Below are 243,808 nucleotides of genomic sequence, written 5' to 3'. Positions count from 1 at the left end.
AAATAAAATAAAAAAACAAAAAGCCTGCACATTTATTTGCAACCCCAAGAAATGATTCAAGGCTTTCCACTAACTGAATGTTTTTGTTTGTTTAATTGTTTGTTTGTTTGTTTGTTTTTGTTGTTGTTGTTTTGTTACAGTGAATTAGCCTCCAACTCAGTCATAAAATGCCACAACAATACCCAATTATCATCTACAAAGAGGGGGTCTAGTATGCGCTCATGTGCTCTATTGCAGCAGCAGAGGCATTAAACTTGCTGCCATCTACTGATGACATAACCCGTCAGAAATGCACAGTAGACAGGTTGTCTGCATCAGGCCCTTACATATGGCCTCCGTGAAGCTTTCCAACATCCCAGGGAAGCCCTTTCCTCTACCTGAGTCCTTAGAGTTTAACAGTAGCTCGGAAAAACTATTCGACATGGAAAACAATTAAAACCAGCCCAAACTGCATTCCTCACGATGGACTCCCAACGTTTGGCATCTTTTCATCGCCTGAGGTATGGAGAAAATATGACATGTAGGAAAAGGATGAAATCCCTGCCATTTACTGGAGAAAAAAAACAGTGCGTATTTAATTAGAAAGTTCCCTAGAGGGTTTACAAGGCACTCTTGCTTTTCGCAGCTTATAGAGTACTTCCCTGAACATCATTACAGCAGCAGCATAATGAACTTTTATAGGTGTTGCTCTTAAACTGTATGCAGAATGGGACTGAAACGGAGACTTACACACCATCATTAGATTTGGCTCAAGTAGCCACATTGCCTTGGGCAAATGATGCCGTGTGCCAAATAGTTCAGCCCTTGCCTCTCTGCTGAAATACTAATACGCCCATGTGAGTACATCCCGGAAAGCAGACACTGTCTTAGCCGCTGATGAGGATCAACCTTCTGAAAAACTTAGATTTCTATCAGATACCAAAACCCTTATCCTTCTCGAATACTCAACGTCCTACCTGGTAAAATAAGTGGAACGCTGTAATAAGAGAATGGCTTCTCATTGGTTCACGAAAACAAAGCTCTTAATCTTGCGAATCATCCCATGAAGTACTAATGGTAGGACGGATGGGTGTTCATTTCCCTGGTGGTCTGCAGACATACAATGTAACTTGTGGTGAGAGATCCCTTGCCACTCTTAAAACATTTAAACACGGATGTGTGTGTACCTTAAAAACTGTGTTGGCTTAATTTGTTGGCTTATTACAGCCATGTGTGGTAGGGGGTTTTATGGTGTGTGGTGAAGGAAACACACTGCCTGTGTGCGGTCCTGATGTCTCCTGCAGCCTGTGGGACACGCATCCCTTCGACGCCATACGTTCATTGACTGGGAAAAGCCTCTGCCAATAGTGAACTCAGACTATAAAGCAGTCCTGAGAGGAGGTGTTTTGTCTGAGGAGAGGTGGGACCTAATTTCAGCTCCAACCCACGTCTCTCCGTTAATTCACACCAATAATTCGATGAGTCTCCATTCGCAACCTGTGTTTACCCACGTAAATAGACCTGCATGCAGATTAACTGGCTCTAGATCTAACAAAATGTGTGCTTGGCATTTTTTTTTTACCATGGCACACCCCTATGTGTTGTATTATGTTGCGTTTACTGCTTTCTCCAAAGGCCATGGCTGGTTTTACGAAAGGGAATTGAACTGTGAACTGAATGCCAGTATCCCAAAACTTCCCTTTAAAATCCTTTAATCTCCCATCACCTCTGTACGCCCTGACCCTAGCACCCCAACAATCTGTCTATCCAAACCGTTTCTAACCCCACCCTTTCACCTCATTCTGACCCTGTTCAAAAACAGCCCCTTAAACATAAATAACATCAGCATCTTCAGTGTTAAGCAGGAAAGATTGATGTAAAGTTCCTGTGATACCTACGAACGGATGCTTTGTTCCTTTTTTAAAGCATACAAAACTTTTACAGTTCTTCCCATTTAGGTATTTTTTTATGAGAACGCTCATGTTTACACTGCAGCCTCTAATCTCTCTCCTTAGATGGTTGACTATGTTCTCGAGGATCACTTGATGTGCTGTTGTGGCAAAGGAACCTCCTGCGGTCCCGAGGTTACAAAAATGTGGGCTTTTGTCACACGATCTGACAAAAAGGCTCAAAAGATAACACACCGGCATCGGTTTTCAGCCTGCATGCAGCTGAGAAAGACGGTGCATGACAATCAAACACTTCAGTATCTTTGATCCTTGAAGCTGCAGGTGGACTCATTGTTCACACCTGGGACGAGAGGCCACTCGGAGGAGACAATCAGCTTTGTTGCAAACACGAGCAAACAAAATACAAGGAGGCTGGTTCAAACTGAGGCCAAAATGCAACCATCAGAGCTTTCAGCTTCACAAGAGTATAGCAGCACTGAACACTGACTATGAAATGTGACTAGCAAGCAGTGTATTTATGATAAAACACTCAATCTTCTTCGGTGATCTGGAGGTATCGCTCTTTTGTTTGAATCACATGTGGAAGAATGTCGAGACAGGGCATGTGGAACGTATTACAGCTAATGAATCATTGTCATTTTAAGGTATAAATATGCAAGTATCCACATATATATTCATATTATGTGATATGTCTATGCAAGTACCATTAATCAAGGGATTGTGACCTTTGCATGCTCTTAACTTGCTTCAAAACAGACTTACAGATTAGTAGAGAAGAGGGAGAATTCAAGGACCTCCATATAAGAGCTATGACTGAAAGTCTTTAACTCCACTGCTTTGTCTGCAAAGACCATGATTAGACAATGATGATGCTTTCTGAGTGGGACCGAGGTAAGTGCTTGAGGCAAATCATCAGCCAACAAAACAATGAACATGATGTCTGTCTCCAAGAGTGTGCGCCCATGATGACATCCTCACACAATATATCATCCACCAAGTACAGGCAGGTAGCACTGCCTGTCACAACACCTACATGGCTGCAAATTAAAAAAAAAAAAAAAAAAAAAGACACTGAAAAATTCTTATTTACAACTGAGGATTAAAATCTTATTTTTCATTTAAGGCTTTGCTGTTGGCAAAAGATAATTGCACTCGTTACCTATGCAAGTTCCTAAAACATGTGGAAATGTCTTCAAACCAGGAAAAAAAACTGAACTTGTTTCATAATACCATCATTTGATTCAGGAAAATCAAAGGAAGTTGTTTTGTGTGTTTTTTTTTTTTCTTCCACCCACACATTTCTCTCAAGATGGACATTTGGATGGATTTTATTTATTTATTTATTTTTTACTGTGCGTATTGATGTTTGTCTGCCACCAGGGGGAATAATTTGTGAGAACAATGATGTGGAGTACAAATTCATTTGGCTGTGGGCATTTCTTGAAGATGAAACAGGTACAAATATTGCTATATGATTCAACATGTTGATTTGGATGCAAAATCCATACTTTGTTTCTACAGTGTGACATTGCCCTTTATTTTGTATTTCAGCGCTTTATACGTGTGATATGGTATCCTGACATTTAACCAAAGTTTACAATGAATTCAGCGAGCAAATGATTATGGCTTAAGGCTATTATAATATAGCATGAGATATATATTTTTCTTTTTAAATAAGCTTTCTCCCTGACACAAGATCTCAGCCTTACACTCACTCATCTGTTTATTTATGATTACATTTCACCAGTATTCGCTCTTGGTGTGCTCACAAGAATTTCTAACATTTCCAGGAAAAATATTTATTTTATATTCGAGGAAGGAAAAACTACCTAGTGTGGAGAAGCTCTAAACAGAACATTTTCTTCCTTTCACCACCTCTCAAAAATACAGCATTGTGCAATGATGGAAGAATGGAAGCCCACCATAAGCAGCTATTCACATCCCAACCACCTTCTCGCAGCTTGGATAGTTACATTTTGTTCTCAGTTTAGTTAGTGATGGTTGGCTGATACCTGAATATCCCTCAGTGGTTGTTTTCACAGTAGATGGTGATAACTGTGTCTTTTTACTGGGTGGGCTAATGTTTATTTTCAGACTGTATGCAGTGAAGAGACACTAGACGAAGAGGACAAGAGGAGGAGAGAGGAGAGAGTTGTGTAACACCGTTGATTCAAACCTTGCAGTCACAGTTTGTGGACAGCACTGCAAAAAAAAAAGTATAATATCGTGTCCAAATATGGAAGATTTCTGGGCATAACAATGAGGCCTGTATCATTTATTGACCACTAGATGGCAATGTTGCTACACATAAATTTTCTGCTCCTTGAAGCTCACTCTCTTACTTCCTTCCCTCCCTCTCTCTCTCTCTCTCTCTCTCTCTCTCTCTTTCTCTCTCTCTCTCTCTCTCTCTCTCTCTCTCTCTCTCTCTCTCTCTCTCTCTCTCTCTCTCTCAATATTTTCCAGGAGATGATCCAGCATTAATACCCAACAATGGAGAATTTACCAGGGGGATTTTGTTCTCTCGTCTGAGGCAAACAATTATCAGATAGGATGGAAAATAGAACACATTTTGAAATTTAATGTAATCTCTCTTTCTCCGTGTCCCTGTCATACACACACACACACACACACACACACACACACACACACACATGCGTGCACACATCATGAGATACATACAAATGTTTGCATGTGTGCACATAAATACATACATGTACACACACACACACACACACTCCTCTGCCTCCCTCCCTCCTACCCTCTCTCTCTCATACACAGAATGTGGTGTAGGATTTATTCATGTTTTATAACCTGATTTAATGGGGAAATGTAAACAGATGGTATTCCACTCAGACTTATCTTATCCTGCACATCAGATCATGAAGGGCTTGACATCACCATATGAATGACCTTTATCAGGATGTGTGATAACACAGTTTGTTCTTTCCTGTCTCTTATACAACCCCCTCTCCTCTGCCACATGTAAATCTCCCCGTTCCTCTCTATTTTACAAAACACCATCTCCAAGGAACAACAACAACAACAACAACACCCATGATAGTATTCCACATTATTTCATGAACCCAGAGGTCAGGTAAGTGATTATGAGGAGCGACAGGTCACTATGCTGTATTAATGTGGTGTCTGGCTGGGTGGAAGCCCATTACACAGCATTACGTTGCTATGACAAAGCAGGAGGCTGAAATCAGTGATCTGCCGTACAGCAGACATGCCCATCCCCCAACCACTAAGCTAACAATACAATGTCACCAGGAGATCAAACGACCATGTGAGAATTTCCTGCATGGAGATCATACAGTACATTGGTTTTAAAATGCCATCTGGTTGTAAGCTGACAGCAAAGTTAATCGTACCCTGCACTTTCAATACAGCTCACTAGCCTGGTGTCTTACAGGGCTATTTAATGCTTACCTGCCAAGCAACATCAGAGAAAATAGTCTGAGCTAAGATGTCAGATATATATGCTGTGTCATTGGCATACACATACTGAGTTGGCCCTGGTTTTCCATTGACAGTCAGACACACTCTTGTTGTTGCATCACAATAGTGAAACAGTGAGATGCAGAATTTTGCATAAAAAGATTTCCCTTCATGGGTTTAGTAGCACAACTCCACCAACATGACATCTAACCAAATTACAGAATGAATAGATGGTTGTTGTGATGGCCAGAAGTGATTTTTATCTATAATGTTCAATGCTGTGTTTTTTTGGGGGGGGATCTCAAAATTGCACCTAATACACTGTGTCTCCATGGAAACCTATCCCTGACATTTCAGCTATAGCCAACCATTTATCAACCAGTTATCAACACTGAACAATTCTGAGAACACTTCCTGAAAAAGTCCCTGGTATCACATGATGTAAAAGACATACTGGTGGAAACAGCTTGCAAGCCGTGCATGGTAATTCATTCACAATCACACCACTGACAAAAAGGGCTGCCTTTCTGACTGAACAGTGCATTAATAAGCATACTTAATTACATTATGCTTTATGCTATTGTTTTTGCGTTGCAGTTTTATCTTAAGAATTTAACTGACACTTTTATCCAGAGCGATGTACTATGTGTTAAAAAAATCATCACAAGAGTCTCAATAATATACAAAAATATACAAAAATATTAAGAAACTGAGGGCTGAAATTATACAGAAGAGGAGTAAAGAAGTCTCTGAGCAACCTATGGCAGATGGAGTGGGAGCAGATTTCCAAAACAGTCTACCTAAAAGATTTAAACGTCACTGTAATGAGTGTTGTAAAGTCACTAAAGGCTATTGCACATTCTGCACGCAGGCTGGAGGGGGAGGGAAGGGCTGTTGGATCCACAGGTCACCAACCCTTGACCCCTGTCCTCGACCCTTGAATCTCTGACATCTGTCTGCTTTTCCCGCCTTTCCCCACTCCCCCTGCTCTGTCACAGGAATTCGGCTATGGCAGGGAAAGGAATGTGGCCTCCTAAAGAAACGCATATGTGCCTAAACGCTCAGATGTTCCTACAACATGAACACATAGCTCCGTAGATAAGTATAAGCCATAAACAGCATGTTTACACCAGGCCAGGTTGGACATTTGAAGTTCAGCTTTGTCAGTTTCCTGGCTTATCCCTTCATCTTATTCCCTTGTCTGATTTGAAGCCTAAGGATTTGTGCCCTGAAAATAGGTATTTTTTTCCCTTTGTATACTGCTGTACTTTGTCTGAAAAATTGGTCTGTATGACATAACACTGAACTGTAGAAACCTTTCTGTGTCTCTCACCAGCGTAGACGGTTGCAGAGGGGGAGGGGAGGAAGAGAGTGGGGGAGGGGTGGTACAGTGTTACTGAGTACACAAAGCTCTCTCTCTCTCTCACACACACACACACACACACACACACACAGATACACACACACACACAAATATTGAAGCCTTGTCTTTGCCCTTCCATGGTAGCTCACACGGCCGGGCCCTGTGCTCCTATTCTCTTTGCTGTGTAAATAAAGCAGAAGGGCTCAGGGAGCTAAATCCAATATGTCAATGGACACCAGAGCACAATGAGCAATAGCGACCCAACTGGATATTCCCCTGCTATAGGCTGAGCTTTCCCCACGCTTCCCCTGGCCTAATAACGGCACAACAAGAGTCGTGTGACTCACGCACCCTTCCCCCACAGTTACATATTACCATCCCTCCTCAGTGCTGTCTAGAAAGGTCATGTGACCCTCATCAGCTTCCCGGGTTGGGGGAGGGGAGGCAGATTGAACCTGTTCTTTGTTAGGAGGTCAGCCCCAGCTCTATGGCAGGAAGCGCTCCTACCATACACCATGTAATAGAAGGGCAGAAGGCAGTGTGCAGAGATTAGAGGTGACTGAATGAGCTTTTGAGCGCTCATGCAGCAGAGAGCATGCGGTTCACATAGCAGAGTACTAAAGGTTTGACAAATATGGCTCCAGGACCTTTAAAACTGCATGAGGCTGATGTAACGGCAAGAAAAACAAATGGACCGGCCAAATAAAGTTGAGGCACGGGTTGTGATTATATTAGCACTCACACAGAACTGTGGATACACTGGCATATCCAAGACTTTAGGTTGAGGGAAAAGGCAAATTTAGCGCACTGTTATACCACACTCATTTATTTATATAGCGCATATCTGGATTGTTGGTTCATCTCAAGTTACAGAATTACTTAAATTACATATTGTTATACAGAAAACATAAATGATACTGCTTTGATGTTATCTGGAAAAGTAGGTATGAGTTGGTAAAAACAGTTTTTGATTTGTATAGGTGACATCTTGAGCACTGATATTTAAACTCAAAAGCTATGATTTAAGAATTTCTATTAACAGGTAAGGTTAAGTATGGCAATTTGATGATATTTCTCCAGGCTTCAAGTTTCCGCTCAGTTCAAATGTTGAACTGTGCCCATTTTCATCATCATCATGAGGCCTTGGCCATACAATGTCATGCTTGGCTTTTGATTTGCGAAGCTGCAGTGCACTAAAGAATGTAGTGTTTATACAAGACTATGGCACGTTGGTTGTCATGGTTCTGGAGAAACTATTCAAGAATTCAACTGTAATTCAGGCACACTGAGCAGAATAACCATTCAGGGAAGTTTATGCAGAAAAAAGGAAAAAAAAAATGTTATCGATCTATTGAGGATCTTTGAACTACATACTCAAAGAAGGGCTGAAGTCAGTGGTAACACTGCTAATATCATACACTCTCAGAATTAATAGCAATTTGGTGTCCTTGATGGAGATGAGCTAATACACACTTGAAGATTGGTCATTTCCTTTATTTATAAAAAAAAAAAATAAATAAAAAAAATAAAATAAAATAAGAGTATTAGGTGCACCTGTAGGCCTTATTAATTAAATTTTATCATCAATGGTTGTCGGTTTTCTTGGGTGCAGACTGTTTGTTTTGGATTCACATTTATTGAATTTTTTGAGTTGCGAACTGTACTGTTTCTTGAACATGTGATTATATTTGCATTTGTGGCACACTATGGAAGCAATCGCAAGGCAGTCCCAGCATAATGGTGCCACACACTATTCAGCAGAAAAGTCTTTAACTCCCTTCTTTCATGCACAGTTGTTTAAATTCTGTTGTGTGAAGTCTGTTAAATTCTTTAAAGTGTGCCAAAAAAAAAAAAAAAAAAAAAAAAATCCTAATCCTACTGATGTCCAAATTATTTCAACCACACCTCAGAGAGCTAGCTCAGGGGAGTCATTGTTTAATACTTGTAAGGTTGAGAAAATAAACAAGCCTCAGTCATATCTGCACCACCACTATGTAACAAATTAAAGTGCATTTTAAAATGCATTTAAAGGGTTTCCTTCATCTTTTCACATTGATCTCTTGAACAAGTTATCCAGCACTCTCACAGGTATCCTGTGGGTGCCTCAAGTGCACCACATTGATAGAAAATAATGTTTTATTTTGCTCCCTCAGTGCCTTGATACCTTGCAGTTAACCCTTGTAGTCTCCAATATATTACAATAAAATCATGAAACACCTACAAACGCAAGAGGCACAGGCTTGATAGCTTTCTAGAGGAATGTATAGCATTTGAAGAGGCAGATGGGTCATATCTGAAATAGGTGTGTTGATTGGAAGTGGAATCAGGGCCAGCCCTATGTACAGGGCAAAGGCTCTAATTTCTCATTATTTTCAGGAAACGAGGCACACTGCTATCTGTCTAACCTCATATACCCCACTAAGTCTTCTAACGCTCAGACTGTCATGAAGGGAGAGCTCTGGAACTGTTATTTGGCAGTCCTGAGGCTTGAGCTCAGGCTTATAGCACCCTCATGTCTCCATTTATTTGCTCTCACCAAAACAGGGATAACTCTGGAGAACTTGGATATGTCAGGACATAGGCAGCATATAGACCTACAACGACAGCTACACACTAGAGGCATCTGACTTGTGCTAACACAGGTCTGCGCCTGTTAAATCTTTCTTTTCTCTCCTTCGTCACTCATCTGACATGGATTACCTAACATTCCTAAGATGTAAACATAAATGTCACATTTAAAAACTGTATCTTGTGAAAATTTCAGACCCAATGCATCTTTATTTGACAGTCAATAGGATTGCCATCAGTTGCACAAATAGGCATTTGCAAAGGATATGTTTAATTTGACTTGCAGGAATAGGCTTTAATAAGGTGGGCTACACATAACAGCTGTGAATGCTACAAAGGGAATGTGCCTTAATTGTAGACATATCATATCATATCATATCATATCATATCATATTGCATTGTATCATAAGGTATTGTATCATATCCTATTGTATCATAAGGTATTGTATCATATCCTATTGTATCGTATTGTATCATAAGGTATTGTATTGTAACATTCCGTATGCTTTGCATGACATAGTATCATGTCACATCACACTGTGTTGTATCGCATTGTATTGTATTGTGTATCATACCTGATAATACTGTGTTGTATCACATCATATCATTTATGGCATCACATCACATTGTACCATATTGTACCTTACTGTATCAAATCATACTCAATGATATTGTATTGTATCATATCGCCTTGTAGGCTATGATATTGTATTGTATTGTATGATACCATTTTGTACCATATCATATGATATTGTACCATGTGTCATACTGTATGATACCCTGTTGTATCTTAACGTATCATATCATATCGTATTGTATGATATCATACTGTATTGTATAATACTGTATCGTATTGTATAATATTGCATTGTATAGTATCATATTATATCATATTGTATCACACCATATTGTACCATACTGTATCATATTTTATCGTAATCACATAATATTGTATCATATCGTATCATATTGTATCATATTGTACCGTATTATACTGCATTTTATTGCATCATACCATATTGTACTGTACTGTATCAGATTGTACCGTATCATAGTGTATCGTATTGTTCTATATCATATTGTATCGTATTATATCATTCAGTATCGTATCACATCATAGCATTCAGTATCGTATCGTATTGTGCAAATCACTCGGTATCATACTGTATTATATAACATTGCATTGTGTACAATCACATAGTTTCAAATTGCAATGCATCGTATTGTATTGGATATTGCCTCTATGGATGCTGTGTAGCCTGTTTCTAGCATTGCCAAGCAAGGACTGAGGAAATTGGTATGGATGTGAAACAGGCATGAAATCTTGAAATCATTCCAATATCCATGCTATATAATTACATATAAAAAAAAAAAAAAAATCCATTTATTATCTACTAAAAATGTGTTTCAGATGGCCACAATCAACATTTGAATTAGAGGAAGGCCTCAAATCATCCATCCCTATCTAGCTATTCTAAATTGCACTCATTACTATTTAGCTCCTGTTTTTTAGCACTAGTTATATAGACCATATCATACCAGTTATATAGACTATATTTATGTATAATATTTATATTTATATATACCTAAACGGTCCCACAATTCCATCTCTGCTGTAATCCGGAAGCCAAGCAACGACATTTCGTTGCCAAAATCTCACTGCTGTGTTTTTTTGTGCAATGACAATAAAAGAAGTCTAAGTCTAAGTCTAAGTCTCTAATTCCTTTGGGTATATTTTTCGCCCATAAGGATACTGTTAAACCCAGAATCAATGTGTTTAGGGAGATTTAGGAGCTGCTTTAAGTCCTCAATGAGAATTTACCAACTGTTGATTATTTTACACTTATCGAAATGAAAAATCACTACAGTTTTCCTTTAATATTCCTACAGGGAATAGTGTGCCTGTGATACTCAGTAATGAGTTCACAGACCATATTATATTTTAATATATTTCTTATCTCCTGTGGTATTACTGCAAGGTAACGACATATTTAAATTTGCTATATGGTTACTATAGCTCTGTGCTAAAAACATTGATGCTACAGTTTTTGAATTTTAAATCATGCATCATGACTGTTTTCAATTTACAATTAAATAGGCTATTATGCCGTTCAGGTTTTCAAAAAGTATTTTTGTAGCCTTTTTTATTTTTTTTTTATTTTTATTTTTTTTATGTGTATCTTTCATGGGTAGCCTATAGCACCATGTTCCCCATGCTTCATGTGGCTCTTAATAATTTCAGACTACAGAGTAGTCTTTCACCAGAAACCTTACACAGGACATTGCAGTAGCTTTAGCATAGGATGTCATGCGCAAATATATCCGTGTGTACGGTAACCAAAGGAATGTGTCACACCAATGTAGAGCCGTAATGATGTCAACTTGTTATTTACTTTCCAAATCTGAATGACTGAGCAAGGCGAAAGGAGAATTAATCAACCACTGTGTGACCGGGCAGGCGAAAAATACGGGAGTGTGGGGGGAGGGGAACCGGCTCAGAGGCCAACTACATGGTTGGGCTGTAGCCTCAGATTCTGCACAGTGCTCTTGTTGGAAGATAATGTCAAAGTAATAATGTAGATTACCACGCTTATTCGAAAAGGGTGTACTAATGACACCGACGGGCCAGCCACGCATAATCAATTTTTTTTGCCATCAAATTTGCGTCATGGTGAGCCCCCCCCTCTTATTTTCATGAAACATCTGAAGCTATTTTAATGTCACAGAAACATAAACACGTTATTAGTTGGGTGCATTTAGGCTAGCTCTTCAACTAGACGCGGGGGCAACAGAATGTGTTTATCTGTTTGTGTGAGCCGTGCCCCTCAGCAGTGATAGGACCTCGCACCCAGAGTACATGACCATCTGCATGTTTTTTTTTTTTTTTTTAGCCAATTAGGATAAAAAAAAAAAATACACACTAAATGCGATTAGTGAGTTAATTAATCAATTAACAGAGCAATATGTTTCATAAACAGTGGTTGTATTATTGGCTTAGAATGAGGGGGTGTTCATGATTTCAGTGATCAGGTTTAAGGTCAGTACCTCTCTCTCTCCTCTCTCTCTCTCCCCTCTCTCTATCTCGCTCTCTCTCTCTCTCTCCCATTCTGTGTCTATGTCGCTCGCCCACTGCCGATCAGCGCCTGCCGTTGTCTCTTTACGTTCCTTTCTCAGATCGCTGAAACTCCACTCAGAGTAGCCTGCAGCCCCAGCCACCAAACTCGTGTTTATTTTAACTTTACAATCTACGCGTTAAGTCACATGTGTGCGCGCAAATACGCTCTCCGGCGCACCAAATAGCCGACAGTGACTCATATACCTGCGGTCGGAACTTGAGATATGATAATAAGCAAAATGGGAGGAAAGTCGTCGCTAGCTCACTGAAGTTGGAGGTTCTCCTTGTGGAAGAGGAAGAGGTGGCGGACACCACGAGTTCACTCTCATAATAAAGGTAAGCTATAAAGTCCGAGTGTCATAATTTTTTAATATTGCACCGCGTCCAGGCTTCAGTGTATGTGTGTATGTGTGCGTGCGTGTGTGTGTGTGTGTGTGTGCTTTTTTGTGAAGTAGATAGTGACTTTCTGAAATGGGTGAATATGGCGTTGATTATGAGATTGCCGGCACATACATTAGTCACTCCACACGTGTGTTGAAATTCCTGCTTGTGTCCTGTGTCTTTCCTTCTCGCTGTTTGAGAGCCAAACATCTCACTTCGGCTGCTACATTGCTTTACTCTTTCATTTTGAATCTTGTTTGTTGATCTGTTGGCTACTTCACAAAAAAAAGAACTTTTTTTTTTTTTTTTTTTTTTTCCAGAGGATGGAGATTGCCCTCATTATTTTGCATTATTGTGGTATCTACTTTGCCCTAAATAGCACATTATACAGGTTGCACCAATGCACCAAGTCCCACTGAACCATTTTCAGGCATTTCTTTCAACCTGAAGTATGAATTATACACATTTATTGTGCCATGCAGATTTAGGAAGCACATGAGTGGGGGAGGGGAAATACCTTCAACTGTACTAGACACTGCCACCAGTTTTTCAAGGGACAGTTTATGTTCCAGTATGAGTACAATTTAACACTGTCCTCTGTTTACTCTGTGAGCCACTCGTCTTAAAACACACCGAAGGCAATGTTATAGCACTTTCCAAGATAGAAACAAACTGCTAATGTGGAGCCAGAGGCCATGCTGATTCCACCTGTCCACAGAGCAGTTTGTGAAACATTTCACTTGTTTAAAAAACGAAATTATCTCACTCATATAAACACTTCATTTCCCATTTAGCAGCCCTGGCTGTTGTCTCAAGTTAACTGAGCGCATGAGATACAACCATTTTCAAATTAGTCTAAACACTGAGGAGCAAAGTCGGCGTGATTAAGTGTGCGTTAAAGAAATACACATGAATCATCAGTTCAAGCCAAAATAACAGCATAAACATAATACATTGCCTGAATTCTATATTAACCTGATCCTGCTCCTACAGTCAATGGCACCAATGATTTATGCCTTAGTGATGCTCCCATTTCCTTGTTGGCCTGAGGGCTATTGTTGGACATTGTTTGCACCCAAGTCCAGTCAGTGAAGTGTAGCTCTGCTGCTGAAATCAATTGAAGTCATTTTAATGGGAAAGTTACATTGTTGAGAACCTAATTTGGGTGGTCCTGCCATCCCTCTGTGGAGAACATATTGACTGTGCTTCACTTAAGGTTTTTGGCTGCCACCGCCACCTCCTTTCCACCTTTCCACCTTGGGTTTATTGGATAGTGAGCTAGTGGTCATAAAGCTGGATGACACCCTCCAGGCTTCACTGGTGTCATCACTACAGAAACACTGCAACTGTACCCTCACACTGATTCTCATTTTCAGTGGATTTGTGTATGAAGAAAGAACATACCAGCCTAGACTTTTCCATTTACCATTTTCCATTACTAGACTTGATTTGCAGTAAAACCCAATTACAGTCGTTAGAAAAAACAGGTTTAGTGCCATCTATTAAAAGAACAATGGGGTTTTATTATGCCTTAATTGCTTGCCTCAGACAACCTTTTTTTCATCTGTGGAGCTCTAAATGCTGTTAGTGGGTCACAATGTCAAAAGTCGTAGGTACCTCTCATCGTGAAGTCTATAAGATTGTCTTGTGTTGACAGAGAAAATAAAACAGTATGCTTCCCTCACGCTGCAAAGACTTTGAATCAGGCATAGTGAACATTCTATTCGGATGTGATCATATTGTTTTTCTTTAGATAAGGTGTTTTTGAAAGATGGACATAGTTACCTCTGTGTGAAGTCCTTGGAGGCCATAAATAGATAACATTGCTGCCGCGCAGGTTATTGTCTGCTTACTTCTCATTCAGTGACAAGATTTGAGGTGTTTTACTGTGTGTTATTTTAATATTTATTGTGCACATTGATCTATGTGGCACTATGGTCCTTGTGTAATGCAGTCTCATTCCCCTGTATGTATGGTATTTGCATATGTAGAATGACGTTAAAGCTTAACTTGACTTCAATCTCCTTGCCTTTGGTTTCACTGTTGACTGACTGTACTCTGTCCTTTCATTTTCCTCTAAACTGATTTTTTTTGATAAGTCATTCAAGTCTAACCATTGCAAGCTTGACTTGGTAGATTGAGGCACACAAGAGCATACCTAAGTTACACTGTGTTAGAGTGTATGTGTTGAAGACAGATTTATTCCCTATTCACAAGCAGGGCAAGGAAGTCCCAGAGAAAGCCCATGTCAGTTCATGTGGCTGTGAAGCTCAGTATTTGACTGTCCAAATATTTCTGCAGCAGTATTTATTTATGATAGGCAATGGGAGGAGGTAAGCCATTCTCTCCCTCCAAAAGAGACTTGCAGTGTGCATGGGCCACCAGCCAGTTGGCATGCCGGTAGTTAACTCTGAAATAACACCCATCCAAGTACTGGCTAGTTCAAGGCTATAGTTATTTATTTGGACGTATTTTGGATTTGGGGTGGCTCTGCTTATCGTTTGCGTCTGCTGTGCCTTGACCTTTACTTAGACCATGAGTATTTCAGTGAGAGCTAGTGGGAGGAAGCATTCAAGGGTGTGTGTTTTAACTTACAACTCTGTTTAGTGTCTGGCAGATAATCAGTTTCTATTGTCTTTTCTGCCCTTATTGCAGTAAAAACATTCAGCAGCCTTGTGTATACTGTTAAAGTTAAATTTAGTTTTCATAGAACACTTGTGCACATCTGTCTGTATGGGTTTATGTTTAGTCGTCAGCCTGGAATTAGCCGCCCTAAGACCCAGTGGACTTAATTTAGGGTTAGTTTGAAATTGAAACCAGGCAATCTTATTTCTTGATGATAATAACAAGGAATACAGAAATATATTTGACCTGAGGTCCATTTGTCAATAATTGTGTCAGCACCAGAAGTGTAATTTTAGTCTGCCTTTTCACAATCAAAGCATTTGAGAGGTGTCACTTTTGGTATGTGTAATGACTGTTATTCCACTGCAAATTTTCTGCAAAAGGTTGTATTGCTTTAAATTAGTCCATCTCCCACCCCCTCCTGATTTAGTACAAAAGCCATGTAAGCTTATCTAGTCAGCTGTTCTGCAAGTTGTGTAACCTGAGCAATAGTGGTGAAGGAAATCAGACTTGATGGAGAACAGTGTGTAATTAAAATGATTATTTTCAGAAAGTGTTCTGTTTCAGTGAAATGATTTTTTAATTGTTTGTGTCACACAGCAGCAATACCATAAAAAGCAGTTTTTACTTGTGAACTCTGGATGGAGTAATGTAGGATTGGGAAACCATTAGCATCACCAAAGTAGCTGTAATTACAGTAAAGAACATCCTTGTGCTATGGCTTTTATATAGGCTGACAACACTAATGCGTTTTATGAAAACATTTAGGGTACATTTGCACGCCAGCGGTTTTGCTAAAAATGAAAATGTTTTGCCTTCACGCTTTCCAAAAGTTTCGTGACACTGTTCACACAGATCTGCAAAAAAGATTAAAAGTGCTGTAGTATGCATGCCATTCCTGCCTCTCTTATTGATATCTAGGACAGTGTAAAAATACATGTGCCACCATTTCCTGTAGTCCACAATGTTCACATCTACCCGCATCATGCTTATTCATTAGTTTTAATGTACTGTTCAGACCGGTGTGACCGAACCTCATGCTTGAAATAATGACCTTCTACTCTCTATTTCTGTTGCTTCCTCTCATTTCTCATACTTTTCCTTTGATACAATAGTGATATTGGCCTTTATTTCCTCTACTCTTCCTGCCCTTTCTTTTTGATGTTTGACCGGATTATACTTTTAATCTCAGCCTTACTATACGACCATATTTATTTCTCTTTTTCTTGATGCTCCTTTTCCATATTGATCTGCCAGTTCATTTTCATCCACACCAGTATGTGCAGGAATCCACCTGAATGTCTTCTCTTGTATCTGGCTGCATTTAACACTTGTTAATGTACTACTGGAACCAGACTCTGTCATTATTTCCTCTAGTGGGGGTTGAAAATGTAATAGCTAGGCTCAGACTGTATCAAGGTATTATGGTATGCCATGTACTTTTGGAAAACCTGAAGGTATGATTTTCAATACTGTCAAAAATAGATGCTCATCTTTCTATTAAACTGATATGGAGAGGCTGTACTGAGGTGATGTATTGCGATGCACAACATGTGCCACCAGAGGTCAGGCTGTACTGTCGAAAAAGGCAGCTGAGCTGAGAAAGATGCCGACTGCGAAAAGTGAGGATAACTTTACAGGACTAGTAAAAAAAAAAAAATGCCTCTGCTCATGTTTGGGAGGATTTTGGGGCTAGTTCCGTTGAGTGCCACTATAATTTTATCTTTAAATGACTTTTTCCAACTACATAAAAGCTTTTTATTGGCCGCATAATTTTATTCAACTGCTGGTCTGATCTCTGTTAAGCCCACTCAGTATGCACCGCGACAAGTATCTTTGGGTCCTCCTGCAAGGTGTGCTGAATCAATGTAGGAAGGCCTTTTTATTTCAAATCTGTTCATTATTCTGTTGGCCGTAAGTATTTAAATGCAGCAAGCCTTGTCTAAATAGGCTAATTTCATATTAGACACATAGCATTGTAGGTTAGACAGTGTCATGCATGCGCCAATGACTTTTTTTGCAAATTCTGTCATATACTGTAAACCCCGGTGAAATATTAGGTAGGTACGAAGGCGTGAAAAAAAAACGATACCGCCCAAGCTCTAGGAATAGCCATATGCGGAGTGGGATTGTGTCGTCGGCAGTTTTCCAGAGAATTGTGTATTGCCTGTCTACACTGCGACGGTAAGGTTGGCATCAGAAAAAGATGCCAATCTGGAGTCCGGTTTCAAAAGTTTGCGATTTCAGGACCCCAATACTCTGTCATATAAATGAAAGGCCAACAGAAGTTTTGTGTTTTTATGCAAAAAACATTGTTGCGTTAACAGCCCACATGTGGCTCACTAGTTTCCTGGTTACTTTGGGTAAACCAGCCATAAAACTTAGCTGTGTGTATTCAATAGCTTCATGAGGCACATTTGGAAACAGATCCTTTGGACAGTCAGTTGGCATGGTGTGAACTACCTATATAATATTTTATTGAAATTATTACAGCACAAATCAGATAACATGTTCCAGTTCATTTTAGTTGACAGTGTACCATAGGGTAATGCCTAATGCGTTGACATGTTAAAAATATAACGGTTTTGCTATCGAACAGGCACGAAAGCAATAACACAGTGCTCAAATTCAAAACATCTGAGAATTATGTTGAGTTTAGTATCAATCCACGGCTGAAAAATTATGCTCTCCTTTACAAGAGACAGTTCAGAGGCAAACATAAGATAAAAGAAATGGTTAATAATTAATGATACACTTGTAAAGACTTCTCTGCTGTCCTCAGTATCCTCTTGCAGGTCATCTGTCTGCAGCCAGTGGTAAAGCTATCTTGTTTTTGAGGAAAACCCTGAATAGTGGCTTTGAGTGCACTGCTCCGGATACGAAACGACCATCTGTAGAATGCCAGTGAAAGTTTCGTGTTTGCTACAGCATGGTTTGCCATTTCCTATTCTTTGTAGGTTGAAACTGTGGTCTCACAGTTTGGCTCTTCTTGGTGGTTCATGGAAACAACCTACATTTTGCGTGCATGGTTTTGATGTTAATAAACTACACGCGTCTAAATCAGACAGTACCAGGGGACGTATACCTCTGCAATTACACTGATAGTTGTAAATCATTACAGCAAGTGTTAGTTAATCATTTCCTAAATGAGATGAAGAGGGCAGAATTCTAGGCATGTTTAGTGAAGATGCATCCTCGCCAAGTCATTTACTGTCAGATATCTCAGAAATTATGCCCTAAACTAGATATATAATCCTTTGGTTGTCTTCAGCTGGGGTTTCAGTCCTTGCCAGTGCACTGTGAAATATTACAAGGTCATTTTTTATTGCAGGGGATTAATGCTTTATCATAGATAATGGGGAGGAATAAATGGTTGCCATACTTTCGGTGTATACTACATGTGTACAGTCACCTGCTTGATAGGCAAATATGTAGGGGACACACACATACACTGAAGGGAAATCTTTTGTGTGTAGCACTCGTGTCATGTTACTGTGGATGTGCTTTGCAAAGACAGAGTCAAGGGATGGTTTAGAATGGAGATCAGTATTTCAGCGCACTCGTCCGCCTTGCTTGCTTGACCCTGATGTCAGATGGAAGGAAAGCTCAAGGAGAGTGGAGAGTGGAGGGGTGTGGGGGGAGCGGGGTGGGGGAGGAGGGAGTGGGGCATTAGGGTGGCATGAGCAGCTGTTGACAGAGAAGCAGGATCTTCTGGTCACCATAGCAACACTTTTATTGCCTACATCGGTGTATCACTGTGTTTACAGCTTATTTGTGCAATCCTCAATAAGCCGGGCATCTAGCTGAAAACAATTGCCTGGCTGAGGCTTCTCAGTTGACAAATACATTCTCAAGGACAGTAATTCTTGCTTGCTGCTGTAGATAGAGAGTTTATATTTACTGTACACAATAAAAAAAAATATTATGGCTGAAATGAGTAAGCGCTTGAATGCTTCACTTAACATTTTTCTCTCAGTAAAAGCCCCATACCCTAATTTTAGTACACATGCTTGTCAAGAAATATGGCTCCATAAAGGCCTGCTGTCCATGTGTATAGGTTGCCATCATCAGTCAAGGTAATGGTTGCTTCCAGTACACCCATTTTAGTCATGCTGAATAACAAGTCCATCTAAATATTGAATTTGTTGTTGATGAAATGAGCCCATAATCTTATCTCTGTTACGGATGCTATAGTCAGGAACTTTTAACTCATTATCATATCATGCAACATAAAGGCATGAAATATGTAGTGCCTGTGGCATTGTCTTGTTGTGCTGGCCTAGATTTAAAAACGCTTTATTCGTTTTACAAACTCTCTTTGTTGTGCAGGGGCAAATTAATTATTTAAAAGAGAATGGGTTCAATTGTTCATTCATCGTCCTTGATGGGTTAAAAAGGTACATCATAAAGGTACAGTAGAAAAAAACAAATTCATATCCCTCAGTTGATTTAAACTGTTGGGTTACAATGGTCATAAATACAAGGTCATATTGATAGATATATGGCTGTTAATTATTGTCTTAGGCTGAGAAGCAAATTTAACATGCAGTGTTTATGCAGGGGGCTTTCCTGCTTTGTTCGCCATGAAGAGCATTAGGCAACAGAGACAAGCTGCATTAGGTAATTGTGTTGCACTGAGCTTCATTGCTCGCCGATTGAGAAATATGACTTGTCTCTCCCTGTGTCCCACAGTCCCCTCCACAGAGAGTATTTACATGCATAACACCTCCCCACACACACGTACACACACAGTACAGTGGGAATGAGAGTATGAATTCTTCCATGAGGCTGCAATTGCCCTGGTGTAAAGTCCAGTAAGCAAGCAGAAGGCTTTAAAGAGCACTGTGCAAGGAAAATGAGACATTTTCATCAAGATAATGAAACTGGAAGCCTAAGTTTGGTTTCTTAAATTGTAAATGATTTAAACAGAGTGATATTTTTGTCCCCGGTGTCAAAAGCTCATCCCTCGGCAAGATTTAAATTCAAATTATGGATGAAGGGAATAGGGCATGTTGATAACCAGTGTTATGATGTATTTCATAATTATTGTTTCAGCGCTTTTATTGAAATAGATTGAGATATAACATCGTTTATCTGAGAAAGATGTTTCAGAAAATTGAAGAAAAGGTGTTTAGAGAAAGCTGAAAGACCTTGGATTTCATCTGTGGTTGTAAAATTACAGAATTATCACTATGTTGTGTTAACAGGAAGTATGTTACATTGTGTGGTACATTACCTCCATGGCCGTTTCACTATGGTGGTAATATACTGCACATTGCTGGCAGGTGATTGTGACTACATTATATTTAAGATCTTACTTTGAGGCTGTGGTGAGACCCAGGAGGGAAAATGTTCTTGTCGTCCCTCTATTTATTATATCAAACTGGTTGATTCATAGATTTTTACTCATTAGTGTAATTGATATGGGCATTTTGTTCTCCTTATGTGTGCATTTTGAGTTTTTTACTCCGGCCAAATGAAATAAAAGTGCAGTGATAAATCTCAATACTGAATTGTCTGTACTGATTGGGAAAACAACCCAGGTGCAGTTCTCCTCTGCATTTTAAGCAGCGTTGGGCTGCGTTGCCTGCTGAAGTCCCTTGCTTGTTATGATGCCAATATGCTAGTGGGAGTTGTCATTTTTATTAGATGCTAATGGGTTCAGCATGTGGGTGGATCATAGGTCCTGATGCTCCTGATGAGAAGCCATCATGATAAATCCTTTCAGTGATCCTCTGTATCTGTCACCGTTCCCCTGGGAGAAAATAAACCACCGGCTTTGCAGTTCAAGTAAACGTCCATTATGCTAGTGCATGAGAAAAATTTACATTAAACGTATACTGAGCCTTGCAAGAATAAATAAATAAGTCTCCTATTATTCACACAAGCCTACCAAAGATGATGCAATCATTTCAAAGTGTGATTTATGCATACCCAGTATATCAAGGATTTGGCTCATTGTAATCCCTGTCAGGATCAAAGGATCTGGGCAGGCTTGCAGTATCAGTGGTTGTAGCAGCGCCAAATACACCTCTCACCTATATTCTACATTGTGGCAGTGGAATTTCTTACCCCGATGACCCTCCTCATTGTGAACCGCCTGAAAGAAGCGGTAGGCCTAAACGCTGAAAGTGTTGCCACGCAAATCAGGCGTGGGAGAAGTGTTTCCCCTTGAGACTGTAGGCTCCCATCCCCCACAGTTTCGCCGACCTACATTGGCTGTCGCTAAGTGACTCATTGAGAAAGGCGAAGAATAATGCACAAACGGTTGTTGTGACTACCTGTGTGTGTGTGTGTGTGTGTGTGTGTGGGGTGGTGGTGGTGGGGAATCATTATTTATCATCCCGCCACCCCTCCCCCATTTCTCCCTCCCCTCTCCCCCTCTCTGTTTTCCCCTCCCCCACTCCCTCTCGGTCCTCCAGCACCCCTCCCCCTCCCCTCCTACCTCCTCCTCCCCTCCCTCCTCCAAGACTGCAGCCCAACCAAAAGCTTCAAAGGCGGGTTTTACTCAGCAGAGCAGTTCAAGAGAAAATGGCTGCTGTTTCCAGGTCTTGTTTGCACATCTGTCAGGAGGTGACTGTTCAGGAGAAAATGGGGTCCCTGGCATGCTAGTATAGAATGTGCCTCTGCCTTCCTCTCTACTTTTTTTTTTTTTTAACTGCCTTTTTTTGTAGTGTCCTGTTTTTTTCTACATCTTTCTTTCAAAATCTATACATGCAGGAGACAGCTGGCTACATAGTCTCTGTTGCTACATTTTTTTTTTTTTTTTAGATGTTAAGATGTTTGTTAAAATTTCCTTTCCGTCTCACTGATCAAGAGGCAGTATAGATTGGCCTGCCTTATTTTATTTATTTATTTTTTTAAATCTTATTTCTTTTGAAATGTGTCATGAAGACGGTTTCACATCTGCTATCCATCCTAATTGCAGAGAATCACACTTTCTTTTGTGCCGTTCCAATCAGTGACCCCACCAAATTGCAGAGAACAGTGTTGTGTCCTTGAGTTGAGACCATTAGATATCATGATCTATTTTTGGACAGATTAGCAAGCAAAAATTAGCCGGTGTGCTCTCTTATTACATACATTTGCCACTGAACACGCTGGATTTGTGATAGCTGTAACCATAGACTTGTAATGCATACATTATTTTAATCGGGACATTCAATTATATTAAATTTGTGAGTGGCTCTGAGAGTGTCCATTAGCTGTGATTAATGAGCTCCAGGGTTAATTGGTCTCCGAACCATGCTGGACCCTAGAACATAATTCCAGCTACAGTGCACGCTCAGCCCAGGTTCCAGGGTGCCTACTCTCCTTTCTGAAAATCCCCGCAGCTTTTTACAAGCTAGTGTGTCAGCAAGTCATCACATGATCCTCGCCCTTTCTTACTTGTACCTTCCATTCATCGCCATTCAGCTCCAAATAATATCACCATATTTCTGAGATGGTAAACATTGTGTAGTGACATAATCCATAGAGGAAATCTGCGTGTCTACAAAATGTTTGCTCAGCCGTGCCTCAAAGCATTAAAAAAACATCATTTCATGAATGAAACATGGTCTTTATCCAAATGCATTTCAATTTTTTCATTAGTTTGTGCATTCAGGAAGCCGACATTGGCATATGTAGATTTGTCTTTGATGTGAGGGAGGAATGTATGGAACCAGGAAGAAGACAAAACGCTGTGGCAGTGTAGCTCATGGAACAGAGTCAGATTCTGAAAACAGAAAAGACATCTTGAGATAACATGACTGGCCTAGTCAGCCTCACCCGAAACTCTCACCACAATCTTTGCTTACACTACACTACAGTTATTAAAATCTGACATTGTTAAACAGTATGACACCTAACTTTTTTTCCACCTGAAAGTTGTTCAGGTGGAAAAACGAGACGATTGTAGCGAGTAAGCAAGTTTAACATGTAGATGCACACGGGTTGGACATGATAATAAAAAGGTTGTTCCTTATTTTGCTATGTGACTTGTTTCAAAATTTGGAAAATATAAATCAAACATCAAACATCCACAAAGTTTTTTCTGTAGCTACAAGTCACCAATAACAGTACACAAAACACGGAAAATTTATCAGCAGCAAGGGGCATCATACATGCATAAAGCAGAGCCAGAAACCGAGATGGGTGGTGTATTTTTCTAAGGGTATCAGCGTTGGGATGGAATTTGCCTGTTTTCATGCGAGTAAATGTGCCTGTATGGGTCTGGTTACAGTTGTGATTATACAACAGTTTGTTTCAAGTAATTTAATTGGACAAGAGGCATTTCCATGAGTGCTGATATAGTCTATAACAGCACCGGGAATTTAAACTATACATGTATCACGCCACTTTACAGGTGCTCTGTAATAACTGTTTATTGCACTAATACCTGAGATCGACATTGTAGCGTGGACAAGCTTCGCAAAGATGGACGTGTTTGTAAAAATGATGTAGTTAAATTGTGACCGGCAGTCCGAAGATAACATATGGGAGAACAGAACCGTGGATACTGGTGATCGCTTTCTTCGTTTTTTGCCCCCTAAGTATTGACTGGCAGCGCGGCGTCCCAGGCTGTAGTTTTGGGTAAGATGAGGGTCGGGAAGTGCCGCTTTACAGGCAGTTTTCAGGGCAAGAAAGTATCATGAGCTGATTCGACAGTGGAAAACTCAGGAAACTGTGCTGATATTTGGTGTAACAGCACTCCCTCTCGAGTGACATTGCTCAAATAAGAAATTATGTTTGTGATATAATAGGTGTTTTAATGTTTTAGTGTTTGCAACTTTAAAAGTGCTTCTTACATAACAGTTGAAGTGTTAATGTAACTAAATGTCTGTTTTACTTCTCTCTATTATCAGTTGTTACGTAAGATTCAACCTACAGGCGGATCATGAAATCATCTATTTACTTTTATTGTTCTGAACAGCTAATAGGGGATCCTTTTTTTTTTTCCAGAATAATTTTCTGTTGCACAGGAAGTGGCTGCTATTAGGCTATATTTACACAATCAACAGCAGGTTTGTTTGGAATAAATATAACAGTAGAAGAAATACAAGACACTTCAGACAACATCGTCTGTCCTTATAAGACACTATGTTGATATTTTATCAGCAAAGGTGTTCACAAAATCAAGAGGAACAAGATCATTGTGCAAATAATTGCTTTAAAGAAATTTAATATTTATACATTAAAGAAAATGTCCTTGAAATGATATTACATGGAATGTCTTGTTAATACATTGCTGGTAGGTGTAGAGTTAGTTGTAAAAGTGAATTCCATTGCTCAGATTAAATATGCAAATAGAAAATGGCTCAGAATTTACAGATCATCACTGGAAAAACATTGGCAATCATGTAACAAGATTTTTTTTAAGTTTTCAAAATTAAAAATGCATGTTTAGGGTAATGGTTAATCCACGTTGACTAAATTGGAACGTTACACCAGGTCTCAAAATTGTGAAGTGAAAGCTCCACTGCATTTTTTTTTAACCAATACAAATGTGCCCTGATAGTTTCAGTCACATGCCTCATCCCTCTATAATACCTAGCATATAACTACTTTCACCTGCTTGCTTTTTTGTGTTACTGATTAAAAAAAATATAAAGACATAGAGCTGATTCCTTTATTTGTTTATGGTATCTATAACAATTTGATATCCAACAATGTGAGCTATGTATGTTATTTCTAATGACATATTTGTGTTCAGGCGTTGCAGTTGGTGGTGTGAGTCATATATCAAACAAGTTAAAACATGGTTTTGTGCTTCTCGTGCCGTCCAAAAGGAAGGCATCACCACAGTAAGGTACGCTGCATGTCAGCTTCAATCTCAGGATGGCTCCATGGAATTTTAGAGTTTGCTGAAATGCACATGAATTTCTGGTCTGGCATGAAGGGCTTGACCGACGGCTATGTAGCACTCAGGTGCAATGTTGGGTGAAGGGCTGGGAGGCTGTTGGTGTGGTTTACACTGTTAAGTAATTGCTGTTGCAGTGCAGTAAACATGCTACAGATGACCCTAATGAGCCTGAGGACCACGGCAGGGGTTCTCATCATTGGCCCAGTAGGGTTTCCATTTGTCTCCTCTGTTCAGTGTGTTTCTTCTGCGTTCTGCTGTTGTCATTTGAAATCTAAAATGTTGGTACCATTTCAAATGGTTATTGGTTGTGCCCCCAGAGATGAATGCCTGCAACAGACTGTGGGTAAAAAACAGTGTGGAGTATATGTGCTTGGTAAACATTTCTTGTGTAAATAAGATAAAAAAAAAGAAGATCTTTTAGTGGTAGCAGCCTCGCAAGCGCTTCAATTTTACCTGTCTGATGTCTTTTCTTATTTGAAAAGGATCATGTCTTTAGACTCTGACTCCACTTATCACTTCACAGTGGATAAGCCTCAGAGCCAGTGCCGAGGTTAGCATTTTGTCTGATTCCCTGGAAGTGGCAGTGTTTTGTCAAGGGAGGCCTGGATGCCCAGGGAGTGGTGTAATGGTTGGTGGCATTGTGGGCCCATCTGATAAAAGGATTATTGCTGCTGCCTTTCCCCGCTGGGAATCGAGCCCCTCCAGGCTGCCTGTTAATTATGTTTCCAGTTGTTTGGTATGTAGTGGTGGCGGCCTTGGGAGCAGCAGCTCTCCTCTTTGATGTGGATAGCCTTTCCAAGCCCCTCATGTTATCTAATTAGCCAAAGAGAAGCAGGGTGGCAGCAGGCTATGGACGACACACTGGCCAAAGTAGAAAGGCTGATATAGCCAGGGTTGTTTTGGTGTCTGGCAGAAAGCAGCAAAGAGCTTTGGTCTTTGAGGATGATCGTTTTTTGAGAGCATGCCTGACTGATTTACCCTGCTAATCACCAGCCACCCAAAAAATAATAGCAATGTTTTTGTCTAGTCATATTTCTTTCACTGTTTGAATGATTGTTGCAGGAAAAGTTTTTTTTTTTTTTTTTTTTACTCTCACACCAGCTTTAACTTAATTGCACCATCTCTTTCTGTTGGAAAGAAACTTCACACTCTTCACCAGTTGCAGAGGTTGTTCCATTGCTGGCCCTTAGCATGTCTACTGTGCTACAATAAAGCTAGAGTCTATCTGAAAGAATATCCCAAGGTGAAGGAGTGAATAATTCATGTTGAGTAACATGTTCAACCCCTTTGGCTGTATGCCCACTGGTAATTGGGACAACACTATTCTCTGTCTATTTTGCTGGATCCTTCTTGTTGCTACGCTACCAAAGGGGAACTTGAGTGGGCCTTGAAAGTATTTGGAAGGGAAGTTAGACAAGCATGCATTCTTCATACCTGACACTCTCCTCCATCCCCCTTTATTTCTCTGTCTGGTCATGACAAAATGTCTGTCCCTTTATCTCCCATAGGTAAGGCAGGAAATAGTTGTGACATACAGTCATGATTAATTTTCAGGGTGTAGTGTGCGTAGGAAGCGCATTAAGCATTTATTGCTGTCAAATCTTCACCCTAGTCAAAATCCATTTTCCTTAGCCCCTGTTGGAATCACAATTTTGATTTTTTTTTTTCATGTACCCTACATGTATTTGTATATATGTGTGTGTGTGTGTGTGTGTGTGTATGTGTGTGTGTGTGTGTGTGTGTGTGTATTTTTAACTGGATCTAAAGAAATTCTTGAGATTCTTGATCAGGGTGAAGCTTTGACAGCAACAAATGCTTAACTTGGCTCAAACACACACTACAGCCCAAGAGCGAATCAAGACCATATGTGTGTATAAGCAACGCTGCTGCATTTGCATCGCGCCGGTAAATGTGACTGCATGTGCCATCGGGAAATTAACCATTCAGTATTCTTGAAGTGTTCATCAGCCTGGGGACAAAGGACTTGATGGAATTAATAAAATCTAAATTGCCTTTTTTGTTCCTTCAGCTCTCTCCAGTTTTGAGACGATCTCAATTGAAATGTTAACATAAGGGCTATTAAACAGTTTTATTTGTTGAAAACAATCCTGAAGGGAAAGTCGGGCTGGCTGCTATATTAGCCTCATGCTCTCTTCTGTAATTTACTAGATGGGCAGTAGACTGGCATTTAATATCCTTACTGCTTTATAAGGCCTCGCTCCATCTAGATGGTTGGCCAGGTCACTAATGGGAGGCACCATCCACTTCTCTGTGGAAGCCAAATGGATATAGATGCTGCCATTAGGTCAGAGAAAAGAGGTTGGAAATGCTTAGCCCCAGTACTAGAGATGGATTCACAGGTTAAGTGACCCAGCTATCGAAATTTTCAGAGGAAGGAATCATGCAACAATGGGCAAGACAAGAAGGAGCACATGCCAGTAGAGGCTGGAAGTCACAGCTATCCTGTGTGTGTGTGTGTGTGTGAGTGTGTGAGTGTGTGTGCTTGCGTGTTAAAGTGACTTGGCACATGATTGTACTGCTAGCCATGGATCAAGACAGATTCATGTAGTGTGCAGTGGTTATATCTATTTTTATTGGAACACGATAGATATATCATTTGTCAAAATGATTTAAGAGGCCCACAGTGATGTACTCCTTGTGGAAATATATGTATTACATTTTATCCTGGGAGACCTGGGAATGAATATTAACTTCATAATCTCGCCTTATTGCATTTCCAGAGTGAGCCCAGCCCTTCTACGTACCTCCTCCCTCTCGGTGGACTAAGATGAGTATAACCAGTGACGAAGTGAACTTCTTGGTCTACAGATACCTCCAAGAATCAGGTACATTTGGCAAAGATACCGATGATGCTGTCTGATGAAAATATTCAACTTGGGCTTACATAAGCTTGCAGGAATTGCAGGATTGTTGCAGTTTGCGTGGTTTGGTGATCATAACTATAAGCATCAGGTTTTATTAGTGCCCACAAGATGCAGTATCACGCACGCAGGGTTTCTACAAAAAAGGCACGTATTTCTGCTGTTCATTTTTATCTCATACATGTTAAATAGTGCACATCATCCTACATTTAAAGATATGTTTTTTCTTAACCTATAAGCCCTCCTTATTCCAACCTGGACCTCGTCTTGAGACCCATCACAGGGATTCTGTGAATGTGTATTCATATCTTTTGTTTAGTGTACAGTAGTCTTTGGTGTAGAGAAGGCATTGTACCTCAGATGGATGGAAATAACAAGGCCACTCATTCTGTCTAATGTGAAAGCCTTTTGGATGGATTTATATGCGTCAACACGATGCTATTCATGCTAACCTATTTTTCAGGCTCTGGATGAATTCTTGAGGTCCCAGCTGCTATGTTTTATTGCTCTTTACTGAGTCTGTCTTTGAAAGCAGTTGGCAGAAAGCAGGCATGCTCAAAACCCTGAGATGTCAACATTGACACTGGCTTGTGCCACTGTATGCTCAAATGTCATACTCGTTTTGTTATGCTGTTTTGTCTTTGTTTACAATTACCATTAGCATTGTTTGGATCAGACAAGGCTCATCTTTGAATATTTGTGCTGTGTTTGTGTACATCTTGTGCTTGGCACTCTCCAGTTAATTAATGTGAATGGGATTTTGTTTTCAGGTTTCTCCCACTCAGCATTCACCTTTGGCATCGAGAGCCACATCAGCCAGTCCAACATCAATGGAACACTAGTGCCCCCTGCTGCCCTCATCTCCATCCTGCAGAAAGGGCTCCAGTATGTGGAGGCAGAGATCAGCATCAACGAGGTGAGAGCAGGGACCTGCCGATCCCGGCTAGATCTGCTGTCCCATAATGATAAAGATATAGTTACCGAGCAGATACTCATATCATTCATCTCTGCAACAACACCTGGTCCAGCGCTACTGAATTCAGTTTATAATTTTTGCATAATTTTAGTCAACTTCATGCTGGAAGAAGAGCCTTGTCAGAAAATTTACACAGATTTTGTGTTGTCTCTGGCCCTGGTGAAGTAAACTGGCAAATAGGATTGGCTTGCCACATGCACACACCACCATCAGTATGAACCAAATTCACACTGAAGCCTTAAAAGTCCTGTATGCAAAATTGGAGGTCAGTTGAAATGACAACTGTTTATACTAAACTGAAAAAAAAGAGTGGAATAAGCGGTAATTTGTCACTGAGACAAAGGCTGACATTGAGAACCATGTAAACTCAACCATCAAATTTTGTGCTTATTCATGTTTTTTTTTTTTTTTTTTACTATTGAGTGTGAACAGTCCTCACTTCAATCATTGGCAATTTTGCACAGTGCACTTTTAAATTAACTTAACTTGAAAATTAATATAAATTTTACCCTAGAACAGTGACCTATGTAAAAACACATTGTCAGTGTAATGAACTGAGAGGTCACGATCCATTGTTGCCCCGGCAGGATGGTACAGTGTTTGATGGTCGGCCGATCGAGTCGCTGTCCCTCATTGACGCGGTGATGCCAGACGTGGTGCAGACGCGGCAGCAGGCCTTCCGGGACAAGTTAGCCCAGCAGCAGGCGGCCTGTGCCATGGCTGCATCAGCCTCCGGCAACCAAGCCAACGCACCAAAGAACGGAGAAGCCACCGTGAACGGGGAGGAGAACGGCACTCACAACATGAGTAAGCTGAAACATGTATTCCAAATGGGGCTTTGCTGATTTTATGCCAGTGTGAATCGGCTGTATCTCTATAAAACAAAGTTGTGATCAGGCGATAATCAGGTTACGGGAAAAAAAAAAAAGACAGCTGGAAGACCTCGGGGCTGAGTCCCCTCTGGAAAAAGCAGCTTAGCACAAAAGATGCACATTATGAATGAAAAAACATGAGTAAATCAAAATTACTGTAGAGTTGCAGCATCCATGGAAATACACTTTAATTGAAAAATATTGATTTTTTTTTTTTTTTTTTATACATTCTTGTTGAAGTTCATGTACATGCAGAAGGTATGATGCTCACAAATGTAAATTTTTAGCTTTTAATTTTGACTAATGTGAAGATTTTTCCACTTACACATTTCCAGTTTATTTGATAGAAACAGTAGAGAGAGAGAGACAGGAAAAGTAGGGGAGACAGGCAGCAAAGGGTCTGAGCCGGATCCAAACACAGCCCGCTGCGGCAAGGACACAGCCCCGATGGCTGACGTGTGCTCCAACAGGCGAACCACCAGGGCACCTGATTTTGACTTATCCAGTATCCATTGACAATATTAATTTTTCTAAATATAAGCCACTTTAAAATATGGGCTGTGAGGCAGCAAATCTGTGTGTGGGAGAGGGGTGAGAATTGAAAGACGTGGCAGGGGGGGCTGCTCCTCGTGGGCTGTGTTTATGCTTTGTGCTGTCACATGGAAGGCAGGCTAATGGAGGCATTACGCCTACAAAATCACCCACAGATTTATAAATTCGAAAACCGTCTCCAAATGATGACAGCGGCACACCAAAACCATTATGGAAAAACAGAGGGACATTTTGTCCAGCTGCTCTGCCCCTCCTGTTAAAGGAAGTGTCATTTGCAGTGTGTTGTCAGGCTGCGATACCCCATTGCAGAGGGTTTTCACAGAATGCCAGTTCATTAGCAGCTGTTAAGCTAAGTTCAGTGTGTGAAATCGGAGAGGTGCGGATCAGGTGAAGCACTCGACAAGGAGAGAGCGAGCGGATGTTTGTGTCAGCAGATCCCTCAGGAATTTAATTCGGAGGTGTGGGTGGTAACAGGAAGAGTTTGCTCAGTGTGAATTGGGTTTCAGTGTCTGAGGATGCATCTGCTTTGCATGGTGCTGCAGAAAATTTGATCTAAAAGCACATCGAGATATCAGAGTCCCATATTGTGATGGTTTGTTTTTTCACCCTTGTTGGGCTTTGTTTATTCTGTGATTGATTTGTGTGCTGGTCAAAATTCTCAAATTAAGGCACATAAAAAATGAAACTGGCATCTGCCATCAGTATTGGTCCCAAAGTTACTTTTATTGCAAATATTTGGTTGATTATGAAATTTGGCATTTTTATGGCCAATTCTAGGAGTGAGTCATTAATAGAAATACCAAAATTTGTAACAGAGCAAAAAATTCTCTTACAGCAGGCCTGTTTGGAAGCCTAAACCTGTTTTGCACTTGAATTTGTATTCCAAATCTGATAAAAATTCATATTGATTTTGGATGTTTGTATCGGCCTCATGTTAGGTTAATGCTCCCGTCAGCGCCCTTGACCAAGGCACTGGCTTAGAGCTGGAGTTGTTCCCCAGGCGCTGCACTGTGGCTGCCTCCTGCTCCTAAGAGTTAGGACTGATTAAATGCAGAGGATGAATTTCCCCACAGGGATCAATAAAGGATAAATTTGCTAAAATTACATATCTTTCCATCCCTAGCTATTTAATTATTCAAAAAGTCAACTTTCACCTTCTTTAACATTGTCGATTTAAAAAAAAAAAAAAGCTTCTTCATTATAATTTTTCATTAGCCAGAGCTTTTCTGACAAGTGTTTGCAGGTGTGTTTGTGCTAATTCTTGTGTGTGTGTGTGTGTGTGTGTGTGTGTGTGTGTGTGTGTGTCTGAGCAGATAACCACAGCGAGCCCATGGAGATGGATGTTGATGTGGAAATACCAGCCAGTAAGGCCACGGTGCTCCGAGGGCACGAATCTGAAGTGTTCATCTGTGCCTGGAATCCAGTCAGCGACCTGCTGGCCTCAGGGTGAGCCAAACACACACACACACACACACACACACACGCACGCACACACACTCTACCCCACGCATTCTTGAATCACAGTTAAATACACTTGCTGACTTATTCTGTACTGACTGCACACAGTGGTTTATACTGAACACTGTTATTTATTGCTTAATAATAGCTGACTCTGACAGCTCGCACCTTATTGACCTCCTCTGGTGTGTTCATATCGTCTTCAGCTCAGGCGACTCCACAGCCAGGATCTGGAACCTAAACGAAAATAGCAACTCCAATTCCACCCAGCTGGTGCTGCGCCACTGTATCCGCGAGGGCGGCCAGGACGTCCCCAGCAACAAAGATGTCACGTCACTAGACTGGAATGTAGGTTCCCAATCATCCATCCCACATCTTTCCTCTTCTGCTCTTACCAGCTGAGGATAGTCAAGTAACACTGCTATTTTCTTTCTGTCCAAAAGAGCGATGGGACTCTCCTAGCAACGGGGTCATATGATGGATTTGCCAGGATATGGACCAAGGATGGTATGTCTTCTTTTATTGTGGTGCAGTATTGTTACTTGTTACCGCATCTCAATTTCGTGGCATTATTATTGCAAGTAATGCCTCCTCGCTGATATTTTCTTGAAAGATTGTTTCTTAAAGGTGCCCTATGCAAAATTTCTGAGGGTTGATTTAGACTCACCTGACAAAAAAATGAGGAAGAAACATGTTCTATCTGTGTGTCCAGCTGATGATGAAAATCATGTAGACTCACCACGAAATTATTCTTTTGATGGTCATTTTTTTTTGTCAGTTGAGTTTCAATGTCCTCACTTAAATCGACACTTGACAGCTTTGCATACTGCATCCTTTAAAACGTGGATATGACTCTTATCCATTAGGAAATCTGGCAAGCACCTTGGGGCAGCACAAAGGGCCAATATTTGCACTGAAGTGGAACAAGAAGGGGAACTCTATTCTCAGTGCTGGCGTTGATAAGGTATTTCAAATCCCATCATAGATTTGTGTCCTTGTTGGTGACGGCTTCATTCACCAGAACCTCATGAAATTTTGTTGAATCCTCCACACACACACACACACACAAAAAAAAAACAGCGTGCCTTTGAGATTTTTTGAATATAAATGTTTCATTTTTCAGACGACAATCATTTGGGATGCACACACAGGAGAGGCCAAGCAGCAGTTTCCCTTTCACTCAGGTAAAGCCGGTGAAGTCATGTGTGTCACGAATCATAAAAGTACCTAATTGTGGCTGATAAACAGTCTGAAATTTTTTTTCTTTCTTAGCTAGGCTTATTGTGCACTCGTATGCATTACAACCTTTAATAAATGGGACCTGTATTGAATATCCCACAGCTCCAGCACTGGATGTCGACTGGCAGAACAACACCACCTTTGCCTCCTGCAGTACAGACATGTGCATCCATGTATGTCGACTCGGCAGCGATCGGCCTCTCAAGACCTTTCAGGGCCACACGGTAAACAGCACCTCTGCCTTTTTACCCCTTTACTCCTCCGATCTCATAGCGCCCTGACCCCACATCAAAGTAATGAATTTGCTGTTGTACAATGAAAAGTGACTAAATATTTTTTGATTTGCCTTTTGCAGAATGAAGTTAATGCCATCAAATGGGATCCATCGGGCATGCTGCTTGCCTCCTGTTCAGATGACATGACCTTAAAGGTAAGACTAGTTTCACAGAGTCAATACCCTAAGAAAGCAAACTGGTGATTGGTGATTTTCAATAGTTGTTGTTTCTGTTGTCGTCTTGCTCAGATTTGGAGTATGAAGCAGGACTCCTGTGTCCACGATCTCCAGGCTCACAGTAAAGAGATCTACACCATCAAGTGGAGCCCCACCGGTCCCGGCACCAGCAACCCTAACTCTAACATCATGCTTGCCAGGTGGGAAATGGCTCACATTCAGCTGTGGCATGCTACATGCTGTGTCCCTCAGGGCAGGTTTGATCAATTTTGAGATGATATTCAAGCTGGTGTGCTCAGACCACATGATATTTAAGTGTGTGTGTGAGAATGTGTGTAGGCGTACATGTGGGCTAGTGCCCATTTGTGAGTCTGAAGGAGACTCTTGTCAGAGCCTGGCATTCAAAGGAAATAATGTCCCAGGCAAAGTCCCAGGGCTAATAACTGTCAGTGGCCCACAGCCTTACGCCCTGACCCAGACGTGCATGCACATGTAAACGTTCTAGTTCAAATACCACAGGCATTTATAGCCCGCACTGACATCCCGGCACAGTGCGTATATTTCACTTTGGATGTAAAACTGTCATGATCGGCACAACTTGCTTGGAACCTGGTAATCTTAAGTAAATGCCACCATTGAATGTGTGCCATTAATTTTTAATTGACTCCAATTTTGCTTCTTCCATAAAATCCTTTTGAGCTCACTTTCAATTGTTGCCAAGGGCAGCCATATAAGATTAGGCTTGCCTATTAATACCTTGGTGATGAAGATGTGCTAATGGAAGTCAGCCTCCTTTTCCATTATCACTTGCTTTCAACGGTGTCTCAGTTTCAGGATGACAGATGTTCACAGTGTCTCACTTTGAAAAGTTCACACATCTTATTTATTTATTTTTATATGTATGCTGTCAAAGTGTGACTTGTACTATAGTTTTTGCTCCTTCTTCTGGCATGTTTCCAGCGTGCTGTGTGTAGAATTTTAACATCAGGTTCATGTTATGAAATTCCTCGGGGCAAAGACATTTCTAATGCTAGCAAAAATATGACTGTTGCCATGACAAACTGTAGCTCCTAAAGATATGCTTTATGTTTTCATTTGGTTCAGTTTTTAGGTTTGATTTGCTGCATCATAAAAATCCACCCCAGTAGCCTGCCAAGTAACACATCAAAAGCTCTGGGCAAAAGAAATAATGAAATAAATGAAATACGCTCTCAGAGAGCAGCTCACAGGAGCAATAAAATGTCGTTATTATGATTCATCTGACAGATATTTTAAGAATAGCCTTAAATGGTTCATCTGTTAAGTGAAAAAAAGGCTTAAGAATCTCAAGTGTATGTAGATGAAAGAAATGCAGACCACCTGACTGTTGAACTTGTTGTGTTCCCCGTGTCCGCAGCGCCTCGTTTGACTCGACGGTGCGGCTGTGGGATGTGGAGCGCGGTGTGTGTATTCACACGCTGACCAAGCACCAGGAGCCTGTTTACAGCGTGGCCTTCAGCCCCGACGGCAAGCACCTGGCGAGCGGCTCTTTTGACAAGTGCGTTCACATCTGGAACACCATGGTAAGTGCCTGGCCAGGATTCAAACTGAGGAGTACATTTATTATGATTGTGCTCTCTTGGTGGAGTTGGTCAGTCATTGTTTGTGCTGTGGTTTCAGACTGGAGCCTTGGTGCACAGCTACAGGGGAACTGGCGGGATTTTTGAGGTGTGCTGGAACAGCACCGGGGATAAAGTTGGTGCGAGTGCATCAGACGGCTCGGTAAGCCATTTTGATTAATGTTTTTAGTAGTTATTTGTAAAGGTTGGTCATTTGCCTGTGCAGCTCATTTATTTGGTTTGGCTGCATAGAATAAAATTGATTAGGAAAAATACGTAAAAACAAACAGAATTGTAAATCTTTTTATTAATCTTGCGCCATTTACCCTCCAGGTATGTGTTCTTGACCTCCGAAAATAGCTGGTTGAGACTTCGAACATGAAATCTGGAATGTGCAGCAAATTGCCTTGTTCTGACATCAGCAAACCACCCTCTCATTGCTCAAGAAGGGCTGTAAGGTGGAGCGGAACAAAACCCTCACAGGACAAAAAACCATGCGACTGCAGCAGCCTCCAAGAAACCAAAATCCGACTAAATCCAAGCCTCAGTTTGTGGATGTGTGTTTTATAATACACACACCTACTCCAGACCACAATGGAAGTCTGCTCAGAAAATCCCCAAGACTGGACTAAATCCAACTCCCTTGGTGCATCCATGTTCTAACAAGGTTTCTAATGAGGAAGTGCTGTGATCTGTCCAGGCCACTGGCCCGCCTGTTATCTGGTGAAGGGTGGAAACACACACGAGTTTGTACATAGAGAAAGGTGTGAATGAAACACACTAGTGTTTGGCTGTGATAGGCAACAAGTGATGAAAGAAAGGTTGTGTTTTTTAGAATTCCTCTGAGCAAAAGTTACTTCATGTCCGAATGAACAAATTGGGGACATGATGAAAGTAACATTATTAGTGAAGCACTGGCATTCTCTGTTGACAGGGTGCTTAACTTCTCCTCAGTGGAGAATAGTTTGTTTCAAGAGTACTTCTTGCTGATTTTTTTTTTTTTTTTTTTTTTTTTCACAAATGAACTTTTGAAAGTCAAAATTAAACGTGCCGCTACAAGGTAGTTCTTAGCTCATATTTGTTAACATCAAGGTCAACGAAAGAAATACTGCCAAGAACTAACCTCCAAAAATGAGCAGTTCAATTCACGTAGGGGACTAGGGGACGCAACTTTGTGGACATGTCTACATGATGTGAAAACCGTGGTTTATAAAGAGAATTTTTCCCTTTTTGGATGTAAATTTATTGAATGTAAAGATATGTAAATTAGATGAATACACAGACTTATATACTGTGTATATATGTTTATATACAGTACACTTTAATGCCATCATGTAGGGGCTCATTACTGGCTAGAGCTCTCACATCTTTGCTGATATTCCGTTACGAGACCTTTTTCAAATCCTGTGCATGTCAGACCAGTTTCTTTTGTCACAGTGTATGTTCAGCTTGGCCAATCGTATACAGTACATCAAGTTAGTTTGTCCAGTGAGTCACGGGTGGCATTGAGACAAATGAGGTTAACAGCTTTTTTCCCCCTGTTCCTCTGTTGATTGTTGTTCCACTGAAAGCCCTGGAAGAGATCTGCTCCTTGTTACTTGAGCACAGAGGCTTTATCTGGTGAACAGGCTAAAAATGGAAAGGAACAGTCATCATAGTCCACTTGGCTTGTTGCTTTAATGTCACATTTTATGTGGAACGGGTCTTCACAGATCCTGTCAAACCATACAAGTGAGGGCATCATGCAGACCTGCTGGGGCCGAGGGGGAAGGAGAAAACTACAACATGAGCTAGCATTACAATGGTTTCCATGTGGCACTTTCCCTCAATCAGTCTACTGAAAATTCAGCGCACATTATGACGAGGAAGTGGTTGGTCATGCAAAAGTCCTGCTGTTTCTAAAAAAAAAAAAAAAAAAAAAAAAAAAAAGGCTATTATTGGTCAAGCTCAGCATTGGTCCAACATAATGCAGCCAGCTGATTAGACTTGATCAAATCTGACTTCTGATTGGAAAGGCCTGTGTTGTGGGCTGAGCTTTAACAGTGTGCAGTTAGTCTGTTTCTGTCTACTGGGGTCTAAAAACACGTATCTTCAAGTTTAACATGCCACCACTTTGATATGCCTTTTTTTCTGGTCCCTTCCCCTTTCAGTCTAAGTCTGTTAGAACAATGTGAAGTGCACTTTTTCTGATGGTGGGGTCAGCAAATGTTTGGATTTTGCTGGAAGTGAAGGGCCAGGGTTTTATTTCTTTTCTTTACGTCAGAATTTGGACGTTGATGGATGGCTCACTGTTGTCTGACTTGTTTATTTGCTGAGAGCCATTATTGTCTGTGTCAGACTGAGAATCGGGCTGTGGCTGATGGCCATCTTGGCATATTAAGGAGCCCAGTGTGGAATAAGTGCTGTGACAGCTACTATCTCTCCCGCACCCTGGTCCAGGGTGTGGTCACCTGTTTCCAAGACTAAACAAAGAAGTCACTCAATGTCTCAAATAAATCACTCTATTTTGATATCAGAAAACATGGAGTCTGTGTCTTGTCTTTGATTTGCTGTAATAATTACTACTTTTTTATTATTATTATTATTATTTTTTTTTATGTATCTGATGTGGCAACAATACTTAACAAGGAAATGGTCACAAATGATAAGCCCTCTGCAATCACTCCAAAGCCATGAAGGAACACTGTCACCAACAAAACCTTAATAAATGTTGATGTTTAATACTGTATAAAATAGGTGGTAGAAGTAGTAAAAATACAAGGACAGCTAAAACTTTGTGGAGTCAAAACATAATTACCTCAATCCTTTAAAAAAAAAAAAAAAGAAAAAGAGACTCATTAGCTTATTACATTCTCTTGTGCTAAAGGAGCTTAATACTATATTCAACACAAAACCTTCATATTGAATGCTTTTTTCTTGAAGAATTGTATCTTCAAGTAATTAAGGCACATTTAAAGGTCAAGCTCTGAGTTATTCATCAATAAGAAAATGTCAGGTTTGCTGTATTGACTATCTGACTGTAACATAAGACAGCGGAGTAGCTTTGGGACTATTCAATTACTGTACAGTTGATGGGTCAATAATGTAACACCACACAGTTTCGCATACTGATTAAAAGGGCTCAGTGCTAGGAAGAAATAAAGGCTTGCAATCAAGGGGTTGACTCGTGCTGTTTTATCGGCTAATGAAATATCAAAAACCATTTCATTGCTGGGAAATCTCGATAGGAAACTGGAGGGCAGGCTACAGAAAAGATAAATAAATTGTGAAAAAAATATTTTCACAGTTTAGGAGCAGCTAAGAGAAAGGTCTAAACCCAAAATGTGACTGAAAAAAGGAGCGTGATCACAGAGAAGGAGGCGCGAAGTTGGTGACCCCAGCTAGTGTCTCACAGAGTTCTCCAAGGATTCTCCATCAGCGTCTACATCCTCATAGTCTCGTAGCTCGCTGGAAATGTGGATTTCAACTGTACTAGACTCTGAACCTAGCAAGACAAAATAGGGGGGAGATTATTGGGTGAGGGCTGATACAATCTTTTTTTTTCTCTCCACATAATAAATCCTTGACAAAAAGCCTGTGCTTACCTGTCAAGATATTCATGCGGTATTGTATCCATTCATTAACACTTTTGACTTACAAATGTATTTTGGGAATTTGATTTCATACATATTCTGGCAAGATTGTTTTTAGCTGGAAATTTTTATTAGTTAACTTTTCTCTACCAAGCTACGCAGACAGCATTATCCAAATTCGCCTTTGATTTTACGGGAAACAGATTCAGGGCTACATTCATGAATAAAAAACATAAATGCTTTGAAAAATTTAGCTTTATTTCTTAGGATTGGTCATGTCATTTAAAAAAAAATATTATCTACATGGTGTACAGGAACATATTGTATAAAATGATATGAAAACGTGTTACAAAATGGTCCCAAAATACATTCAATATTTTGCCCTCACTCAACGTGACGAGAATGAGGGTATAAATATTGATATTTCCATACAGCAAATCCATTATCAACATTGCATGCCTCAGTATCCTCTACCTGGCTCATTAACCTTGTTAATAACATTGCAATTCCTCTCTCATTTTGCATATTTGCATATTTAACCACAGTAGTACAAAATGCTATGTAGCAAAAGAAACTTACACTTAAATAATCACAGTTAATTATGAAAATAGAACTACATTCATTGATCAGAGTTTCCTCACTGATATCATCAAGCCTACTTTAATTACAACAATATAATCTGTCATGATAGATAAATACTGTTTTGTTTTTTTTGATGGAGCAAGTTAATGGCCTCCTCCTCTAAAAGAAAACACTTCCTTCATGATAAGAGGAGGCAGTCCAGCCTCAGCCTCAGCCTCAGCAGACACCATGCACTGTAGACGATGCTGATGAGCACTATGTCAGAGTTAGGCTTCACCAGCCCTGATATACTGGGGAGCTGTTATTGTCAGTGCCCTTGGCAGCCCCATTACCTTCTGAGAGCACACTGATGGCGTCGGAGGGCTGCTGCCCGTTGCCCGTCATGCCCTTCTTGGCTTCCTGCACATGACTCTGGTAGAGCAGAGTGGTGCCCACCATGGGGTTGTAGCCCCCTGTATTGGGCACTGAGGTGGAAACTGAGTCCCAGGCCAGCTCCCTCCTCCTCTGCAGGCTGAAATCCACATCAAATCCTGTCCAGCCATGAAAAGCTAGGGTGTTTAGGAAGCCCTGCATGGGGTTCAGGATACCCTGAAAGAGTAAAAACGCAATGCTCAGTATGTGAGAGCTTGGTCTTAATGCTGGGTAATATAGATAACATTAGATATTAGACTATCTTTGGCTGAATACCTCGGTAGCAATAATGTGGTGATAGTATTGCTTCTTTCTGAAGATATTTAGTCATAATGTGAATGTGATAACCAAGCAGGTAGAGGCAAATAGGAGAACAGCTATAACAGTGTATTAAATTTAGAAAAATGCATCATTTTACTGTAATATAGCCTTTAAAACCTGAAAAAGACAAGACTTAAATCACCATATTACAATATCTAAAATCCCAGATGATACCTAATTTCATATCATGATAATGATATAATATCAATATATCACCCAGCCCCACTAGGTTAACAACTTAACAGTCATACTAATAAAACTGCTGTATACTGTATATATTGTATATTTATGTGCTGTGACCCACCATGATAAACCATGTGATAAGGGCTGCGTTTCTGATGTTCCTCAGACTGTTGTCCTCGATGTCGGCCTGCATCTCCAGGAAAAACAGGAGGCTCTCATTGATGATGTTGGGCACCCAGCTAAAACATCAGAGCCAGGGTGAAATGGAGACAAGTCTTTATAAGCAAGACTGTATTTCAAATATAAAAGCAAAATAATAGCACACAAATATGTAGCCGCCATTGACTAATATCCTGAAATTACTGTGGATAAATTGGTTTATTACCTTGACCTCTTTTTTGAAGGCTATACCATGTGATGTTTCGTAAGTGTGCCTTATGTAAGTCACATTACTGTAAGGAGTATCACTAAACACTACCGCAAGATAGCTCCATTATGGACTAACTAAATAACAATAGAAGTTCACGTTATGAAATCTTTCCACGGATATTATACAGTTGAAAATGTGAATACACTAAGTACTGTGTAGCTCACTCTACATCCTACAGTGGAAAAAGTGATTTTGGAGCAATGACTTCTGTTAAAGGAAAGTGACATACCAAATAAAGAAGACCAGCATTATTTTAAAGAAGCGTATTTTTATCTCAGTGGCCAGGCGCCTCTCATTTTCTGTGTAGATTCCTTGCCGTCCTTTGAGTAAAGATGTCACTAAATAGAAAATGTGGAAGCAGTGATTATTTGTGTTCATATGAGTGGATAACAGAGTATCTGTGGAGGAAAAAGCAGGGGAACTGACCTGCAGATGTGGTGCGAATAAAGAACACAGGGTTGGCGATGAGGACCAGCAGCATCGGGGCGTATGTGGTGACGTAGTGTGGTATAGCGTGCTGGAGGCCGTTCTCACAGCTGCACAAAAAAGGCAACACAGTGAGAGCAGCACTGGAAATCAGACGAGTGCAATACAATGTGAACAGCATGGAACAGAGAGTCACGGTCAGCACGCTGAGACTTGTGATTCTCTCTGGTCCGCAACACTCCTCAGGATCCAAAAAGCTTTTGTCTTCTGCCAAATTATGTAAAACCACAGTGGCACAGTGCAGTCAAAACAACACTCACTGGGACAGCTGTCATTGAGCCACCAATACACATATTTTATCTGTGTCTTGTTATCCAGTGTGGGATGGGCCATTTAAGTGGCATGACCCACAAAAAAAAAAACATTCATTCATTCATATTAACCCCTTGAACTCTGTTTTCCCCTTAATTTTCTCCTTAGGTAGCTTAAAGAAAAAGGAAAAAAATCTCCATATTGCACAGCAGTGTCACATACATATTCTGCATCTGCTGGTTGCAATGCTTCATTGAAGCTACATCACCCTTATATTGAGTGGGAAAAAAAAAACAAACCTAACATGCCATTGTTTTATGGTTGCTACATAGATTAGATGTCTTGTCTGCCATTTTAAACACATTTCCCTATAATTCAGCAGGACATATCTGGTATCTTGGAAACCTTGGGATCTCCACAAGATTTTAAGACAAAGTTGTGTGGGTTTGAACAAAGCTTGGCCGTGCGACACTGACAAACCCAGGCATGGGAGCGGTGGAGTTGTAGAGGTTAATTACAGTGATGCAGTGACTTTCCTGTGGAGATAATCACTGACAAAATAGTTTAGGTTTGGCTATATCGGCTGCAAAGCTGTTCCAAATGCATTTCATACACTTACATTTTTTGGAGTCTACAAATAGATTCATGCTCTTTTTTTATCCTAGGGCAAGGCTATAAATTATGATGATTTATCTAACAGACAACACAACTTTGTGCTAGTCACATGTCCAGGAAGTAAATGTCTTACTTGGAGATGGATGGGTAGTACAGCATGGCCACACCTTCAACACATAGCAGCACAGCCAGACCCCATGTAATCATGTGGTAGAGGATGATGGTGCTGATGGGGAAACAAACAAGTCATGAGACTGAGCGCTCAAATCACTGTAGCACCCTATTGTCCGCGTTTCTTCTTCACTGCAGTCAAACAAAACAGTGCAGTTGGGAGAAATGTCTTGACCTATTTAAACTTAAGAAGCACATTACACTCCGTCTAATGTAAGTGAAATTTGTTACCACAGTATAAATATTTTATTACAATATTTGTTTTTTGCCCATCAATGGGGGTGTGTGCTCTATGTTCCTTGCTCTAATGGGCTGTGATGGTGAAGTAATAATAAATGACAGTAAAAGGGCACCTGATTCCTGCAGAGGTTTTCACCACCAGGAAGACGTCAACAGCGTAACAGAAGGTCCACCAGAACGAAGCGCTGAAAAACAACTGGATCCACATCTGCAACGCATAAATTACATTCGTCACCGCTTACAACATGCTGTACCATGCAGACCATAAAGAAAACAATATGAATACGTGGAGACGTCAGTAATAAAAACATGCCCCTATTGGGTAAATGTTTCGTTCATCAGACAAACTTATTTTGGGGGATTTTACAACTTGATGAAGGATGTGATGTCATCCATTGCGCAGCCCCTACTGTGCACATTTCATTCACCACGCATCAGACCAAAATAAAATGACGTGTGACCTGCCACCAAACTAGAAAATACTTGTTTATTGTTTCACGTCAATCCTTTTATCATGTGTAACATTGTGGATGATAGAATAAATGTGTATGACCTGCAATTCCTTCTATTGTGCACTTGTTTAGCTCAGAAATAAAGGCGTAACCCTGGACCGCTCAACCTGAAAACCAGTATTAAACGAGCACCATACATACTGCACTGCCAACGCAGAAGACCTCTGGCCAGACGTCACTGCTGTTGGCCACTGAGATGCGGTCAATGATGTTGGGCAGGCCCAGCCAGATGGATGACCTTACAATGATACCTGGAGGAGGAAAATAATCACATGGTGTCAAAGCAGTGCTGTGACTTGTTGAATGACACCCAGCAGAAAGGGACATCAACAAATCCAAACACAAATGGGAAATTTTTTACCTGGTATGGGCAATGAGTCCATGACAAAAAAAAAAAAAAAAAAAAAAAATCTCTGCTTTCAATTTACACGGAAGCACAGCAAAGTTCTCTCTCATTCTGCATCATTATGTGCTTTGTTAATTTCATTCTGTCATCGAGTCATTTTAACTGTCGATGGACGTAATGGAAATGTGAAATGCCTCCAGGTGTGTTTTATAAGGGTCTCTCCATTTCCCACATCAGATGCACGGCAGTGAGGCTTGGGAAAGAGTGACTTCTCTCTCAGGAACTTAATGTGATGTAGTCTACATGCTGCTGTGTAGCTACTTCATTTTTAAGTGTGTCATGGGTATGCTTAAAGTGTTTTTAAGTGCTTCAGCTTGCAGTAGTAAATGAATCTTGCAGGGCATAAAGCAGCCTATTACTTAATTTGTCTTCTCTTTCACCAAGTGTAAAGGCGAAGTGATGAATAAACACTTCAAACATCACATTGTCTATAATGAAGTGGAGGGATACAAGGGAAACAGCCTTGTACATGTCAGTTACTAATACATATTAGCTCCCCTAAGAATAATGCAGCATTAAAATCAACAGACCAACAGTAAAAATGCTTATTTTAGGGTTTCAACAGCAATGAGTCATTTTTATTCACTCCTTTCATTCATTATGTTCACATGAGAGGCTCTGGCCCAATTTTTAGGTTAGTAATATGACAGAGTCAGGCTACACTGACACTCAATAGAGCAGGGAGTTATATCAACACTTCTGCACACTAATATGTAGTTGTCTTCTACAGCCTGAAACCACTTTTCCAGTTTGAGTCAAATGTATTATTATGGCGTCATGATAATAATACATGTAGAAGTCAATATATCGCTGAAATCTCATTTATCAGAGTAATCTATAATCAAACTGCTCCCAAAAGCTTGCATAGACATTTAACATTGAACACAATTCCTAATTTTGAGAGATATTTATGATTTTTTCAGGACTCAAAGTGCCACAAAGGGTTAAAAATAAAATATTTGCGAGCCTGCGTAAAGTTACAGTTACAGGATGTTGTCGCTCCTAATTACTCACGCTGTTACCTCACCCTCTCAACTTTGACAAAGCATGCCAGTACGTATGTTGTTTGTTTCTTTTTCTTTTTTTTCTTTTTACCTGTGCATCCCAATATATCACATATACTGATGATGAACAATATTCGTGACGAGGACGCAGGCTTTGGTAGAGGATACTGTCCAAGTCTTCTGTAACCCTTGCGTTTTGGCAAAATTTGTATTATGGAGAATAAAAGGCTCAAAGTCGCGCTGCCGATGCTTAACGCCCCGAACAGGACGGGCTGGAAGGTGACCACAAACTCTGTCGCTGCGTCTCGGTTCGGACAGCAGAAAGTCTCCAGCCGCGGGGATGCCATGATGGACTGGAAGGAGAAGTAGGCTACGGTGTCAGGAGAGCAAGAAAAAGAAAAGAAAAGGGGGAAAACCTCATTGAGTGCATGGCCTAGCTCTCAGGGAAATCACGGGGTTGAATCATCATGTGCTTCCATTTAATCCCTCCAGTCGTGCCTTAACTATGCCACTAGGAAAAAAAAAAAAACTAAAGACTGTTGTGTGACATTTGGGTTATAGAAGATTTTAACTAGGCCAGTTTGCCGGGCTATATTTGTAATTTGTTATGTCAGAGCGAAATTATGTAATTTTATCCTTTTTTTATATACATTGTGAGAGACTGTTTCCTCTCAGTGTATAAAAAATAAACCTACAGATAGCTATAAACAGATATATGGTGATACCACAGGAAATCAAACACCATAAAACTAATTATACACTGAAGTACCACAAACACTAACCCTAGGCTGCAGAAATCCTCTAGTGAGTCTATGAGTAAGTTTGGTCTTTTATTAGTGAAACTGTGAGAAAAGTTGGAAATTATGTCATTTATTATCCCAGTCTTGTCTGGTACACCTTGATTTGCAGATACTCTGTGACTAAGCCTATAATTAAATTTGTGATTATTAGACTAAGCTTAGTTTCTCCCCTCCAAAAAGAAGTGCTACATTAAATATCCTAATGTAGGTCAATGCAACCGCTGAATATGCTTGGCCAGACACATTATAGGTTTTCTAAACACCTACATTCATAACCCCTCCCTGGCCACTCTGGTGACGGGATGTTGGGGTTGAAATATGGAAATCCTACCTTGAAGACAGGAGTTAGGCAGTCAGACAGGATGGTCATATTCCTAACTCTCGGTACAATTGTCTCCAATAACAAAGCTCACTTGATTTATACCACTTGGTTTCTTTTTTTGTTCTTCATATCCCTGTAGCCTATTGTTATAGATGAAAAAAAAAAATGATTTAGAAGTCAAGATACTGATTGACTGTCACCTTCATCCATCAGTTTCTAGTGTATGGGTAATGCTCAAAGGGATTAATTACACATGAACATAAAATATCAATTTCCCATGGCTGTCTAAATATATATTTTGAAGGGTTAAAAACACAGAGGAAGTTAGTTTCATGACAACAGGGAAGTCGTTTAAATCAGAGTTTTGTTCCATAGGTGTGTGAAATGTGCTTTTACTGTGGTTTTCACTGTTAAGCCCATATTTGAGTTTGTGAATAAGCTCAGTTTCTTCTTGCAAATTTGCAGCCATGCAGACAAGCACAACCTGTAGGGGCAAGGTCACCGCAACTGCTAGATACGCTTTCTTGGCCTCAGATCTGAGAAGCTGAGTGAACATTTGAAGCGATTTATTAGGGCAACAAAGCATCATGGGCTTTCATTATTCAGTACAGAGAGGGCATTCATTGGGTTTGTACAATGGCACTCTAATCCATATGCACCTTCCCTGACAAGGCACAAAGTCAATTGTATGGTAAGCTTGTAGCCTGCTGCCTAGGATTAACAACTCCATCAGGAATACAACTAGAATATTGCCCTGCTGCTCTCTACTGTCTCATTTGCACGTCTGCTCTGTGCTGCTGCCATCTGCTGGTCAGCAAAACTCTGTAGAATGTTTTCCATGGATTACAGAGGATTTTGCGTCTCATGGCAGAAGGGTATGCAGGATATTGCTTGTGCATCCATGAGAGGAGCTGTATGTGATCTAGGACCACGCTGTCTATTGCTTTTCTTGCACTAACATCAAACTAAACCAGTAATCGCATGTGTGTCTTATAACATAACCATGTTTGCGCCAAGTCAAACTGGATTTATTCCATTTTAATAATAAAATGATATTGTAATAGTTTTTTTTTTGACTGCCATAGGGATTTTTGTGGCTGTTTCCTTCAGGGAGGATCAGACTACTGGCTCAGTTACAGAGCAGCAGCCCTAGAGCTGGCAGGTATTCAGTGTTTTGCACAAGGACACCTTGGCAGGTTGTATGACAAGGTAGCTTGAACCCTTGTCTTGTAGTTGCAAGACAGCTTCCCTAATGACTACTGGCTAATACTGAAAGCCTTAAAATGGTCTAACAGTGGTAAAAGTGACACTTAATTAGACTGTGTACACATGTATTTTTGATCCTATGGTAATAATGGAAAAGGGACAAAATAATACATGTATGAACAAATTTTTCAGCACAAACACAGCCTACCTAGTTTGTAAACACATGATGCATGATGTGTTCCAGCACCTCACAAACACAGATTATATTAAAAAAAAAAAAAAAAAAAAAAAACATATACCAGATGAAGAGCATATGAGGCCCACCAGTTCTTTTCCCCTTATTTCCCTTCTCTCCACTCAACCTCAGCCAATGCCCACCCACAACACCACCCAACTCCCTTTAGCTGGAGGGGATGGGTGTGGATGGCTTGTGTTAACAGTGTCAAATTACAGACCTGCTCAACAGGCCCCCTCTCTCTCTTTCTCTCTCTCTCTCTTTCTCTGCACCTTCATTGGTTGAGAACCAACCACTGTGTTCAAACAGTCTACTTCCTGCATGGAAGGGGAAATTACATCACAGTAACCCTTATCCTCAGATGCCACCGATATATTGAAAACAGATGAGGGCAAGGCATATTTCAGTTCAGCTTTTGCTGCTGCAAAATCTATGAAGCGAAACACCCAGGCCGTAAAACAGTTTTTGGAACTGCACTGTGAGCTATGTCTGCCAGGCACAGAGACAATCCACAAGACAATACATGTCAAACTGGACCTGCTGTGTTTTTCTCCAACCCTTTGATGAGTGGTGAGTAGCGTAAACAGTGCAGCTGGAGTGTACACTGCAGTACATAGCACGTTTCAACTTGTCAGTGTAAAATATGACTCTGTCTGAATTCTTGACACTGGTTAATTTGTTAATATCTTTTGTCCAAAATGTCTATATTAAGACGTTGAATCAGACTGGTCTCCAATTCATGATGCAGCATTTAATGGACGTCTCCTCAGTCTGCAGAACCTCATTGCTCAGGTAAAGCCTCATGGAATTTATTGATTCATTTATTTATTTATGTGGTTTGATCAAGCTAAGGTAATACGCATTAATTCAGCTGAATGTGGTTGTACTGTGTAATGTTCACAGGGCACCTGTGTGAATCTGAACACTCTGGACCGTGTCTCTGCCCTCCATGGAGCATGTATACAAGGTCACATGGCGTGTGCCAAGCTTCTGATTGAAAATGGGGCAAATGTCAGTAAGGCATTACAGTGTGGTTAGTTTTTGTGAATATGACTTATTTCAAGTCTGTCCCAAATCAGGAGAGTGTATTTTGTGTACTATCATCACTACATTTCCCCTGGAAGAATGTACCAGAATGGTGTTCTAGTTAGAAGATAACCATATCAATTATTGCTGGGTTTACGTGTGTGTTAGTGCATATTAGTAGGAGATTAACCAAACACACACACAGGTAGGTGTACATACATACACTGCCCCATGCCTGCGTACACATGCAGGCACACACACAGTGACACATTAATAAGCACAAAGTGTTTGTCTGCTGACAAAAGTGCTGCTTGCACTGTTAAAATACTACAGTGCATTGATATAAGGTCGTGTTTGTTTTTGTTTTTGTTTTTATTTTTATTATTATTTAACCTTTATGTAACCAGGTGAATCTCACTGAGATTAAAAATCGTTTTTCCAAAGGAAACAAGGCCAAGAGGGCAGTGAAACAATTTGGACGATCTACAAAACATGGACAATATACAGAGACTGACATTCATACTTAACATCCAGTTCATATTTGTACAAATTAGAATATACAACTTTTAAAATGACATCCAAAATGTAAACACAAAGGCCAATGTTATTTCTTGTTGGCAAATCTATGTGGACTATGGATACATAATCAACAAACGATTTTAGCTACACTGAGGGTTCATTACATGTCAATATTAGTTGTCAATTCTTACTTTATTTTACTATCACCTTATGCAAACATCTGTGACCCAGAATGCTGACATGCACATTATAAGTATGCATGTAACAGAATAAATCATTCATTTCCCTTGGGTCATTCCTTTTGCATGGTTTGTCCATTATGTCAATATTGATTTGAGTTATGTTTAGAGAATGTCTGGTGACTTGTCTCAAAATTATCCGCACCAGGTAAACTCTGCCACGGTGGATGGCAAGACACCCCTGTCAGAGGCCTGTGCTCGGGGCCATGTGACCTGCGTGTCGCTTCTCCTTCAGCATGGAGCCGCTCCCCTGGGAACCAGCCAGGCCAGCTCTCCAATCCACAGGGCAGCAGCCAAAGGTTAGAGGTGGCATTCCTCAGCATGTACACAGATAATCAGTGCTATAGCAGCTCACTGAGTCTCAACAAAATACAAAGAGAATGCTGGAACATCAGAAAAGTTATCTGAAATTTATAAGAAATCGTGTGTTGTTGCAGGGTACAAAGTAATAGGATAGCATTTTCTTCCCCGGGATTCCATGTGCAAGCAGTTTTCAAAGCAGATCCTTTCATGTGCACCACTTCTCTTTTTGATGATGCTGGTATCTCTGTCTAGGTCACGCAGAGTGCATCGACACTCTCGTTGAGTATGGTGCAGATGTGGATCAGTGTTTTGACCAATCAGGTTCCCCTCTCTATGTAGCCTGCTCCAATCGACATCTGAGCACTGTGAGGAAACTGCTTCAGCTCGGTATGGGTTCTTTCCATTTTACCATTATTTCAGAAATAAATGCATGGTTTGTTCAGGGCTGTTGTGAAATATGTACCAAGTTGCATGTTTTCCTTTGACCAGGTCAAATCAAAAAATTTTGCCTCTCAAAAACAAGAAGACAAACCACTCCCTGTGTTTCATAGGGAGCTGCATGTGTGAAACTTATGCTGTGACAGTTAAATTCTTCTTTGAATTACTTGATTGAATATTCATAACCTAACTAAATGGTTTCTATCAAGCTAAGAGTGTAGGAAATGCCTCCAAACTCTTTTATGCAAATATTAAAAGATGTCAAAATGGTGCTCTGTCAAAGAATAATGGCAATCAAAATCTCATTTTGGTGTTGCTATGAAAAGAGACAAGCTTTTGCAAAACTCTTAGACATACTCTTTACCAGTCTTTTGTTTCCCCATTCATTTAAGGTCATCATAACTCATTTTGTCAGTGTGAGTCATGGCATTAAAGTTGCATTTGTTGGACGGTGCTCTCCTTCAGGTGCTAGTGTGAATAACAGCATGGCTGGTGACTCCCCACTGCACATTGCTGCTCGTTTGTCCAGCCCTGAGCTGGTGTCTGTCCTGCTGGACCACGGGGCAGATCGCTCCCTCAAGGATTCTGAAGGCAAAAAGCCGCTGGACCACGCACCTCCCAGCAGCCTGGTGGAGAGGCTGCTGGGGCAAGCAGTAGGTATTCCATCCTAACTACAGTAACCACATAGCCTTGACTGCAGAGCCTTTTGTCTGACCTCTTTTATTGGAATAGGAGCTGTAAACAGTAGCTAATAATCAAAACATTTCTCTGTCATTGCTCCTCCTGCCTCTCCCCTGCCCAGGAGTGTCCCGTCTAACGCAGCTGTGCAGGCTGTACATCAGAAAAATTGTGGGCAAGGAGAGACTGGGTGGGATTCATGACCTTCAGCTGCCCACGGAGCTGAAACAGTATCTTCTCTACCAATCAGACCCGGGGGGTGATCAAACCAGCTGAAATTTCTCAGTCTGTTGCCTCTCTACTCCTGCTGTATTTCACTTATTGGTCAGTTGGGGGAGTACTTGCATCATGGTGATGCCAGTGAACCTGATCACTGCTGGGTTTGTTATGGTGGTGGTAACTCTCATCTCTGATAGACTTCTGTAAACAAATTGTCATGTTTTTAACATGTTCAAAACGGAAAAGATGAATGTCTGTTTTTGACTTTTTTTCATTTCTTTATCCAAAAAGCTATTTTTATATACATTCTCACAAGATACAATAATCAGCACAAAATTAATATAAAATAAAGTATAACACTGGAACAATGATGTTTACACTACACCAATATCTACCTTTAGCACATAGAGGACAGAAATATTGAAAACGCTGTATTCCAGATCTCTCCTGCAGAGTCCAACTTCTCTGTTGTTTTTATGTTGCTGTGTTGCAGCTCTTTTCATCTTTTGTCCTACAAGAAAATGTGTTTCATATGGAATCATGTCCAATAGATGCTCATATTGTGCTAAAACATTTCCAGGGCTACGAATCCAGAATGTACATGTTATGTTCAAAAATCAATAAAACAACACAGATGTGAGCAAAGTTATATCCAGCTTGGCAGTATCTGCTTTTTCAAGCACAGCTATCACTGGTGGTGCCAAGGTATTTGTGGAAGAAGCAAAACACATGATTAGCAGAGCTGGATTACCACAATATGGTCTATTAGACAATTATAATTATTGTGACTAAATATTAGCGATGAAAAACAACAACAATCCCTGTTATCTTTAATGTCAGAGAGCTTAGATATCAAACAACTGAGGGAACATGTGCCTGCCTCATTTTGGATGGGAAACAAGCCATTCTTGAAAATTTTATTTAAATGACATCAAGTCATTATTATCCAGTAGTACATGCAGTGTGTGAAGTATATGGCCATTTAAGATATACACAGCACAGGGGAAACAATAAATCACAAACACTCCACTGAAGTATTCCACTGTATGAATGAATACGCTGTAATTCAAAGACAACCAGACTGTTTATCTCTTACTTAACAATACACTCAAGACAAGCCATGAAGACATTGCCCAAGGGTCTCTCATACATCACAGCAGTAAATACAGCCCTGCCCTGAGTATGGAGAAAATGGAGCCTTTCATAGTGCATGTTGTATTATGGCTCCACTGATTTAAATCCCCGCTTCTCTTTGTAGAAGTAGTATTTTACAATGTGGTGACTGAGTTTGGTTTGTCCAGTGTCCTGTGCCTGATGTAGAGCCATTTAATGTGATACAGAAGTCTTTCTTCCTCTTGATGCTCTGAATAATCCTGTCCTCAAAATCCATAAATATCCGTGATCATGAAAGCAGTGTGAATGAGCTATCATTTTAATGTTTCTGTGGCCACTGTGTGTGAGCTGGCTCTCCACGTCGACAAAATCCCACAGTCCTCTGCCCTGTGTCTGTGGACACAAACCCTCAGAGGGTGAATATACCACACAGAGGAAATAAAGCAGAAAACAGGTTTCAGATGGATGGAATGTCAAGGAAGATAAGTGATGAGGCAGAAAATGTTTCTGGTATATGGAGAATAAACCCTTTCTGTGCAGTATGTATTCAATGGGTATCAGCCTGTCCTTTTGCACCACTGCACACTGGATTATATTACAGTATTAAACAGTGAATAGGGAGATTTGGTCTATTAAAAAATTGATAACAGTCCTGTGCTGGAGGCCGGCCTCCACATCTAGTTATCTTGCACACTCCACTGATCATGTCTGGTATTATCAGGAAAAAGCTGAGATATCATCCCTCATCAAGAAAATGATAAAAAAGCATCAAGGGGATTGGGTAATGTTGATCACCATGAAGGTATAACCTTTGATTTGAAGACATAATTTGGAGGGATGTTAGAAAAGACACCATAAAATGTTTTGTTGGGAACATCAAGGTCCTCTCCCTGGTGATAAAAGCAACTGTTGCTCAGCTCGCCCACAGCTACTTGCAATACTCATTAACTTCCCATCGATCCCCTGTCCCAAATTGCCACTTGAAGTAAATCATTGTCCCCTCAAATGTTGCATGAGTACCTGGGGCCAGTCAGTGGCACATTGAGCCTGTTTTCGATTTACCGGTGTTTAATGTTAAATCAATATTGTGGAGGAATTCCTGACTTCTGAAACTCCCTGGCAAGACGGAGTAGATAATCAGTGACATCTACAGAGTCAGGAGGGAAGAGTCTGTCTGAGGGAATGACTGTCACATGACCACTTGCAAATGCTTGTACTTTTGTGGCGATAGCATCACTGGTAATGGAGTAATATCTTACCCTTACCCTTGATGCTAGTTAGCTCTTACTTCATGATGGGCTTCACACATTTGTATTCATGTCCCTTATATAACCTGGAGGGTGTATCTCCTGAATGACTTCCTGGGTTGGGGCAGGTACAGTTAGGTACGCAGATGCACTTAAGAGTAAACGCACCTATGTGTGATGCCAAGGCTTTTACTTTTATTCTCTAGAGAAGCAAGCACTCCATTTACTCCCATCCTTTGCTTAATGCACATGCACTTACTACCCAAATAGCGGCGAACGCATTTCTTATTGAGGGTTAAAGTACCACACATAATGCAAGTTTCACATCCACAGCACATGTTCTCCTAAAACTATCCAATTCCTTCTACAAATAGCCATTAACACAGAAAGAGGTTTTACAATCACGTGGCAACGGGAGGGGAAGAGGAAACCATGTGAATGGTAACCACCAAAATAGAGGGAGTTACGAAACAAACAGCAGAATTTGATCTCCAGGGGATAAAGCTTTTGTGGAGGCAAAGCGCAGCCCAGTGTGTATGATGAAACTCCGGATTTTTTAGTTGCTCCCCGTTGCTTGAGTCACTCCAACATTATTCAAATGCGAGAAAAGCAAACACATACTGCAAACCAGCTGCATAATGTTGATGCCAGACAACTCCATGAGCATGTACATAATAACCAAAACGTGATCTCTCCCTGTGCAGCGGCTTGTAGTTTGATTGCTTTGAGCTGGATCTTGTTATAGATATCTAGCTTCCCCACCGAGCCATGAGAGCGGTTTCTGCCACGTCCTTGTACTCACCAGTAATTGCTTTGGTATTTTTAGTTTGCCAGTGTCGGGGTAATTAAAACAAATAGAGGAGATAGCAGAGACAGAGATCTCCCATGGCTCCCAGGGATAAGTGAGCAGAGGTTTAGCGAGGTCACACACTGCAATGTTTTCAATTAGACACCTCTGCACTGATGAGGCTTTTGCATGATGCATGGCAACAGTACGGATATGGAAAACAGGCGAAAGATGAGTTGCAGCGTCTTTGCTGCTTAGTGGCTGAGGCATTTCACTCGTCCTTATTCTCATCTCTGTTTGATACCTGACTATACAAACATGTAAAAGTAAGGCTCAACAAAACGAGACAAGCTGAAAAACAAATAAGTGCCCGTTTATTCGCATATAGATATGAATAAATGTACAGTATGATCAGAAAAAAATGACTAAAACTAATTTTTTCTACGTATTGTCATTTCTGCAATAAATAGACTCTGTTTATTATCCCATGATCAGTCATAAAAAATACATTTATGATTTCATTGCACATGGTTTTAAAGAGTCTCAGCTACTGTAGCTCGAGTGCCTTAAAACAGACGAGTACAAATCTCTCCATAACGAAGTGAAAATGCCACAAATTCACGTATCCCTAATTTTGCTGCTGCCAGAGAACACTCCTCCTCTCCATGACAACAGCTGTTGGAGAGGGACGGAGACGGGGGTGAGGTTTCTCTGGTGAGCTCAGGACGACCCACCTTCCCTCATATGGTTGACCCTATAAACGTGGACCCGCAGGACATCTATGTGTGTCTATAGTTGACAAATGCAGACGCCTGTGGGACAGGTCAAGACGGCCGCTGGGCAGTTCCCAGGAGGTACAGACACAGGAGGTTGAGCACCATCAGGATCAGGACCAGCCCAATGAGAACCTTCTGGACCCACAGACACTTGTCCAGCTTCTGCTCCAACCTTGCATTGCAGGCCGTCACTCGCATGAGCTGCTGGGAAAAGATTAGGTTCATTCACCTGGCTCATCAAGCTAACGTCCTTGTAATGAAAGTCATGGGAAGAAAAAAAAAAATCAAACTATTAAAAATGTACAGTAGATTAATTAACCAGGTAGTTGATTAATGGCTGGGTGTTCTACTAGACTTTAATAGAGATGCTATTTGATATTCCTAAATTTAGCCTACTCATTATACTTACTTGGGTAAAAATTAAATCATCATCCAATGTCTGGCTTGTACAGGGTATGCATGTTCACATCTGAATAATTTTGGTGCTTTTCAATTTTTAGATTGGTAAATAAGTCAAGAGATCATCTGAAGGTGATAAACACTGTGCCATTTATACAGTGAATACTGAATTGTAATATACAGCATGTTTTAAAACCAGAGGACTTCACTAAATCTATAGTGGGAGCTGAAAGTATCACAGCGAATCAAAAGCAAATATATTGTAACAACAAGACATTACATATTCTCCTCCAATCAGAGCTCACCGCTGTGTTAAGATCTTGATTCCCATTGGTCCCTGCCTCCATGGGGCTGTCCCCGGGAGGACTTGGTGTTGCTTTAATGCTCTCCAAGACGTGACAGCGTAATCTACAGGAAAGACACAATCTAATGAGCCGAGGGCATCAGGCAGATTAGCAGCTTCTGAGTCCAGTGTCACAAACGCAGCGAGCAAATCTGCGCGGCAGGAGAGCGAGACAAATTAAGTAACAGAGCTGGCTTGAGGTCAGGCCTGTGAAACCAGAGACAACTTGGCAAAGGTCACGGCTTGTCATCTTACAAACTCTTCAGCTCATTAATTGACATGGCTGAATAAGGAGCGCAGCGTTATACCTGTGTTCCATGACCTTGGCTCTGGACACTTCTTTCCAGAACTGTGCAAGCTCTTGCGCTCCAGCATTTTCCATCTCTGCAGCCATGACCAGAAAGCGGTCCTGTGGAGATGCTTGATAACCTGCATGAAAACATCCAAGCCATGATTAAATCAAAAGGAAATGTCATGTAACTGTGGATACAATTTTAACAAAAAAGCCATTGAGCTTCCTCACAATTTTTTGTTCCTATATTAGGGCTGAACATTACGGTAAAACAGTCACAATGTGATTATTATGACAATTATTGTGGATGACATACAACTTCAGCAGGAATACTAATTCTGGCACATTTTTATTTTCAGACAAAAAAACTATTAAAATGCTGATGATGTGATGTTTTTCTTCACCTCTTTTTCATTGTTTACCCTCTTTGACGTAAGAAAGCATTTGTTATCTACAGGAATGGGTTAAACTTAAATAAATGTGAAGGGGTTTTTCAGGTCGCTGTTGTTTCAATAGTCTGGTGAAACAAGGAACAGACAGTTGACTGCAAAGCTCATAATCAGAGACAGAGCAGCCTTATTCACAAAACTCAGCTGGACAGTGACACAAAAAACGTCTAGTGTTAAAAATCCAGGAAAAAAAACAAAAATGTGATATAAGATGGATTTGTGTGAGTCATGAGAAGCACGTCACAAGCTACAGCTGACATTTCAGAGTTCGAAGGCCACAAAATGTTCTAACTCACAACGTTGTCAAGTCCTGTTATGTTAGGCTTCTGAAGGTTTGTTTTGGGGACATGAGATGATTCTTTTATCACTGCTGAAATATGTATGTCAGGAAAAGAACGTGGCACTTTGCCGGCACTTTGGACTTTGGACTGGACCACTTGATTATTCTGGACTTCAGTAGAGCATTTGGAAACATCCGGCGTGAGTGGAGTGGAGTGCGGAGTTTAAGTGCTGTACCTCCGTGTAAAGACACCACGATATCGACCGAAGCACCTGGTTCACAGCAGCTGCTGCTTGGCTTCACTCTGTACTTCTCAGGTGCGGTAGTTCGTACCTGTGAACACACCAGAGGCAGCTTCAAGAGAAATCGCATAAAAACACACAAAGTCTATATTATAGAGGCATACTTTTGTCCACCGGTGATCACACACCTAAGCATGTAATACAATACTGCCAGGGACCTCACAATACAACACATGGGTCACAATATTATTTGTATCAGGATACATACATACAGGAACACAAAATCACAGGTGTCTCCTGGATAAATAAACAATATTACAGGGTTATGCTATGGCCATCACTTCTAAATATTTTAACTTAATTTCTGAGAAGTCATGTTTCTTCCATCGAATGCCAGCTTAAGCGCAAAAAATGTTCTGATAAATTCAGTCTTATATTGTATTATACTGTAATCTGGAGGTTGCAAGGAGGGGCAAAATCATACACAATTTTTCCTGAAATAATCTGAAAATGTGTGTATAAAGTCCACTCAAAGCTATATAGCTCAGCACAAGCGACAGAATTTGAAGCTCAGTGATTGGCTGTTTCTTGAGGCAATGCACTGTGGGACTTGTAGTTGACTCATGAGTTTCATGTCCATCAAAGTGTTTGACAACGCTAAAAACAGGTCATCATGTAACACTGCAATTGGGAAAACAAATGGGATTTTTACTTCCAGAGCTTTGGCTGCCCAATATAACTCTGCCCAACTTGGCAATTCTATAGCACATAAGTAAGCACACACAGGGATGCAAGCATGTGCACACACACACATACACACACACCTTGAAGGCCACTTGGTTTTTGGTCACATTGTTCAGGATAATAAGGCATTTCTTCTCTGTCTCTTTAGAACCAAAGCTGAGTTCCTCTGCAGGACTGGAGGGAGAAAGAGAAAAAAACATAGCTTTGAACACAAACCACATTTAATGGGCTGTCTGGATGGAAAGCAGAGGCACAGGTCTCAATAAATAATTCTTTACTATAAAGTGTCTATGTGGGCACTTCGATGCTGATATAACCACTAGATGCAGAGTTTCCGTTTGCTTTACAGCATGCTTTGTTGTTCCTCTCGGTGGTATCTTCGCACTATTGATCGGGTTGCTAAGCTTCCTGTGCTAAGATGAGAGCCTTACAGTCTGTGTGGTATGATTATCCAAGGATTGGTAGCTTTTCCTGCTTAACAATTTGCCTTATAAAGTCCTGCCTCGAGACTGGCCGCTGTGAGTAGCAACATTTCACAGCGTTTGTACGAATCAAAATAATCATAATGCACACTTTCAAATATGGGTTTCTGACTCTTTGTGCACATTAATCAGATATGGACTCATTTCCACAAAGGGGAGTGCCAGCAGAATCAGCATGTTACTGTCTGTAAGAGATTGTTCCAAGCAGCATAGCTGCAAACTACTTTTCTTCAGGCTGCACTCAAAGTCTCTGATGTGCTGCATTTATTCCTGACCCATATGGAGCTGTCAGGCCTTCGGGTGGCTGGAGCTGCTATATCTCAACCCCTTTACAGGGTACACGAGGAATTACACCCCATTACTATCAGGTTTAGGCAGGAAAGAGCTCTGATTGTGCATCAAAGCTGTGAAATCTGGAGCATAAGCATATCTATGGCCTAACAACTAGCCAAGAGGCACATTGCTTCAATCTCTCACACACAATCCATGCACGTCCAATGCCTCCCTCAGTGAGCTATGACTACTTTGTGATTTGATGAACTCAGCCTCAGTGAACACTTCATGCAGAGTAGACCGTTACTCAATCTCAAATTACCAAAAGGATATGAATTTCTGTTTATGAAGTTTCTCCTTGACACAGCTTGGCTACATTTCACGGACTGAAACATTTAGGAACAAAGAGTGTTTTTTTTTTCTTTTTCATATCCTCTTGTGTTCTTTTTCTCAAAACAGCTACGGAGTGTGGCAGTCCCTTGAGCCCACAGTGACTCTCGAGGCTCACAAAACCTTTGACGAACACATACTGAAGATCAAAGCCTCCCTTCCCCCGTCCCCACTAAAGCCCCCCAGTCTTGAATCAGGACTAACACAGCTCTGAAACATAATTGCATTTAAGGCTCATATAAATCTGTTTATCAGTCTAATACATAGCCCGAAGCTGTCAAGAACCTCAGATCAAAGACCTCACACTGTAAAAACATAACTCAGTGGACATTATTCATGAAAATTACGAGTAATGTCATACAGTATCTGAATGTAAATGCGCTTTACCCGAGTATTTACCCAAGACCCAAGCAACTGAATCTCAGTAAGTCCAAACTCGACAATGAAAGTAATTCTTACATTGGTAAATTACGTATCTTTTACATTAACTTATGTGAAGTATAAAATTAACGATATCTGATTAAATCACTGTGTGATAATTATAAAGCTCTGCACTTCACTAACTTTGAGGTCATTTTGTGGTCAACAGCACCCTTTGCAATTTACTGAGCCCTCGTTTGCCCATTTCATATGTATGACAATACCGGCAAAAAGTGACAAGTGCTCCTCGATCAACTGGCCATTGGTAAAGGTTACGCATTGATTATTGAAGCACATAACAATTAACTACACCAACCGATTTCCACCCAATGAACAATTGATTGGGTGGGATCCTTAATTTCTACCCATATCTGACTAGATCAATTGAGCTATAAAGGTACAAACAAATCAATATAAGGCTTTAGACTTTGAGCTGATAAGTCAATCATTTACACCTTAATGTGCGGCCTCTGTAGATACAACTGGCTTGTAGTCACAGTGGCACTGTGATTGGCTGTAACCTGATGATGAGATGGAAAGGGAAGAACAGGGTGAGTACCTAACATGTAGCAGAGGGCCTCTGAAGGTGGTCAGTGGCTTCCTGGCTCCCTTGGTCTTATTGGATGTGTCTCCCTTATCATTGTCCTCTGCCCTGAGACTGTCCTCTAGGAAATTCACCTGCAACAACAAAGACCACTTAATTAGAAAGGATTTCAGGACACTGATAACTTATGCACATGACTGTAATCTTTCTCTGAAAATGCAGTGTGCGCCCCTTGACCTCCATACAGAGAAAGATATGTTAATGAAGATCCTGACAGTCATCTGTAATGATTAATAAACGGTCCATATGAAATAACAGCGTGAAGTGCCATCTGTTACAAAAATGGAAGTCATCTTTTCCAGGAAAATCCCATGACAAGTCCAGACCATTATTTCTAGTAGCCTCCACAGGAGGCACAGAAACATAAACAGCGTCTCCATTTGCAAATGCAGAACAAAAATAACACACAAACACATGACCCCTTGACAACAGATTCCCCTGTGACGATTGCAACCAGGCCAGAGGTCAACATAATAACTGATACATTGTAACTTTCACTTCAACAAAACACCAGTAAACTTTGTTCCATATCTAAATCTAGTCCGCCACACATGTAGCGCCACGAGACACAACAGCTGACAAAACAGAAATTGTGCAGCGTGTGCATAAAAATTGGAAATTATGGCTGAAGGTCAGTTGGGGGAATGGATGCTTGAATCACTAGGCTTTTTTCACGGTGTTGTTGGGACCACAGATTGTGTGAGACAGATGGGAGCGTGAGCGCATCAGGAGAGGATGGGTGGGCAGGGGGAAAGGTGAGTGGGCTCTCCCTGTGATGGGAACATTTATGACTCAGAGGGGAAGTGTGTCCTTTGCTGTGATAAGCAACAAAACACGTCATCTTAATTCAATGGCTGGCTGCCACACTGCTGCCAGAATCAAGACATCAAGAGATAGTTAGCTGCTTCTGAAATGTCTCCATTTATTTATCATTTTAAAAAAATCAGGTCTAATACAATCAGGTCATTGTGTGATGAAAAACAAAAAATGAAAACATAGTAAAATTAAATTAGAAACATAGAGAAATTAAATTAAAAGGTGCCTGAATTTCATAAAGAAGGCTGCTTTAATAAATGCATTAGAAGTACAGTACTCATCATTGGCATTTTTAATGCCATATTCCATATTAACCAAATTCAGTATAGATTCATAAAAATCTAAAGAAATGAATTTATTTTGAGACACAGATTCATTGTTAAAATTCAATTAATGAAATGATCATAAACACAGAAATAAAATGGACCACAGCTTACATTAAAACAAGAACCAACATGAAAATGGCTTATACACACATTGTGTAAAATGACAAAAATGAAAGGAAATAATTAGGCTTCAGAATGTTGCATCATCCTACACTGCAAATTTCTAGTGACGTGAAGTGCATATCAGTTATACATACTTTGACACTAGGGCACAAATGCCATTCTGTATGCAAACAGCAGACTCCAGACAGAAGGGATAGATAGATCGAGGCACAGAGGTAGCTTTGCTTACAAAATTCATTTGGCAACTGTTAGTAAAAAAAAGTTTTTTGTGCTAAGATTAGTAACACTTAAAAGTGTAACACAATAAACATACTCTAGTATGATAAATAATTTAGCGCTAGTGTTAATAACTTGCTTTACTGTAACATGATAATATTTATGCTAAACGGTTCTGATCTAAAGTTAAAAGCTAATTCAAATATAGTGAAGTTGATAATAATGTTAGGCACAAATAACAATGCTGTCCAGTATCTCTGTTGTGATAACTATGCTGTTAAAGGAGTGACTGGCTTGGTTCCATATTGTCCAACCAGTTGTGGACAAGGTAGGCTATCAAGCAATTAGCCTACACCGTTGTATCCCTTGTTTAAAAAAAAAGTCAAAAATCCAAAATATCAAATACGTCCGTGGTGGTGATGACATCAGTAGATGGTGAGGGAGGTGCACTCAGAAATAATATTTGACACAAGTACACCTGCCTTTCCAGTCTGCAGAAATTTCCCGGACTCTGAGCTCCATGTGTGGGTGTGATCCTATACTGCCTTACCACCTCCAGCCCTTGTTTCAAAACAGAAAGAAAGGCAATTAGCTTCCTGTAGCAATCGGTTATCGGTGCAGTGCTGGAACCCAGAGGTACTCTAGTCGGGGGGGGGGGGGGGGGGGGGGGGGGGGGGGGGGGGGGGGTGAGAGCATCTCTTGTTTATGTAGACAAGAAGGATGAGAAGAGAGCTGAGCATAACGCTGTGGAATGCGTTCAGACAGGCTTGAAATGTTGGCAGGTGCTCTAACTGGCATATAACACCTTGCCTCAGTTTTCGTCACAGCACAGTCTAGCACGCCCCGAAAGAAGACCTAGCTTATTAGGGACTTATCAATCTGCTTCACTCATAGAATCCATTTGCTCAGAGTCAGACATATTCATAAAATGACTGTTATACTGTAGTGTATTTGTGCAACTCCAACCTCTCCAAAAAAAAAAACAAAAAAAAAAACTCTTTGCCATGGACCTAGTACACAGATGAGAAATACCTTGTTTCCAGTCTAACAGGCAGTCAAACATCACAGCTCAGCAGACTGTAGTGGCTGTTTTGCTCCAGCTACAGGCTTCAGTGGTGATGAACTAAATAAATACTGCACTAGTAGAACAAACCCCTATGCTATTTTCTCTGGGGTCATGCAAGGCAGGTTGACCCTTTTTGTTAATAGGCTCGAGAAGCAGTGCGAGCCGATTTTGTGCTCTATCTTACAGTAAGACCAGAACCATGCCTTTCAAACTGGTGGCTGTGGATTACTGTTCAAGCTACTGACTGAGTGATTTGCATATCGCCATTCTGTAAATCTAAATCTGTTATGCATGACTAATGTGGCATTCATTTACAATCAGAGCAGTGCTGTTTGTTTGCCGAGGCTTAGGCGACTCATGGGAGCAGCTTTGGGTGACGCAGGGCTTGCCGGGTCTCTCCAATGAATACAGGGGAGTCTCTTATGGGCAGCAGGTAAGACAAACAGCTTAAAAGCTCAGCAGGGGTTTGCCTACAATACAGCTGTTATGGACTACAGTTCAGTCGTGCCTTAGCTATCTTATCTAGGTTACATGTAAACTACTCAGGTCATCCAAGACAATAAAACAACAAAAATATCAGTGAATGAAAAATTGCAACATTAAACAGCACTAGCAGAATAAACCTTGACTGGACACAGCACAAGACCAAAAATCTCACCATACCAGGTATTTCCTGAGATGACCTCTTTAATACCCTCCATCTATTTCCATGCAGGGTTGATTTTCATGCTGCTGGCTAGAAAAGCAGTTAAATAGATTATGGGGCGAAGGCCGAATAGTCCTGTAGGGAGAGTGGAATATGTGGCATATGTCGATGCCCTGACCGCAAGTAGGGTGCAGCGTGGTGACAGCAGAGTGAGAGCGAGGTTAACAGTGGCTGCATGGACACATTTACGCTAAAAGCTGTGGGCGTCTCTGTGATGGAGCTGTGTCGGGGCTGCTTCCCAGGCAGCCCATAAGCACAGGACAGGCTGTCATGAGCCGCATCACTCCAGCCTCCAACGAGGTCAAAGACAAATCCATTAGTCAGAACAAAAAGAAACAGCCAGTGGGGACCTGTGCTGTGAACATTTCTAAAGAGCCCTGTGTTGAAAGTGAGGTGCTCTGATGTGCAGGGAAAAAAAAAAAAACGAATCCAGCTACAGCGGGCCAGCTTCAGTAACAGACTTGACACACTCTGCGTAGCTGAACGGGAGCTCAGAAGATCAGAGAAGAAATGTGCTGAGTGAGGGTGGCTGTGATGTGTGGGCATTGTTGGCAGGATTAAACTGCAGCTGAAGACATTAGGAGTCACCTTCACAGAGACAATGAGCAGGAGCTTAATGTCGCCAAATCGGGGCATTACTGCCACTTAATTCACAGCTGTCTCGGCAGAGGCACCCGATTACATGCTGTAATCTCAGACTCAACTTAAAAAAAAAATAAAAAAATAACAACAACAACAATAACAACAACAAAAAACATGAAACTAAAGACTGTGTGAGTGAAGGCTAATATCAAAGTGAAGAGGAAGTTTTAGCCACAGGGCATCTTATTTGACAGGATGCCAGAGATGGACATTACTGCCTGAAAAAGCCAGATACACAGTTAATTGTGACTAAATCAGCCTCAGCTCACATTACACTAGTGTTAACGAGTAAAGCCTTCCATTATTGTTAAGACTGAGTGAGAGAGGCACTGGGAACAACTCAAGTGTGATTATGGCACATTTTATAACCATGGAAACATCAACCAACTTATCAGCTCACCAACTTAGCCTGAACATTAGCATCATGTATGGCGTTAATTTACCATTTCCATCCATTACCTCAATACTTACTAATCCAGCTTCGGCTACAAGATGTGGATCAATGTGATAAAACAAAAAAACTGCCCCCAAACACACATTTACACATACACAAACAGAGAGAGAGACAGACAGACATACAAAACAGGGGTTCTTCTAATTCTAGTTAACTGAAACACTTTACAAGAAATCAGAGGTACTGGGATTCTCTCAGCTGTCTTCTGAGCTTTTCCACACTATGAAGGGATTGAAAATGACTGGATTATATAAACTTGAAATGATGCTTTGTACCTTTTTGGGCTTTACGGCAACCTCAGAGTTGAAGCTAGACTCAAGGGTGTCTTTGCTCTCCAATTCACCCTCTTTACTCTCTGTTTCATCCTCACTCACAATGGGTCCATTGTCACAGATGGGTGTTTGAAAGTCATCATCAGGAAGGGGAGGGTAGCTGTACTTGAAGGGGTCCTGAAATGTAGCGAAATATGGAATATCACTACAAGCATGTTTTTACATGCTAAATGTAAATTATTGTGGTCTCATGTCCTTGATAGGTATAGAAAATGCCACAATCCCCCATTAACACTAGCACTTATAGAGAGACTTAATGACATACCATTCCACCCATGTGAGGTGGCAGGTATTCAGGGCCAATGAATGTCTGGATCTCAGATTTGGATGCAAACTTCAGCTTGCTGATAGCTTCGGGACCCAACCATGTCTTCACAATTTTCCATGCAGCTGCAACGCAAATACATGTGTTATGTTCAAAATGCTAGTATACAATCATTAAGGTCTCTTTCCAACAGATATATATACAACTGAACTTGAAGAAAAAGGCAGTCTCACCATTCATGATCCAAGGCATATCCACAATGATCATTTTGGCTGCCATGGAAAGAAAGAAAAATGTTTGCTTACATCAAAAATAATTTCTATTTTTTCCAGGTTTGACTTGAAACTGGCAGTAAATGTCTATTAATGAGTAAAACTTGCATATGGAAATCAAAGTACACATTTATTTTGTCTTTATTACATTTATTACATTTTTTTATACTTACACAAAAACTTTGGGTAATATACTTTGAAGCAATTGATGATGTACTTCACAAAGTCCATGTCCTGAAACACAAAGTTAAAAAACTGTGACATTATGCATTAAACAGAACCTCACAGAGGGCTTCAACTGTGAAAGATGCTTTGTAGACTTTCCATAGGCAGACTGTTTGCTTGCTCTTTACCGCCTCTAGATCTGAAATGACTCAATTCATGACAAAATGAAGATTTGTCACAAGTTCCTCTGAGCAGACCCCTGTTCAATTCCTCTAATTCCCTTTCTTTCTTTTTTCCATGGATTCTGAGTATTGACTTTACAAACATTGTTTACTCACAACCCTCTAGACAGTGGTATGTCTGTATGAAAAAGGCTGAGGGCATCATTGAGGGGAATATCTCTATTCTGTGTGACCAGTGGTTCTTCGTCCAGAAAATCATCAATTCTAAAACCTTGACTGAATTACCTATATCTAACAGGATCACTTCTGGGATATTTTGCACAATTACCACACAAAACTAGCAAGAGGTAACAGTAAATGGCTTAAACCTGAATGCCCCCCATACACAAATGATAAAGAATGTAGACAGTCTAATTCAAAAAACACAAATCTAATCAACCCTTCAATAAGAAAAAGAAAATCCAATAATTGAAATAAGAGGGAAATGGTAAATTTCACATGCAAAGCACATACTGCAATCAAAGTTTCTCGCTACGCTTGAAATCTCTCTTTCAGGTGAATGTGCAAAATATGTGTTATTGTAATAGGTTAATTATCATCATCGAACAAACTGCATATCTGTCAATGGAAGCAGTTCCTATAGCCTGGCTGGGCTGAGGGCTCCATTAATGTTTGCAAGTCTCATTGCTATGCAGCAGACACACTCCTGAAGCCTTAATGAGATCACAGTGAGTAGGCCTACCCCAGCCCCTACTGCGGTTCAACAAACCTCAATAAGGCTGCTTTCCAAACAAGTCTTCTAATCCGCTAATTTCATATTTGCGTTTCACAGTTATTTATCCTTTCTGCCTTGCATGTGTTGGTTTATCTCAGTTTAATTGAGACATTGCTCCAGGAGAGAGTCTGGCCCATGAAATTCACTTGCTGACAGAGAGCTCTAACAGCGAGCCGGCGTCTGGGACAAAGTCAGTCTATGGATTAGGCAGTCCACTTGGATTGACCAACCGGATTTAAAGGTCACTTTAATCTCCAAAGTGTTAAACCATTGAAGAATATCAATCCCTCCAACACCATGGCTCAAACAGCAAGAAATATTAGGATGCTCACTAGGGCTTCAATGACACCCATGGCAAAATATTGCTCTTTTTTTTTAATAGAAGGCAAGCGTGTTTAATAAGGAATGAAAATTCAAAAAACATTCCTTTTGGAGGTCTGGATTTTCACTTGAAAAACTGTAGTGCAATTAAAACTTGGATTAGCAAAACGCCAATTTTTGGAAGCACCAAAATAATTTGAATCTTCAAGCATTTTATTTTTTTAATATCATGCACTTACTATATTGCTGAGACCAGATTCTGCCATGTCAAACACAACAGTGAGTGGCATCCCAGGTTCCCTCTTTGCATACCGCTCGAGCCAAAAAGCAACATACTTCTTCTTGTCCAATATGGTTTTTGCATCCTTGATGTGCAGCTTTACCTTGAACCAGACTAAATCCAGAAAAAAACAGTTAAAAAGGACTGTTAGCAGTAAATAATAAGTAATAAATAAATGATATAAGTGGGCTTATTTGCATAAAATCTGGCTTGGCTTATGCATTTTAAGGGAATAGATATGTTGTGTATGACAAACAACTAAGGACTGAGTAGATCTGGAATACACATACAGAGCTTGTTGCCCTCTTTGTCGTAGCCATGGAGGAACACAGCACCAGTCTCAAACATCCATTTGGGAATACTGCTCTCAGTGAGATCTGAAACATACATGAAAACACACACAGAGCATTGAAAAACTGATAATATCAATTAGAGCTGATACTGAAAATTTCAAGGCAACAGGCCAACAGTAGCTACACTGACTAGTACTGCAACTTACAAATATGTTAATTAAGTAATCGTTTAGTCTATAAAATGTCAAAAATAATGCAAAATGCCCATCACAAGTTACCAGGGCCAAAATTAATGGGTGCCACTGCTTATTTACTGTCGCTAGTATTGATTTCTTAATATGAAACAAAGAACAGTAAAATCCACTTTGCATTTGTGAAGCTGTAACCTGCAAATGTTAGATATTTTTACTTGATAGGTGACTAAAACAATTAGGCTAATCAGTTATCAAAATTGGAATCTATTTAATTTCTGTCAACCAACTAACTGGTGATTGTTTTAGCACTAATGAAAGGGTATTCTGCGTTTCTACACACATTCCTGCGTAAAAATTCTAGGCTTTTTTGAGGCCTTCATTTCATGGCACAGAAAATTCTTGCATTTTGAAGTTTTTGTCAGCGCTCAATATCATGTCCACTGGTAACACCTGAGCATACTCAACTCAAAGTTAGCCTTCTCAACAGGCTAACCTTGAGAAGGCTACAGCTGAAACAGGTCTGAAGCAACATAAAATGCACAGACAGATAGGATGTGAATGACAGCTGTCTAGGAATACTTCTCCATCCTTTTCCAACCATTTCTGAGTAAAACGTTTAAGACCTGCAAATGCTCACATTACTTTCTGATACATTTCCTGACATCCTAAACCTGGGGAGGGAGGTTGAACTTTATTTAGCACTTGTAAATTCCTATCTGTTTATGGGGACAACAAGGGTCTTCCTCGAAATGTGCTTGCAGTATAGGAAACAAGCACCAGCCCTTTCCCAGTTAAAGGAACAAAAATATGACCAATGTGATAATTTCACTTATCTGATGTAGGGAAATTGGATAATAATAACTTACATAAATCTAATTCCAGAATACAAATATAACAAATACAATTTTCTGGCTTGAAAGGCAGCAATTTCTTGAGTAACAAACAGCAATTCTAAGTAATTTTTTTTCAGAAAACAGAAACAGAGGGGATTGTTCTGGGAGGAAATGCAGAGATGCGGGTGCTCAACACACAATAAGACACTGTCTTTCCATCCCATGGACGCACAAAGACAGCCACTGATCTGTTTGCTAAGCTTACAAACACCTAAATGTCAACAATTCAATACCTTTAGGTGCTGTGCACGATATTACAAAGATCCCAACATTATTGCCTACCATTCACACCAAGGTCTTTTCTCCACTGAAAACTTTCATCAATCATTTTCAAGGTATCGTCAACAACATAGATTCTCCATGTCAGGTAGCCCTCCACCCAAGCATCATCTTTCTGGAGTCTTTCTACATCTCTGGAGTCATATTTATCTGATGAATCTGTAAAAAAAAATAACACAAAGGAAAAGTCACATGACCAACAAAAAGCGGTCAAGCACATACTTTCACTTTCAAACTTTGTCCTTTTGTCATTAATGACTAAAGCGCAAAGTAACAGATGGGGAAAACATGTTATTTGAGATATACTGATCATAAAGTAGTGCAGTACATGTATATGTGTGAGTCCCACCTAGGGACAAAGCAACAGGACCTCTTACCATAAACAACAGCGGGCTATGTGGAAACTGAGCTAGCTTCATGTTAACAATGTCACGTTATTAACATGAAGTAAAGTAGTAAGTAAAGTTAACCTAGCACATTTTACACACACTGTTGTACAAATGGTTAACATTATAATGTGTACCGAGCTAGTGGTTTGCCAATAACCAAGTTGATGTCGGTTTAATAACAATAACTGTTAAGTTACCTTGAAGGTACTCATTTTTGAACCTCTGCCTCGTCTCCTCAATCTTTTTCTCCATCTCCTGTCAAAAGAGAGTTAGCAACACGTTAGCCATGCAATTGTGAGACAAAAGTTGGTGGAGAAAAAGCTGAGAATTTACGATACCTGGTCGGATTCGTGTTGGTCAACCTCAGCCATGTTCAAGGGTCCGGGCTCACTTGTCGCTGTTAGTTCCTTGTTGTCTAGCAGACGTCAGTTTAAACTAACGACGAATCAGTGCGAACTGTGAAACTGGCGTGCAGTCATTACCATTTTGGCTCCGCGGCCACACCTCTTGTGCCCGTGACCGCTTTACTTCAGTGTATTCTGACTGGGTAGAGATAGCACCGAATTATATCTGGGATAACAGATAAGGCGTTTGCGTACTTATGCGAACAACGGAGCTTCCTCTTTTTAGATAATGATTAGCCAAACACTTCAGCTCAAGCTAACTGTTTAACAACTTTCACCCACAATGCACTTGGGGTCGGGCTTTACAGGAAGCGTTCAATTTCTGTTGGCGCGCTACGGAGTCACGTTAAAGCTGCAGCATCAGAGCTGGAGGAAGATGAGGAAAGTTATGGAGTATGGTTAAAATAGCGCGTTTGGTTTGCTGTTTTCCCACATGCAGTCCTCAGGTATGGTGATATAAGTTCTACGAAGGCAGTCGTACTATTAAAGTTCCCAATTAGGTTTAGCAAACACATCTCGTTGCTCCTACTTGTTGCTAGATGTCACTTCACAACTTTCTTGCGGGTTAATTTAGCTTTTTCTTTTGGACGATGGAGAGAATGCACTCAGAGGACCGGAATCAAAAACCTCACCGCGTGTCCCTGTGCGGAAGAGTCATTTCATTTCAGCTCAGTCGTGTTGCAGCCCACAGGGAAAGTGACAGAGTCGTGTCCGAGTTATCATTGTGCAGCCTGTCATTTAAACAGCAAGACAACATCTTCCTCAAGGCAAATGCCGCAGAGGTTGTCATCAGCCGCAAAAGCTCAGCACACGTGGATATTGTAAAATGTAAATGCGCCTTGGACGTGCAAAAGAGAGTCATCACACCTTTCGTTCTGGTGATGAAGAGCAAGAAAAGAAGCAGCTTCACTTACACGCTGCTCACGGTCAGCAGCGCCAATAGACTGGAGCCGTACATTGAATTTAAACTGCCTTATGAAATGACTGGAAGTGTGTCCATTCTTCAGGGCCCTACTGTGTTGTGGAGTCATGCTGGTGGCGTCTTCTACACATCCCTGCAGGCAGGTGAAGTGATACAAATACCCATTCAGATCTCCCACAGCCTCATGGGAGAGCTACCCCTCCACAAAGGACAGGTGTTCATAGTAGGGCTGCAAAAGTCAGCAGAGGAAGGCTTCAAAGACCAGTCCAGTGGAACAGCCAGGAGCCAGACCCTGGGGTATTTTGTAGAGAGTGGACAGGTGTTTGATGGCACTGTGATTTTACCTCATGCTTACAGTTGCATTACACAGTGCATCTTGGTGCTCTCCGCTGAGGATGTTGATGGTGTGATGAAATGCTCTGTGGTTGCCGCAACCTCTAAAAGGCAGCTGGTTTATTTTGAGCATGGAATCCCGAAAGAGGCATGCCAGCTCCCATTTGCGGCACCCAAAGATATTCAAGTGGTCAACACAGGAAGAAATGGCTTGCTGTTTACCATATCCTTTGACCAGGGCCATGTCTGTGCAATATGGAAGGAGACATTTCAGGTATGCAAGAGTGCAGTTTTATCAATGCAAGATCCCTGCATTATTCATACTTTCTGAAAGTTTAGGTTCATTCAGTTGTGTCTTTGTTAAACTCCCTCCCTCAGATTGCCTCCTGCTGGTCAGGCGTCAGCTCTGTTCATGTGGATGACTTCCTGGGATTTGGGACAGAGCAACTGCTGTTGGTTTTTGAGGATCAGGGCGCATCAGGACATCTATTGGATAATTTCCTCATCACTGACCTCTGTGGCACTGCGTACTCTGTAAGACATAATTTTTGCTTCTCACAGTCAATGCTGCTTGACAGCTACAAAAGCAACCTTGTATTGCCTTGTACTTGCCTGGTTAAAGTGCAAATGTGAAGGAGGTCATTGTGACTAATGGAAAATGCTTGTCTGTAGCGCGGGCAGGAGAATGAAGCACTAAAGACACCTCATCTGGCACAGGACAACTATCTCCGCACTCTTCAAGCTTTAGAGTCCAGACTACAGGTAGACATCTATAACCCATTAGGCGGCAGTATCTCTCTTTATATTGTATAATCAATATTCTGACAGTGTTATTATTTCATTAAGAGGCACTTGAAATTCAGAAATTAATCATTTAACTTATCAGTCATGCATTGTCTTCTGAATTAATATCCAATGTCAACCAGATGTAATCTGTTCTTTGCATGTAGAGTGGTTTGACCGAGCTTCAGGAGCTACAGGGAGATCTGAGGGTTAAAGAGAGGGTTCTGCTGCAGTCGGTCCAAGCTCTCACTGATGTGGTCTCAGACAGAAAGCCTGCTCTCTCCCAGTATGAACAGGTACTGCATATGTTCATTTTTACCACAACAAACCCTGGCCTTTTGTGTTTCAGTATCTATGCTATAACGTGTTTGAGTTTGGCTTCTATCAATACTAGGATTCAACCCAGCAACCAGTTCCATTCCTCCATAGCAAGCCCACTACCACACTATATTATATATGTTATTATAAATCATGAAAATATTCTAATTTAAAAAATAAAAAATAAAAATAAAATATATATATACATGTTATACATGTATATATACATTTTATTATCATAGCATTATAATAGTAATACAGTGATTAACCTGGAAAAGCGATCTCTCTTGTAGTGCTGGCTGTGTAGACCTTTTTCACAGCAGGCATGTTGATAAGAAGTAGCAGAGCAAACACAGGTGTTACTAATGACATTAATTATAGTTTTATTCCATTTACATCTAACAGAGCCAGGCTCATGGTGTTGTGCATGCTGGCTCACTGGAAAGGCTCTGGTGCACTGAAATGGAGCAGCACCTTAATTAATGTTATTAGTAACACCTGTCTTTACCCTGCTATTCATGTCAAAATGGCTGCTGTGAAAAGGGTTTATTGGCAGACCTTGCAATATGATAATGCAGTTCAAACGTTTGCTATTGCAGTTCTCACCAGCATGTCACGAAGATGTCAGTCTCGCAAGTTAAATTCCAAAATCAATTACAGACACGAAATGCCATAACAGCTTCATTGACATTTAAAGTTACTATGTGCAACATTTTGTCTTGAGTCAGTGAAGTTTATTGCTAGGCACCCTCTCCCCCCATTTCCTGTTAGTCACCTTCACGCCTCAACACTTGTCACTCATTTTGATCTATCTGATGTCTGCTTTGAAACAGCATCTAAATTTAGGCAGCATTTGTAAAGCCATCACAGGCACCGAAGGAGCAAATGATACCACTCTTGCACTGTGGGTGTTCACTCTTGTTTGTGACTCTTGTCTGCCCCATGTTTAGCTTAATTACTGTACGTTTTCCATACTGCTTTTCATGCAGTGCCTCACATCGATAGCCACAACCTAGCAAATGGTGTAGGCTCCAAAATGAACGCTGTAAAATGTGATTACAATTATCACTGTAACACACTCATTACTAAGTCACAATTGCTTTACCTCTGTACGTTTTCCATACTGCTTTTCATGCAGTGCCTCACATCGATAGCCACAACCTAGCAAATGGTGTAGGCTCCAAAATGAACGCTGTAAAATGTGATTACAATTATCACTGTAACACACTCATTACTAAGTCACAATTGCTTTACCTCACAGGTTGCAGTGTAAATGGAAATGACTGACATGACTGCTATCGCTGCCAATGCCATCACAAGCTGTCATTGTTGATTATAGTCTTTGCTCATTGTGTACAGGAAGGCCTCACTGCTCTGTGGGACGGGGACGATGAGTCAAAGGATGAGGCCGTGGATGACAAGATGCAAGACATGCCAGCAGTGTCTTCAAAACCTCAAGTTGACAAGCTGTGGCATCGCATCATTGAGGACCGATTGGTTGTGGGCGTGATATCAACGACTGACAGCTCTATGTAAGTGTGCTTTAAAAAATGGATTGTGTTTTGTATAAAGTAAGCATTTTGTGTGTTTCATGGAGTGCTGCATCTGAGACATCAGCTTTCCCAAATGTGGCCCATCAAACATCATATCATCTTAACACTTGTCAGTAATGGTTCCTGAAATTGCTCACACACTTGATACCTTGCCAGGAAAAGTGAATCGCTGTGTTCATCTGGTCGAGAGGAGCCATGTGTGTATGGTAATGATACAAGCAGTGTTAATATGGTACTACTCCATGTATTAATGAGTCCAGACAAGCGTTGGTTCCCAGTGAGAGGTACTTCCCGGCTGTCAGGTCCTACCATTGTTGCCTGATTACATTTTTAACCACTGAAACATAAGAGCCATGGTTATGCTGTTAGCCCCCATATCCTAGAGAAGAAATCACAATTTCTTCTCGTTTTCACTCGTTTCTTACTGTCTTTCATGGAGGAAAATCTTTTTCACATCCAGTGCACACCAAAATAAATTCCCCTTGTTGCTATTTATCTCCAAATAGCTCCTAATAGCCTCCTAATCTATATATATATATATATTTTTTTTTGGCAATGATCACTCAAATGTGGTTATCAGACACTTGTGAAAAAGAGATGTAATGGAGACAGGATATTTTACAGTGTAACAATAATCTGTTACTGTCCAAAATGACATCAGTGCACTGATGTCAAATAAACTTCACTGGGAATTTAATAATGGTAAATAACTATAAATAAAAACAAAAACAAACCTGTCTAACTGCCTATAAATATGACATAATATAATCCTCTCTTTTTCAGCAGTGAGTAAGAATGCTGGTCTTTTCTCTGTTCACTGATTTCTTCCAAATATACTGTATATGAATGTCACCACAGCCGCTGCCTGGTGGCTGTGGGGACAGCACAGCAACATGTTTTCAAATAACCCTCCAAGCTCTTTTTGTGGGAATGAGAAACAATCAGATTCCTAGTTACTCCATCCACCTGTGCTGCTTTCATTTTGGGCACATGTGGAGGAAAGCTCGTTCTGGCTGAATTGCCTCGAGGGCCTGTGTATTGCTGTGGGTTTTTATTGTATCACTGGCAGAACTGATGTGATCTACCACCCGGTGATATTTCTGTTGTTATTCAGTACACGCAACCACTCACTCTCTCACACACTCACCTGTTCATTCACTTTCTCTCTCCATTTCTTTGTAATTGATTCTCAATCCGATCACCTCCCGTCGATGATATGTGATTGTTACTGATGTGTTTTATTTTTGTTCCAGACCAGTGGACAGTGTGAGTTTATCCGTGCTGACAGAGATGGGCCAGAGATCAACGCCTGCAGTCATCCAGACCCAGAGCCAAGTGTTCTGGCTCCCCAAACCCGGCCCCTGGTCCCCCTCCCCTCCATCCACGCTTTCAGAGCCTGCGGCCAAAAGAAGCAAGCCGCACAATGCCGGCAGACCCAATGATGCCAACACATGCAGACTGGCAGTGACTACTGTGACCGGGCTGACACCTCTGTTGAACTCTGGCGGTGTCAAGTGCCCTGTCATGCTCCATTACGTCCAGAGACAGGAGTCTTCTGCCCTTGTGAACAACCCAACACCGATTGTCCTGCATTGTGGTCCTATTCTTGTAGACATCCAGTGCAATTTCCAAACCCAGCTGTTGAGCAGCCCTAAACTCAAAACAGGTAAAGCAGGTATCCTTAAATTCACTGTGGTCTAGGACTTCTTTTTTGTCCACTATCAGCAGCTTAGCTATGCTGACACACACGTATTTTATCTACAACTGTTTTCTTCTCTTTGGACCCAGATGAGGTCAGAGAGGATTTGCTGAGTCTGCTGGCGGTGCTGGATCACCGGGTCTTCCTCTTAGACTCTCCTGATCACAGTTTAGGGGATGTAGATGGCTGGATCCAGAGAACAGTGGGGTGTGAGAGGATAGAGGTCAGCCCTCAGTATCTGCTGTTCAACTCTTCAGGACCATCTGCTCTTATGCTGTTTCATTGGCATCAGACAACCCCTTTTCAGGGGGAACTGTCTGTCCACTCAAGAAGGTAATTTGCTTTTATTTGCAAATACAAGACCGGGTTGCTGTTTAATTGATGTCAGGGTAGCACTCAAGTGTTAATGGTTTGGAGAGAATAGAGCTTTGACCATTACTGTTTGATCGAAAACTGTATCATGATGTTTATTGGTTTTTAATCTTTTGGCTCATTTTCCTCATCACACTTTCACATTTTGTGAATAGCAGTTTCATGCCTTTTTCTGGAAAACTCCCATTGATTTGCATAATTTGACAGGTAATATATTGCTAACTTAATGGTCAATTGAAGATGCAAAACCTTAGGGTGAGTCATCTAATTGAGTTTTTCCACTCCATTGAAAACTGGTATTGTTGCTTTTCTGTGCATTGATTCAAACACTTGGGGCTTGTTCCTGGTTATCACATTTATTTAAAAGAATAAAGGAATCTAGTTCTGCAAAGAGAAGTGGGCACTGCTCAGTTTGTATTGATAGTTTGAAGTTGACAAGGCTTTGAAGCTGACTAGGATCTGCGTCAGTGAGATATTTGATGGGATGCAGTATCAAAGTGAATAGCATTCTCTGGCAAGTAGAACATGACGCGACTTAGAATTAAAAATTTCCCAACTATACCTCATGCATTCAGCAATTTGAGAGGTGGATGTGAAGTGGCAAGTTAAAGAAATGATTAAACAAAAACCCATAAACAACAGCAATATTTTTTACTTAAAGTCAGAACATGTTCACATATTATTGTTCCTTTTCAGCCAGTTACAGATGCTCCAGTTCCTAGACTCTCTATTGGGTTACCTTCCTGCATCCTGCTCAGTCCAGGCCCTGAAGGAGCCGGGGGGACGGGGTCCAGCTCAGATGTTTTCTCTGACCTTGGAGAAAGAGGTGCTGTCACTCAAAGATGGTGTATCATCGTTGCTCTGTGGAGAGACGGCGGACGGGGAGAGATGGAGCAGCGCTGCAGTGAGACAGCAGGAGTCCCCAGAGCCAGGTAGTGCAGAGAAGCTCCAGAGGTGTCGAGAGGAGTGGGACAGGGACTTGGAGAGGAGTCGGATGAGGTTGAGCCCCCTGGTGGATGTGGGGAGCTATCGCAGGCTGAGCCAAAGCCTGTCCCAAGTCCAGCTGGAGGTGGACAAGGCAGCTCTCCTGGAGACACAAAGAACCCTTTTCTCCTCTGGTTTGCTCTAGTAGAACTCCATTATGATACAGTACAAAACCTTCAAATTATTGCACATCTCTGGCAATAGCTTAGCATTGGCGATTTTGATATCCAGACCAATTCCTGCATTCATTTATCATAAATCCACCTGATTAACAAAATATCACAGTTGACCAAGGACTTGGGAATATGGACAAAATCAGATACAATATCTTTGGTTGAATACGTCTATATTGTGGCAGTATTGTGAGGATGACTATTGATACCTTCATAAGGTACATGATATTTGACCTGATATTTTTCATTAACAGTCATTCGTAATCCGGATGAGGCAAAAATAGAACAGTTACAGCGGTCTTTGTAATGCAGCAGCAACACTTATGCCATATCACATAGTACAATATCCAAAGTCCCAGATGACACCCAACCTCATATCACAATATCAGAATAATATTGATATATCATCCAGCCTTGTATTGACCTTAAAAACCAATATTGGTTGAACCATAATCTGCATCAACTCATTGTGTTGATTTAAGATGTAAGTTTGATTCAAAAAGAAATTCCTTAGTTTTTGTGGAAACTGTTATGTGTCTTGATAAATTAATAAATTAATTCACCAATTAACCCACTGTCAGTTCTTGCTGAAAACATCAAATGAAGTCTAAATCAAAGGAAATCTTCAGCTGCAAGGAACAAGAAGTGTCTGTGGAAGTGAAAGCTGACTCTTATATTATTTATGTGTTGTGTCAAATGTAGTGACTGAAATGATACAGTTAATCATGTATGCTGTGCACATTTCACCTGTACTGAAAGCTTACCCTTGTAGGCTTGGCAGGATTCTCTGCTGAAGTGTTTGTGTGTCTGTCCTCTCAGACAGCCTCTTTGGGGTTTATATTTCGTGTCTGTTGGTGTGTAGCGCCTCACCCCATATCCACTGGACCACCTCCTGGGTTTCACAGCCTTACTCGGTCTGTGATACTTGTCTCTACTCGGCTCTTTTTTTTTTTTTTTTTTTTTTTTTTTCTAACTCAGGTCCCTTCAGACCCCCAGTGTTTAGAAACGCTCTTTAATGTGTGCTGCTGCTGCTGGTGTGTGCTATCCAGTGGGAGAGGATTGCTTCTTTCATCCAGAAGTGAGAACTGTTGTGTGCTCAGAATAAAGACAAAAGAGGATGCTAAGGCGAGGGGTTATACTGCTGCTCCGTGGCTGTAGCTGACTGTGAAAGCTTTTAGTGGCACTTTTCCCTCATGGTTCAGTTATTTTCCTGTGAACTGATGTAAAGAAAAAACCTTCTCGGATGCTGTTTTTCCTCTGATGCTGTGCAGACTGTTCAAGTGAACATCAAACCTTAACTAAAAGAAAACAACCTATATGTCTTTGCATGATGCATAAGGTCTGTGGTTATTTGACCAACAGTGTTTGTTAAATGGATGGTGAGGTATTTTTTCTCAGTTTCCTGGTCATTGTTGCATGCATTTGGCCTGTGGGGACTGTACAACTAGGATGTGCACTTTGTTCGAGCTCAAGGAGCTGCTCTGTCTCCGTCTGTTTGTAGCACTGAGTTTAAGGAGAGATAAACTCTTCCTCTCTTTCATACCTTCAATATTTGTGCTCCCTCGCTTTAGACAGGTAATGGGCTCCAGTGGACTCACTATTACAAGACTCTACTAAACACATCTGAAACATAATTGCTTTAGATTTTCCAGCTGATAAGAGGTATACCCAAAATGCTTTATTAGAGGAATGTTAAACTCTTCCCAAAATGTGGAAATATTTACATTTTGTATGTGTAAGAATACAAATAAATTTCCTGCCTGTAGGTCTGTATCAGCTTTTGCTCATGTCTAACAGCCACCTCCAATTTATGTCGCCTCACAATTTTATTACACAAATTAAAGCCTTTTTGCTTCTTTTAATCCCTAACACACAAAATGTGAGGGAGTAAAAGATCTCCCCTACCAGGATTTCTGAGGGCCAGGTATCTCCCAAGTAACACTTGCTAAAATCGGCTATCACATTAATTGTGGCTATTATTTATTTATTCATTCATTTATTCATTTATTTATTTATTTATTTACAGCTGTGAATGAATAAGGCTGAATTTTCTATTCTTTTCACACCAGTATGAGCTATTTTAATGCTACAGCTCAGAGAAAATATCCTCTGCTGGAAACTCATCTTCTCCACATCCATACCCAACTTTTTCTGTCTGATTTAATTAAATAACGGTTGTGTGACATTATGGCGGCGCTGCAAAACAAACCTGACCATCATTTCTGGTTATGAAAGAAGAGTCTTGAGTTGTAGCCTAAATAGGAAAGAGGAAAAAGAAAAAAATCTGCCTTGAGGCATACAGTGGTCCTATGTGAAAACGAAAATTCAACTGTATTGGTGTCCCCTTAAAACCTTGGCTGCTACCCTGAGTAAAATATATGTTTTGTCATCCCATTATTTCATGTTATCTTGTATTAAGTTTGAGCTGGATGGCTGCAGGGTTCTTACCTTCCTCTGAAGCCTCCTCACCTTAATGAGGAATGAAGTCCTGGTAGATGAATGACGTCGTCATCCACTGCTGCTGTATGAGACATCCCAGATATATGTAGAACAAAATGTATATCTTATTTAAATGTTATTACTATGATTTTGAAGCAAATATGCAGCTTTTCCAAATCTTTCAATTTCTGTGCATCCGGTAATCCCTCAGGATGCTTAGAGGCGCCTCCTTCAAGTCTGTCTTACTCATGAATCAATATGATTGTGTTTGAGTGAAGTTCTCAGTGCACGTGTTCAGTGTTTGTGTCAAAAAGCAATATCATGGTGTGGCTTACATAGTGATGAATGGCGCTGATAAACCCGTGTTTATATCGATGTTGAATGACAAGGGCAGCGGTCAGGTCTTTGCCTGGACCCTCCAGTTATTGACCAGGGTCAGAGGGTTCCCTCTCCTCTTGACTTGGGAACTCAATGGGTCAACCAAACAAACTGGGAGTTATTGATTATAACTCCAGTGTGGTGTACTTAATGTGAGCTCACAGCCCACACAACTGCATTACTGTCTGCAGAAAACCATGCAATGAAACAGTGGTTCTTGGAGGGAAAACTAATGTATTACCGACGTTTAACTTTTATATGACCATAATTAATCTAACCTTGAGTTTAAATTGAGTTGGAGATAAGTTATGGGAAAACATCTGTTTTTATAATCTCTAACTGGTGGTATCAAATAACGATTGTGAATCCTCAGAGGAGACCAGTTAAATATTGCAAACACATGAGACGTGAGGCACTAATGTGTCAGTCAAAGTTTAATTGTTGTGATGTAGCAGGCCATGTGTGGAGTATTAACAGGTTATATATGGGCTGTTCCGCTTCTAAATCATGGGGCAAACAAGCTTTTGTGTGAACTGAACCATTCTCGTTGATTATAGACAAAGCTACCTTGAGCTATGAGCAAAGAGTGGAGATCAATACTGCGAGCCCACACATGATTGCACACCAAGCAGTGATATCTGCTCAGCTGGAGTCATGCATGTCCCACAGCACTGTGTTTGGCTTTGGGTCGGCACCTGTAGGGTAAACATGTCATACAATTTATCATCTCCTTTTTTATAAACTAGTTTCTGTATAGTTTGAAAGAAAATAGTTATGAATGTGCTTTGTTTGTTTCCTGTGGATAAACTGTCTCTGAAAATATCAGTATGTGCTCCAGGTTTAATAATCACATTTTTAATAGTAACATATCCATTAACCTTAATATTCCTGTGCCGACATATGAACTGTACTTTCAGCATATCGTCTACCAGTTTGCTTAACTCCATCAATTCTCCTCTTTGCTCACATGCTGGCCTTTTTGCAATTGCTGTGCAGTTGCTATGGCAACCCTCATTTCTTACTTCTCTCAGACCCCACAAAGCTGCCTCCTGAACCTTAATGAATGATGGGAAGTTGTTTCCCTCTTAAAGACAATTAAGACATAGTCTATTTTTACACAATGTGCTGGAAATAATTTTCTTTTCATAAGCCGTCACACTAAGCTTGATTGGGTGCTCAAGAGGAGCCTGCACCCTTGCATATTCACATAGAAATAATAATGGGCTGTAATGTAAAACTGTGTCAGAGAAATGGATGGCATTTCCATTTGAGGATTAGTATTATTGATTAGTTTATAATCCTGGTGTTTTGAGCCTCAAGCAGCAGTTAGATGATTCACACTGTGTCCCCAATAACTTACAACAAGCATTTATCTCTAAACAAATAAATATGAGGGTAGATGGATCCTTGTGTTGATGTCTGAAATTAACCCACAGTGTGATAATGAATATTATTATCAGGAAGATGAAGTCCATTACAGGTTATCAGCCTGAATATCAAGTTCCAAATAGCTGTGGCTTCTCCTGCCTCTTCCCAGTTATTGACTAAAGTCTGTGGTGTCTCAGAGGATGATGTGTTGTTTGCCTCTTCCTGTCAGAGATAAGTCGTTCATGGTTTTTGGCTGAGCTCAGGCAATTACAACAAGTGGGAGCAGATTAAGAAGTGGCTTTCTTAGCCTGTGTTTATGCCTAATAGATTTGTCCTCTATTTTCCGTGAAGACACCCTGGCATTTTCTATTCGCATTTTGTCTAGACAGGTGAACCCTACCTGATGGGATCCCTATACCACAGTGTGAAGTCCATTATTGTGAATTAATGAAAGCCTACTGTCAGATCATATCTGTGTCACCCCAGGACAACTAACGATCCACCCTTACTGACCAAAAGAGGAGAGCAGACTCTGTTTCTGTTTGCTCTGCTTTGATCTGATATGCAACCAGATGCAAACAGCATTTCCAATGCATTTTTACCTTGTTTCATGATTCCGGAAATTCATATAAAGGGCAGACTGTGTCTACAGAAACAGAACTTATAATTTGCATCAACAGTGGCATGCAAATATATAAACTAAGCAACAAACGTGAATTGCTTTTTATCTTGCACATGACAACAGAAGGGAAACTAAATTAAATGTGGTGCACACTCAACTTTATTGATGTACAGTAGCGTAAATAACCTTTTTCAGGAATAGCATTCAAGAAAAGAGTTCTTCACCACAGTATATCAGGAGTGCAAGGACCAATAGCTGCTCTAACCATGAGTGTTATGCAAATCTCTCCTTCACCGATGCATCGATTTACCATTACATCTGTCACCATCCAGCAAGAGCACACCAAGTGAAGGAACGCGTTAAACAGTCCACAGCAGAGGTTGAGGAAGTATACAGAAAGCTAGTTTTTAGAAACATAACCTTTCCCCCATTACAATAAATATTTCATCAGACTAAATCTACAAAAAAAAAAACATACTCTCCAACTCTAAAACCATACCTTAGATACCTGCAATATTTACCTGTGATATAAACAAATTCATATGGGATATGGTAACACTTAATAATGATATCAACAGGGTGCAATGTGTATAATTTTCATGTCGGCTTACCTACACACTGGCTCAGAATTGGCCATTATTAGGATATATAAATTAGCCTATGAAATACAGTATATGTCAGTGTATTTGATAATTTTTTTCTCAGAATGAATATGAAAATCAAAAAATATAGACTTTTAAAAGCAAAAGCAAATAAACATTTAAGCTGCTTTTGGGTGACATTAATTGTGCATGGATATGATTTATAATACACTGACAGACAAAGAAAAACAAAACAAAATCTACCTTTAGATATCAGGCCCTGGGTAGAAAAGCTGAAGAGGAACAACATGTTCATCTCTGACAGAACACCAAACAGGAGAAGATGCTTGAAAAAATAGGGAAGCATAGCACTTTATCTCACCAAATCTATGATATCTAAGGCCTCGGGTTGTTCATAAAAATGCAATATCCAATCGCCAATGCCAGATTTTCATCTGCTTGATTCACGCTCATGCCTGAGACATGTGCCGCCGCCTAATGTATGGATGTATATGTGCTTGCTGCCTACACGCTTTCGAATCTTGATGCTTTATTTTATATAAACAGTGAGGAAGTGCATGACAATAGTACAATATAAAACAGTTCTAAACATCCTTGATATGAAATACCCTTTTTTTTTTTTTTTTTGGAACCACAAAAAAACCTGTAAGTAAGGGCCTGACTACTCTACCGTACATTTACAAATCCATGGAATGTGGTTCTATTCCTTGGTTGTACAGACGCCAAGGCAGTGATGTATCAGAAAATTTGGTCCATCTTCTCCAGCATATCACTTTGTCTTCAATTAAAACCTTTTTTTTTCCTCCCAGAATCTTCAGGAAATAGTATGCAGCAGTACAACAACAAAAGCATCAGTGTCTCACAAGCTGTTCATTGATAGTCGGAACATGAGCATTACGCTGTGATGCATGAACATTATATGTTATCCCTGAAAGAGCACCACCAACATCACCATGGTGCCTCTCAATCCGCAGTCCCACAACATCATCTTACTGTGCTTTCCGAGCATTTCTCACTCTGAGAAATGAGAAAGATGGAGAATGTTATTTCTAGGGGTTTAACATGTGGGAGCCATTACTCTCTGTGGATATCCTCATGCCTAATAATCTTATAGGTAATCCAGTAGAATATGTTGAAGATGAGGAACGCCAGAGGAAAGGCGGCCCTGGAGATTGTGTCTATCCTCTTGGCTCTGTCTACAAACTTCTTCCTCATGGTGTCTATGTCTTTTGGGGCGGGTGGTTGAGGGTTGGGGGCTGGGGTAGTGTTCTTAACAGCTGAGCCGTCCTTCATCGGCAGGCACTGACTCATGCTGTAGCCAGAGAAATTAAAACGGCCTTCCTGCATGTCGTCATCCTGGAAGAACAAGAACACGCACATATACACTTACAGTTCTGCATCGGTGGTGGGTGGTGCACTAAGATAAGGCCTTAGATAAGGTGGCACCGTATCTAATCAAAATATTCCTGAGCCATTTGGTTTGAAACATCCAATGGGTGCATAAAAAACTGCATGGTTCTCGACTGGCTGTAGGCCCAAGGCTAAGCAGCACCACTATTAAATTAAAAATCTCTTAAAAACGACTACTGTAGGGGGCAAAAATTCAGCCAAATACTAATCATGTCGCCATACTTCAATTTCCTATCCAAATAAGTTTGATAACCAAGCAGTGACCTTGTCAAAACTGGAGGGCTTACCTTGTGATTCCTCCTCTGTCTTCGTCTCAAGCGAAGGAACTCTTTCTGTTGCCTGGAGACAAAATTAACTCCAGCATATTCTAGCAATGCAGCAAATACAAAGAGCAGGCATACGGCCATCCAGATATCAATGGCTTTCACATAAGAGACCTGGAAACAAAACAAAACATATTCCCTTTAGACACTTCAAAATGATAGCATCAGCTAACAGTTCACATGCATTATGGATTTTTGTGCTGTGGCTTATCGAGTTATATCTTAATCTTTTTAATCTTATAGTGGCTTTCATCTTTAGCAATAATCTGTTTTGGGGCTATAACTGTGTTTACTAACTAATCAGAATGGAAATACTGAACTGATGCAAGTGACAGCATACCTAAGCAGAACATATCTGCTAAAATGATCAGATAAATCTTCAGTAACAGTTTTTTTTTTTTTAATCCCCCGTTTAGTGTGCTCTTTATGTAAGTCAGCTTGCCAAGACTTCTAAATGACTATAATTAGGGGTGATGTTTGCTAACAAGTGTATCAGAGCTGACAGTAATGTCAGTGATTGCATGGCTATAAAGCACAGTGGGAAATAATTGCTGTCTTAATTGCTAAGGTAATAGAAAGAGAACTGTAGCTATCAATTTCTACCTTTAGAATTGGTTTTTCATCTGTCTCCAATGAGAAAGTGAAGATGAAGTTGAAAGGCGCCTGAAGATGCTTTTCTATTCATCATAGAATGACCTCGACTCTGTCGTTTCCCATGACAGCTGATTTGCATGGAGAGAAAACAACTTGGCTTTTTGAGGGCACTTAAAGCATATTGAGCTTTTGTTTTCATGAGCAGAGGCTCTCGAAAGACTTCCCTTTAAATATTTATCGCTGTGTGTCTTTTATGTGCGACTCTTTGACGTGGCCAAGCCTCTCTGTGGTCATGTGCAGACCAATGTGTGGGAGAGTGATTGATCTTCAGGAGCTGACTCACACTGTAGTACCCCTCACAAGTGTGCATGCAAATGTAGCCTGATTGAAAATAAGCTTCCACAGTGTGTCAGCTGCTGCCAGTAATGCATACCTGCGCTGATTAAGACCATCTCAACTGCTGTATGTTGTGATGTGTGCAAATAAGGCTGAAACCTAGCTCAGCTCTGCTTTTATCAGCAGACAAGAGATAGTTATAATAATAAGAAAAAAATATCAAATTTATGGACTCAAAACCAGTTCCAAACCAATCAAAAGAGCCTACCTTCATATGAGCCTATTTATTTATGTTCCACCAACATAACAGAGGTTGTTATGAGTGACTTTTGACATCAGTGAGAGATTGAGGATTGTTTGATGTGAGTCCAACGTGCCAGCCCCTCAATCTAATTGACAACTCAGGCTGTTTTTTTTTTCTTTTTCTTTTTCTTTCTTTCTTTCTTTTTTTTTTTTTTTGAAGAGATGAGGCTTACCTTTGGGAGAGAAGCTCTGGAGCCAGAGCTCTGTGTGGTCATGGTAAGCACAGTGGTGATGCCCAGTGCTACTCTGGCGGGCGCAGCATCCATGTTGATCCAGAATGACACCCATGAGAGGATGACAATCAGGAGGGAGGGGATGTACATCTGGATTAGGTAGTAGCCCATCTGCCGCTCCAGATGGAATTTCACCTCGATGCAGGTGAATTTACCTGTTTGATAATAAAGGAACAAAAATGCAATTTGGCTACTGCACTGACAAAGATGTTAGTTGCTGAAGTTTAAAAATGCCCCCAGTTGTGTTTGGTCACTAACCAGTATTGTAGTGTTTGGTACAGTAGCCCAGCTCCTTCTCATCCCTCATAATGAACTGAGGCAGTGTGAGTCCGTCTGACACCTGCACAGCACCATTCTCCAGCCACTCAAAGATCAAGTCATTCATGGTGTAGCCAACTGAGGACAGCAAGGGAGAATTGCACCAAAATCATTACAAATCATACTAAATGAGGAGAGCGTTACAAGAAAATCAGAAAAGTGGAATAGAGTTATTGCTCACAACTTTCCAGCTGCATTGTGCAAGTTTGGACGTCCATCGGAAAGTTCTTTAGATCCATTGGACAGGACAGAATGAGAGTCAACCTATGAAATGAGACAAGACATGAGATATTTTTTTATTGATCAATTTGTATGTTTGATAGGGGCAGTGCACTTAACAATTGTTTTTTCATAACTGAAATACAAATATAGAATTTGTGGCTGTTATGGAATGGAACGAGGTTTATTGAAAAAAAGAGAAATTTCTGCAAATTTCTGACACCTAGTTGGGTTTTTACATTGTCCATATATGCAATGTGATACAAAAGGTATCACAAAAAACAACAGCAAACAACTGCACAGTATAACAAAATACAGAGCTACATGACATAACACCATGAAGACACTGAAATGCATGGTGAACAAACTGCACCAATCAATATACTATACAGTAATTGCTTCTGATAACGCAAAACCATTCTTGTCGAACATTAAAATGTCCAATTGAATGCATGAACTTAAAATAAATTGCCTGAAATACAAAATTAAATGAGCAATTAAAGAGAGCAGCTGCTCTGTTTTCACTAATTTTGGTATTGTGTATACTTGGCTCCTGGAGTGACTGCTCTTTAGCCTCTCCTTTCTCCTCTGAGATTGCCTCTGACATGGCACGTAGGATTCCCTTCAGCAGGTTCCTATCACACTTTCATTACTGCAACTTATTGTCTCTGAGATGCATTGTGGTCTGCAGTCTGCTCCCTCTGTCATTTCTCTCATGAATGGAGAGAGTGGCCCACCACCTTTCATCTCTCCCTGCCGACCCACTGTCTGTGTCCACACCTGGGCACCGCTCAGCCTTGAACTCCTCACTAAATGGACTCTAAATTGCTCTGCTTTATCTCGCATCATCGCAGAGAAAATTGAATGCCACGTGTGACTGAAGTTACATTGAATTGAAATTAAACTTATTTTCATATCTTGCAATACAGATTTTTTTTTTTTTTTTTTTTTGCTGAAATGTTGCTGTGATTTTACCATAGGAGCCAATAAAGTGACATCAACAGTGAGTAGGTTGCATGTGTCTGAGGATTTCTTCTTGCTCCAATGGAACGGCAGCCAAAAATGCCTGACCATGCATAAACCAATCTGAGAATGGATTCATGTTTTCATCTTGCCCCCTGTTAAGATGTGGACTCTCAATAATACCGTTAAGATTAGCTTGCTCTCTTGCAGTCAGTGTTCCTTTATTAGATCTCTGTTGTACATGGAGACTGCATCTCACTGATATGAATTGAAATATGAGATCATGTTGAGCAAAATCTACTTAAAGCTGTATCCCCTATATGGCTGGTCTTTGATGTTTGAGCAGAAATAAAAAAAAATAAAAAAAAAATAGTAAGAGGACATGTCCTGGGGTAAGCATAAAATGAGACAGGTCTTTTGTTTATCTACCAATTTAATTTATTACTCTGTATGTTTGAATAAAACCGTAATCACTGTAATGAAATGGAAGTAAACCTCATTGTAATTCTACTGAATCTGAAATTCAATATGCCCAGCACCTCACCTGATGCTATAGAGGACAGTGCCATCCTTGAAGATCCTCAGGAGCTTGTTGTCTGTGGTTACATCGTGGAAGTTGGCTCCCTTCTCATTGGCAAAGAAGAGGTCAGGCTTCCAGATAGAGTCCAACATGGACGGGTCCAAGTCAAGAGAGGAATCTGGATATTTACTATATGCCAGACGAGGGTCATTCCACTTCTGCCGCAGGAAGATGTTCACTCTGTAATCCTGCAGAGATGACAAGCAGCTTTACATACTTTGCAGTGCTTTGGCATACTATAGAAACAATATGAGTCACTGGAATTGCTATCCTCCCCTTTTGCAAATGCCTCAGAGATTTGCATTGGCAAATGTAACTTGTGCCTTGCTATTCTAATACATAAAATCAGCATAAATGTTGAATCTAAATCTAGCAAAATCAGACTTATTGTTCACATGCTAAGTCTCCTATCAAAACTATGCTACATTCACACAGTTATCTCTTCCAACTTCTTCGGCAAAACAGATTACTTTGTTCAGAAAAAGCTCTGTAAGATAAATAATAGCACAGGACAAATAACATGAATGATGAGTGATATCTGAATTTCAGCATTCATCTGAAAATTTCTATATCACCAAGCAATGACATTCACTAAGTACCCATTTGAGCATGAATTAATTACACTTGTTGACAGGAGCAATTTGATAATTATCTATTGATGCTATTTGCTTGCAGGATATGCTGAACTTTTAACAACTTTGCCCATTTTTTATGATTATATAAGTGCCATTATAGCCGCTAAATTACATTTATTGTAAGGAATGTTGGACAAACAACACGTACTGGATTATGACAAAGAGGTTAATGTTAAATTGCCTCATGAAAATGTTTCACAAAGCCGAGTTTTTCAGACCAATTCACATTCCATGCGGATGAGATGTGTGATATTTCATACGTATATTGGCGGTTCCAAATGTTTCCATTTGTGTTTGTCTAAAAACTGTGCAGCTAGCTGGCAATCTTATGAAATCCAGTGCTCTTGCAAGTTAACATCCCCCACTCATGATGTCAGTGATTTCGATCACTCATTATGTTTTTTTTTTTTTGGATCATAGCTCATGAATGAGTTGTAATGAAGTATCCCAGGTTTAACGTTGTTTACCCCCTGGGCAGTTGGGTGCCTGCAGGTATCTCACTAATCAATCTGTTTGAATCTCACTCCCTGAGCCCCCCATCCATAGATACTGGCTGCACTCAAAGTGAATAATTACTTGGTGATTAGTTAGGTAAATTATTAAATCTGGACTAATTTAACACACGTGGTGGTGTCTTGGGAATAGAAATCCAATACTTATTTGAGTAGCAAGGGAAACATCTTTCTCATTTATACTGATATGTATGTGTGACGCAATATGTCTCTCATGGACCCGCCAATAGACTCCTGGATGGTAAAAATGAAGTCTTTTTGTGATCAGGTAGACGGAGTAATAATAAACTTAAAATAGAAGTTGATTATGTTGAGTAACTAAACAGGATGATTCAGTCTTAACTCCAGAGCAGAGAGCAAGGCTGTAGGACATGGCCAAGCACAATGCTCAACTCACCATTGTCGTTTCTGCTATAGAACCAAAACTGTTGATAAATATGTTGCAGGTAACATTAACTGGTGGACCTGCAGGTTGAGGAATAGATAGCACATTGACACATTGTACAAAGCAGAAATCAATCAGAATGCCAGAGGACTCACCATGGTTGTCTCTGTGACAGAGCCGAAACTGTTGATAAAAATATTGCATGTAACGTTTACAGGGGGACCTGTGAAATGGAATGACAATGACATGACAGGAGAAAGGCTTAATCCCATATCATCAGGAAAGGTTTGGTCTGGAGCGGTGAGGATGTTTCATCAGGAGGTGAGTGTCTGGTTGGATATAAGCTACTGTTTCACTGCATGCATCAACATACATCAATTCCAACAAGCAAAACGTTTTTTTTTTTTCGCAGAAAGACCCAGGCTCAGTGAGTGGATAGTCGCACACTGCATGCTTTGTTTCACCACATAAAACATGATGGCTCCCTTGCTTTTGTTTGAGGTGGATACTGAACTACAGTCTAATTTTTGCAGGCTCTAGTTAGAATAAAATTACACCCATTTAAAATATTAGAAAGGGTAACGATGGCATACCAGTCAGCTTGTTGTCTAAATTAGCAACTGTGGTGCAGGTCAAAAAGCATTCTGTCATTTCAAAACTTCCCCAAGCTTTTTTTCTCCCTTGTCTCTTTGTCTTCCTGAGACAAATGAACAACATGCACTCACATACATAAACACATACAATATGCACACACACATAAATAATAGACTAGTAAATTAATCAAGTAAATTCATGGTTCCAGTTACAAATCAGCATGCTTTCTATCGAAGGCTGCCTTGAGAAATAAGTGTCATGCATGCCGTGGGTAGTAGTGTAATTTTTACTCCACAGAGTGCTCTAAACTGATATCTCTTTATGAGGCTTGGCAGTTTATACCATTTAAAGTCACAGCAAATCTTTTTCTCTATCTGTTAAGTGAAGTTGTAAGCGCGGTGCCCTTCCCCTGTGCTTTTCTCATCAATATTGCATGGCGCTTGGTATTAATATTTGCCTCAGTTTGTCGTCAGGCAGCTACATTTAACAGCGGTAGCAGAAAAATAAAGCAGTTTTTCCTCACAACAAACTCAGCAAGCAAATCTAGGTCAGCCCTCAGTTAATGCAGTTCAACACTCTCTTCAAAGTACAACTAGCAGGTTCTCACCAAAATCATCTGTTTACATTTTGATGGGGCATGCAGACCCAATTGTTTGCTTTCTACGTGGCAAGGAGGTTTGAAGGTGTGTTTTTCCAGCTCAGAGAGATGGCACTTGATAATCATATTGGAACTCCTCTTCTGCCCTCAAACCAGAATGAGAATACAAATTAAACCAGCAACAGTCAAATTATATTTTGTGTCTGAGCCTATGTTTTTTTTTTTTTTTTTTGTAATCCATGATTGCTCATCTTCTCTTTGTTGGCTAGAAACAGTTATTACTGCTTTATCTCCTCTCTGAAAATGCCAGCCGGCGTGAAACAGACTGTCCTCCTCTCCTCTTAAGTCCATTTCAGCAATCTTGTCAACATTTTCCCATTCACCCAGATGGGATGGAAAGATCTGGGCCATGTGTTTCTGGGTTGAGGCAGAATCTTGCTGATCAGTCCCTGTGCTGATGCCTGTCTGCTTCACCAATCCTGGTCCCCCAGCCCCAGAACATCTACACCAGAATCCCAGCCCACCTGACCCAGCCTGAAGTGGGTCTGAGCCAGGCCTGGGCCCCAATGGGTTCCCCCTCTTCACTCAGCTCCATTCTAGTGACAGATGCTGTGTCTTTCCCCAGCATCACAACACAACAACAGAGGAAGTAAGTAGCCTGCAGCCTAGCCAGGGGGGCATCATTCATCATTTGGCCTGTCAAGGTGGCATCTTAGCCTGCTGCAAGTGCTAATCGTCAAGTTCATCACCATGTTTCTGAGCCTTTTCCCCTGTTTCATAACTGATATTTAATGGTGCCGCTGGCAGACCACAGGAAAGGAAAGGAAATGTGATATTATGGTGAGGGCTCATAAACTATGGCTTGAGTCTAGACATGAGCCCATGGTCCTATAAACTCCTGCTGGGATGATAATGCAACTGTCAACAGCAGTTGATAGCTGGTCTTATAACAAGGCTGGCAGCTAGTCAGGCCAGGATTATGGCAACAGACAATTCATCTCATAGTCTGGTGTATTGACAGCTGCTATAGTGCTTAGAGGCAATGCACATCATTCACACTCTATATGATCAGCAGCATATACAGCAAAAAGCCATTACAGATGCATCATCAGATGGTGACAGAAGAAGGGTGGTGGTAGTGGCTGGGGAAGGGATGTCTGAAGATGATGAAAAGATGAGCAGTATGGGAAGACAAACCTTTAAAATTTGGTCTTATTCGTGCATCATAACCGGACGTTCGACCCATTAGAGAGTCCAGAAAGTCTGATGGAGACATGTTAGAGGATGATCTCGAGTCGTGCTCCTTGGCATCCACAACCCTGAAACACACACGGCGAGGAAATCACTTGATCAGTCATCAGTCATTTTGCACAGTTCAAACAGAGGAGTGAAACCGTATTTGTCACGGTGTGTGTGTGCTGGGAGTAGCAATGTAACACGCTAACGCACAGCTCGCAGTGATGGGCACGCTTAGGAAAACCACATAATGCGTTAAAGCGCGCCAATATCTAATCTGGCGAATGTTGCTGTCATGTTGACGTCGTGTGTGTGTGTGTGTGTGTGTGTGTGTGTGTGTGTGTGTGTGTGTGTGTGCCCCTTAACGAATTCTATGATGCCTTTTTACAAAGATGCCATACAGATGTTAAACAATAGCATAAAGTACGTCAACATCACTGTAAACACAATTTAAGTCAATGCATGTATCGTTATTTTTATTTTTTTTAAATATTGTGACAAATTTGGGGACTTTATGGAACTTAGAACCAAAACAGTTCATATGAAATACTTAAAACATACCAATTAACTTTACTGGTTAAACTTCGTCACCTATTACATATTTTACTCACTGTGCAGACAATGTAATCGTTTCATACTGGCTGTAATCTTTTTTTCAGCCAACATTTTGTTGAATCAATAATATAATCGCTCAAACTTTGGGTGTGGTAAATAATCTGTGTACATGTCGAATCGTCTATGTGCAACGATTTTTAAGTAAAGCAATATTTGGTAAATAAGTCCTCCTACCTGAAGTTGTTGGTCTCCATAAAACATGCAAATAAGGCTGTCAAGACTTTTATGAAGGAGCGACTCATTCCTCTTGGTTTTCTCATATGCTTACTTTTTTATTTCTTCCATATGTTTACATTGGTCAAACACATAATCCAAAAAGGGATACCGCTTTTTTCCTGACCAAGTCGTGGGCGTCTGGGTGTTCTTTTGTCGTGCAAAAACGCAGGAGACATTCCAGTACGTAGCCACAGATCATAGTTTAGTTTCATGAAACTCTGATCCCCAGAAGCGGATTTCTTGAGAAGAGGGTGTGAAGAAACATCAGTCTTGTGCTAAGACGTCGAGAGGGTGAATCTCCAAAACGCATCGACTGGAGCTTTGTGCTTTGGCCGTAGCTCAAATCTGAATGCTCGTTGTGGTAAGGGAAAATCGTTGACCTGTGTTAGTAGTCATGAGGTGAAATCCTTCGCAGGTAGAGGACCATCCTCTGTTGGGGAACGGGAGTGGAACGCCTTTTTTCATTTCAGCACTTGGACAGCTCCAGGTTTCTTTACGCGCAAGCGCGAGGCTTAAAAGTGGAGGACGTGAGTTGATTTTCAATCAGTCCAATAAACGACAAAGGCAATCTTTCGAAACCAATTCAAACTTTGTCTCCTATATCTGTTACATATAGAGGGGGTGTCCATTTTAAATAAGACTGTTACTATTTTAAGACATTGGCAAGATTCAGAAACTCCCGGTGCGCGCAGCCGCGTATCATGGATCAAGTGGCTTTGGCTGTTTTGAGAGTCGTCCAGCGATTTAAACATGCATCCTCACATGAAATGATAATGTGAGCATCCAATGTTCATCTATATGCTCCAGTGAATATGAAATGAGTTGGTACATGCATTCATACTAATGTGCAATCATGACGTATTCAAGGATGCAGTTCAGCGGGAAGCCAAAGGGCAGATAGACACAGTGAAGGTATGACAAGATTCACTCGGTTATTCTGGTTTCTTTTCTGTCTATATTTTACTGGATATGTTCTCTTTGTTCACTGTCTCTCTGTTTAGAACAAACTAAATCCTCCCAGAGATATGAACAGTGTAAACAAAGGACACACCAGAGAGAAGCCGCTGGGAATGTATTTGGTACCCTGGTTGCCCTGGAAACAGATTTCTGAGGCACATCATTGGAAATGCTGAAAGGTTGGCCTCCCAGAGCGAGACGGAGGAGAGCTGACTGACAGACAGAAACACAGACAGAGATGGCAGAGAGGAGCATAGGGTGGCTGTAGTCAAACGGGGACAAGTATTGAACATAAGACAAGTTCGGCAGGGCAATACACAACTTCAGCGTTCATTGAACAACATCTAAATATAACAGCGGTTGATTTATTTTGGAATATGATATTTGTATTGAAACAGAGGCTGGAGACCTGGCACTGTAAGCCTGTGTGTGGGCTGCAAGTGCTTCATGGACCATAGGCATGAATGACTCATTCCACATGAGCACACAGGCATGTGCTATGGAAGAAACAGCGACAGTGAGGAAAAAAGTATTTCATTCACATCAAGCCAACCATAGGCTTTATGTTGTGAGATTACTCTCAGTGCATCACATGCCTCAATGCTGTGACACGCTTGAGGCCATATTACACTTCAGTCTGGCACTTGGTTACTGACCAGTTTCCAGATCATCTGCTATAAGAGACGAACTGTCTCAGCCTGAGGAGGAAATCATCAAGTACTCCCACCCCTTTTTAATGCTATGGTCCAAATTAAAAGTGTCACTTTGTATCTCATGGTTGTGAATGTATGGCTTGCTCAGCTTTGGGGATTTAACATCAGAGGTCTTGCAAATGGCATGCTCGACGTATGTTCTGCCCCTTTAATACTGAACGCTACGTATAAATTAATTGCACAAAGGAACATGCATGTTTAAATTTTTCTTTTTAATTAATTGACAGATACATGATTTTGAAATGTTGCCTTTTTCTTGCGATATGTAGGTATTATAATGCGCAGCACCTATAAATCTGGATATTTTGTGGATTTGCTTTAATGAATACATTTGCAGTTGGTAAGGGCCAAAATTCACTTGCACCCAAGTCATTTATTTTCCATCTCAGAGACAGCTGCAGTTGGCTTGTCTGTGTTATGACAAGCAACCAGGGCTTCAATTGGCCATTAGTTTCCATAAGGGAAGACTTTGGGCCAGGTGGGTCATATAATTAAAGGAGAAAAAGTCAAATCTGTGTGTCACTAAGGGGAGAGAAAGATGTAGTTTATCCCTCTCTGTGAAAGGAAAGAATAAAACAGAATAATCCTTTTGACAAGAACTGTCTGTTTCATTCATCCAGCAGTTTCCACAGCCATTAAAATTAAAGGCTCAAGACAGGCGAAGGCGCTATTTTAAAGCTGCCCACACACAACTAAGCTTGGCCGCTACTGCCTGTTATTCTGTGGGGAATTAAGGGTTTTACATCATCTGGTTTATAGTGCTGTCCTTTCCGAGACTCTGTTGTCTAAAAGGATTTGCAGCACCATTTATTACTTTCAAATACAAACAAAAGGTTTTCTCTTGTGTGTGGGTAATTGGTTGCTAATAATATATATATATATATATATATACACATACATACATATAGATAGATAGATAGATAGATAGATAGATAGATGTAGATTTAGAGTTAGATAGCTACATAGATATAATTGTTTGCAATCATAACATGTTCAAAGGTGCAATGCAGTTGGAAGCATGCATAGCAGCAGCCACAGTGATCATGGCCAAGTGTTTTGCAGTTTGCATTTGTTTAAATGAATACACCATTTTGTGCAGGAACATTTGGTTGAGGCAGTAGCCAGATGACAGCCCTTTTTCAGTCCCCATGTAGTCTGGTTAGCCTGCTCTCATTGATCCCCTTCAATAACCCAGTAGTTGTCGACTGACTGGAGAGCTCACCTGGAAACAACAAGCAGGCTTTAGCCACCCTGATGTTCATGTGCAGTGGACCAGAGAGAATCAACAACTGGGCAGTATCCATTGCTCCATCGATTCCTTGTATCCTCATACCCCTTAATGACTTTCCCACTCCATAATTCACGGATATGATCCTCAGCATAGTAAAAATAGGAAGAAGTGACTTGTGGTGAGAGCTATTTAGATGAGACTTTGTAACCCTACTGCTGTGCGGGAGGAAGAATGCAAAGGATTTAATGAGTGGATTCCTGAAGAGAGGCACGGATTTGTGAATTCTCCAAAGGCACAACATCCCACGCAATTATCATAATCTCTCTGTCATAACAAAATGAAGCCATTTTGAGGATCCTATGAAGCACACAAGAGAATGATAAACGTAACTCGAGTATACACAGGCCCTGGTTACAATATGGACATATGATCATATGTCTGAAAGACTGTCCTCTGTAAACATATAGAAGCAGTGAGCGTCTTGTGCACTGTGGATAAATAAAGAACCTCAAAACCCAGGAGGATGCTGCTCCTTGGGTCATGTCATCCCTGGGGCTAGATGAAGAGAAGAGCGGTGGTCGTGACTGAAACTCATCTGTCAATCACAGCTCTCCTTCATCAGTGGGAGCAACCTGACAGTCACAGAGCTTTTCTCCATCACTGAGCACTGAAAACTCACTGATCCCCAGTCTAGACCCTCACAAACGCTCTGCAGTCACTCACTCTGTGCACATTCAAATAACTGTCGATGACACCACACTGCTTTAGCAGACTGTTTGATATATATCCATTTTAAACACAAATGTCTAATGTGTTGAATTTGTTCATGAATTGCTCTTTCACTAAATTCTACATGCCACAGTGGTGGTCGATTCCACTTTTTGTGCAGTCACCCAAACCTAAACATCAGACATACTCCTTTTCCCAGGCCAGAGTCTGCTCGATGTTGACACTGGCTCACAATTTATCTATTTCTGGCTGGCAGGCTTGTCTCGCTGAGCAATGTCACTGGAGCTGTGCAGCTGTCAAAAGGATGAAAGAAGAGATTGAAGATTGAACACAATTTCAATTGCTTAACTTGTTTACATCAGTTTTCCTCTCAGTGGAGCTTAGAAGTATGCTATAGCACCAATTACCCACAAGAAGGACACAGGCAGAGAGGCAGTGCTTATTCCCCTGCTTTTTTAGATATTTATTGGGAAACTAATCTCTTCTGTGCAGCTTCTTGTGCTGAATATTAATGTATGTTGATATTCCAGCCTAATGCAACAATTTCCTAACTGTGGCTGGAAATTCCCTGTGGTAGGGAATACTGTCTTACAGGGGATGACTGTTAGATCTGACCAAGTCTGTCAGCGCAAATAGGGAACTTCCTTCCTTTATAGTTGCTGTCATACAGTTTATTTTGGAGCCAGGAGACGAAAAATGAAAGTATATACAAGTATACAGTTTAAGGTATCTTGTAAATAGAGAATACAGAACATGATGTGCTTGCACAAACATGGTTTCATAAAAGTGATTAGCATGCACCCTGTCAAATGCAGGAACATATTAGAGATGACTGACTGTCACGTTCTAAATATATCCACATCCAGAGAGTTGGACATAAATCCAGGTCTATAGAGGTGAGCAGGATACTAGGCTGGATTGACTATGTTGTATCCTGTCCTAATGCTACGTTCACCGCCTACAACTAAACCTATTTTCCTCACATTACATTTTTAGCCTGTAAGCTCAGCCACTCTCTTACTGTGGAGTGCAGCACTGAAGGAACACCAGCAGACCACAGAAACACTGTTTTCCAATATCAAACATCAGGAAGTTCTTGACGCAGCACATGCCACGTCTTTTCTCCTGCTCATCATATTTGTCTTGCTTTATAATGTCAGAGGGCATTACTGGTTATCTATGTTCACACTTGTGCCAGAACTGTGTTCACTTTAATATTATCTTTGTCACCGTACTGTGATAGTTAGTCACCATGAATAACTGCCATGAGAAAGCACATTATTTTTTATCATATCATTTAATAATGAAGACACTTCCAAACATTGCATCAAGCACCTTTCATACTACCCAAGAACTCTGACAGGCACATACAGAGCCATGCTCTGTTTTTATTTGCTGCATGTCAAGACATTTTTCAAAGAAACTATTACTCTGCCACCACCTGTCACTTAAAGTCAAAGCTTATCCCTGTTCTCAAGTCTCAAGTCATTTCAGTTACTTAACAACTTACTTTTTGTGATAATTTTTCGCTCAGCCCAGTCTTGCTCTAGCTACATATTATATAATGTGTCATGTTTTCTTGACTGAAATATGGAAGATCAAAAGTTGAGCTTCGGGAAAAGCACATAACTGTGGAACTAAGAGCTACAACCCACAATAAAATAAAAAAGAAATCAAACTGATGTTTAAATTTCTTTATTTTGCTTTATATGAGTGTATGCTGAATATACAAACATACATTATACATACTAAATTTTACACTATCCCTGGTTCAGCTGTCTGACAGCTTAAAAACCACCCCTGATTAGTCTGTTTCAATCAATCAATGTCCCTTCCTTTGTTGTGTGTGTAGATTTAATAAGGGGAATGGATGAGGGATACATTTCACCAGTTGACCACCTCCCTCCACCCCAAATGGGAGGTGAAACCAAAAACATTTATAAACAATAATAATAAAAAAAAAAATGTTAAAGACACTCCAAACAAATACTGTCTTTATGTATATTTTTTGAGAAAAATGTGTACTATCAAGGATGGCAGCACTCAGAGCCACTCTTTTATTCATATGGAGGAAGTGGATTAAAAGTGGGGCATATGTGGTGCCACCATTGGTTACGCTTTATAATTCCTCACAAAATGCATAGACCTCAGGGATGAGACTTTCTCCTCAGAGGTGGTTCTGTTACCTCTTGTTCACTGAAAGCTAATATGGATGTTACCACTTGGACTCTTTTGGTATTCGTTAAAGGGTTCTGTTCATAAACCATTTTGCAAGAAAAATATTATTAATGTTCACCACTCAAAACCTAAAAAGCACAACTCCTTATGCTATCTTGAGTGATGCTGTCAGCAAATGCCTTCAGTTATCTAATAGCTGAAAAATATTCCAGTGACAATTCATTTTTATGCTGGCAATCATTTCATCAATGTCATTTTTTTAAATGGAGGAGATCTCATTTTAGCAAATCTTCAGTTCTGGTTGAGTGGTTTATACGATGTGGATTTGTCAGATTACCCAGTGATGTGAGATGCTAGGGATATCTGACAGCTCACTGGCCTTGTATGTGTCTATGGAGCACCTCCACTCTTATTAAGTTTGACTGGGTTTACTCCCTAGAGCTGTGACCCGCTAGTGGTCTGTACCAATGAATAATTGAATAACATATATCACAATCTTTCTGTCATTCAGAAATCATATATCATCACATGGGAAGTATTTTCTATTATAAAAGGTATGCCCAGAAGCTACATTATGTCATTTACTTGCAGTTCCATTTCATAAGAAATAACTCCCCCTTTCATTTTTGATAAGTGTACAGTACATTAAAACTGTAGATACATGCACATTTTCTTTCTCTGTGCTGATGAAATGGCAGAGTGAGATCTGGTTGCAGATTCCCTCAGCAGCTGTGCTTGACAGAAGCCTCAGTAGTTGCAGTGTACAGTTATGGATGTCATTCTCCTGGAGTATGAGGGACGAAAAATGACAAAACAATAAATAAATGAATAAATAAATAAATACGCATATAAATATATAAATGCATAAATAATTAAATTAATAAATATTTCTACATTTATTTATTTATTTATTTCTGTTTTTATTCATGCATTTATTTATTTATTTGTGTATTTATACATTTATGCATGTATTTATTTATTTATTTTTACATTTATTTATTTATTTATTTATTCATTTCTACATTTATTTATTCATTTATTTATTTATATATTTATTTTTACATTTATTTATTTATACTTTTATTTATTTCTACATTTATTCATTTATTTATTCCTTCTTTTATTTCTACATTTATTTATTTATTTCTACATTTATTTATTTATTTCTACATTTATTTATTTATTCCTACATTTATTTCTGTATTTCTACATTTCCACATTTATTTATTTCTGTATTTCTGTGTCGTATGTTAATAAGGTGGGCGGTTCTTACATTAGTCTTAAGCACGATTGGTTTGTGGGTGTGATCCTATCCACTGCTACTACCTGGACTGGCAGTAGCAGTGGATAGCAGTGGACTAGCTAGCTACTAGGGCATTAACAACGCCAGACTTTTCCCCGTCATCGACGTTACGTCGACCCGTCAACACCGGGAGATTTTTGGGGGGCTAGCGGGGCTCTAACCGGAGGGAGGGAGGGGTTGTAGTGGAGCGCCGACCGGGGGGGGGAGCTGTGGTGGAGCGCCGACTGTGTGTGTGAGGGTGTGTGTGTGTTTCTTCGACTTTCGACGGGTCGATGTTTACATTAATGCCCTACTAGCTACTGTGTAAAACGCAATGGAAGGTGTTTTGAGAGCCATCGTCAGTGATTTAAGGTCACTGGCGAATTATGTGGTAAATCATGCACCCACCGACTACTTCCAGTAGTCCGACTACACACACGGTCGGCGCTCCACTGCAGCCTCCTCCCCCCCCCCCCCCCCCCCCCCCCGGTCGCCCAGTCGGCGCTCCACTACAACCCCTCCCTCCCTCCGGTTGGAGCCCCGCTAGCCCCCCAAAAATCTCCCGGTGTTGACGGGTCGACGTAACGTCGACGACGGGGAAAAGTCTGGCGTTGTTCATGCCCTAGTAGCTAGCTAGTCCACTGCTATCCACTGCTACTGCCAGTCCAGGCAGTAGCAGTGGATAGGATCACACCCACAAACCAATCGTGCTTAAGACTAATGTAAGAACCGCCCACCTTATTAACATACGACACAGAAATACAGAAATAAATAAATGTGGAAATGTAGAAATACAGAAATAAATGTAGGAATAAATAAATAAATGTAGAAATAAATAAATAAATGTAGAAATAAATAAATAAATGTAGAAATAAAAGAAGGAATAAATAAATGAATAAATGTAGAAATAAATAAAAGTATAAATAAATAAATGTAAAAATAAATATATAAATAAATAAATGAATAAATAAATGTAGAAATAAATAAATAAATAAATGTAAAAATAAATAAATAAATACATGCATAAATGTATAAATACGCAAATAAATAAATAAATGCATGAATAAAAACAGAAATAAATAAATAAATAAATGTAGAAATATTTATTAATTTAATTATTTATGCATTTATATATTTATATGCGTATTTATTTATTTATTCATTTATTTATTGTTTTGTCATTTTTCGTCCCTCATACGGAGGGCATTTGATTTGAATTGCCACAACGAGAAAAATAAGACATCCCTGCAGTCAGAATCACATACTACGCCTGAGAGGGGACATGAAAAGGCCTATAAAAAGGTGGATGTTCATGCCAAAGGAAAAGTGCTCTCATCATTATTCCAATAATCAAACAAAATATCAGAGCTCCACAAAAATCCCAAGTTTCCCTGCTGATCAAAAAAATCCAATTTTCAAATTACCATGTATGCAACGTTATTTCCTCCAAGTGGATTGCCATGGGAACAGCGCTGACTGTCTTCCACCTAAGACTGAGTCGATGATTGTCTCTTTCACAAGCCATTTTATAGCATGCACAGTGTGATTAAAAAAAAAAACGTGGTAATATGAAGCAGATAATTAGATAATGGATAATGACTCAATAAACAGAGATGATAATCCAAAGAAATGGGCTATTTTCGCTCTTTGAAAACAACAGTGCATTTTGCCTGTCATCTTTTCTTAAGCTGGAGCCTTTGATTGAAAAACGTGATACTGTCTGTCAGATCATGAACTGAAAGAGCTGCTAGCTATTAATCAAACTCAAACCTCCAGTGAGGAAGAGACCATCGCAACTGTGGATACACGCTCCACACCATTATAATAATAATAGTTCCTCCAGTTAAAAAAACTGAGAAATGGAAACTATCTGGAGGTATCCAGGTTTTGGTATTGTGCCAACGGAAGCCACATTATTAAAGAAGAAAGGGAAATAATGACATTAGTTAGCCTTTCTAATTCCGCCATTTGGACTTCACTCTGAAAATGGATTGCCACAAGGTCAACTTTAATTTCTAATTTGCCTCTATCTAAATTGCTCTCATCAGCTCACACATTCAGCACCTCTCCAGAGCTGCCAGCCAGAATCATGGACAGGGGATAAGAAGAAAGAGGCAGAGCGGGAGAGACAGAGGGAAGACATCCTCTCTCTTAATTCACCATGCACATTCTCAGTGACCAAAATGGGTGATAGAATTAAACAGGTTGCAGCAAAATAATTTGGTTTCTCTGAATTTTATTAAGGTTTATACAAACTCATAAAATTTGAGGCACAGAATTTAAGAGAAAAATAGAATGTTTTGCTTGTATTCATTTTGATCCCACCTGTTACAATGTCCCATCCTTGCACCACACTTACCAGTCTGGCACCGTTATCACTTTGGAACCATTTTTAGAACACTGTGGGGCAGTAAACACAGTTTCCATGGAAACATCACTGAGACACACATTGATAAGCGGATTGGTGCAACTGCATTCCTCTGATGACGAATGAAACCTCAAAAGCTGAGAGGGTTTCAGCTGGTGAACACAATTAAACGCTGCCAATATATTCCAGGAGAGGGATCCACATGAGTAGAGGATTCTGTTTGATTTTTCATTATGAAGCAGATAACAAACAGCTCTTATCTAGTTTTGCCAAAGCAGCCTCTGGCTCTGCTGCCTTCCTGCCAACCAGCCGACGGGCCTGCCTCTCTGTCTGCGAGCAATCGCAAATGGGCACCAAATTCCAATTAGATTTTATTTTACAAATGGATATATTGATTTGGTGCAGCTGTTCTCATCAAGTTGGAGAGAAACAATCAGGCGCAGTTTAATTTGGCATCAATCAATAGACTTAAGGAGGTGAAACAGACGTCTTCGCCTGCTGCTGAAGTCATTATAATGGCAGAAATGGCTTGCATGCATTGGTAATGTGTACAGAATTAAACAGAAAATACAACTGAAATTTTTTTTATTAAATTTGATTAGCATATTGTCTACGGTGTTTACTTTGTTTAACACAACTTTACAGAAACATACTGTTGCTGACTGAATGAGAGCTTTCACTTACTATCCTGGCCAGTGTAAGTGATCTGAAAAAATCCATTTCCTGTTGCTCACTATAAAACATGAAATGTATTGTCGCCCACATGGACTGTGTCCCAAGTCTTCTAGGGTTATGGGTTGAGACTCAGCTGCTGAGAGGACACAGAGAGAATAAGTTTATCCCAGTACAACCGATGATAACCTCAGAGAGGCTGTGGTTGACAGCAGCACATCTCCCTTCGGTGGTTTTTGAAAGTCCTTGAAGGGGCCGTGCAGAAAGTATCAGAAAGTGCTGACCTTAAAAACAGACTTTTGCCAGGAAAGGACTGAGAATATACAGACACAGCATTGCTTTACCAACAGCATGTTCATCCATGGAGTGTACATTGTGCAAGTGAAGCAGATGGTGAAATCCCATGCCACTCATGTACAAAATGTCAAGGCGATGGGGGTAAACAATAAATATCAGTGATGCTCTTTATGGCCTTTCACACTTCAATTTGCATTTAACCCAGAAGCCAACCTGTTGTTGTCTAGGGGACCCTGGCTCACATGCACACAACCCATGGAAGTGTACATTTCTCATTCCCTTGCTCTGTTGAGTGTGAATCAATGTTGGTGAGGCTCAGTGATGAACTCTTTCCCCACTGGCAGGCTGATAGGTCTGTTTTCTAATGAAGCGAGGCCCCAAGAGAAAATGATGACACACTGCGCTGGCCTCTGTCGCTGAGTGCAGCCTGGTCAGGCACACCGTCAAGCCAGTAAATCTCTCTTTGTACAGTAAGTGCTGTAAGTAGAAAATCTTTATTCAATAATGCACAGGTATTACTACCCTGAAAAAGACATTTTCTGCAGCAGAAGAGATGGGAAGTAAAATGCACAAGTTTGTCTTCTCAAAAGCTCTAATACAAAATTGGTACGTCAAAAGCTGAGAAATCTGGGTCAGAATTGTCCCATGTCCCAAAAATTGAAATCACTGCGACATTTTTAAATTTCATTTATAAAATAATTGAAAATGGTGATGAATTTCTGCTTTGGCACGTCCGAAAAAGATAAACTATTATTATGTTGCCATATAGAAGGCCTATTTCCCTCTAGCAAAGATGCATACAAACAGTGTAATCAACATAATAAATATATTGTGGCACAACTGCAGTGTGTGCAGATCATTTTATAAAGACATGCTTTGTCAAAATGATTTGTCGTGACCATAAAGACGAATTTTCCAACATAGGCGGTTTTTGTACATCACACTGGCATTAATTGTGGCACACCCCACCAGATGCAACCAGACCCACCCGCCTCAATTGCTCTTTTCTAGCAAACAACAAGCACTTTAATAAAGCCAAAGGGAGGCTACATGGAAATAATCCATTTGGCAAAGAGGCAATAACTTGACACAAAGTAAAGGAGCTCACAAACTGCAGTATAATGATTTGCAACTTACTAATGCTTTTTGTGAGAATCGAACCATGTTTGGTGTGATGTGAAGTAAGTACACATCAACCACAATGCAGAACACACCATTTCAAACAGTGTTCAACAAACCTGTAAATGAATAAAATATGAGAGGAAAGCATTTATCTCTAATTAGTATTGACGTTGTGTTTGGGAAAGATTGCCGGCACTGCAGGGAAATTATGTTCAGGGCAGGCAGAGAATAATCACCGTGCAAATGGATGCTATGATGCATTACTTTAATATAAAACTTGAATGATGCTACAATTCAATTTGACAGAATTGCCATTGGGAATGGCAGTTGAATAGATACAAAGATAACAAATGTTTGCAGACCGAATATTGAAGGTTACCATTACACTGCATCATACGACTATTCAATAAATTGAATTAATAGCCAACTTTGTATGCACTCCACATTACAATAAATATTTCAGTGATTAAAACCACATTATTCTTTTGACTGATACTGGAGGGCACCAAGAGAAGTGAAATGGAGAATCTTCAGGGATAATGAAAGACTGTGGATTGAAAGATAGTAATAAATGAGTCTGAGTTGCACTTTAAATCATGTTTTCTACATAAGAAGAGAGTGTCCAAAATATCCTTTTTCCCCTACCTTTTGGGATATCCTAATTTCATTACATGGTGACAAGATTCAGTCTCATAATGTTCGGCAGAGTAAACTCATTGTTAATGAGCACAAAATCTTTCCAGCACCTGCTGCTCCTCTGTATACTCTCAGCTTGGTAAGCTGCTGCCACAGAAAAATCAGGGCTCTTACTCTGCTGTTATTCTGTGCCTTTGCAATATAGCCTAATCCTCCATCCCAGAATATAATCTAACATTTCAGGAAAACATTTCTACAGGAAATTCCTATCCTAAAAAAAAGAACTATGTTGTGTGTAAAGATGTTAAGATGACAAAAAAAAAACAAAAAAAAAAACATTAATGGTAACCCACTGTGTGAATAACTGTGATATATTTTTCTGTCTTGAGAATGCATTGTCTTAGTGCACAGCATTTTATTTATTTTTATTTGTTTTAGTCTTTCTCTCCACTTTGTGTATGCTGTTTATATGAAAACCAATACATGGGTATGAAGGTCTATGGTGTTGTCAGAGGGGAGAGGAGGTGGTGATGTTGCTTAATATTAGAGCTGACCCAGAGCAACATCTGTGTACTAATATGCTTCCACATTACAAGCTGCCTCGTGGGCAGCATTCCAGCAAAGATAACACCCAAGTTACTCACAGGAGACGAGCGAGTCAAAGAAATGAAAACAAAAGCAGGTAGGAGTCTTTTATTTTTATTTTCTAGATTCATCATGTTACTTGTTACAAAAAAAAAAAAAAATGTTTAAGTCAGTCATTTCAGGCTTCAACAATAATTTTTTAGTGGCATCTTCACAAGTGTGCTGATTCTGTCACGTTTGCTCAGTTTTTGACCCATATCAATGCAGACCTTTAACTGATGCCCCCTCCACGGCTCAGCCAGAGGCGGCTGTCTCCAGCTGTCAAATGTCTGCTCTGACACAGATTGTCATCACAGATCCTAAATGGTATATTTCATTTGAGGTTTTTTTTCCCCACAAATCTTTCCAAGTTGTGGTACATATTCATAAGAAAATTTGCTGGTTGGTTTTAGATCTTGTGACACTGTATAGGCTGTATACATACATACATATATACATGCATACATGAGGCCCTGCAGAATTTTGACTTTGTAACATGTGTGTGTATCTGTGTTGTGTGTGTGTGTGTGTGTGTGTGTGAACATATATATATATTTTTGTATGTTTGTACTTTGACTTAAGTGTGATGTCGTCTCTCACATACACATGAATATAAAACTAGGAATGTTGGAATTTTTTCAGTATCAAGATAATCCTGTAATGTACATATCCTACTTGGCATTTATGTTTCAAAGTGGAAATCTTAGCATGCATGATGGCCGATGCATGCATGCATACACACACACACACGTGGCAGTGCGACACTACATGCTTTCATTCTGCAGTAGACTCAGGAGAGTGAACAGGAGAGCAGCTGCTTGGAGGTGATACCATTCAAATAACATAAGTCGCCTGTCATCCAATAAGTTGATAATTTCCCTGAGGTAAACTCAAGTGTACAAGTTTATTAATCTGTCAAATAGCATAACAGGGGTCCTCAGGAGAAATCTGGCTTACAACAGTGGTGATGGGAGGAAAAAACATTCTATTGCCATGTCAGGTTTAGTTCAGAAGTGGACCCAAATGCGGACACTGGAGACAATGGTTCAGTTTAAGGACTTTATTGCTGGTTAGTGGGAGGTGAAGGTTGCAAATGAAGGTGCGAAGGCAAAGGCGACAGATGTAGAGCTGTGGCATGTCAAAGATGAGGTAGGTCGTATGGCTTGGACCAGGGAGACACTGGAACAGAGGATGGCAGGCAGGCAGGGTGGAGAGATGATCCTGAGCACAAGAAGACAAGGATTAATAAAAGGTAATGGAAGACTTACTGGTAACATTAACAGCATGGGAGCACTGTAAATGGACTTAAATGCATTTCTACCACTGTAGCAACAATCTCACAAAAATCTCGCAAAGTCTGGGCAGTGATGGCAAGCAGGAGCAGGTGTGTTGGTGGAGCAAGGAACCAGAAGAGAGAGGGAGAGGGAGAGAGAGAGAGAGAGAGAGAGAGAGAGACAGACAGACAGACAGACAGACACGCCCATGCCAAACACAAACACAGACTGACAGGAGAACACAAAGGAGGGGAAATCTATCTATCTCTATACCATCTAGACATAATAGTGACAACACAGTAATATCTAAAATTTTCACTAGATGGCAGCATAGTACAGACTAGTGTTGACACTGGGCTTTGTCAACATTAGCTCAGTTTGCATTTTAAACTTCATTCTGGTCAGCCTTGTTCATTAATTCAACACAAAAATACTCATCCTAAATATTCTCTCTATGAAACTAAGAAACTGCTCAAGCCACCTCAACAGTAAAGCACATCACTGCTGTGCTAAAATGAACTTTCTAATGTGGTTCCTTGCCATGGTCTTCCAACCAACAAATGAAAGGCGTGGTTAAGAAAACCACCAAGTTTGTTTCAGAACTAGGGCAATCTTTGGGCTTGCCTATTTGAGTGCATGATTTGAACCCTCCAAAGGTTTCCAAACTGATTCTGATGCAGATTTTTCCTATCCAAAATCCTTTCTGTTCATTTCCAGCTACCCCTGTCGTTGTGAATTTGCCAAAACCAAATGTTTTCACTTTGATAAGGAAGGAAGGTTGTCCCTGAACATTGAACACATGGCTGACCATTTTTCCTTGTAGACTATTGAGTCGCAGTGACCCAATTATCTCTGGAGGCAGAGTCACGAGGGTTTACATAGTTGCTCTTTGTTTTTCTATTCTCAGAGTAAGTCTGTGTTGAGTGTTCAGAATCTGGCCTCTCCCAGCTCTTTTCTCTGTGGCGCTGCTAGAAATCAAGGGCAACATATGCAAAAGGATTTGTAGCTGTTACTCTGCATACAGCTGGACTGTGTTTTCCTCATTCCAGCCTTGGATGGATTCTCGTTTTCTTCCATCTCCCCCTCACCCCCCTCTGTTTCTGTCCATCTCTCAGTTTGCGAGCATGTCCATCCACAGGGATCATAGCAGAGATTTTTTTTCATGATCTTCTTTTGCACGGAGCCTTGAGGAGATAGATGCAGCCTAGATATAACTTCCTCTCCAGCTCAGCCCCCAGCTGTGGAGCTGTTTTGTGAGCGCCCTCTGCCTGGGGCCAAGAGGGCAATAAATTACTCCAGCTCGGTCCTGCATATATGTTCACCACTTCCCTTGACCTCTTGAAGTCAGTCACCACCCCTTCACCACTGTCTGTTTTGACATTCAGGGAGAGGCTATTAAAGACCACTACATGAACACTGGTGTTGCTTTGAGCTCACAAAATTAATTCCAAAACACTTCCAGTGATTCATAGATTTTTTTTTCTCCAAGAGTTGCATCCTACCACAAAAATGTCTGTTTTTGGAAATCTGTGACTTCAGTCTATACACTAGTCCCATTTGTCCACAGCTGGGAATCATATATGTATCTATAGGGTCCCATTATTCAAAATAGTCTGGGTTTCACTTCTCAGTCAAAATCTACAGCTAACATATGCCTCTCTCACTCTACAGTCTTGGATCAAGTGATTAGTTATTGCCCAGAAACCAGACTGGTCTGGATCTTGTGCCTCAGCTATTAAGTCAGCAGTGACTAACACACCCACGAGACTCCCCTGGGACAGGGACTTTTATTTTGTGGAGAACTTACTAAACTACATGGAAATTTGATGTTTCAGAAAAACTTGAAATGATCAGAAATTCACCGTGAAGTTAGGGATCCAAGCCAAGTACAACTTAACAAAATAGTCTGACACAAACATACATTCTTCCAAGTTGTATCAAACGGGATTTATTTTTATAGGCGAGCTGACTCTATTATATTCTTTTGATAGCCTTCTGTGGTAAGTGGTAAACAATATGTTTCCTCCACATCTGCCTTCTTATGGCTATAACATTCTTTTCCACTTGTTTTCAAATGTTAAACCAGATGCTGGTTCTACACGATACCTCATATGTTATTGACTTAAAAAAAAAAAAAAAAAAAAAAAAAAACTGGGTCAGAGTCTAAGGAATTGTTGTTCTGTTGTTCATTCAGATGGATCCAGTCTCTTATATTTGAACTGTCCTTCATTTTCTATCAAGCAATTTTTAATGTTTACCAAATAAAATTGCTAGCTGTCAATATAATACAGTATCAGTGTTGGGCTCAAGAGGTTCCTTCCCAAATCTGAAATTTTCAGGCAGTGTTTGCCTGCAGTAAATAGGGTGACAAAGTGGTGTGAAATGACCGTAACAGCAGATAAAAAGAAGGAAAGTCCACATTGTTTAGTACAGTTGGACGTGTTAAGATGCAATTTATTGCACTTATGGCCCAGCTCGTTTGCCTGCAATTACTTCATTACAAAGCCTTTTAGAGTAAATTAGTGCAGTGCTTGGATGTGTCATATGTTCCATTGTGTAAGAATAACATCTGTTGACCTAGGAAAGGAATTTGGAAAAGCTGGACAAAATCCAACTCATTATCTCATAGATTAGCACACATATTTGCACCAATCAATAATGGAAAGCACACACAAAACTAAGGACAACTAATGATGTTTTGTGGTATTTTGATGCTAGATATTCTTTTGTATAATTTGATCAAGTGCAGCTATGTGGCATGATATGAACCGACATGTTAGTTTGAGACTCAGAGGTTTTTAGTAACACCATACAGACCCAAATTGTCAAACCAACTCATGTAATATTCCTTCCTAAGGCCAACTTCTCTTTAGCAATTCTGAGTGAGCATGTATTAAACTGCCAGTCTTTTCAGGCCCATTCACACTGTCTGCACTCTGCCATTTTCTCAGTGGCTTTGTAACCATGGTGGTGTTTGGTACAGCACTCCAACAGCTTCTTTTTATTTGCAATCAGAAGCTGCAGGATTACCTCAGTTTGCCCTTGTTGCCTGCCATCATCCATGTTTTGATGTGCTCATTTTTTAATCAAAACCATAACATGAATTAGATCAGAGAAAATTGTTTTCAGAAATGTTCAGCTTTCGATTTTAGCTCTTCACATTGTTTTGTATCTTTAAAAGCACTAATATCTCCATTAGGTTAAAAGTTAAAGGACTTTGTGATATTTTAACTAGCTGGGATGTATAAGGTGTTCCTGTCCCATCTCAAAAATCAGTTTGTCACAGTCAACCACAGCACTGAAAAGGCTGAATTTCCAACAGCTTAGTCAGAGACCTGCCTTATTGCTGAGTATTGAGAGGAACCCCCCCTCAGTGACTCCCCCAGGGTTTACTGAGGGGGGTTCCCGTGGCTCTTCAGCAAAATGACTAGTTGTCTAATTTAACTATAATTAAAATCACTATAGTGATTTTTACAGTATAAAGAAACAAAGAAAAGGCATGTATGCGTGATTGCTTTAACATTCTAGTTTAAGCTCAAAATGATCTCTCATATCGGGGTCCTGAGGGTAAAATTGATTCAAACAGGGCTCTGACACTCATTAATGACAACTTGAGGGTCATTTTCGTTTTCTGAAGTATGTAATTTTGCTGTAACAAAAGGTTTCTTTTTTTCACCTTATTGATTACTTATGTACAGCATATTAGATCATCCACCTGATGAATTAATATGGTTATTGAAATAATGTCAGTGTGCTAAACTTTTCATTGTGAGAACTAAACAAACGGGTTACTCTTTTACAGTATTTGTTTTTTTTTTTTTTCAGTTCTATATCTGTTAGTCCCGTTCATTTAATTTGTTTTCTGGTGTCTTTTTTTTTTTTAAGAAGGTGAGGAATACCTAAGTCCTACTGAGTCAAAAACAAAACAAAAACAAACCAAACAAACAAACAAAAAAATAAAAACAAACAAAGATCTAATAAACAACCCAAAAGCAATGTGCAGCATTAAAAAGCCACATCATAGTGTACAGCTCCTCTTCTTAAATGCATGTAGTATGTAATATAGTATATCAAATACATTAAAAAAAAATGTCTCCTGTGTTTTTGTTTTGCCATGGTCCACCCCATTAACAGTTGCATGACTGCTGTCCGCCAGCTGCCCTACTGTAACAGCCAGCACAGTGCTGGAATGTTCCCATGCAGATCCTCTATTCACACAGAGACATGCAATACATACACAACCTACAGACAGGAGGCTGTAAAACACACCCAGACAGCTCATGGACATTTCAGTTCATGGGGCTCCACAGTCAAGACAGCCTTTTTTGAAAAATCAGCCTAATGTGACTGTATTCAGCACCAATAATAATTACAGTATGAATAGATGGTTTCTGAAGATTCATTCAGCATCTTCTTTCACCATTTTATGATAAGATGACCTTTATTGAACCCTGAGGGAAATGTCATGACACTGCAGTGGCAAAGAAAATAATATGGGTTAAAAAAATAAATATATGAATAAATATCATAAATAAATATTAAAGATCAACCCTACTCTGTCTTCATCAAGCTCAAACAAAAGCTGCTAGAATCCTTATGTTGATTATTAACAGATTATAGATTAATAGAGGTTTGCAGAGCATATATGCAGGAGATGCAAATTAACATACTGATTTATAAATGGAAGAAACAGAAATATTGCAGAAGTGCAGTTCAGAGAACTGGGTAGGCTACTGCAAAAACACTTCCTTGACATTCCACCTTTTTGTCCTCTAACAACTTTGACTGGTCATCCAGTGATTTTCTATTTGTAACCCTAAAGTTGATCAGTTAAATATTTGCCTTCTGGAGGCTGTTGTTCTTGCCATTTTGGGCTGATGCCCTGTTTGACCATGAAACGGCCCATTGAGAGTTGCCCATTTGGCGACAACTGAAAAGACCAGGATTGGAGGGTGCCTGGACCTCCTTGGATACCGGATACCAGTGCAGTGGATTGATGGTGATTGGCATTGTTTCTGTCCCTCTAATGGCCCCATCTTTGTGAAAGGCAGGGAGACTGGAATGTATCCCAGTCAACAGCGATATTGTCAAACATGAGAGATATCCATAAAATCTGAGGCCATGCAATGTAATATTTCTACCTAGACTCCCATTGGATAGGTCAGCGTGAATATTCCTGACTCTGCAGGTCATTGCTGACCTCTAACCTGTGGTCATCTGTCCTCTGTTTCGTGTTGACAGTTTGGGTGACCTGATAACACCTTATCCTAAACACTACCTCACTGGAAACCTCGGGTAAACTTGTTTGACTAACATGGAGTAATGCTGATTGTTCCTCCTAAATCTTTTGATGTGATTTTTTTTTTTTTTTTTTTTAACATGAAGCACGCCCTGCACCCCGGTGTCCTCATCAATCCAAACATTAGTACTGTGTGTTCAGAGTGAAGGAGTTTCTATCCATGCTTCACTAGAGGAATGCGTAGATGTTCCCAAATAAAGAGTGAAACTTTCTCCCTGTCCTGATGAGGGCTGAGGTAAGCAAGGGGCCAAAGCAAGCACTGTCCTCCCATCAGTAATCCCTCAGTAGTGACGTCACTCAGTCTGTCTCCAAAGGGACGCAGCGCGGAGCAGCCAGGCGGCCAGTGTGCATCCCAGGACACAACATCTCTGTAGCTGGGGCTCAACTTTCAGCCGAACTTCGGACCAATTTGGAAAGTGACGGAAAAATGGGTAAGTTTTCGCAAATAAGCGCTCGACTATGCTTAGCGGACGGTGGTAAAAGTATCATCTGTAGTGGTGACAAAACGCCTCATACTTTTTTTTTTTTTTTAATTATTATTTTTTGTCGTCGGTTACTTTGTACGCCTGTGCAGATTGCTTAACAGTAAGTAAACAGTTATTTATCGTCGCCTGATTGTGCTGCATAAGTATTTAGGCTACCTGACCCGGTTTCATGTGAATCTGCATTAGGCGTAGCCAAGTGAAGCAACTTGTGGAAAGCGATTAGAGAGATAAGTCTATAAGGATTTCCCCGCTGTGAGCCGCAACTCTGCATAAGGGGTGAGTGTTAAGTCCCGATCAACTGTAACCTTGTCGTCTCCCAGTGAACAACTGGGTTGAGCGACTCGATCAAAAGTTCGCTTCATCAGTAGTCTTGATTGATCATGTTGATTGACCCGCAGTGATTGATCACATCCATTGTTTGATGCATTGTCTTGGCCCTCTGTGGTAATGGAAACCGTGATGACTGTTTTGACTGACGGTCGATTCTGCATTCTACTGAAACTCCATCTTTAAAAACCATAAATTAGTTTACAATGGATTATGGTTGTATGTCATAACATCTGCTTGCTTGTAAAGATGGCCTATAGAGTTAAACAGACAGTATTGTGTATAGTCCAGTCAGCCTGCATGTTGTATCTGTTTGCAATGCTGACTAATTGTCTGAACTGGGAGAGTTGTGAGGGGAATAATCCTCATGTCCCAGTTGGTTCTCTGAATCAGTCCCAAGTGTTGACCATCTGTGTTCCCACACTGGAGATGCCTGGGAGGAGTGAGACGCTCATGCCGCGGATGTTTAGTAACTTCTCACTGACTTAAGGCTTTGAGACAGTAATAGGCTGTTGGCCAGATGGGACAGCGTTGGGTTTTCACTCCCAACTGTTCTCATTCAGACCCCAGAGAACAGTGGAGATTCTGTTAGAGGTTCCAATAATTGTAGTTATACCTGTTGAGTCTCTTTTTGTTGCCTGCGGGTAGCTTCATTTGCTTGTATTGAGAGACTTGAAGCTCAAGCTTGTTGGCTTGCCATGGTGCAGCTGAGGCTATGGAGAACATTGACAGTGTGAGAATGTGTATCAGTGCTCATTAATTCACTCTGAAGCTCTCACAGTGGCGTCTTTGTGCTCCTAATTTGGAGCCGCTCCTTTGTGCAACTTCAGCGGCTCTTAATGTAGAGAGAAGTTCAGTGAATTGCAAGTTTCAGAGTGGACGCCCAGTGAACTAATTCCCTACAGACCCTCCTTCCCTGCCTCATGGAGGATATTGCCCTGAATGGCAATTGACCATTGGACATTGTCCACTTGCTTAAGACTCTCTTCATATTCAAATATTCTCTGTAGCACTTTCAAAACAACAGCTGACCTTGGGCTGTATAGAATTTAATAGCGTCTGTCACTTCATTTTAAGTAAACTTGTGAAAAACATTTATCAGCAATAAGCCACTTGTAAAGAATGTTTCTTCTCTCTGGTGGTCTTAACTTAAAACTATGTTTGTACATCAAAAAAACATTTATTTTTTTTTCCAGGCAGATTTGAAAAAAAAAATGTCAGGAGATTCTTTCAGATACACAACTTACTAGTTGCTGTTATGTTGTTGCTGTTTTATTATTATTATTATTATTATTATTGTGTTACACGTGAAATAGCCTTGAAAATAGAATATGGATTGAGTGTAGCTGTGTGTGTGTGTGTGTGTGTGTGTGTGTGTGTGTGTGTGTGTGTGTGTGTGTGTGTGTGTGTGAAGTCTCGGCCCAAAACAAACAGGATATCTTGAAGCCGATTGTGTGTGGAGCTGAAAATGGAGGAGTGAAGATGTCTCTCGGAGGTTATATAACGTATCAACTGTCTGATTCGATTTTCTGGTGACTTTCACCTCGGAGAGAGAGGCCGCATTTTTTTTCAGAGAGTTTCTCCTCTGTCCTTTTGGTTAACGATTTAACAGTGCATTGGCCTGTGTGTAGGACGTGGGAGGATATCTTGGCTGCAGACCGCTGAGCCCAATGTGTTTCTTAATTCAGGGGAAGACAGCAACTCATTTTCCACCAGCATCTTGTTAGTTTCTCAGTGTTTAACCTGAGACAATGATGCATCCAGTGTTATTTGGTTGCTATGGGCCTTTTCGTGATAACTAAAACACTTGGGGATCAAACTGCGGTTTTAGTTCTATTGAGACAGTTTATCTGTGGGCTAAACAATCTAAAGAGTGTTTGTGTAAATATAAAAGTGTCCTTTAGTGCATGTGATGATCATACTCATTTTAAAAGAGAGGCTTGACAGGACCAGCAGTGTTTCCTCACAGCAGATTGAAACCACAGGGTTACAGAACAAGTATGTCAACCATCAGCAACCTCTTTGCTTTTTTGGTTGGCTGTGTTTAGGTGGCTTTTGGTAAAAGAGTTTAGAAGTTTTGTTGAGTCCACAGGAGAAAATTAACTGGCTGTTTTTTATAGATACAATTTAGTTACATGCGGGTTAACATTTGAGACTGTCTTGTGACTCGAGCGACAACTAATCAAATACAGCAAATTATGGACTTAACTATGAACAGTGCCTCTGTTCCTCTTAGGCTCGGATAGCCAAAGAGGGAAGATTGTTTTTCCTTATGGAAACTCTTGAACTTTTTACGAAATACTTCTCTCAGTCTTCTGTATTCAACACGGTGGTCCTCTGGAAAGAGGGAGATCAAGCTTGAGTCCAGACGAGATCTAAATCTTGCGTCACTGTCTCAGAGAAATTTGAGAAAGAGTGATTTAATCATTATAGGCAGTGAGGATTAATTGTACAGTTTTGAAAGTGTCATTATCGCAGTGATGTTTTCAAATGTAGCCCTTAAAACTGGTCTCTATGAATCATGTTTTGCCTATGTAGGTTGGCCTAAACCATGTTGGTAGTCTTGTCTCTGATTTTACAGCTAGTGTTTATCAGGCGGGCCGAATGAAGCTTCAATTTTTGATCATCATTCTTCACTGATCTACAAATGGCAGAGTTGGACAACTTGTTTGTGAAAATCCTTTAGGAGTTGCTATGACTAATGGCTCTGGAAACTGTATGCGAGGTGTGGACCGCCTTGTGCAAAACCTCCTCTGTGCTGTGCAGGCCTGTGTGCCACCATCTGAACTTGGATGTCTGGAAAGTGTCTACTTGTTTTGGTCACACATCATCAGTGATTACTGTCACAGCCCCATGCAGTGGACTGTATGCACTGTGACCCCGCATCCTGAGTCTGAGGAGAGGAAGGACCTATGACTGCTAATGTTATGCCAACGGAGAAGTTTTTGCGCTCTCGGAATCAACAGCTTGTCAACCGATGCCTGAGCAAAAGCAGAGAGTGAGATAATGTTTCCCCTGCTTTGAGCTGACTCAAGGTGATCGCACTCCAAGGCCAAGCTGTTTTGTGTATGTGCATCTCTGTTCTCCAGAGAACTGAGATGCAGAGATAAATAAGAATGAATCTCTGCAGAGATGTTGTGGAGTATGCAAACATAGAAACTGGGCTTTGCCGTTTTGTGTCCGCTCAAATCAAAGCGGTTCCCTCCAAATTGACCCCTTACTTCAAATCTCTAATTTAACCTCTCTCATTTCCTTGCCTGGATTTGAAGTAGGAATGCAGTGGAGTACAAAATATGAAAGTTACCTAAAAACAAACTGCAGCTGATTCCATATTTTATGTCACCATCAGTATTTATTTTTCCTCTTTGATTTGCAGTCATTAATTATACTGACTACCCACAATAATGAGGTGGTTTCTGTCATAATTGCATGGTTTCTGGGCTTCCTTCCATTTGGCATAGGATATGACTGAGCATTTTTGGTAATAAAGAGGTGGATGAGATCCACGCATTCTGCAGCTCTGTAGCTGTAAATTGAAACCACTTTAGTCTAAATAAAAGACTTATGTTATCTTACGCCTTTCCTACAGCTCCACTTTGCTGCCCCTCAAATCTCCCACCTGCCTCTCTTGAGTCTCTGTCTCTCCCTCCTTGTTTATTCTCTCCTATTCCCCGCTTGCTTCTCTCTTTCTGTAGTTTTTATCCTTCTGCCTCACTTATGACAGTTGATTGTCTGCCACCAGCGCTGCAGGTCTGCCAGAGCAGCCATGTTAATTTGTTGAGCTTAATAAGTCCTCTGATAACAAAGAGGGCCATTGTGCATTGTGACATGAAATGATAGGAATAGAAGGTCCTGAGTGGGGATGCTTGTTCAAGCATGCTCCTTGGCCGTCACTTTTTTTTAAAGGGCTATTCACAGTTCCACAGAAGGGACACAAGTGTGTGGGTGGGTGAGTGCGTGTGAGTGCGTGCGTGCATGTGTGTGTATGTGTGTGTGTGTGTGTAAAAAAGCAGGGGACGGTCTAACCCCTAGAGCTCATCCTGTTAGCGAGATGTCACATTGCCACATGGTAGAAACAGGATGACATTTAAATAGCCCAAAATGTCCCCTGTATGCAAATGACCACAGCCTTTCAGATATGCAAGCCGCTGAATACAGGTGGAGATTAAAATATGCCTAAGATACCATCTGGCCTTTAGTTCATATACAAACCTTCAGAAATACCCACTATTATCTAGTTTAATCAAACAAATACACACCAAGCTTGGCTAATTTGAACAAACGTCAAAAGAGAAGATCATTTTCCAACACCCTTAAGCCCACTGCTTCCAGAATGTCCTTTTCTTCACTTTTGACAATGTTGGCATTAGGCTGCTCTATGTAGCGTGAATAGGTGATATTTGTCAGTGGAGCAACAATCGGTATCGGTGGTTTTGTTCACAGTGGAATGATTATTCCAGAAGGCCTGTGTGAAATAATGGATCGGAAAAGCTTGCAGAGAGGCACAGACACGCAGCTGATGGGCATTCACCCACTCACTGAGCAGGCATTTTACCCTACTGTATGATTTTCTGCTGTCCAAATCAAACTGCAGCACTCTGTAGAGCCACATTTTCCACTTCTGAGAAAAACACTACACATGTTTTGATAAACTCTCCCCGTATCAAACAAGCAGGGGACATTGATCAAATACTAATCAATAACTGTTTTTCCCAGAGTGACCTATTTACTATTGACAGCCTTGGGGAAGCAACTACTTCAACTTCAGCTTTCAACTTTATTTGTCCCTGGAGGGCAATTGGTTTTGCAGCAGGACACAGATACAAGATGATAAAATACAAAAGGCTACATAGGGCACAACAAAGTGGGGTGGGTTGGGGGTGGACACTAAATTTTTCAGACAAGATCAACATGTCACCAATATAAGTAAAACATAGATATGTAACAATTCAACAATCTTATGTGAATAACGTAGCCGACAGTGTCATCATAAACAAAATGGACATCTTTGTCACCATTATCATCATCAAAGAGCAACACCATCACTATTATCCACCCCCCTGGGCCTGTGTTCAGAAGGGAAATGGTGGTGGGAATGAATGGGTGTGTGTATCTATTGCGAGTCGTCACCGGGGGAAATCGGAGCTGGTAGCCTGAAGTTAGGATCTGAACCTCAGGGTGAAGTGGGTGGGCGTTGACTGACAGGTTGGATTTTGCCTTCCGCACTACCTGTCTAAAGGGATCATTCTGGATGTGTGCCATATTGAAAAGTGACCGGTCAGAGTTGGTAGCCTGGTGTGATTGCTCCATGCCTGTGGCAGAGGGAGGCGTGCAACTAAAGCCACACCTTTTTGTGGGTGAGGATCTGGGCCAGAGGATTAGAGCAGGTCACTGGGTGAGAGTAGGGAGCTGTTAATGTCAGCTGAGATGGTGCCTTGAACACAATGCATGGATCCATTTTCACTGGAAGAAAATACTTGAGAATAAATTTAGTGCAGTTAATAAGTGTAATTACAGCTCAATGTTCCATCTTGATTCACTTGACTCAGATCACCAAAATTCATGCTGTTGCGTCTTGTTGTGACTGATGATTATTGAGGAACTAAAAGAATATTTATTGGATGTGAAAAGTATATTGGATGTGAAAGTAATAGAGAGGACAAAGTGAGAAGAAATAGGGTTTCCAGCTAATTCCCTGTAAGATCATCTGCAGTGAGTGAGAGCGTACACTCAGAATGCATTAGTCTGCTTTTCAACTGTGGGAGCCTGTAGGATTGAGCTGTTGGCTGTGCGCCCACGGAGCGTATTCAACCCTCCACAGATAGGTCTTTGTCCTCGGCTCTTTTACACAGCTGCTTAACAACCGTAAGACAAAAGCATCTGGGGTACCCCAGAGCACCAGTGAGAAATGTTCACCATATGAAGAGCCATGCCAGACAGCCTCACACCATTTGCATACAGCCAAATGCTACGCTGGAGGTGCATAAGGAGACTTCAATGCAAACTCAAGTAAACCCCTCAGAAAAAGAAAACTTAAATGGTCTGGTATACATATGGTGTCAACACACTGACAAGAAAGATGTGTGTGTGTGTGTGTGTGTGTGTGTGTGTGTGTGAGTGCTCTCACACATGCATGCTCATGCCTGTTTGTGCAAGACTCAATAACTTCATGCTAACAGTAACTCATATTTGTCTGAGGGAGCAGCTGTGAAAGTTCAGTTAGTACTCACTTTACCTCCAGTAAAAGATATTTACAGATATTTTGTGGCAATAGAGTTGAGGCACGTTTTATGTATGCACAATGAAAGTGTTTCTCCACAGCTGCTGAAAAGTGTTGCTTATCTAGAGTGTTGCACAAAATGCACATGACTCCCTTTTTATTTCATGGTGGCAAGGCTGCATGTGACACCGTGGAGCCTGTGCTGGAGGTCGCCGGTCATGTTCATAATACACTTTCCAGGCAGAATTCATCTTCCTGCCCAGGAAGAGGATTCCAAGTGAGTGTTTCATTGTCTACTTATTATCCTCCAGAGAATGGCTTGATAGGCAGGGAAAGGCACTTCTGCCAAGCAGATGAAAATCTGGAATAGCTGAGCTTTTATAAAGCGACAGCTGTAGGAAACCTGACAGCTAAGGGAGAGTGTCTGAGGGGATTGTTTTCTTCACACACAGAGAGTTTGGGGACTGGTTTAAATTTGAATAACAAAATAATTTGTCCTTAAGTGACGCAATGTAAATACACAAAGGCTGTTCCACTTATTTACATATAAGTGATACAACTCAGAATGCTTTGAGCCCAAATAATGGCATTAGTAATGTGTGATGCTAATATCATTAACATTTTTCTTAGTTGAGTGCATGCTGAAGTTTTTATGTCACTTAGGTTCATTACAGAGGAAATGAGAAGTGAAAACATCAGAGGAGGGGGAGGTGTAACACTGCAAAGCACTGATTCAGGAGAAAACAAATACCAGCTAACAGCAGCTTCAGGGGAGAGGAAATCCCAGATGTTTCTGTCTGAAAAACAGCTTGACCCCATAACCACACAAAGACCAGGGGAGAGCAGTTAGTAGTACGAATATCATATCTACACCACTGAGGAGTCTCATAAGTCATCTTAGCTTTTGACCTTTACTCTATGGGAAAATAATACTGTAACAATAGAGTGGCCACAGCTGAGAAATGGCATGTAATGTTTTGAAGGGAGGGGGACATCTGGAATATACCGAACAAGCTGTCTACAGCCCAACTTGGACCATTAAAGTGCTTTGTAGAGCCACGCTGGGAGTGGTAAAGCGGAGTAACCAGATACACGTGAAATGTCTGATTCAGTGTTTCCTTTCTTAGTGCCATACTCTGAGAATGAGGAAGGAGAGAGGGAGAGAGAGTGTGGATTGTGTGCAGTGAGTGTGTGTACGTACATGCACGTTTGAGTTGTAGATGCATCCATGCTGTGCGTTTTCTGTGTGCATGTTGTGTGTTTTGTGATGAGTAGCTCACCATCCGGCGTCAAAGCTTGATGAAGTCTATGAGTTTGTGTTTGCTGGACAGATTGTATGTTTTCTTAGACAGCGAATGTTCTTAGCAAGTACATGTTAAAGTGTTGTTTTCTTGAGCACTATTTGATTTTTGAAGTGACTTTTCCTGTTACCATTGGATGATGAAAGTGATGTATCTGCAAAAATGTAAGAATAGAAGAAACACCTGTATTTGCATTGATGTCCAGATAGTTTTGAAATGATGCAATGGGTTCTTAAATCTGTCTCATGGGACCACGTGATCTGACCATGTAAACATATAATTCAAGGGAAAAAGAGATACAACAACTGCAACCAAAATAGCAATTGTGTGGTTATCCAAATGTAACCATCCACCAGTGAGTTTACACCCATGGAGAAATCCATAATAAGCACAATTCTCCTTGTTTGTGTGATCACACATATGATGTGTACATAAAACAAATCAATTAGAGAATAAAAGTTCACTCACTGATACTTACAGAGACCGTACCACATCAGATGAAGACACTACCTTGTACAGCTATATAATACCGTACATACCACACTTCATGGTGGATAAAAGGACATTCCAGTCACTGCTTTGAGCATCAGTACCTAAAACCCTCTGAAACCCAGGAGTCCAGGAACAGGCTTGTGTGACATATTTTATTTAAACAAGGTGAATCAGTAAAGGAGGCATGTAGAGGTCACACGTTTTCTTGCAGCATTGATAAGACCTGTGGGCACATAACATAACACCTTATCTGGAGACTGCATTGATTTTCTTTTTTGAAAAATAAATTCTTATGGACATTCAGTTTGTGATATCTCTCTTTCACAATTTAAGGCAATACCGATACAGCACAAAAACATGCTTGAGTGTTTTCCTACTTGTAGTTATGATTGTGCCGATTCCATTGGTATGCAGACACTATATATTACAGTGAGTAAAAAAAAAAAGTGATTCTTATAAAAATTGCCTGAGTTTGCCTGAGATCAGCCAGTGTACAGTAGATAGTGTGTTTACTAACCACCAAAGGGATTTCCAACTCTTCTTGGGATGCTATGTATGTGCCCTCATATGTGCTTTGTTTTCCATGAGGAGCATCATTAATACTCTTTCAGATTATGATTCAGAGCAGCTCCTCCCCTGACTCTGCGGGTAATCACATCTCTGCCGGGTCAAAATGTCAGGTTCAGGTTACAGCGGGCTCACCGTCCTTCCAGGATCCAGCCCAGGGACGCAGGACTCGGAGGCACGGGAGGAGTGCCTGGCGGAACAATGGCATTAAAGTGATCTGCATGTCGGCTGCTCTGTTGTCATAGTGCCGATGATAAATCCTGACACGGTGGGGCTTGGCTGGCTGGCCGTTGAGTACTGCTGGCTGGGGTGAATGGAGGAGGTTTAGCTTCTTCTAAAAAGAGGCTGGGAGAACAGCGCTGGAGGGTTTGAATGGGGTAAACTCCAGGGTCAGGGGTGAGAGGTTGGCAGTGTGAGACGCAGGACAATAGGGCTGCCGGGAGAGACACGGAGAAAGAAATCCCAGCAGCTGGGAGAGACAGAGAGAAGGGTGGGAGCAGCAAGAAAAAAAAAAAAAGGAAGGGGCTGCTCATGGGAAGCCCCCAAGATTAGCTGGACAGTCTCGTCTGCTGTCTCCATGACTTTGGGCTTCATTATGTCTCTATTGTGTGTGTGTGTGTGTGTGTGTGTGTGTGTGTGTGTGTTCACATGCCAAGCTGTGTGTGGCAAGAAGGAAAATGAAAATGAAAGACCTTCTCCAACCTGGTGTTATTCACCGTCCCAGCAGCTGGAGCGTGGGAACTTTTGGGATGTACGGATCCTAGTTAGGAAGGGATGTGTGTTTGGTGTCCCGTATGGAGCTTGGGACACAGACACATCAGAAATCTCTTATTTAAAGGCCACCAGAAATGGCATGGACTTGCTGTGTTGCCTATTTGAACACTTGTGCTCCTGCAGATGGCCCTCTTTTTAAATGACTCACTCATACAAGATTGTTTTCCACTGCTTAAGTTGGCTGGCTTCATTGTTTTGTTTTTCATCTTTACTCTATTAACAGTGACTTTGCATTGTGCAGCTGTTTACAACCCTCATTCTGAAACTGCTCTTTAAATAGCATTATTATTATGGAAACAATGTATTCTGTTAATTCATGGACCTCTGTGATAAATTCGACTGGAGCATCTGGTTCTCTGCAGATTGAATATGCATGTACACACAGTGTTAATTTTTACAGGAATGGCAGAAGAATATTCAAAATCATTTTACATGTGTGCACATCTGTAGTACAAAACAAACTAATAACCTCTTAATTTCCCAGTGATTGTTATTTACTGCTGTTTTTCCCAAAAAGGCTACTAAATGCACTTTGTACTGAGCTATATATATATATATATATATATATATAAAGAACATTTACAGAGATAGGCATTGTACTTAAAGGATTAACAACCCTTTAAGGGAGGTCCTTAGAGATTAATTTATACTATTGATGTCGTGGAGCTCCATTGAGCAGCATTTGTTTCAGATGGCTTTGGTAAGTGCTCTGTGTCAAAATGATTGATTGGCTGGAGAGGTGGGCACAATTTCCAGTTAATGATTTTTTTTTTGTCACGAGGATGGCCTCATCTGTCGAGTGTGAATGGACTTTACTCCTTTAAGACACAGAGTGTGTGTGTGTATGGGGGGATTACTGAGTCAGATTAGTGGGACATTACACTGCAGGGGGCCATGATCATGTGTTTCATGGCCTAAGGTGAAGGTGAGACCGTGAGGGCAGAAATTAGTGAGGTTTCATGGTAATGTGTCGCCTCAGAGAGAAAAAGCTGGCGCAATAGGCATGTGTGGAATACAAACAGATTTTTTTAGTCATTTTCAGTGCCAAATACAGTTTTGTGTGTTTTGAGAGCAGCCTGTTTTTGTAATCATAGGCTCTCTCATGTTCACTTGATACAATTCACAGACATTTCTGGACAAGATGATACATTGAGAAAAGGAAGGCTTACCTGCCAGTAGTATGGATTTTTTTTCCCTCCTAAATGTTCTTTCACTGGGCTCTTTTATTCTGGAGAGACTACTGAATGAACTGAGGTGACCCATGTGGGGCAGATATTGTATATTATACCTCTTTATTTCCCCCCATAGAGCATATTTTATTTGAAACCAGATTATTTTCAGTTTCTTGGAAAACTATTGTCATAATATACTTGAACGTATAAGGCACGATTGTCTAGTGTTATTCTAACTGGATGTTGGAGAGGTGTTTCTTGCATACCTTTTGGCTGATTTATTGGCTTGGTAATGTAAATGTGGCACACCACAAAGACAGTGAGCCCCCTTCCAGACCAGAGGCATTATTAACAGATTTATGTGCTCTTGTACTCAGAGAGAACAACAGGCAATTATGGAAAGACATTGAGACCTTTACTTCCCCACAAAATGTCAAAAAGTTCATGGCCTTAGATAGAAAACCAAGAGGAGGTAGAGGGGGGCAACTAGTATGTACTGTAAGTGCCACTGCCTCCCCTTCTCTGTCTCTCTCTCACACACACACACACACTCAGGTTTATGTTATTTCTGTTATTCTGGCACTGAATAGCTTTCCAGACTCCAGCATGAAATTATGAAATTCTTCGTCTTTAGTATTTGGTATTGCGCTGGTTTTTTGCCCGGCCAATGTTCCTCAAGCCGTGGTGGCAGTTTCCAAGGTAGGCCAGGAAGTTTGAGTAATACGAAGCATCTGTGTCTTTCCCTCTCCCTGCAACTCACTGTGGCCAAAACCACCGTGGCTGTGGAGGTGCCAGAGATCCAGGGCTGTGAAGTCACTTTTAGAGGGAAAACATGGCTGCCAGGCATCTCTGAGTGTTGCTCCTTTTCCAGACCTAACACGATAGTAACACAAACATGCAATTATAGAAGTGCTGAGTTAGATAGCCTGGGCATTGTTTGGTCGCACACTAGCAATTACACTGGGGAGAAAATTCCAATAGGAAAACAGTACAATGGAGATGTTCAAACGCCAAGACATAAAGCATGCCAATGATTGGAAAAGAATAGTAAGTAAGTCACAGCAACTGACATGCAACAAGTTGTTAAGTGTAACTAAACAGTTTTCTTTGTGCGCCAACAAAATGCTGTGAATTAAATTTGTGACTGTTAAAAAAAAAACTGTCCCATAGTCCTAACACTATTTTTCAGACTCTGATGTTTAAGTAATTCTGTTGTCTGATTTTTTTCACAGCAGAAAAGGGATAGTCTGACTTTTTTTGTCACATGTTGATTTAATGCATACAGAATTTTCGCTAAAAGCACTAACTTGCCTTGTTGTCTCGAATCATGATTTAAAACTTGAATCAAATTGAATTGTTCCAAAAAAAAAAAAAAAAAAAAAAGCTTTAATCTAATCGTCAGCTTGTGAGTCGAGAATAAAAATAAACCTCTGCTAAGATTTATACCCCTGTTTACAGACAATGTGTTGGTCTGTGTGTCAACATTTGTGCGCCACCACCTGAACTGGTCGGTGATTTGAAGTTTTTATGTTGAAGGGTGGGTGATGGTTTGTCTTAGATTGGAAAAGAAGCCATTTTGAATCTGTGGACTGGTAAAATGTGTGCAGGGAAAGTGAACAATACACTCCCCTGCTTTAACAACTACTATTTAAGTGCCCTTGACCAACAAACTCAACTCCTGCCCCATTGTTGCTGGTCTGTGGCCAATAGTCCAGCACTGGTTGCTCTGGGCAGCTCCCACATGTGCAAGTGTGAAGCCAGGACATTGCTGACAAGGAGCACATGTGACGAGCACAAACTGGGCAAATGAAACCTTTAAAATAACACGCTGAATGCTGATTAATTGAAAAGACGTTATACATAATAGCAAGAACCAGCATTTCTTTCTATTTTCTTTAGTTGTTCCATTGTCCCGGGTCTGTGCTGCAAGACTGACTGACTTGCAACATGTGAGCATGCCGTTTTAAACTCTGATCCCAAATGAAAGATGCAGGCAGAATAAATGTTTTCAAATGAGTTGTTTTTCTAGTATATGAGGCCAGAGATTTTTTCTTAAGGGATTTTTCTTAGTTTATTGCTTTCTGTCTGACATGGTAAAAAGGAAGCACAGGCTCATTATAAGTCAGCCCATTGTGGTTTTTCCTCTCACTGTCCATGTATCTTACTATAATGAATGAGGACAGTTAGGCTTTAATGGCATATCCAGTTTTTCCACAACAGACAGAGGAATTTTCCCCGAGGAATCGAGCTCTGGAGCTTCATATAGTGTGCTTAATCATCATATGGCAGTATTAGCTTTACTCCCAAAGTGAGCTGGAAGCATAAGTTCTAATGTATTGCTCAACGTGGCAGACTTTGATTATAGCTATGGCTTGTGGCGTCTTTTTTTTTTCCAACAGTTAGTCCACATGTGCTAATTGAAATGTTCAGCACAAGTCATAGAGTTTCTAATGTCTTTGTTCTTCTTTAAGCACGCAGTGTAAATGGGTCAGCAAAACGAATGGATCTGTATAATGGGCTTGTATACTGGTGCTTTTGTGAACAAATCAATGGTCAGAAATATAGAGCACATTGACCTGTGAAGTGGGCCTGCATTTAAAACTAGGCCAGCAATGCAGCTAGGATCAGAGGGCAACTCAGGAAGCCCCAGTACAATAGGATCAATTCATAATGTGAAGCAAAATATGTACAGTAGGATCAATTCATAACATGCAACATATGCAACTCTTTGTTAAAATAGAGTGTTTGAAAGTAGAGACGCACCAGCATGTTTTTTGAAGCAAATAGCAATATCCTATATCATTCCAGCCATGAAGGCCAGTACCAGGTACAAAACAGGCTTAGCTTTTCACACCAACCTCTATTAACATGATTAAGTCTTTTTTGTTGTTGTTGTTCTAATTTTACCCCTGTATTAAGTGACACGTTTCTAGAAAAAAGTCTATTTTTTCTGGAAACATGTCGATACAATAATACTGGATTGACACGATTTTTAATTTTAAAACCAATACCGATAGCCTGCCTATATACTGGTCCACCTTTTTTGGTTGGGTTGAGTTGGGTATCACATTCTGCAATGCTGCTATATCTCTATGCTCATAGGGGAACACAAGAAAGAAGATGTAACAGCTGTTCAGTCTATTTGGCTTTAGCAGCAAAACATACCAGGCTGATTTGATTAATTGTTTGTTTTCATTTATTTGGCTTTCTCCTAATGCTTCTCACCATATTTTGGCTTCTTCATCCAGCCATTCCTCATATAAACCCCACCCCTTCACCTCCTCCTTCCCTCCAAGGCCATGGCATGGAGAGGCTGCTTTCTCAGGCTGCTGTTAGTGTGTGTGTTTGTGTATATGCATGTGTGTGTGTGTGTGCTGATTGGGTTTAGGCATAGGCCTGGCTCCCTGAGAGCTCCTTCCTCTGCATGGGCCAAGCAGGACGCAGGTCTTCGCGGGTGACTGAGCACTGAGGAGCATTCAAGCTCCCAGTCTCACGGCTTGAAAGATTGACCCACAATGAAGCCTCCTCCATTTGTCTGAGCTTCATCATCATTCATATTGTGTCCTTGACAGGGGGGTGGCGCTGTGTCTTGACACTGGAGCTGAACGTATGGTGGTGATGCTATGCTGACACGACCACTCAGTGTTTTTAGGAACACTAAATCGGTTTTCACAACAATTTGATTCAGCACTTGTAACCAAAATTTTCCATCCTTTAATTTAACACAAGCAATAATGTATAGCTATCCTCTTTCCAAACCAATTAAGACAATAGAATTGTTATTTGTGCAAAAACAAAACAAAACCTAATTGACAAAGATGTTGCAATTCCTTAATCAGCACGTTAAAGAATTCTGAATAAAGGAATAATTCATGTGCTGCTTACTTGTCGCTGTCCTTTATGAATTTAGTAGTGTGAAAAATGACAGCTAATTTGGTGTGTGCAATGTAAGTAAGAGGTGGTATATTGTTTTGAAATGTCAGCTCAGAAAAATGCAAGGCAAACCTCACAGTTAGGGTTGGTGGATTGGTGAATTTTGTTGTCTAAAAAAAAAATCATGATGACACTGTTGGTGGTCTGCGCTCAGAGGCATGACTTATAAGTAAGGCTTGGAACTGAAATTGCAAAACAAATCATGCCAGATCTCATGTGGTGTTTTAAGATGTCGTGGATATTTTCTTGGTCACAGTGGTTGTGGAAAACAAAAGAAAGGGGAGGAAAAGACAGAGAGGAGAGATTACTGTCTTTGCTTCATTTTAAAGGTTTCTACTTCCTGCTGTCTGATGTTTTCCCTGCAGGCTCAGTCAAGTATCACATTTCATCAGTAGAGCCAGTGAGTGTTTGATTTTCATAAACACACTGAGTTGTAGAACAAACATGACATATGAATCCAATCCTAAATGATGGTCTTTTATGCTAATTATGTTTGATATAGTTATATTTTAGTGTTAAAGGCATGAATAAAATTAGATTAGATACATGCAAGGCCCATCAGTGCCTTGTATGTATCTAGGCAGTGTTCTGCAGTATAGTGATCCTACTGGTTACAAATTTGTTATGTCTCAGAGGGAGATTGTTGACATTATGATAATGATATGGCATTCATGCATACTTTCCACTTGTAACTTTTGTTATAAATATTTGCATTGACCAAACTGTATAAATTTACTAATCTGAAGCCTTAAAATTATGTTTCAGTATCTTGCGTAGTGCATTGTTGAGATTAAGTGCCTTCAAGTGCTGTCAGAAAAAAACAGGCTGACATTTTTGCTCATAAAAGACACAGCCAACACTGCTGTAACTGTTTGGCAATTGATGTTTTGTTTTTCATTCTATGTTTAACTTTTAGTTGTGCAATTTTAAATTGGGATCAACTACGTGCTGCACATTTTCTCCCTGCTCTGTACTGCTTGATGTCGAAAATAAAACAGACACGCAAAAACCCAAACTTTTGTTAGAAATTACATTTGTGATGAATGTGTGACAAGCTGTGTTTACTAGAGTCCAGAATTCATACGTAAAGGGATTGCTTTTTTAAATGTTATACCTACTAAACTTAACTTTTTTGTATGCTGCTGTTGTTGGTATGTGCTCTCCTCAAAGGCTGCTAAATGGAGCATTACGCTGTTACCATTACGGTTATAGTAACTTGCATCCAAGATTTAGGAAAAGCAAAATGGTGAGCATTGTGATTGATACTGTGAATTACAAAAATATCTGCAAATGATTTGATATATTTTGACTATATCTTCCACTCCTGGCTGAAGCCTCAGCTGAGCTCCTTAAATTACTTTGGCCTAGTATCAGTAATTTTATAATCCCAAGCTGCCTGTACATCAGCTGTATCTTCATATATACGGATAGGCTGTAGTATAAACAGCTGTCATGTCTACATGCTATCAGCTGAAGCCTTTGTTCCTTACTCTGTGAAGATGATGTCAGTTCTCCTGGTGTTTTACAGGGCTGACAGTGAAAAAGCTTGTGGATTAGTGCAGCATTTGTTGTTGTGGGATCCCCACTAAGTTCACTTCCCTGACCCCTGAGGCTGCTCTCCCCTCCTGACCCCCCCTCCCTCTCTGAGGTCTGGTATCCGTGAGAAGACCCCACTCCAGCAGCACTCCAGCAGGGCTCCCCGCTGAAAGCCCGCGCTCTCATTAGCATGCCTCTGGGGCTCCTTAGCCTGCCTCTGCCAAACAAACACAGCCAAGCCCCTCTTCCCTGTCTCACCCTCTGTCTCTCTCTCTCTTTCTGTCTGTCTGTCTTTCTCCGGTCATCTGTCACCATTCATTTCTCTTTATCTCTCTCATGTGTAACAAGAAATCCCTGATGTTGCTTCTCCTTTGTTTTTCTGGCATCTGCTCGCGTTCCCCCTCTTTTATCAGCTCCATCACTCTCCTTCAGTTTCGAGATGTGTTTTCACTTCCCATTTTGTTGTTCTCTCATTTTCAGATTCTGTTTCCTCTGTTGTTTGTGTGAGCCCCGAGGAGCGTCCCTCACCCTGTTAGGAGAGTGCTGGTTTGCCCCTTTCCCGTGTCCTTTTATGTGAGTTAGAAGTCACCAGATGGAGGGAAGACAGCGGTCAGAGGTTGCTAATGTATGCCTGAGGAACAGGGGGCATATGGTGCAAATCAGAAGATGAAGGGCTCACCCCCATCGCACAGCCCCTCTACCCATCCACCCCCTTCCCCTTGCACTGTGGTCAGATGGGAAATAGAGAAAGGTGATTGTGTGCTGACATGCATTCTGCCCCAGCCTACACACAGCACAGAGTAGGGCTTTCATCCGCTGCGCCCCAACCAAAGGAGGGGGTCCTCACTCTCCCACACACATCCCTTTCTCTGATGTAACAAGCCCATTCTCACTAGGCAGCCAGCCCCAAATTACTATTCATGGTGCCACTCCATTCCACTCCGATACAGAGACAGGGACGCCTCAGAGGAGGGAATATCTTCCAAGGGGTGGGCAAGGATTTCTGTGTGTGTGGGTGTTGTTCAGGGGACAAATGTATTTGACCCAAACCGAATCCCAAAACCGTGCAAGTAGAGCAGATGCACAATATTTCCTGTGAAACTGGATTTCAAGTGACGTATGGCCGGGGCATTAGGTTAGCTGGCAGCGTGCACTAAGCTCAGCCAAATCCCAACTGACAAGACCTCAAGACCTCTGCATCTTGGAGAGGAACTGTGATATACCGAGGAGCGGTGCCTTCGTCACTCAGGAGAACACATAGGAGCAAATGCGAGAGCGAGGGGGGGGGGCGCAGAGAGGGAGAGGGAGGGAGAGAGAGAGAGAGAGAGAGAGAGAGAGAGAGAGAGAGAGAGAGCTTGCGGGAGAGAGAGTGAAGGAGGGAGAGAGGGGGGAAGAGAGTAAGGAGATAGGAAGAGAGAATTTGCTGAAAGGAAGCATTTTTGTTGGATGGGAGAAAAACAACCATGGAAACTACATCAGAAGAAAACCAAGAGCAGAGGCAGGACAAAAGAGGTACCAATGAGCACTCACAAAGGGCCGGTTTAGCTCTTTTCACTGCTTTGTTTACTGGGGCTTTAACCTACTTGAGCCTGCTTGGTTTCACACCACACAATAGAGGGGTAGAGTCTGCTCAGCAGGGGCTAATTCAAATATTCAATGTCTTATTGCTTTGCTCACAGACATTTTTTTAAGCCTAGCCTCCTTGTTCCAGTGGAGACTGTATCGCTCGTGTGTGTGTGTGTGTGTGTGTGTGTGTGTGTGTGTGCATAACTGTTGATATTCCAGTTACAGATCGTGCATCATTGCCTGTAGTCGAAGGCACGCTTCAAGTGAATTTTGCCAGCGTTGCGTGTGCTTGTGCTGTGATCTAATTATCTTATGTCTGTGGGATGTTTTGCACAGCCCGTTTTCCTCCAGCAGGAGAGATGTTGTGTTGTGATTTATCATTATAACGCTAGTTTCACTGTTAAGGGCGAAGAGCCTGTTGCAGCATCGATAGTAAATCAATGAGTCCTCGGGATGTGTATGAGTTATTCTTTCTGGGGGATTGGTGATTAATGAGGTGCAGGAGAGGCTGGCAAGGACAAAGGTAGACGCACCAGACATCAGGACTCTCACACGTAGAGGTGCCATGAGGTTTACTCTACACCACTGGAAAGAATGGGAGTGAGAGAAAGAGCAAAGAGGCGGGGTTTTTTTCAGAATGAAATGCTCACATTAGTTGTAACCTGATATAAACGTGCTTGACCCCCCCACCTTGTAAGAATCATCAGGGATCATTGATTTTTCCTTTGCTCTTTGTTCTGACTGCTTCCCCCAGGTTACAGATCGTACGGTTTCAAACAAACACACGCTCCCAAGTCATGATGCTGTGGTTGTCTGGAGATTCACTTTATGGGAAGGAAGTCAGTAACTTGAAAACCACACTGCAATGTTGTATTGATTATGTTTACTAGCTTATAATTATATTTATCGTTGCTCCAAAAAAAAAAGAGATCTGTGGAGTTTTGTTCCAATGAAATATCCACTACTTGAAAAACCAGGCTAAAAGATGTAGTTAAATTCAGTCGTTGGACGGCAAAACCATGACAGCCTTTTATAGTGTGGATAATCTAAAATATAGCAACACTGAATGAAAACACCCGCGTTCTAAAATGGATTTATATTACTTTGGAGTAGAAATACACATTTGGATTCTCTCTTTTCTCATGTCAGCTTCTTTACTCTCCGATCAAGTGGAAAGTTGTAACAGAATAGTTGCTGTGGATGGTTGGATTGTTTTCACACCCCACTCTAGCACTTTTGGCAAGACTACACAAGAGAGTACCGCACTCTGTTTAGCACTCTCCTCCTTATTTACATGAAACAGCACCCCACACATGTTAACATATTAATCCCATTCAGCGTCCCCAAACACACATATAAAATTTATGAGCCATTATGGCCAGCACTGTCCCATTATTGGTCATTAAACATGAAGTACACACGTCTTCCTCAACCCAACGCCTTTCACAAACAGCCACGGGTGAGCTACAGTCACCGGCTATTAGCTGACAGAGTGTATGTTTCTCTTGTTAGATAAGTAAACGGAGAGACCACTTTAGATGAATTTTGCAGGCTCAGATCTTTCATTCCCTGGAGAATGGCCATTACAGCCATTATGGCATTTTTAAGTGTGGAAAATCAGACTGCTTCTCATAAATGGTGTTTTGGCGGCTTGCCTCGACCGAGCAACAAACAACAACACTTTAGCGTTAGCTGCAAACAGGCACATCTGTCAGCAATGAGGCTAGACATAAGATTAGGACTGGATGGTGTTATTAACTGATCATAACTGGGTGCCGACGTGTCCCGCAGGACTCAGGGATGAGAGGAAAGTAGTTGCGTCTTTGCATGTGTGTGCATCTATGTGTCCTCTATCTAGGTCTGTTGAGTGCATGTTTGTCTGTTTGTGTTTGTTTGAGTCTGTGTGGGTTAATGTGCTTGTGTCTGGCATAAATACCTATGCCTAGGTCAATATGTGATGTTTGAACATCCTCAGATCACATCCAGTTGCTGTCCCTCTGGTGATATCTACTGGAACCATAAAGGTACACTATGCAAAACTGAGGAGTGCCCTCCGTTTTATTAAAAAATGCCAGAAATCATGGAATAAGCACATTATTTATCAGTGAGTTGGTTCGTGTAGACTCTACTCTCACATTCCAAGCCTATTTTTTGTAAGTTCAGAGTAAACGGTCCTTGCTTTTCGTGCACCTTTAACAAGGGAGGCTTCAGGCGTTTCTTCCCCCTCTCCACCGAGGGTCCCAGCTGTCGGAAGACATCTGCGGTCTGGTGCTTTTGCAGCGTTGACAGGCCGTGTTCAGATCACGACAGTTGTTGAAGGGTGGAGGGTGGTGGTGATGAAGCTGAGCCAGCTGTAGGGTTAATGTGATGGAGTGGTCTGGGCTCAGGCAAACCACAGAGGGATAGGATTCACCCTCAATTTTCTAGCCGTGCCTGTCTGTCAGTCTATCTGTCCATCTCCCTCCCTCTCCTTCTCTCCTCCAGCATGCCAGCTTGCCTGCTATCCTCATGTTAGACTTAATGAGCTTTCTCATTCACACATTGGGTGATTTGAGATGCTTTGACAAACAGGATCCTCCTGGAGTGTGAAGTGGCTGCCACCCATTTCCACTGTGGCCCATTGTGACTGCACTGTGTTTGAGGGGCACACAGGATGGAGCTCAGTGGTGGGCTTGTCCTGGGCCCCAGCCTACAAGCCGGAAGAGCGGGGCCGCGGTTCAGTGCCGTTCTGAATGGCCCCTGAGAGCCCGGCGTAATGGACAGTCTCGGGCTGCACACACTGGCTCTTTGTATTAGAGCTTTTTGGACACTCTCTCTGTCCCTCTCTCTGTTTCTCTCACTCACACTCTCTGTCGCACAGTAACTCCAACACAAATGCACTCTTTCTCTCGGACTTTGTCTCGCTCTCTCCTCGTGATTCTGATGTGGCAGATCGAGTCTCTGCAGTGAGGCCGCAACATTGTCTGACACTGTCATTACACACAGTCGTTAACTTGTCTCTGTTTCTGTTTCGCTCCCTCTCTTTTTCTCTCTCTTTCTCTGTCTCCCCGAAGCCCTCTCTCATGCATGTGGCAATGAGGTGGCGAGTGGAGAGTCTTGAAGTGGCTGGAGGTCTAACCAGGAACTGGGATGTTAGTCAGGAACTGGGAGCATGTGAAAGTCATCAGAGAAAAAAGGCCCAACGTGATTTTCATTTGTAGAGCTCCATTCAGAGCAAGGCAGCAGGATCCATTTTGTAGATGTTTGTTGTTTAGAGAGTCATCAGCTCCCACTGACGTCCCCTGTGGAGGAGGCTACTTTTGAAAATCCTGGACTGCAATATCCTGTGTACTATGAAATCCCACGCGCTGCACTTAGAGAGAACAGCCCGAGCTGTGCTGCGTGGCGGGTTCAGCGAGAGATGCTGGCTTTCTCTTTAACCAACTGCTCAGTGGTCAGCCTTTCTTATACCTCTCAAACACAAATTACAAAATCCTAAGTGATACATTGTTACTTGGTTGTCGATTAAAAGAAACAGGAAAAGACAGGATTACATTAACAATAGGAAAATGTTTGACGAAGAATAGTGCAGTCCAGATTTTATGTATTAAGGTACATGTTCCTGCCGTCTAGCACTCATTCTGAAGCACATAAACTTCCAAAAGTTGGTAGGTCAAATGATACATACTGTATAATATCTCGCAAACAAACCAAAATCCCAGCACTGCTTTGAATCGATCTATTGAACAAGCCTGATTTTACACCAGTCTAAGCTACCATTCCTATAGGACTGCTGAGGATTTGTGTGCAGCTTTGATGTTGTTTTCATCTCCCTCCATGTCAAATACCAAGACTAAAGCCTTTACAGTGGCCCTTTGTTGATAGAGTGGTATTCTTGAGGTCACCACGCTAATAATTAAACCGCGTCAGTGGGCCTTTCCTTGTGCCAGTGTTGTTTTAGCCAGCCAAAAGAGAATTATACTAACCAGCCAACATGTCCACTCCAGCTGTGAAAATACCACCTTGGACTTATTGAGTTATTAAACATAACATTCAATCAGCAACATAAGACGCCTCTATTGAGATAGAAATACCTTTGTTCACCACTACAGTATTGTGTGTATTTGTACATGGATTTGTGTTTGAAGGTCATGGTGGACTGGTGTTTAACAGTAGTATTCAGAGCAAGACATGCAGAGCGGATACAGGGATCAGGTGACCACATACAGTCGGTGTAGTAGTTTAACCAACACTCTCTGGATGGATAGATGGCTTGGAAACAGGCCACCACTGTGGAGTGGACACTAATCAAATAGATGGCTCATTGATTGGATCGGTGGCTTTTAACCATGATGTACACTTTCTCTCTTTGACTAGACCCAATTAGGAAAGCACGGCAGATGCTGACATGTCAGCATGACCTTCTCTGTGACAGGCACCAGACAAGCCGGGTAACAGGGTCAAGGTGCTGCTTTGAAACAAACCAGCCATCAGTTCAAAACCAATTTGTTCCTGTGGTATAGGTCAGCCATATGTGTCAATACCACAGTTTTGATTCATTTAGCTTCAGAGATGTGACATTGTGTGGATGAAAAATGTTAGTCTCACTGCCAAATCCAATATGATCAAGGCTGTCAGGGGATAGTGACTGTCATAATGATACTGTGGTTTCTAGGACCATGCTATCTGCCTTTAGACAGTCAGTCTAGTGGGAATTGTGATGCATTTCAAGGCAGGGTTTGAAACTAAACAGACATTTAATAACACGGACAATCATACAGCGCTCACATTTTGACATGTCACAGCTGATTGTGTTCAAGAGAACTGATAATAAGCCAGTGTGACTGTTATTGCATCTGTCAGTCACTTGCCCATTTAATACTAGATTTTTTTTTACAGAGATAAATCTTTACCAAGCTTTACATAGGAGGAAAAATAGTAGAGAGCTAACCTCATCACTAGAAGAGTATGTGGTGCCCCTTTGGAAACAACCTTGCATGACTTTTAAGTGTGAGAGTAAATTGATATTCACAACTTACCCCTGGTCTGTTTTCAAAATTTATTTCAGTTCAATTCCCAAATCCATAATTATAATACAAGGTCAGCCAATAATCTCCACCCTGCTTTCTTCAGGACAATCTCTTCCAAGGTTTCCATTAGATCTCAAGACCTCTCTGCACATTAGAGATTCCATCAATCTAAACTCATTTAAGAAGCTAACTGTACTTTTCTTTTTGGACCAATTAAGCAATGCAACATCATAACCACTGTCACTGTCTTAATATGTTCACTGTGCTTGTAATACATCCCAGTACATCCTTAGTTATTGCTTTTCTGTAGATTATTATGTATTTTTTGTTTTCATAATAGCCTACTTTATTTGTTTTCTTTGTTTTTATGTTGTATGTCTCATTTTAGGAAAGCCACCTGACAAGCACTTTCTCTTCCCATTCTCTATGCTCTCCATCTATATTGTGCACTTTTTGTATCATGCGTTTTTTTTTTTGTTTTTTTTTTTTTATGTGCCATAATAAGAGAATAAAATTCAAACTAAGTAAACTAAACTATTGTGTTGAGATCAAAAGTACCTGATGACAGTATCATCCACTACTAGAGCAGCTCTTCCCTTGAATGGACTGTGTTTACTTTGTGGCTGGGCTCAATATCCTGCAGAGCTGTGTGCTCCGACTCCCAGCCCACTCGCCCTCCCCAGCATGTCCATCACAGAAATGTGGGCTGTGGTAAAAGTTAGCCTCTCTGCTGTGGGCACACTCATTGGGTTGTGGTTAACGTGCTGCCATAGCAACTCCTATTCACCCACCCTGGGACAAAAATGTTTTTATCTCCCTGTCCTACACAAAGAGTCTGGATGAACCTTCTGACTGCAAAACTGTTGTCCCGACAGCGATATATCTGTTTTAATTTCCTTTGTCACGGCAAAAAGCCCAAACACCAATGAACTTTCGGGATTCTTGACTTATGGAAGACACAAGCAACTAGATGCGCCTTTCTGCTTGCTCTGATACAACTACAAATTTATGCTGCAGTAATAGCGGCTCACATTGTCTGAGGCTTCAGTTTTAATATTTTCATCTTCCTAATATACAAGGAGGAGCAGAAATAATTTGAAAAATTCTTTATCCTATACATGTGGCACACTTGATTAGTCATCAGACATTTTTTTTGTTTACAAATGCTTTTATTATGAGTTCCTTGATGGAATTATCAAGTCATAAATTGCTCCATGGCAACTTAAAATGCAAAGATAAGGAAGACATTATTGTGCAGATAAATGCTCTCATCTTATGTTGTTGGCCTGGAACGGAAGAATATGTAATTTTTGTTATAGAAACTTGTGTAATAATTGTTTCCTGTCATCTCATCCCTATCGTGCAGATTACAGTCTGATAATGACGATTCCATTTATACAGTTGCTGTGTGTTTTACTGTCAGCACCATCTCAGTAAAAATCCCTTTTAAATCAAAAGGATATCAATTCCCAGGCTGCTTTCTGTGAATGCAGTTGTTACATGGTCTGTTCTGTGTAGGTCTGTGCAGTTATTCAGTGCCAGAACAGTGCTCACTCGCTTAAATTGGAAAAGGACATTTTTAAACACTTGCTTTTAGAGCTGCCAAATTCATTGGAAAAAAAAAATCACACTATGAACTATTTTTGATGAGCTATTTCATATTTCCAAGTTGCAAAAGGCTCCTAAAGATGGTATCCTGGTACTGAGAGCAATTTCTGCTCTATAAATTAAATTGTACATTTAAAAAAAAATCAAACTCAGCAAACTAATCTAGTTTTTTTTTAATTGCGCCAACAAATGAGAAACAAATATGTCTTTTCACTGTGCTATTGCAGTTTACACTGTAGTTAGAATACTATCAGAATAATCAATTTAAAGTAAGCATTAGGAAATACAGTATTATCAAGTAATAGTAATGATCATGAGCAACCCTACTTGTTTTACAGTATTACATATGAGTTATACATGGGGGTGTATTCATGAACCTCAGGCACTGACCAGGATGTCCTGTAAATCTAACCCTTGTGCTTCACACTACGACATCATGCTGAAAACATGTGGATGTGATTGGAAGCATACTGTGGTCTGCTCACATGTGTTCGCAGATGGTACACTGTGGTGACTGGGTCTGTATCCCAAGCCATAAGAATATATTGGAGTAGACAGTCGCATCTGGGTCACTTTGCTCTGTCATTGTGAGCTGCCATTGATTTCCATTACAGCTTGGCAGACACCCATTGCTGTGACCTGTTGGATGGCCATTAGTGCACTTAAAGTGTGGTGATGAATTGTCAGATAAAATGTTAAAGGTTGTGTAAACTGTACACACTCAGCCACACAGAGCGTGCTCTACTGTATATCATATCAGCTGGCACTTTACTTTGCTGTCTGAAAAGGAATCTGGCCACTTACAGAGTGAGCCTAGAACAATTTCTATGAAATCTAGTTTGTAGCTGACAGTGTTTTCTTTTTGCAGTGCTGAGAAAGACACTTTTTTCTATTACCCTGCAGCCTCTTTAAACCACCAGTTAATATTTGATAAAAATCAGTGCATGGTCTTTAATGAGTCCCTAATACAAATATGTGTTTAGTCACAAAACTTCATTTGAATACTTTGTCTCATACTTTCTCTTAGATCATGTTTTGTGAAACAGCTTTTCCAAGAGAAGGACAGACTGAAACACAATCCCTTTTATGGACTTGACTTAGACTTGACTAATGCTGCTTTTGTAGAGTAAAGATACTTGATACACCTTTCAGCAAAAACATTGTGTCACAATGTCAAGTGACTCACACTTGTGCCCTTCTTGTGTTTTTGTACAGGTTGCTTTGAGTGCTGCATCAAATGTTTAGGCGGGGTGCCATATGCGTCGCTGGTGGCCACGATCCTGTGCTTCTCTGGTGTTGCCCTGTTCTGCGGCTGCGGCCATGTGGCTCTCACCGGCACGGTGACCATTTTGGAAAACCACTTCTCGAAGGTGACCAGTGACCATGCCATGCTGACCGATGTGTGAGTGAAATCTCCTCAACCGTACCTGATATATCTGTGGTTGTAATGCTGGCCAATGTCTGGTAAACAGATAAAGCTGATTTTTGCCATATTCTGTCAAATAATGCTGTCATTAAAAATACTATATCCATTTTACAACAGTCATCCATCATCAGACATCATCCGTAGTCACCAAATAATTCAGTCTTACATAACTATCTCAATGAGCAAAGATACTGCGCCTTAAGAGGGCTGAACAAGGCAGATAAATCAGATCAATGGAGTTACAGTTTTAATGAAGTGAACTTAATACAGGGTATTTTTAGCTGATAATGTCTGTTGGCTTCACCTTATCCTGAAGAGCAGACCTAATATGGAGCTTTTTTACCCTGCATCCATTAGTCTAGACAATGAAAAAGGAATGAGGAGAGACAAGACCAAGCACATGTTTTATGTTGGTGTTCAAGTGTAGACGTGGAGCGCACTGTTTAATTTAAGATGTCTAGAGAGGCAGTCTGGATGATTTCACCAGACATGCATCACCTGTTATCTCTGCAGTTGGAAAAGAAGGGTTTGTGTCTCTTTTTACGTCTTGGGGGAGCCGGGCCAGTTTATCTCTGTCGTGGCAGCCTGTTTACCATAATTCAGCCCAGGTTGCTAATGATTTCAAGATTCCACTCAAAACAAAACAAAACAAAAAGATAAATAAATAATAGTCGGCTGCACTTTTTCCATCCCAAGCTGCGGTATGTCAAACGCTATTACTCTACCTGACATTTTTAGTGTGCCTCACCGGGAGTCATGTTGGAGGCTGAGAAATGTTTCAGTCAGTACAGGTGAAATGTGAGAGGTTATGTGTGACATTATTGTTCTTTTACAGAATACAACTGATGCAGTACGTCATCTACGGCATCGCCTCCTTTTTCTTCCTGTACGGGATCATTCTGCTGGCTGAGGGCTTCTACACGACCAGCGCTGTCAAGGAGCTGCACAGCGAGTTTAAGACCACCATCTGCGGACGCTGCATCAGCGGAATGGTATGCTACTACGAGTGCCACCCTGCTGTGTTTATCTTCATGTTATAGCACTCCCTGTAATAGCCAGCACCAGTAAAAGAGAGAACAAAGCTTTAGCAGATATCACTAAGTGGGATTCGGTTGCATGTTATATCCTATGATGCTAATATTGTGCCATCTCTGGCCAGTTTGTGTTCCTCACATACATCCTGGGTGTGGCCTGGCTGGGTGTGTTTGGCTTCTCTGCCGTGCCAGTCTTCCTCTTCTACAACATGTGGTCCACCTGTAATGCCATGAAGTCCTCCATGGCCAACCTCACCAACATTGATACCATCTGCGTAGATGTTCGTCAGTACGGTGAGACAAGAATATGTTTAGAGTTTGCGTCATTAATATTTGAAACACAGAAGAGACTGTTCTATAATATACTCATATATCATTTTTATCATAGATCACTGTTTTTCCATGGAACAAATGCAGTATTATAGTAAATAATGAGTGGAAGATGAATCTACTGCTGCTATCTCTCCTTGCTCAGAGGCAGCATTGAATAGTAGCAATAAAATATAACAAGTTCAAATGTGCACTGGGATGTATTTTATAGCTTTGATTTGCTTAACTCTCAGGCTATAATAGTATAATATCATGATAGAAACATCAGAGGAAATACAGTCATTTTGCACATTCTAGTGTGACAGTGGGAGTACAGGCCGTAGACTCATTTTAGTGCTTAAATGAATAATTGATTAATCAATTAGTGAACTGACAGACAATTAGTCAGTTGTATTTTTAATAATTCATTAATCGTTGAAGGCATTTTTCATGTTATTATAGCAGACATGGCAAACATTTGCCGGGTACAGCTTCATTAATGCTGAGATTTGCTTGCTTTTCTCAATTTCATATCATAATAATTTGTTTTTTTAAGGCATCACTTTAGGCTCCGGTGACATGTGGTTGGAATTTTACATTATTTTTTAACAGTTAACAGTTAACAGTTAATAATCTGCAGGTTAATTGATAATGAAATAATTGCTAGTTGTTCACTGGGTTTCATCAAGAGGAATTTTCTCAGTGTAAATGGAAACCTTTGAAATTCCTGACTGCAGGAATTATCCCATGGAATGCCACACCAGGCAAGGCTTGCGGGTCTACGCTAGGCGACATCTGCAGCACCAGTGAGGTAAGAGCCACTCTCCCACTCAAACACGTTCAGCGAAATACACAGCACACACACGTCAGCAGAGCACGGTGACAAGAGCTCAAGGACCTAATGGTGTCTGCAAACTGAATAACGATCATGTCTGCTTGTCTTGTTCCAGTTCTACCTGTCCTATCACCTGTACATTGTAGCGTGTGCTGGGGCGGGAGCCACCGTGATCGCTCTGGTAAGCCTCCCTCCAGTCTCTCCATCTCCTCTCCCTTTAGCCCATCTTTGCACGGTTTGTATCAGTAGATCATGTGTCAAGTGCTCCTCTCCTCATTTCCCATATGGTTTATATAACCACTCCAAGGAAGATTAGGCTTTTCCACAGCTTCAATTCCATTTGCTGTTTACCATCTGCTTAGATGCCCCCGGCCCCATTCTTATTTTAGGAGGGATGAAACAGAGTGCAGTTTGCCCTGGATTGGATTTGTTTATCAGCCAGTGTTAGCAAATAGAATATCTTAACATTTCTAGACACCATAATCATGAGTTTGCTCTCGAGGATTGCACACATTACATATACATTACATACCGGATATTGTAAATAGATATTTTACAACAGATATTATTCATTTTCACATTTTCCTTGCTTTGTTTCTACATAGATAGGTTGAAATAAACCAGAAACTGACTGACCGTCATACTAACATGTTACTAGTGACTATGGAGTCACTGGCATGTTCTCTTACCACCTTTATTCTGTTCTCTTCCACCAGCTGATCTACATGATGGCTACCACTTATAACTTTGCTGTTTTGAAGTTTAAGAGTCGAGAAGACTGCTGCACTAAGTTTTAAACTGTTTTTAAGAGCACAGTACAGCATTTGAGACTGTACTGAGTAGAGACAGTTGCCACTGACAACAAATGAACTAAAAAACCTGAGAATAGAAAATCAACATCTCTCCATTAGTAGTCACATGAAGTGTAAATAGCTGATTGTATGCAAACTTTAGCATGTGGTATCCAGGGATATGCTTGTCTGGGGACGCCTGATGAGAACTGTCTTCAGAATGCGGTGGTGTATAGTTTTACTAGATTGTACTGCTTTCCTTTGGCCTCACTCATAGAAACATGTCACCATCAGATTTTATAGAAATGTGCACAGCTAGAAATCCGCACCAGTGTTGTTATTTATAAACCGTGAATTAAACGTGTAAAAGTTCCTAGCGCTACGCCAGCTACTGATCTAACCTGAACAGATTTGAAAAGGCATAAACTGCAGGATTAAAAAAAAAAAAAAAAAAAAAAAAAAAAAAAAGCTACAGTATTTTGCATGAAGCATTCCACATTGGGGAACAGGACAAGTGTCAATTATGGCACTTATACCCGAAATGCATTCATGTGTGCATTCCTTAGTCACTTCTAAAATGTAGATTAAACTTGCTTGCACACAGTTTGAATAGTGACCTTAAGATTGAGTTAAACATGACATGTAAATGAGGCCCAGGCTCTTCAGCGGGTCAGATTAGGATATAAATTGCAATAAGCCCTTATGTGCCAATCTCTGAAAACTGCCTACGTGGAGAGGGAAGATGAAAAATAATTAATCTGATGGCAAATAATGAAGGTGTTCTCAGGCGTTACGTTTTTGACAGCCAGGTTAGTGTTTTGGGTGAGGAGGAATTCTTGTGCCACATCTGTCAAAGGACTAGCTACAGTAGCAAAGTAGCGCTGGCCAAGTGCCTTGTCCTATATATCCTTGCTTAGCCTGTACATTTTCAGTGCCAACCCATGCAACCATCAAGTGTTACAGAGAATTTTCAGTATTGATTTCTTTTGTCAGAAACTAGATTCTAAACAGAACTAAAAAAAAAACAAAAAAAAAAAAAAAAACCTTCGATCGACAGTATTATGATGATGTAGACCAGGTGACCAGTTGTGCATAGTAGATTTTCAAGTAACCGCACATTCCTAGCACAGCACACTATGAGGGGTTAGGCCAGTACCAGGGGTATCCTTCTGCATGAGGCCCTAAGCCTCAGTTTAATTTCTACATGTATTTTATGAAAAGAAATTCTCCTATTTTAGAGTAGGGTAAATGTATTTTTTTTTCTATGAGATCTGATGCTGTTATAGCCTCAGCTATGAAGTTGTTTTGTTTCATACATTTCCTTTATTCATTCAGAAAGTGCCATTAAAGAGCCATTTGTTTTTTTTTTATTTTTTATTTTTTTTAACACTGAGCCTGCATGCTTACATATTTCAAAATCTTTGATCTGTTTATGGTTACTTATACTCTCTATTTCATATATTTAATTCTCTCCTAAGTTTTTGAAGACTGTAGTTTTTCCTCTCTTTCTATACAAAATAAACAATCTTTGTTTACAAAATATCATCACATGGTCTATTTCTTCTCGCTTCCATGAAAAGAGCGTTTGAGAAAATAATACCGAGGTGCACAAGACATAGGGTCAGGGTCACAAAACAGCGCAAAACACCATGCTTTGCACTAACCAAAGCTTTCCAGCTGCCATTGTCACGAGCCTTGCATGTATGACCTCCCACTCTCCTCCTCTCCTCTGTCCTTCCCTTCCCCTTCAAAGTGTCTTTTCTGTAGAATTGTCCATTGAAATAGTGACTCCAGTATAGTTATATTGATAATAACTGTAACAGTAATATCTTTGTCACGCTTGTGTGTAATGTCTTTTGACAAGCTTAACTCTATGTGAATGTGTGTGATGTAGCTCTGACTCCTGTAGCTTGCTTTGCATCTTTGACATGCTCACCGGCCATCCACCTCACCCTTCTCTTCCAGATCCACTTCCTCATGATTCTGTCAGCAAACTGGGCCTACCTTAAGGATGCCAGTCATATGCATGCCTACCAAGACATCAAAATGAAGGAAGAGCGGGAGCTGCAGGACATCACCTCACGCTCAAAGGAATGTCTCAATTCCTACACATAAGGAATGAAGGCTCGCGCTCGAAATGCACACACACGCAAAGACACATAGACACTACTGCCAACCACTGGCGATCCCTCTGGACCAAGAGCGCGCTCAGCTCAGCTATAATAACCTGCCAACTGTCCTCACACTGTGCAGTACTAACCAGGCTCCTAACAAACTAATGCATCAGTGTTGCTTTCTGCACTAACTCACCAAGATGTGTGTTGGAACCGCTACTTTGTGCTGCATCTATGCTGTTTTTTTTTTTTTTTTTTTTATGTTTTATTTTGTTTTCTGGAGAAAATAGCAGTTTTGAGCTTTGATCTTAATTTGCTCTCGTTTTCTCTAGCCCTTTTTTTCATAGCCAGTTTTTTTCGCTGGCAAAGCTTGAGACATTGCACTATTCTTATACAAGTCGTAAATGATGAAAGTTTGTTTTACAGTCTTATTCTGTAATTCTTCTGACCTATGGTGGCCAGTTTTAGAACAAGGGAATGCAGAACATTTTGTAAATGAAGTGTTTTTTTTTTCTTTTCAAATCAGAGATGCAGTTTTAATTATAATTTCCCAGCATGACATGTGCCGCCTTACTTACAAAGCCACATGAGAGGTATCGTGTCATTCTGAATAACATGGCAGATCCATAAATTTACACTGACTCAAGGCTATGACACATGTCACATGATGTTTTGCTTTGGCTTTCAATTGACCGGTCACAGGGAGGTAAACAATATAATGTGAACCACATTGCATTGAAAAAGAAGGGATTATTCTTGTTCTTAGTAAAGTGTTATCCTCCTTCCTTTAAAACATGCTAGGATTCTTCATACTTCAGCCTCTATTTGCTTCTTTTTTCAATTTTAGTGGTCAGCTGAGTTTAAGTAATTGGATCTAGAATAATCTGCATCGCATTTACTTTTGAACCATAAAAGTGATGCACAGCATTCATGGCCTGCACTAACACTACCTCAGGTGTACACTAGAGCCTATGGATCACATTAACTGGAAAAAACAGACACCTCTCTCTCATAAGAGCTAAACTGTCATGGATTAAATAGTCCATTTTAGTCCTCTTCAAACTATGCCTCAAATAGAAATGGAAAAAGAGCGCACATACCGGGAGCTCCTCTGCATTACAGTTTCACAGTAGTTGTATCATGGCAAATGTGAGTGGACCAAAACACACAATCACAGAAATACATTTTCCAGCATGATGGCGTAACACTGCGTAATCTTGCTTTTTAAATGTGGTCTGCTGCCAATCTAAAGAGAAAAGGGTGTTCAATGCAACTGAAAATTTTACATGTTGAAAGTTTGTGCTCCTTTTGTATTCATTTAGACAAATTACAAATTACAAAAAAAAAATAAATAAAAATAAAAAAACAAAAACAAAAAAAAACCCAAAACAAAACAGTGCTGAACAATTTAGAGAGCTTCAGATCCCTTGTATTGTTCCAAATTCCCATTTGTGATTGTTTAGCTTATCTATTCCAGTATTCTGTACATTATGATAACTACTCAACTTAGAAAAATCTTATGAATTAAACTGTAAAAAAAAAAAAAAAAAATCAACAACAAAAAACAAAACAAACAAAAGAACAAAAAAAACAAAAAAACTGCATTTGTGTATGTGCTTTGGTACCATGGCAACTCCTATAAATGAAATAGATATAAGAAGCACTGTTTAGATGTGAACAACATAAATGTGTTAAAAGTCAGGAATTTTACTGATGTTTTATTATTGGAGACAAAACCACTCAAAAAGGACATTGTTTTTTTTTTTTCTTTTTTTTTTTAATTCTTCATAATTGCAATGTGCAATTGTTATAATACTGACATAATTACTCATGTAATCTTTTTTCTGTTAGACAAGAGTTACAGGAATATGTTGATGTTTATTTCTTTATTGCATGAAGGAAACTGTTTCTGCAGTCGTCGAAGTGATGTACAGTCATGTATACTGACATCAATAGTAGGCAGTGTTTGCCTATTTCCTTTTTTATTCTCTAACTGAATACAAATTAATCCATTCTATGACTATAGCTGGATAGTAGTAGGTGTTTTATAGGTTTTCTTTTACTCAAGTGAAAACTATATGAATCCTATAGTATTTTGTTACCTGATAGTAACCCATATTTTCTATAAGTGTCAAGGGCTTCCTCATGAATTACCGATGCTTCACTCCTCACAGACTTTTAAAGTGATTCCCCTTAGTTGCAACGCAATGCATTTCTAGAGCTGGATATGGCAATCTAAGTGGTAGATTCAGCCAAAGTATAAATATGCCATTGTAAGTCTCATTTTGGCCAGTGTTTTATAAACAAATGTATCTGAGATATTTTAGTACAGAACCTGCAATGCACTGTGCAGGACTAAAAGCCACAGGTGTACAGTGGCCCAGCATAAACATGGCAGATGTACAGTACACGCTGCTGTGTACCACATCGCCTCATGTTGTGTTGTCTGTTAAATTAACCAAAAAGTTAAGAATCAAGGCTCCTTGTTAATCACCAGGAGGACAACAATCCAGTACCCTGTCTGACTGGAATCCCCTATATGACATTACTCAACTGGCCTGTTGACTGTTTTTATGAATAAAACACAAATAAAACATCAACTCCACTCTTTTGTGGTCTGGTTTCTCCTTTGCATGATTGACAATCTAAAAGTTGCTCAGTTCACCATTAATCAAGAAATGAACTAACTTCACAGCAAGTACAAAAAAGGATTTAATCATACATATGCAATTGATGAAATTACATCAAAAAAGGACAATGTCAACTATACATAAAAAATACAAAAAAAGCTTTAAAATGCTTCACATTGATGAAAATGCAGGTCTGTTCAAATTCAGTGTTAGTTATTAGCCCCTCAGGACTTTTACCAGAACTCATCATCCACAGCTTCATGTGAATACACCGCAACACTGTGGAGACACAGAGAAGCTCATTAGTCAAAGTCTATAGGGACATAGAAAACAAAACAAAAACACAATTATTTCTCAATCATATTAAATACACATTACAGGAAATAAAACACAAGGTCAAAGAGCAAGAGAGAACTCACATTTTCTTACTGTACGTTCAAACAGTTTCAATTTTGTCATTGAAACTTTACAACTCAACAACAGAAGAAGATTAGGGCCACACACAAAAGAGTTCTGAGAAAAAAATGTCAAAATTCTGAGATTAAAGTCAGAATTCTGACATTAAAGTTTGCCATTTAACTCAGAAATCAAACTTTGTTCTCAGAATTGACTTATTTCCAAAATTCTGAATTTAATCTCAGAATTCTTACTCAGAATTTTGACATTTTATTCATTTTAGATTTCAGTTTTATTCAGTTATTTGTTTATTTATTTATTGTTGTGGCCCTAGTTGTCTTCCATGCTCCTTTGTAGGAGAGAAACCCCACCATTAATTATCCCACCACTAAATTTGTGATGTCAGATTGATGCACAGCTCAAATGAGAATTAAGTGGGAAAATATGCAAAACATCTTTGAAGTTCTTAGTTCTTGAGATATGGACATATTTTCTGATTCAAAACAGTTATCACTGTTGGCTTCCTCTGGATACAAAAACAATGCATTTTTATCCCTTTAAATTGCCAAAGAAGCAGCCCCGGCTTTAAAATATTTAAAATAAAACATTTTGATCCTCTGTTGTCTAGCTTTGGAAAATTGTTGTATTTTTTGGCTGCATACACATAAATAAAACCATGAACCTATATTCTGTCTAGCCCTGTAAACTGTTTTGAGTTACCTTTCATATTTCTCCTCAGACAAACTCTTGGCCTCAGGGCTCATGTGCTCTGGCTCCTCTCTCTCAGGGCTCTGACAAACAACAGCAAATCACACACTCGGTTCACAATGACTGCTGCGCCAGATCTGCAATAAAACAAAACTTTTCAACATTTCTGTGAGAGCTGCACAGACGTGTGTGCTGCACTGACCTGTGCACGCTGCTTCTCCCTTGCCTCCAAGACCATCTTCATGTATTTCTCCAGGGGAGTTTCACCTGAGGATTTCTCCTCAGCATTCTCCAACTCTTCCTCCTGCTCCTCTGGCACTCCTGTCTTCAATGCCGTCTCTTCCTCCCCTTGTCCGGACTGCTCCATCTCATTCAGAGTCTAGTCAGATCAACATAATGCACACCTTGAATCCGACATTATTCCTTTTTTCACTGGATGTAAATATATTAATGCGGTGATTAAAAAGTAAGAAAAAGTGATTATTAGTGAAACATGGTGGTACATTATCATTACCATCTCTTTCTCCAGTCTCTCAAGCTCCATCAGCTCCCTCTCCTTGGCCTCCTCTAGCTCCCTCTGCCTTTGTTCTTGCCTTTCTTTTCTCTCTCTCTCCCACCTCAGCTCCTCATCTTCTTCACCTTCTTGTCTGGATTCACCAGAGGTTTGTAGGACTTCTACAGAGCATATGGGTTGACTTAAGTGAAACGAGTTAGTGATGACTGGTGATAGTGATTCTCTCCATCGCTGTCTAAGCAGCAATGTACTTTGAAATGGCAAACATGTGGCTACAGTGCAAAAAGCAGTATGGTATGAAAGATCCATAATGTGTGCAGGGAATATGGGCATTCTTGTAGCGAAGGGTCAACCAAGATTTTGAGTACCAACTCACCCGCCTGGCCCTGCATGTGTATCTGGGTGTCTGGCAGGTCCCGTGGAGCCTGTGGGGGGGGGACAGAGGGGCCGTCAGGGGCCTCCTCAGAGAGAGGGATGGCCGTGTCCAGGAGAAGCTCTGGAATGTGGCTGGGCTCTGGAGGGAGACACACACAAAGAGACCTTTTATGCTACACCATAATGCAGCAGGGCCAGAGGACCAGCACAGAATACATAATCAGCTGCCCTTCATCTTCACCATTGTGCGGGGCCACTGAAAGGACACTTTGGAGGCCAGTCACACACTCATTAAAAAACAGCCATTCTAAAACCCCAAACCTCGATAACAGACTTAACCCATTTTGTTACAGTTAAAATTAATCAAAGTTAATGGAATATGCAAATAAAATGCAACAACAAACTATTTTTTTTTTTTTTTTGATACTTAACGGCTGCACCAGCAAAACTATGAAACTGAATGCAGTGACTATCTGTGCTTGGGATGTTTTGTTTGGACAGATGGCACACTACAAATAGCTCACACTTTGGTTCATCGCACTTTTCGGTGTCTTTGCACGACTAAAATCTGAAGATGCTTTGCTTTCTTTGGCAGTGGCAAATATACTGTACAGCACACGTAGAATACTGATGCACCAAACGGCTCTGACAATTAATTTAATTATGTGAGGATTCATACTGCGTAATAACACAATCTAATCGGGCCTGGCAGTTTGCTTGCTCATCTGAGGCTGCAATCCCAGCCTCTCAAATTTAGAACACAAAACCTGCAGGTGTTGAGTGTTAAGTATAAGTCTGGTTATTTTCAGCCTGGGGCCTATTATCCTAGTTTTTGTCATCGTGGCGATTGATTATGTTGAAAATTTAAAAACTTCACTGCGGAGCGTTCATACCTTCAGAGTGCCAGCAGCACTGTCCAATATACACAACAATAATCTCCAGCAGTGGAATTCAAAAAACGATTAAAAATATTTCCTTTTACCACAGGAACACTCACACTGCAAAGGGGACCTTCCTACATTCAATGTTCCATCCATTACCTGAAACCAGTGTAGATTGTGGTTTTAGATATAGTGTTGTAATATGAACTGCTGACTGTGAAAAAAAAAAAAAAAAAAAGTTCATGTCCACATTCCTCTTATTAGGCCAAAAAGTAGGATATGTGGGGGATTTTTGCTAGACCCAAGCATCTCCTACACAGTATTACAGATCATGGAAGTCTGTCATCCCACCTAATTAAACATAACAGCAAATCTAATGATGTTGGCAGCAGATTTGAAAAATCATAATCAATTATATTAACACTGGTTAAAGCACATTTAAGAAGCAATAAATATCTGTTGTAGTGATGTTTATGGTTGATTTGAAATGTATAAATACAAATGAAAAGCTATCAAACGTTAGACCATTCCTCTGCCTCTGACATGACTTGAACACAGCAGAAGGCCAGCAGCAAGCAATGTGGAAATGTAGAAGCAATGCTAAAAATATATCAAATGGACTGTTTTAACTGAAATGTTGTGCTGTGGATAATGCAATGTTGATGATAATTGTTCAATCACAGCTGTTTAAAGAGTTAAGTCCCTGCATTGTGAAGTGTTATTGTGCTGAAAGGATGCATTTTAATCCCCTTGTATTCAACTGTTGGAGATTACCCATTAGCTTTGTATATGTGTGTGTGCTGGACAGCTGTGGCCCTGGTGGCCTCGAGGTATGAAAGTTCAATAGTGAAGTGAGTATGACATTTTTCAAAAATAACTAAACCCCAAATGTCTGTGATGCCTGACTTCTCAGGGTGAAAAGTAGGGTACATGCCTGCCTAATCTTTGGTGGCAGGTGATGTCACCACCTGTTATACATCACCTGCCACCAAAGACCAGGCACCCTACATTTCACCATCAGAGGGCAGCCTTCACAGAGATTTAGGTTTCTCTTTAATGCAATCATTCATCATGATGGCAAAAATTAGGAAAATAAAGCTAAGGTTGAAAATAACTAGAATAATCATTTAAGGATACACTACATGCTTGATACCCAGAGGGCTTGTCATCTCAAATCCTACAGAGAGAGCTTCTGTCATACTACATGCACCAGAGCTATAAATAGCGCTTTATGGGGCAGCGGATTAAAAAAGTGCCTTTGATCATAATTCTGGTCCAGAGCGCTTATATATCAGACACAATGACATGACAAATCACGTTGCAGGTACATTAATAATATTCCTATTGTGCTCACAGTAACAAATTGGAGGTGATCCAAACCGGGTCTCTCAGGTCAATCCCGTCAGATCACAAAGGATGAAACAGCATGTAAAGTACAATGGAAGGATGAATGAATCTTCAGAAACATGATAAAATGAACACATCTCGGGAAATAACAGGTAAAGGAAAGGAAGGAAAATACAATCTCCCATGAAAACACATTTAAGTACCGTTTTAAGACCCACACCCACAATAATCACTGGGATTTGCATGTCAGCAACGGTTCGGACAGTTTTTTTTTTATCTGATTTCAAACTTGGCAGGTTGGCTAGGGGGTTCATCGTCATTTTTTCAAAAGTAGTCAAAGGTCAAGGTCAAGGCATGGTTATCAGATTTTGCCATATGATTATACAAGTGGCATATATACCAAAACAGCATGTGGGGCAAATGTAGCATCTGCCTGAGCACATCTCTGTACATCTCTGGCATAATAGTGTAACTGTAAGTGAAATAGCGAGGACACAAAAAGAAAAGAAATACCAGTATGGACTACCTGGCAGAGTTTCTGTGAGATCTTCGAGGCTTATCTTCTCAGGCTGGGGTGATGACTCTGAGCTAGAGAAGGCTTGTTGTACCTTTGCTGGACTGAAATTAACAAAGACATACAGTAGATAAAAGACATTAGCATACATTGCTGCTTTGTGCAACTAATATGTTGTACTCGTCCTTGCCAAAGCAATGCCAGATGCTACCTTGACTGGTCTCGTGCTGTGCTCTTGAGCTGAGGACTGCGAGGCGGGCTGAGGTCAGAGGAGAAACCACCTGAGGATCCCACCTCACTGTGGGGGACATGAGCGAGCTGTCTCTCAGGTGACAGCTCAAGGAATGGCTCTGGGGACACAATAACCTCTAAAGAGGGCAAGGATTTTGATTAGATTAATAGTGTTAATACCATTAACACGGTGATCCAGTGACAGACAGTCTGATTGTTTGAATGTGTAAGATGTTCCTAGGCTCTGCAACAGAATACCAAATATACACAGACAGCAGTACCAAAATGCTGATCACATGAAACCCTTTCACTATTTATTTCTTGACAGACAAAGAGGCTGGTACAAGCTAATTTCTTTGAAGTGATTTGACAAGGCAAAATATTTTCTGGAATACCTTCTGCAAGCTCTGTTTGAAGCTTCCTCCTAGTCGGAGAGTGATGTGTGGAAGATGAGTGTCTGGAGGGAAGGGAGCTCCCATTCTGAGGGTGTCCATCTTCATTAAACAAAGGCTCGGTCAGTGACTGCAGACCATGTTCTCGAGGAGGGCCTGAAGACTGGGTTTGGTTTTGGTCTGAGAAGGTCACTTTTGGCTGTGAAGCTGATAAGGGGTTTCTAGTGTCGCAAGGAACTGGGGAGGGCGTTCTAGTATAGCGGGTCGTATACTGTCTTTGGGGAGAGAGAGATCTGTGAGAGATGTTAGATTTGCGGGGTGAGTGGGGGCGAGAATGGTGAGGGATCTCTTTCCTCAGGGGAGAGTCAGGGCAGTGTGAAGGATGTGGTCTTTGAGGGGAAAGAGGTCTTGGGGGAAGCATGTGTGAGATGGTGTTGCGCACTGCCCTCTGCTGGTAAGTCCTATAAGCCTCCTCCAGGGTCTCCGCCTCCTTTTCAAGCTCACGGATCCGGGCCTTGGCTCCAGCCACCAGGTCAATATCAGAATCTGGACTGCAGCTCTGGACCCACTGATTCCTGTGCCCTCGCAAGGGCCCACCTGATTCACAAACATCATCATAACCCATCCTCCCTCTCAGCAGAGCCCTATCCACATAGATGTCAGGGGGAACCAGCTTGTCAGTGCCAAGCTCCAGCACCGAGCGATCCACAAGGGAGGGCTTAGGGTTACGCAGCACTTCATTTTCAAGAGCTGCCATCATCACGGGGATCACACACACACACACACACACACACACACAAAGAACAAGAAAGGAAAAAGGAGAAGCAAAGAAGAAGAGATTTTTAGGTCTAATACAATAAAGACCAACCACCAAAGAGGACAGATCTGAAAGAAAGGATTTCTAAACTACAAAAAATGTGCATCTAAACTTTAGATGCAGTAGCTAATGCTGCAATGTGGCTTCTTTTCCTTAGTTTCAATCAAATTTTTATTGCTCCAATTTGGAAACCACTTATAGGCAGCATGTTTGGTCCGCAGAATTTGCAAAATATCTGTTAACTTTTAAAACACTGGGTGTTTTAAAAGTTTATGAGATAGACTACAAGGACGTCTACACAAGGCGTGCATTATTGCCTCTGCAGCATGCATAACTGTGTAAAAAAAAAAAAAAAAAAAAAAAAAAAAAATCGATTAGTTGCCAACGACTGCATTAATCGCCAACTAGTTTGATAATCGATCTATGACACTAAACTAAAAAAGCCATAGCAAATCACCATTACATATTTTGGGGGTGCCATCTCATTTCATATAATGAAAGATCTCCTCCATACATAAATGTATGGAGGAAATCTTACATATACAGATTCCACTGACATTCGAGACATTATACCTAGGTAAAGTAAATTGGGAATTTGAGGCACACAAAGATAAGTATTTATTCAAAATAATGATGGTGGCTAGTAAGAAAAGTATCACAAGAAAATGGTTGACACTAGAGATACCAACAGTTGATGAATGGATGGAATAATATATGAAATTTGGTGATGGAGAGGTTGACATTCTCTCTGAGGTTACAGAAAGACAAGTTTGGCAAATACTGGGCAAAGTGGTTTGAGTATGTGACCCCATTGAAACCTGATCTGATCTGAAAATTAAACGGATGAGAAGAGTTGAATGATTAGGGCACATCTGTTTTATTGAAAAAGCCTGTTTTGGAATGTTGCTGTCATTTTGTTATGGTTTTTGTTTTGTGTGTTTTATTTTTATTTCTGTTATGTTTGAATTGTGATTCCGAAGAAAAAAATGTGAGAAAAAGAAAAAAAAAAAGAGGGGGCTTAACATTGTATGTGTGGGTTCGACTCTGGAATAAGGACATTGACAAAAGGACACTGAAACTTGGAACACAAGAAGGAACTGAAATGTAAAATGTCTGTACTGCAAATCCCTGAATAAAAATGTGAATTAAAAAAAAAAAAGAAAAGAAAGCCAGTTTATGAGATAGACTACAAGGACGTCTACACAAGGCATGCATTATTGCTTCTGCAGCATGCATAACTGTGTTTAAAAAAAAAAAAAAAAGATTAGTTGCCAACGACTGCATTTATCGCCAACTAGTTTGATAATCGATCTATGACACTAAAAATCTTTGGGATGTGGAGTGTTGGTTGAGGCAGCACAATGCATTCGAGTCACCTTTGTCACCTTAGGCTGTGGGAAATTAGGATTAACATTTTTCACCATTTCTTAACATTTTATGTACTAAACAAATACTCAGTTAATCGAGAAAATAACCAACAGATTAATCAGTGATGAAAATAATTGTCAATCACAGTTCTGAATGCATACTCAATCATAGGGTACCTTGTTGAGTTTGGCGAAGTTGCATCTTGATTTCCTCAGCATGGCTGGTCATCCACTGTGCCTTCTCCTCACACTCAATCAGCTGGGCCTTGAGCTGGGCACAACGCTCCACCTGCAGAAAACAGTAAACAACAGAACATCACACAAAGAGCTACCCTTTGCACACACTGACTGTGTCTCATTGAAAACCCAGATCTGAAGTCTGAACCCCAATTAAACAAGCAATTCTCCAAGTTGAGAGGTTTTCTACAAAGAAAAGTTTGCCTCACAGTTTCCCACACTCAGTGAAAGGCTGTGGTGTGACTGACCTCACTCTGGAGCTGTGCCTGCAGCACCTGTTTCTGGCTGTCAAACTCCTCCTTGTCCAGCCTGTGAGCGCTCTGCAGCCTCCGCAGCTCCGTCTGCAAGGCCAGCTGCTCTTTAGACGGCTTTCCCAAGTCTGAGAAGAATGTAATCACAGTCAAAACAAAACATAATTTGAAAGTACATCCTACGTCCCAACTTCTGTCATGAGGGGAAAGTATGGTCTCATATATTGTCCTCTTCAGTGGCAAAATTACCTGATGAATACATATGCCAAAAGCATCAGGTGATAACCAGAAGTGAGTTCTGACTGAGTCATTTTGATATGCTTCAGTTCATGGCCGAGGCTGGACTGATTTGGCTGACATAGGGCTCTGAGTCTGATATTTTGTGTTGAAAGTAGAGCACATGGCAAACCCCGCTGTTAGTAATGTGGGGCGAGAGGCCCTCTGTACCCCTACCCTGCCCTCTAACAGGAAGAATATTCCATTGCTAAGAGAGAAGTAAAATACTGGTGCTCCGCCATGGGTAGAGAGAGCCCTCTGTCCCTCCTCACTGTGCCCCTTTCTCCCCTCCACTCAACTCCTCATCCCACTTCCCTCCCCGCTTTGTCTTCAGAAAGCAGTCTGCAAAGCTACAAATACAGTACAGAGGCCCCACATTGACAGGCGAGACACATTCAAAAAGACTCCACTGAGCCAGAAGCAGCTGGAAAGACAACAAGCCTGAATGCTTCACACTACAGTGCATCTCCAGACAGCTCACAATAAGTCAAGGCACAAGCCCTCTGAAGAAACTGGACCTCTCCCAGCTGTGAAAAAAGTGAAAGGCTACAAATATATTGTCGTATTGATTTTCATAAATTAATTAGCTTTAAATTAGAAATTATCAGCATAACATTCATTGTCAAAAAGAAGCTGTGGTACATTATCCCAATCTTTTTAAGACGGGAGAAGGAATGGAGAAGAACACAATCCCTCCTGGGAGGAATTTGAGACTGGTAGTCATTCCTCACCTGCACGGAGGAACCGATTTTCCTCCTGGGCCTCCTCCAGCTGTTTCTTTAGCAGCCGCAGTTGCCCCTGCAATTCCACTTTCTCTCTCTTCAAGCTAGGGTAGTCACTCATGGTCTCCAGTTTTTCCCTCAGGAGCTCCTTTTGTTGGTTCACCAGAGAAATCTGCTGCTGTGATGTGTCCAGCTCAACCTTGAGAACCAGAGATATGAGGGAAGCAGACATAGTAAAATGTACTCTAATTAACATTAGGCTACATTGTGTATTGTACACTTATTACACTACTATTTCACACTGAATGATCAAAGGAATGGTTTGAATTCAACTGCTTTATGAATTACTGGAAATGAAATAATGTGTCAAATATTATATGATGTGAGGCTACCCAGTATGTACGGTGCTACATGCATATAGTTACTCCATTTACCTGTAGTCGTCTCAACTCAGAACATGCTTTACTGTGCTCCTCTAATTTAGCATCAATTGCAGCTGATTCCTTCTGTATGCGAGCAGTTTCCACTGCAAAATAAACAGAATGTAAATGTAACATTGTAACAAAATTAATAGCAAGCTGGCCAGAAACACTGCATCAATTAAAGTACACACCTTTGTTTCTGTTTTCATTTTCTGTTAACTTTTCAGTCCTCCTGATGAATTCCTCCTTCAACTCAAGCTGATACCTAATAATTACAAACAAAATACAGCTCTGAAACTAAACCATCTGGGACAGAATATGGCTAAAATGTTGCAATCAACACAAGATCTTGAAAATATAAGTCTCTTTGACCTAATATTAAAGGGTGCAGGGTAAATAACCAAGCCATGTGTCATTAATAGTGCTGTAAAGGCACTTTACCATTTGGTTAAGCACACATTACAGCTGAATGTTCAGTCTGGTTGACCTGTCCCTCTACTGCACGTTACTATAAATCATGGCTACTGGCAGCCAACCACACAACCTAAAAATAAACACTGTAAGGTTGCATAACCGAGTAAATGGTACTTCTATAACAATAACAAATAATAAAACTGTTATGACAGAACATTTTCATCATTCCAAAAATGACATGCATGCCCACTTTGGAACCAAAAGACATGCAGCACAAGCATCTTATTTATGACTATGAGCTGAATTTTATTCGCTAAGAAAAATAAATACTGGTCAGAGACATTCAGGGTGCTGGAGTGATTGAAACATGTCGAGGGCCAATTAGTTTACTGTGTAGATTGTACAAATAGGACACTGGGGATCTTTTATCTTGGCCCTACACAACAGTGACATCTTCTGGTCAAAAAAAGCCCTCAGTACAAAAACAGTCCAAACTTGTGAAGTCATATGAGCTGATACAATGGGCAGAGTGTGTAATCATATGAGACACAGAATGGATGTGACCAGTGGGACATTTCTTAGTGATGGTGATAATGTTCAGGACACAAACTGGGCAAATAAGATATTCATTGTTCTGGGTTAAAGTACCTGGAAAGTTCATTCTTCAGCCTTTGGTCGTGTGTATCCTCCAGAGTTTTTACTGCCAGTTCCCTCCTCCTCAGCAGCTCCTCGGAACTCTTGACCTTCTCCTCATGAATTTTGCAAGTCCTTGTATCATCATTATATTTTAAGTGATTAACAATCAAGTTTCCGTCAACCAATGTTCATCATAACAGTGGATAGAAATCATTTCTTCATAATCATAAATGGTGTGAAATACTCTTACTTTTCAAAAGCCTCCACCCTCAGCTTCAGTTCATTTTCACTGTTCCGCAGTGCTTCTATTTCTTTCAGGAGTGTTTGTCTCTGCATATAGATATTCTTTTCCTCAATCTGGGAAAAAAAACAAAAAAAAACAAACAAACACAGAGAAATCAAATAACAGCATCCACGTCTCCCTCCTGGTGGACTAACTACCTTGAGATATCTCAGAATAATATGTGCTATGTGCTACTGCATGTAAACACTGGTAATCTGTTTATGGATAGAGCATAGCACCAAATTGTCAGTAATGTACCTCTTGCTGTTTTTGTAACCGATCAATGGCATTTTTCTCTCGGTCCATCAGTGCCTTCGCCTTCAAGTCATAATTCCTCTCCATGTCTTGTCTCAGCTTGTCAAATTCTTTATGAGATTTTGCATTTTCTTCCATCTTCACCTTGGCGATTTCCACATCTTTGAAATGTTGCATCTTAGGAAACAAAACAGACAAAATTACATAAACCCAAAGTAACTGATAACATAATTTTATCTTACACAGTTCACTTCCAGTCAAGTAACCTGATTGGTCAGAGATGTTTAAACTGTTGTTCTGGTTTCCAGAGAGGTAATGTTTTCCTGCAGTAGTGTATTTCTGATTCCGTATACCTTTGTTTTCATTTCTGCTTCCATCTGAGCTTCAATTTCTTTTCTATGTGCAGCCAGTTTAGATTCATATGAGAGCCATTTGTCCCCTCTGTAATGGATGTTCTCATACTCCTTATCAATCATTTTCATCTTGTCAACTGTGAATCGAAAAACAATGAGAGAAACTTATTGAACGACATAGGTGTGTAACATAAAAAGGTCAATATGGGACATATTTTTGTCATACCGAGAGATTCTCTGTAACTTGCTACACTGGTGGTCTGAGTGTCAGCATCACAGCGTAGCCCATGAGCATGATGGTCCGTGAGATGTGTTAGAAGGCTCATCAGGAAACCTAGACAAAAAGGAGAAAATATTTCAGGCACATGGCTTAGTCACCTGGTGGACACATAGTATGTATTGTGAAAAAGGAGAAGAACGTGGTGCATACCTTTGTTATCTTTCTCTTTGTTGTAGGACTGTGAAAACAACAATAAACACAACCTTACATTATTACCACAACGTTGTCTACAAACAACTTTATTCTGCATTGTAAATGATGTTAGCCATTACCATTGATCTATGAAGTGCTGATTCAGGGCTAATTTTCATGAACTGAAGAAGGTCCCCTGTTGTAAAAACCTGCCAAAACGGAATACAGCAGGTCAGTAAACCACTGAAAAAAACTTTCATTTGAAGGTCTTTTTGCATTCCACTTTAGACTAAAATCAGTCAGATCTTGTAATCATGCTCACCTTGTCCTTGCACAGGCCACTTTCAGGGTAGAACACGGATAAGGTGTATTCGTAGCCAGACTTTCGTAGATGATCAGCCACAACACTGTTAGAGGCTGAGACCAAGAGAGACTCTGATTTCACCGGCACTGGCCTGGGAAGCGTTTCTCCTCCGCTCACCAGTGGCTGCTTTAACTCCTGGATGAGCTGGTTACGCAGCTGTGTCTGGATCAGAACAAAGTCAAAGACAACATGGGAGAAAAAAAAAAAAAAAAAAAAAAAAGGATGGGAGGCTAAAATGATTCCAGGCAGCACACAGCAGATTTAGGCTGAGAGAAAGTCAACAACAGTTTGCGTTAGGTGTCCTATTTCTAGGGTCGCCTGCTTACTTTGAGTGTGTCGAGCACTCCTCTGTTTTTGAACGTTTGGTAGAGCCTCTTCCTCAGCTCATCTGGAGATAACACCTCTTCCCTGGCCGCGGACATGATGCTCTTACAGAAAATAAACAGAAGAAAACTACAGTCACTACTTAACATAACGAAGTGGCGAACAAATCTCACCGCATCAACTGGCACGTATTTCTCACCTGCTTTCAAACCGGTGTTACTTCACCAGCTTAACACTAGACCTGACAGCCATGCAATAAAGGGAAATCGTAATTAAGCCGCCTTATTTTACTTAAAACATTAGTTACCAGCCTAGCAACCACCAAGCGTCTCCTCTCAAGTGCCAACAGAGTTTAAATCCGACTAACCGACATTCTTGTTCCGGGCAGGCACACAGTTATGACGTAAAAATATATATATATATTTTTTTTTTTTTAAAAAAGATTGAATTATTTCAAGAGCTAAAACTTATGGTGTTGTATTTAATTTAAAAATAAAGCACGTAAATTTCAAAATATTTTAAATATTTTAAAAATTTTGCTGTAATATATTTTAGTTGCGTAACCATTCCGTCATCATCTTGCGACTGTCCACCAGGAAGTGTAATTACAGGTAAACAAATTTCTATTCTGTTAAGCCAAAAGGCTGTTTTCTATCGATTGTTTTGACTGCCCTTGTACATCACATTGACAAAATATTGTAAGTAATGTTATCTTCATTTTATTCTCACAAAAGTAACTCGAAATAAGCTTACGAAAACGTCAGCCGAGCGATACGACTGGCTTGCTAACGGGCTCACAATTATTTGGATGTTACTGACACTGTCACTTTACAAGATGAATTTATTTCACTTAACGTTAATGTATTTTTATTTTAACTCATTTTCCAGGTTAAAAAAAAAATGTCTGGAAGTTTTTATTTTGTCATGGTTGGCCATCATGACAACCCTGTTTTTGAAATGGAGTTCCTGCCGGCTGGGAAAGCTGAATCAAAGGTAACTGGTGTTAAACTGCATATGATATAAACTGATATAAACTGCATATGATCTAACAACTATGTAAAATAAGTAATGCTGACAGCAACACCATTCGCTGGACGATAACACTTGTCAAACTCAGGTTTCTTGAAATTATACCAGGCTGTTGGAAATTATTAACCACAGATTGAGATGTGTATGATTATTTATGTGCTGTCGTACAATGTGTGTTTGGTCTCTAACAGGACGACCATCGGCATCTGAACCAGTTCATCGCTCATGCAGCCCTGGACTTGGTGGATGAAAACATGTGGCTGTCCAACAACATGTACTTGAAAACTGTGGACAAGTTCAATGAGTGGTTTGTCTCCGCCTTTGTCACTGCAGGACATATCCTTTCTGACTACTGTGTCTGACTCTTGTCTTTTAATCCCTTAGAGGACTTTGATGTAAGTAAAAATATTGTTATCATATGAAAGTAGGCGACCTAAAGAATCCACTGGCATCAAGGATGTCATGCAAGGTTGTTGACAAATATTATTCCATAGTAAGGCTACATTTTGGTGAGGGAAAAACCAACATGGCCATTTTCAGTGGGGTCCCTTGACCTCTGACCTCCAGATATCTGAATGAAAATGAGTTCTCTGGGCACCCACGGCTCTCCATGCAGTTTTGGCCACAAACCATGCAGGTTTTTGCATGCTGTATGAATGTGTTATTTTGGCCTATTCCAAATTGTGCCATTGCTGCAGACAGGGACCTACAGTCTTGGAGTTGCATACATTTGGTATGACTGGCAAGCTGAGGCTCTTGTGGATTCAGTGAACCCAATTTTATTCATGTGTGATGATGTGAACCCCCATAAGTGGCCATTTCATGGTAATGAGGCCATGTTTTAGAACTTGACCTCACTGCATAAAATGAGTCATTGTGACCTTTAAGATAATCACAGCTTCATTAAACTTTACATCCACAAACTAGAGGATAATTTTTTTTAAAAAATCACTATAATTCATAATATCGAATCAAAATACATTTCAAAATGGCACCCAATTATCGTTGTTGTACTGAATTGGGAGATAAGATATGCCGCCAGTGTCCCTTCAAGCTGATTAACATTACAAAATCATGTTATCACTATATTACAATCTGTTTTATTTCATTAAGGAAAAACATGCATTTATAGTAAACTCTTTTCATGCAACTGTCTATGGGAAACTACAACAAATGTTCGCCAGTGCACATCAGACTGTCGTGGAACATAATGATGTTATATTTCAAAGCTGAAATAAGTGTACAGTACAGTATGTGCACTCACAATTGTGTTTACTCAATGAACAAATCAAAAGGCTTTAAAGCCAAAAAGCTAATTGGATCATTTGATGTAACGAACTGAATGTAGAAATGTGAAACTGATATACCACAATGCAGTAATGCAAAATAAATGACATTCATGTATCTGATTTTAAGTTATTTTTTGTAGAGTGGAAAATTTAATTTAGTGTAAATCTGTTAGCAGTATGTCTTGATTGCATTTTTGAGGCAAGTCAAATGTATGAGTATGCATCCTGTTTAGTCACCTTTAAGGAAATTTGTGTTGAGTATATTTTCCTTAATCATCTATTATACATATGAGATTGATCATGCTGCATGATGTGCGACAAGAGGATGGAATCAAAAACTTTTTTAACGATGTGTATGATTTATACATTAAGGTACGTTTCCTTGTTTATTGTTAAAATTATTTAAAAGTAAGTTAACATTTGGTAATTTTATCCTTGTTTACTTTTAATGAGATATTCTCTTTTCCAGTTTGCAATGAATCCCTTCTACGAAATCAACGCACCGATCCGTTCAACAGCATTTGATAGGAAAGTCCAGTTTCTCGGCAAGAAGCATCTCCTGAGTTAATGGCCTCACACACAGAATAACATGGATACATTTTGTATATCTTTTTGTATATATTTTCTTTCCCATGCAATAGCTGTGTCACCTGTCTGATGTCAATGTGTTGTCTTACTTTTTTGTTGTTGTCATTCAATAAGGTTACATCTATAGAAAAATAAAACAATCAATATTTAAAATGTATTTTCTACAGTGATTTTTTTTTTTGTGTGTGTGTGTGTGTCTGTCTGTCATATTATCGCCAAGGTAACATCTTCATCTTGAGTACCCCGCCTTCATTTCTGGAATTAACTGCTTAGTGTCTCAAAGGTGGCTGTTCACTACAGATAATACATTTTAAGGTATGAAAAAATACCAGGTGTGCCTCGACAGTGAATAACTAAACACCTGTTTTGTGTCTTGTGCCTTGACATCGTTTAGGTTTGTGTTAATTTATCCAAGGCTGGACCAGCTCGGGCCTTCTAACTGTAAATATAATAGCCAGAAAGAGCAGCACTATTTAACAGTCTGAGCTCAGTTCAAACCTTGGGGCTGTTATGCCCTAACTCAGGAATGCAGTTATGTGTTGAAGATACAGTACAGGCCAAAAGTTTGGACACACCTTCTCATTCAATGCGTTTTCTTTATTTTCATGACTATTTACATTGTAGATTCTCACTGAAGGAATCAAAACTATGAATGAACACGTGGAGTTCTGTATTTAACAAAAAAAGGTGAAATAACTGAAAACATGTTTTATATTCTAGTTTCTTCAAAATAGCCACCCTTTGCTCTGATTACTGCTTTGCACACTCTTGGCATTCTCTCGATGAGCTTCAAGAGGTAGTCACCTGAAATGGTTTTCCAACAGTCTTGAAGGAGTTCCCAGAGGTGTTTAGCACTTGTTGGCCCCTTTGCCTTCACTCTGCGGTCCAGCTCACCCCAAACCATCTCGATTGGGTTCAGGTCCGGTGACTGTGGAGGCCAGGTCATCTGCCACAGCACTCCATCACCCTCCTTCTTGGTCAAATAGCCCTTACACAGCCTGGAGGTGTGTTTGGGCTCATTGTCCTGTTGAAAAATAAATGATCGTCCAACTAAACGCAAACCGGATGGGATGGCATGTCGCTGCAGGATGCTGTGGTAGCCATGCTGGTTCAGTGTGCCTTCAATTTTGAATAAATCCCCAACAGTGTCACCAGCAAAACACCCCCACACCATCACACCTCCTCCTCCATGCTTCACAGTGGGAACCAGGCATGTGGAATCCATCCGTTCACTTTTTCTGCGTCTCACAAAGACACGGCGGTTGGAACCAAAGATCTCAAATTTGGACTCATCAGACCAAAGCACAGATTTCCACTGGTCTAATGTCCATTCCTTGTGTTTCTTGGCCCAAACAAATCTCTTCTGCTTGTTGCCTCTCCTTAGCAGTGGTTTCCTAGCAGCTATTTGACCATGAAGGCCTGATTCGCGCAGTCTCCTCTTAACAGTTGTTCTAGAGATGGGTCTGCTGCTAGAACTCTGTGTGGCATTTATCTGGTCTCTGATCTGAGCTGCTGTTAACTTGCGATTTCTGAGGCTGGTGACTCGGATGAACTTGTCCTCAGAAGCAGAGGTGACTCTTGGTCTTCCTTTCCTGGGTCGGTCCTCAGGTGTGCCAGTTTCGTTGTAGCGCTTGATGGTTTTTGTGACTCCACTTGGGGACATATTTAAAGTTTTTGCAATTTTCCAGACTGACTGACCTTCATTTCTTAAAGTAATGATGGTCACTCGTTTTTCTTTAGTTAGCTGATTGGTTCTTGCCATAATATGAATTTTAACAGTTGTCCAATAGGGCTGTAGGCTGTGTAGTAACCTGACTTCTGCACAACACAACTGATGGTCCCAACCCCATTGATAAAGCAAGAAATTCCACTAATTAACCCTGATAAGGCACACCTGTGAAGTGAAAACCATTTCAGGTGACTACCTCTTGAAGCTCATCGAGAGAATGCCAAGAGTGTGCAAAGCAGTAATCAGAGCAAAGGGTGGCTATTTTGAAGAAACTAGAATATAAAACATGTTTTCAGTTATTTCACCTTTTTTTAAGTACATAACTCCACGTGTTCATTCATAGTTTTGATTCCTTCAGTGAGAATCTACAATGTAAATAGTCATGAAAATAAAGAAAACGCACTGAATGAGAAGGTGTGTCCAAACTTTTGGCCTGTACTGTATATATATTAAAAAAATGCTTTAAGAGACAATTCTGTGGGATTTTATTGAACATTTTGGCATACCAATCATACAATATTGATTATAAATGAAGGGTGGACGACACAGGGTGAAGGTAAATGAATGGGTGACCATTTCAATGCAAAAAAAAAAAAAAATGAATCTGTTGAGAAAGAGTTGACATTGTTAGTATAAAAAATTACAGTGCTTCAAAGACTAAAATCTATTATGTAAAACAATAATAACCTAAACAATGGAAAAATAGGTTTTACTGTCATGACAACTAGCTTGTGAAACCCCCTCAAGGGAATATTGTTCCTCCTGAAGTTCATTCAAGGATTTCTGGAATCCCCATAGGGTAAAAACTGTATACTTTGCAAATTACAAAACAGTTTTCAGAAATTTAAATACACAGTACGCCATGCATGTTAACTTTGCTTTAATGTTTATCAGCTGTTAGGGATCTTATCCCTCGGTGCTTCCAGCACATAACCATAATCCATTCAATATGCAGAAAAATGCACACTATCAAGGCCAAAAGGTGCAATAATCATGAAGTTTCCATTTCTCACTGTTCCATAGAGCACAGACTCAACTACTTCATGATAAATTTCAGAAATAAAGTTAGAGGACTACATAAATTATTTTCAGTTTTGTAATTATGTTTTAAATATGAATATATTATGTAGTTTATCAGACTATCTGCGGTATCACATTTGGGAGCCAACTTTAGCAAATTCTACAACAATCTCACTCAAAGGTAGTACAGCTAAACATTAATTCTAACAGTCACAGTATAGATAATTTGAAACAATTTAAGAGGGAAGTGAAACTCTGCAAAATATGGCAGTAACATCTGTTACACCACCACTAATTCTTACTTCCCCATTTCTGGTTCAGGGCCGAAACACTTTGTAGTACCCTGTGCTACCTTTTCACAGCCCAGGTCTCTGAGCTGTGGCAGAGCTGAGTAAACAATTACATGTTCTGTGCTGGTCTATAATTGGATTGGGACAAATTTAGTGTTTTCTTCCTCTTTATTACAGTAGAGACAAGTTCAAGCCTAGCATTACCCGACTGTTCAACAGCATACCAAACCATAAAGCCAGTAGCGTAATTAGTTTAAATAAGATGTTACTATAATATATAGGCCTACAGCCATATCACACAAGCATAAGAGCAAATTGATGTGAGTGATAACCCCTGGATGTTATGAACAGCAAGTGGCAGTGGAGCGAGGCTTTCTGTGGAGGTTGACTGTGTCCGTGGGGATGAGGTGGTCCGTCCTCTCCTCCATTGCCAACACTCTTCGCACTGCCTCTTCAAAGGCTACCGCCACATTGGTGGCATCCTTGGCACTGGTCTCATAGTAGGGATAGTTGCCGTTCTCTTGGCACCACTGCTTTGCATCCTCAGTAGACACCTGCCTCTCTGACACATCCAGCTTGTTCCCTAAGATCACAAATGGGAACTTTTCCGGCTCCTTGACATCTGCATAGTAGATGAACTCTTTCTTCCAGTTGCCTAAGTTGAGGAAACTCTGGTTGTCATCAACACTGAAGGTGAGCAGGCAGCAGTCAGAGCCACGGTAGAAGGGAGTCCTCAGGCTGCGAAAGCGCTCCTGGCCAGCTGTGTCCCAGATTTGTAGGGTCACCAGGTGGCCATCTACTTCCAGGTCCTTGTTGAGAAACTCCACGCCAATGGTGTGGAAAAGGTGTGTGTCAAACTTGTTGGTGACATATCGATTCATGAGGGAGCTCTTCCCCACACCACCATCTCCCAGTAGGATGACTTTTAGCAGGGATGTCTTGGCTGTCATGGCTGTTCACGTCCACTTAGCCACTTTGTAGCGAATGACCTGATAGGAAGATGCAAAGTGTGCGCGTTATTTTTCCATCCACACATGAGCCTAACATTGCTTTGGGGGAGACTACTACAATCCAGCACCATTTTACTTGGGACAAACACTGGATTTTGTGTATTTATGATGTTTTTCCTCTAAGAGAGTGAACCCGTCCCTGCCCATTTGTCTCACCCGTGATTGATTTCGATCTCCTCCACTTGCCCAGATCATGTGCTGTAGACGGTGGTCCTCAGTCACATGCGCCTCTGTTTCATGTTGGTCTGAGCAGCCATACAGCTAACGTTCAACCAGCTGCAACACAATGACAAGCAATGGGTTTCAAGATTAACAGCTGGCCCGGCTAGGAGATACATCCATCCCTCCGGTTAGCATTAACTTACAGCAAGTTAAAGCACAATCTGCTAGCAAATGTTAGCTGACACATCAATCTCAATAACTTCTCACAGCGCAAACAAACTCCTTGCTTTGTGCTGTATTAGCGTATTATATGTATTATAACACGACTGACTGTAAAATATGACACTGATCGAGAAAAAGGCTAATTATCAATTGGCTGTTAGCTCGTAAGCTAAGAGCTAGGTTAAAGTTGTAGAAGAGACAGCTGTTACCTAGCTAAGGTTTACTTGGCAGCAAAATGTAGTTTCAGTACCTCGCTGAGTGGGTCACGCAGCAGTTGGGTCAGCAGACAGTGTAATAAAATAATATTACTATGTATGCTTGATAGCTCCTTCTTTTGGCGTGGCTCAAAATAACGTCAAGTCGTACCGTTTCCCAGTGAAGCCGCAAGACTTTATGCTAACGTTAGCTACTAGCTGCTAACAGGCTAACGTTAGCTACACGGGCAGCACTGGATCACGTGATCTGGCCAAACACAAACATGTAGCGTTTAGGTGACGACCCAGACCAAGTCGTATTTATTTACAGATGTCTTGCGCACATTTTAATAATTATCCGCAGCTCCAAACTGTACATCTGGTATGGAAATGTTTTTAGGTCTTAACGCCGGGCGCTAGTCGGCATATGTTAATAAAGATAATGTGTACTGAGAGTGTGATAGTATGCCTTTCACCGTATGGTCTTCCCAGTAACAACTAGAAACTCAACACCTTGAACGCATCTTTACAGCTTGTGTAGTGCACTAACACCACGAGAGAGCGTTGTTTATTTGTTAGCATCTTTCTTGGTTGACTGTTGTCAAAGTGGGGAAAAGCCCCAGGTGCAACCAAAGAAAAGCCTTACAGAAAAAGACTGGATAACTCCCCTGAGGTAAGCATAGGCCTAAGTGAAGGGTCTAGGCTTTAGTTTTAATGCATTAATTATCCCCCAAACCTACAAAAAATGTTATCTTATGATGTTTTGTATCAGCAAATGAGGACAGGTTAGGGAGAAGTACTATCCGACAAGGAAAGGGACACAATTTTCAGCCATTTCTGAGATACACTTTGTTCACTTGTGTCCCAACATGACAGTTATATTTGTTTAAGACTGCAAATCCCCCTAAATACCCCCATGATTTATGATACTAACAGAGGGGCTTTTCAGTAGTTCTGTGTCGCTTGATTGGTGATACTGCATCAGCATCTGCAGTAGCCTAAGTGACATGACTGAAAATGATAAGAGCCTTCAGGAGTTAAAAAAGCAATTAATTTAAAATACTAATGATAATAAAAATTCATAATGTATAGAAAAAAGGACATTGCAGACCAGTTTAGAAAAAAAAAAACATTTAAATGTATCCTAGTCATACAATATGAAAGCATAATTTACAGCAGTTATGCAATGACACTTTTGACAGTTCAAAATAACCAGCCTTCAAAAACAGCTACAAATCTAAGATTGAATTTTAGATATAATTCACCTAAGAATTCACATTACATGTCATAGATAGGTTTCAGTTAACTTCAGCAATGCAATATCACAACACATCAAAGAACCAACTACAATACTGCTTCTTATAAGAGATAACTAACAGAAAACAAATTATATTTCTAAACCTGAGGTCTGAGTTACCATGAGAGCAGAGTACACTATTTGAAAACTAGTATGTCCTTTTTCAAATCATGTTAGCAGCATGGTGGTGGAAACTGAAGCGACCTTGCATGCATCAGTTGCTTTTAATCTTCCTTTGAGATGTGGCACTGTATCCTTTACACACTGTGTGGATGAATGGTGGCCAAACCACAAGCTTATAACATTAATACAATGTTAATGCATACTGTAAGAAATTTCAATCAAGAAACCCCAAAAGGAAGAGACCGCAGTCGGGGTAGGAAACAGGAATCTTCAGCATGTCTGTCATTAACATGGAGGAGATAATCAATCTCTTGACCAGGAGCGGAGGTTCTTAAAAGATTGGACCATCATCCTCTTGACAGGGGCCTGAGGTCAGCACGACGTTGTCCAATCCAATCTCCCCTGCGACACCTCCTCCACGTTCAGCTTCAAAGATAATCTGCAGGACATTGGATGTTATCATGGTTTGTTTTGGTTCCAGGATTACAATATTGAGTTAGCAATACTATTAAATTATTAAAACAGTATTAAAACATATTCTAAACTCAGTGAATCTGACATCTTAGGACTTTGCAGCATGTATTGATACTGTGATATGAGACTAGATATTGACTGGGATTTTGGATATCAGAATATTGTGATATAAGTGTTGGCCTCCTGGTTTTAAAAGCTGCATTACATTGAAAGGGTGCAATGATCTGAATTTATAAGACAGTTGTAGCAGTAGGCCATTATTTGCCACTGCCTGCTTGGTCATATCTACATTGCTTATTATTTCTTTATCAAAAATTGATCGTGTAGAAGTATCTTATGAAAGAACCAATAGTCAAATTATAGGAAAAAATTAGTTCAAGCTGGTCAGGTTGTGTGAAGACACTGGAAAGACATGATACTATGCTATTATTTTGCACTATCTATCCTTTTGATTGTATATGATATAATATTAATAACTGCTGTTTTGGTAAACAAAAAAGGTGCTCCATCAATACTCGCTCTGATTGATGAAATGAGTGACTCACAGATTCTGGGGCCTCCTCCTTCCATGCCACAGTGAGAAGCTCCGTCTGCCAGCCCTGGCTCCTGCTCCGGCTCTGCTCCCACACTGGGTAGGCATTGTTATCCAGCAGCACCCTGAGTGTGCCCACATTATTGCCCAAAACACGGTAGTCAAAGGTCAGACAGAAGCTACCCTGCTTGGTGCGGTCACTGAGAAGCAGCTTCAGCTTGGCCACATCTGCCTGGTCTCCTAAGAGCCCGTTCATGGCCATGTAATACTCAGCACCTGCAAGAGTTAACAGGGCACAGGGCTTATAAGGGATAAAGCCAATCTGAATTCCACTGAACCAATTTATCAGCATGTTTAAGATTCATCCTTCATTAGCCCCTGTACAAATCATAGAAGGTGTTATATGACACGTAGATAATAACATTTAACAACATTTAGAACAATTCAAGTCTTTAAGTATACTGTTTAATAATTTACCATTGTCATGGTAGGCTACACTCCAGTCCATGTCATCAGACTTGTCTTGCACCCACTCACAGGCTCCCTGATCAAAGTTGCAATCAAGGATGTACTCTAGAAGGAAAAAAAAGGGTCATCTAATTACCAAAACTGAGTAAACAGTCATTATAACGTGCTGACAGATAAACTGATGTTTGATTACCTTCCTGAACTGGTGCTATTTGGATTTCTTTGACCTCTGTTGCAGGGGCGAATACTGATTCAAAGTCCTCTGGTGCTGCTTTCAGAGAGTGGAAGAGAATTATAAAATATATATATCAGTATTATTACTCTGTTACATTCTCAAAGCTGCTTTTTCAGTGTTGCCCTATCAAATTAAAACATCAGGAATTCCTCTGAAAATATGTGATCTTAAATCATTCCAGAATTATGCAGTCAGGAGAATTTCCTCTCTGAAACAAAAGCCGGAGCGGGGCTTTTAACCAACAGGTGTAGACCTGCCCTGCTGTCACTCATGTCTTGAGACGGCACATTGAAACCCAAGCATACAGGACCCCAAGCATTTTAAAGCTCTTGAAGCAAACTTCCCCCACGCTAAGTAGCCCTCGACAGTCAGATGGGTGACAGCTGGGGTTATTGAACTTGCTCAGCCAGAGTGGGCTGGTGTTAGAGAGGGCTAGAGTGCTGATGACAGACTTTCCTACTGACAGTCAAGTCTGTTTGCACAACAGCTGTTTTGGGGAAAACATAATAAAAGGCTTGCAGTCTTTGTGCCCTCCCTCCCTTCCTCACCCTCCTCCCAGGAGCTGGAGAGTAGGCCCCGGGTGAGTTGTGTGTCCCTGGGCTCTCACATGCCGACAGAGTAAAATTCCTCCCTGGAGGTGATGGATGTCTCGGGGCCTGTCTCCTCTTGCTACCTGAGCTCTTAGACAGACTCAGTTGCCTGTCAGTTGTTTCCATAAGGATCAAGACTAGTGATGAAAGGCAGTCTCACTTATGGGTTTTCTCAGTGAGAGACACACCATTGCATAAGTGCATTGCCTGCTCCTTATAGGATTTCATCTGATGATACAGAGTCTGAAAAACCAGCCAAAAAATGTATATACACTTATATTATGAGGGAGATTGTATTAGCAGCTGCAAAATGTCTCTTTAGAAAATGGATCAACTCAGATGCTGCATTTTTTGTCTTTTCTTTTGCTGGATGCTGAGGTCATTTTGCATTGTGGATGTTAACCAATTCTTAAGTTTATGAACAAGTTCCAAAAAAAATATCAGGGAGGCCCTTCAGCCTGGAGTTGGTTTGGGTTAAGAAAGCTGGATGTGTTAAGAGTTTATCATCAGTCTTTCTTCCTATTTCCTATGCCTTCCTGTCTGCGACTGTTTCTTTGACAGTTACCATTTGGTTATCATTATCTGCTTTTGTTTTGCTTTTCTCTCATACCCACGCCACATCTCTCTGCCAAGTTCAGCAGAAAGTGACAGCAATGAAGATTAATTGTTGTATTAGTTGTTTTTTTTAGGAGGGGTAGAAGATTGCAGAGGTGGATAGATACAGTCATGCTGATTTTTGATCACATTGTTAATGAGAATGCAACAATAGTGAGATAATGATAATGATTTTTTGTTCGGTCAGATTGTGCATTGGCATATTGTTCTTCATTGAAACATCAGGTCTATTTTGTTGTTACTAACATGAAACCTCCCAAGAAGAATCAAACAGCGGAGGAGATTTGTGAGTGTGACATGGAGAACATGAAGCAATAGGCCCTTTGTTACCCTGGTCCAGGTCTTTAAGCTGACCTGTTCTTGTGAAATGGTAATCCTCAGGTTAATGCTGTCTGACAGACTATTGCATATCTGCTGGGTTAACATTTCAGATATACTTAACTGGGAAAAGTAAAGAGATCTGTCCAGTCTGAAATTTGCCAAAACCACAGCTTTTTTTCTGTGCTTAATCATGGCATGATGATAATCACATTTAACTACTGGAATTAAAGATTTTAAGTAGAGCACACATGGGATTGTCCCCCTTCAAGCATGGCCAATAAACTTGAGGTCTAAGAAAGGTGCGGGTTATGCTCCTGTAATTAGGGCAGGCTCAGACGTCATAAATTCTCTTTGACTGGAGACATCTGTAAGAGGTGGCCAAAGAGGATGTGGTTCTGTTACAAAGGCAAAAGGCTAGTGAGAGAGTAAATATAAGGACAGACAGGTTATTAGGTCACTATTTCAATAGGCCATGAGCTTCAAACACATAACATGGAATCATATAGGTTGTAAAGACTGCAATACTGCTCAGTTCCTTGCAGTCACTTGAATTTCAATTCCATCCCTAGACATAATGATTTTAACTGCATTGTCTACTAAAAAATTGCTGGCTGCAGATAAATGAGCTCTGCGTAAACATGAGCGCAAAAACCCTGTCACTAAGTTTGTTTAGTCAGAGTATGTTTAACTAATTGTGGACCACCCAGAGTGGCAATAAAGCAGGATTACTGTGTTGAAGCCAAGAGATAGGAGCCTACTGAAAACATCTCCTCTTGGATTGAGCTGGTTATCCTCCTCTTCCTCCTCCTCCTCCTCTTCCTCAGGAACCCCATCCTCCTCCTCAGGGAACTGAGCCTGTCCTTCACTTGGATTACCGATGTAGACCTCTCCATCATAGTCGAAAGGCTGCTGGCGAGTCTTAGGAGGTGGCGTCGTTAGTGGTTCAGGGATGAAGTTTTTGATCTGCTCATTGTCCAGCTTACCTCCCAGAATCTTGGGCCTCACTGGGGAGTCTGGGATAGCTGCAAGCGGAAAGAGGAATCAGGTCAGACCTCTGGAACTACAATCAAAAGTCAAAACTACATTACCAGGATGTGTATGATTTTTTTTTTTTCTTTTGTGAGCCATTCACAAACCGCAGTCATGTTTTTTGCAGCTGCTGTTACTTAAGATTGCCCTGCAGTGACTTACCAGTTCATGGTTAAAGTACAATTTTATTTCCACTGGAACAATAATAACCAAAGAGGACAGGAGGACAGGCAGGAATATCCTTCTCCATGCAGTTGAGGCATAACAGCTTCATTCATAGCACATCATCTAAATTAGTGTCTTAAATGCACAAGCGTTTTATCACATATATACGGAGTCTGGAATGATTTCATGCTGAGAATTGCATGTCTCATATCAAGCTGTTTGTGCACTGGATATAAAGTATTGCCAGCCATGAGCAAGGGAGAGAATTGTGTGTGAGGAGGGGGAATCATTATGATAGACAAGAGGAGAGGAGGAACGGGGTGCATGGCAGGTAGTAAACAGCGGAAGCGGTGTCTTGTATTCCACTCAATCTCACCATTGAGGAAATCATCTGCACTGCCTTTGTCTCCATCCCACGAGCTCTGATAAAATGGCTTGACTACAAAACATAAAGGCATCTTCATTTACACTGAGCCTCCGGCCTCTGCTCATCTTTATTATGTCACTCAGCTATATCAGACATTTCCTGTTAATATCTGCGGTCAGGTTCAAGGAGTACACTGAGATCCGACTACTCCCTGCCCGTCAGATGGCTGGCTATAGTACAATGACAGATATTTACACAGGTGTGCTTTCAATCTGTGGCTCTTTGGCTAACATCTGTAAAGAGAGGAGGGGTCTGAAAACAGGAAACTAGCCTTGGCAGGACTGCTGTTTACCGATGTTTTAAGAACCCAAATGCAATTGGTGGCAGCTGGTACTGCTAATGTCAAACTGACTGCTCTCATCAGAGTGTTCAGAGATTATGAACTATTTAAATCAACAGTCAAATCTGTTATAAACACCAGCTTTATTTGTCTAGCTTTAGCACACATCAAAAGGTATCTGTGAAAGACATTAATCTGTAAATCTGTGTAGCAGATCTTGTATCTCACCAGAGCATTCAAAGCCATTGCCTCTGAAGCCAGACTTGCACCTGCACTTGTAGGATCCTTGAGTGTTCAGACAGACAGCATGGTGGCTGCATTTGTGGGTGCCGGCTGCACACTCATCAATGTCTGGAATTGGAAGAAGCCTATTTGTACTCCTAAAGCAGGATTAATGGCATACTTTCATCTTAATCAACTTGTATACCTTACCTACACAGTCATATTTGCCGTCAACATATTTCAGATCATAGCCATTCTGACACTTGCAGTAGTAGCTGCCAAAGGTGTTGATGCACTGTCTGTTGAATGGACACAGGTTTTTTCCAGTCACACATTCGTCAATATCTGAAGGGAAACAAGCACAACAGGAATGAAAGGCACATGGTTTCACATTCTAGCACATTTGAAATGTTGGATCCACAGCAATCCTGTGCTTCACTGCATCAAAACTATTTTCATTTTTCCTGTGTTAGCAAAATGACAAATTGGGTCTGTCTCAGCTCGAGCAGTTTTGTGGGGAGAAACACAACTCTAGTGTATCCTTCTGACTTACCAACCAGGAATGTGAAAGCCACATAATAGAGTCCCAACAGACTTTTGTCTTGACTCCTTCCATTGTATGCAATAACTCTAAATCCAGGAGACAGGGTTAGAATAATAGGAACGTGGGAAACCTCCAACATATGAAGGTGTAAATACTTCTAAAAAGCCTTTACATTCAAGTTTGTGGCTGGAAACATGGAGTTAGTTAGGCCCCCTCATCTGTATGTTTATAACATTTTCCCACATTGTGGTTACATTAGAGATAATGTAACCAACTGTAACAGATCTAAGCAAATGCTGATGGCCTAATCAGTGGCTACTAACAGTAAGTTTTATTTAGAAAAATAAAGAATTGCCCACCACTGACCACTGAGGCTGTCTTTTTCCTATCTAAGGAGACTGCCATCGCATTTGACATATATTTCCCCTAGTATGGCAGTATATAATTTTATCAGCTCTCAAGTAGTCAGTGTGTTAATAATGTGTAATTGTGACTGAGTGTGGCTGTTATCATCCTCAGTGTTTCTCACCGACACAGGTCCTCTCGTCAGGCCCCAGCTGCAGCCCTGCAGATGGGCAGAGACAGCGGATCTCCCCCTGTACCTCCTCACAGCCATACTGACAGTGGGCCAGAGAGCATGTCCTGGAGTCTGCATGTACACAAAGATACACACACGCACACACACACACACACACACACACACACACACACACACACACACACAAACATACGCATTAACATGTTTATGTACATGTAACAGCCATTAAATTCATGGATAGTGGACAGAAAAGACTCACTGGCGCAGGATCCATCAGGCATCAAAGTGTATCCATTGAGGCAGTAGCACATGTAGCTGCCAAATGTGTTCATGCAGCGATGCTCACAGGGACGAGGCTTCAGGCCACACTCATTCAAATCTAGAAAATGGAGTCAGTATCATTTACTAGGAAACAGGAAATACATAGGAAATGTGTTTGCTTTATAGTAAAATATGTATAAAATTAGAAAGTAAGGTGATCTATGAACTGGAAAGTTGTCATGAAGCCAGTGTGACCCAATTTTCCAGACTGACCCTCAATACTGACCTTGATTACATGTCTTTCCGGCGTATCCTGGGAAACACTTGCATTTGTTGGGGCCAACACACTCTCCGTGCTTGCAGCCATGGTCACACTGAGCTGGTAAAGCATTTCATATGAAGAAAATACCACCAGTAGTTTTGGTGGTTGGAAAGAGAGGAGGGTTATAGTCAAACCACACATCACACAAGCCAGGTTTTTCTGTCTGAAGTGTAATTTCCTCTAGATTTTCTGGGATCGGAACATATCTTCCATGAAAAGAGTAACACATTTGAGAACACTGTATTTTGTGGAGGGATTTTGTTTTCAGTGAAAACGCATAGTGCGTGAAACAAAATGCTTACCAAATGACTGGCATCAAGTAAAAAAAATTTAAAAAAAATAAATATAATTAATCTGTACTTCTGTGATTATAAAGCAGTTTATAAATGAATGTAGATTATTCTTACCCTCACACTGTCCTTTATTATTTTTCTTCCAGCCATAGCAACACTCCAGTCTTCTACCATAGCGACACACACCTGGTTGGTTTCCGGTAAGGACTTGTCGGTAGTGCCTTTGTAAAGAAATAATGGATTGAAAGGAAATATAGGTATTTTAAAAATGTATTTAATTTAATATTAATAATGGTAATAACAATAAAACTGTATGTTTATAGCACTTTTCATGCAGGGGGGTAGCTCAAAGTGCTTTACAGTCAAGTGAAGACACAAGAGAATGAATAAAAACAAACAAATTAAAGCATATACTGTGTGATAAAACTAAGCAATCGAATTAATAGCGCACAATAAAAGAGGTAGCAAACAGCTAGAACGGGTGCAATAGGAAAAATAAAATATGTAAAATAAAACAAAGGATAACATAAGAACAATGTAATACGTAAAAGATAAGAATAAAACAATTGGAAGAGTGACAGTTATAAGCAATGTTGATTAAATACGTTTTCAGCTGTTGTTTAAAAATGTTCACAGAATCTGCATCTCCTATAGCTTTTTGTAAGGATTTCCATAATTTTGGTGCATGGTTAAAAAAAAAAAAAAAAAAAAAAAAAAAAAAAAAAGACTGATCTGCCGATTTTCCTATTTGACTGATTGTCTGTATTTAAAAAAAAATAAAATAAAATAAACAACAGAACATCTATGAGGCTGTGAAGGATTATAAAACACCAACGAATTAGTGATGTAGGTGGGTCCCAAACCATTAACAGTTTTAACAACAAGTAAATGAACTCTTAAGGGTGAGTCTGGGATAATGCCCAGGCTCATGACCTCTGATCTAACCTGTGGTGCCAAACTGCCAAGTTGGGAGAGAATTACCTCTCTCTTGGCTTGTGGACTAAAATTTCTGTTTTCTCCCTATTTGATTCTGAAAGTTTGTCTAGTTTATTGCAGCCAAACCATTTGTCGAATGACAAAGGTTGGGTCATCACTTAGGTCCAATGAAATAGACAGCTGTGTGTCATCAGCTTAGCTGTGGGAATTCAGTTTACATTCTCTGTTTATATTCTTTATATTTTCTCTAATACCACCTAAAGGAAGCAAGTGTAACAAAACAAGCCAAGGACCAAGGCAACTTCCCTGAGCAACACCAAAAGGTAACTCATATTTCCTTGATACATGATCTCCATAGTGACAAAAAACTTTCTATCTGAGATGTAAGAGTGGAGCCAATTTAAAACACTCCCAGAGAGGCCAACCCAGTTTTCAAGGTGCTTGATAAGAATGTCATGATCAGTTATATTGAAGGCAGTGCTTATATCTAACAAAACTGGAATGGAGACCTTGTTGGCATCAGTGTTAATCCTCAGATCATTGGCAACTTTGGTCAGAATTAGAGTAAATAATGCATGGGACATCAGAATGCAAATTTGACCCTTTAAGAAAACCTAATTTCATTATAGTTGACTGTGGTCTCAAAATTCTGGATCATAATTGCAAGTCTGAATATATTTAGGAAAACAATTGGTAAACAAACAAACAAAAAAATGTTCCCTGTGTTGTTTTTGTGTGTAACAATTGATTGCACCCCTCCATAGTCTCATTTGGCTCTCTGAGTGTAGGCTTCCAGGCATCCATTTCTAATTATGGCCCTAATGTTAGTTGTGTGGAAAACAAACAACCTGAATGAAGGTTCCTCTTACTGGCTCCCTTAGGGAGAAAAGTGGGGCTCCCTATTGAGCAAAAACCAGCAGACAGGATGTAGGCTGCAGATGGAGAGGAGCACACTAATCAGGCACTTCTTGTGTTGCACACTGATACCTCACACATGAGCCTATACTTCCTCTTTATTTACCGTGATCCCCATCTGACACCAGTTACTGGATTTACTCTAAAGTTATTCTCAGTCAGTGCACATTTGAAATAACCTACACCGCGACTACATTGCATGTGTGTATTTTTAAAATGTAAATTAGATTAGGATGCTAATGTGCCACTTCCTACTGACTTGGTTTTTCACAGTAGCACTGGAAAAGTGAATATCTGAGCACTCCCTCATGGGATCAGCCCACAGCTAATCTCAGATATTATGGTAATCCCTCTAACCTCTAGCCCAGTGCCAAAGTCTATCATATCCCAGATGTTTAGCATTCAGGCGTTGCAGGGGTAAAGTACCTAAATGCAGCCCAGGCTCCAGTGGGACTGGAGGAATCTGAGACTTGATAGAAATCAACCAGAATAGCCCACAGGAGAGGCACTTCTTAGTGTGACAGGTGTTCCTCCGTTATTAACAGTTGCTGTGCCACATTTAGCTGACACGGTGCCATACCTCCCATAGTGCACGACTTGGCAGTGAGAGACTGATAGTGTATGCATGCCATCAAAACAACAGTTTTCCCTTGTAAAATTTAAAGCACATATTTCAGTGCAAACTTTGGGGCTCATGTTCCTCATTAGCTGCACTTGCAAGAATTACATGAGCAGGAAGAGGTGTTTAAAATAACAGTTACACCTTTGTATTGGCAACATGCAATTACTGTACCACAGGTGACACATGTTACTTTTGTTAGAAATACAGAAATATCATTATCAATGCAATGTCTTTTTCCAAAATCCACAAAAGTAAACCATGCTTTTCGCCTGCTGCATGTCTCAGGGTAGATCCACACAAACCAGAATGAACTGCAGCAGGAAAAACTCTCTTTTTCTGGTTAACACTGGCAACAGTGGTTTGGGATTGTTGACTTACCTGTGGATATCCGCACTACCAGATGAGATGTAGAGCAGGAGAAAAATGGCACCGATCAAAGTGAATGGTTGCATGTCTCTGCGTGCAGCTGGAGTACTTTGTTTCCCACAGGGCTGCCTTGGGTTGATGTGAATTTTGACTATTCCTCCTGGGGGCTTACACTCATTAAAATGCTTAGACAGGAACGAGTTACAGTTGAGTCTTCACACCAGGCAAGCCACAGTTGATGTGTTTCCTCGATGCAAACTCAAAGTCCCCTCCAGGGAAGAGTCTCTCTCTCTCTCTCTCTCTCTCTCTCTCTCTCTCCCTCTCTCTCTCTCATTCTCTTTCTGCCTTACTCTCTTGAAGGCAGTGGCTGTGCTCACAGTCCCATAATTTGCTTCCTCCTCTTTCTGTCTTAAATTCCAGAGGTGGGTTGTCACTCTGTGAAATGACACTGCACTGTGAGTGGGGTTAACTTGTGACTGTTGGAGGTGGGGATGGGTTTGTGAGGGGGTGGGGATTACGTTGAGGGGTGCTCTCTCTCACTCTCTCTCACTGAAACCTTATACAGGACCATATGAAGCTCTTCACCAGAAAGCAGATCACCAGAAATCCTGCTGTTGTGCAAATGTCAAATGCAGGACATCAGATCGTTGGTCACCCCTGCTTTTGTTTCTTGGACAAACATGAGCTGTGCATGGATTTTGATGGTTCACCTGTTCTGTGTTTTGCCATGCTCTTAAAGTGTCCTTGTAGATAATTAGCTGTATCAGCTAATTGTGGAACTCAGACATGCCTCTGCCTGTCATTAGCAGCTGCAGTGCTCTTTGATGTCTTTCTCACAAGTAGCACATAAAGCCTTGCTCTCTCACACATGCTAATTCCAAGTTTGGCCATAAAAGTGTTTAATGAGATTTCAAATGTTCAAAGTCAGCTCCAACATCTGGTACAGCTCTTCTGCACCCTTAGAACTGGACAGGTGATAATGTTGTGGGAACTCCAGGGTTCAGTTTACATTTGAAACAGGAAGGTGCCAACATGCCTTTCCCAAGTGAGTGGATGATGGGAAGGTTTTACTTTGTATTGAGGGTGGCGTGGCTCAGGAAGTAGAGAGGTCATCTGGTGATCTGAAGGTGCTTGGTTTGATCCCCAGCTCCTCTAGAGAGTGTGTTGAAGTGTCCTTGAGCAAGACACAGAACCCCCTAACTGCTCCTAATGGGCAACGTGGCACCTTGGATAGCCGCCTCTGCCATTAGTGGGTGAATAGGTGTGTGAACGGGTGAATGTGAGACAAACATTGTGAAATTCTTTGAGTGGTCAGTAAACAAGAAAAGTGCCATAGAAATGCAGTCCACTTACTGAGGGCAATATCTGTCAGATTTACTCATGGCTGACCTCGATTTCCACTGATGATTTTTATTGGTCTTTCATTTACTACTGTTGGGAGCTACAGTACAGCACTGCTTGCATGCTTGTGCTCTTTTCCCAATAGATAATGACTGATAAGAATTTATCATACCATGCTCAATCCTTTGTGCAGTATACTCAGAGACGCACTTTCAAAAGTTTTGTGTACCTCAAAGTCTCAGCATGATGAATTGAAAACTGCAGTGGAAATAGCTTTCAAATGGGAAGGAAGTCTGTGGTTAAACACTGTAGTTCAGCTGAACAATAAAATTCTGTGATTACTTTGCCAGACATTCAGTTTTTTTAAGTGACTGTACCACATACTGTACACCAGGAAGTGGTAATGGAATGATATTAACCAGATAAAAACACTCATTAGCTCTCAGTTGGTTTGGGTCCAGAGTGCTGACAAAGTTCAATCCGTAGAGCAGAACCTTGGCTTAAATGTGATTGCTTTCTTTAAAAAAGTCATTATGGAAATATGAATATCACATAAAATATGAATATTACCAGTGCATGGATACATTGTCTTGAGGCTGATATGGATACTGACTATCAACCAGATTAAGCTTTTCAGACATGCCTGTCTTAAAAGCATATGATTTTTTTGAACAGTCATCATCGTAAGCTTACACTATGTGATGTCAGACCTGTCAACAATCCTACAACTATTGTGTGCTTTGTGGAGACTGTTTCATATAAACCCATACCATCTCCTGTGGCTGCCGTTTTCAGTCTTTTTTTCCCTCCTCTCCAAAGTTTGTTGCCAAAATCTACACCAGGCTAGACGTCCTCCCACTGCTTCACCTGCAATTTAAAAAAAGCGGTCTCTCCCTGCCATTCCTGAAACTTCTTAGTAGTGGAATCCATGGAGCAAGTGAGGGCAGCCTTCGAAGCTCCAAGCCAAAAGGCTATGTTCTGATATGATGTTGGTAGGAGAATAGGAGAACATGAGAAGAAAACAGGATTTGCATTTGAGCATTGGTTTAGCCCAGCTATTAGCCTGCAGGAACAGCGTTGGGGAGAGTTTGTCCTAGGCTGGCCTCGATACTGTCATCACGTATACTTTTGGATGGGGGAGAGGCAAGAATGAAAAAAAGAGTTTCTTTGCAAAGAGTTTACATACAAATTTATTTTTTGAATACCATCTTGTGATAAAATCCCTTAGTGCACATTTAAGTGACACATTCCTAGAAAAAAAGAATCACAAAAATACAAATTCTATCATTGGCCAAATATCTACAGTAAAAATAATATCAGACTGATATTGCAGTCTCTCTATGAATTTTGGTTTACAACATACTGTATGCCATGAAATATACACATTCTACACAACAACCCATAGTCCAGAGTCCTTAGAAAGACATATTGTCACTATTTTCCTTCCCAGGAACATTAATCCATGCACCATTTGACATTTAATGGCAACAACAAAAACGGCTTTTAACTAGATATCATAATGGACATCTGTGGTAATCCTATGCCAAGCATGTGTGTGTCAGAATAACTCATGTGCAACCACACGCAAACACAGATATTCAGCCGCTCATTTCCCTGCGACTCCCACTTCTGGTCCACTGCAACCTGATGCTGTATGAGCAACATCTCAAGCATGTTCGTCATGCAAGAAACAAACATAAAAGCTATTCTCTGGGTGCTATTACGATGGCTATGTGGTTAATATGTTGGGGTAGTTGACAAGTGATGGAGCCTCATCTGCATACACTTCAAGCTGGCCCTGCTGAAGCCATAATTCTAACAACAACAGCACCCTCAGCTGTCCTGCAGATGGTGGAGCTCACCTGTTGGACACAGCACCCTAATTTTGACTGAGTAAAATAGCTATGCAGCAGCCAGTTTTTACTTTAGTAAAGGTCTTGGCAAAAGGATTTGAAGTATTTGATTATAGTGGTATTACAAATTAACTTAAGACCCCGTATGTACAAAAAAAAAAAAATCTCTTTAAAGATCCATACAGAGAGGTGTGAGCTTTTGTTTTTTCTTGTTTTTTTTTTTTTTTTTTTCATTTTTCTCCAGTTCATTTTTCTTCCACATGGGGGAGACATGATCAAGTAGATTTTCTCCAGCACTAGTATAAAGCCTGAGGCAGACAAAAGGCCATATGTTGCTGTATTTGTTGCATATAGTGGAGTTTGATATAACTTCTATTATGCAAAGGTGAAAGAGTTAATTTCCCTTTATCTGGACTGCATTAGCATTTTAATTCAGTAGTATACAGAGGTAGAAGAAAACTATTTTCATGACTAGGTGTATCACTTCGGAGGTTTCATTAAATGAACATCTGGCTTGTTGTGGCTTGTGGAAGGATGTGATCTGCTTAGGCCTGCTCAGAAATCTCAGCTGTTTGTGAGTGGAATTTTACCAGGAGAGCTGGCTTATAGTGTGCTTTGTCTCTCTCTGTCACCAGGGGTCTCTATCTGCATAAGTTTTTGGTTTACTAGAGGAAGTTGCATGGTTTCATATCCTGAATGAGAGTGGGGCTGCGCGGTGTCTCTGTGTTTAGCACCGTCATCGCACAGCAACAAGGCCCTGGGTTTGAATCTTGGCCCTGGTCCTTCCTGTGTGGATTTTACATGTTCTCCCTGTGTTTGTGTGTGTTTCCTCCCACAGTCAAACAAAATGCAAGTCAGGCGAACTGAGGACTGTAAATTGCCCATAGGTTTCAATGTGTGTGAGTGCCCCTATCTGTATGTTAGTCCAGTGATGGACTGTTGAGGTCCAGTGCATTTCCCTGCATTCTGTCCAGTGCATGCTGAGAGAGGTTTGACCTCGATGACAGTGTGCATTTTGTTGTAAAGAAATGTGGCTCTTGATTGGTCACTTGTCCATTTTGTCCATGAGTACCTTGGATCATAACCATAGCCCTAACAGAAAAGAAAGATCATGTGCATAAAAAGTGCATGTGTTATACATAAACTTGGCCTTTATTGCTTTCTTTTCATCATGCCTCAGATTTTGAAACTGCAGCTATAAAAAATTAAGCTGTGAGCTCTGCTAACTATTTTTTTTCAGGACGTGTGCCTACACACTTCCTGAAATTCAGTTATAGGCCTACTTCTGTTTCTTTGCAGTTCTCTTTCTCACATTAATGAGGTGCACTCTTGCACATGTATGTGAGTGATGTGACTTGATAAGACGATGCAGCTGATATTGGGTAGATGTACTCTATTAACTGGAGTATATAACGCCTGCAAAATGCATATGCTCCCTTTACAGGAAGTCTGTCACCTCTTCATGTGGGCATATCTATTCATTCACTGTGTGGCATACTGTGGCCCCTGGCGCAATGAGCAAGACTTTGACTATAAAAGGAGAGACAAGTCTGTTGAAGAGTTATTTTGAAAGTGATGTGTGTACACAACCACATCCTGCCTTGAGTGGAAGATGACATGAGCAATGTGCACACCACAGTGAACACTGTGGCTCCCATTAAAATGCGCAATTGCTCATCAGAGAGATTGTAGTGGGTTGTAATGGATGGATTAACACAAGATTGAGCACACACTAAATTTGAATTTCAGCCAGGTTCATCTCACATTAGTCAAGCTCGAAAAGGTCATTGGTAGCAAAATTGCGATGAATTATGTAGTAAGATTGTTATTTTTAATAAGATTTCTACTATTATGCTACAGAAGACAAAAAAAAAAAATGTTCATCTAACTTTTTAGACCAAAGAATGTATTACTTTGCAGTGGGGCCACTCTCAAAACCCCAGATTATATAAATCATACAGTATGCTGGGGAAATGTCTTTTTAATGTCTTTTAAATGAGTATTTGAGCATGGGGAGGTGAGTTAAAGCTAGCAGTGCTGCAGGGAGGGAACTAGTATGGCTGACCCCTGCAATAATAGATGTGACCTTGAGAACATTAGCAAATTATTTTGGACGAGAATGCACAACTCAGACAAGAGTATCCATTAGATTTAACAGTCTAGTGCTACATATAACTCGTGATGATTGAGGATTAGAGTGATAATATTTAAGTGATTATAATATTTCATATGCATTGTGCAGGTTTTTTATTTGTTTGAAATTTTAGGCATTCAGCCAATGATAATGTAATATCTGAGAGGAAATACCCATGGTCGAGAGTCATAATGATAGTTTACCACACTGATAAAAGCAGCCTTATAGGGCAGATTTTTGATGTCTTCTATCTACTGTATATTTTATCTTCGCTATATTCAGCATCCAAATTAAGCCTCTAACTCTTGTCTTACTTATGCATATGGCTTTATTTGTCATTTTATATGGCTGCAATTTAATGTCATTGTCCTCATTGTGACCCAACAGAACCTCTAGCACCTGTAAATCACACACAGTAGATGTTGTAGTTCCAGGTGCTGCTCTTGGAACATCTGCTGCCTACAGATTATGTAATGGCAAGCTGCTCTGAGGAGGGGATGAGGCCCACTCAGCCAGAGAGACAGACCTCGGGGAATCAGGGTGCCTGAGAGATCACACAGCCACTTTCACTCTGCAGCATGACAGGTGTGACAGGGCAACTGCAGGCTGTCGCCTCAGCTGGACACCTGCTGTTCTTGTCTCATTAATTATGCAGCAGCAGACACAGTTGTGCCATGTTAGGCGGGTGGCTTGATGAGGAAGCCCCAGATCTCTCAAGAGGGTTTATGTATGGCTAGCCATTACTTATTCATGCGCTCGGTTGGTCAGAGACAGTTATGGTGGCCTATTAGTTCTGTCACACTCCCAGACACTGCTCATATTCTGACCACACAGCTCAGATTTAACAGTATTGCTTTGTGGATATAAGACTGAACTCTGGCAGCTGCCTTAATAATATGTTGCAGCACAGCATTAGAAGATTCCATACAACAGGAGGAGACAAGCCTTAGTCTGCTGCATTAACACTGACTTCTGAATACGCAGTGACTCACCACAAATTTTTCTTGTGACTTGCCTTGAACAAGCTTCCCTGCAGTTGCATGTTCTTACTAGAGCCCTGAAACTCAAAAAAACATCAGACTCTTCAGTGTCAGGTTCTGGTAAAGCGATTAGACATAGTGTTTACTGTTAAACATTTGGATGCATTTAAATAGATTGCAGTTTGGTTTTTAGATTTCCTCTCCAAATCTGTTGTCAGTTGTTAGTTTAAAACTTCCCTGCACTCGTTCTTCCACATGAATACATTTAACCCCATGCCTCTGTGAAACAACTTCCTTTACTTCTCAAAATAAAGGAAGTTGTGTGTAGGCCAAATACATTGTCCTTTTCAACTGGAGTTTGTGCTTTGGAAATATCTGTCAACACATCCTTTAACCTTATAATTAACTAACATCCTCACTAATCATTGCTTTTTTTTTATCACAATCTCTATTCTCCGTTGTGGTGGGACACATGCTAAGAATTTAGTTAAAGCCGTGATTTGTTCAGACATTAGTTCTGGGATGAAGCTAACACAATCTAGGTTTTCTTAGGCACACTGCATGGCATAGAGCTTCATGCATGTATAGCACGGAAGTGTGCTTTTTGGTCATGCCACTAACATCAAAGGCACAATCAAAGGTGCATTTAAGTGTGACAGTGTCAGTTAGGATAGCCTTTTGTCACAGTGATACAAGTACAGCTCTGAACAGCTCTGATTTGTGCTTTCCTTTCATGTCTGCTGGGGATCACAGAGCTCAAAATGACATTTAACCTTTTCACATGGCGAGACCCAAAAGGTCAGAGTTTAAACCCAGACCTTTATTCTCCTCAACTGGGCAGGTTCATGTTCAGTATAATTATAGATCTATGTATCCAAGGTTTTGTAGATATTGTAGGTCACAGAGGCAAGAGAGCAGAATTTACTCCAGTACGGTGTTCATTTTTAGTGCATGCTTAACAGGATAAGACACGCTGCAATATCAGTTTTAACTTTGGCCATGCACCGACCATGCACAAGAACTTGAATGCTCCCATGTTATTGTAGGGATTATAGGCTCTTGATAACACATTTAAAAAAAGGCTTCCTTGTTTATCATAGACTTGCCTGGTTATCAGCAAAAGTCTGTGAAAATGAAAACAACCGAATTTCATTTCCTGTTTTTACTTAGTATGGAATTTGTGGCTGTTGCTGCATGAACATACCTCGCTAGGTAGCTGAGAAGGTAGGAAACATTGTCTAAACTTGTCAGAAATTTGAAAAATTCCACAGACAAGGCTTATGAAACAGCACTAATTAATGTAGTGTGGACTATCGGTGTGTATATGCACATACAATATATGCAAGCCCCATTACATCTCTGAAACTTTTTTCAAGAGCTTAAAATGTAAATTGTGCATGATTCAGCTCAGCAATAAATAGGACAACTGAATGAAGGTTGCGTGTTACACCCACGGGTTCCTCTGTGTCGGTGCACAGCATGGAAAGGAAAGGAAGCAGCCAGCGACAAAAGGAACAGAGAAAGTATCATAAATAGCAGAGACGGAAGTTACACTTCAAAAACTTTGAACCAGGCTTTGTCTTGATAGCTTCCACAGAACCATTTGTAGCTGTAAACATACACACATACATCTCCAAGTAGTTATCCATTTTAATTAAAGGGAGATTAAACTATTCTCACACTAAGCCTGAATGGCCTAATTCATTGAGCAGTGTAGCTTTAGTCGCCTTATTTCATAACAAGGTTTTGTAGCACACTTCAGGTTCAACGAGAGTTTAGCAGCCACACACTCTGTTGTGATGCTGTGGTGTGATCCCAAATGCAAACAGAGTGTACCTGCACATCTTTGCAAAAAGATCTGCATGAAATTCCCTACAATATACATCCAGTGCAGACAAGCTGTATCTGGGTGTGGCACAGAGAGGACTGACAGCTAAGCACATTCCTCAGGCAGTTTTCATCAAGTTGTCTGAATCCACCGCAAGTTCAGTGTGTCTCTATCAGTTGAGCTGTGGAAGAATTTTAGTGCCCTGAGAACATAAATATCTCATCACTTGTGGAGCTAAAGATTTATTATTTGTTTTCTTTTATTACTCCCTGAGAATGGAGGGTCCACGGGATAAAGGAGGTTTGTAATTGACCTCCAGTCATTTTCTCTAAGCTGCTTACAAACATGGGTTACATATTCTGCAATGAGAAGGCCTCAACCTGAACGGAGCCTGCTCTGATACACACCAAACCTTTCCAGACTGAAGTTTTTTTTTTAAAGTAAGATGACACTGTGATTGCTGGTTAACTTTTGCTCGGAGCAGTAAGTCACTGCTGCTCTTAAAACCACATCCTGTTCACAACTAATGTTCTGACAAATTCAATACAAAAACAAGGTCCGATAATAAATAGTGACTGTAAATTGCACCCAGCGAGGTTTTACATCAGTGCATGATTACAGTTTATAATGTCAACATCATTGAAAGCTATAATTTCGATGGTCATAATCTGTTTTTGGTGACCTTTCATGTATAGGGAAACAATTTCCCATAAGGGCTTCAAAAAACTTTAAAAATGTCAAACTTTCATGCTTTCAGTCTAATAATGAATTTATTTAAGAATGAGCTGAAATTCTCCAAAATATACTCAAGGATAGGTCTTTACATGTGCTAAAAAATCATTTCTCAAATGCATTAATTATTATTTTTAACAGACAGAGAGTACAATATGCAAAAAGTGATGTAGCAGTACCACCTTATGCGTGTATTGCTGGTAAATGCGCTATGTGAATGACTGAATAAATGGGAAAGAGAGCTCTGAGGATTAGTCAGGAGCATGACAGTACACTGGTATGATGATGTATGCTCAGCAGAGATACTTTCTTTCAGAGTGGTTCAGTATCACAATAGTGAATATTTCCTGTTTTGCAAGAGGCAGAAGTCTGATTACACCACACAGCTCAGTGGTCACTGCTGCAACTAAGTTTTAACCTCTGGACCGATACAGAGGCTTTGTCTTATATCAAGGGGGAAGTCAGCTTTTTCATTTCCTGTCGTGTATAAGACCACAGCATTTCTCTGACTTAACCTTGGACTATGACAAAGCCAAAACCACATAAACTTGTGTGGTAAGCATAGGGTCTTTAACTAAATAAGACACACAAGCTAGACCGCTATGCTAGATAAAAGCACCAATGTAAAAAAAAGCTCTGGTCCCACCTCTTTATTCATTCGCCCGTTGGCGCAGTAACTGTGCCAACGTTAGTAACTGTGTGTCCCTGTAGAGGTCATGCTGCATTAATTTCAAACTCAGGGGCAGTGTTGCCTGCTTTGCAGAGTGAAAGGACCACTTCACCCACCATCTGAGCTAAGGACAAGCCCTCAGGTTGCAGCAGTTGATTTCCACATTTACACACTTCTCTGTCTGCGCAATGCTGTCGTTGTTATTTTCAATCTGCTCAAGCTCATGTTAAGAGAAAGACACACTGTTCATGTTTTTTTGTGTAGAATTTAACCAAACATGGACCAAATCTCTGTCTTGATAAATACATGTAATTTCAAGACGAGGTTCACATGTCTGTGCCTTTTGCAATAGAAATCTCTCTGTCACTCTGTCACTGCTATAGAAGTCAGTGGAAATTTTAAAGATAATGTCCTGAATGCTTCTGACAAACGCATGCAAGGCTGTATTTGAGGCTCCATAACTGAGCCTTGCATTTCCACTGTCATTACCCACCGGCCTAAATAGTCTCAAATCATGTGATTACTATTTTCTCTCTCTCTCTCTCTCTCTCTCTCTCTCTCTCTCTTTCTCTCTCTCTCTCTCGCCCTCTCTCTGTCTGTCTGTCTGTCTGTCTGTCCTCTACACACAGACAGTCACTCCTGCACATGCTAACCAAAACACGTCTCTCACTTCATACTTGTCCCTCTCACTTCCTGTCTCTTTCTCACATAGGATTACTGTGATCGTGTGATCATGTACCATGCAGAAGGTAGCTTAAAACCTCACCTTGGTCTCTGCATTGTTAAGTGTATTGATGCTGTTTTAGATATAGACCATTTCTGTCAGTGCACACAAAGCCACATGGGTAGATATTGGCATTGGAAATGTGTCAAAGACATACTCCAGACATGCTCCCAGCTGGGGAGGTCCTCCTCTCAGCAGGGTAACTCTCCTCCAGATGAAAGCTTTGATGCACATGTCACATTGAATCACATTGCACCGCATCTCTCTCAGTGCACCCAAGAAACATCTGCTTAACTAATCAGATGAGCTCTCCAATGGCCTAATCTGGTCTGGTGACTCAATTCAGGAGAAGGCAATGTGAAGTACACTGTGTACACTGTGCAGGTCTCACTTTAAAGAATATATTCGGTACGTTTCACTCTGGGCTGTCTTAACATGTTGATATCCATCATTTATAACCGCACATAGCAAAATCTCACCGCTGGCTATAGTGACAAGACACTTACCACTCTGCTGCAGCTGTTCTCTAGCCTTCAACATAATCAATTTAGGAACATTTTTCAGCCTCAAAAACCATTACAAATGAAGACTGGAAACTCACAGCACAATCAGATATGTTTTATTCTGCAATAATAACTGCCAACCCCCAAAAATGGTTGCAAATAATATTTTCTAACAAGCTTTATTTAGCATTGACAATAATACATTGCCTTGCATAAATGCACACCATGCCACCTACTAATGTTTGGGGAAAAAAAAAAAAAAAATCTAGGGCATGTATCATTTTGTTATCCATTATTTTATCTTGAGAAGATTAACAAACTGGTCTTGGAACTTTTATTTGTATTCAAGTTTAATGTTATTTTTTTGCCATTACTTTTCATACTCAATTAATCAATTAGTGCATCTTTGCTAACTAATCATTTTGGTTTAGGCTCCACTGCCTTTTCAGCAACTTCATTGTGCTGTATTTGTCTCCTCTGCCTCAAATCTGAAGGGTTGTACAAGTCTAACGTTTGGGAATATCTTTGCATGACAACTAATCTGGGGTGTCGTTGGATTGGCCAGCTCACACCCTCATCTTTTGTGCCTTCCAATGCCACAATAGCAGGGGTGTTTTTTTCCCAGAATGGATATGATAATGAAGACAATGATGAATAGTCTTTTCCTCGGTATACTCTGAATTAAGAATATAAAGAAGCTGAGCACTCCTAGATGGATGAATGAACACTTTTCCCCAGCATCTCCTTCACATTAAATGCATAGGCCCAGTGGTGAAAATAAACTAAACCTTTTTTTTCATATGGATCAGTTAACACTGATTTTTAGATTTTATTAAATGTTGTATGTGTGCTATTATATTCCAAAGTTAATTTTTGGTTCATGTCAAAATGTATACATGCCAGTTTAGCAGTCATTTAGTGTCATTAATAAAGCCCAAGGTGACTGAAGCAAATGCAGACAGCACTGCAAAACAACAAGAGGCACTTCCCCTTTGGTGCCATTGGCATTTGGTTTGCATAGATGGCTAAATTAAAGTTTAAACGAGTTAATTATTCATTTCATGTCACTTTGTTTTTTCCAGTTATGCTTCCATTAGTGGCCCTGGACAGATGTGTCTCCCCAGACTGAAAAGTAAAGCTCTGCAGGAGATTGAGAGATATATGCTCCTTAGTTAACTAAACAAATTAGTGACCGTGCTGCTATCTAACAATCTGGCAAGTGATTCCATTGATTCATTTAACCAGGGCTGATTTACAGAACATACATTGCTACATCCACAGCAAATCATACAACTGTATTAGGAAACCTGCCAAGAGTGTTTTCTCTTTTCACATGGCCAGCAGAATCAAGAATAGCTTTGGGTGTTGTGAGTACTCAGTGCAAACTTGTCTTTTCCCATGAAAAAAAAAGATCAAGATAGAAACATCCTCCTGTGTAACACAAACAAACAGTTACTGGAATTTCCAAAGAGTTCCTTGTTGCATTGCTACCATAAAACTCTCCTACAAAACGTTGTTGTGTTTTAAGGAATTTAAGCAATGCATTTTGTCTGTTGAAGGAAAAAAAACTGTCATTTGAGAGGGTTAAACTTCAAGATGATAAACTACATGCTGCACCACATAGCATGTTATGAACATGTACACAGTAATACATTAATGCTTCCACTTCTCCTGACTTGTGTGGTTCAAAACAAACAGAACAGCAAAGGTGCGAGCTGCAACACTGTGCCTTAACAGATATGTGCCTGAACATGATCGGCCTGTTTGGGCAGGTAAATTGTCACTTACACTCCCACTTTTCCCTAAGGGGAAGCATCATGCCTTCTCTTGACTCGCTAGCTGCACTGTGAACCAGTCAAGCAGAAATTAGTTCACTTGACCTTTCAGATAAATGGAGTTCCCCTGTCCTATTTCTCTCACCAGTCTTTCCCATCTGATTAGCTCACCCATTCATTATTGTGAAACATTTGTGGCTAGCTTCGGTACCAGGCCGTACTCCAAGATATGTGGTGTGCAACAGCTTGCTATTAGTTGGGCAAGTGAGTGCATGTATACTGTGCGAGAAAAAAAATAAAGAGACACTTGCTGTGTTTTGTTTGCGGCTTTGTATGATCTTACTCTGCTGTCACAAACCAGCCTGTCTATTATTGTTCAAGTACATGACATGTTTATTACAGTTTAATCACACATGAAACTGATAGTAAAACCAGATTACACCAACATTATTGGGCATGTTACAGTTAGAATTAATGTTTTGTTTTGAGTATTTATTGAAATCAGAGCTGTAAGGGGATAGAAAGAAATCAAATGTGATGTCAAAAGAGGTCACAGTTATTGGCAAGACCTGTAATGATCATGTAACTTCCCGACAGTGAACAATTAAAATGTGCCAAATAGCAAATCTGCACTTGCACACTATCAAGAGGTAAAAAGAAGCACAAGCAAATTCTTAAAATTAATCTCAATCACTTGCACTGGTGATTATGGTCAGTAATTATTTGCCCTAACAACAATGTGCCATAGTGAAATCATGTAATGAGAGCTCAGTGGGTTTTGAACTCCAAACAAAGCTGTGGTCTCTTCATTAATCAGAAAATGTGTTGAAAGCTAAAGGCACCTTTCTGCTACCATGGAAACAGAGCATGAGAAACATGGATCTGAGTATTCAACTTTAAAGCTGAACATGAGACGGGAGGAAGACACACACACACACACAGAGTGGTACTTCACTGTACTGCTGCTTGCAGCTGGTAGATACTGTAACTTCCTCTTGCTTGCAATAATAATAACCTGTATGAGTTTAGCCTTCTTTCTCTGTTTCCTTTCAGCATTTCCTGTGCAAAGAAGCTGAGGTGTTTAGAGTATGATGTTACATGAATGAGTCTGCTACAAATATGAAGGGGTGCTTATTAAAATGCTATTTTTAGAGCATTGGATTTTACCACATTTACTTGCACAAACAGTCATTTTGAATATGTCTTGTATCCAAATTGAATTTTTTTACATTACTGTGATGTAGTTTAATATATGGTATATGTGGTATGTATGTAATTCATTGCTAAATTTTATTTCTATAACGTGCACTCAAGGTCCTTAGCCAAGAACAGACATATTTCACAGTGATGCATTGATGTAGCAAACATTTTTCAAAACACACACAGGCATCACATAAAGCTCATGCTGCTTTGCCCAGGCATTACAGATAACATCAGTTACATATTTTCACCCTGTTCTGGAGCATATCTCAAGTCTTTTGTACCTATCTCACCAAAACAAATTAGCAGACATAGATACCCAGTTTGCTACAAAGTTCCTACCTCACAAAGAAAGAGTCAATATTTTTTAGTTTCTCCCAAATGATAAGCAGCAATTTCCTGCTCTGGTTGGATTCTGTCACACGGTTGTCCTGAATAGTGCAGCATATTCATTTTGTAGGTTTATACCATGTATCAACATAATGTGTTTCTTTGGAAATACGGAAGATTTTTTTCAATATCCTGTATATCAGACTTTAGTTTCCCACTCATTGTAAATAATGCAGTGTAGTTACTGACACAGGCTACTTCTCTGTAACAGTGACACTGTGATTGCATCCCTAAAGCACTTGATCTATATATCCATAGGAAGACTCATGGCCGTCTGTGTTCTTCAGAGAACTGCAGTCATACAGCCACACTCAGTCTAGATGGTGCCCGTCACAACACTGGCAGATGGCCTCTTAGTGCCACTGGCCAACTTCAGCACAATCACCCTTTAGTATGCCTGTCATTTGCATCCCTTTTCATGGACAGACTGACAACCTACAGAATGGACACAACATGATTCAGTATAGTAAGAACATTAACATTTTAAGCATTTATAGCTGATGTTTTAACAAACTGCTTACGATTGGTAGGGGGTGCAATATCTTGCTCAAGGACACTTTGGCGTGCTACATGACAGTTGTGGGGTGCAAACTACAATGGATATGGAACAATCTTTAGCAACTAATTGCTGGACAAAATTTATTAAAAAGTAGACTAGGAGGGCATTTGGGGTGGGCTGAGGAGGGATAGTAGTGTCTCTGCCTTGCACGATGACATCTTGCAGTGTGAAGTATTGGCTAATGTGCTCCCCTCACCCTCTGTACTTACGTATTGTTGTAGGACACTGAGAATCTGTTGTGTGACTAAACTGTGCATAAGAATCATAAGGGCTCGAGAGTGGGGCTGGCATCACAGATGTGTGTAACTGTGCCACCATTCAGACAATTAAAAAGGCCAAATGAATAGAGGGTTCTCAGTAACACATTCCAACTCTGAATATATTACTGACCGACAAAGAATGATCTTATGCTGAAAAATGTGCTATACTGCAGCTTATTTACTTTATGCATCTAGCAAAGTGGTGCTGGACATTCTACTTGGGGGATTTCCATTTTGTGGCTTTGTGTTGCTTCCGTCAAATGACACATGGATATTTTTCCAAACTAAAAATGACTTTAGGATTAAATAGAGCCTGGGAAGTGCATATGTGAACTTGCGCCCCTCCCTTTGCAGAGCCTATTGTTGTTGTTCAGCACAGCTGTTGTGTTCTGTGGACACACTGCAGGCCTGGAAGTCGGTTATGTAACCCCTCCCTACACACACACACACACACACACACACACACACACACACACACACACACACACACACACACTCCCCTCCCTTTCTCTGTCCTCTCCACATACATCATATTCTCACTGTTTGTAACAGTCACAGGGTAACATGGGTGTTGTGAATCCACAGCTTCACAGATGTCAGCTTCATGGCTACAACTTACTCAGAAGAGATCCTGCACTCAAAACTGCAGTTTTCCCTTCACCTAGGAAGCTATCCTGCTTTTGTCTTATTGTATAGTATATCACAATGCACAGCCTTCAGGCCACTTGCCACAGTCCGGAATATGGTGTGCATGTAAACGTACTCAGGGAGTACGTTTACATGCACACCATATTCCGGTTCGGGTCAATATTCCGGTTAAGGTAACTACGCCACGGCAACTGGAATATTCCGTTTACATGTTACTTGGCATGCCCCCGTGTTTCGGCGTATTCCACTCTCTGACGTAATGCGACACTCAGCCGCGGGGGGCAGCAGTACGCGTATAGGTGTCTGGTCTGCCGGAAAAACAGACGAAGAAGTCGTCTTCCTCGTCTTCTTCTTCTTTTTCTTCTTCTTCTTTCGCTATTTCTATGTTTTCTCCCATCGATATACTCCGTGATATTTAAGTCTTTCATTAGCTGAAGGTGGACTGCAGTCTCCTGGCTCTTGCTGCTGTTCGCCATGCCGTTTTCCCCTTGCAGGTAACCATAGCAACAAAGACGCCACAGGATTCCTTGTGAGTCGAGCATGCGCAGTCGTGACTGAATATTCCGGTTCGGGGAGTTTTCCGACTAAGGTGGTTACATGCCCCAATATTCCGGTTTGAACAGGAATATGCCAGGGGGCTTATTCGGAATTCTCTCCAACCGGAATATGACTTTAATCGGGTTCGGTGCGTGTTTACATGACACGTGTGCAACCGGAATATTGCGAATATTCCGGTTAATACAGGAATAAGGTGCGCATGTAAACGTGCTCATTCTTTGTGTTACCAGTTACAGCTACATACATGTTTTCTGTTCACTTCTTTTCTAGCATAACCTATCAGAGGAGTACACAGTGAACTGCTGCTGCATAAATTTTGGAACAATGCAGAGGAAAACACATAGTTGCTCATAACATCTTGGACTCAGCAACAAAAGTCAGTATCTGACACTGTGGAACTATGGAGCAGAAGCAGCAGTGTCCTCAACCATGACGCAACACATGAGGTGTATTTGAGAAATCAAGGGCCTTCTCCTCAGGCAGGGAGTTTCTCACAGGTGTTCTCATTCACCTCACTGTGAGAACTTGCAATAGATATAGCTGGAGGCAGGCTGAGGAGGAATCAGGAATTGTTCTGATCATGCGGTACTAGGGCTTGGTACAGGTGCAAGTAAGGAAGTTTTGCACTCTATTATACAGGCCTCAACAGGACTGCAAGGCTAGTACAATTTTAAGTAAGGTTGTGTCAGGAATGCCTATTTTTTCCAGACAAGGCAAGAGGAGGCAAAGATAAGCTTGGCTTCTGGAGTAGACTTAGGTTAACTATACCAGATTGCACCACTCCATATCACAGTTAAGCAAAGCAACTGTCATTCCAGGGAAGGAGCACTTGCTTTGACTAGCCCCTAGTCATGCTCAGATGATTTGATTAAGTGGAAATTTAATAGCTTGATGAGACAGAATGTTGTCTCATCATTGTCTAAGGCATGAACAGCATTCACACCTTATAAAACAATCAGGATAATGACCACATACCATATTCTCATCTGGAAGAATTGTGACACCTCTTTTGAGACCTTATGTTAACATATATTGTTACCAGTGACTGTGTTCAATTCTGGTTTGGGTTGTGAGCATGTGATTATTGATCTGAATACCCAGGCAAACAGTACAAAAAGACAGGAAACCATAAACAGGAAACCATAAACTAAGTATAGCCTATTATATCCAATATTTTTTTATTTTTGCTATTGAAAGACCAGTTTGGACCAGTAGCCACATGCAGTGTTCCAGATATTGACAGAGACCCTAGATTTGGTTCTGAGGAATTCTGGATTTGTACTTTTGCCAAATTACATAAACCTGTAGTATTTTAGTCTTGACCCCAGTGGGTGTTGCCACTACCAGACCAACTCCAAGGGGAGTATTGTTAACTGGAGCAAACTGTTAAGCTGTTACTGTGAGGATTGCTGTGGGTGCTTTTCTAGGTCAGTTGGTGAGTACACACTGTGCCAGCACCGGCTGCACAGTAGACAGAGGCAAGTCTACTCATCCACTTAAGCTGCATTTTCACCGCTGGAACTTTCCTGCAGTAGAAAGGACTGGGAACCTTTTGAGGAACTCACTGCATTTTCACCAGCATCTAAATGAAGTCTCAGAGACAATATTGTCAAGTACTTGTAACACTTGATTTTAACTGCAGCTACAGACCAGATCTCTCACTCATTGTCAACTGATGCCATACTAGTAACTTACTCAAAGGCTAACAAAACCTGATGTTGATCCCCCCACTCCCCACAACCTGTAGGATGCAGACTCATGCATTTATACTCAAATGTCAACGGGACCAACAAGCCTAATCGTCACAGGTCTTTAGGCCACAGTAGGACCAATGGCTGAAATTGTCCCTTTTCCTTAAGGGAAAAAGAAAAAAAATAATATAGGCCCTAGGACTAAGTGCCAGTGGAAACAACTGCTTACATGTCACAAGCTACACTTCTTAATTTAGTTTAACAGTCAGAGTTGTTGCATTTTAGGATGTCAACTTATGTGCCAGGTATGTGATTCTTATGAAATTAGAGGGGAAATAAGATTAAGCACAAACTGCAGAGGAAATGAGTATAAATTAAGATTTAAGTCATGCAAGTATCAAACCAATAACGCACACCACATGCACAATGTAGAGTTTTTATTTGCATATCAAAACAAACTTTTGCATGCCATTATATTTAAGCCATACAAAGAAAAAAAAAAAAAAAAGAACTGTTGGCTTTGTGAGCATTTTGCAAGTGGCCAGGGTAGGGCTACACTTTCTTACAAGTGTAGATCCCTCAGTTGTTCAGTCACACTCCTGCTCTCGGACACACTGAGTTGAAGGAACTGCAGACACAGGAACAAGCTGACCAAGAACCCATGCTGACGTCAAGCCACATTTCTTCTACAGACTGCCACTCCATAGTTCTTGTCTTGCTGTAGAGGGGTGTGTGGAAGTGGGTAAGGTTGTACAATCATTGCTTTTGCCCAATTTTACTAATACAATTTGTACAGCTTAAGAAAATGTGGAAAAAGGCAATGGTTGCGGAATGTACATAGCACAGGAGGATGGTCTTCCATGATTATGCAGACTTCTCCTGTTCAATTGCTGCAGAAAAAAAAAAACGAAATGAGTGGTTCAGGTCTGTGGGCCTATGCAGAACAGTTTGAGATGATATTTCTGGACTTTAATGCAAGTGTTTTAAACCTCATTATGGTACTCACTCTCTTTGGTGGGCAAGGTGTTTTTCTCTTGCGTCTCAGTCTTCTTCAACTTGGACTTGTCAAAGCTCTCCACTTCCGAAACGTCAGGTTTGTCACCCATATCTGCAGGGGCTCTAGAAAGACAAGACAATCAAGCCTTTTAATGTAAAGTTAGTTGTCCTGGAGTAAACGTTAATTTAATTCCACCATGTTCTAATTTAGCATGCAGCAATTGAGGTCAAAATAAAAATAGTTTGTGTGCATATGGCAATTACGCAAATGGATGGTTTAAGTTTTAAATGAAGGCTATGGTGCATGGTCAATGCTGCTCGCGTGTGCACGTGTTTCAGCAGTACAGTTATCTCCTGGAGAGAAGCTTTGTGTGAATTTCTCCAAGCCCTCTGCACGATGAGGAACCACCGCCCTGTTTGGCAGCATCTCAAGAGACACACACAGCTTTAGCCATTATGGCAAGCCCCCCCTCACTCTCTCTCTCTCTCTCTCTCTCAGCACATGTTAACACCCAACACGCGGCACATACGGTAGATTAAATTTTAGCATTTTCAGTCTGTCTCTTCGTGCCATATTGCCACAGCATTTGTCTCGTTACACTGGCCTATAGAGAACGAAGCAGTGTCACTTGGTGCACCCATTTGCCAAGTGATTGTGCAACATTTTTTTAAAATGAAGGATGAACAACATTGTCAAGATGACTTATAATGGTTCTTGACATAAATTAAAACATCCGATAATGTTTGGTATTGAACTATACAAATCTGGACGCGATGACGAGAACAGTGGTAACCTCATATCATAAAAAAAGCCTTCTCGACAGTGATATTTAAATAAGCGGTCTTAAATGTAGTCTGCTTGTAAATGCAACATGCAAAATAAATACACTCACCAAAGGTGTCGTCTACTCAGAGAGAAGTTGCAGGTTGCGTCCTGGTCGCAGCAGTGGAGTGTAACCTGCGAACCTTCCTCAAACAATAAATACTGCGCAGTATGCAAATAACACCGTGACGTCACTCTCAATTTTTAAACATGCATTTGAACATATTTTACATTACGTGCAATGGAAAAGCACTGAAATATCAAAATCAAATATCAGAAGCTCGATTTATCACATTTTGTGCAGACTTGGTATTTACATGGGCAAAATAAATAAATAGATTAAGCCACTCCCACGGCCCAGCTGCAGTGGATTAGATTAAAAGAGCAACGGTATTTGTTTCTCTTTGTAGAAAATGTATGTATCATACAGGTTCCAAGTGTTATGTCTGTGACATAGTGCATAAGATATTAAATTAAAAAGTACTTCACAGGCTCATCTTGCATTAGTGCCATATGGAAGTTGAATCAGTGATGACACCATGTGGATGCATATAGTAATACAGTGGTTCCCAAACCAGTCCTCAAGGACCTCCTGTCATGCAGGTTTCACACTTGATCCATTTAAAGGCTTCATGCTGATTGGTTGAAACAGATCGACCTGAACAGGGTGTGCCTGAAGGTGCATGGGCCTTAATTGGGTCAGGTGTGCAAGAGTAGAGCTGGAACAAAAACCTGCAGAACAGGGGGGCCTTGATGACTGGTTTGGGAACCACTGTAGTAATAATACCCAGGACCGTCCTAATGCTTTTCCAAAAGTAATTGTAAGAGTTTTAGGTGCATTTTGCTGGCTGGAGCCTGTACACTGGTATAAATATCATACAAATATGCAGTGGGGGCTTGAGTTGTTAAAGTATGTCTGGGTTCAGGACATGTATGTTGCATTAGGCTTATGTTTTGTGAATCTGAAATATCACACCCCCCTCCCTTTTTTTAATAACAGCAAACTTATATTCCACAATTTAGTCTAAAGAGAATGTAAAATGGCAGGTAACTGTTCAAAAATGAATAAACAGACCGTTTTTCTTCCTTCTTAAATAGATTGGCCTTTTTGGGTGTAACTTGTGCAACTCTTGAAAATATGGTCTAGTATCAATGAAAACCAAGAACAGTTTGCAGCATTTGAAAAGAATTCGTTTATTTGTATACTGTAGCCCACACACGCAGGTCATAAGAAAATAAACATCATGTTAATTGGGCTTATCACCAAAAACAATGAAATGATATCCTTCAGCTGATTTAATGACTTGAATACAGCATGATGCTTTTGTCTACAAAGAAAACTTATAGCCTACAATATTTACAAAAGTTAAAGATTGTCCGCAGTGGTCTTTGCCTCAGGCTGTTTTAGCCTTGTATGCATACCAGGACACATGCTTGTATGCAAGTCTGGACAATTTCACAAGGCTGCTGGTTTACTTGCTGGCAAAGTATTTTGAGTAGATCTTTGAGTACATCACTTGGTTGTCTACTAGGATAACATTCTTCAGATTTTGCCAGAACCAGGGCTCTGCAGCTGCTGTTCTGGGCCACTCGACAACAGTTTTCCCACACAGCCTCCTCCTCAGGCGCAGGAAGTGTGAGTGCTGGAGCACTGGCTCAAGCATCAACAACACAATCACATCCACATTCTCCTCCAGAAGTCTTTGGTGGGCCAGGTACATTGCTAGCCTGAAAGTCCCGGTCTTAACATAGGCCTCTGTTAAGACAAACAGGGTCTTGCGGCTGTATTGAATGCTCTGAGTGAGGTTGTCTATCAGTGGGACTCCAGGGGGCCAGTCCCTCTCCTCCAGGCACAGAGGCAGATGCTTCTCTTCATCCTCCTCCAGTTTCACCCGCAGGTGCTCCATCACCCACTCTGAGACCTGTAGGTCTCTGGTGTCATAAGTTACAAAAGCTTCATAAACATTTTCTGATGAGTGCAACGAATGATAGCCCTTCAGTTTAGCCCTCAGGTAGTACAAGACATAGGAAGCATCCCAGTAAAATAAGTGAGCTACTGTTGCCATAAACATAGTAATAATAATAAGGGAACTTGAGAAAATGAAGATTTTAAATGCAATACTGTCATTTACACACTCATTAATGTCAAAGAATATCATGATATCACCTCTTCTGTTTTCTGGTGTGTCACATGTCACCTGAGTGGTCAGTCTAGGGATCGTTACATGATTGCTATTGTCACCAATCCATACAATAAAGTCTAGTAAATCACAGGTACAATGGAAGGGGTTATGCTGCAAGAATATAGTTTCAATGTGATTGTTAGTTAAGGTAGATTGATTGATAGTAGTCAATTTGTTGAAGCTAAGGTAAAGTGTCTTAAGGCTTTTTGCACCGTTTAAAAGTCCATTTGACAAGTGGAAAATATTATTATGACTCAAATCCAGCGTAGTCAAAGTATGAGTGAAGTTTGAAATTATTTCTGGTACATGAGATAAGGAATTGGAGCTTAGATCTAGAATCTTAAGCTTATTGAATTTTGCCAGTTGACACCAGTCAAAATCTCTCAGTAAATTATGACGTAGGCGTAGTATGGTGAGGCTGTGTGGCAAATTTTCATAAACTCTTGTAGATATGTGCTTGATGTGGTTGAAGGATATATCTAAAATAGTCAAATTAACAAGATTTGTGAAAAGCCTGTCATATGAACCATCCCTTTGTTTCCACAGAGTTCCAAGATTATTGCGTGAAAACTGAAGCTCACTCAATGATTTGCTCCACATCTTTTTAGTTGTTAATGTTGAAATGGAATTGTAACTCATATTTAATACTCTTAAAACAGGCAGATTTTTTAAAAAGTTTAAATTATGTGTTATGCCATATGCTTTAAAATAGTGGTTATTGTAACTAAGGTCTAGTACTTCTAGTTTCTTTAATTCCTTGAAGGCATAATCATAAGCCAGATCAATCTTGTTGAATGAAAGGTCCAAGTATAACAAATTAGGCAGTGATGAGAATTCTGTTCCATTAAGCGCTGCTGAAAATCCATTTCTTGACAGGTTGAGACATGCAATGTCCCCATAGCCATCAAACTGCATTGGAGAAATGAAAAAGAGATTATTTGAACTGAGGATGAGCACACGTCCAGAGTCAAAGCACTCTTGTTTGACAAGGCTGTGTGATAGCTCGTAAGAGAAGTCTTTTGGATGGGGTTTTATGAACGGTGAAATAGAAAGGTCTGACTTCAGATTGCAGCCTTGGTGAGGACGAGGAGTACTGTTCACTGGAATGGGATACAGTCTATTCTCTGCTAGGTATATCATTTTGAGGTGGGAGAATTTTCTGAATATGGTGGAATTAGAATGAACAATAAAGTTAGTCCCTAAATTCAGTGAAGACAGATTTTTGAGCTCATACAGTGGTTTGAGAGTATCTGATGTAATTTCTTGGAAGACCAAAGCCTCTAAATGCAAAGTCCTAAGTGACACTAACTTTGAAAAATTTCCAGAAAGATTTATTGTTTGAGGGTACGTTTTTTCACCAAAATTGAATGACAGATCCAATTTCTCTAGTCTTGTGAGGTAGCTTAAAAACTTCACCTCACCAACAATTGCATTTTTTAATAGATTAAATGAGAGGAACAAATTCCTAAGATTGACCAGACCCTCAAACCAAGTGGTCTCAATAATTTTCAGTGAGTTCCCTCCTAAATGCAGCGACTCCAGCTGTGTGAGATTGGCAAATGCACGAGGATGGATGCTAAGAGAAATGTTAGGGCAAGGAACACAGGGATATGGAGCATTTCCACATCTTGGACAGTTCCCCTGCAGTTTAAGTGTTTTTAAGTTTGGTAGCCCATGGAAATCATACTCAAAAATGTTTTGGATTCTGTTAGATTTAAGCTCTAATGTTTCCAGTGATGTGGGTAATCCTTTTGGAACTTGAGTTAAATTGTTAAAGGACAACTCCAGAACTCGCAGTCGGGTCAGAACTGAAAAACTGTCACTGTTAATAATTACGTATTTCCCACAAGGATTCCAGAAATAGCAATTTTTGGACATCCGCAGTTCGGTCACGTTCATTACATCCATAAAGTTCCTTTTATCCAATGACAGAATCTTGTTATTGTTTAGCTCAAGTATTCCCAGACTAAGAGGGAGATTCCTGGGAACTTTTTCCAAAAGATTGCTACTCAGTTTCAGTTCATGCAGTTTTGTCAGATTTTTGAAAGCATCCTCAGCGATAGATTTCAGCCCATGATTCTTGTTGAGACTGAGCCAAGTCAGATTAACCAGATGAGAAAATGCATCAGCCGATATATTCTGAATGTAATTTTCTGATAAGTTCAGCTCAGTTGCATTACTTGTTATCCCTTTAGGCACTCCATGGAGACGTCGCCCTCTACAGTCAAATATGACCTCAGAGTCGTTATTGGCTTTGACATCACATGGAAACTGTGGTGACATCCATCTAGGCCTGCATGCAGCAGGCTGGATCCCACAATTGCAACACAGAGACAATAGCATCAAGTGCAGCCAGCTGGTGGCAGTCTGTTAATAAAAAATAAATAAATAATAATAAAAAAAAACAAGTTGGCAAACTTCACTTTCACTTAAATAATGTCATAGTTTTGTATTATGTTATGTATTTGGCAATAACAATAATAAAACTCCTAGACTTAAAAAGAAGCATCCAGCAGGAGGCAGTAGTCTTTAGCTAAACAAAAGTATTTGCTGTAATTGAAAGAAATACAAATAGGTTCTAGTATTACATTACAAATTGCATTATGTATTGGGATTTAATAATGAAAAGCAGTAGAAATACATCTGATGGAATCATTCCATAAAATCTTTGAGCACACTGTATTTAGAACTATGCTAAAACTAAATTAAATCAAATTTTCATTAAACAGTATGAGCAATCAAACGTTTTTGGACCCAGAACTGTTAGATGAAAAGAAATATTTAATGGTAAACTGTCTCAGCATTAGCATTATGAAAAATAAACATAATAGAGACAGATTTGAAACATCCACATTTGGATTATAGTACATGCTTTTTTTAAGTAAGACAGTAACATCTGCTCATCACAAAAATGAAAGTTTTTTTTTTGGATTAAAATCAATAAAAATGTATTATTTTGTACACAATAAATTCATCTATTTTTCTATGATCTACAATACACTGAGCAAAGCTAAATTTAAATATTAATTTAAATATGTTGTAATCAGTCAAACTCACCATTGTACTGTACATGTATTGATTCCTTATGATCCTTGAAAGGCTACCTTGGAAAGAGATAGCCACGTTGCAATTGATGAAATTTATTTAATAACAAAGTCTTTGTAAAGATCTTGGTCTGCTTTGCGTGTCAGTGCATGTCATGCCAACCATTCAAGCTTACCCTATCTCTGTGCCTGTTAGCATTAAAACAGTCAAAAAAGTTCCCCTGTGACTGAAATCAAATGTAAAGGAAATGATCTGACAGGTTCCAACTAGCAGGATCCCTGGTAAGACGTAGTATGTGAATTGGAGAAGTACATGTGTATCACTTCCCTTTTTTGGATTATGTTAGCAATTTCATTGTTTCCCCTTTGGCACCAAATGCTAAAATTATCGATGGTGCTTAAGAGAGAGACTGTGCATTTTCATTAGTTCTTCTTTGATGGTTGATACTTTTGAACAAATGATAATCACAACACACATTATATATGTACATTTACATGCAAAGCTATTCACACATTTTAGTTCATATACAATACTCGGTACAGTCTAAAATTAATGATAGAACTAAATGTCATTCTGTCACCAGCAGAGCTTAGTCTTTGATGTGTCGTTTTAGAGTGTCTCCTTGAAGAGATTACTATATTGTTTGTGACTCTCTATTGCCAGTACGTTTCTCAGGCTGAACCAAAAGTATGGCTGGGCCTTAGGATTTTTTGGCCACTCCAGCACAGATCGCTTATACAGTCTCTTCCGTAATCTCAGGTACTTTGAATGGCAAGGCACTCTCTCTAAGAAGATCAAGACAATGACATCATTTTTTTCATCCATTAGCCTCTGGTGGGCTATGTAGAATGCTGTCTTGAAGCTGCCACTTTTTATGTAGTTGTTGGTGAGAATGAACATGGTCCTCTTGCTCTGTTGGATGCTCTGCAAGAGGTTTTCGATCAGGGGGGATCCAGGGATCCAGTCTCGTTCTTCCAGACACAACGTTACGCGGTGGTCTCCGTGGTTCTCCAGATGAACACACAATTCCTTCATCACCCACTCTGATACCGCCGGATCCATCTTATCATAAACCACAAAGGCATCATAGGCAGCACTCTGGGAGGACAGGCGTCTGTAGCCTTTGAGCTTTGCCATGCAGAAATGGTAGATGTACCAGACGTCCCAGAGGAAGAGGTGGCTGGAGATGGATAGGGTGAGGAAGCTGAGGACTAGGGAAGTCATCAGGGTATAGAGGACAATTGACAGGAAGTTGTATTGGCAGGCCAGCACGTCGACTGAGATAACAGCATGACCTCTTTGAGCCCCTGGGGCGGAACAGGTCACTTCTGTGGCCAGTCTAGGGATGGTAACTGTGGTCCTGTTGAGCCATCCGACAAACCAAGTGGCATTACAAGTGCACATAAATCTGTTTTTGTGTAAGAGCAGCATGTCCATTCTATTAGTAACATCCTCTGGAAAACTAGACTTTTTGATGTATTGAATGTGATTGAAACTAATATCTAGATATTTTAAATGGTAGGCATCCTTTAGGAAATCTGGGGAAAGTCTTACAATTTGGTTTTTATGTAAGATGAGTTTCTTGATAGATGTTGTACAGTTAGAAAGCACACGTGGAACTGTAGTTAGGCTATTACCACTTAGATCTAAGACTTGCAAAGACTGTAGAATTTGTAGTTTCCCCCAAGCAAAAGACTTAAGTTTATTGTCTCTGATGTAGAGCTCAGATAGTTTGTCTGGCAGACCACTGAACACCGGCTCATCAATGAAGTTGAGGTTATTTTGAGAAATATCTAGGACACTCAGATTAACTAATTTTTTGAAATAATTAATATATCTGGTGTCACCGTCTCTCCACAGCATATCTAAGCGGTTATCTCTGAACTCTAATCTCTCCAGAGAAAGACTCTCCATCTCTGTGTTAGTCGAAGTAGAGATCTTATTATGGTTCATCATCAATATCTTAAGATTTGTTAAATTTCTAGTGAAATTAAGCATGTGAGTCAAGCCCTCAGACTCAAAATAATGGTTATTGTTACTTATGTCCAAGATGACTAGATTTCTCAGTTCTTGAAATGCGGATGAATAGAGCATGTCCAAACGATTTGATGAGAAGTCGAGATACTGCAATTTAGTTAGATGAATAAATTCAGAGCCATTCAGACTTTGGCTCATTGCATTTCCAGATAGATTAAGGCATCTCAGATCTCCAAGATTTAAAAATCTTGAGTGAAGGAAAAATATGTTATTTCTGCTTATATCCAAAGTTTTCCCAAACTTACTGCACTGCTTCTTTACAAAGGAATTAACAGTTCCAACTTCTTTATCTTTGTACTTGCAGCTACGTGCATATTCATCATATCTAAAATAATGAATTTCTTTCACTTCACTACCTTGGTACTGTTCAAGGCCAGACAACGGAGAACCACGCAAGGGCTCTTCACCAGAGAAGCCAACAAACTGTTGCCCTTCAGAGGGGGAAGATATTTTGTTGTCTGACAGATTGATTATTTTGAAGCTTTTCAGTTCCATCAGAATACTGAGGTTGGTCATTTTAATAAAGTTTGTACCCAAGTCTACAACCTCCAGGTTTGGTAGGGAGGTCAAGGGTTGGATGCTCTGTGAGGTTAGTTGCTGGAACACAAAACCTCTTATTCTGAGAATTTTAAGGGATTTGAGGTGGTTGAAGTAGGAGCTCAATTTCAGTGTTGTAGGATATCTCTGAAGCTCATAGTTAAATGAAAGGTCCAATTCTTCCAGTTTGGGCAGAGCTCTTGGGAACTTAGTGACTGCTATCTTGTTTGCTAAAAAATTTGATGAGAGATCAAGTACCTTTAGCTCTTTGAAGCTGTTAAACCATTCACGGTGTACATCTATCAAAGAGTTACTGTGCATGCGTAGTATCCTCAGTTTTGTCAACATTTTAAAAGCTGCCATGTGGATTTTAAGCTCTGAATTGTGTGGGCATGGGATACAAGGATATGGGGCATTGTAACAACGGGGACAGTTTCCACTGATATCTAGAATTTCCAAGTTGGTTAGGTTTTGGAAATCCTTTTCAGTGACTTCTGAAATTTTATTGTTATAGAGATACAGCTCTTTCAAACTTGTGGGTAAGTGGGGTGGTATGTAGGATAAGTTATTTGACTTAACGGATAGTAATGTCAAATTGTCAAACTGTGAAAATGCACCTGCCTCTATTTCATAGGATACATTGCATGGGTTACGATAATAGCAATTTTGACCGAGGTAAAGGATCTCAACATTTCTGATCTCAGAGAGGTTTTCCTTGGAAATGTAATAAATGTGATTCACTTCCAAGCTGAGCAGGATCAGATTTGAAGGCAGGCCTTTTGGTATGCTGTTGAGCTGATTGCCGTCCAGATACAGTGCTCGCAGATTCTTCAAGCTGGTAAAGGTATTTTCCGTAATTTCCACACCCTTGGTACATATATGATCCTTGGGGCCAATTTTGACGGGCACACAGTTGCACCTCATGTCAATCTCAGTAAGGTTCTCCAGACCTTGGAAGGAGGTGGAGTTTAAATGAGAAATATGGTTGATGGTAAGCGTCAGATTGGTAGTGTCTCCTGGGATGCCCCTCGGTATTTCCTTGAGGCTTCTTTCAGTGCAGTCCACTTTCACAGTACTCCCATTTCTTGTGTCACTAACATCACATGGTAGGGTTTTTGGGTACGTCCTACTAGCTGGCGATATGGTGAACCACAGGCTCAGCAGTGCCACACACACCTGCATGGCGACACAGCCTGTCCTCTGTCAAAAGGGTGTGGGGTAAATGTCACATTACTAAGATATCATAATGGTAATACTCATACATTGTGTTCAACAGGACATAGACCTATCATGAATATCGAGAATCACATGCAGTCTGAGCATGTGATGCCTGTACATGCCACTTCATAATGCAACTAGTGTGAGCTGTCATGAGGGCGTTTTCATTTTCCTTTTCTCTATGTAGTTTACTGCCCCTTCATCCATTCTCAACATAATATTTAATAGTACTTCAGTGTACACATGCAATGCACTATTTAAGTATACATCATTACAGTATGTGAAGGTTATTGTTACTTACCAGGTGGATGAGCATGGTTCATGTGAAAGTTGGTAAACTCTAAAGTGAGCTCTGCTGTCAGGTTGGATCGAGAGCTAAATGAAATCTGACATTGATGAGCAGTTGCAAGGGAGGGCATTTGGTGGGAAAACGAAAGTACCAGGTGGCTGGGTTACTATGTTTACAATACGCCAGCATCACTTCCCTATTATCTCACACACACACACACATCCAAACCTCCTTGCTTTTATTAGGTCTAAAAATCGTATCTTATCTTATCTGATCTTATCTTATCTTAACTGTAATTTGCAAAGAAATGCAAAACAAAAATAGAAATACATTCATAGAAAATAAATCAAGTATAAGCCATGGTCTCTTGCTCTTGGTGTACAACAGTTAATGGGGTTCACCAGCAACCTGTGGGCAGAGCTATACCTGTTTCATCTCTAGCTAGCTTACAGGGGAAAGTGAAAGCCTTGTTTATGTTTAGTAATACAACAGCATTGTACTTTCCCACCTGGTAGTCACATGGTGTACACACAAACTGAAAATCAGTTCTCTCTAATATATTGCTTATCCCCTGACTGTAACATTGATAATTTATATTATTCCCAGACAGCATGAGTCTGTTTGCCATACTGTACACTGAGAGGCCCAGTGCTGGAACAAGTACTGTAATTTTAGAAAAAAAGCATATGGTTTTGTCAGGTTCCTGTGGTTGCAGTGAAGAGGAACTGAAGAAAAACTTGTTTGTTATACACATGCATATACATCATGCGACATGTGCCTGTCTACTCAACATACTCCCCGGTTCCCAACGTGAAACAGGCCATTATCATCATTAATGCAAAAAGCATCACACAGGCTCAAGTAAATGGTAAAAAATGAATTATTAAACATAGTTATAAAGCCAAACATTGATCAAGCAACTTTTAGTATGAATAATGCAATTTTAAGAACACATTTCTACAGGCTAGCCATTCTGTTAGTCTTTCATACTTTCGCCTCAGAGAACAACTTAAAAGTGAAATGATGGCTATGGATTTTCATGTACTCTCAGGGCTGTGCAGTAGGAAATTAAAACCAAAATAAAGGACAAAGAGACAAACAGTCAGTTAAGGATATAGTTTTTAAAACTTTTAATGTTTTTTTTAATGATGTTGACAAAAAAATCAGTAACATACTTGGTGATCATGTGCAAAGTATTCATAAAATCAAGGTGATTCCAGCAAATGAAAAAGACTGAAGTCATATGCGCTATTTTTATTTGTCATGTCTTGTCCTGCACATGATTTGTCTAGAACTGGCTATTTTATATTGTATGCATTTTTATAACCAAGGTACATACATTAATAAAGTTTTAATAATCTACATGATGAGTCCCCAAAGACCATTAATAACTTATTAAAATAATCCCTATAATGTAATATTAGATAATATTCTTGGGGAATTTATATTCTTCTTCATAGAGGCCTTAATATAATCTATTTAAAAGTTTAATTATGATTCATATAATTCATTTGTATCTTACATAATAAAATACTGTATACACAAGGCAAGGTTTATCACAGCAGTTCACATTGGTTGTTAAACCCATGTCTCTTATGTATGGCTTTGAAATCAATAATCAGGACAACAGAAAAACAGTTTATTTGTTGAGCAGTGATTTCAGTGAGTGAGTTAGTGTGTTTATAATAGCAGACATGGTGGTAGAGTGATGTGTCAATGCATTCACACTTTGGTCATTGAAGGAGCTTCCCAAAGCCACCTCAGCAGCTTTTAGCAGACACACATAGTTCATGACCACCTCGTCCACCTTGGCTACCACCTCATGACGCCGGGTCTCAGTGCTCAGGCCTTCTACCAGTGACATGCAGGCTTGTGTTAGGCAGCAGAGTGTATGGAAGCTGTGCGTCAGAGTAAGCAGTAACTCCTCTGGACTGCTGTGCTCCAGGGCCATCTGACTACAAGCACTACCCAGTGCTTTGGCTTGCATGGAAAGCAGTTGGGAGAACTTCCCCAGGTCAGCCTTACTGACCTCAGACCTCTTGCCCCTGGACAACTGGCCTACACTGGAACGTACCAAGCTGATCATCTCTAAGGCATCCTTCCGTGCGTCTGCAAACCCTGTGGGGAGACTGTAGGTTTTTCCCTTCATTGAATTCACACGAGCTAGCCTTGCTTTAAGGCTCATGTCATTCATAGCAGCAGCCATAATACACTGTTCAGCTTCATAGTCTTCTTTCAAGACTGTGTTGTTTTCCTCATCACTGAGGGTGGGTGTGGTTTTCTGGCCAAGACAGAATGGAGAAGGTGAGTGCGTCTCTCTGTTTTCCTCATCACCATAAGTGTTCATCTTTCTCCTTAGGAAGCAGTGACTGAATGGCCCGTGGCACTTCCAGGCACCTGTATCCAGCCTTGACACTGCTGACGGCGGTAGCAACATGGAGGCCCCTCTAAAGAGCCTTCTACCAGAGGAGTTAGAGGCAACTGAGCCCTGGGACCAGCTCTTGGGCAAGGTTTTGGCAGAGAATCTCCTCTGTAGTTTTGGGGGATCATGAGACTGGACAGTCTGCCCACCACTCTTCCCTGTAAGTGTGGCTTTGGTCTTCTCTAACAAAGCTTCCAAGCTCCTAGAACCTGGCGTTATGGTACTCCAGCTCCTCCTCAGCATCCGAACCCTATGTGGCTTCCTGCCGGCTGTAGGGTCACATGAACTTATGCTAGAGGGGGAAGCCAGGACATGTGGGTGGGGCTCGGGACAGCCCTGTGTCTGCCCACTGGGCTCTGTGCTCCTCTTTAATGATGATGGTGACGTGGTTGTGGTGGTGGTGTTGGTCTCATTCCAGAGAGCTAAGGATGAGTCTTCTCCCCCAACCTTCTTCAGCTGTGTGCAAGCTACACTAGGGGTAGTAGGAAAACAAAGAGAATTGTTAAGCATCTCTCTGATGCACACTTTGATTTATAATGGTATTTGGCTCCATTTAGGTGTCAATCAAGTGTATTGTAAGTATATTGGTGATTTGTTTTCCAAATTGAATGTACATACCATACAGAAAGATAAAGGCTGACTTTCCTCAAATTATCCCTCTCTTCAACAGGCCTGACACCTGCTACCTGATACATCTTACATGCTACTAAATAATTCAACAAGTGTCTCATTGTGTGACACTTCAGTGCATTACATTCACTTACACAAGCACTGATCAAAGAGAACAACCCCTGTTTGGTTTTACCTGTAGTTTCTTTTATCTTGGGCATTCTGTGGCTGCCATCCCGTGTGGTTCCAAACCCTGACTCAGCACTAGTAGCCGCATGGATCTTCCTCAGAAGGGTGGGGTCAATTGGATGACCAGCCTTCCCCTGGCCTTGGGGCCAGTAGGGCTTCTCCTCGGTGGGTATATAATTTAGCCCCTTGAGCGAGGAGTCTGACAGTACATGCATATTCTCTGCAGCACAAAGAGGTGAATCCATAGGAGTGACACAGCTGCTACTGCCTGTGCTGCAGCCTGCATCTATGGAGGAACACTGTGAGCTCTGAAGAGAATGGATGCCCTCACTCTGTATTGATGACATGCGCTTGCTCAGGTGGTATTCATATAAGCGTGTGACGTCTTGCTCACTTGCTGGTATCTTGATTTGCGGCTGCTCTGAACCGGCATCCTCTGCGGTGATGGGCCCTTTGGAAGGAGAGCGTAGATGGACATTTAACTGCTGGCTTCTTTCATCTGAATCCTGTTTGTCTCCCTTTATTGCTAACCTGTCTGCGTGGGAAGCCTGTGAGTCACTCACACATTCTGGTGAGAGATTCTCAGCCATTTTGTTTCCAGGCACTCGCTGCCATTTTTGGTGTCTCTCTCTAAAGTGAGTTCGCCCCAAATCAAGCTGATTCATATAATGAGAATCTCTCACAGTGAAAGCATTATATTTCCCAACCAGATGTGGGGGCTCCTCTTTATTTAGCTCTTGAGAATTAAGATGGAATCTATCGGAGGATTCACAGGACTCTCCCTGGATTCTATTCTCTGACTCCTTCTGTTTTCCTGTCTGCCTGCTCATTACTGAGCCCATGTGCATCTTACTGAAGTAGTCAGTGAGTGATTTGGTTTCCATGGTCTCTGGCTCCATCTCACCACCATCAGGATGAAGTATCTGGGAGGAGGAGGAAACAGCAGATGATTTTGCCTCCTCCTCCTGAGGTTCCTGGGTATGGTACTGCAGGGCTCCTACGCCACCTTCACTAGTTGCAATAAACTCTGTCTTTTCCTCATTCACGGCGTGATATCCTTCTGTCATGGCTGCATGCATCCTCAAGTGGTTCTCTGAGTGTCTCTGAGCAGTGGCCAGCTCTGAGCTCTCTGTCATCTCAGAGGAGTTAGTCTCATTGCCAGAATCTGAGGAAGACTCTGGGCTAAATGCCCGTGATATTTCTACACCTGTGTGCCACAGAAAAAACAAACACCTCATTAACAACTTCATGTGTGAGGCACAGAGCAAATGTTAGAGATAGGGGATGAGATAGGTTAGGGAATGAGTAAAATATAAAGCTAAACCTTAGTAACACTGAAGAGAATGTAATGGCTCTTTAGTATTTCAGTGAAAAATAGATTAAATGTAATTGCATTGGAATAACACTGACAATGTGATAGTGTCTATGTAACATTTAAGTTTAAATTATGGTATCTTAATATTTATCAAATAATAGTCAATGACTTAAAATGCTTTTATAACACATGCTTAACATGGATAAATGAAATGTATAATTTTTTTCTACAATAGCAAAAAAACATCTATGCCATTTTACACTGCACAAAATGAGAAAATAAAAAAATGATCCACAAAATAGGAACACATTTCAATAAGTGAATGATGTGGTGATGAAGACAATTATATTGAATCAATGTACAAATGAATGAAGAAATACTCACAAAATGGAAACATAGAACAAAATGGGCTTTATTGAAAAAAAAAATCAACAAGAATAAATCAAAAGTGAATGGCTGGAACAAAGTGTGGTGTTAATGAATGAACGTTACAATAGTGTAAGGAGAACCTGTGCTATTCTCTGACTGTGCAGGACTCTGTTCCTCAGATGCGGCGAGGGCCTCAAGTGCCTGTAAAGTGGACACCACTGCATCATCCAGGGGCTCTCCGTGGCTTTCCACTCCCTGGGTGGGAACTGAGTCTATCAGAGATACTGGGATATCATTGCAGCTCCCCTGCGGCTGAATCCCAGCCCCTTGCTGCTCCTCTTCATCAGAGCTGTCCCTGAAGCCAGGAGGAGGAGCAGCAATGGCCAGGTTAAGGGAGTGCAGCAGTACGTCATTGTCCTCCTCATCATTACCCTCTGGTGGTGGAGGGAGGGAGGTCAGGTCAATGATGTCATCGCTTGACCCTGAGAGTGCAAGGAACGTAGGCTTGTCAATGTCACTCATGACCATGTCCTCCTCACAGCTGATGTCATCCTCATCCTCTGCGTCATCTGTTGTCTCTGCATAGCAGATATCATGCAGCAGAGGCTCCTCGATGCATTCGGTAGGACCAAAGATTTTGGTGGTGTACTGATACCCATCCCCATCCTCCATGGCATCCATCATCTTGTAGTCCTCCTCGAGACGCCTGTACATGGGGCTGTGATTGTCTAAAATCTCTGGGCTCTCGTCCATCAGTCTCTGGTAGCCCAGATTTTGAGGGTTTACACTGTCTAAGGGAGGATCTCCAAATATGAAGGAGACCTTGGCGCTCCTTGGAGAGTCCTGAGGTTTGGGCCTTGGGACATTGAGGAAGGGTTGCGAGTGAGGCACTCTGCAGCACTCTGCTCTTTCTGCCATGTGCATGGTGTGCTGAGGCTGGTGGATCTCAGTGATGTAGACTGGAGCAGTTTCACTTTCGCGTCCTCCATGGTCAATGTATTCACACTCCTGGCTACACATCTGGTTGCTTCTGTCCTCACATTGCTTATATGGTGGGCTGTATGCCCACTCAATGGCCTGGTAATTCTGCTTTACTCTTGTCTCATGACCTATAAAGATAAACCAAAAAATAATCAGGTGTATATCGGGTTCATATACTGCATTATGTTGTAGTGTGCTGTCTAAAATTAAATGGCAGCACTTTATCAGTTCAGACATACTTGTTTCCATATTCTCTGTGTTGCTTTTGGCCACATTAAAGATTGAGCGCCGAGAGTCCACCAGTAATCTGTAGTAGCCAGCAGTCAGACAGGCCAGATTCATTGCATCAACAGACTCCATTAAGAGAGTGATGGGCTGTGAAAGAGGGAGATAAGCAGACGACAATGAGCACACAATGAATGGGAGAGCTGGGCTGTGGAATGAGGTTATAATGACTGCCAGACAGACTTCAGACTTGGAGTTTGTTAGGATAATAGTAGAGTATTATTGCAAAAGCAATCAACATTAACTGCACAGACGAAAATATCCATAAAACCAGTAGACATTTGTATGTTTACCTTCACGTCTAGAACGTGAAGTTCCACTCTGACCATCTTCTCATCTTCTGTGTACATCTCAATGCGGTTGACATGACTGAAATCAGCCAGTAGGGCCACCAGGTTTGTTTTGGTATTGATCACATGGCTGATGCCGTATCTGGGCCCGACCAACAAAGTCACTTCTGTGTGCTTCTCGCCTTGCTGTAAACAGGGGAAGTGGGTGTGGAGAGGTGCAAAATACAGCTAAGTATGTACATTCTAATATGGCAACATTTTGTGTCATCTATTTGCTCAATAAAAAAGGAAGTAACTCACGACTAATGTGGATTTAAACACCCGTCCTCCATATAGTCTCAAGTCACTGAGGTACTTCAGATAATGTACCTTTGCCTGTAAGACTGTCAGCTAGAAGGCAGAGTGAAAAAGTAATGTAAGATAAGATAAAACTAAAATGACTCCCAAGCAGAAATCAATTAATGAAATTCACAGCAAATGTATTATTTTGTAAAAGGAGTTTGTAAAAGGTGTTTGCAGCATCATCTGCAACAACCACCCAGGACCATGATGTTGAAATCTACCACTAGGTGGTAGTCACAAGTCTTTTCTTATGTATTATGGTGCAAAAGGAAGGAAATTTTTGAGAGAGGGAGACAGTGAGTGAGAGAGAGAGAGAGAGAGAGAGAGAGAGAGAGAGAGAGAGAAAGAGAGAAGCAACATTCATACCTTTTTACCCGGTGGTACCAGGTTCTGGTTGGTTTTGAGGATGTGAGTGAGAGCTTTTTTGATGTTCTTCTCTTTCATGCTAGACAACACTGCAGGAGGCAGAAACAACGCCAGGCCCCACTCCTTCCTGCGGAGCCATATCCCATACTGATTAGACAGGGTCACTCCGGCACAACACAAACTGTCAAGTCATCATTCCTAACCAGTGATCAATTACTTCACGTAGAGGTGGCGCATTGATTATCTGACAGGGTACAATTGGAGCTATTCAGCAACCAGAAGGGAAGTATAAACTGGCAATGCAGCAGAACAATAGTACTTGGAATATTATCATTTGATTGTATAACAGCATTATGGCTGCTAGTTCCTTGTGTAGCAAGGCTAAGGAGTCACATAGTACACATATAGAGTGAGACCTCCAGTTGAGTCTGGCTAATCTTGACCCGCATGGTGTGGTGTGAAACTCAATCCACTTACTCAATATACTTGAGGGAAACTTTCTGGGACTGCTTGGTATTGATGGTGAGAATATACATTTGCAGGGCAGCCAGACGGAGGGCTGTGTCGTATTTCAGCTCTGACCCAAATCTCTCTAACACCACATCATTACAGCTCTAGAGGAAACAGAGAGGAAGAGGACAGAAGGAGGCTGCACTTCAATTACTCTTCTTACTTACCACGAAATGCAAGACAACAAAACACCTTCGGCAATTGTGTGGAAGTCATTACAGACTATAATTGTCCTATTTCTGAGATTTCTGAAGTTAACATTGCATAATTCTGCAAGGACATACCACAAAGATATATTCACCATAGAATATATCCACTATAAACTACAAGCATCTCCTTGTTGTCTTGTATCTGCAGATATTCACCTGAACATAAAGGTACTCAAATGCTACTGCATCTCTCCTCAGCAGGTCCACAGGGTCCTTGGGGACAAAGCTGATGCGGAAAAAGCATTTCATCTTGTGTGACCCTGGCCTCTGTGTCACCTAGAACATAAGATAAGGGTAAAGAATGTGTGGTCAGTAATGAGATGTTTGTGTCTGGAAAATATTTAACCACAAGAGCTTACACATTGTTCATTTCTCTACGACTTAAAGTGAGTGGGTGCAGTGCATTCTGTATGATTACAGAGAATACATTTACAGGAGTGATCCACATTATGGGTTATGTCAGCATTATTACATGGATTCGAAGGTGAAGATATGCCATCATGACTAACATTTCATTTGCATCAGGCTCCCTGTCATCTTCCTGGTTAATGGCCTGCATAGTGTTACCCACTGCACTCATCATTCATCAGAATCATTTTCTGATGCAGTCATGTTTGCCCTGTTGTACTGACTGCGGAAACCCGCCATTCTTTTGTTGTTACTGTATCATAGAAAGAAGGGTAATATGTTGCTTATATTATCCTACCAAATCCATGAGACAACCCAGTGCCAAGTGAACTGTCTCACCTGAGTTAGCATCTCCTGCTCATGCAGGAGCATGAGTTTGCTGGCAGATCCTTCGGCTCTGTGCTCCAGCATGAGAGAGAAGTGCTCGATGCTCTTAATGGATAGCTTCTCTTGCAGGGTCAAGATGACATCCTTTCATATAGACAGAGTCACAATTAATACTAAATGTGCACCATGCAAACACCGCATTTTCCATGAGCTCACCATATGCTCTGCCAAGTGAATGCACTGTACCCATACATCATTTTCATGGATGAGCACACACAAAACATGACAAATATAAATATTAATTTAAGCTGGAACAGTTTAAAGTGAAGAAAACCTTCTTGCAAACCCCTCTCTGTAGTTAATTAAGTTCAAACTGCTTTTTGCCTGAATCATAATTAAAGTACAGATAAGCTTCTGTAGGCCACAGTGAAGACAGGAACCTGTACTTCAAAATCTACAGTACAACTATGAATAATTTAACAGTTAAACTCAACACCACTTTAGATTATGCAATACCCTTTAAAACATTTCACAGTGAACCATGGAGCTTCCAGCACCTACCTTAATGGATGTGTTGCTGTCAAATTTAAAGGATTTAGTCTGCCCATTCTCCAGGTACACCTTCAGTACATTTGGCATGAAGAGAAGGGAGTTGTCCTTCACTGTTTCCTGGGGTTGGAATGAGACATAAATCACACTTATTAAAATTGATTAGCTGATTAAACTGTTCATGTGTATTGGTTAAGGTAAAGCTGTAAATTAAAAGATCCCTGAAGAAAGATTATTGAACATTCAGGAACCCGGTGTGAGAATGACTGTGATGACTAAAACATGAGACATTAGATATTTTATTTTTAAAAAATGGTTTCATTTCCATTTCCATGATATTAATGCACCATGTGGAAGACTACAAAGCACTACTTCTAAAATATTGATGCATTGTTATTACAAGCCAGTTATTATTAGTCAGTAAGATAGTTTCTATACTATTATTCTCCATGGATATAATTTTATGACAGCCTCATTGCTCTGTAGTTGCTCTATCAAAAACCTATGCTCTTTGTGAGTCATCTAACAAATCACTGAAGCTCTCCATGACAAAGTGCCCCCCCCCTGTTTCTGCCACTTATGCCCACATGCACTTCATTTTATGTCATTACAGCTGAAAAGGGAGATAATAGAGAGATGGGAAAAGAGGGAACAGCAAAGCAACAGAGGTTGGAAGAGTTTTTTTTTTTTCTTTTTTTTTGCTCATGCAGTTCTTCATCCTACAGTTACTGATTTATAAAAGTCTGCATTAATTATTCCCTATTACCAACACTGACGAATGTAGAATGAGTTAGTGTCAAGTGTGACTCACTGGGACCTGGCCATTGATGATGACTTCCTCAGCAAAGCGGACCTTAACAGGATTAGACTTTAACTTGGCCTTTTTGGCTGCACTGATGAACGCTGATTTGGGTGACTTGAAGATGGACAGGAAAAACAAAAAACAAAAAAAAACAACAACAACAACAACAACAAAAAGAAAAAGAAACAGTAAAAGGACCATTAGTAACAGGTCTGGCACCTTCAGAGATGCCACAGTCATGAGTCATGTGTTTTTACAGCTCCACACAATTCATGGACATGTTTCCCTCTTGTAATATAAGCATTTGCAGTGTATCGTTCCATTTCTTCACTCTGAACTGATGAAATTAAAACAGTCCTGGGTAAGGACATAAGAGGGACAACACCCCCACTGGTGGTGTGTTGTTGAGCCTGCAAAGTAATGTCTGGTAAACGGGAGCAATTACAGGCCGGATTAGTAGAGCTCCTCTTCCTGTTCTTCTGTGTCTCATGGGATCCTGCATTCCTTTTTTTTCCTGCAAACTGAAGTCCTTTTCAAGTATAGCTGCTTGTTATGTGGAAGCCTCTTTTTCAAAGAATAACACTTATCATACCATTTCCCCTGAAACACTCATGATTCTGAGAAACATGATTAATTGAAATGAATCGTGGAAGGATGTAATTTCAAAACAATAATTTGAAAAGGTCTGGAAAATTGTGCATGGTGCAAATTATTGTAATTAATGTCATAGTGTACAGAGGATACCCTTATTCAGGTTTTCTGCATTATTGTTCTCAGTGAGCATGCACAAATTTGGTCTATTTTTGGTGGGAATTCATGTATAATTTCCACTGACTTATTTCACAAACTATAAACAAAGAGAGAATATATGCTCTTGGCATCATGGTATCATCACCATCTGGTGCTCCCTGATTCTAGTCGATGTTGACAAGGCAGGGTCATTTGAGGTCTTGAGAGGATCTGATGCTACAACATGAGAAGACTTAGAGAGACTGCAGCGTTTTGACTCGCTTTGAGTTAGCCAGGCTGTAGCACTCAGCAACAGCATTGCTGATACAGTGCCAACACCGACATATGGGCATGATTCATGTCTTGTATTCACAAAGTCAACAAAATAATCAGCCCCAAACACACAAACAGTCTATTGGAGGGTATTCCTTTTGGGAATGAAGACTTTGAAGATGGAAGAACTCACTGGGTATGGCTGAACCACAGTCAACACTATGGACTCCTTGCAGCTCCTGCAGGAAAGAACATACACAGACAAATCTGAAATGGAAAACTTGACATTTGATTCTTTACATTCATGAAAGAAGTGTGATTAATCACTCAGCAAAAAATCACTATTGTTTAAAGTACTGTGATTATTCAGTGAGCAGCATTTTCTTATCGTTTCAATCGATGAGTGGGACTAGAGATTAACACCATATTGGGCTGCAGCAAGAGGAGCGTTGTCTCCTAGTGAGGGTCTTGGATGCCCGTCTTGCTGAAGTAGTGCATCATTCTGCAGAGATAGAGCCCAGTCAAGACAAAAGGGGCTATGATGGAGTGGCCTGCACATGGGCATATTTCACCACACTAATCTACTGTTTACAGGCTGCAGCACAGGTCATATGAGGACCCAGCACTCACAGCCAGTCACTCAGCTGTGTCAATGACATTAATCTAATGAGACGCATGATGAAACACCAACACCCGCGTGCAGCTGAATCATAGTGCATGGTGCAGGTGTCGTCTGTGCTTCATTAGATCGATCCAATTATTATTTCGGCTTTATTAGAACACCTGATAAATGAAGGCATAAATGACTAATTTGACAAGCTGTTTTTTGCTTCTTCTTCTTCTTCTTCTTTTTTTTTTTTTGGATACGTTATGCAAATCTATGGCTTTCTACAATATGCCCACCCGTAAATTATTGCGATAAATAAATAAACAGTAGTAGATAAGTAACAAACCGGGAGAAACAAACTTAATCGTTGCATTTCACAGGGCAAACACAACAGGAAGTGTGTGTATAATTCTCCACAACAGGTATAAGAAAAGCCAAATGTCATCTCATCTTAGCATGCTGTCACACCTGACAAGGTCAATAACCCTCTCCCTGGGTGCTGAGCTGACTGGCTCATCATTAATCATGATGATCTCGTCCCCTGGGATCAGCTTGCTCTCCGAGGGACCCCCTGCCAACACACACCAAACAAGAGTTAAGTGGTACAAATTGCAGAAGGTCAAACCATTCTTCTTTATTTTCTTGGTTTCCTGCATTCTGGCCCAAGGCCCCAATGGATGCTTAGTCAGTGAGCACTCTTAAAATCAATGATTCATCACTATAGCACAACTTGAGTGTTTTTTTCTCTCTCCCATTTTAGCTCCATTTTGGGATTTCTTCTCCATTGGAGAATCTGTAGATATTTGCCCCAGGTGGAATGACTCACTGGTGTATTAAAACATACTGCAAAAGCTGGGCCACTTTACCTGGTGTGACTGAGCGGACCACCACAGGTTTCTCACTGCCTGCCACAAAGCCAAAGCCAAGGACTGGGTCTCGTCTCATTTCCACCTTCCGAGGGGCTGGAGGCACAAACTTATCCCCATCTAGACGAACCTCCTCCAGGGAACTGCTCTGAGAGACGTGGCTGTGCGAAAGGGTGTACAGTAATGACAATCATTATCATTAGAGTGGAAGTTATGGTGGATGAACAGAACAAAAAGATAGTATATTGTTGAGACTACATTCTGCACATTCATATGTTGAGAAAGTTAAAATCAAAGATTTATGCACATCGATTCTTATCACTGTGTTATGCATTGTGACAAAGCATTCATGACCCAGAATATGACAGCATTTGCCTGCTGAACCAACAGATTCTAGTGCCACAAACATAAAAAGCAATGGCTGTTAAATATTTTGAATAAAAGGAAAGGCAGCAAATTCCATGCCTTTAAAATCCCCTAAAACGTTCAAACCTAGAAAGCAACATATTCTGTGAAATAAGGAACTAGTGCATTGCTTCTAAAACAGAACATGTGGGCGATGGCAATCAAGCTCACAATTGTACTTTCCTGTTGTAACTTGAAAAGGAACTGCAATTGCATACACTGCTCTCCTCAGCACTTCATCGCACTTTCATGACTGCATGTTACCAAATAGGATTTTTGCCCTCCTAAGGTATTGCATTCTAATAAAGATGCAAGAAAGGTATGATTTGGAGTGTCGTGCTGTTGCAATTTCCTCACTGCCTCAATTTGACCTTTGCTGTGCACAAATGTAGAAACCCTGCCACTGATATCTGGCTGCAAACATGGCAATCTACACTTTGGACCTTTTTTCATGCCTTACTTCAGATATTTTGATTGACTTCATCACACATGCTTCCTGCAACACCTTTTCTGCCTCAATTACATTTACCTTCTTCTGAGAACAAATAAAGTGCACATCTGTAGCTTATGCATGCTGTGTAATCTGTATGTTTTTACAGGGTTCCTCCCCGCTCTGGCAGCGAAGGCATCAGCAGCAGCAGCAGCTCCCCATGGTGCCAACAGTGTCGGTTAATTAAGGCCGTGGGCAGACAAGGCAGAGTGTAATTCACAGTTATTCTTGACACATGTACCATTTGCCTCAAAATCCTAACAATTATTCTTTCAAGGCAAAGGGAGAAAGCAATCTCTGTTTGATAAAACTCAGTACCAACACACACATATCAAGTTTGCCACTTCTAGAAAGGCAATAAAGAAACAGCTGATTGAACTTATATATTTTATACACACATATTATATTTCAGTTAAGAATCCAACATTTTTTAAAACAAATGCAAATGCAATTGTATGTTTCCTAGTGTCTGCTTGTTATGTATTCTGAATCCTTTCCTTTAATCTGAGTGTGTCTCCATATACACTCTGCTTTATACTCTTGTCACCACCTTAGACAAAAATGAGCCTTAAGATTTTACAACAACAACAACAACAACAACAGCAACAACAACAACAGTAGTAATAGTAAAACTTTATTCCAATGGCAAAAAATGTAAGGAATAGCTTGGTGTTTGGGATAAGATAAAATAAAATAAAATGAAGGAGTAAAAGAGAAAAATGTAAAAAAGCTGTATTCCTTGGGCAGGTCAATCCACCAGATTCCACCAGAGAATTTCAGGACAGTTCACAGGGATTTAAAAGGTCAGCAATATACGATAACTACAATAGGGACCAGTGCTTGCTGAGCTTTAAAAGTAATAAATAAATAGATAAATAGATAAAACTTCTACACATGACTGGCAACCGATATAAAGTCAACAGAAGTTAAGTGATATGGTTTTCTTGTCCATCACTTACATCCCGAGCCACCACTATCTGAACAAGCCGGAGCCAAGAGGTCGACCAAGGCAGGTGTAAATAAAGGGAGCTACAACAATCTAGAGGAGATAAGACAGCAGAGTGAATGGCTTTATCCAATCAGCTGAGGTTAAAAAAAAAAATACTATTTTGATATTTTCTTGATCTCAGGCACGCATCAAGAAGAGGGATGGCAATAGATAACCGCCCACGGTAACAGCAAATAAGCTTTTGAACATGAAGTGAAAGTCATGCAGTTAGAATAATGGGAGAGGAATAAATGTGCTTATTAGGCCTACCTGCAAAGTAAAAACTGTTCCTGTTTACTGTGATTAAGAAATCTGTCTTTGTGCTGTAACACAGTCCAGCACATTTCCTTAAAAAAAAAAAAAAAAAAAAAAAAAAAAAATTATCCAGTCGAACATAATAAAAAATTTCACTACAAAAGTGTAGCGTCTCATTTGCTTACAGTAATTACGCTAATGCAGTAATGATATTAAAATGCTGCATGTTAATACATAATAATTGAATTATGTATGAATATTTTAAGCAAAGGCCACTGTATATTTTGCACATAGCCCACTCTGATTACCTGTATTGTTTCATTGTTGTAAGACATTATCATCATTGTTTCTGCTGAAAATCAAACCAGCCATGTAGCCTCTAATCAGGCAATGGGTGGCCTTGGCTCTGCATTAAATTGTAAATACTTTGTTAAAATCAGCAGGCTCTTCTCTACATACAGTTAGTTGATAGTAAAGTGGAATTTGACAAAATGTGTCTCGCTGTAGCATTTGGATACAACTTTTACTTGGGACCCAACTTTTGTGTAATACAGTATATCCACGTAACCTATTTATTTATTTATTTATGGCAAATCATTCAAACATGCCTTCACCTGATGCACTTAAGCTTGACAGCTTCCTAATTGCACTTCTGCAAATATTTTTTTATCCATCAGTTGCCTGACTGCATCAATACGTTAATCTCTGGCCCTGTAACAGAAAAGAGTGGCGTTTAAAAACACCAGGAGGGTACACGTAAAATTTTTCAGTACTGTAGCTTAACTTGTTTCCAATGAACTCCTTAAGATGAATGTAGACTCACAGTCACTCAAAGTGTGCAGCACTAACACGAAACACTCACTCAGAAGCACACCGACACAAACACACTGTACGCATTGACACATACACTAAATGTGCTGTGCAGTCATAGAGCCACAGAGCGCTTACCTGCTGTTCTGCACTCTATAATTTTGTGTATATACATTTTATTGACCCATATTTCCTCACTTTCATCATCCTAGTGCAAAACAATGAACAAATCACCTCTAATATTGATTTAATACTGCCTACTAATATTTTTTCTGATCATCGTGGGATGACTTTTTATAGTAGCAGCATATGATGAGTGGCAACCCCGGCTCACACTACCCAACAAGATGTAATAACTGCATTACAAATATTTACAGAAGCACTGAGTAATGAGCAGTGTCACCTTGAATTTCACAAGGTGCCTCTGATGTACGCTGAATTTGGATTTGTGTCAATTTGATCTCTTACGTGATGAAACTTACCAGATTGTGCACAAACAAAAACCATATGGACTTGTGCATCCAGGAAGTGTATTGTCTCCTCCCCAACCATGGCCACCTGCTAAAAATGGCTTGCCTCCCAATGTGCTGACAGCCTTGCGTCTAATGGTCCTTAATCATCCCCATTAGCTTTCAGTGTAGCTCCACAATACTATATACAGCTCTCAAAAAGCACACTATGGGCTACATAATCAACACAAAGATCAGGAATAATGATGTTGAGTGACTATTAGCCACAGCAACAAATGCCGGCCTTACACTGCCACTGTGCAAAGAAGGCATTTTCACTCTTGCCTTCCTTTTTGTAAATTGGTGTGAGCTTAATGCCAAAAGCAATGTCTTATTACCTCAGTTGTGAGAAGCTGCTTTAACATAGCTGACAAATTGTTATTGCTGCTAGTCATGAAGGAGTTATATTTGTCCAGACTGGAACACAACCTTTTTAAATTGAGCAATCACAACTAGGTGCTTACCGCCACCATTTCACTTATTTAATGCTGACATCCTTGCCCGCTGCACACAAAGGTTGCCATTTTGACATCTATCCATGTACATGCTCGATAATAAGGGTTTGCTGATCAGACTCATCTGATGAGAAGTCACGAGCCAGCGTGTCACGCGTCTTTCCAACAGCCTTTTCTGATATTGATCCTTTTTGCTGAACGCTGTTACAGCAATCCCTACGCTTCATCACTACATCTGCTAAATGCTATGTGTCACATATTAAATGACAGCTGATACTTTATTAATGTTTTCCTGTCACAACGACTAAAAATGAGTGTCTCATTTAGAAATACAACAATTTAGTATGAGAACACCAGAGCCGTGACAAACTCAGATTTCTTCTGACAGCCACAGACACACGTACTAGATTATTTATGAATGCTCTTCACATTTAGAAAACTAAGGCTGGATCTTAAACAAGCCTACAATATGTAACATCTTAGAAGCCCTCTGCATGCAGCTGTTCCACTGCTCCTTAATTCTTATGTAACTCTTATGCCATCATGCCTCTCCTGCTATAACCCATGTGTGAGTTATGTTCCTCCTACTAGGCATACTGTAACACTAAAATAAACCATTCTCCCATTAGACAGAGTCACATACAATCCAATGGCAAATCACTGTACACTCCTTTATGTTCTATTCCACTGTTCAGTGAGAGACAAAAAAAAAAAAAAAAACATACTTAAACAGGGTTTACTGTTTGTTCTCATTTGCATAAGAACAAATACAAAATGGGAGGAAAAACAGTGAACAGGAAAATTAGAATTCACTATATTTGATGGAATTTGGTTCATGGGGGCTGCAACGTTTTTACATTCAATATGAATGCACAATTGTAGATCAGTGGTGGGAGATGAGAATGTTGGAAAAAAAAAAACAAAACAAAACAGTGAAGTCCAGAGATACATAGTGTACAGTAACAAAATAACAGAGGAAGCAGCCAAGCACTCACTTGTTACACCGTAACATCCCGCTCACACACTCAAGAATAAGACCGACCAACACACTGTGCCATTAGAGACATCGAGGGCTTCTTTTTACCTGTCAGTACAGATATCCAGAAGTGCCTAAGGATCAATTATGCTGATAACGCTGCAACCCGGCATCTCCGCAGAGACATGCAGACTGTCAGAACAATACAAGTCCCTGTGCAGGTGAATCCTCCATCAGTAGCAGCGCAAACACATACATAAGCCCTTCCCGGCTGTTGCAAGATCAGGATGGTTCGCGTCTGTTTGAGAAGTAATGTGAGCGTGTGCATAAGTGTGTGTGTGTGTGTGTGAGAGAGAGAGAGAAAGAGAGAGACAGAGCAGGCAGGGGCAGTATGTGCGCAGCAGTGGAAGAAACAGGGAATCAGTATTCTGAATGCACAGATGGAGACAGTGTGGAGGCGGTGACGTGGCTAGAATAATCACAGGTTGGCAAAGCCTCTGAAACATCTGGGGGAGAGAAAGCTCCCGTTCGGTTTATTTAAAACCGGTCACTTACTTGATGTAGCAGTCACGCCCCTCTCTAGTGGTGCCCATGTCCCAACCATTGGGGGGTCCCTGTGATGAATTCCAGGTCCCTGAAGGGGGTGGCCAGCCTGAGGATTTGGTCCTGTGGCTAGAGAAGCAGGCAAGAGAAAGAAATCATGCATAGATCACAATTCAGTGCATTAAACACTGCTTGCATAACCACACCAGCAGCACCCGATAAAATGGCTCATACTTGATGATGTTCACAATGGCACATATGTGTCTAGCTTAGAAACGGAAAAAAAAAAAATCAAGAAAGAATTGTTAGAGTAATGTGATGCTCAGTGTGAATCATATACTAGGAATAAATGAGTCACAGCATAATCTGAGGTGATTCAAAACTAATGACAAGTGAGTGTCTAATTTCAATGTGATAAACAGTGTTCTATAACCAGGGCTCAGTCAATGAATGCAAATCAAATTAATTATGTAACCTAGACACACAGGCGGAGTTGTCATGCCTCACTCTTTTGCTTTGAGAGGCATGAAATTGGTTTTATTCCTAGATGTCAGCAGATTCCTCATAAAGCCCAGAGGAATCTCTCTTATAAGGTAGTTATTTGATATGCTCAGTGCCAAGAAGAGTTGACAGAGTTTATCGGAGAAAAGAGGATGAGCTATTCCGCTGTTCAGCAAACAATTTATGATAGCCTTGTGTATGAGTAAAATAGCATTACAGCTGAATTTCTCAAAACAAAACAAACAACAACAAAAAAAAATCACATTTGTCTAACAAAACACATGCCTCAAGGTTAGGCTACAAGTGGGCATGGTGCAGATTTTCAGAAGACTGACTGGAAACGGTTAAAATCCATCCACCCCTTTCTCTCTCTGTTCATTTGTCTGTCTCTCCCTCCCTCTCTCAGTATCTCTGTCTATGTGTCTGCAGAATGGTGATGCTATGAAAGCAGTGGCAGTAAGTTATGTCACTTCAAAGGCTTGTCTGCCGTGTTACAGGGCTCTTGGCATTCATTATTCAAAGCTCCTCTTTCTTTCCCTCTTAATGTTTCCCAGTTACTGTACCGATGAGAATAAGTTGTGTGCAAAACGTGAATGTGTGTATGTGTGTGTGTTTCTGTGTGAGCCCATGTGCATCCTGTCTGTGTGTGTGCATGTCCTTTTCATGAGCTATGCATGAACACCTTTATACTGTTAATTTATGAACACGTGTATAAGCTGAGAGAAGACAAAATGAAACAAAAAGATCAGCCTTGCTAAAGGTTGTAATGTTTAATTTCTTCCCCCCTCAATCTGCTGTAACAGCTACAGCAAAATGCAACTGAATGCAACCAAAGCTTAAAAACAGCTCCGAGGTCACACAACCTCACCAGAAAAACATTCGAAGTGCTATTGCGTGCATTAAATCATAATTAATTCATAGTGCAATCACACTGAAAAGGTAGGGGAAAACAGTGTGGATGTTACCTACTGCATAATAGCACAGTTTATTTGGGGCTTGGCTTAGAACACAGGAAGCAATCTGATTTCTGTCCCAACGCAGCGGTGTGTTTGGGGGGTATTAGAGTTTCCACATGGATATGGATTTATCTGACCTACAGTACATTAGCTGGGAGCAGGCCTCTGCGGTGTATATTTAGAACATATTTCCTCCAGCTTAAATGATGTGTGTCTACACAACTGGATACTGTCTGACACTGTTGGGGCTATGTTCATCTCATTGACGACTCCCACTTCTATCCTCCATTTCATGTTTGGAAAAAAAAAGAAAATGCACAGCCATGTTAACACAAGCAATCTTTGATCTACCATTGCTGTACATATTAATGTTTAACTTTCAAAGCTGCTGAATGTAAATCAAGCTTGCTCAGAGGTAATGTATGTAAGTGACAGGACTTGCAGCTCAAAGAATTATTGAATATGAGTGTTACTTGTTGTATTTTTCCCAGGCTTTCAGCTGTACAAAAGCAACCACATACAAGTTGGGCAATTTTCTTAAGGTGTGCAGGATAATGGAGCATTCTACTCACAGATTTAGATGAAGCGCCCTCATAATATCGCTCTGAATCGACAAGTAGTTCCACAAAATCCATCCTGTTCCTCTCAGCCACAATTCTCACTTTTAATGGCAGTCACAGATGCTGTGATCTTTGATTTAGTTTGCTTGTAGATGGGAAGTGCGTTATATCATTGAGACAAAGCACCCCAGCAGAATAATAGCTTACAAAGACGCTAAAAAGGTTCACCCACTGGTGGACAGTGAAACCGATCTTTCTCACCAGGCATTAATAAATTATGTCTGCACTGTCACGTAGGACTGAGTAATCAAGCGCCAAGTGGGTAAGCTATACTACACAATTCATGAACAGGTTACCCAAGAGTCAGAGAGGAGGAGGAGGAGGAGGAGGAGAATTAGAACTAGAAGAAGTGATGTTTTTTCCCAGTCAAATATAGGTTTTTCATGGATCTCCTTTGAAGCAAAATGCACCAAATTTACAAGAAGCATCACATTTTTGTCCATTTTTTTAAAAAATTTGCACATTAATACAATCCATATCACATGATGCATTTTTTTTTTTTTTAATTCGGTTGCAACCAAATAAGCTAAAATAATAATACAGTAGCAGACATTTAGAGCATCATAAAATGAAAAAGGCATCACATGCTGTCAGTCATTCCCCCGCAAAGACAACCAACACTCTTTACACAACACATAGTAGATGAAAATAATAATCAGCGGAGAGCATTGCAGCTATGTGAGAGTGAAAGCCGCTGTTGTCATGGCAATTAAGGTCAGTGAATTTAAGAATGCTTTATAATCAAGATTGAGAGATTACATCACACTGTCGCGCAGTGTCACGCTGTCATTCATTGCACACATCTGTCCTAATCTTTTGGGAAACAGATAAACAGTGTCTTGGTCAGTAAGCGAGCCAATGTTCTGTCATCTAAATTTACCAGCAACTATAATTTTGAATAGATTTGTTTTATTTTGCTGTCTGGGAAGATCAGGAAAAGATCACTTTTCAGTCCCTCATAAAAACTGCATGAACAACGTGATCCTTGCTTTATCACAGTAGTTCACTTTCACTTGCTTCTCAGTCTTTTACAAGTCAGATGCAAGAGGGCATTTCAATGCATTGTGAGGGCTATATTGCTCTTAATGGAGGATATAACTATGTTTTTTTTTGTTTGTTTTTTTGACAAGCCACAGCTAGCAAGACCATTCTAGCAGTGGGACACTCAACTACACTTGAATAATTTACATAGACAATCTCCATGAGTGTTGGCTATATGAGACCTCGCTCTAGTGCCACATGCCCACCATTATCAGTATTGAGGATTAAAGGATAATTTATAATATGTTTTTTTTCTCTTTTTTTGTATGTTCAGTGCATCATTTCCCTTGAGAGAACTATATGCAATGGGCAATTTAGTGATTGCCCCTATGATTCTGGCCAGATAGCTAAATTTTGCTGACCTTTGCATGATGATTACCACAGAACCAGACTACACAGTTTTCTGGCTCTTTGGCCACACTCTCAAAATCGCCATATGAATATCAGTTGTTCTTTGGTGCCTACCCACTATACTTGATCTCAGAACACATAATTGTATACCAAAGTGGCCACTATGGAAAACACTGCGGTATAATGTGTGATTTAATGGAAGGGTACAGTCTCATAGACCATCTGGCCTCAACAGTCCCTTCCCTCATGCATCGTGACATTTGCAACACTCCAGATAGTTTCTGCTGCATATAATATACAGTATGCTGTAATACTTTCTACTTTATCACCAAACACTGCACACTTACTCTCTTCACCCCTAAATCAAATGCAACAAGGTGTAAGAAATGTGTATTTTCCTATTCTCATGCAACAGGGAATGCAAGGTTACATGAGTGACAAGAGTGACATGATGAGCTGTCTATGACACTGCTCTCCCAGTGCTCTTGAACTAAACAGAGATATTTATGCATGGGGAGACTGCTAATGTAATTCTGTTTGGATATGTAATCTGTTAAGAGACAGCAGATGAGATGACCATCTCCTGGGAGGAGGCTGGGGAGTGGAGCAGAGAAGTGGTTCAGACAGAGAGGAACCACTCTGATTAAGGGCCTTATTCCTCTGCTCCTCAAAGACTGCCTGCATCCTGTTGGGGGCAGAAATGTTCTGCCTTTTGTCTTGGAAAACATCTGCCTTCTGTTTGACTTCCCCGAGCACTGTCATGGCTCTGTATAAATCCTCTGGTCAACATGAAAGCATTGTGTACACTGATCCGGTCCACTATTTATGTTGTATGTTGCTATTTAAACTTCATTCCTAAAGTATCCCTACAAAAAAAGAGGAAGACTTTAAGTTATTTCAAAGATACACATTATAGTCCAAATAGTTACAGATTAAGCACATTATGAAATTTTTATCCACCATTTTATGTAACAAGACAGCTTCACAGTTAATTAGCCATTGGAGTGGGAAAAAAAAACTGGTGTCAACCACCTACATATCATGTGAATGATCAGGAGCTGATAGTCTAATTATCACACCAACATAATTAAACATAGGAACTGCATGACCAGAATTTCTAGTGTTTGCCATGTAGCATAGAGTACTGACATTATGCAGGAATACTCAAATCCAAGAAATTTGCTTCTGGACAAAGCTGTCTTAGTATTTTTACCATCATTCCAAAACAGCTGAATATTGCATTTCCGTATTTGTCTTCGGAAGTGCTGATATTGTTGCCATGGGCAACAGCACTATCCTGAGCTGCTCTCTGGTGTCTCTATATAGAGTGTTTTTTCTGGTTAGCTAATCTCCTCTGGATGGGAATAAAACAGCATGTGGGAACCAACCCACCTACTAAGATCCTCCTGGTATTCTATGGTGAGTAAGTGAGCCTAGGAGTCCCAATGTCTCCAATTGTGGTTTATCTGTTAACTATCACATGCATCAATATTGTCAAACAGTGATCGGTCCTCTGAAACCTGAAACTGTATTCTGTTGCACCACAGGAACCAGCCTGGCACTACACTAGCCACTAAGTTAGATCATTACCTCAAACAAACAAAGCACTATTTCTCAATGCACTCATCCTCATTCTGTAATAAATATGAATATATAATATCATTGCAGGTGACACAGAATAGTGATGGTTTGGATTAATGGTATGGAAAGCAGCTTACAGGTTCTAGGAAAATGGATGTGCATGTGTGCAAATACACATAGGAACAGACATTTTCAATGCTTAAGATAATGCACGGTTTAGAGATGGGCTGCAATTGGCCTCAGCATACACATGCCTGTCACAGCACCCACGGCATTTACTATGGAGGGATCTTTTTCCCTCATTCTATTAATATTAAGCTTAAAATATATAGCCTGCTATAACAAAGAGACACGCAGAAAGGAAAGGAGAACATCTGTGTATTTTCATAAAACATATCACTCTTTATTACACTGTAATCTCCTCAGGCCTCCTTTGCTCTGCAGTGCTTTATGTAAAGTATTAACTGAATATAGTGATGAACTTCCCCTGTGGGCACTGAGCTTGCTTTGGATTCTCCTGCACCTCATTGTGCTATTCACTGCTTTTATGCTAAAAGCTCTAAAGGACAGAACAAAATAAATGGTTGCCTGAGACTTCTTTCACCAGCCAGCTGGCTCCCATTGCTAACCCCAAGCCATTTCTGGTCTACTCTTCCTGAGAGGTTCTGATTTGAACAGCCAAGTAAGACAAATCTTTTGGTCTCCTTGTACTCTGATGAACATTTAGGTTAATCAAATTCTGTCCAGTTCAGTGACTTCTGTGTGGAAACTTTGCACAGTTAAAATAGGCCTAACCATGGCTCACATAGTAAACTGTAATATGAACCAAATAGCGACACACATGCAACAGTTCAGCTAATTTTACTCTGACTAATCTTTAGCATTGGGGGCTTGACACCACTTGCTACACTGCTATAAAAAAAAAAAAAAAAAAAAAAAAAAAATCATATTCACTCATTTAGTGAATATAGTTGTTTAAGTGACATCTTTTCATGTCACTTAAACAACTATTTTTTTTTAATATCATATAGACACACACACGCACACACGCACACAGACCTTGACAACAACATTCAGTCAGTTAGTCACTACCATTGTATAATAATTGGCTTTAGCTTTTTACATAGACACTCTATGAACATTATTTCCTTAAAAGAGTCAGTCACCTCACATCTAAAGCTCCCACAGGATCCATCAGAAATGTTGCCTCTCAGACTATGCTCTCAGTTTAACCTAAATTGCTACATTGTAAGATCAGAAGACACCACTTTAAACAGTTGTGGTCAAATGCTTCAACCTTTTCTCTGGATGCAAGAAGTAGAAGATGAGTATTAAGTACAAGATCTTTCAAATAAAAAAGAAATATCAAACCAGTGAAAATCTTCACTAGACATAAACACACTGAAGAATGTAGAAAGTCAAAGCAAATTTATGCTCCTGTTTCTGACAGCAGAGACATCTGGGGGTGTTGTTAGGCAGCAGGAAGAGACGACAGCGGGAAATATTCCTCTGCTCATGGATCTCTGAAACACAGACTATGGCTCACTGTGTAAAATGTTCTCTTAGCCACAGCAAAATAGCACCCTGTTGACTCAAATTCTGGCTGGCAGCAGAGAAAAAAAAGCGTGTGTAGCAGCAGTGCTAACCAGTAATCAGGCACAACAGCGTGTGTGGCATTATTAGCAGTGACAGGATGCACTGATGTTGGTGGTCCATTGGGAGCCACATCATAAACGCAGCCATGGAGGGACACTAACTGAAAAGTGATGGTCTCATCATCTGAAGGAATAGCTCTACCTGCCCACCTGCTTTCCTGCAGGACTGTTTCCAAACAGAGGCGGTTATTTCCTTACAACAAAAGAAATGAAACACAATGCTGAACTGCAGCAGAGAACAAATGCCAATTTATTCAGATGATGACTCATAAGTGAGGAGAAATGCAATGAATGGGTATCCCATAATATGTGAGATATATATGTGATAAAATATGTTCCTTTTATGATCAACCGCTTTCACAACCAATGGCCTGTGGTGCTGCTGATGGAGCTAAATCCCCTAGGAGGATTACCGTCCACTGTGGCAGATGAACACAATCTAGAGAACTCATGGGTGCATAAGGTGAGCTGTGTGCCTCGGAAATGAATGAATTACTCAGGATCTGCACAACCACTAATGTTACATCATTTATATCCCAACGCTTCTTGGTAAAAATCAATCATTCAAGTTCTATGTCACACTGAAACACACCAAATTAACAGTGCAATAATGTGCAGTTTAATATAAAAAGGGTAAAGCTGCAGTATCAGGTTTTACCTGCTCTGAATCAGCTAGCGAACTTGTGAGTCCTCATCCCCGTGCATATTTGTTGAAAGCCATGGACTGTGAACTTAGCCATATTAGATGATAATATTAATATTAATATTAATATGATAATTTTCTGGTGACCTTTGACAGAACACACTTTGCCATCAAGAAGACAGGTTTAATGCTGAATATCTGATTTGTGGAAATAGTTTAAAGCTCTCTTTAAAGAAAATGATCATGTTTCCATGTTTATTTCCCAGTATGCATTTAACTGAAACATTTTAAAATTGTGTTAACAAAACAAAATCTGAAATAACTCCTGCTGGTTTTCATGGTGTGGTAAAATATCCTTGGTTGCCATGGCATCAAAAACCTTTAAATGATTAGATAAACATTATATGGTGCACAGCAATTTTATGAACTTAGAAAGGAACACAGTAAATATTGTGCCAAGTTTAGACACATGAGCGACATCTGGTAATATCCACAGTATAGCCATCCCATTCCCCCACTCCCATCTACCTCACTTGGTCATTCATTTCGCATAACATACATGACTTCACAAGTTATTCTCATGATCGTTTTAAAACTCGGCGTGTTTCTTATTCTAACCCCTCTCAACATGTTCTTCTAATTGCTGTCTTATTCTCTACATCATGCTTCTGACTATACAACACGGCATCTTTTAAACAAATGCCATGCAGGGGTAGACAGGCACATACACAGCAGCATCCATCGGACTCACCCTGACAGCTTTGGCATCTTCACAAAGCTGAACACATCCATGTGTGCTGCAGACTGCAGTCAGGGCTACAAATCTACCATCTACTTCACTCTGGCTCCATTGTCCCACTGTCTTCAGCAGTAGGGAATAAATAATTCAGAAAAAAAACGGAGCTTCCACAAGTCAGGTGGAGAGATTAGTCCTGTTGTCTGGGCTTCTGCATGGCTGAGTGATTGCTGTGTCCTCGCCTCAGCAGCGCAAATCCACAGTCCATGGAAAGGGATCTGGCAGTGCAGCTTCCCCCGGTTACATCCTTCAAAGCATGCCTCTGTTAGCTGCGCTAAGCCACCTTCATTTAATTTCCATCGCAGTGGAATGATGTGCAGGAGCCGCACAGTAACAACAGCTTTGGAGAGAGAGAGAGAGAGAGAGCGGGAGAGAGAGAGAGAGAGAGAGAGAGAGAGAGAGAGAGAGAGAGAGAGAGAGGGAGAGGGGCAGAGTTAGGGAGGGAGGGGTGGGTGCGTGGGGTGACAGTGGTAAAGAGAGGAAGGAGGAATGCAAGAGGACATTGGACAGGGTGGGGGTGGGGGGTATGGCAGCAGGGGTTATAGGGGCTCACAAATAACTGCTGATGGATGCAGCCAGCTCCCTAGAATCCCCCGTCTCCTGCCCATCGGCCAGCCTCATCAATCCCCAAGCATGTAGTCTGTTTCCAGAGAGGAGGAAGAGAAGAAGAATCTACAGGAGCTTGGATGCTGCTGCTCGACAAGGTGAGGTGTGGCAAAAGAAGAGAAAGAGAAAAGAGGGTGGAAAGGGGGGTGATGATGATTATAATGTGCATATTATATATGTGCCAAGGCCACAGAGGAGCAGGTGGAGCAGCTGGAAAGGCAGGGGACCCTCGTATTCTCCTCCCTTGCCAAAGTCTCTGCTACACAACTGCAAAATAGATCAGATGCCCATACATTTGTTTCCACATTTGAAAATAGCTGAACTTGTAAATTTTTACCGGCTATTCGTAAGAGGAGACTACAAACATTTTAGCCATCAATCCAATATGCACACAAACACACACGCACGCACGCACACACACACACACACACACACACACACACACACACACACACACACACACACACACACACACACACACACACAATGATGCAGTAGTATCAAAATAATTAAAACTATAGCCTTTCCACAGAGGACCAAAACTGTTAGATGGCTTTACACAGAATGGAATTTCAAGGAGCATAATAAGAGCTGAGTATGTGTGATTAATCAATGTCCAGAGGGGAGGAGAGGGGGACTATTGTGATTCATAGCTTTTCATCAGTCAGCTGCATGTTAGTGGCACACTTCAAGCATCTAATTTCCTCTGTGATATTTTCACAGTTTGTAATACATTTCAATAAATTTTCATATCATTTTCATGTAAATTGCAAACACATATTCATGCTATGTCAATGCAGTGTTTGTTTTATTGAGGGGGAGTTCATTTTTTTATGTTGGTATTTTGATCATTTTTAACTTGGAGACATAAGAACTTGAACAGTAGAGAAGAAAAGATTAAATATATATATATATATATATATATATATATATATATATATATATATCATCCAAACTATACCATAACTACAGCATCATCACCATTTTAGCCCCACCTCCAAATGAAGAATCACCGCATGTCTGTTATCCAATAGAGGAAGAGACATCCCACATAAATCAAAGACTATAGAGTAGGCACCTCTGTCAAAAACCACCAAGAGCCAATTAAGCCCTTCTTTGATCCAAGCGGGTTTGATACTTCTTCATGTGCCTCAGCCAGATTTGATGAAAGGAACTTCTCACAGTTGTAAAGTCAATTTACTGTGTTTCCTTACCCTGTGATGTGCCAACAAGAAACACACAGTCAAACAAAGCTTACTTCACAAGTGCCCAAAAAGACATTAAAGATGCAAACTGCATCAGTGTAGCACACACTAAAATGTTAATTATGATTACAGCACTTGGGACACTGTTTGAATGAAGGCATTTTCCCAGTTGTTATTATTAAATATGGCCTAATTTCACCTCTGAGATTAAGGCACAAATGTCATACAGCATATTTATTTTGTAGTACACATATTGGTAAACATAATTCAAATGTCCTGAATTTTTCATTTGAGATAATCAGTCTCACAGTGTCGCACAGCGGGAATGAAAGGGCCTTATTCCTCTACCCAACTGCACTCTATGGAGGAGTGTGATTCTCTGCAGACCGCTAAACATACTCATTAATAACAGATAGATAACATATAGACAGATAGATAGATACATACATACATACATACATAGATGAAGGATATGAATGCTGGGAGATTCAGGTTCAGGTATTCAAAGTTATGATTTGCAACTGCGTCCTCAGACAAGAGGCAATCATTCTGTATTAAAATGCCACAACTTGTTAGCCTCCAGAGGGTGACTCAATGTGCCTTTGCTAAGAGTGATAGATGCAATAAAGAACATTGTCATTTCTACTCCAGTCAGGATCATGAGTTGTTTGCTGCCATTGATGAGATGCAACTAGATGGCCGAGAAGTTGAAACTCTCCTAAAAATGCACCCTTTCATTAGTTACTGAAAATTAGTAGCACCAGCATTAGGAGTCTTGATTCTCTCCATCAGGCTGTAAGTAATGCTGACAAATGGAAAAATGCAGAGGTCTAATTCAACGAACAAATTAAGACAAGTGCAGTGAAGCTCGATGTCAGTCATGTCATTGCACATACGACTGAGTTGATGGTATACCTTTGGAATGATATGAGCTATCATGTATGTTGGCACTTTAAGAGGAGATCAAGGCTGCATTGATCAATGAGTAGAACATATTTGACATTTGCTTTAACTGTGTGTCCTACGGCTGCAGTAATGAGAGACTCAGCGCATTCTGGCCAGCTGTTTGCCTGTTTAGGCTCATGGCCCAGAGGCCAACATGAGTGGCAGAGGATATTAGGGTCAGGCAGACGTGGGATCTAAGGAGACTATAGCTCAAACTTTGACCAATAAAATCCTGCTGTCCCTCCAATCCCTAACCTTAGTCTCTCCAAGCCCATTTGAAAACAGCTGATTTCAGTCATTTGACCACGCTTGGAAACTTAAAACCCAGCAGTGCTTAAATTTTGCAAGTCCAGCCTTTGGATCACGTTGCTTGCCCTGAAAAACTAAAATAAGCAGTGCATAATCACTTTGGCTAAATTGCTCACCATGCTAAATACCAGAGGTATACACATGTACTCAACACTGAAAAATTACAAAACACTGAATATTATATTATTTTTTTTTTTTTTATATCAGAATCAGAATGTGAAACCAATTTTATTCCATTAAAGTATTGTATTACATAGTACAACACTGCGGATTGAGCCAGGCACTTAATTGTCCTGTGCAATTGTAATGTGTCATTTTGTCAGTTTTCATAGACTGCCCTCTCATCGTAGTGCCCCCTGGACTTCAACCATATGTGAGTCAGCAGCCATCACAGCACAGTGCTCTCTGAAACCACACTTAACCCTATCATATCATTCTGTGGTGGGCCGTGTGTTGGTGTGTATCCATCGACGTCTATCTGCCTTTGAGCAACTCGAGTAACTCAACATCCCCAATCTGTTAGTGCCACACTAATTATACCTCTGCCACTGCTGATTTATTCACTGAATTAAATAGGTTTTGGGAGGAGGTTTAAAAATCTGAGCGGAGTTTCGTAATGAATATTCAGTGGTGTGACTAATTGGGATAAGAAGTGAAGTGTTACCTGGCTGAGTTCATAGCAATGCCTCAAAAAGTCTATGGATTTGGTTTGTCATTTTCAGTACACCCTGCTGATAAAGTTAAAGTGAGTACTGGGAGGCTAACACACTGGAGATAGTGCCAAAATGATAATTCTTGGCCCGCCACCACTCTAAGTACATCTGTCATGTTGACACCTAAAGGTATGCCTGCTCAGTGTGCAGGCTACTAAACATGCTCACAGGGGTTATTAATAACTCAGGCTTGATGCAAAGTGCTCCCAAATTGTTAAAAATTTGTAAACATGTAATGCAATATGTTATGTAAGTTATTCTACTAATTGCTAACCTATTTCTAATGAATTATGAAATATAATGCTCAGTACTGGGCATTTGTGTTGCTCTGTTAATCAAGTGAATACATTTGCATTACTGAGGACTGCAGTGATAAAGCCAATTACTGTCATTCCATCAATCATCTATTATCAACAATATCACACTACCATCTTTATAGAGGAGAACAAAGTATAACCAGTAAATTAGTTTTAGTCTGCTAGTGCAAGGGCTCTGAATCTCAAATGGAAAACATGTCAATAAAAAAGAACTATAACTTGTGACTGCCAAAAATTAATAATATACATAATTTATGCACTGGTGTATATAAAACCCCATCATGAATTCACATCAAAATGAGTTACATTACTATAAAAAAGGTGGGTAAACTGAAATTAGATAGGATTACACTCCTCTACTTCCCTGGCCATTACAGATGAACTTTATTTACACTAACTGCAGTGTCATCAGTGCAATCATCATTACATCTCTAACAGGCAATCATCATTACCTGTGAGAGATACAACAGTCATGAGAAATCAACAATGACTGACATCAAATGAGCGCGAAACACCTCCGATCCACAGCGCATTACTCACTGAATGACAGTAAACACTCCAAGTTCATTGTCGTCTTGGTCCATTGCTGATGACAGGTTTCTAATGCAGCACTTGTCTCAGTTTTTCCTGCCCAGGCCTGTCAAGCCACTTTCACTGATGCACACTCCTGTCCTTTCTCCTGACTCCAGTTTTTCTCCCCGCTCCGGGCTTGATCTGGAGTTTCCATAGGCGACTGAGCTAGCCTGACTAAGCCATTCAGTTATGATCACATACTGTGCCCCTGTCCAAGTGAGTGGCCAGTACCCTGGGGGAGGAGACCGAGCTTGTCTCTTCTGCCTCAGTAATGAAATAACATCACATTCCGGGCCAGTGCCTCAGAAAACATGCAGGGATCAATGTTGAACAGCTGGACTCTGATGGGTGGCTGTGTTGGTTTAAAGGTGGAAAATGGCACTCTTAAAAAAACATTCTGATTAGGTCAAATTTGCATGTTGCATTTTTATATTGCAACCCAATTCCTCTGACCATGGTAAGCGTCCATGCAGAATGTGAACACGATTGTAATATCTCCAGTTTGAGCAGCCAAACATCCATGTTTTATCCTTATAGTATTACTCATAACAGACCTGCAGCCAAAGCACAGTATCTGAACTATTAATCTGATCCATATACAAGGCATTTGGAAATGGCATGTGTTTTGCCTTCCATAGGAGCTTAAAATTAAGCTTCCACGATAATCCAAACTCTATCACTATCTGCCTGCCAAATGTCACCCTAAACAGATCCAAACCTAAATCCTATAGAACATGGAATTAGATCTTAACCTAAATGTTATACAGTAGCATCAGATTTCATTTCACTGTCCATTTTCAGTTCTATATACACATCTATTGTCAAATAAGCTTGTGTTACTGAATTTAATGAACATGGTCTGTTGTAATATTTCATGTCCAGATGACTGGATTTTTAAAGCATTCTCCCATAAACTGTAGGAATTACGACATCATGATAGTCCATGCTGGATTATGCCATGTAGATTCTCTCAGGCATGAATGGCATATGCAGTCTTCCATTAGTTATGAATTGAGGCACGTGTGTTTGCCACTGCAAGCGGCTAGAACTGATTGCATAACACATCCCATGCCATGCATACACAGTGGTCTATGGAAAGCAACTGGAAGTTCAGCTTCCTGTGTAATAGACAGCTGCCGGTATCCCCCGATGTACCAGAGAGCCTGATAGAACAATATGTTTCACATCATAATGCATCCTGCTACCTTTGTATACTGCTGTCATTTTAGTAATTTGTCTATTATGCATATATCTTTTGATTGCTTCACTGTCCTCTTTTTTGTCGCATATATCTGTGCATGACCATATGGTGTAACAGGGAAGTGAGTGAGCTCAAAACAGACAAAAGTAGATCCCTGTGTGACATAAATACTGCACATGAATCCATCCAATCATGTGGCCGAACATTCGCCCCTGGGCCACAAAGCGCTGCATCAGTGGCCTGTTTTTCCATGACACACAGGCCACACCACTAAGAGTCAGAATAGGAAATGTTCAAAGTGCAATAACCTTGTGCAGTGTGTATTGTTGAGAATCACCTTTAGCATATTGCTTCAGGGTCACAACAGCGATGATTTAAGATGGCGAAGAGAAACTGCGAGCGTTTGAGGCTTGGTTGAATTAAATGTGCTGCTCAGAGTGTGTGTGGGAGCAAGGCTCATTTGTTTCCTTAGAACAATGTCAAGCTGCATGTCTCCTTGCAAAATGCTTTGTCAGCGGGCGTGATGGCAATGCAGAGTTTCAAATTTATGGTTAATTAATAATCTACACTCAAAGGCAGAAAACAAACAAACAAAAATACAGCCTATTGTTCTAAAATAGCCACAAGTTAACGCCAGCAAATAAAAAAAACAAACAATATGCAATTGTGTGAAACTTGAAAATGAAAAAGTAAGAATATAGAAGCTGATATACAATTCATCAGACTACTTTTGTGTGTTACATATTAACAGGGAAGGAAGTGACTTTTTCATCAGAAGATGACAAAGTTTATGGAGCAGAACAAACAGTGGATGCAGTCATTTGCATAAAATGATGAGAGTCGCTCCATGCAGAACAGGAAAACTCATATTAATATAATAAGAGCTGCTGGAGAGAAGCTTGGACCCACTAAAGGTTGCAAATGTATTTGCAAAATCTGTTAACTGCATTCATGCCAGTAACATGATTTATTTGGCTACGAAATCTAAATCAGGATAATGATCAATTTTACAATCACAGGAAAATAGCAAGTAGGCCATCAATTATGTTTAATCAAAGAAGCTGAAAAACTATTAACTGAGCTGGACAAAACCATTGCTCTCATTAAAGTCTGCAAAGTGTTTCACCATTTAAATCAAACAAAAACGTTTTCGCACCATTTAAAGAAACTGCTTTTGTGGAATCTCATTTATCATTATCATTTCTTAGACACAACGCAACTGCCAGTAAATAGAACCCTAAAACCACCAAGAGACAGAAATAAACTACCTGTGTAAGAACCACACTCATGCCAGGAAGAACACAGAAGTGAATTCCAGTCAATGAGATTCCAGGATATCATATTACTCAAATCAGATAGCAGCTCTTGTGTCAACACACTACAGAAGCTCCTCCCTGCTGCCCTGGGAGGATAGGATTCACAGCATCCAGCAATTATCTGTAATGTGGGAGAAAAATCAATGTGCCCATGGAAAGCTGCTAAGGTCACCAAGCAGAAGTTGTCACTTGAATCAGAAGCACTGAGTTGCTGCAGGCTGAGCTCCAAGCCTATCACACATTGGGATGAGAGCACGCATCATTTGTAATGTCATGGATTACATTAGTTAGTGGCTTTAAGATCTGAGAGATAATTGGCTTTTGCATGTTATCACGGTACACTGGAAAATTATTATAGCCTTAAGTATCTATTGATACTGATGAAAAGTGTCATTTTCCACTATATATATATTTTTTTTAATTCACTGAACTATGCAAATAGATGCTGTATAGAGGCAAAAGTCACTATTGCAGTTATGCAATACTGATTGTTAGAATTTGTTTCCACCCTAAATAAATTCATAGCCATAGAGCATGTCTATTGACAGTTATATTGGAATTATGCAGTAGTTGGAAAGAAAAACAACAACCACAACAAATAAATATAAATGCCTCAGACTAACCTCTGCTGGTCTTGATGCATGTCCTCACTATTGTTGTAACAGTTTGCGTCTTTGTCTGTAATGTCGCTTTCCATGTCGTCTCTCCAAGGCAGATACTCACTACTGGAGCTAATGGGGGGCGATCCACGAGTGTGCCCTCTATGCTGGGGAGAAGATCCTGGCAACACTGTACGGGGAGGGGGGGGGGGGGTCTCCTTGAAACAATGATAGTCTGGTGTAAATTCTATTAACAGCAAGGGGATATTGAGAAGAATGCAAAATCAATACTTAGTGGCCAGTAATGTTTGAGGGATCGGACTGAGTGGAAATGTGAGATGGCATGGCCTTGCCCTGACGCAGGGACTGCTTCTGTAAGTGGTTAATCAAGTGCATGTCTGACATCTAGATTGCATTTTGCTCTCACCATTACTCCCATTTTCCCCCTCATTATAGAGGAGATGTGCTATCAAATGTGAGGGCTGGTAATCGGAGAAATCAACAATCTGATCGCTAACACACTCTCGCACTCCTCTGAAGGGGCTGAAATTGTGTTTTGTCTAAGCAACTCAGTTTCCAAAAGATAAATGCATTGTATCTCAGTGACGTACACACAGGCCACACGTAAAGCCCTTCACTGATTGTTTGAATCTCACAAACTTTTGAACAATCCTGGTTAGAACAAATTGTATTTCTAGATTTCTTAAATTGTAACTGTCTCTTCAAAGTCTCCTGGAAATGACAAGGTGCCCCTTATGACTCACAGTTTTCTCTTTTAATTAATTCAGGTTGTTTCTCAGTTTCTCAATAGAAAATGGTGTCACGATGGCGAAACAATATTTCCAAAGGCACAGTCATACTCATTTGTTGTGTGTCAACTCTGTATGACCGACAGGCTAACCATTATGATGCCATGGGTTGCTCGCACCATGTGTGCTTAAAAGTGCACCAGCACAGTCAAGTGACAAAGTGGAATACTGCATTGGGCCGGCCACAGTTGGGCTAATCATGCAGTTCTTCATTATTTTCCATATTTCTTGTATCCACAAAATATTACAGGCTTATTGAGTTCTTGATACAAGTCCTAAAGACCTAGCTATGGAGTATTGCCAAATAGCTAAAAATTAGGTTTACCTCAAAGGTCTGCTGAACATCTGCATGACTGTAAAATAAATAAATAAATAAATAAATAAAATTTTAAAATAATAATAATTATTATTATTATTATAATAATAATAATAATAATAATAATAACAATAATAATAACAATAATAATAATAATAATAATAATAATGTCTGTGGTCTATGTTAGGATTAAAACAAACAAATGAAAATCTTTGCTTTGATGGATTTTTAGCATATGTCCAGTTTCTTTATAGAGTTATGAATAGTTACAGAGGTGTGTGATTGATGACCCTGGACCGTCTCTTGTAATTTCCATAAAATTATATCTTCAGTTCAACATATCACACCCTGTTTCTTCAGCCCATGCCTCAGAAGCAACATGGGTGCTTTATCACCGCCTAGTGGTCAGAATGAAAACTTGAAAAGTCACACTCAGGTAGTACCCACTAATGAGGATTAATCTTTCAGAGAGAGGAAGATTCTGCCGCTCACTTGATGCAATGCTGACTCACACTGCATGATCCTCTGCCTCACAACTATACAGTGCAGCACATCATAGTCAGCTTGTCCCATCTCTCAGGCAATTAAATAATTCTCATTGTATGACCTCAGATATGAGTAGTCATTCCTAAAAGTGAGCACTCCTCATTAAATTAAAGATGCAGCAATTTTACATATCAAAATGACACTTTGAAAGAAGGTAAGGCAAAGTAAAATTCATTTTCTTGAAAAATGTTTTAATTCTTATTCGTGTCGAGAGCCACAGTCACTGCTGCAGACAAAGATTATGACAACGGTCGTCAAAATCTCACATCAGGTTGAGATCTGTACGTTTTTGTGGAGTTCTGTGCAGAATCTGGATGGCGCTCACAGAGCTTCTCCCTCTGCTTTCATCCTGAAGCCCACTCAAAATCTAAGGGCACTAGAGAGCCGACCTAATAAATCATTGAAAAAAAATTACCTCCCACGTACATCCCCAGAAGCCTGTGAGGTTCCAGTGAGACAGCAATCTTACAACATCCCAGCCAACTGGCTGTTCATTGTGTTGGTCATACTACACTTCCAATTTGTCCCTTTACTCTACCTCTAACAAATGTTTTAAGGAATTTCATTTATTCTTAAATTAAACAATTTTCACTAATGTTCATGACTATTAATTACATGCTCTGACACATACTTGTGTTAGGTACATGGAATAATAGTCATGAGAGGGTGTGTAGGTGTTGTACAGAGAACATCCGAGTTACCTTTCTTACTTTCTCTGAGGAATTTGCAGTTTTGCATTATATAATCCAAATATTAGAATCCAAAACTTTTGGATTTGCAGAAGTGTTTTGTGATACTCTAAAATATGATTCACTCACAGATTGTAGGACCAAGCTATTCTCTTTCCCATGCTTTACAATTGCAGTGGGTGCAGGCCACTAAAGTTGAAGTTATCCTGCTGAGAAATGACATAAGGGGAAGTCCGATGAGAATCTGCAAGGAGTCCTTCTCTAAACCTCACCACCAAATAAGTGGATCAAACGCAAAGCGGCTCTTATCACCACTTCCCGTGTCTGTTTGGTGGATTCTGGTATCTGATGAAACCTTATCGTGACCATACAGTACTGGTTTACATGTCGTGTTATCAGTCAGGTCCCTTCCCCAGGGCTCCCACAGGAAGAGCCTGTTCCCATGGCATGACATGCCAAGTATCTCAACAGCCTTACTATGAGGAAAAGGTGCAGTGCAGTAAAGAAAAATCAGGGAAGTTTTAGAATAGAATAGATACTTTATTGTCATTGTCATAAAACAATGAAAAACAGTTTAGCAGCTCCCTTTGGCAATAATTTGACATCATTGTCCTATCTTTCAGTCGCTTTATGACACTTTATAAGACTCAAGGTCTAGAGGTGAAAGCCAAATAACAAAACACAACAGAGTCATTTATACTTTAAACTCTTTTGTTTCATTATATGTACTCTGATTATGAAGTGGTCTTGTGTGTCTAAGAAAATCAACAGTTGCCCTTGATGCTATTTAGATGCAATTTCAATGTCTATTTTATCAGACAGCAGTCGTCGCTTTGACTCAGCTTACCCCACAAAATTGGTCAACTGAGCCACCCAGATCAAGCAGCATATTACAAACCTCTGGTCCTCCCACAAAGAAATTCAAGGTTCTTGTCTGATAACTGGTCTTAGACGTGATGCTGTGTGTGTATTCTCAGGACATGGTTTTTGTCACACAGTAAATGTTATGTGGAACCTAAAATACTGTTTAGACTGGTGTGTATGTAAATATGAATTAACTTTTTTTCCAACCACGGCCCCCCCCCCCCCCCCCCCCCCCCCACACACACACACACACACACACACACACACACACACACACACACACAGGCGCATACACACAAGCAGCTATTATTGCAGTAAATTAAATGATCCATCAGCGCATAGGTCTTTATATCGTATGGATGGTTGAATTGTATTATACATTGTATCATACAGGCTACAGTGTATCATATGAGTTTTTCTTTCTTTCTTTCTTTCTTTCTTTCTTTCTTTTCTGGTTCTAGTATGTATAGCCTACTCTGTACTAAATCATCAATACACTGCGTGTTTTGGAGATGAACAGAATGTTTTAATGTTAATATAGAAATCTGTACATTTAAATTACTGTTACTTGAAACTTTTGAAATGAGGTTTCCCGGTGTTTGAGTCAGACACTTCAGGAGATGGAGGAGGCGACGAGCGCATGGGACTCTGAGAGCGCAAGGAAACACCAGCAGGACAGGCGCATGTATTTCATATTACTCAGAGGGGCGAAGCATGGTGACGCAAAGGGGACCTGTTGTGAAACGGTTCCCCTTCGTTTCTGGCGATTTAACTTCAGAGAGGGATTTACTTTGGACCTCTCACAAAGAGAGATATGCATCTCAATTAGCTCTTTATTCAGCACTTGCTGAACGAGTGGAGATATGTCCGCGCAAGGCTTGTTCAGTAGTGTTTTCTCATGCTCACCAAGCTCCAAAACTGCCTCCAAACGCAAACTGAGGCAGACGAGAAGCCTGGACCCGGCGTTAATGCGACATTATGGCACCGACGCGGAGGACACATCGGAAAAGGTCAGTGACATGTTGGGCTCCAGATGTGCAGGTGATAACTGGGACTTTATTCCCAAAACTAAATGAGGACCGCCTGAGATGTCCGTCAGCATCCTGAAACCCAGTGATTCCAAAGAAGTTTAAGTAACTCATATTCATGCAGAAACTCTTGAAATTCATTCAAACATTGACATTGGGTTGTCGTCGTTTCTTGTTGTTTAGGATGATGATGATACTGACAAAGCTGAGGATAATGCTGTTGTTCATATTCATGATGATGATAATAATGATAACTTTTCATATGCTGAGCGCTGCTTACGGCCTTCTTAACTAAATTGGCGGTATGATGTAGAAATGCCCCTACTTGGTTAGCCTTTAGGACGTATTTACTTACTGAACATCAGCTTATATTATGGGAACTGACACTTCT

The 243,808-nt window shown here is 40.5% G+C and overlaps 16 protein-coding genes across 27 annotated transcripts in view; 6 read left to right on the top strand and 10 right to left on the bottom strand.

Moving 5' to 3' along the window:
• Positions 1-12,376: 12,376 nt before the first annotated feature.
• On the top strand, positions 12,377-37,195 carry tbl1x (transducin beta like 1 X-linked). The gene is made up of 15 exons (XM_030080978.1): positions 12,377-12,712; positions 27,968-28,072; positions 28,879-29,024; positions 29,672-29,891; positions 31,822-31,954; positions 32,173-32,314; positions 32,410-32,473; positions 32,833-32,930; positions 33,090-33,150; positions 33,308-33,429; positions 33,561-33,635; positions 33,729-33,856; positions 35,053-35,218; positions 35,316-35,417; positions 35,588-37,195. Exons 2-15 carry the CDS (start codon positions 28,015-28,017, stop codon positions 35,612-35,614), a joined length of 1,542 nt encoding a protein of 513 aa, XP_029936838.1. The 5' UTR covers positions 12,377-12,712; positions 27,968-28,014; the 3' UTR covers positions 35,615-37,195.
• Positions 37,196-37,863: 668 nt separating this feature from the next.
• On the bottom strand, positions 37,864-44,896 carry gpr143 (G protein-coupled receptor 143). The gene is made up of 9 exons (XM_030080107.1): positions 44,531-44,896; positions 43,171-43,280; positions 42,631-42,725; positions 42,240-42,332; positions 41,180-41,289; positions 40,983-41,091; positions 40,445-40,562; positions 39,741-39,996; positions 37,864-38,738 (listed from the first exon to the last, which is right to left on the bottom strand). Exons 1-9 carry the CDS (start codon positions 44,784-44,786, stop codon positions 38,635-38,637), a joined length of 1,251 nt encoding a protein of 416 aa, XP_029935967.1. The 5' UTR covers positions 44,787-44,896; the 3' UTR covers positions 37,864-38,634.
• A 2,487-nt stretch (positions 44,897-47,383) lies between these two features.
• Positions 47,384-51,049, top strand: LOC115379935 (ankyrin repeat and SOCS box protein 9-like). Of its 2 annotated transcripts, none has more exons than XM_030080909.1 (7): positions 47,384-47,572; positions 47,715-47,794; positions 47,906-48,013; positions 48,935-49,085; positions 49,342-49,476; positions 49,993-50,184; positions 50,330-51,049. In XM_030080909.1, the coding sequence occupies exons 1-7, from the start codon at positions 47,488-47,490 to the stop codon at positions 50,479-50,481; spliced, it is 903 nt and encodes a 300-aa protein (XP_029936769.1). In that variant the 5' UTR covers positions 47,384-47,487; the 3' UTR covers positions 50,482-51,049. The 2 variants fall into 2 exon arrangements, with proteins under 2 accessions (XP_029936769.1, XP_029936770.1); XM_030080910.1 differs by having other exon boundaries at positions 49,993-50,180; positions 50,330-50,414.
• Positions 51,050-53,923: 2,874 nt separating this feature from the next.
• Positions 53,924-68,926, bottom strand: mospd2 (motile sperm domain containing 2). 2 transcript variants are annotated; one of them, XM_030081188.1, is made up of 15 exons: positions 68,593-68,926; positions 68,452-68,509; positions 67,869-68,024; positions 66,497-66,583; positions 66,166-66,320; positions 64,657-64,717; positions 64,445-64,483; positions 64,212-64,336; positions 63,890-64,063; positions 59,221-59,339; positions 57,177-57,270; positions 56,347-56,443; positions 55,398-55,518; positions 55,052-55,154; positions 53,924-54,551 (listed from the first exon to the last, which is right to left on the bottom strand). In XM_030081188.1, exons 1-15 carry the CDS (start codon positions 68,623-68,625, stop codon positions 54,396-54,398), a joined length of 1,578 nt encoding a protein of 525 aa, XP_029937048.1. In that variant the 5' UTR covers positions 68,626-68,926; the 3' UTR covers positions 53,924-54,395. The 2 variants fall into 2 exon arrangements, with proteins under 2 accessions (XP_029937048.1, XP_029937049.1); XM_030081189.1 differs by having other exon boundaries at positions 53,924-54,548.
• Positions 68,927-69,000: 74 nt separating this feature from the next.
• Positions 69,001-77,029, top strand: fancb (FA complementation group B). 2 transcript variants are annotated; one of them, XM_030080101.1, is made up of 9 exons: positions 69,009-69,104; positions 69,666-70,187; positions 70,292-70,447; positions 70,586-70,675; positions 70,864-70,992; positions 72,374-72,546; positions 73,821-74,233; positions 74,356-74,599; positions 75,335-77,028. In XM_030080101.1, the coding sequence occupies exons 1-9, from the start codon at positions 69,054-69,056 to the stop codon at positions 75,765-75,767; spliced, it is 2,211 nt and encodes a 736-aa protein (XP_029935961.1). In that variant the 5' UTR covers positions 69,009-69,053; the 3' UTR covers positions 75,768-77,028. The 2 variants fall into 2 exon arrangements, with proteins under 2 accessions (XP_029935960.1, XP_029935961.1); XM_030080100.1 differs by having other exon boundaries at positions 69,001-70,187; positions 75,335-77,029.
• A 3,727-nt stretch (positions 77,030-80,756) lies between these two features.
• On the bottom strand, positions 80,757-91,702 carry glra2 (glycine receptor, alpha 2). 2 transcript variants are annotated; one of them, XM_030081623.1, is made up of 9 exons: positions 91,233-91,702; positions 90,405-90,526; positions 88,171-88,238; positions 86,448-86,671; positions 84,903-84,985; positions 84,662-84,799; positions 84,344-84,558; positions 82,902-83,051; positions 80,757-82,560 (listed from the first exon to the last, which is right to left on the bottom strand). In XM_030081623.1, the coding sequence occupies exons 1-9, from the start codon at positions 91,316-91,318 to the stop codon at positions 82,279-82,281; spliced, it is 1,368 nt and encodes a 455-aa protein (XP_029937483.1). In that variant the 5' UTR covers positions 91,319-91,702; the 3' UTR covers positions 80,757-82,278. The 2 variants fall into 2 exon arrangements, with proteins under 2 accessions (XP_029937483.1, XP_029937482.1); XM_030081622.1 differs by lacking the exon at positions 88,171-88,238 and adding an exon at positions 88,028-88,095.
• Positions 91,703-110,950: 19,248 nt separating this feature from the next.
• gpm6bb (glycoprotein M6Bb) lies at positions 110,951-144,760 on the top strand. 2 transcript variants are annotated; one of them, XM_030081481.1, is made up of 7 exons: positions 110,951-111,087; positions 136,862-137,048; positions 137,908-138,064; positions 138,232-138,400; positions 139,153-139,226; positions 139,366-139,431; positions 142,007-144,760. In XM_030081481.1, the coding sequence occupies exons 1-7, from the start codon at positions 111,084-111,086 to the stop codon at positions 142,154-142,156; spliced, it is 807 nt and encodes a 268-aa protein (XP_029937341.1). In that variant the 5' UTR covers positions 110,951-111,083; the 3' UTR covers positions 142,157-144,760. The 2 variants fall into 2 exon arrangements, with proteins under 2 accessions (XP_029937341.1, XP_029937342.1); XM_030081482.1 differs by lacking the exon at positions 142,007-144,760 and adding an exon at positions 139,967-141,103.
• Positions 144,761-144,846: 86 nt separating this feature from the next.
• Positions 144,847-157,648, bottom strand: ofd1 (OFD1 centriole and centriolar satellite protein). 2 transcript variants are annotated; one of them, XM_030081480.1, is made up of 23 exons: positions 157,476-157,648; positions 157,279-157,380; positions 156,911-157,114; positions 156,729-156,797; positions 156,607-156,634; positions 156,403-156,510; positions 156,177-156,313; positions 155,827-156,000; positions 155,536-155,642; positions 155,298-155,417; positions 154,427-154,500; positions 154,248-154,339; positions 153,823-154,012; positions 152,813-152,943; positions 152,505-152,616; positions 150,147-150,893; positions 149,732-149,888; positions 149,533-149,624; positions 146,780-146,917; positions 146,404-146,564; positions 146,092-146,268; positions 145,902-145,972; positions 144,847-145,064 (listed from the first exon to the last, which is right to left on the bottom strand). In XM_030081480.1, exons 2-23 carry the CDS (start codon positions 157,372-157,374, stop codon positions 145,019-145,021), a joined length of 3,231 nt encoding a protein of 1,076 aa, XP_029937340.1. In that variant the 5' UTR covers positions 157,375-157,380; positions 157,476-157,648; the 3' UTR covers positions 144,847-145,018. The 2 variants fall into 2 exon arrangements, with proteins under 2 accessions (XP_029937340.1, XP_029937339.1); XM_030081479.1 differs by having other exon boundaries at positions 144,994-145,064; positions 157,279-157,405.
• A 189-nt stretch (positions 157,649-157,837) lies between these two features.
• On the top strand, positions 157,838-160,339 carry trappc2 (trafficking protein particle complex subunit 2). 2 transcript variants are annotated; one of them, XM_030081483.1, is made up of 5 exons: positions 157,838-157,887; positions 158,165-158,269; positions 158,497-158,641; positions 159,881-159,966; positions 160,064-160,339. In XM_030081483.1, the coding sequence occupies exons 2-5, from the start codon at positions 158,177-158,179 to the stop codon at positions 160,160-160,162; spliced, it is 423 nt and encodes a 140-aa protein (XP_029937343.1). In that variant the 5' UTR covers positions 157,838-157,887; positions 158,165-158,176; the 3' UTR covers positions 160,163-160,339. The 2 variants fall into 2 exon arrangements, with proteins under 2 accessions (XP_029937343.1, XP_029937345.1); XM_030081485.1 differs by having other exon boundaries at positions 157,870-157,974.
• A 2,033-nt stretch (positions 160,340-162,372) lies between these two features.
• Positions 162,373-165,056, bottom strand: rab9a (RAB9A, member RAS oncogene family). Of its 2 annotated transcripts, none has more exons than XM_030081395.1 (3): positions 164,825-165,056; positions 164,388-164,507; positions 162,373-164,210 (listed from the first exon to the last, which is right to left on the bottom strand). In XM_030081395.1, the coding sequence occupies exon 3, from the start codon at positions 164,169-164,171 to the stop codon at positions 163,563-163,565; it is 609 nt and encodes a 202-aa protein (XP_029937255.1). In that variant the 5' UTR covers positions 164,172-164,210; positions 164,388-164,507; positions 164,825-165,056; the 3' UTR covers positions 162,373-163,562. The 2 variants fall into 2 exon arrangements, with proteins under 2 accessions (XP_029937255.1, XP_029937254.1); XM_030081394.1 differs by having other exon boundaries at positions 164,866-165,056.
• Positions 165,057-165,930: 874 nt separating this feature from the next.
• On the bottom strand, positions 165,931-176,624 carry egfl6 (EGF-like-domain, multiple 6). The gene is made up of 13 exons (XM_030080887.1): positions 176,397-176,624; positions 173,660-173,766; positions 173,217-173,309; positions 172,929-173,048; positions 172,661-172,780; positions 171,798-171,932; positions 171,594-171,716; positions 171,035-171,097; positions 170,223-170,486; positions 167,897-167,971; positions 167,713-167,808; positions 167,249-167,511; positions 165,931-166,668 (listed from the first exon to the last, which is right to left on the bottom strand). The coding sequence occupies exons 1-13, from the start codon at positions 176,468-176,470 to the stop codon at positions 166,561-166,563; spliced, it is 1,641 nt and encodes a 546-aa protein (XP_029936747.1). The 5' UTR covers positions 176,471-176,624; the 3' UTR covers positions 165,931-166,560.
• An 18,028-nt stretch (positions 176,625-194,652) lies between these two features.
• On the bottom strand, positions 194,653-196,275 carry tmsb4x (thymosin beta 4 X-linked). Of its 2 annotated transcripts, XM_030080415.1 has the most exons (4): positions 196,120-196,275; positions 195,237-195,349; positions 195,068-195,120; positions 194,653-194,948 (listed from the first exon to the last, which is right to left on the bottom strand). In XM_030080415.1, exons 2-3 carry the CDS (start codon positions 195,334-195,336, stop codon positions 195,095-195,097), a joined length of 126 nt encoding a protein of 41 aa, XP_029936275.1. In that variant the 5' UTR covers positions 195,337-195,349; positions 196,120-196,275; the 3' UTR covers positions 194,653-194,948; positions 195,068-195,094. The 2 variants fall into 2 exon arrangements, with proteins under 2 accessions (XP_029936275.1, XP_029936274.1); XM_030080414.1 differs by having other exon boundaries at positions 194,653-195,120; positions 196,120-196,274.
• Positions 196,276-197,434: 1,159 nt separating this feature from the next.
• On the bottom strand, positions 197,435-200,515 carry tlr8a (toll-like receptor 8a). Its single transcript, XM_030081313.1, has 2 exons — positions 200,257-200,515; positions 197,435-200,193 (listed from the first exon to the last, which is right to left on the bottom strand). Exons 1-2 carry the CDS (start codon positions 200,513-200,515, stop codon positions 197,522-197,524), a joined length of 2,931 nt encoding a protein of 976 aa, XP_029937173.1. The 3' UTR covers positions 197,435-197,521.
• A 1,310-nt stretch (positions 200,516-201,825) lies between these two features.
• On the bottom strand, positions 201,826-205,430 carry LOC115379635 (toll-like receptor 7). 2 transcript variants are annotated; one of them, XM_030080412.1, is made up of 2 exons: positions 205,371-205,430; positions 201,826-205,051 (listed from the first exon to the last, which is right to left on the bottom strand). In XM_030080412.1, the coding sequence occupies exons 1-2, from the start codon at positions 205,383-205,385 to the stop codon at positions 201,887-201,889; spliced, it is 3,180 nt and encodes a 1,059-aa protein (XP_029936272.1). In that variant the 5' UTR covers positions 205,386-205,430; the 3' UTR covers positions 201,826-201,886. The 2 variants fall into 2 exon arrangements, with proteins under 2 accessions (XP_029936272.1, XP_029936273.1); XM_030080413.1 differs by having other exon boundaries at positions 201,826-205,027; positions 205,371-205,385.
• A 1,097-nt stretch (positions 205,431-206,527) lies between these two features.
• LOC115379637 (FERM and PDZ domain-containing protein 4) lies at positions 206,528-231,409 on the bottom strand. Its single transcript, XM_030080417.1, has 17 exons — positions 231,337-231,409; positions 223,250-223,366; positions 217,807-217,967; positions 217,409-217,511; positions 216,527-216,572; positions 215,341-215,445; positions 214,542-214,649; positions 213,993-214,124; positions 213,402-213,521; positions 213,004-213,140; positions 212,527-212,653; positions 212,119-212,208; positions 211,822-212,004; positions 211,483-211,618; positions 210,403-211,371; positions 208,586-209,785; positions 206,528-208,247 (listed from the first exon to the last, which is right to left on the bottom strand). Exons 1-17 carry the CDS (start codon positions 231,375-231,377, stop codon positions 206,998-207,000), a joined length of 5,025 nt encoding a protein of 1,674 aa, XP_029936277.1. The 5' UTR covers positions 231,378-231,409; the 3' UTR covers positions 206,528-206,997.
• An 11,707-nt stretch (positions 231,410-243,116) lies between these two features.
• LOC115380385 (rho GTPase-activating protein 6) overlaps positions 243,117-243,808 on the top strand; it is a 25,280-nt gene continuing 24,588 nt past the window's right edge. For both annotated transcript variants that reach the window (XM_030081536.1, XM_030081535.1), the window contains exon 1: positions 243,117-243,399. In XM_030081536.1, coding sequence (XP_029937396.1) covers positions 243,253-243,399 — 147 coding nt within the window. In that variant the 5' untranslated portion in view covers positions 243,117-243,252. The remainder of the gene's footprint in view (positions 243,400-243,808) is intronic.

Source organism: Myripristis murdjan, chromosome 21, assembly GCF_902150065.1.
Source record: "Myripristis murdjan chromosome 21, fMyrMur1.1, whole genome shotgun sequence".
Taxonomy (NCBI): Eukaryota; Metazoa; Chordata; class Actinopteri; order Holocentriformes; family Holocentridae; genus Myripristis; species Myripristis murdjan.
The sequence above is the reverse complement of the archived record's forward strand: the minus strand, read 5'-3'. Positions and strand labels throughout refer to the sequence as shown.

Coding starts and splice junctions, on each gene's coding strand:
- tbl1x (XM_030080978.1), top strand. CDS start 28,015: ATGAGTATAACCAGTGACGAAGTGAACTTCTTGGTCTACAGATACCTC. Junction 29,892..31,821: donor GAACGGCACTCACAACATGA/GTAAGCTGAAAC, acceptor GTGTCTGAGCAG/ATAACCACAGCGAGCCCATG. Junction 33,636..33,728: donor CAGATGACATGACCTTAAAG/GTAAGACTAGTT, acceptor CGTCTTGCTCAG/ATTTGGAGTATGAAGCAGGA.
- gpr143 (XM_030080107.1), bottom strand. CDS start 44,786: ATGGCATCCCCGCGGCTGGAGACTTTCTGCTGTCCGAACCGAGACGCA. Junction 41,092..41,179: donor TATTCGCACCACATCTGCAG/GTCAGTTCCCCT, acceptor TTTTCTATTTAG/TGACATCTTTACTCAAAGGA. Junction 39,997..40,444: donor TTATCACATGGTTTATCATG/GTGGGTCACAGC, acceptor TTACTCTTTCAG/GGTATCCTGAACCCCATGCA.
- LOC115379935 (XM_030080909.1), top strand. CDS start 47,488: ATGTCTGCCAGGCACAGAGACAATCCACAAGACAATACATGTCAAACT. Junction 47,573..47,714: donor CTCCAACCCTTTGATGAGTG/GTGAGTAGCGTA, acceptor GTCTATATTAAG/ACGTTGAATCAGACTGGTCT. Junction 49,477..49,992: donor GAGGAAACTGCTTCAGCTCG/GTATGGGTTCTT, acceptor GCTCTCCTTCAG/GTGCTAGTGTGAATAACAGC.
- mospd2 (XM_030081188.1), bottom strand. CDS start 68,625: ATGGCTGAGGTTGACCAACACGAATCCGACCAG. Junction 64,337..64,444: donor TATGCCTTGGATCATGAATG/GTGAGACTGCCT, acceptor TTTGCGTTGCAG/CTGCATGGAAAATTGTGAAG. Junction 57,271..59,220: donor GGCCCTCTGCTACATGTTAG/GTACTCACCCTG, acceptor TTCTCCCTCCAG/TCCTGCAGAGGAACTCAGCT.
- fancb (XM_030080100.1), top strand. CDS start 69,249: ATGGAGAGAATGCACTCAGAGGACCGGAATCAAAAACCTCACCGCGTG. Junction 70,448..70,585: donor TCTGTGGCACTGCGTACTCT/GTAAGACATAAT, acceptor GCTTGTCTGTAG/CGCGGGCAGGAGAATGAAGC. Junction 74,600..75,334: donor CTGTCTGTCCACTCAAGAAG/GTAATTTGCTTT, acceptor GTTCCTTTTCAG/CCAGTTACAGATGCTCCAGT.
- glra2 (XM_030081623.1), bottom strand. CDS start 91,318: ATGAGAAAACCAAGAGGAATGAGTCGCTCCTTCATAAAAGTCTTGACA. Junction 90,527..91,232: donor ATGGAGACCAACAACTTCAG/GTAGGAGGACTT, acceptor TGTGTGTTTCAG/GGTTGTGGATGCCAAGGAGC. Junction 84,800..84,902: donor CACAATGCAGCTGGAAAGTT/GTGAGCAATAAC, acceptor TGCTGTCCTCAG/TTGGCTACACCATGAATGAC.
- gpm6bb (XM_030081481.1), top strand. Junction 139,227..139,365: donor ACATCTGCAGCACCAGTGAG/GTAAGAGCCACT, acceptor GTCTTGTTCCAG/TTCTACCTGTCCTATCACCT. Junction 139,432..142,006: donor GAGCCACCGTGATCGCTCTG/GTAAGCCTCCCT, acceptor CTTCTCTTCCAG/ATCCACTTCCTCATGATTCT.
- ofd1 (XM_030081480.1), bottom strand. CDS start 157,374: ATGTCCGCGGCCAGGGAAGAGGTGTTATCTCCAGATGAGCTGAGGAAG. Junction 155,418..155,535: donor AGGGTGGAGGCTTTTGAAAA/GTAAGAGTATTT, acceptor TGATGATACAAG/GACTTGCAAAATTCATGAGG. Junction 152,944..153,822: donor AAATCGGTTCCTCCGTGCAG/GTGAGGAATGAC, acceptor CATTCTTCTCAG/ACTTGGGAAAGCCGTCTAAA.
- trappc2 (XM_030081483.1), top strand. CDS start 158,177: ATGTCTGGAAGTTTTTATTTTGTCATGGTTGGCCATCATGACAACCCT. Junction 158,270..158,496: donor CTGGGAAAGCTGAATCAAAG/GTAACTGGTGTT, acceptor GGTCTCTAACAG/GACGACCATCGGCATCTGAA. Junction 159,967..160,063: donor TGTATGATTTATACATTAAG/GTACGTTTCCTT, acceptor TCTCTTTTCCAG/TTTGCAATGAATCCCTTCTA.
- rab9a (XM_030081395.1), bottom strand. CDS start 164,171: ATGACAGCCAAGACATCCCTGCTAAAAGTCATCCTACTGGGAGATGGT.
- egfl6 (XM_030080887.1), bottom strand. CDS start 176,470: ATGCAACCATTCACTTTGATCGGTGCCATTTTTCTCCTGCTCTACATC. Junction 171,933..172,660: donor TGACGAGAGGACCTGTGTCG/GTGAGAAACACT, acceptor GTTTCCCTTCAG/ATATTGACGAATGTGTGACT. Junction 166,669..167,248: donor AGGAGGAGGCCCCAGAATCT/GTGAGTCACTCA, acceptor AATGTCCTGCAG/ATTATCTTTGAAGCTGAACG.
- tmsb4x (XM_030080415.1), bottom strand. CDS start 195,336: ATGGGTGACAAACCTGACGTTTCGGAAGTGGAGAGCTTTGACAAGTCC. Junction 195,121..195,236: donor CACCTTGCCCACCAAAGAGA/GTGAGTACCATA, acceptor TTTTTTCTGCAG/CAATTGAACAGGAGAAGTCT.
- tlr8a (XM_030081313.1), bottom strand. CDS start 200,515: ATGTCACCACAGTTTCCATGTGATGTCAAAGCCAATAACGACTCTGAG. Junction 200,194..200,256: donor CAAAAATCTGACAAAACTGC/ATGAACTGAAAC, acceptor CTCTTAGTCTGG/GAATACTTGAGCTAAACAAT.
- LOC115379637 (XM_030080417.1), bottom strand. CDS start 231,377: ATGGATGTGTTCAGCTTTGTGAAGATGCCAAAGCTGTCAGG. Junction 213,522..213,992: donor AGCAGGAGATGCTAACTCAG/GTGAGACAGTTC, acceptor CTTATGTTCTAG/GTGACACAGAGGCCAGGGTC. Junction 211,619..211,821: donor TTCACGTTCTAGACGTGAAG/GTAAACATACAA, acceptor CCTCTTTCACAG/CCCATCACTCTCTTAATGGA.